Raw genomic sequence first — 264152 nt, forward strand, 5'->3', positions numbered from 1 at the left:
GTCATTTGCATATTCTTTCACATATTTCACAGCATGTTAGTAGAAGTAATGTGCAACAAACTACCATCTGCGGGGCCTATAATGAACTAATTTGGCAATCAACCTGATCTTGAAAAAAAGCTATTGTTTTAATTAGAAGTAAATAGCAACTGTCTCTAACGACTTTAAAAATAATATAAAGGTTCATCTACTTCATTTCATCATTATCCCATCCTCAAAAGCAAACAAGCAAACAAAAACAGGGAGAGACAGCTAAAACACTTGTGTGACATTTCAGAGAGGGTGGCCCAGTCCTGAGGCTTTGTGGGGCTTGACGGACACACAGGGGACCTGGGACATCCCTGTCCCGTCCAGATCAGTTCTCTGTGAACATCATTAGTATCTCTGGAGGCAGATCTCCAAGAGCTGTGCAGCAATGTCACCTTTCTCCAACAAGCCAAGGATTGGATTAAGATTACTTAACCAGGCAAAGGCTTCCTTGCCACTTTCAAGGCATGCACAGCCCACTGGATAGAGACTAGAATTCAGTGTTCTTGTGCGCTGGGAAGTTTTGTTTGCCACGGCAATGTAGCTTTCCCTCTTACCATCATCCCTTCTGGACACTCATCTCCTCAAGAAGCCCGTGCCTTTCAGTCCAGGACTGCTGCTGTTAGCCTTTGAGAAGTCTCCTGTCCACTGGCCACAGCAGCCCTGCCCTGCTGGAGAGCTCTTCGTGCTGGTTTTGTCTCACTGCGCGCCAGCACCAGCACTCCTGAACACTCAGCAGGTCATTCCTGCGACCCAGGGATGCCCTTGGCAGAAACTCTCCTCACTTCCTCCACCTCCAGCTCACCAGGACGTGGTTGCTCATAAATCAAAGATGCTGCAACTCATGCCAGCCCTTTGAGCTGTGAAGAAGCTGAAAGCACTGAGGGAGCACCTGGCTTGGCTGAGGCACAGGTGCAAACCGATTGCTCACATGACTTTAGGAGCAAATGCCACACACCCAGCACATACACTTGCTCTGACAGCCACAGGTTAGATGTTAATAACCAAATATCCATGTACTGCTGCGAGGAAAGCTCTAGACGCTAAGTCTAGATAAGATACTCAAAGCTTAACTAACACACGCACTCCCTACTTTACCTGCAGGTGGTACGGCAGGAGAGGCACCACTTGTGCTGCCCTCTCCTCCCTGCCCGGGTGCACAGCTAACACGGGGTCTGTGCGCAGATTAGCTTCTGTATTAATAGCTCCACGAGGTGCCTACAGGACCAGATGAAATTAAGATGGAAAGGCAGTCTGTACGAGGCCAGCTTTTCACTCAGGCCAAAGAAATATTAATGAAGAAGAAAAGTTAAAAACGAGGTAAGAAGCAGCAGAAATAAATGATCATCTTCCAGAAGCTAAGGGCAATTTCAAATTAGAAATTGCAGAATTTGTTTTGGATGATAATTGGTCTTAACAAAAGGAAACAATGAACTTCAAAGGAACACAAACCAGATGTTAATTGCACCATGCTTATCTAAAAGTAGTTTGTTTTCCTTTCAGCTGCCCCCTGTGTTGGACTAGATGATCCTTGTGGGTCCCTTCTAACTCAGGACATTCTATGATTCTATGATTCTGTGTCCTCATTTAGCAGAAACCTGGTATTCCAGAAAAGGAAAGTATCTGTTGAGTTGCACCTCTCCCTATCCGCAGCGAGGAGCTGTACTCTGTCTCCAGTTAGACCTGGAGCTGGACTGCTGAGAGTAATACTGACAGCAAACTCGGAGTCTTTCTGTCCCAGCAACTTTCTTGTCTCACCTGGCATCAGGGTGGATTCACATCCTCCTGTTAAAGACATGCAGTAACAACGCAAGTGCTTGTGCCTTTGGAGCATGCTGTTGCCCCAGAGAATGTTCTTATTCACCTGCAGCTGAAGTAACATGCAGCTAGTCATTTTGGAAAAGGTTCAAGAAAGAAAATCCTACACCAATGACTACAGCTTTTGTTTGGTGGGGTTTTTTTTAGTGTTTGACACAGCCTAAACGTTCATCTCCAAACATGACATGCAAGAAAGGAGGCAGGTGCAAACCACATTCTCGAGTATTGTTTCCACCATAGTCAGGGAACAAAGGCACAGTCTTACCAAGCTGCTGAGGCACAGCTGCCACTCACCACAGCATCAGCACAGCAAACTTCCTGGGGCAAAAGATGAGTTAGGATTCCCAGGAAACTCTGAAGTAAAAGGAATAAGTGGCATAAAAAGGATAAAAGTGATGGCAGCTCAGAGAGAATACTTCTCACACCTCTTCACCCAGGCCTGTGGGTACCAGCTTTGCTACAGCTGGAGAGGCTGCAATCACTCATTTCCAGCACGAGGACTCCACTGAGTGCTGCAGCTTGCACAGTGCTCGGCCTGCTGTGCACATGCCTGACAGCGTGGCCTAAACTCGCATTGTCTCTCCAGTCCCTGGACTGCCGGGACACACGGTGTGCAGCAGCACCGCGCAGTCACACGAGGAGCGAGCCCTCCCTGCAGCTGCCCCCCCGGAGCTGCTGCAACAGCCCCGGCTCTGCGGCCTGAGGGGTGGGAGGTGAAGCACAGGAGCTGCCCCTCCACCCTGGGACCTTCTCCGACAACCTACTGAGTGGAGAATGCACCAATCTCCAATGCTGGCTTCTTCAGGTTTGCAGGTGATCGGATCTCTGTTTCAAAAAGCAAATGCCAGCTGTTTTGTTCCCTCCAACTGAATACTGCAGCTTTATGCTCAGCAGACATGCAGAATGGAAAATAATGTTCCCTGACAGTGAGGCCAGAAGAACTGCAGAAAATCTCTTGCTAAGCAGCTTACAGGTTAAACCTGAGCACAGTCTCCAGGAGGGTGATGCCAGAATGGTGGGTAATTCACTGAGATGGGGAGTACACGGTGGCAGCAGCAGCTGCTGCTTCTGCCGATACCAAGGTAAGACTCGCAGCACTGGGATGGCAGGTTTTGTAACAGCAATCACAAGGATAGGGAGAGTGACCCAAGTGTAAGAAAAAACGGGACACGACAAATACAAGGTTCTGGTTTCTGTACTTGCAGGTAAGCAAATTATAAAAATAATACTAATTTTGAATGTTTCAAGAGATTAAATCAAAGAGATAATATTTAGATCATCAAAATGTAGGGGCTGAAATTTTACATGAAAACTAAAGAAATCTCTGTGATCAGAGCTTTTGTTTCGTGTCTTCCAATTAGTCACATTGATCTGCTAATAATACGATATGGCATGCTTTTCATCATCAGAGAAGCTGTAGTTATTAGTCAAACTTGAGGTTGTCGGTTCAGTCTAAATCAAGCCAGGCCCAAACACCTTGAGCAGTACCCCACCCCTACCTGCAATTTTTCTAAATTATACAGTGGAGTTTATCTAAGAAGCAGCTGAATCAAAAATAGCTAACTCAGGGAACATTTGTTTTCTTAAAACCTTAGGTGGTTCTAGCCAAAGTTCTTTCAACTGAGCCTGCTGTTCAGGTGCCTTTGTGGGACCCGGATTAACGGAGTGATCTGGTGGTTAGCAACTCTGAGTTTCATTCCACTGCTGGTTGCTAGTAAAGCTTCAGATTTTGGCTCATTTACCTCATCGCATGAGCTCAGCCTCAGAACAAAGACAGCTGTCTATGGATGACACGCAATAAAACATCACATTGAACTGTGTGGGTTGCTTGCAACTAGAGAGATTACATCACGAGCTTGACTTGCTCTACTGAATAATATCCATATCTTGTCACCACTGGGCAAGGGGTCTGACAGTAACAAAATGAAAATCAGTCAATAAGAACCACAGCATTTCTTTCAGCAGGTTACAAGGCAAGTCACTGTAAGAGGATTTAAAACAGGCCATATAAATTGGCAAAACCCAAAATAATACAGACCAACACATGAGCTTAGGCAATGCTGCAGAAGATAGCATGCTTTGGTGTATAAAACAACGTCTGTGGGTCAGAGAGACGCCCTCCTGGATTTTGGTTTTCTGCAGTTGGAACAAACTGCCGCGAGAAAGGTTGGGTGTGAGATACACACGGGAGAAGTGCCCTGGTAAGGATGGGTGGCAAACTCAGCAGGGCAGCACGTCTCCCAGGTCTGGCACAAAACATCATAGCTGAGCTCATGTCAAGAATCTGCTCTTCTCTACTGACCATTACCACAGCCAACATCTCTTTCATTAAAAGTATATATAGATATATATATATGTCATTTATTCTCACATTAGAACTTAGCCTTTCCATACCGATTCTTTCTTAGAGCTGTTCCTATTAGCATAATTAAAATTAGGATAGTGGAGTCTTTTGTGTGTCGGGCGGTTTTTTGGCTTTTTTTTTTTTTTTTAATAAAAGGCAGGGGCACCACCTAACGGTGAGTTAGAACCCTTGGCTTTTTCTTTGTGTAGCTGGCTAGTTATTATACCAACACTGACAATACAGATAGCAGAATCAAAATCGAACTGTTCGACTGAGTTTGAACTGTCAATTACTAATCCCGAACATTGGCAGGACTGATCAGAGTACCTTATATTACACACAAGTGCACATCCCCACACCCTCAGCCCCTGCACATCACAGATCTTGTGAAAGAAAATAAAGCAAAGAGGGTTTTATGCCAATGGTATGTTAAATTAAATTTAATGTCTTAGAAACTAAGTTATCCTAGTGCAGGAGAAAAAAATCCCTAACTGTGGTTCAGGATTTGTAGTGACAATCCAGTCTCTCCCCGCTGAGCAATATTTCAGCCGGAGACCTGCAAAGGGGACAGGCACAGGTCCTCTGGTAAGTCATATTAAAATGTTTAAATTAATCAAAGTGGGCATTTACTTTTTCTCATGGGCTCCTAAGTTTAGCCCAAGGATTTTGCATTCTGATATCATAGTGAAAACAAAGAGAAAACAAATTAAAGGAAAAATTGCTCAGTGAAAGCAGTGTGTCACTTCTCACTGTATAAAATCGAACCTTCTGCTCTCTAAGGCCACAGGACAAACTTTCAACACATATAAATCATAGAATCATTTTGGTTGGAAAAGACCTTTAAGATCATCAAGTCCAACCATTAACCTGGTGCTGCCAAGTCCGTCTCTAAACCATGTCCCTAAGTGTCACTAGTACAACTGTGGGAGATTCTTCATTTGTCCCAAAATGTTTCTTACACAAGAGCCTTTTGCCACCCATATGCCCAGATCCACTTTAGCTTGTCATCTTTTCATAGATGTTACTCTCTAATTAACTTCTCCCTATTGTGCATGAGGTGTGGACAGATTCTATCAGTATTGATAACTCCTGCGCAAATCTCTCTAAATGTTTGTTCATTTTCTAACCACTTCTGTGATTCTGTGACTCTCTGAAAAGTGATTTCCCCATCGACTTCATTTATTTAGCATGATGTGCCAAGGAAGTGCTTTCATTTTAACATAGTCTGAAATTCATAACAAAACTTTAAATTTTCTTTTTCTATAAATATGACACAGACTATTTAATCTCTGAGTAACACACTGACAAAAACAGCTGGGAAGTCCTGTTGCTTTCTTCTTTGGCTTCTGAGATCTACCTGTTAATCCAAAGTAGAAAAAAACCCATTACTACCTATAACTGCAGCTAGCAAGGCCTTCTGGAGTATACAGCTAGTGCCACTGTTACTGCCACTAAGTACATCCGATCTGCTTTCCTTCTCACAAAACCTCAATAGCCAGGTTACGATGATTACTGCCTGCTCTTACTGATAGCAGTACGTTGTACCCCTACCACCTTTTGAAAAATGCCTCACATTTCTTGTTACTTTTGACAAACAGGGACCTAACCTGATTTCAGCCTCAATAAAGTAGAGGTGTGGGCGGCTTGCTCTCTTTTTGGAAGTGGATTTGGGGACTCTTGACCTGATATGACCTTCACTTTAATGCTTTTTTATAGCTTCATATTGCAAAACCAGTTTGGACTTAATGAATTGTTTTTACTACCAACAGAGTGTAAAATCTGCATGTGACCTGCCTGCACTGCAGCAGCAGGCAATGCTCTTCACTGCTGCTATAGTCAGCTCAAGTTAGGTCACAGAAGGTCAGCAAATAATCTCCAAAGCATTGAATAATTTAAAGGGTAATTCAGTGGTCAACGAATGTCAGACCTTTATAATTCCATAAATTATCTCTCCAAATGATCTGTAAATTGCATTAAACAATGAATTTTACACAGTTTCCCCATTGACTGTCTGTCCTACATAAGTATGGATTTGAGGCAGGTAATTGTACATGCTCCAATTGTTCTCATGATTTATGTGACAAGGAAGACAAGCTGACTATTGTCACTTGCATTCAAAACAATGTGTAACAGAGTCCTACCACAAGATAATTCAGTAGGACACCATTTCATGAACACACAGGCTCACAGAGCTTGGGGCTGCTGTGTCCTTAGGGTTCATCAAGAACACTTTGTACTATATGGGCTTCATTTTTGTTTCTTGATTTGCTTTGAAAAAAATGAAGACTCTTACAAGCATTAAAATCATGAGCTATGTGAGTTCTATGGACTGTACAATGGGTTCTGTCAACCACTCATTTAAATCTGAGCTGAGTATGAATTTTAGAAGTATTTTCATCTAAATACACAATTTCCCAAGAAGTTTTTACTGAGCATGCCCAATTTTATGTAGAAGTTTAACTAATCTTGTTTGTATTGCTTTTTAAACATCTAAAGTGATCATGTCCTTTTTCTGTGCTTTCTTCCAAGTAAATCAGTCTCCAGCAAGTAACTGTGCCAAAGTCAAGGATATTGGGATACAGACAAGGAATGGGCAAACCCTGAAAAAGAAACTCAGTGATCCCAATTCCACCTCAGGCAGATACAGGTGCCAGCCTCAGTGTCTCCACAGCTCCGTCCTAAGCACAGTTATTTCAGTCTAACAACCAACAACTCTGCGGCCGGGTACATCTGATCAAGGCAGACAGAACATTCCTACAGCAGAGTTTCCTCGCCCAAGAAATGCCTACTGTCTTACTGGGCACCATGGAGTCACTTTATGGCTGATAAAGATCCTTTTTTCAGAGGCTCATTAATAGACTCCACAAAGCGTAGCAGACAGTTCTTTTTTGTAGTGCTGATCTTATATTCCCATTGCTATTATAGAACAATGAAATCTAGAGGAAACTAATATATCCATTTATTTAACCTAGAAAACTGATGAGCAGCTTATCGAAGGTTACTGTACCTGTTTCAGAGTTTAAACATCATTTGGAAGTCAAAGGGCAACTATTTATCGGCTGCAATGTATTTGATTCAGAGCCTTGAGCAGGATTATATTTCTCATGGGTATTTGCACTAATTTCAAAGGCTAGACTGACAGACAGTGTCTGAAAACAAAAGTATAGAGGGATGGATTTAAACAGAATGTTTTTCTTTCCAGAATCCAAATTGGCCTTATTTTTCACTTGCTGGACTGAAAAATACTTCCACGTCCTTGGAGGATCAAGGGCTATCAAAACAGACAAAAGGAAGATCTGTGGTTTAGTGGCATCACAGTTCACATGGTTCATATTTCTACTAAGCTCACTGTGCTTTTTCACAGACCATGTGGCTTGGGATTGCTTTCAGACACAAAACTATGCACGGAAGTACAGATTTAGATACAACCTAAGATACATCCATAGATATTTGGTGCTTCTGAACAATCTGTATTGAATCAAACCTGCTTATATTAAAGTATTAAGTACATGTTGTCTTTAGAAATTTTCAAAGGCATCTTTGGGAAGTTGTTATGTGGAAAATTTAAGTAATAGCTTTAGACCAAAAGGACAGTGTGTCATCTGAACAAACAGTCTGCATAGTATCTTTTAGGGTGAAGGACTATTTCACTTGTAACTACCATAGCAGTATCATTGGATCTTATTATTCTAGTACATGCTGTAAACAAATCACATTCTTCAGTTTCTTCTTCGCTAAACCAACCATTTTTTGCATTCATTCAGAGCTCCCAATGCAGTGTTGAGGAAAAAACAATCTGAAAGAAACGTCTGAGATTACTTTGGGAGTAGTAGAAAGTGGAGAGTATCTCTTGAATCCCGAGAGACAACTGCAGTTTCTACCTGACAAATGATATGAGGAGAGTTGAAAGTCTCAGTTGCTGTGTCAGATAAATGCTGTGGGTTAACCCTGGCAGACATGAGTCCTGGAGCCAACCCCGTGACTGCTCTGACCCTGCCAGGGTTTCCATTCTGTTCAGGAGCAAGGCTTGCAGAGCTCTGTTCCGCAGTGCCACCTGACAGCAAAGGCAGAACTGAGGGATGTGTGCGTAACTGACACAGGATCCTTCTGGTTCATTCCTTCAGGTCATGCCACTTCCAAGAGCTCTTTTGCACAACCTCTGACCTGATCCTCTGCCAAAATCCTGGTGAGAGAGACCTTGTGTCATTCTTCCTCGGAGTACTCACTACCTAGACAGAAGTAACACAAAAGCAGAGGGCCAAACAGGCTGTATGGCAAACACAGTGCTTCGGCACCATCTTTTGTCTAGACTGTGAGCTCCTTGGAGGCCACATCCTCAGCAAAATCAAAGGAGACAGGATTCAGGCACTGCAGTTACTAAGGTTTTAGCTCCACAGCTAAAAAGTCTTCTTTGGCACTTTTCAGTCTTCACAGACCTCAGAATTCCCTAATCTGGATCGTGAACAGTTTGAAAGGCAGATAACTGAGTCTGGACTCCTTTTGTTTTGCACAAGAACTGCTAAAAGCATGTGTCTAGTTGGCTGTCGTAGGGTTTCCTCACAGTACCTGCAGAGTCCCCACTCCTTGTTTCCCTGACCGCAGTGTCAGCCACCTCAGGAGAATCCCCTGCAACTCACCCGGACCAGCACTTCTGAAACGACGTGTCTGGAGAACTGCAAACTGGTTCAGATCACTCTAAAGCCCCCTTAGTGGTTAGTGCTGTGGGACATTAGTTCTGGATGACTAATTATTTGGTTTAAAAACAGGTCTTTTGTTTCTTGGGCTATAAAGACAACATGACCACTTTCTGTACTTTTGACCCCAGGGAAAGAAAAGCCACAGATAATAGAATTAAACCCTCATTTCACTTGAGATAATATTTGTGTAAGCTCCCCTAGTAAAATGTCATGTACACTGCCAAGTCTGCAGGTTATCACTTCCACAGTTTGAGTGTTTGGAGACAGGGCTTGGAAGTAGGGGGTATTTGGGGGAAAGCTCTGAGAATTATAAGACCTGTAACCGTAGAACTTTTTTCCTACTCAGCCCAACATTTCCTTCAAGACTTGAGCTCAGACAAAATAATGGTTAGGATATTTTTTATTGGCCCAACACAGAAGCATTATATAAGGTTTCAAGGCCACACAGATGATTTTCCCTATTTTAGTAAGGCTCTCTGTAGACTTTGCAGGGAGAAGAATCAACACATTCAACTGTGATTCCAATTGTGCTTTTTTCAAGGGATTATTTTAAAATTCTAAGCACCATGAAGCAAGAGTGCAAGTCCTCCCCATCAGCACTCATGAGCTTTTTCCTTACAACTCTGAAATCACACCAACAATAATAAAGCTTCTTGGCCAAGTGTTAGTGTGAGACATGTCATTCCATTCCAGGGAAGGAATGAGTTCTCCCTCCCTTTTCCTGCTGCAGTCCTGTTGTGTTTGGTGGCCATATGGTTTCAGGTAACCAAGATCAGACTCTTCCAGAACTTGGGAGCCAATCCTTCCATTGCCTTCTCCCTTCCCCACCATGTTATCTTTCTTAAAATAGTATTGCTTTGTAAATTGCAGTACACATTCTGCAAAAGACAGTTGTAAAGAGAAAATTTCGAACCCCCTTTGACATGGGTAGCATCCCGAGCAAGTTGGGCAATCTGGTAACACAGAGCTTTTTAGAATGGTTTGACTTCCCCACAAGGAAATGGGAGTTAAGAAACTTAGCTTCAAAAAGTACAAGTGCATTCTTTCAATATTCATGATATCATCATGTGCTGGTTTTGGCTGGGGTAGAGTTAATTTTCTTCATAGTAGCTAGTATGGGCCTGTGTTTTGGAGATTATGCTGGAATAGTGTTGATAATACAAGGATGTTTTAGTTACTACTGAGCAGTGCTCACACAGTGTCAAGGCATTTTCTGCTTCTCACACCATCCTACCAGTGAGGAGGCTGGGGGTGCAGGGCAAGTTGGGAGGAGACGCAGCCGGGATAGCTGACCCTGACCCCAACTGACCCAAGGGAGGTTCTGCTCTATTTGACGTCATGCTCAGCATAAAAAGTGGGGGGAACACGAAGGAAGAGGGGGATGTTTGGAGCGATGGTGTTTGTCTTCCCAAGTCACCATTATCTGTCATGGAGCCCAGCTCTCCCGGAGATGGCTGAGCACGTGCCTGCCATGGGAAGGAGAGAATGAATTCCTTGGTTTGCTTTGCTTGCATGCGTAGCTTTTACTTTATTTATTAAACTGTATCTCAACCCATGAATTTTCTTACTTTCACTGTTCTGAGTCTCTCCTCCACCTCACCGGGCAGGAGTGAGTGAGTGGCTGTGTGGGGCTTAGTTGCCAGCTGGGGTTAAACCACAACACATCAGTACTTCTTAACTGCAGAACACAGCTCCAGTCTTTCCTGTGAAGGAATTGAAACTACCAGTTCTCTATTATGCCTGTCCTCTACCAAAATTGAATAAACATTTTTAGGGTGCGCACATTCATTCAACAAATATACCACAGTACAATGTCTTCCTTAATTAATTTACAGGAGGGGAGGAGGGTGGTGTTGGGTTTTTTTTGTTTTGGTTTTTTGTTTGTTTGTTGTTGGGGTATTTTTGGTTGTTGTTGTTGTTTGATTGGTTTGGTTTTGTTTGTTGTTTTATTTTTAATCCCCATGTAGGAATGATAGACACAAACCACTGGATTGCTGTGTCTTCATGTACAAAGCTGGCTTTTGTGGGTAGGCCAGGGAAGGCTGCTGGAGCCAGCAGAAGGAAAACAAGAGACAAAGAAAATATTAGCTCTGCTTTGTGCCATATGCTTTGGTGTCTTATTACAGAATAGTCAGTCTACAGTAGAACTCGGAGTCCCCATGCAATGCCACAACTGAGACATGACACAGTATGCAGGTGTTGTTTAACTAGGGCATATACATATATGGATCCTCTTTCGTTCAGCGTCCCCCTCACAGATCGGTGTCTGCTTTGAGCAGCTTCAGAATGTTTGTTTGAAATACTTGTCCAAAAACACTGAGAAAGCCGAGATGTGAATAAGCTCTGGGAAAGAAAAGGACAAGGGTGTGATGAAGAAAATTTGAAGAAAGCAAATAAAGCAACCTATATTATTATAACTAAGCTGCAGAATTCTGGGATTGGAACCATACAAAAAATACTGGAAGTGGAAAGATCCTGAAGTAATGCTGCTTAGGTCCTCATGGAGTTTATTGTGCTTCTGGTCGTGGCCAGTTCAGTATTACTTGCCAAAAAGAGATATGACCTCACATACAGGAGACTGGCTTTGCTGCCTATGGCCAAGCCAGTCAGAAGCACAATGCAAAAGGGACCAGGAAATTTTATTCATTTCCATGTGAGATGGGCACTTGTCAGTCAAGACAGGCATAGCCCCAGCTCTTGGGCAGTGGCAGCTGCAGCCTTGACTTGCCATGCCTGTGTTTCTAATTGTTATGTGGACCATGTACTCCAAAACATTTCTGCAGGGACTTGATGCATATACATATGTGTGTGTGTGTATATACACAGGTAAACACACACACACACACAAAGATTTGTCTGGCATTATCTCAGGAATTTGGATAGATGTTAACTGGGATTATAGGCTGTGCATCACTTCTATTACTCCAGTCTAAACCTAGCACGCAGCCTAGCGCGGCACCCCAAAAGTAATCACTAGGTACACTAGATAGAAGAGTCTGTAATCTGGAAAAAGATGTACAATATACCATTTTTAAGGACAAAAGAAGGCTGCTGTGATTACTTAGTATATACTATGCTATAATAACAAGCAACACAATAATCTCTTACTAAAAAGGAAAAGACTAAGGTTTGAACAGAAATCTTGGGAAAAAACAAAAACCAAAACACTATAAAACTTTCCACAGCAGTTGAAACAGATTACTTTAAAAATCAAACTGTTAGTAAAGCCTTTAAAATTCCATGTGAGGAGGATTATTCAGCCAAACTCCCAGGGAGCAGCTGTGGATAATTTCTAGTTGTCTTACTGTTCAAGCAGGGTCCTTCCCAAGGATTTCTACAACTCATCCTCTGTTTCCACCCCTCCAACAGAAAGATAAATGAATCATGGGTCTTCAGGTTTGTTCTTTTTTATAATCCAGATACTTAATATTGAGCAACATGCAGGATCCAGAAAAAAAAAAAAAAAAAAAAAAGAAATCTTCCAAGTCTTCTTTTTCAGCCTTAAAAATGCTACAGAGGATACAAACACTATTTCTTCTCTTTCGCAGGTCACTTCTAATAGACAAGCTGCTTGTGATGCATTCCATGCTGGGACCAGCTACAAGCCATGCATCTGCTGAATTTAGGAATAAAGAGCTAGACCATAAAATGTGGAATCAGAGGAGTGGCCTCAGGGGCACAATGGTGCATTACTTCTGTGAGATCGGAGTGTTTCACTAAAAGATATATATTGCTACAGGAAAATGGCTTCCATGCGTTTTGATTCTGTCATTATTTATTATTTGCTAGCTTGTTCTATGCTAGATCACACAGCAGAAGTAACCTGAGAGAACACGCTTCATCTTACTGTGGAGCTCACCTTATTTGCCACTGCAAAGGAACCTTTTGCTATTACAGTAAGTTCTGTGCAAGAACATTTAAGCTGTTGCTCATGTAAGATCCGTGGGCCTCCCAACAAGTGTGAAAAACATTCGGTTGAGGAATAACCTTGCTCACAGTAGTTTTTCCTCTGTGTCCCTTTCTCTTTTCCTTCTCACTAGAGAGACATTCATGTAAGAAAGGCCTCTGCATGTACCACTGGTTTTAACTATCCTAGAAAGTATCTTTTACAAAGAAAATGATTTCCAACAGTTTTTCTCAGTGTAGTTATAGTGACCACAGTCTGCAATTACTTACTTATATCATTACCTTCCCAGCTGCAAAATCATTTGAAGCAGGCAGTCTACCCAGCATGAACTAGAAAGACTAAAGTGATTTCCTTTTTAATAAGGACATTTATCAATGAAGATCACTATTTCTTCAGTGTCAGAAGTGCCACAAGGACTTGCTTTGCACAGATAAGATGACTGTGATGACAGAGGGCAGCTGCAAGCGGTAAAGAAAGATGGGGAATACCTGAACAAGTCCCATGCTAAGTCTCTTATCAATACTATAATTACAAAACATGGGCTAAATCCTCTCTGCTGACAAAAGAGCCTGCCCTGCAGTCGGACTCTGCTGCTGAGGAGCCCAGCAGGAAGGTCTGGCCCAGGTCCCCAAGGGTCTGCCCAGCAAGAGGCGAAGCCACTGGGCAGGTGAGGCACTGATAGGGTTGCACTGGTACACAAACATTCAGGACACGCTTTTCCCAATACTTCCATACTTCAGTGATTTTCTCTGTTGTACTTTCACGTACCCACTCTTTGAACTCAGATTATGGAATGAAGTATCCAGGATCCGCTACAATGCCAACCACACGGAAAATAAAATCTCCTCATTTCCACTCCAGATTCCATATTTAATATCTGCCCTGCCATACATGCTTATGACATTCTGCTTTCTTGAAGAAAACGGCAGATGGTACCAAATCAGATGACGCGCTTGAGTTTGTTCTGCCCACGTTGCCATCCTGCCCGCGCAGACCACAACAGCCCTGTCAGGGTGCTCAGGGCTCCTTCTCTTCCACTTCCTTCTCTTCCCTGCCCAGCCACCACCACCACCAGCAAATGCGAAGGGGAAACACATGCATCAGCCTTCCCCAGGACAAATTCCCATTTCACATCAACCACCAATTACGGATTTCCATGTTTTCTCATCATAAAAAAGAAATCTCAGATAGCCGACAAATGTTTTCCATAACCCATGTTATCAGCATTGATAACAGCTTTGCCTTCTTATTGACTGAATCCGGTATCACCTGATGCAGATCGTTCCTGTGACTGCTGCCAGGCTCACAGGCCTGCGAATTACCCAGCTAATCACAGTTATTTATTACTTTCCATGTTAGTATAGAGCTCACGAATTCTACCTTCGGGTACTTCACTACAGCTCCTGTCGTGGCTGCTCAGCCGGAGGCGGCTGCAGCCTCCTTGCGTCGCTTCCCGGTGGGGCACAGAGGGGCAGCTCCTCGCTGCCTCCGGAGACAGGCGGGAAGGATGAGCAGGACACTGAGTGGCCGTGCCACACAGACAACCCGATTTCGCACCAGGCCCAGGCACAGTTCCAGTTCTCACCTTTTTAATATCAACAAAAGGCAAATATCCATTCCATTCTGCTCAGGCCTTCATTACTTTGAATCCCCAGGCCCTGGGAAGAACTACTAACCAGCTGACTATAATCAGCCTTAATTATTTACTAGCTACAACTGAAAACTGTGACATTTATCAAGCAAGAGCCACTTACCTTCCCCATGTTATCAGCTGTGGATAGATTTCCAAGGCTTTTTCTTTTCTGTAAGATTTTCCCCATAGCATAAGCTCATAAGCATATCACTTCTTAGGTCTGTCAAATAAAAAAACATGGATTAGAAGCAGCTTGAACGAATTATTAATTAAACCATCTGCCTGTGGCAGTTGCACACACCCGGGAAGGCCCAGGACCCTCGCCAGGGCGGCTGCCGGCTCCTCCGGGCCGCCGTCCCCACCCGCGCTCGACGCCACGGCGCTGTCCGCGTCCCGCTCGGTGACCCGGCGGGGCGGGACCTGGCCGACAGACAGGCCCCTCGGCCAACCAGCTGCCTGGGCCTGGAGCAGCTGCTGGACATGGCCCGCCCGGGCTGGGAACCGGGCTTCCCCCAGGCCGCCCAGGGGACCGGCTGAAGAGCCTCCCCGGGGCCGAGGGGCTTCCCCTGCTCCGCGGTGGGTGAGTGTTCCTTCTGGAGGCACGCTGGGGTGAGGCCTTGCCCGGGTACCTGCAGGGAGAGAGGCCTTTGGAATGCGGGCTGCGGGCCGGGGAGCGGCATTCTTGCGTGGTCACAACATCCCCAACTGGGACATCCAGCCCGTAACGCTCCCGGAGTGCTGACTGATTTTGGATTACCCCCCCGCCCCGCTTGCATTGGTTTCTGTCGTTTGGTTTTGGTTCTGAATTAAAGTTGGTTCAAGCTTACATTTGCCTGCAGTTGTTTTGGGTGCTGTGTCCGGGAGCAGAAACGCGTCCGTAGATGGAGGAGGCGGCGCGGCCGCTGCGGCCTCGCCCGCGGTCGCTGCCGGCGCACCGGGCCTGCGGGAGCCGGCGGGGCCGGCCCGTGCTGGCGCTGCCGGGCAGCCGGGCCGGGCAACGTGCTCCTGCTTGAGGCTTCACACGCGAGCAGCCTTGTCCGAAAGGCAGAGCAGCGCTGAGTGACAAGCAGGGATGGATTCCGCATGTTGGGAGGTGTCACTTTTCCTAGGTAAATCAATACCACATTTCCCTTCCTATCTTGAAAGCTATGGGAGGACAAATCACATTAGTGTGGATCTCTGCCTTGGCTCCTGCCATGCTGCTGCGGAACAGCAGGCTGCACTTTTACAAACCTTTGCCTGACATGCTCTCAGTCAGCTATTGGAAAGGCTCTGGCAAGCTTGAACATGTTTGAGGTGTTTTTTTGAGGATACAATAGATAGACAGTGGCTGCGTGCACCCTGGGCAGCCAGCTGTGGATCTTACTGCTGGTAAGTGGTCCCTGTTGGCTCCAGCTGGCCAACGACAGATAGAAACAGCCTCATCTGAAGCTGACATCACCAGAAGCACCATGAACACTAACTCTGCTCAATCTTTGCTATTTTTTGCCTTCTCAGAAAGTCCATTCATAATGAAGGAGGAATTTCTGAGTATGAATGCATAGCTTATCTCACTGCCCAGAAGTGATTCTGAGAGTCACAAACTATGCCAGAAAAAAATGGCAGAAAACATACAGAATAGGATTAGCAGACAATAGCTGAATCTAATACACTGGTTTCATCCCTTTTCCGCACTGGTTGAATTCTCCCAATTTAAATGTTTCTATAAGGAGAAACTCTGACACTTCTACCCTGTATACAAAGTCTGTAGAAGATAGAGCTGTCAGTACAGTTTGTTCCCAGACTTTCACAGAGGTGAGTTGGATTCAGTTATGCCTCTTAGAGCCTGGCAAGGCTAGCATTGTAGTTGAGAAAGAGGGCGCATTGCCGAGGTGGTGGTTTCTGGAGACGGGCAGCGGTGGGAGCGCGGTCACCAGCCAGTGTCACCATGCGCCGTGGCCACCGTGTGAGCAGGTGCGTGTGTGACCCACTGCGCCGGGCACACCGAGCGCTGCTGGGGGAAGCAGCAGATGGACTGTGTGTGCTGAGTGGTTTTGTGCTGTGGATCTGGTTTGTAAAGATGATACTTGCTATATAGAAAGCCTCGTCACTATCGCACAAGATATCCTTTATTTCTTCTTCAAGTGAGGGCATACAGAACTTGATCTGGGATTACAGAGATAAAGTTCATTTTGGCTTCATATCTAGAAACTCCATTTGTAGATGCCAAAAACTGCTCATGGGACAGAACTGTTTCAGACTGAAAATTATTATTGGAAACTGTGTGTAGGGTTACAGGTTAAACATGAATTTGTATTTCATAAAACAGCTTATCCTGCACTGACTTGTCAAATATTGACAACAGGCTCCTATATTTCACATATTAGATTGATGATCTCACATATTCTGCTAAAATAAGATTTTTAAACCTGGCTTAGGTGCCTGTGATGTCACCAGGAAAAATATGGAAAATTCTAACCCCAAGTTCTGGCTGAAATAGTAAACAGGATATGGTATTTAAATCTTTCTTTTAAGTTGCATTCACCTTACATGCCTTCTGGCTAAACAACATCTGAGATTTTATTCTGCATCAGGATTCATTGTGTCTTTTTTTGGTAAAAGTTTGTGAGCCACATTTGAAGGAGTTTGGTTGGTTGGTGTTTGTTGGTTTGTTTGTTTGTTTTCAAAAAAAAAAACCCAAATACAGATGCCTGGAATATACTGCTAGAGATTTCACTGAGGCAATTCATCGATATTCTGAGAACAGAATAGGCTAGTCAATGCCTTGTTTAATACAAATGCCATACAAGAGCATATAAGGCATAAAACCTGCATATATATATATATATGCTTGATATTAAGTTGGACACTTGGCAAACTGGTCAGAAACTGTAATTGCAGCAGGATGAAGTGAGAAGTGGTCTGTACAGCCACAGCCTCATCACCCATGGGGACATATCACATCTGCCAGCCGTAATGCAGTCCAAAAATCAGTGCTGAAAAGGCCAGGTCCCTTCTGGGCTTTAGACAAAGAAATTAGATGCAAAAGAGAACTATAGCCATTTTGCAAGGATGAGTACTGTGTCATGGGTCTTTGTATTTTTTTTAAAGAAAACCTTCCTGAGATGGCTATTCTCATGAACAGCCAAAACAGACATCCTTCTGATATTATAATTTGAAATTCCAGAAACATTGTTCAGGATCAATACAATCTTCATTTACTTTGAGTTTGGGATTTCTGGGGGGATTGGTTTTTGGTTTCGGTGGGTTTTTTTGTTTTATGCCTTTTTTTTTTCTTGAATTTTACAGCACTACAAGAAAAAAATAAGTCTGTATTGATCTTTTAAGGTTAAGAACTTGGTGCACTTAAATTATTCTAACCCAGAGAGTTTGAAATTTATAGTCCCTCTTGAACCTCCCTGCCTCACCAGTTTCCTTGGGAGGACCCTGCTGCAGGCTGCACGCCAACTGCAGTAAAATTTAAAGAGGTGAGAGAGAAACTTCCCAGAAAATATAAACATTTCATGGAAATGAAATAAGTCTTCCCTTATAGGAACTCACCTCAGCAAGCTGTAGATAAATGGAAAGGTATTCAGAATTGTAAGTGGATATAAAGTGTGGTGTTTTAGATACATTTGTTTATGAGCAACGCAGAAATGCGCATTGTCTTAAGCCAGTAGAGCAGGACAGCAAGAGGCTCCCCCTGCACGGGGTCAGCGAGCACCAAAGCTGAGTTCTGTCGAGCGGGTGGCTCTGGTCCGAGCCTCCGCTCCAGGACGATGGCAGCCGCACACCTTCGCCCCCGGAACAAATCCCCCGCTCACTGCAGCCACAGCGCCTGAACTCCTGACATCCGTACACCCTGTGAGGGATCTGAAACATTCCCCAAGTCTGGAGATGAGAAACTCAGAATAATAGCAACGAACAAGGCACTGGAAAGTACTCTCCTTCTGCGTCAGAGGTCTCTGGCTGACACAACACAGAAGGCTCACGTGGCTGCTCAATAACAACAACTGTGGAGAGAAATAATGTGTGAGCATTAGAAGGGCTGTAAATTCCTCAGCCCCGCTCGCTGGGCACTGGCTCCAGAGGCCTGCTCCTCTTGCAGCTGTCTGTGACCCACGTGTCCCCGGAGATCTCACCGCATCCGTGGAGGGTCTGGGAAGCTGCTGGGGAAACGGCGTGATGGAAGCAAGAACGGGGAAGGGATTTAAGAAAGGAACTCTCTACCTGGGAAGATGCTGGAGAATTCAGGTCCAGTGGTGGCTCAGAAATGCGAGGGGTTCGCACATCCAGTGCCGCTCTCTTTCTGAAGGTCTCTGTTGTGACCTCAGAAGAAACCTGCCAAACAGAGCTAAACATCGCTTTTCTGGCCGTCCTTCTCACACAGCCAGTCGTGCATTCAACAGTGACTGATGCAAAGACCCTGGGTAAATACACGATAGGTGTGCACAGGCCCAGCCTCGCAAGCCCACCGCCCAGCATGGGGTGTTTGCTCACACTGCACTCTACCCCAATCAGCAGCTTTTCCTTGTAAATAGTTAACTGACCCCTAAGTGTACCCACAAGAAACCATGTGTTCGCTTCTATACGTGCACAGAAATCACAGATAAAATCATTCCCTTAACAGGCTCATCACATTTAACGGGAAATATAGGAAGGGAAGGCTAAGGTACAGAATAAATCATGCAGTTTCACCAACTGTTCCCAAATTTTTAAAAACATTTAGTGAAGTCTCTGTAGTTTAATCCTTCTAAGGTTTCCTTTGTCATTCAGTGAATTTTAACTCTATGCTACTGCTGCAGACATTGCTGATGTGGATGTGTTTCTGTGAGAATGAACATCAGCAAAAGCAGAGAAGTGATGCTGCACTTCAAAATGCCATCGAGTGTCACAGGACAGGTGCTCGGCATGTTTCTAATGCATAAAGCAAAGCGATTGCTGTGCTGCAATTGCCAAACAGGGATATTGGCTAAGGAAGAAAGAAGGCAGAAGCTTCTGAAATACAGATCAAGCCAATGAGCCATGCAGTTTGGAGACACCTGTTACTGAGGTTTCAGAAATTTCTGTCTAGGAAGGCAGCATGTCAGAGTCTAGCTTTGAAATCAAGCTCGAAACTTTTTCCCTGGTTTCTTCCACAGCTGGAAAAGTTCTAACTGTTTCCCGGTAAACAACACATACGCACGCATACACCAGGGCCGATTCTGTGGTACAAGCGCTGAACTGGGGACACAACTCTGAGTTCCGCTGTGGGGTCGGCAGCCCCCTCTCCATAGTACTGGGTTGATTTCTTCAAGTCTCATCCAAATTTGAAAGAAATTACCTGGATTTGACCTGATTGCAGTTGACTTTGTCTTAAGCCCCAAATCTCTGTGATGCTTGGTTCCTATTCGGTCAAGCAATGCCAGTTGCACTCTCCCTGCTATCTGCGTGGCTGTGCACCTCAGGACCGGAGACCGCCTTTTCTTCCTGGGACGCAAACAGCCAGGGACCCCTTTGCCTTGGGCAGGGCCCCTGAATTATGCCTTTATTGTGACTGCCACTTGCGCATTATGAGAGCTGATTGGGCCATGAATCCCATGTTAACGTTGTAAAATAATAAGCAAAAAGTCACAAAGCCTGGCATTTCCACGCATTGTGACTGACTGGAATGGTTTCTGAGGTTGGGTTTTCTTTTCCCAGTTGTTTCTACAGAAATATAAAAACCTGATTCATCTAGAAACTTAAACCCATGCAATATTTGTGCATAGGAAATACATTCTGTGAGTATTCACCTCAGATTTTTTTCTAGAGGCTCTCTTTTTTTTTTTTTAATTCTTTTGAATGTTTATTTCCTAAATACCAGCCAACCTCAGACAAGTCATTGCTCAGCAACTGAAAGCTTGCTTCATATTTACTGACATCACTAAGAGTTTTCAGAAAGTTCTTTTTAAAGGAGTCTTAAGAGACAATAAGCAGCAAGCTTGAAGAAAAAGATGTCAAAACATACATATGGAAAGGAGACAGTGTCACCTGCTCCTTCTGCAAGAAGGTTTGGGGAATGACCCTACAGGGAAGCATCACGGGCCATAAATCTTGATTTTAATCTTTTAGCCAAAAGCCATATCTTTCTAGTCAGCTAATGGCATTTTGACAGGGTGTGCAGCTGAATTTCTGTAAAAGTGAAGTAAGGGATACTGCTGGAAGATTCAGTAGTTTAGAGACAAAATTCTTCACACCAGTGCCTTTGAAATGGGAACACTGGTGTTGTAAGTCTGAACTCTCAGGAAAGCTTTATTGTCCACACTTTATTCTAGAAGTTTTATGAGTGAAGTTACAGATCAAACAAGGATGTCATTGCTCTAGCCAAAAGTGGACAGGGTACGGACAGAGGAGTTTGCAATACCCCTATGCCCTCACCATTGCTCATATTTTAAAATGTAAACTTCAGCTTCTTTGCGCCCACAGTGCCGTCCCCAGCCGCCCGTTCACAGCCCTCCCGCCGGTCCTCACCACACCACCAGTTTGCATCCTGGGCTGCCCCCGTCTGCCCTCGCCAGCCCTGGAGCGCTGCCTGCCAGTGGTGGCGCAGCCACGCGGGGGGCTCCAGAACAGGCAGGCGTGTTACTGTCATGGCTCCAGTAACTCGTGCCTGTGTTGGCAAAGCCCAGCCTGAGACCTGGGCTGGACGTCTGGCAGCCCTGCACCCCGCAGTGCGACCTTGCTGGGACGAAGGGGCTCTTCACCCCCGGGAGCCACAGAGGGCTGAGGGTGCTCGCGCTGGCCGAGGGCCCTGCGGACACCGCGGCGCGGCCACGGGCTCTGCCGAAGCACGGCGGGCTCAGCGCCTGCGCGAGCCGCCCCTCTCCCCAGAGCCACGGCCAGCCCGGGCTAGGGCAGTATTCCTCTGGGCCTTCAGTCCGTGCTTATGCTTGCGGTTGTTCAATTTCTCCACCTTTCTGCTAATGAGATGGAGTAACCGCTTGCCCTTGTAGGCCTTGCTGTGCTCCCAGAGGGGTTTCACGCAAGCACAGAGGGCTGAATGTGTATGGGTTCTCTGGAACATGTTTTAGCATTTCTGAGAGGTCATCACCTACAAATTCTACTGTGAAGGCACAGGCAACCCCTGAGTGTGAGCATCGCATGAGAGGGGAAAGAAGCCAGGGCTTGCTGTTGCTGTTTAATGTATCTGCAGTGTCCTGAAGGCACGCACACGGAGGCGGCAGAGGGACAGCAGCAGCGCTGCAGCTTCGCTCTTTTCTGTGACATATTACATCCAGAAGAGAAAGAACTGCCTTGTAGGGAGCATAAATCAGGTGCTGCTTTCGGCTTGTAAAATAAGGTAAAGTTTGTATGAATATAATTATAGCCTCTGATGCAAATAAAACAAGATGTGACAGATACAGAAGGCTACCACTACTAAGCTAACGCTATAAAACTTCAGTAAATGACTAGCAGTTGGCAGGAAGTTCAAAGATTTTACTCTCCCCTGACACTGATATTGTGTTTAAGATATCTCTTTTTAAAGGTTTGTGTTGAATTTTATATACTTTTTAAAACAATGATTAGTGAAGATTGCCTTGAGCTGCATCATTTAAGCCAGTTCTAAAATACCAAATAACCTTCTTCAGTCACCAAAAAACAATGGTATGCTCTTTGTGGTATTTTTTTATTGACAGTGATGTTACATTTTCATACGACGAACATATTTTACGAATTCAAACTAGTTGAGGTTGTTCTTTAATTTCTCTCTGAAGCCAGTCTTACCGCATCTCTCTGAAAAAATACTTCTCTCTACATGTCCCACAGACAAATACATGGTGTTTTTATACATACACACAAACTTTGGACTTTGGTTCCTCTACGCTGCGAGCAGCGCCCTGTGGCTGCAGGGACCCTGCGGCGAGAGGGGCTGCCCTGCTCGCTCCCGGCTTGGCACGTCCCCGGGCCACTGTCTGTGGAGGCTGAGAAGGCCCACCGTGGGAAGAACTGCTAATTGCATGTTCTGTTCTCGTGGTTTTCCCTCAGCACCTGCAACAGCTGCTGTCAGAAACAGGACTTTTGGTCCGATCCGTATGGCTGGGTGCCCAGCAGTTGTAAGTGCCTGGCTTCCAGGCAACTGCTCTGACCAGCAGCCTTTATTTCTCTTCCATTAGCAAGAAAGAGTTTCATATGTCTTTTCATGAAAGAACTGATCTATAATGAGGCATTTCAGAATCTGCAGCTTTAAATTCCAAGGTGTCCTCCAGTTTTGGTTTGTTTTGGTGGGTTTCTTTTAATAGACTGCTTTTCTTATGTGTGTAGCAGAGGAGTGTTCAAATATGTGGGCAATGTTCTCTGTAAGGTGTGCAGGTTTCATAAATCGATATAGCAACATTATTTATGTGCCAGGTGAAGCAGTTGGATCAAGTACACAATATCTAGAGGACTGTCCTCTCAGGAATTTTCAGGATTTAGGGATTCTGCTTCTCTCTGTTAGAAGTTACCCAACTGTTCCCCATTTGACCGCGCAGACACTCATCAAGTAATCAATCACCATGACTCCTCACAAAGATAACGTTCTGAGCAAGAGTAAATTATAATGATGACGTCTCAAAGGGAGTATTTAAGCAAACTATAATTATGAAAGGTTACTATCTATCACACTTTCAACTGTGTATTCCTTATCATCAAGTCTCCTACAATTTGTAACCTTAATTTATAGCCTCCTGGGCTACATTTATCTTAGAAGTTGCCACATTTCTCTGGTCCGACTCCTAAAATGCTCAGAAATTGGGTTGTCTGATATACATTCTATGTTTTGTAAGGCCACATGCTGTAAGAATCATCATCACCACTGCCACAGTGGTGGTTTAATAAGCAGGGATGCATAATTCACAGAGGTTTGCAGCTATGGCTTGCAGTGCTTTTACTTGCAAATAGAGTATGGTGCTGGCTGCCTTGGTCTTCGGCAGTAGCTCTGTGCCTCTCTGTAACAGCTTCTTTTTCTGTGTGGTAGGTGACCTTTACATCTCAGGGACGTCACACACAGGTGTGCCACGCCATGCGATGCCATCGCGGCAAGGCTGCCTGTCAGCATGGCTCCTCCCGCCCGGGCCAGCCGCACACTCAGAGACACGTAGAACAAAGCACCAGTTTTTGCTCCCTAAGTCGGGGAGTTCTTACTCTTCATCCTGGGACAAGCCGTTCTATGGTGAGCTCATTCCAAAAAGAAACCTTCCTTGTCACCTGAATGTAGCAATTCCCCATGTCATTAAAGCAGATCTTTCCATACAGTATCGTGCACATACCTGAGCATCAGTTCTGCTCCAGCGAGTTCCTCTGACCCATTAGGGTGGGCCCTCAGAGCCACACACACATACAGAGGGCGGTGCAAAGCTGTTGGGATGCGTCCCCCCCGCAGGGGACTAGTTTTGCTGCCACTCAATGCAAATGTCAGCTTTTGTGCTGCCAGACTAGGAAGGGGTGGCTATAAATCTCTGATCAGAGACAACTAGAACCACAAATTGGAAGATCCTGCAGAAACCCCTCCAGGCACCCACAGGCTTGAAGCTCCTGCTCAGTTGCCTTTACTGGTGTTAAACCTAAAGCCAAACCCCAGAAGGCAGGTGTCTCGCCTCCAGCTGCACATCATAGTGGATGCAGGGAAGGGCAGGAAAACTAGCAGCTTGCGCAGACCAACATGCTGTTTTAATTCTCAGGTATAGTAGGAGCTGTACTGGTTCTGTTTGTCTTCCTTAGGTCATTGCAGCAGAAGCAAGGGGAACATTACCACGTGCAAAATGGGGTATGTGACATAAGAGATGGTCATACCAGTCCCGGCCATTCTCCTTTATCTCTCACTATCACAGACCATAGAGTCTTCACCTCCTCCGCAATTGTAAGAGCCATCTAAATCATAGCTGCTTTCACTCTGAGCAATATGACTTTCACCAGGTAATCTGCTGTTTTGAGCATAATAAAGTTTTGCAAAATTCCCATTTTTTCAAACCCACTGAATAAGACTATCCAGTAACATTATACTGCTAAGTGCCAAAGAACAGGCAGTCTTTGGGACTGCCTGCCGAATGTCCCTCCCCCTCTGTTCTAGTCTGAGATGACACCACAGGTCTCCTGAAGGAGTCAGAAATTGAGTCAAAGAGGGACAAACAGGAAGGTCCAGGGCACCTACAGCGCGACTGCCGCCGCAGAGGCTCTGGGCCAGTGCTGGGAAAGCCAGGTAGCAGCTGTGGTTCACACTGTTCAGTGAAACAATTACAGCAATCAATTACTTTCCAAGAATGTCTTGTCTAATGAATCACTGGGCCATTAACCTGAACAGTTTTCATGTATATTCCCAGTGGCAGTATTATTTCAATAATCCCCAAGGGAATTATTAGAAGTGCATCACATGGAAGAATGTGTAATGCATTACTAAATGCTAATAAATACAACCCTAAAGGGCCTCTACCGGTGAGTCCATAGGATGGGGAACTGGTACCAGCTGAATGTCCACAGCACATAAGAGGCTCTCCTGTCAATGTTACAAGGGGGGCGAGGGAGGAAGCCAAAAACAGGGAAAGAAGAAAAAAATGAGGCACTAGTCAGCTGCTGAACTTTCACCACCATGTCTAGGGGAAAAGGCAGGTCCTGCCCTGCTCCATCAGACTTGCTTTGCAGTCTCCTGATTGCATATCCCAAGCAGATCAGAAATGTGAGGAGATGTGGCTCTGACCAACAAACGCAGCTTTTCCGTGGAGCAGAGACCATGTCAGCAACGCTGCCGGGGCCTGGGGAGCTCCGAGGGGCAGCAGCGCAGGCCTGGGCGGGGGACACGCGGACACCGTGGGGCACACAGCGGGGTGCAGGGACCGCAGAGGCCGTGTGTCCATGGCTCTGGGAGTCGGTTATTACAAAATGAAGCTAAACTGGCTATTCATTAAATCCCTGTGGTGAAAAAGCTCCCTTTACACACCTAAGACTGTGGGAAGACATAAATAATTCACTGTCCTGTATATTTCTTACTGCAGAAAAGATTTTGGGTAATAGTGGCGATATAAGAATATAAAAACGGAGAGATGCATCCACCATCCACATTTTTTTCCTCATAAGGATGAAAAGCACATTAAGTGACCTTCCTTTCCAATAGGATAAGAAATCTAATGCCAGCTTAAGAATCTTAAAAGTTGTTAGCAGTTATATATTACTGGCAACATATTTTACACTAGGCAGCTATGAAAAAAGTCATAAAAAATGCAATTAAATGTCTGAACTGTTGCTATTTTGGAAATTAAAACAACACACAGTATCCTTGCTGCAACTTATATTACTTACTTATGACTTGTGCACAGTTATTTTCACCAGTTTAACCATTCTTCATTTCCATAAAAGTCTGCTGTTAATAGGTCCCTTGGGAACCCTGAAAATAACAAGATCTGTAATAAAAAAATTAATAACACTGAGAGAAAGCTCAAGTTAGAAAGGCTTTTCAGAGCACATTAAAGGTTCTCTTTAAAAAAAATATTTGCAGAGAAACCTCCCAGTGCTCCGTAGCAGGTAAATCTGAACTACCATTGCTGAGAAGAACAGGAAGGGAAGTCCAGTCTTCAGGAGAGTGTCGTGACTTTACTACACACATGATTGTGTGGTTATTAAGAATACTACTAGACTCTCTGATGTTGCACTAATCTTGTTCTTTTGGTAAAATCATACACAATAATATGAAGTGCCAGTGAACCTCAGTCATGCATATGTTATTTCGACATAGAAATTCTTCCTGCACGTGAAAAAATCTAAAGATAGGACTGCCCAATTCACTAAGCAAAAGATAGAAATCAGATTAATTTAAGGTTACAAACATTCTAAACAGAGAGTATAAGCTAAGGGAGAGAAGGAAAGATAATTATACAAACAAAACACGCTACTGAATATTGCCAACTGGTAGAATGCTGAATTCTGAATTTCTGTGTTTTCAAACGGTAGTGGTTTGCTCTTCCCTGTTGCTCAGAATTTGTCACATGTTTGTCTAGTTGAGACACTGACGGAAGGGTTGTATGTAGCAGGACTACAAAGAGTTCTAAAAAGTTTACTGTTTCCAATGGAAATGGTAAACTCTCTGATAAGGCAGCGTTCAGCATATATTTCTATCCCAAATGTGAGTTTGCTCAAGAGGTTTCTCACATACTCTCTTGCTCTTGGTCCACCCTTGCTGCATCCTCACTTGTTCCAATATAATTGTCTACAAGACTGCACTGCAAACTGAGTCTTTGAAGTGACCTGGGTTAAAAATAACCCACTTCGAAAAACTTATGTAAAACAAATTCCTTATCAGTAAATAGAGCTAAATTAAGATTGCAGTTGAACTGGGTAGTTCCAGCTTGGGGGCTACCCAAAAGCTGCAGTGTCACGTCCTGCCCTTGTATCCTGACCCAAGGTGCTCCCAGCAGCAGGGCTGGCTGAGGAGCAGTGATCTCACGACTACCGCGTTAGGAGAAAAGGCAGAGGGCAACGGTTTTCTCTTGGCACTGCCAACGAGCTTGGCGGCATTCCTCTGGGTGACTGTGGTAGCTCTGGGATAGACCACAGACCACTAATGCTTAATGCATCTGCCTGTTTGCTGCTGATTCTAACCTGATTTCTGGATCTTCCTGAGAGTGTGGCAGGGGTCGATGCATGCAAGCTGAATTATTTTGGCTGCTAATCAAGATTCAAACATTTGTACAAGCAGTCTGCAAAGACCACACATCCTTACCTGCGTAGTATATGCAGGAGACAATAGAGCAATCCTTGATGGGTCTTCTAGTGTTGGACTTGATGGCTATTCCTGCTGCAGATGCTGTTGCTGCCTTTCTCAGAAGAGAAAATGTAAGGATATGAGGCAAGAGCAAAACCAGGAAGTATCAGTCAGTAGGCCTCTCAATATGCCCGGAGGAACCAGGAGGGAATGAGATGCACTTAGAGAAGTGCTGGAAGCAAAATCCACTTCAGGAATAAATCAGCGGCAAATACAAAATGAATAATAGTCTAACTACTTTCCCCTCTCTCAACCATTGTGGGAAATATGAGGCAGCTGTGGATGCATTACACGTAGTTCTTGTCTTTGAAGATTATGAGGATTTGTTGCCACATCTTCCATTAGCCACCAAAGCTCACAGCACTGAAAGTGTACGGAGAAACCCATGTTCTTGGTGGAATGACGAAGACGCAGCACCACAAAACCACTCCTGTCTCATACAAGAGTGTGCAAGCCCTCTTTGTCCATCCATCCGAGGGGAAAGGATCCCTCAGACTCCTGAAAAACGTGAAAAACACACCATACAGAGGATGGCATGTAACCTGTTTGGAAACAGGTGATCTTCGGTGCCTGGGTGAAGAGAGGAACACCTCAGGGCTTGTGTCTCCTCCTCTTCCCCAAAATGCCAAGTGCCCATCCTGTCTTTTTTTTGAAGCCAGGAGCAAACCAAGGAAAAATCACATTTATGCTGGATCCTTTGGCTGCAGTCTGTGGTCAGGGTTTTGAAGCCTAGACAGACTATGTTTTATCCTTCTCTCTTTTTTTTTCAGTCCTATCCCTTCGTTTTAATGCAACATAACTAGTCAAGTGATTAAAAATAATTACGTGAACTGATCACACTCAGAAGTCACCATCAGAAGCCAGTTTTGTTTATTCTTCTGTCATTCAGACTTTGTAATGTAAAACAATAATGGAAGAGCACTTTTTTAAAAGCACACACAAACTCCTTAATGTGATGGAAACAACTCTGAAGACAAGCTGTAAAAGCCCAGATGTGTGAGAAGTCTTACTCCACAGCCTTTTAAACCGCAGGCTTTGGTGTGAGATATATTTTAATAACTAAAACATCCTCTGCAAAGATGAACAAAGACTAATGGACTACATCACACTATATTGCCATTAGACCTGGTATTTTTACTACTCATTATTCCAGCACCCAAAATGTGTAAGGCAACAAAAAAATGTGAAAGAAATTATTAACGTACAGGTTACCTGAGGGAGAAAATTTAAGGACTGCAATACTAATCATGTTATGCAAGAATGTTTATATGGTTTGAACTTTATGATGATAGGCACTCAGAAGCGCTTACTAAATACTAACTGCACCTGAGGCGGCCAAACATCTAGGTTTGTAGTTTTAAAACCAAACATCGCTGGCAGTGTTTATATAGTCCTGCAGCAGTGGCATCCAGGTCCTAGACCTCTGACAGCTGGTGTCAGCTTCTGTGGACTCGGAGCAAAACGCTGGTACTGACAAAATTAAAAGGTGAAATGATCATGCATTGTTGAAACTTCGTCTTGCTTGCTTTTTCTAAAGAACATTTCGTGTAGCTGGGAACGGTGTTGCTACCCAGAGAAGGAAAACGCTTAACTAGTGAACTGACATCTGGTGCTCTGACAGAGCCAAGAATGTTACTGCAGGGGTCACGAGGTGAGCTGCATAGTCCCCGAATAAAATGAACCAGGATATTTCATGTACAGAGTATCACATTTCTGAGCATATTCTTGACATCTCGTCATATACACATCACCACTGTTATAAATGGGTTGTAATAGCAGTTCCCTTTGAATGCAGTGCTTAAACATACAGTATTCTTCCAACAAATTCCCTGGTTCTGAAGAGATTCGAAAGCCATACATTTTTAAAGCAATATGGTCAATTTGAATGAATAACAAGTCCCTGCAAGGTGTAGACAATGACTAACTGAGAGAAAGACATTGATACAGTTTCTCCCACCTTTTAATTTAATTCTTCTGTTCATCTACACATCTACCTGGCAAAACTGGCAGCAAGAGAGAAGCATTAACTATGGAAACCATTTTTGAAACGAGGGGGATGCAAAATGTTCTTTGAACTCTTAACGGTGCTCCAACAGGTGCGATAAAGTCTGTGGTGCCGCCGCAGCCAGGACAGAGCGGGCGCTCGGGGCGGGGGCTGAGCCCGCTGCGGCCCGCGGCCCCCGGCTGCCTCGCGTGCCCGGCAGCGGCCCCCGCGCCCCCACTCCCTGGGTGCTGAGTAAAACCAGGTGAAACACATCTGGTTTTTCTCATGGGAGAGGTTTAAATGATATATTCGGGGTTGCATTTGCGATGCATTGAGCAGAGAGTTAGATGTGCTGGTTCTGCTGATATACAGTAATTACCTAAACTGTGATAATGTAATAATGTGTCTGAGTAGTTTGTCGCATTTAATACAGATATAGAAATACTAGGCTGTTTATAACATAGTTTCTGGAAACAGCCCTCAGATATCATCTAATTTCACCTTTCCTTTTGTGACTAATGTCTGTGCAGTCACAGCTGGCATTCATGAAGAAATGCCAAGAATATAAAGACGGCTTTCTGCTCTGCTGCAGAGGTGGCTGAAAAAACTTTCATCGTGTGGTAAGGAGGAAGAGAAAAGAGCACTCTTCTCTGGACAGAATAGTGACAGCAAAACCAAGAGCTGTAGTGCAAGATTATTTTTTTTGTTATATCAGCTGATACAATAGGGTCAGACAAGCTTCTGGGTACACCAGTCCTTCTTCATGTCTGAAACAGCAGCATAGGAGAGGCAATAGAAGAGAGAAATTCGAACTGGCAAGGAAAGGCAAGGTGAGGTGAAATGCTCTCCTCAGTGTGATTCCGGCAGTTGGACTCTCTATGTGTCTCATCTGATTTTCATTTGCAGTGCCCGTTTCTCGCTAAACATGCTGCTTAGTGCTTGTCCTACCAGAAGGAACAGTTTTTAATATCTCTAAAGATGTGAAAGAAACTGTGTATGTTATTTCTTTCACTGTTTAAAATCTGCTAAGCATCCTGTGAATTGCACAGGATGATCAGGGAGAAAAGCCTTTCCTGTCCTCAACGGCATTTGCTCTTAACATTATGAGATATTATGAGAAAGGTTAAATGTGAGAGCATGATTTTCTGTGGACTTTTTTGACTTCTCATTATTACACTCTTTTTCGTCTCTCAACAAAACCAAGTTATTTACAGTAAAATAGAACCCTTTTTGTTGCCTGCCTCTGGACTCACTGATCTTTGTATTGCATCATTGTGAGAATGGAGGGAACTGGACAGAGTAGCCCTAGAGCTTGGGTCTGAGTAACGCAATTACCACAGTTTTCAGTTTGCCTAATGTTTGCTCACCACTTTTCTTTGACTAAGGGCTGCACTTTCTTTGCAGAATGTGCTCTCCCAAACCGTCTGTTCGGCTTCTTGCCAGCAGCCAAAATATGTTCTCACTCCTCTCTAAGTCTGAGAGCACCCAGGCATCCCACATCTGCACTACCTGCACTTCCAGAGGTTTTACATTGCACTGATTCTGCCACTAGCACCTGGTGAGCGCGCCAAGGTTCAGTCCTGGTCTGAACAACATCTCTCTGTTGGGCTTTTGCATCTGTTTCCTTCACCACAAGCCTTCTGTCACCAGCGCCAACAATGCCAAAGGCACCTTATACCCAAAGTAAAGTTAGATTTTCTTGAAAAGTATGTCAGTAGAATACTTCAAAGCCACATTTATTATAAAATTCATACTTGATCCCAGATAGTGTCCCTTAGGAAGCTCATGTGTATTTGTTCCAAACTATCTTTTTAGTTCGGTTGCTCTGTAACATTTTCCCTGGCAATCTGACAAGATCTACTGACCAGCAGTGACACTACAAATTCGACAAGTTATTGATGGTTTTACGAGTTGTAGCTGAGAGACATCATTTCAGCTAAGGCGTAAATAGTCTTCATGGGCCTCATAAAGTCACTTCTAACATCTGCTCTGCTTAATGCAGAAGGCCAAGGGGAAGCATCACAGTTCCAAACCCCCATGACGACTGCGATGCCATAGATACTCATTTGCATGTGCCAACGACTACCCTGAGTGCTGGAGAAGTGCTGGGAGGCATGACAGGGCCATTTCAGTAGAATGCCAGGGAGCAGCTTTACACCGCAACACAACTACTTTGCAGGCTCACGATAGGAGAGACTAGCTAGAGTTTTCCTCTGCTACGCACGCCTTTCTTGCCCCTTCCACCACGAATGAACCACCACAGTCACCGTCTCCTCACAGCAGGTCTGAGGTGAGAGTGGCCGAGACTGCGCGTTGTGAGGCTGCCCGGAGCAGCACAGACCGCACTCTCCCACCATCGCAGCCAACCTTTAGCAAAGCCGTTGTTTTCAAGCATACTAGCTGTTTCGTTCTTGCAGAAACTTTTCTAACTCAGTAACAGCCTACAGTGTAGACTCTACACAGAAAAAAATCTGCTATATGGCTAAAACGAGTGCCATGCAGGAAAAGCCACTCTTCTAGCTGCAGCGGGCAGAAGTCCTGTTGGTCATGTCTGTAGTTTTACTCAAGGCGAAGCGATCGGTTAAGGAGCCTGCGTACCTGTTTTTTTCACCACAGTACAGTCCATTTCTAGTCCACTCTGTGCTAAGGTCTGAGGGTGCAGACCCCCCCAGTGTTTCTGGTTTGTACTGGGAGCTGCTTCTTCATCACCACTGCTTTTTGAGGATCTATTGCTAGTGCTGACAAATGTGCAAGCCTGCCTTCAAACAAGAACTGGAAATATTACTGGGATTATCTTGTATGTCAATGTCACTATCCAGTCACTTAATGATCACTCAAAGAAATGATATAAAATATCACTTTTTTACATAGATGAATAATAGAGTGTTTGTCAGTCACTTCTAGGCTGACTGAGCCCCTTTAACTCTCTGAAACTAGAGTCCTCCTTTTTTTCTAAACCTCCCGAGAAAATGTTGACAAAACAGGCAATTTTCTGTAATTTCTCTGCGAGCTTCTGTCAGCATGAGAGGCAGTCAGAGCCCACTCATTTCAGATAACACCACAGGGTAACCTTTGACATCCACCCCCTCGCTGCCCTCCAAGGCTCCTCTAAGTGCAACAGTTGTGTCTTTCAGGTTGCAGGATGCAGCCCCACAATTTGGGCTCTTGTTCGCTGAAGGCAGCCTTTGTTTCCCAGCTGACTAAGAAGCTCTTATAAAAGGGATAAGAAATGTAGTTAATAGCTTGAGAGTGGCCTAATCATCAGCTGCTATTACCCCTTCAATATTAGGGAGGATGACAGACCTATCAATAACAGAGCCCCAGGTGAGGTACGGGAGCTGATAACGTGAACTTTGGCTTGATCTTTGCTCTGCAGAGCACAGCACTTATTTGAAAGAGAAGCCAGCATCTATTTTTTTCTTCATATCGTGCCAAAAATCATTCAGCTGAGCAGCTTTTGTTGTGTTTTTCTATCTTAAACCTCAGTGATTTGAGCAATTTCATTTATAAGCAAGGATGAAAACTTAAGAACTCTCCTATCGTACCACGTAAGCTGGAGATATGCACCTGTGTGCTTGTGTCCACTTACGTGACAGTAAAATGAGTTGAAATGAGAAAGCAGGTCTTCGTGTGCTACTCATCTTTATATAGATGTGAGTGGTCACATGTGTACCCAGATTGGCACAGGCAACATACGAAAGCGTACCGCAAATGCAGTAATACCTCTTATGGTCATGGGGAGCTAAAGCACAAGCAAAAGCTGCCGACTAGTGCAACTGGATATATATACTGTTGCTTAAAGCAAGGCTTGCTCACACGGTACAAGAGCCTCTTTTAATCAAAAATAAAAAGCAGGTTATGAAGGGCTGTCAACTCAGGAAGCTCCACTTCCTTGGTAGGGGGAAAGGAAGAACATCTTTGCGTCTTCCACCCCTGGGCTGGGAAAAAAGGGAGGGAATGTGATCTGAGTCCTGGCTGGGGCACCTCCCGAGACAAGGGGACTGGCAGCGGTCGGAGCAGAAGGTTCGGGGCTGACAGAGGGAAAGGGAGCCTGGGCAGGGTGAGGGACGTGGTGATTCACCAGCCGCTCTCCGGGGTGCGTTTTCTGCCCTGGAGAGGCCCTGGTCAGCACAGGCTGAGTCCCAGCCCCGTTCCGCTGGCTGCGGTGTGTCTGCGGCGGGGCCGGGGGCAACTGCTGCTCCAGGAGCTGGTGCTGGGACTAATTCACCTTCTGTCCTGACACTGAGAAACCCAGGGTGCGAACAAGGAGTCTTCAGCAGGTGTATACAAACTCCCATTATGTTGTACTGAATTAAGCTTAGTATTTAGAATAGATCACAGAAACAGGTTTTCTGCATTCTCAAACTATGCTTAGTTTGGTTTGTTTTTTTCTTAAAAAAAAAAAATTCTCTTCAATCCTTTAGTTTTGAAACAAGGGAACCTTTAATATGGCCAAAATGGATGCTGTTTTTAAACAGATCCAGTCTTTTGAGAATGGCTTTTTTTTTCATCAGGTATTTAACTAGAGTTCTGTTACTAATGCTGGACTTACAGCAGCTAAAGTCAATATAATACTGTCTCGAAATATTACTCAGAACTGCTTAGGCTAATATTTCCAAAGCCAGAATTCTTTAAAAAGCTAAGGGCACGATCTCAAATGGCTCAGAGCCACATATCTCAAAGTCTGACACTAAAACTTTTTACTCTAGGCAAGTTCTGTGTTCTTAAACTATTGTGGTAATTCTTGCATCAACTTCTGCTATGGCAGCCTTTTCCTAAGCACTGGTCAGGGCAGTCTGAAAAGCGTAAGAATTTATAATCCTAACACTCAAGAGAGGATGCAGTGAAGAGATTTGTATCTAAACCCAAGGAAATGTGAGCCCAGGAAGGAATAATCCCCACGAATGCCAGCGGCACGCGGAGGTGAAGGAGCCGCCCCAGCCGCGCTGGGGGCCTCTGCCGCTCCCTGGCTCAGAAGACCGAGCGTTTCTCTGCAGAGACACGGGTTTATCCAGCTGCTGCTGCCGCGCTCCAGGAGCACGAGGAGCAGTTCTGATCTGAAAGACGCCACGGTTCCAGATGTCACAGCCCAGTGGGTGCTGGCGTGTCCCCAGGCAGGGCCAGCCCCGGCTCCGCGGCCCCGCAGGCAGCGGCCCCACACGCCGGGAGCCCCAGGACCTGTGTCCGCAGCACAGCGCCGGCGGCCTGCACGTCCCAGGCCCTTGGTGTCCCCGAGAACGACGGTGGGCCCTCGGCCTTGCCATCTGCACAGCATGGCAAGATGCAGACAAGCCTGGAGAAAGGCACTGGTGGTGTAGAGCCAAGGGCGAGCAAGGTGCTGACCGACTGGGCTGCGCTGGTCACGGGCAGGTCAATCAACACGAGTCCTGGCAGCTGCCACATCTTGTCCGGCCTAGAACCTACGTTTGGAACATCCTCCTTTGTCTGCTGAACTCAGCCTGCTTTCTGTGCGTGAGGCAGGTTTGACGTTTCCATGGTGCTGCAGCAATGCCATTAGTTACATTAACTACCCTCCATGCAGAAATGACAATCCAGCATATCTCCAAATTAGCCTTTTTATTGAAATCAATAAAGGAGAAAACACATGACACTAAACTATTTGGTGGCAGCTTTGTTATAAACTCATTACTGGAAAAACAGCAATTGGACAGACCTTTAACCGCTGTCATTGATTCCAGCACAGTGAGAGTGATCTATTGAGTTAATCAGCCAAGTTGTGCCGTTAGCGGTGTCTGTGCTGCCCCGGACGCGGCCACGCGCCGGGAGAGCTTCCCATCTGCAGGGCAGGTGTAGGCCAGGTGAAAGTCACAACAGCAAAAATTACACCACCACCACTCTACAAACAGAGTGCTTTGAAAGGCAGTATTTCACTTTCTAGAAAAAGCGAAATAAAAAAAGGCCTTTGCACAGCCTGTGAGGCGCAGGAAGGCAGCGCCAAGCCGTAAGAGAGCCGTGGCTCCCGGCGCGCTGCAGCGCCCGTGCGGTTCTGTGTAAGCATCAAGCAGAAGTTTGAAAGGATACATTAACGTAGGTGATTTTAGCAGGACCGACCCTTTCTGACCCTCGCTGCCAGTGCCATGCCAAAAGTTTCAGCCCCTTGAACACTGGTGATTTTCAGGGCTGTGTATCGAAGGAAAGGTTGACGTTGCTTTTTTTTCCTCCAGTGACTAGACTTTTAAGTTTCATTTGTGTTTCTCGGAATTCCTTTTTCATCAAGGTTGCTGAAAGAAAAGAGATGGCGTCAGTATTAATACAATGCTCTATGTCTCATTCCTGGCCTCATGACAGAATTTAGACAGTAAAACACTTTAAATAAGATTTGTTTCACAAGAAAGAATGAACTGAATTTTTGCAGGTATCCAATATCTAAGAGATTTAAATAGTCAGCATCTGATAACAAATTATTCTTGCAGGAGCCTAGTATCAGTTTATTCCTAAATACGTATTTACTTGCAGGCATTTGGCATCAAGCTGCTTTTTGATAATACCAGGATATGGCATGTGATGCCCAATTGTTTTTTTAACATTCTTTTTGGCCATGGTGCCCCCAGATAAGCATCTTCTCATAAGTGCCTGTGCAGTTTAAAAAAAAAACAACAAAAGAAATTCAGACAGAAAGCAGACCCAAGAAGGAATATCTGAGAATAAGGCACTTTTGCTTTGAGATACGTGACAATTAATTTTATTTTTTCCCCCCTCAGAAAATGTCTAAAACAACAAGCAGAATTTAGAACTGAATTTCAAAGTGCTTCCAGCCTCATTTCCAGGTTACGTGCAGCTGCCTTTCGCCTGCTACTGGAAGAGGGTGGGACAGGAGAGCCCGTGTCCCCAGGGACAGACGGGGCAATGACGTATTTGCCAAAGGTACCATCCTGACAACAGAGATGTGTGCTCCCCACTCGGATATCCGGGAAATTTGCGATGGACTCCACCAGTTCCCAAGGTTAGAAACACAGAAGAACCAGCATGCTGTACATCTTGTCAAAAAGTTCCTGAGCTATACATTTTGCTTTAAGATTATGTCCCGATTTTCAAGTTCCAGGATAGTGGCTCCTCTGGAGACAGTTCGGGGGTGTTGTGCTTTGATCCCTCACTCGGTTCAGGGGAAACGAGGCGAGGAAAAGATTTTGTTAAATGACCAAGTCCCCCTTATACCCACTGTATTGTGAAGTCAACTACATCCCATTTCAAAGGGAAAGGAAGGAGATACTGCTGTGAAGTGCACAGGCTCAAACCCTGATTTAATATTGGAATGGGCTGATGTGCTTATGTGGGGAATATATATAAACACAACACTTAAAATAGCTCATACATTGCACCGTAATGTGAAATGTGTTCAGATAAAAATATTAAAAAAATGTTCGGAACATACAAATGAGGAGAAACATACAGATACTGTGTATTTCAAAACTTCTAAATTTTGGTCATTGCATGATTTTTTTATCATCGATCCCATATCCAGCAAAATTAGATTTACTGTCCTTGCTTCTTATGAAATTACACAGAGGGTGATGCTTTATTCCTCTCCAGGACAGTGAAAAGCAATAAAATTCTTGCAGATTTCGACAGCAGGCAATTCAATAAAAGGCTATGTATATTTTATAAGTACAATAAAGACAAGTCTATAGCTGAATCATAGATGGGTTTTTGTTTGGTTGGTTTGTTTTCTGTAAGCATCCTTGTTGGAGTCTGTTCTCAACACAGGTTGGTCTTTCAACAAATAGGCTTCCCTATTTGGGGAGAAGCAGAAAGAAATGTATATCTTTATAATGTATTGTTTAAGTTTTGCTCAAGGGATTTTGCAATGTGTGTCTGTTTAAAATTTAAAGGTGGTGTGGAACTCAATACTTTCCTGTTCTTGATTAGTGCTGTAAAATTTTACATATAATTTTTGTTACATTGTGAAGTGTATCTATGTTATCATTGTGACATTCCCTTCTTTTGTGAGCAAACAATAAATGTTTGGTCACACGTAATATTTCCTAGACTTGCACCAATGCTTAGATTTTTTTTTTCAGTTCTGCAATAGTATAAGATAACATATGTGGAGATTTTACATGTTAGAGGTTCTTCTTATGCAGCAGCTGCAATATTATGTAGTTGTTTCCGTTACAAATTTTGTGTGAAAATAGGTCCTTCCTCATTCAAAACTGTCTTGCCCTGCTACTTGTCATTCTCGTATGTTGCTTAATTTGCTAATGTAGTCTGATAATGACTGCAAAGCACAACTAGACAATTGTGTTGTATTAAATATCAGATTTCCCTTTTCTCATGCTTGTATTAAAGTTCTAATTAGGGTTCCTATTACTGTAGGAAGGATACGGACTTAAAATCTGTGAGCGTGCACTGTTAGCCTTGAAAATGGATGCACAGACCAGGTTCTGTTCAGATATAGTACGTGATAAAATGGTTTCCATCTCAAATACCTCATTTAGCCCCTGTGGAACAGCTTCTCTCTCTATTGCCTTCTGTGTTTTAACATGTTCTTTTGCTCAAGCAAAATCAAAGAAAATATCTGTTGCTTTACTGTGAATGAGAAATGAGGACACACAGGATGAGGCCTCCCCAGTGCAGGGCTGCTGGACACCGGCAGCGCTGTGACACTGGGGACAGGACAGAGCTGTGACACTGGGGTTGGGACAGAGCTGTGACACTGGGGATGGGACAGAGCTGTGACAGTGGGGACAGAACAGAGCTGTGACACTGGGGATGGGACAGAGCTGTGACAGTGGGGACGGGACAGAGCTGTGACACTGGGGATGGGACAGAGCTGTGACAGTGGGGACAGAACAGAGCTGTGACACTGGGGACAGAGCTGTGACACTGGGGACGGGACAGAGCTGTGACACTGGGGATGGGACAGAGCTGTGACAGTGGGGACAGAACAGAGCTGTGACACTGGGGATGGGACAGAGCTGTGACAGTGGGGATGGGACAGAGCTGTGACAGTGGGGACAGGACAGAGCTGTGACACTGGGGATGGGACAGAGCTGTGACAGTGGGGACGGGACAGAGCTGTGACACTGGGGATGGGACAGAGCTGTGACACTGGGGTTGGGACAGAGCTGTGACACTGGGGATGGGACAGAGCTGTGACACTGGGGACAGAACAGAGCTGTGACACTGGGGATGGGACAGAGCTGTGACACTGGGGATGGGACAGAGCTGTGACACTGGGGACAGAGCTGTGACACTGGGGACGGGACAGAGCTGTGACACTGGGGACAGGACAGAGCTGTGACACTGGGGACAGAGCTGTGACAGTGGGGGTGGGACAGAGCTGTGACACTGGGGACAGGACAGAGCTGTGACACTGGAGACGGGACAGAGCTGTGACAGTGGGGACAGGACAGAGCTGTGACACTGGGGACAGAGCTGTGACACTGGGGTTGGGACAGAGCTGTGACACTGGGGACGGGACAGAGCTGTGACAGTGGGGATGGGACAGAGCTGTGACACTCGGGACGGGACAGAGCTGTGACAGTGGGGACAGGACAGAGCTGTGACAGCGGGGACAGGACAGAGCTGTGACAGTGGGGACGGGACAGAGCTGTTGACACTGGGGACAGGACAGAGCTGTTACAGCGGGGACAGGACAGAGCTGTGACAGTGGGGACGGGACAGAGCTGTGACAGTGGGGACAGGACAGAGCCGTGACACTGGGGACAGGACAGAGCCGTGACAGCGGGGACGGGACAGAGCTGTGACAGTGGGGACGGGACAGAGCTGTGACAGCGGGGACAGGACAGAGCCGTGACAGTGGGGACAGGACAGAGCCGTGACACTGGGGACAGGACAGAGCCGTGACAGTGGGGACAGGACAGAGCCGTGACAGCGGGGACGGGACAGAGCTGTGACAGCGGGGACGGGACAGAGCTGTGACAGTGGGGACAGGACAGAGCTGTGACAGCGGGGACGGGACAGAGCCGTGACACTGCAGACGGGGCAAATGCGGTTCCCGGCGGCGCGGGAGCGGCTCCCCGTCCCTGCACCCGCTGCACTGCCGTGCGGGATCCTTCTCCAGACCGCGGCATTTCACTGGTGACTCGAGTCTAGTTGAAGGCTTTGTGATTGATTTGAAAATCCAGAGATTATCACCCGTTTTCATAAAACAAACAAACAAAACCCCCTTAATAAATACTATCTTTTAGAAGTTTTATTCTGAGGAAACCTCCGCGCGTTCGGGATTGGGCAGCACCCGACCAGCGGGGCCGTTCTCGGGCGGGCGCCGCGGCCTCGGGCGCCACCTGCTGTTCCGGAGGAGACAGCGGCTGCCGGGCGGGCCCGCGCGGGGGGGCGCTGTTCCGCTGCACGCGCTGCTCCCGCTGCTTGTTCCGCTGCACGCGCTGCTCCCGCTGCTTGTTCCGCTCCACACGCTGTTCCGCTCCCGCGCTCCGCGCCCCCCCGGGCCGCGCTGCGCCGTGACCGGTGCGGGGGAATCGGTGCGGGGAAGCGGCGCGGAACTGAGCTCCGCTGGTCTCCGCTGGGCGAGCAAAGCGCGGGGAACCGCCAGGGGCTGCGCCCGCCCCGGGCCGCTGGCTCTGCGCAGACTGTGCCAGCAGGGGGCGCCGCCACTCCCCGGGAGAGAGTCGCGCCCGCGCGCTGGAGCGGGGCCGAGCGGCCGCGGAGGGGGCGGGGCCGGGCCGGGGCGGGGGCGGGGCCGAGGCGGGGCGGGGGCGGGGCCGGACCGGGGCGGGGCGGCCCCTCGCGGCCCCCAGTCTGGCGCCTCCTCGCGGCCAGGAAGCAGATGGGCTGACCTGGGTCGTCATGTGACCAGGATGCGGAAGCGATCGACAGGAAGGGGGGGCTGCTTCCGGCGTCGGCCTGGCTGGGGCGCGGAGGCAGCGCCGGTCGCACCGACACGGGCCCGCGGTCGATCCCGCTATGCGAGAGACCCTGAGACCCACAGGTGAGATGCTGCCCGCGCCAGGAGGGGCATTCCCGCTCCCCTGAGTGCTCTGCCGGCGGAGCGGGGGCGGGTGCTGGGCCCGGCGCTCCTGGCCCCTTTCCGGGCGGAGCCGCTGGGCCGAGGGGGCCGGTACCGGGCCCTGGCCGGGCCCGCTGTTCCAGGCAGGGCCCCGCTGGTGCTGCCGCGGCAGATGCGAAGGGATTAACAGCTCCTGGTGCGGGGAGCGGCAGGGCCCGCCTGCTGTCGCTTCTTATAGGGGTTTTATTTTTAAGCAAGTAACATGTGCCTTGTATGTTTGACTTAGCGTTGCAACATGGAGACTAACTTCTTTGTGTTAATTAAAATAGACTTTGTTATGTGTTGGGATAAAGACAATGTGGAAACGGAATGGATTGTAAAAGGAGGAAGTGAAGCCTCATTGGAAAAACAAAATTTTCAAGATGTATGTGGCTTTACTAATAGAAAATATTTTACTTATGTTTTGATGGCTTTGGTTTACATGAGAACTTAAGATATATAAAAGTCTGCTCCCACCTGGAATTGCTCCTGTGGTGGCATCCTGAGCCTGTGCTCAGACTGGCAGTAATTAGATAAGGTCAATAGACGTCGCTTTACATTTCAGTTGACCGTATCCTGAAGGCTTATCTTTTTTGTAGGCAAGTATTGAAAAACGGTCTTAAATCTGAGAATAATCTGAAAGGATGAAATTGAAAAATTTCAAAAGTTTAACTTATTCAGCCAATGTTGGTCTTTCGTAGTTGCATTTAAATTTCTGTCATTATTTCTAATGACAATAACATACAAATTTATTTCAAATTCAGTTTAAAATTTTAAGTAGAACTTCTAAAGAATTATATTACTGCTTAAAAGACGGGTAACTTTTGAATAAGACCTGGATCATGTGGGAATAGAAACATTAAACTCTGTGACATTAGCTGAGTTTCTTGCATATAATTGTTGCATTGTTACAAATATAAAGGCACATGCAGAAAAATACTGTACAGCAGAGGTATCACTTTCCTGTTTAATATTTTAAATTCTCTAAGGTTTTTATTAAAGAATAATGTCTGGAACAGCTCAGAACTAGAAGATTGGATTATAGTTCTGCAGCTCTCAGTTAATAAGACGACAGGGAAATATCACTAGAAGAGTCATAAGCCTCATTCTCACTGGAGTTCTATCTGTGCTGCCTTTGTCATTGTGTGAATCAATACGCTTGCTTTTCCAAACTTCCTTTAAAGTGCAATATTTCTTAAGAGGACAGTTGGTCTTTGTTTGGAGATCAATGAGATTATTGGCAGTTGAAATGCAGAGTCTTTCATATGCTGTTATAAGCTCTGCAACATCCTGCAGTCAGAACTCTACTGCTATCATTTCATCAAATAACTGGTTTTGTTATCCTAAACTCATGCTTGAAATGCTTAATCTATCTCAACTGGGTAATGTGGTGTCTGTAAGCTCCTGCTGTAGTTGACGAATCCTCTTGGATAGAAGAAACACAATAAACTGTGCTGACATAGCAATCTGTGGTCTCAGTACAACTTTCAGAAAAGAGAGAAGTGAGTTGGGATAGGAGAAACAGAAGTACAGCAGTGGCACAGGTTCCAGGAAATGTTAGGTTGAGTTCCTTGAGAGTCTGCTTAAGTGTTATTTGTTAAAGAAAAAAGAAAAAGTGTAGGAGGAAATGGAAAGATCAGTACTTTAATAAGCAGAAATTCTGATTTTTTTTTTTTTTTTTTTTTTCCTTGCAGCACAACACTAAATTTGTAATGCAATGGAGTCTGGGTCAAGCTCTTTTCGAGTGGAATTTCCAGATTTTTCTAGCACCATTTTGCAGAAGTTAAACCAGCAGCGTCAGCAAGGACAATTATGTGATGTGTCCATTGTCGTGCAGGGCCATCTCTTCAGAGCCCATAAAGCTGTTCTTGCAGCCAGTTCACCTTACTTCTGTGATCAGGTTCTCCTAAAAAACAGCAGACGAATAGTCCTGCCTGATGTGATGAATCCCAGAGTATTTGAAAACATTCTTCTGTCTACCTATACAGGTCGGCTGGTAATGCCTGCTCCAGAAATTGTTAGTTATTTGACAGCAGCAAGTTTCCTTCAGATGTGGCATGTAGTGGATAAATGCACGGAAGTGCTAGAGGGGAACCCAACCGTCCTCTGTCAGAAGATGAATCACGTCAGTGATCATCAGTCCCCCAGCAGCAGCAGTTACAACGGCCTTGTTGAAACCTTTGAACTTGGCTCGGGAGGACAGACGGAATTCCACAAAGCTCAGGAAATCAGGGATGGCGAGAACGAAGAAGAGATCTCTAAAGATGAACTGTCGTGTCAGTTGACAGAACATGAGTACCTTCCCAGTAATTCTTCAACAGAACATGATAGACTCAGCACTGGAATGACAAGTCAGGATGGTGAAGAAGGAACCAGCGACAGTGCGGAGTATCAGTACACCAGACCGATGTACAGCAAACCCAGCATCATGTCTCACAAGAGGTGGATCCATGTGAAACCAGAAAGATTTGAACAAGACTGTGAAGGTGTTGATAATCCGTATGATGAACACCAAGTTTCTGAATCCATGAATGCCATTCAGGCAGATCATTCAATCCAGTCTTCAGGTGTTGAAGACTTTCATATAGGTGACAAAAAGATGGAAGCAGAATTTGATGAACAGGCAGATGAAAGTAATTATGATGAACAAGTTGACTTCTATGGCTCGTCTATGGAAGAATTTTCTGGTGAAAGGGCAGATGGAAATTTAAGTGCTCACAGACAAGATCTTATGATAGCAGCAGGCTATGGTGAAGGCATTGAAATGGCCTCGGGAATTAAAGAAGAAACATCCCTCACTGGATTCTCACATGCTGATAAGCTGTATCCTTGTCAGTGTGGTAAAAGCTTCACACACAAAAGTCAGAGAGATCGGCATATGAGTATGCACCTTGGCCTTCGACCTTATGGCTGTGGTGTCTGTGGTAAGAAATTTAAAATGAAACATCATCTTGTAGGCCATATGAAAATTCACACCGGCATAAAACCATATGAGTGTAACATCTGTGGGAAAAGATTTATGTGGCGGGACAGTTTTCATCGGCATGTGACCTCTTGTACCAAGTCATATCAAGCTTCTAAATCTGAGCAGACTACTACTGAGATGAACTAAGACATTAGTGCTTACATTTGTTTAGTAGAATAAGCAAAAGAAACTACTTATGCAAATAATGTCTGGTACTTGCTATTGTAAATTCTCAAAAAATCAAGTTTTAATGATTATGCTAGTATAAGCAGACCAAACTTTTATTTTCCACAGTATTACTTCAGGTGTTCAATGTGTGAAGTGCAAATGGTTAATCTGAAAGGTGCTTGCAAAATTAGGTCTGTAAGGTCTTTGTGACATTGATTGTAATCACAGCAGTATTTAAAAGCCCTGTTGTTTTTCTAAGTCTTCTGAATTCACAGTAAAACCCAGCTCTAAATTGACCCAAATCCTGCAAATGCATGAAGCAGGAATTCAAGTAGACCTAGTTAATGAAAAAGAGAACTAGGATGCTCAAGATTACATGATTCACATTTGAATGAAAAAAAAAAAGAATTCTACTGCCCACATACTTAACATGCATCACTGGACAGTCTACATCTTTCTTGTATTGCATAATGAAAGGCTGTGTTAAAGATGGTTTAGCTTTCCTTTATCTGTCTTCCATTTTTTTATCCATCTTCAGTAAAACGAACATTGTCTAATTTTGTGCTGACTTCTATTTAGAGTCTGTAAAGCACTTAAATATGGTTGAGCACTATATAAACTTCACTGTGTATTAAGTATAATTTGTCTTTGATCCTCTAGGGTCTAATGCTGTATGGCTTGGCTTGGCTTGATTTGATTGCTACATTGTGAGAGCTGAACTGTAGTTTTCTGTTTAGATTTTTGTGGCTTACTACAGTAGCAAGTACCAAACTCTGTGGATTCACAAATTGAGTTTTTATTGGTACAAAAACTTCTTTGAGAACTTCTGTCTAGTTTTAGAAACCTGTTTTAGGAAAATTATTTAGTCACTGATAGGTATTTATACTTTTAATTCTTTACTCTTTGAGTAGTAAGAACGATAATACAGATTCTTGGTACTGAACTACTGTGACTGGTTACATGTGATCACAAGCAGCCAGAGTTGTTTACCTCGTCAAATGAAGTTGTTTGTGGAAAAAGTAGGAAGTATAGTCATTGGATCTATTGATGGTACTACAGAACATGGTACCATGCTTATGTCCGAAGTCTGGATTTTTTGATGGGGAAATGGCGCTACTGCTCCATCAGGATGAGGATCTATACGCTGGGCTCTCGTTCCTGGAGCCAGATGGGGTGTTTGTAGTTCTGAGAGATGCTGCCAGCTCTGCAGGTAGAGTGGATGCATCAGTTGTAAAGGTGGCAACGGGATTTTGGGGGTGAAAGCTTAATGTGGTCCTATGCAGAAGCAATTAACCCTTATTTGTAGTTTACTGAAACATTATAAAAAGGAAAGAGCCTCTAGAGCCTGCATAGACTATAACGGAAAGAGGCGATGTCCAAATACGGTGCTGGTAACATGAGGAGAAAACCCAACCAGCATCAAAGGCCTAAGACTGTCTGGCTGCAATTTATGTGTTAGATACTGCAATGTGCAGGCTAACATACTGAAACAGATGACCCTGTATGGTGAAGCAAAACCACACAAAGATAATTACTATTTATATGCTTTTTTGAACTCCCAGTTACAAACTGTCTTAAGATGCAACTGAACTGTATCCTGAACATGAATGTTTGGCACAAGCGGGGGTCTACTGCTCAGTGGGCTGTAGTTACTGTAACTTCTTTTCTGGCATTCTGCTTACAAACTTTGATTTTTTTTTTAAGAGGCTCTTAATTCTTAATCTTCTAATGCTTCAGATATTTTTCATATGGAATTTTGTTAAAACAGATATTCCCAAATATGATTAGCCCATTGCTGGCAATGGGCATGAATGGTCAGCACCACAGAGTTCCTATTCTTAGCACTTAATTGAACTCTACGATATACCATGGTGGCCATATATAACCCTTGTAATCAAGGTAATGAAACAGGGATTTGCTCACTAACACTGTAACCTGCTTAATGTATAGAAGCACTTTGTATTATAAAAAAAGAAAAAAGCCCACACCATAAAATTTTATAAGTATGTTTTTTAACCTTAGAAATTATATTCCCTTTATGGTTTGTTTCCACACTGCTAACACTGTCTTTTTTAATATTAAAAAAAATATATATAATGCTTGCCTGTTTACATGAGCGTAGAGGAAAGGGTTCCTACACTCAGTGGCCCTATTTTTCCATTCTCCAAGGCCTTACTACATACAGGGTGTCATTTCTGCAAGTACCATCATCACATTTGAGGGAAGGTATTATCGTACTCATTCCACGAATGATCTTGTATATTACATTAGTTCTCAGCCCCTTTCAAATTGTCACTTCAGTGTAGCATAAAAAGGCTAAGTGTGCCTCTTCCCATTTAGCCATAAAAATGTTGGTCAGAAACACCAGGCTGACAAACATGGTCAAGCAAAAAATTATTTCTGTTAAACCCAGACCACCCTACAGAGCTGCCAGTAAAACTTTCTTTTAACAGCTTGGAATGACTCTTATATGGGACATTTCAAAGTTAAACATTACTCTTATTTGCAGTTAGATTACTTTGAAATAAAGCTTTAAAATACAATGTACTGCGAGAGACACTTTAAAGGTTTTATAATAGGTACAGTAGATCATATTATAGAACCATGTTCTTTTTTAATGACTTAGCACAAATAGTAACTTTTTAATATTTGCCTATTACTGTTTTACACCATATTATGATATTGTCTTGAAAGTCCAACAGATGTTGCTCCACTGATTTTGTAGTGCTTGGCTTTCTGATGTTAATGTACATGAAACCAATCGATTGCAGGAAAATACTGATATGATATGATTGTGATGAGCTGTAGTTGAGAGGATTGAGGATTTAAGGGAAGCTTGAGATATGTGTCTGAAATCCTTACTTTTGCTTACCACAGGCAAAACTGTTGACTTGTGTTTTTCCTGAATTTGATTTTTTGCGCTTTGACGAACTTCTAATCACTGATTCAGGTATTGCGGGAAAAATATAACAAAAAAAAATACTTCAACCATTATGGAAACATCTTTCTTCCTCCTTCCTCAGGCTGAACTGAAGTCTAACACCTCTGCTCCCTGCCCTTGTAGTCTGTTTCCCTTGTTTTCACTGAGAGCCGCGCTAGGTCATGCTGGTTCTTTCCGTGCGGTGCCTGATCCCACCGGAGGCTGGGCTGGTGGGCGTGCTGGCTTGTCTGATGCTCTTCATTTCCTCCTGGGTGTCCTCTGCTGCTCCACGCTGGTCGGTGTCACTGCTCACAGTGACACCAACCTGCAGCCTCTCCAGGGATGTGCCTATTCCAGCTCGGGTCTCCTGTGAGCCTCGCTCACTTCGGAGGGGTCCCTCTCTGGCGTGGCCAAAGTCCCCTCGGAAGTGACACACGGGGTGTGTCTCTGTATGTGTGCTCAGTGTCTTTTCTGTGTGTTTTCCCACAAGCAGCTCTTCAGTTTCTCTGCCTGTGTTTCTTCCCCAGAAGTATCTCCTGTGTCTCGCTGCACCTCTTGCTGGCAGCTGCCACTCTAACTGTTGTGACGTAGAGGTGCTGGGAGCAGCTCCGGTGAAGTTTGGGCAGGGGTGGGTTGCTGCCATCAGTCTGGGTGCAGCCCAGAACCTGCTCTGGCTGGCACAGGGCAGCCACAGCCTCTTGCCACCTGTCACCGTGCAGCCCCTGCAACTGAAACTCTGCAATTCATGGCCAATCCGGTTGGACACAGTAAACCAAGATATGCAGATGCAGCTTCTGTCAAGCTCTTAATCTTTGCTGAAGGACTGGTCTCATTCTAGATACAGGAAATTATTCCTTGTTTGTGGGGAGGAGGGAGCGATCCATATATAGAATATGAATGCATATGTATGTGATAAATGTCATTCATCTTCCCTTAAGCTTCATCACCCTAAATGCCACGGCTTAGCAACATTTGTGCATTTTTATATTGTTCACTGTTGGCTGTAGTAAAGTGAATGTCTTACGAAAACCAGGATTGTTGTACACACAGGAGGCTTTAAGAACAGCCATTCTCTGTCCTGTCAGTGGTGAGAACACTGAGTTCTGTTTTGTAACTAATGTGTTAATTACCATGGAATCTGTGTAACTGCCCTTCTGAAAAACTCAACTATTTAGCAGGGTTAAGATCTCTGCTTAGGTGTGTATGTGACCCTTTTGAGGGAGGATGTTCCTGTTTCACACCACTGTTGTGGGTTTTTTTTTGTTTTTTAAACATTAACTTGTTTGTTTTATGGGTGAGCAGGTAGACTCTAGAAGGTACTGTCAGTACAATTTTTGGTCTTGGCTTTTTTTTCATGTGAGGTGTTTCTGGGGTTGAGAAACTTTGTCCTATACCAAAACCAAGGCGGATGATCAAAGGTGATGTATTGGGTTTCTCATTATAAAAAAAATTTGATATCCCTGTATTATCAAGCCTGAAAGGAGGCACATCATGTCTTGTCATCTCAATGCTTTTGTGCTGGTGCCAGAAAGGTGACCTGTCTCTGAATTATGAGAGCCTACAGCAGTATATTGGGTATTTTGCTTTAACAGAATAAGAACCTTTCTCAAAATAACAAAGGAAAGCTGTTTTTTGTCATTTAAATGCTTCATTGGATAGCTAGGCTTCTTTATCTATAAGCTGTAAACTGTCAGTGCCCTAGGGGAAGATGCTGGAAAACAAAATGGTATATTTTTAATGTGATTAAATTGTAAGTTCTGATTTTTGCTTGAAGCCTGTGTCTGTCGATTGCTGCTCCTTTTTTTATTATTCATCAAATTCCATATTTCTTCCAGAAATGTAACTGTTTATGCAAGTCAAGTGAATCTTCCTTAACGAGAGATAAGTTTTTATTCTGAACAAGTCATTTATAATAGTAAATTTGCATATCTTGATATTTTGTGAGATGTTATGCCTGTATTGCAGAGGTTGGATAGTTTTGTCGATAAATATTGCTGTCCTAATTGTACAGCATGGTTTTAATTTAATGTTGTTATTCAATATTTTCTTCTTATAGAAGAGTCCCATGTCCCTTTTTTGTATAACATGTTTTAATAAATGTTATCTGTCAACTTTGTAAATGTTTTCTTAAGCTTGAATGAAAGGAATGCATGTCTAGTACTAGTATTTAATATTTCACTTTTGCCAAAACGGTAAGTGCTCAAAAGTACAAATCCAAAAGTTGTTGATATATAACTTTATTAAATATATAAAGGAGAAGTGTATCTAGTAATGTGTCTTCTTGAAATACCGACAACATGCTAAGCCTAGCCTAAGAAAACACTGAACTAAAACCTGATTTTTATAATACAATAAATTCTTAAATTTGTGGAATTGGGGCCATTTCTTTGGTGTTCAGGGAATTAGTTCCCATGTTAGTCCAAAATTATCAAACAGGTTTTGTTATAACTGCTTTTTTTAGAATGGTGTTCTCTAAAAGTTGCAATACAGAATGTACAGGCCGGTAGGAAAATCCTAGAACATCTCTTCATAGTGGCAGCAACTGCATGTCTAAAAAGCCTGCCGGTAAATTTGAAGTATGTACAGATAACATGTAGATTTTTTTTTTTCTTGCAAGCAACTTCACACTGTGCAAGTTTCCGTTATGTTGCTGTGAGGAACCCGGGGCACTGACCGAGCAGTTCACGCTGTCCAGCCTGTGAGTGAACAGCGAATCCTTGGTCACCGGGAGCCTCTGCAGAACGTGCTCAGGAGTGCGGCCGCGCTCGGCGAGCAGGTGGTTGTTACAGGGCCCGTGTGACCCGAGCACCGCCGAGCTCTCGGCGCTGCTCGGGGCCGCAGGAGCCCGTTTGTCGCCGTTTTTTGCCATCCTTCCCCCCGGCAGCCGCCGAACGCGCTGTACGGCGCTGGACACCGGGACAACTCCAGGAACTGCGCGCGCCCCGGCTCCGGGGAAAGTTCAAACTCCCGCCCCCCGGGCTCCGCAGCCGCGGGGTCGGGTCCTCGTCCTGCGCCCCTTGTCCCGCGGCTGCCGCTGCTCCGCCCGCTGCCGGGGCACGTCACCCGGAAGCGGAAGCGCTGCCAGGGAAATCAGTTCCGGGGGCGAGCAGCTGTGGGAGCGGGCGGGAAGCGGCGGTGGCAGCGGGCCGGGCCGGGCCGGGACCCGCCATGTGAGGCGCCCTGACAGCTCCAGGTGAGCAGCGGGCGGGCCGGCGCACTGCAGCGGCTGCCTGTCTGGGGGTCGACGCGGCGCTCCCGGGAGGGACGGAGGCCGTTTTCTGGGAGGGGGTCTGCGCGCCCTGACAGGCCCTGCGGGGGCGGCCCGGGCGCCGCGCAGGGTTCGGCCGCGCTCCCGGATCTGCCGCGGGGCCGAACCGCGGCGCGGGCCGCCTGGAGGCAGCGACTCTGGTGCTGCGACCGGCCCTGGCTGCCGGGGCTGCCCCGCTCCCGGCCTCGCCCTGGCAGAGCTGTCACCGCGTCACCCGGGGCTGTGACCCGAGGTCGCTCAATGGGCAGTGACAGCGGCGGGAGCTGCAGGGCCTCGGTCTGCCCGGGCCCCCAGCGGGCACCGAGCGGTGCTGGGCCGGCTGCGGGGCTGGGACAGGGACCTGCTGCCGTGGTGCTGCCGGGGCTGGCAGGACCGTCCGCTGTGGCCGTGCCGGGAGCGGAGCTGGAGCTTTGAGTGAAGCCCCAACCGCTGGAATTGCCCAGGCCCTTCAAAATCGCTGCATGTGTGCATAGCACGTAGAATTGGATTTATTTTAGAATAAACCAAAGCTCAGAGTGAATTTGGAACAGTCTCAAAAGCGCTGATATGGGAGAGCGTGTCTGCCAGGAAAGGAAGGAGGTGTAGGATTAGCTGCGCTGCAGTTGTTACATGTCATGGAATTCCCAGCATCTGCAATCAGGATGTGCCTGTGCTTCATTGCCTGCTCCATGAGAGCTACGAAATCCTCATTCTGACAGAAGTAACGCTCTGGGAAAATACTATGAGTATGTGTTCTTCAGAGCTATGTCCAATCTACCAAAAAAAAATGTTGCTTATATCTAGAGAATATAGCTGCTTCATTGCTTAAAAGAAACATTGGAGCTAAAAACTTATGGTTTGATAAAGAGTGACTAAGGTTCACAAAAAAGAAAAACTAGATGGATTAAAATGCATAACACTAACCAAGTGTTATCTTAGTAGCAAATAATTTATTATTGTAATAGCAGAAGGTACAAAAGCTCTCTCCTCCTCCTGTCTCTCCCCACTTCTTAAATTTCTGAGTGTATATATTGCAAGTCTGATGCTTCCAATTGGGATTTTTTTATACTGAGAGTGGCTTCTCAAAGCATATACCTCAAAGTTGTCAGATATTTGGAAAACTTGGACAGTAACTATTCAGGATTACACAATGGTATATCATGAAATTTGTGCACAAAATAAAAGTTTCTGATCATTACTTATAAGATCTTGCTGATGTACAGTCTATGTATCATAAACATGCCCCTTTGTTTTATTTACCTGACACAATACTTTTGCTGATCTTGGTTATCTGCAGTTTACCTTCTAGTAACTTTTTTTTCTGTATTCAGAAATAAATCAATACCTGTATCTGCTTTTGTAGGAACTTGACTTCTAGAGCCAAAATTTAGAGATTATTTCTATTGAGGTTTTTAATTGTTGGGTGAAACTTTGTTTATGCATTGATAATAATTTTATTTTTACTCTTTAGTCACTTACATACAAGCAAGCAATTGTGAGGAAGACAATTTGAGAATAAGGGATGAGGGTGGCACTTGGGCTTCAGTTTCTCAACTGCCTTCTTTGGATATTTGCTCAAATGAGAGGCTGCTGGGTTTTTTTCTATGAAACACTAAATATGCAGTTCGAATAATTTCCCTGCTGCACCATACTAAGCACTGAGAATAGGTTTGTAGTGTTATCAATATTAGCATACGTGTGTGTGTGTGCATGTAGATACATATAAATTAATTGCCTTTAATTTTTATATTAAAGCCATCCACTTCTTCAAGTGGTTTTCTTTTCATATGTTGTGAATTTTGGTGAAGTAAAAATAAATCCTTTTCAATTTTTGTTAAACAAAAGTCTGAATTAGTAAAAACTTTTCTAGAGAAAGTGTAGGTGTTTAATGTATTGCTCGCCCCTGCAAACGGTGGGATTGTTCCGCAACACTTCAGGCCTTGCTTGACAGACATGAGTTTTACTCTTGATTACACCGTGGATGTTTAGTACTTTGAGTGTTGCCTTTGTCTGCAGAGGAGGAATAATGACATTGACTTTCCCTGTAGTGTTCTGACATCCACTGGCGAAAGTGTCCAAGAACTCAGTTTTCTAGGAACTTCATTTCAGCCTATAGTAACTGTCTTCAGTTTCTGAGGAAACTGGGGGTTTCCTGCATTTTTTGAGGTAATGTAATGAAGTTTTAAATTGTTCTGTAGTCTCCACTACTGTAACAGGTTCTGTATTTTAGTGTAAATTAGAAGTGACACATGCTCATTTTCAAAACTGTTTTCTAGTTAATAAGACATATGTACCTTTTACTGTATGCTTTACTACAAATAATTCACTGTTTAAAGTTTTGGCCTGCCTACGTTTCCTTTTATTCCAGTGGGCACTTTTTTTAGCTTAGTTCAAACTTCCAAAAACTTAGCGCACCTCTATAGAGTGATTTGTGAATGGTTAACATTTAGAGAAATGAAGATTTGAAATCCTGTTTTGTTTAGAAAGGAACTAATTGCTTCCATATCCATTGATTTTTGAGAGATGTGGTCATTTCCATAACTTTTGCATTAGTGTTATTAGGCTACTAGAAAGGTAGCTTAGTTCTCATTTTGGGGGGGGGCGGGGGTATGGCTTTTGAATCAGCAATCAACTATACTGTAGACTGTTCAAAACAGTACTGAGCTTAACAAAAGTATGGGCAGGGAGTTTATATGTACACATAGGCTTGTGCTAGCTGTTTTATTTAACTGGTAGAGGCGCATCGAACAGAATGATGTGTTGAACTGAGCTGGAAGGGGTTTTGAGATCACTGCAGATGCAAAAGATGCCATAAATAAAGAGCATTGTATCCTATTGGAGAAGCTGCAAACAAAATGAACCTTCATGCTGCAAAATGGCAAGGGATCTTTTCTCACACCTTTGTGTGAGTTGAAATGGGCATAATTTGTATCATTCACCTGTTTATGAGAACCGCCGTTCTCATACATCATACATCAGTGAGTGAATGAAATTAAACAGGTGCAGACTTAGAAGCAGAAACTAATACGACGTTGGCAGACACACAGCGTCGTGTTGTAGTTATATGATGCTTCCCTGCTGCTACTGTATGATGTCAGTAAAATTAAATACCAAATATGTTTTGTCATTGTCTATTCTTGGGGTTTTTTAAGTGAAATAAGAACCTTCATAGAATATAATTTTTAAAGCGAGTTTGTTTTGAAATCTAAGGAGAAATGTTAAATGCGTATCACAGTCATGTTCACAGGTTACTTCAATGAACACTTTTGTTTGAAGACATAGGGCAGCAATCCACTACTAGTAAATTTGTACCATAGTCTACATATGCTATATAAGACCCTGGCACACAAATGTAATGCAGACACAAAGAGAATTGATATGATTCTGTTGAGTGTGGATCATCTCCTACAGAAATAGACAGGAGGCTCAACACAGAGCGCTGGCTGCTAAGACTTACTGAACTTAGTCTCCAGGTCTGGCCTTCGCTTTAAAACTAGAAAGCTTTCAGCCAAGTTCTTGGATACACAATATCTATGAAAACCTTAAACGCTTTGACCTACTTGGGCAGGAAGGTCAAGAGATGACCTATTCATAGCCTGCTTGCCCAAGAGGTGGACTTAAATTTTACAGGACTTTAACCTAACATTGCACTAGCCCACAGTCAGGTGGAAGCTGAAGCAAGACAAAATGCATTACTTCTTAACAATGAGAGCACCTAACATCACTGTTTGACTTTCTACAGTTGTCATGTAAAAACAGGGGAAAAGACGTTTCATATGCTTTTATATCGAATAAGGGAAATAAGGACTGAAAGGTGATTAACAGGAGTGATACGATCACAGCCATCTATACAAAGATAGCTTTGGCAGGACAGTTCTTTTTTTCAGTGAACAAAGCCACAAAATCATTTGGAGCTTGTGAGCTGATGCAAGTCAGACATAGGTCAGAAATCAAATGTTACAACAAACAAATTATCAGACATAATGTTAGTCAAGTTAGGACGCTGGCTGTCTTGTTTCTCTGCTAAAAAGAAGTTCCGTTTGTGAAGATTATGAATGTTAGTTTTAAGTGACAGCCAGCTGATACAGCTCCAGTTCTTCCTCATAGGCTTTTTATCATATTCCTACCTGTTGATTTTTGGTTTTAGACTGCCTGAATTTTCATAATTTGATTTAAATTGTTCATGTGTCCCATTACAGCATGTAACATAAGACATAAATAGAAAAAAAAAACCCACTAGTATGTTGTGATACATTGGACATGCTTCCTGCATCAGAAGTCAATGGATGATGTTGGGATCTATTTGTTCAATTGGAAGAGCAGGTATGGTGGCATTATTATGTGCTTAGACTTCTGAATTAATAAGAAAAGAATAGCAATAAAAGTCTGAAGGTTCTTGGGCACTTGATAAGGGGCCTGGTCTTGGAAATGTGAGGTGGTGTCTGGTACAGATAGACACTCTCAAGGGCACAAGTATCTGTGTGCTTTTGGTGATAATACTCTATGAAAAATTGGTAAAGTGCTTTTCTTTAGATCTTGTATTGAAATGTACACATCTCTCTAAAGTGCCTTGGAACATCCTTTCCCGGTGCACCAGGCAAGTTTGAGAATCCATGGCTTTTGAGTTAGGTTAGAATGTAAATGTCAAATCATTCTAGCTAGGAAATCACTGCTGTGTCAGATGAGCTTCAAATTTCACATCATGGTTTATTAAGAAAAATAATAATTAAGATCACAAAAGGAGATTTAAAAAAAATTGAAAGTCCATGGGTGGCTTGAACAGTTTCCTTCAAATGCTGCCTCGCATGTTGACACAAATTCGTTATTTTCTGGGAACCTCTGGCACACTGGGTAAATAGTTTGGAATTGAGACCACACTTCAATGTTTCCTTTCACTAGGATTTCCTTGAAATGGGTAGATTAAGACTCTACTTTTTGTATTATATCAAGTATTTATATCAACTGTTTTGTTGTAACACACCTTAAACAGATCAATGTGGTGATTTAACTTCAATATGTGCAAGCATTTATTTTTGAAATGGAAAACTCTGTATTCATTCTCAGTTGTAAATCTTCTCATTTTTCTTTCAGATTACTCTTTACATCAGTAGAAATGGACAGCAGCAGTTTCATTCAGTTTGATGTGCCCGAGTACAGCAACACTGTTCTGAGCCAGTTAAATGAACTCCGTTTGCAAGGAAAGCTGTGTGACATAATTGTGCACATTCAGGGTCAGCCATTTCGAGCCCATAAAGCTGTCTTAGCTGCCAGTTCTCCATATTTCCGTGACCATTCAGCATTAAGCACCATGAGTGGCTTATCAATATCTGTTATTAAAAATCCCAATGTTTTTGAACAGTTGCTTTCTTTTTGTTACACTGGAAGGATGTCCTTACAGCTGAAGGATGTTGTTAGTTTTCTAACTGCAGCAAGCTTTCTACAGATGCAGTGCGTCATTGATAAATGCACTCAGATATTGGAGAGTATTCATTCAAAGATCAGTGTTGGTGACGTTGACTCTGTCACTGTTGGTGCTGAAGAAAATTCAGAAAATCGCAATGGAGTTAAAGACAGCAGCTACTTTGCCAATCCTATTGAGATATCTCCCCCCTATTGCTCTCAGGTGCGACAGTCAGCTGCAGGCAGCGATCTTAGGATGGAAACTACTCCAGGCAAAACTCTGCGTAGTCGTCTGCAAGAAGAAGGGCATTCAGATCGAGGAAGCAGTGGGAGTATCTCTGAATATGAGATTCAGATTGAAGGTGATCATGAGCAAGGAGACCTGATAGTAAGGGAAAGTCAGATTGCAGAGGTGAAAGTTAAAATGGAGAAGTCTGACAGGCCAAGCTGCTCTGACAGCTCTTCCCTTGGCGATGATGGATACCACACGGAAATGGTGGATGGAGAGCAGGTGGTGGCAGTAAATGTCGGTTCCTATGGGTCTGTCTTACAACATGTTTATTCGTTTACTCATGCCTCATCACAGGCTACAGGTGTGTCTGAAGCCTTCGGAAGCCTGAGCAATACGAGTCCTTCGAGGTCAATGCTGAGCTGCTTCAGAGGGGGTCGTGCACGCCAAAAACGGGTATCCACGGGTCACTTGCACTCTGATGTTCAGGGCTTGGTGCAAGGGGCTGACAGTGAATCCATGGTGAGTAACCCAGGATATGAAAATAGTCCACGGGAGAGAAATACGAGAGGTCATTGGTATCCATACAATGAGAGGCTGATTTGTATTTACTGTGGAAAGTCTTTCAACCAGAAAGGGAGCCTTGATCGACACATGCGATTGCACATGGGAATAACTCCTTTTGTGTGCAAGTTTTGTGGGAAGAAGTACACCCGCAAGGACCAACTTGAGTATCATATTCGGGGGCACACAGATGACAAGCCCTTTCGCTGTGAGATCTGTGGAAAATGTTTTCCTTTCCAGGGTACACTAAACCAGCATTTGCGAAAGAATCACCCTGGGGTAACAGAAGTAAGAAACAGGGTAGAGTCTCCAGACAGAACAGAAGCATTTGTGGAACAGAAGGTAGATAATGATGCTTCAGCTTCTGAAGCTATGGATTCTAGTATGGAAATTCGTGCAATGTCTAACACATCTGATTAAAATATTACATTCTAAGTGCAACACAAATAAGCACATTACTAATGTATTTTTAAATATTTTATTCTTTTAATAATCTTCAGTACAAGTATAACAGCCTTTTAATTTTCCTGACCTTCTGGAAATCAGTTTGAAATGGTTTCTGGAGAAGGCTACATAAGTATTCTTTGTTTTTGAAGGAGGCTGGGTTGGTGTTTTGTTTTGGGTTTTTTACTTTACTTTTGAAGATGCTCAAAATATAAAAGACAGTGTACTGGGGAAAGGATAGGAAGAGTCTGCTAAAGTGTTCCTACTGGTTGATCTGGCAAGACACAAATTCCAGTGGAGAAGGATATTAGAATAAGAGTGGCAGCTCTGCTGGATGCACCAGGAATCTGTAATCTTCCTTATTTTATTTCCTAAATCCTGCTGTTGGTAATGACTTACACAGCAGTGGGGAGAGAGACTATTATGGCTTTGATTCCTTCCATGTGTCACAATGAAATCAGTTTGCTTTTACTAACTGTTTTTGGTAGTTAGTCTGTTTATATATATAAATTTGTTCTATATATATAAAATGCTTTCACTTTTCCTATTCTGGTTGAGGTAATGTAAAAGTATGTCAAAGTTTATACCAAGTACCACTCTTTCAATTGCTAGGTCTCTCTCCTTAGGATTTAGGACTTCAGACTTCGGGAGGATGGTTTTGGTTTTAAAAGAATGTTGTTTGGTTTTCATTTTATTAAACTATTACTTTGTGTGCAAAAGTCAGCAAAGTGAATTACCTTGTTTTAATAGCTTTGCTTTATAACATATATAAACCAAATGCCATAAATCTATTAAATTATGGTTAAATTGTTGAGGGGTTTTGTTAGTTGTCTAGAACACAAGCTGGACAACCTGTGGTGCTGACCTTTTTATATATATAGAGATAGATATATCTATATATATTTAAAAAAATATTAGCAAACTTAAAAGTAGCATTGTGGTTTTAAATGTGTTTTTACTGGCCTCCGAATCTACCTTCATTTCGTACTGTAGAACCATACCAGGTAATTAAATTTAACTTCAGCACTCTTCATGGTTGATTAAAACCTGAGAGAGATGGAGTTTAAACTACAGTATTTCCAAGCAGTGTTTTAATAGGTCTCTTCACAGAGAGCCGTTTTCAGGTGCACATTGACTTCTGTATAAAGCTCCAAGTGATATGTCAGCACTTGGAATTTGTACTTCTTTTGTATAAAAAAAAAAACCAACAAGTACTCTATGGGAATTTCAAGCAATATGTCTGTTATTTCATGTGTGAGTATTACAGAGTTGCTATGGCTTCCCTACTACTTTCAGTGGTTGTTTTCTGTATAAAGGAACTACCAACAACTTTAAAAATACTCTAAATCTTTTTGTTTCACCAAATGTTTTTTTTTACTATGGTGCTAACTTCATAATTTAGGTCAGTATAATATATAAAATGTGAAACCTAATGGTAACAGTTAAGCGAAAGAAGAAAGAAAAAAAAAAAGAAAAAAAAAAAGAAAAAAAGGAAAAAAAAACCCCCACACCCCAAACAAACAAACCACAACAAAATCCCAATAGCCTAAGAGACCTCAAAAGCGTGAACTGGCAAACACTACTGTGTAAAATTCTACCTGATGAACAGAATTAATCACATGCTTCTTTAAAATACAAATTTTAGATAATTGGGCCTTATGTCCATTTAGCAAATATTGAAAATACATCTGTGAACACGCTGTTTTAACTCCTGGAATTTAGAAAATAAAAGGTCATTCCCAAATTACGGGGAAGCAAAAAGGTGGTTTTGCTATCTTGTAAAGCTTTTTTGGCTCCTATGAAGTTGGGGCATATTTGTGCAGTAGCTTTACTAAATACACTAGTTCTTAATCTTGTGACAGTCTGCAATAAGAATTAATTTCACTAAATACAGATTTACAGTATAAACACCACCTGCTCCACCAGAGCAGTTTCAGTTAAATGGAGTACATAATTTGCCTGTTTGTCCTAAAATTGCCCAAATAAACAGGCAGAGGGTGGGGAGATGTTTTTCTCCTTGAAGCAACAATAGAACTTTTGTCTCCATTAAGGGAAAGTATATGTCTGTGTCTAGGGAAGGTAGTCTGTATGTTTACCCACTAAAAAACATGTTGGTGTTTCTGAGACTGTTTTTTTTTTCATAAGTGTTTGGTTTAAGTCATTAAATGCAAAAAAAAAAAAAATGTGCTTTGATGAATTAAGTTTGAGACATGCAAAATCCAAGAAATGTACTGTTATTTTTAACCCATTATCTTGGACCTGTGCTGTGGTGCCTTTGGTGTGACTTTTTCCATGGAAGTATGAATTGAGGATAGCAGGATATGGGTTCTAATTTTATATTTCTTGAATTCGTCTGTGTCACAATCTTAACATTATTTAAATCTAGTTCTTTGTATTTGTAAATGTATTAAAATGGTTTGAGTTTACCAAAGAGTGACTTATCCAAAATTGTCTCTGACAAAAACAAACAAAAACCCCACATCACTTTAATTGTACAGGTTCAGGTCAAAGCATTGTAAGGGGACTGTTAAGGGGCGGGAAATGATCACTTTTGTACAAGCCTGCGGTTCAGAGCTGGCTCGCTGTCCTCGCCTCGTGGATGCCACGGACCCTCCCCTGCCCGCAGTGTCGATAATTCCCAAGCCATAGCGCAGGACCGCAGTCCAGCAGGGCTCCCAAGGACGCGCACGGAGGTGACCAGAGCATCACTGAGCGTTACCTTCACACTGAAAAAGTGTGTGACTCTGGTAGAAAACGAACTTCAAACCTGGTAACAGCAATTAAATTGTGCCTTGTCACATAACGGTTTGCCAGGATTAGCATTGTCATGAAACATGAAGCATTATCTGACTGAAGTTCATTTCACAAGTCCACCACAACAGAGTATGCTGGGTTCTTTTAAGCAAATTATGAAAGTACTGTACAGTGTCTTGTGTCTGTACGGTTTTAAGTTAGCACAGAGCTGTTACACATTTCATTTACGATAAATGCAGAAGTTGATAAATATGTGAAGAAGTATTTGACAGCAAAATAAATCATGAAATTATATAGGCTGGTTCATAATTGAGTCTCTTCTTAATCTACCTTTTTAATTATAGACAAATGTGAAAACAGTGACAGTGTCCTTTCCTCTTGATGTTTAACCTATTATGACAAACTGTGAAAATAAAGGATTTTATACCTTTGCTAATGTTTGTGGTTTTGAACAGTTCTTTTAGTTTCCTTAATCAGTTATCTTCCATACGATTTCTTTTAAACTTGTAAATACATTTAGAAAATAGCTTTGTAAATACTTACAGTATATTAAAAGTTCACTTTGGTCAATAAGGCCTCAAGATTGGCTCTGCTTTTTTAGTGTGAAATCTTTCAATAGCATAAAGGATACTGTCAATTCACTGTTCAGCAGAATATACTGTAGGCCTAAACTGAGAGTTCTTAATGCAGTCTTCCCAAGCATAAATTCGTGCTTTATGCTGCAGCCTTTGGTTTACTTTTAGAAAAAACAATGAAGTCTCTTAATAGGTTTAGGCTGAATTATGGGAAGAACAGCAGGAATAAAATCAAGGGCTGGGAAAAAGATTGAACGAGCTTTACCTTGAAAAATATATATATATATATCTTATTTGAATTTTTGTATTAGTTTACTGTGATTCTTTTATTGTCAATTTTCTAAACAGGTTTCACACGAAACCATTGAAAGGGACTCAAATATGCAACACCTAATCTATTTTCCAAGGGAATTTTACCCTTGAATGGTGCTTTTTGACTGGTCAGGGTTATTTATTAAATTTTATATTTGAAAGTATTGGGGGAATTATGTAAATTCTTTATATGAATCTGTTTATTTCATGAATTGTAAATTTCATAATAGTGATTGGAGTTTTAGTAAAGTCATTCAAAATGTTCAAAGTTTATAATCTGTGTGCATTTTACATGTATTTTAACAAGTGCCAGAATAGTTGTATTTAGTATTGTAGATTTAATACTACTTGCACATCCCTGTGACAGCATTAACATAAGTTTTGCAAGTTTACATTAAAAAAAAAAGCTAAAAAAACAAGTAAGCCTGGAACACATGTTCCCGTATTTCTTCAGGGGATGCGGAGCCACGTTTCAGTAACTGGGCGCGTTTGCTTCTCACAGGCGGCAGATCCAGCGAGTTCAGCCCTGCAAGCTCCGGGTGGCCGTCTGCTTAGAGGTAGAGTTCTTGCACGGTTTTAACAGTGTTTGTTTCTGACTGAAAAATTGTATTTTTAAATATATTTTATTTGTATGGTTGTTTTTCATGATAAATAATTGAACAGTTTGAATGACTTGACTTTGTGTCATTATCTTGCAATATAAACCGGTAACCTCACAACTCCACACTTCATCACCATATGAAGTAAATGAAGCTAGCTAAGCTGATGCTGTAACAATTAATAACTTGCCATTAAGGATTATTTTATAGCATGAATTTTAAAATATTTATTCAAATGATATTTTACTCTTGTATTCACTTTGGTTTTAGATTTGTGACATGAATATTTCAGTGCTGCTTTATTTTGTTCTGATGAATTTGTTTCTTGCCTGTAAATTGCTTTTTTTATGGTATAAAGTCAATGGGAATTGCTGTTTGTAAATTAAAATGCTTCTAGAGCAAATCTATGGTGTCAGTGTCTACATTTAGCTTTTAGCTACTAAGGGACTTGCATTTTAGATGCTTTTCCTGAAGGGTTATAAAAAGTTGCACTTAAATACTCCTGTGACAACGAGGCATCAAAAATCTCTAGTTACAAATGACTCCTGAAGTTTATCTCTTTTTGCCAGCATTGCTTGTTTAGTTCCGAACGTAATGCAGAATGGGTTAAACAAGACGTGACTTAGGGATATACGGAAAGTTGCTTTTACCTGGAGAGCAGAGACAGGACATGGCACACTTCTTATATTCCCTCCACACCTTTGTTTTGTTCTGTTTGAGTTGGTAGAATTGTTTGTAGCCAGAGAGGTTAGAAATCAGCTGCAGCGAGGTTGTGTCCGTGCAACTTGATGCAGTTGACCTTTAGAGCCAAGCTGCTCACCAGCACCTTCAGAAACTACTGACTGTTTCCTTCATGATATGTTTCTGTCCACAGACCAGTAACAGGAGCAGCTTTAGGTCTTTCCTGTGCAGGCTTGGGAAGAGGGTGGGCGGTCGCGTTCCTCAACAATTGCATTACAAATGTCACAGACTTGTTCACAGCAGACAGTTGGTGCCCTGGCTGCTGCCACAGGTATGGCAGGACACGGGGCGCCTTGTGGAAGTTGCTTTCAGGATGCAAGTATATGGAGAAGGGGCTGCGCTGCAGCACCAGTCACAGGCCCCAGTCTCTCTTACTTATTTCTGTTTGAAGCCAAGTATAAAGTTTCTTCCTTGGTACGGCTGGCTACTTTTTACTTGCTTTAGTCAAGCAAAACAAATGCTGTGTTTTGGTCACAATGCTCTGCAAGGACAATCTACCTTATGCGCTTCTAGATAAATTTACCCTTAAGAACAGATACTGTTCCTAAGGGCACCAAACCTTTTGGGAGCGATGGCAGAAGGGAATGTAACCAGAAATTCTTTCATGTAGAAGTGGTATGTGTCTGGTGCTTCTGGAAATGTGGTTTTCAGTAAGAATTGGATGTATGTCTGCACTGTTGGAGCAACGTACACGCATAATGTGTGCAATAGCATCTGGATAGTGTGCCCCATAGCACAGGGGGTACTGTGCTTATGGAAGTAACTTAAATTGTTAATGAAATAAAGCATTCTCTCCCTTAAATTGCATATTTTTAGTATATTTTAAAATTGTATTCTTTTGAAAAGCACAAAATTGCAGCACTAGCAAAATGTAAATATGCCACTATGGGTAGCAGTAAACTACTAGTCCTGGTCACCTGTCCCTGAGTGCCGTGGAGTTTGGTCAAGGGCATTAGAAAGAAGTTGTATGAAGGCTCATACCATGTCCACTGTGCAAAGTGAGCGTTTTTTCTCGTTACCTAAGAACCATGTGTAGAGGAGCTAATGATGCTGAGCAGGCACAAGAGATCTCCCTTTCTGCCAAACATCTTAATTTCTGGCATCAGAAAAAAAAGGGTAAAATAGTGTCAAGGCAGATCTTCTGTCGGATGGAGTGGAACAGAAGGTTTACGCAGGCAGCGCAGAGCTCTGAGAAAGTGTCCATCTGTGCTGCCGTGGTACTATACATCCGACTCGTGTTTAAGAAAGGCAGGTTCCCGTATGACTTCCCCAGAAGTCCTGCACTGTGTTCAAGAAAAGACAACAGATGTAGACAGGAGAGGAAAAGAGAAAAGGGTGTGCTTGAATTTGAGATGACATAGGTCAAGGGCCTGTGTAAACTGGCTGGTAGCTTCAAAGGACCCTGTCTTTGTTTTGTCCATATGAAGTTGTGGAAATAAGAGAAATTGTGGTGCTGTGTGTCAGATTATTTTAAGGTTTAAAAAATGTCTCTAGACTATGAGAATAATTATGCTATTCTTTGCACTTAATACTTAGAAATTATTCAGGTTTTTCTTTAACTGCCTTTTTCTAGCTAACCTTATGCTGCATTTTTGCTGCATAGGGTTCTAACTTCATCTAGTTGTATCTAAAGATACACCATTGACCTTGGGTAGTTCATATTTGCTTAAAGTTGCAATCCATGCCAATAATTACAGTGCCATAGTACAGTATGTGTGGTTAAACTTCAACTTATCTGCTTGTCTAGAGTTTGTCTCTAATAACTTGGAAAATACTTCAGGCTATTTCAGCAGACATCCAATAAAAGAATTGTATTGCATAAACTAAAGTAACTTATTTCCAAAGCACAAATTGGGTAAAGCCTGAAGAAGGTTTTCTCTAAATCAGTTTAAGCAATGCTGACAGACAAATGCACACACAAAAAGGTTTGGTTATTGAAACTACTTAACAGTTCATAATTTGAAATAACAAACAGAACTTCTTGAACCAAGATAACACTAAGCCTGAACTGCACATCAGAACTACTTTCATTTGGTTAATTTTTCCTACTTTTGTACATGGTATAACTTGCTTCCCTAAACCATGCCTGTAATTTCAGTCAAATAAATATTATAAGCAGGGATTTCCCTTTTGTTTTATGGGTAACCAGCTTTCTAAATCTACTTCACCTCTTGTTTATAGACGTTCCCATCAAGGCCAGGCTGGACGGGCGCGGGGTGACCTGCTCTGCCCATGGCAGGGACTTGGACTGGGTGATCTTTAAGGTCCCTTCCAACCCAAACCATTCTGTGATTCTGTGAAATACCTCAGCTTTTCTCATCTTTGCTGGCACATCCGAATTCAGCATCAAGGGAAAAACAGACTCTGAGATTGAATACTTGTTAAAAAGGTGGTATATAACACCACTTTTAGCAAAGCGAGAGACAGAAGACAAAGATTTCATTAGCACGGCTAAAGAAAATAATTGGTTTAGGTTAAAAATACAGTTCTGTGCAACTGATCTTCATGTACCTGCAGATACACTCAACATTGTTTAACTTTTTATAATGCAAATTTCTTGAAAACAGCTTGAGGAGAATCTAGAATAGCCAATGAACATGACATATCATAGAATTTATTTTCTTTCAGCAATAATAATGCAAGAAAAATGGAGCCGGATCCCATGGATGCTACATTTCATTAACTATATGAAATAGCATATTACAATTGCATTGTGCATGGATTTAGGAGACAAATTGAATATTCAACTGAATGTCAGTTACACTATACACAGAAACATTTCATTAGAATTTTTGGAAGTTATATAGCTAATGGCATTGTCTAAAATGACATAGTTCAGCTATGCATTATGCCAGCCTTTAGAAAGAACTCAGTACAGTACAACCCTAAATCTTGTCTATGTATTTTTTCCACCAGAGGGTGCTGGCCAGTTTTTGAAAATATAAGTTACATAGGGATAACTTATTGTGCTGTACACAGCAGAAAGCTTTCACAGGAACTAAAAAATAATTTTTCCAATCTTTGTTTATTATGATAGCCTCAACAGGAGCAGCTGCTGAGTAATTCCGTTCTTAGCAGGGCAGTGTTGATATCCAGGATTTCAGAGGGCACCCTGCTGTGAGGCACAAGACTTTACAGTACTTAAAGCATCGGTCTGGAAACTCTGACTTAGATTCTCATAATTATTAGGAACAGAAGTTTGAGGTTTTTGGAATTCTTGTAGAAATACCAGTAGCTATATATTTTTTTAAATTTATTTTTTTAAGAGGTCTGTAGCTCATGAGCTGCTGTTTTAATGTGCTGGCATAGTGATTTAGGGCAGAGCAGAAAACATTTTGCCAGATAATCTTGTACTCTAGCTCTAGCGGGAGCTGATGCTGGGAGATTTAAAGGAAAGTGTATGTAGTGTAGCAGTACCAATAGGATAAACTCTAATAAGTATAGTCTACGCCTATGAAATGATTGGAGATTCATATGAAATTAATTCATCAGACATTCTGGGGGGGAGGGAAATGTAGGAAAAATACCTTTCCATAGAGTGTATTTGGTTTGATGTGGATTTTGGGGTTGTGAGCATCAGTATTCACAAGCAGATCCCAAATCTATCTTTAAAATTATTTTTATAGTTTATTCTCAAAACGAACCTTTCTACTTTGGAAAGAAAGCTCATACATGTTTAATTGGGATGTCTGAAGATGTTTAAACTGCTCTGGATGTGATAGTTATCGAAGGCCTTTAGTGACTAGAATGGAAAGACAACTCCTTGCTGCACGCTGGACACCCCGCGGTGTCTCAACTAACCTCGGCAGGCATTTGTTCGCTGATGTACGAAATTCAGCTCAGTCTGACGGACTGAACAACAATCCTGCTCGTAGCTACCGATCCACAGAGCAAACGCTTTCCCTGTAGCGATGCGTGCAGACTGCCCACCGCGAACATCGACTTTGGACAAGACGGACCTTTGGCCACGTAGCTTCAAGCGCTGAAGGTTACTGTACCACTTCTAAAACAGGCAAGGCAAATTGCTTGCGGCAAATTTACCTGTACACAGTTTGGTGGACATGTTCTCAGTTTCAAGCATCCTCAAGGTGCCACAAACCCATCTCACCGCCCAAGGAGAACTTGGCACCGTCACCCTTCGGTGGCTGCAGCACAGGGTGCGGGCGTGACCCCAAACCCGGTTTGGGGGGTTTTCAGACGTTCTTGGACACACTGCGAAGCGGAGCTGAAGTCCGCGCTGCAGCAGCCGATGAGCGGCTAAAGCAGAACCCCGGGCCCGGCCCGAGGGCGCCCGCGCCCCGCGGCCCCGCTCCCGCGGCGGGATCGGCCCGGGCGCGGCGCGGCGCACCTGCGGGCGGCAGCTCCTGCGCATGGCTGCGCGCTCGCACGCGCCCGCCTCGCCCCGCACCGATTGGCGGGCGCTCCCATGCGGAGCAGCGATTGGCCGGCGCGCCCCGTCTCCGCCCCTCGATCCCCCTCGGCCGGCCTGGGCCTCGTCCTCGGCGGCGGGCGGGGGGTCGGAGCGGCGGGCGGGCGGCCCGTGGCGCTGAGGGCGCCGCCCCGCCCCGGTGCCGGCGGAGTCCCCGCGCCGAGAGGGCTCGTGGGCGGCGCCGGGGGCAGCCGCTCCGCACAGGTGAGACGGGACGAGCCTTGCGGGACAGGTGGGACCGGCCGCGCTCGCCCCGCCGGGCTGCGGGCCCAGCCGCCGCAGTCTCCCGCCGGCCGCGCTCCGGGCGTAGCTGTGCGGGGACGGGCCCGGCGGGGAGCCCATCCTCCGGGGCTGCGCCGCTTGCGGGGGGCCGGCGGCTCCCGGCCCTCCGGAGGAGCGGCGAGCGGGGCGCGGCCCGCGGGCAGGTGCGAAGGCGGGGGGGCCGCGCCGCTCCCGCGTCCTCCGCCGCGGGGCCCCTCTCTGCGGGCGCCGCTCGGGGCCGCCGGGCGCTGCCTGGGCGTCGCGGCCGCTGCCCGCGCTGCGGCGCCTGCCGGGTCGTGGCGCGGCCTTGCGGGGGCCGGCGCGGCGGGGCCGGCACGGCAGCCCCGGGCACCGGCTGCGGGCGCGACCCTCTCCCGCCGCGCCGGCGGGTTTCTGAGGTTTGCAGGGTGGGTGAAACGGGGTTGTTACTTCTCGGGCACGCGGGTCCGGTGCTTTCCGAGAGCCGGTAACGAGGGGAGCGGTGCTGGTTGTGTAGTGTAGTGGGGGAGCAGGTGAGAGACGTTTGGCCACATCCTCCGTTGGACCTTGGGAATAAATTTGAAAGCCGTTTGTGTATCATGTGAGTGATATTGTGCAGATGCTGTTAAGGTGCTGTTTTCAAATAATTTTTGGTCTGGCTTCGATATCTGAGGTTTTGACATGTAGTGGAGAGGAGCTGCTGTTGAAATTTTCACCTGTAGAACCACAGCAAGCCTTTTGTCTGTAGTCTGTTGTTGAAAACCCAAGAATATGGAGTGTATGTAGTCTCTTGTCTTATTTATTATTGAAAAAATTTAAATCTGGGTTGGTCCCTCTGATTATGTGGAAGGGTATTCCTTGTCTTAAAGGCCTTATAGTTGAATGTACCAATCTGTGACTGGAGACTTTTTCAGATGTTCAAAGTTTTATTTAGAATGTTAGTTTTCAAAGCTATTGAGAGCAAGAAATGGACAGAATAGAGCGCACGCAGAGACACACAAACCAAAAATGTAATTGCCAGGGAACAAATCTGATTGATAAAGCTCAGCTGGGATGTGAACGTACGTTATGTCTGTAATTTTAGTTGAAATATTTAAGTGGATGCTAACTCATTTTGATTATTTTATAAACTAGGATCATTTGCTCATGCAGGCAGTGTCTGCTGTATGTATCCTCAGAGTTTGGATGACTTTCGAGTGTATGAAGAGAACACTACTTTGCCAGCAAAAGATAGCTTGCTTTGAAGCCGATAGGAATTACATCTGTTTAAAGACTAGAAGATATGCATTTTTGTGAGTGGAGGTGCCTTAACAACAGAAGGAGAATGGAGACTGTAGTAGAGGCAAAGTAGCAGCACCATGTGATCTGCAGTGATTTTTGACTCTATCAAAGCGACATGGGTTTTAATGTGATTTTCATATCAGTTTCCACATGGAAATATCTGTCTTTGAGATAATTTTCTTCTTATTTGATGTATAATTTCCTTAAACATCAGCTGCTATAGAAGTTGGTATATGGCAGCAGAGGAGAAGAGGGAAGGGCTATGCCTAAATATCACCAAAGCAAGTTACCTAAACAGTATTTTCTCAGGTTTGTTGCTGATCATGTTTGGTGGAATAGCTGTAGCTTAATTTGGCGATACAGAGAAAGAAGCATGATTGTATTTGGTTTTGTCTTCATTCTGCTTTGTTTAGTTAAGTTTTGAGGAAAATGGAGTGAGAATGAGTAGCATTTACCATTCATAAAGCAGCTTGAAAGAAGTGATTAAAACCAATAAGCAAACCTGTATCACCTTGGACCTTCTGATGATTGACAGAATGAGGAAGTTACAGGCACATATTTGGAGAGTGTTTAGTCATGAAATTCCTAATAATTTTCTCTTCCCTCTGTGATGTATTCTTCAGTTCTTTTGAGTTTGGGAATTTGTCACATATCATTGGAAACTAGGGTGGGGAACTAGCCATCAAAACTGAGAGGGAGAGCTAAGAATGAAAATACTGGAGGGCGTGTTTTAAATAATGCATAGCTTGAGAAGAGCTGAGTTATAAAATAAATGTCACCATAATCCTGTTTCCTGTTAATTTACAGGAATGTCATGCTTTTAAACAAGAGATAAACCTGCTAAATAGCCGGATCTAGACCCTGCAACGGATTAATGGAGGCGTGCAGCAAAATGGGTTGAGTGCGTGCAGAACTACCTTATTCCACACTGTAAGTATGCAACTGTAATAAAAGTAGCAGCTGTTTTCCTATTTTTATGTTTGATATCAGAGATTACAGAAGTGTCTGTCACTTCTGTTTAGAGAACCTAGATTTGTGTTAAGAGTCATTATAGTAATATATTGTAATACAGCAGATATATATTTCTTTTCCTGTGACTGATTTGTTGAGATTCCCCTAAAGTATAACTCTCCTAAACATGCATCTTGTCCTTCTGACCTATGCAAGTCAGCAGACTTGCTCGAAGGGTAATGGCTTTTGAGGGAGGACTTCTGCTGGAGCGAGACCTGCAGCTCTGTCTTGATATGGATCGAGATGGTACTGGGTTCTTCACTGCATTTTTTTATTTATTTTTTGTTAAGGACAGATATTTCTTTTGTAGTTACTGTTGTTAACGGAGAAATATTTTTCACTTTGTTCCCTTCAACATTATGCAACAGTGCTTTCTCCTGTTTTTTCTCTTTTTATATAGTAATCTTTCAGCTTCTTAGAATTTGCTAAGATGGAGTTTGTGTTCATGTTTCATTTACGTGAAATAACTGGTGAGGCCATATCTGGAGTGCTGTGTCCAGTTCTGGGCTCCTTAGTTCAGGAAAGTTATGGACTTACTGGAGTGAGTCCACTGAAGAGCCACAAAGGTGATTAAGGACTGGAGCATCTTTCATGTGAGGAGAGGTCGAGAGAGCTGAGGTCGCACAGCCTGGACAAGAGAAGGCTCAGGGGAGATGTCACCGGGGTATAGAAATACCCAAAGAGAGGATGTAAAGGGCGTGGAGCCAGAATCTTCAGTGGTACCCAGTGAGTGGAAGGGACAGTGGGCACAAATTAAAATCTAATAGAGTACATGGAAAACACATGGAATTCCTCCTAATCACAAGAAAACATTTACTGTGAAAACGATCGAGCACTGGAACAAGTTAAACAGAGAAGTTACATCATCCACAGAGATAATCAAAGCCTGACTGGATGTGGTCATGGGCAACCTGCTCTGCTTGAGCAGAGGCCTTGGACTATATAGTCTCAAGAGGGCCCTCCCAGCCTCAGCGATTCTGTGAAAAAATAGTTATCAAGATTGTGGGTATTGCAGAGTCAGAGAGAGACAGCAGGCTTTCTAAACTATGTGCAGGTGAAACAGAGAGGGAATATGGCAATAGTTGCGGTGGATAACTCTGCATGCTGAAGAGGGAATATTTATCACAGTCCTGTGTGAACATCTTGACCGTTGGAGTATAGGTGAAATCGCGGGCAAGGTGGTAATGGTGATCACTGCCTCCTACACTTAGCAGATCTCTTCCAGAATATTTGCTTTTTTAGCCAAAATGACTTGGCAAAATTAATACAAGTACGAAAGTAGTTTTGAATGATGGCAACTCTGAGGGATGAATTATTGGCTAGCCCTGAGTAAGTTCTGTTCTGCACGACTTAGGACAGTACAGTGCAATCTAGCATTGACTTCTGAATTATTTCACATCAACCAAGATATGACACTTTCCCTGCATTTATTTCCACTATTTTTCGAAGGGATGCTGTAAAATAGGCTCTCAGAGTAATTGTGTTAAACAACCTAACGCCTAGAAAGCACTTTTTTCCATTTTCATTTCTTAATCTATCAAAGATGAACATCTATTATTTTCTGAGTTATGATTACATATTAAACCAAAAGATTTAAAATAGTTAGAAAACAAGCCTGCAATAAGTTAAGAGTCACTGCCACCTAGTGGAGCGTTGAAAACTTGATTAAATAAGATTTGAAGAGGAGAGTCAACAGGTTTTTATGGTTGACACAGAATAAGAGATTCCAAGTGGCAGCAAAGGATACTAGATTTCTTTTTTCCAGTAGCTTATAGTTGTTATTCTTCATTTAAGAGATGCAACTTTTATTTTTTTCTTCCCCATTTATAGTAGAACGTGTGAAATGCTCCTGCTGACTTCCAGCATTTGAATACAAAACCAGCCTATTATTAATGGAACACTTGAAAGCCACAAAGGCTGTTGTGCTGTTGTTTATATACTATTTCAAAATATGTTAATGATGTTTGGTTGGACAGACAGGGTGTCATCTAATCTTGAGACTGGTACTAAATCTGAAACTTCAACTAATTTTGCTGAGAAATTTGAATCAGAATGCAATGTTTGACCAGAAATTACTGCTTTAGTTGAGCAGCATTTTGTGAGTTTGACAATGAAAATGGAATTCTTGTTCAGTCTTGTGGTAGGGAGTTGTTTTGTGGTTTTATTTAAGTAAATAAATAAGTTCATCCTTGAGATAAAGATTTACAGACATGGGTAAAATTCCACAGTCTATGCAAAGTTCTTAAAACGGTTTCTAATTATTAGAAACCTGCACTGCATTTCTTGTCTTAATTTGTTTAGGTATCCAGACTGAGTGCTGTTTCCCTTCAAAAGGTGTAGTCGCATCATTTGATCTTGTCACAGCCCATAGAAGGATTTATATACTAAATTATAAATATTATTTCCATTACATTTTCATTATCATTCATTAACTATAGTAAGAAGTTTCTTAGAAAAGAATGTGCATGAAACTACTAAATTGCTCGTGGTGTATTTTATCTATAGGTGGTACTGTTGCCTAAAGCATAATAAAATATATTAGGGATTTTCTGGTGAAATGGATATTGAAAATAGACAGACAGTTTTTGCTTAGGAAGATCTTTAGTTGTATAAATGTAATACCTTCTATAGCCTAATTGCTTTTTTCTTACTTAACTGTTAGTAGGCAGTTATTATTTAAATTCAGGCTTTTGAACGCTTTAGAATTTTTTGTGTGCAAAATGGCCACTAAAGTCTAACGTTGAATTATTTCAAAAGGACTTTTGAAACGAAGAGCTTTTTCATATAAAGCATTGGGACTATTTAGACAACTCAGCTGTCCAGTCTCCTGTGTACATTTGTGTGTGCATCGTGTGTCATGAAAGGGCTCAGAATGGCATACGAAATCTTGCTGTTTGCTGAAGGCAGTGGGATTCACATGGATCATTTCTGCCTTGACTATAGGAGATTTCGTCTTTTTCCTCTCCATTTTGCAGAAATTGTATGTGAGGGGATGAGAAATGGGGTTTGAGAGGTGATGCTTGACAGGAGAAGAGCTCTGAGGAATGTGAAGATGTGATGAAGCGTTTGAACATACTGAACTTTTGGGAGGGGACACTGTCAGGAATAAAACAGTTTTACATCAGTGTTGCTCAGTGTTTCTGGGGTTCGTGCATTTACTTTTCTCTATGTTCACAAGTATCCACGTAGCTCTCAGCAGCTGCTACTTTGAAAGTTTTAAATAAATTATCTTCTAAAAATCCTTCCAGACTGCAATGACTAAACAGCTGTAAATTGCTCAGACTCAGAATTTTTTTTTTTTTCTGTTTTTAATATTATAATGTTAAAATGATGATACTAAACAAAAGAAACTTAGTGAGGGGAAATAGGTATGTAAATACCTAGGTGTGGCGAACATGCAATGCACGGATTTAGATACCTTGATGCTAATTGCTTTTTTTCTCTTTATTTAGCAATAGCACAAAAAGATGGGACTTACCCCTGCCTCTGGTGAGCCTCTGGGCTGAAGCTGGGTCTGATGTAGATGGTGACATAAGTTCCACATCAGTGGCTGAATGCAAGCATGGGGCACAAATATAATGACACTATTGTTTCATCCTGTTTTCTTAATACAGTCCCGTTTTCTGATACTTTAACTGTGCTAACATTTTCTCATTTGTACTCTACGCCCACAGCATCCGAATATGACTTTGTTCATGGTTTATCAGGGAAAGAAACATTCTAATGGTGAACATCTGGAGGAATAGTTTTGGAATGAAGAAAGAGGAAAACGAGTGCGGTGGTGAAAAACAATGGGAATTGAATGTGGTGCTTTATATGGTCTATTGTAACGTGTCCTGTGGCAGTATATTGTTGATCTTGCTGGAGGTAGAAAGCAGGAGTCCTTCAGTGTTCTTCATTCCCGAATCTTGGTAGATGACAGCTCACTGTTCTGATGTTTGATACCGCGTTCTGGAAGGTGTGTCCTGAGGAGCGGCTGAGGGCTTTGGGTCTGTCCGGTGTGGAGAAGAGGCTGAGGAGCGACCCCGTGGCTCTGCAGCCTCCCGAGGGGCAGGTGCGGACAGAGAGGTGCCGAGCTCTTCCGGGGACCCGACGTGGGGATGGTTCAACACTGAGCCGAGGGTGTGCTTGTGTTACATTTGAATTTGGGGGAAAAAAATCTGGTTTGTCCTTTTTGGAAGGAAAATATCTAACCTTGCAAGCTTTTTCTACGTACTGGATGTTGAAAGGCAAAAAAATGTTAATGTTTTTTGTTTCAGATATTAAAGCACTTTTGTCTCTTTTTGGTTTAGTGAACGTTAAAACTTGGAATAAAACTGAGCTTGGACAGAATACAAGATCACATGTGGGATTTTTCTTTCCCCTTTCAGAGCATTTTTGAGCCCCCGCACACTGGAAAGCCTAGTCAGAAAGGCGGAGAAGGAGGAGATGAGAATATTTTTGTGGCCTTGATGTAAATGCCACATTTTAAAGAAATTACATCATGAAAATTGCTTTCCACTTCAGTATCTCTGAAGACTGTTAACAGGAGTAACTCCAGACCTAGAAATACTTTGCAGTCTCTTAGTACTCAAAATATAAGTTAATTTTATCAGAACACAAGACAAAGGAAGTTGTTTCTTGACCAGTTTAGCTGAGCTGATTCTGGTGTTATTTGAAACACAGTTACTGGTTTGTTTCATGCGTGCCTACGAGATCGCGGGGAGAGTTGTTCGGCCTGGGAGGCCTCTTGGGGATGGCCAGCGGGAAGGCCTTGTCTTTCTGAAGGGGGTAAAATAGGTGATTTTTATTCTCAGCTGCTTGCTTTTCCAGCATTTTCTTGTCTATGTGATCAGTGTGTTGTGGGCAAGGGTGAGGATTCGAAGTTGCACGCTTGAGCAGCTGCCGATTTTGCTGAGAGCGCGGGCGTACGGAGCCCGTGGCAGTGGGTGCCGTGGCGTCCCCGGTGCTGTGGAGGTGACGGGACAGCCGTGCTGGCAGGTTTTTCCATTTGAAGTGAATCAGAGTTTGAGCTGACTTGGTGGTTCTGTGAGCAGTTCTTGGGCTTTGTGTGTGCACACATTTATACACATGCAGAAACACACAGATAGTTCTGCTCTTAGTCTGTATGTGCCTGCTGTGCCTGAAAAAAAATTACTAGCTGTTTGCTAGCAGCATGTTTAAAGTGTGTGTGAACTTTCTGTAACACTGCCAGTTCTTCGGCCGGTGAAACAGGGCTATATGGTGTCTGCGTTTTAACCCGTCCCTAGCAGGCTTGTCTCCAAACAGTATCTTCTACGGGAACAGTGAATTAATTCTCTTAAGTTTTGCAGCAATAGTCAGAGGTCCAGTTTGAGGGAGGGACCACACATATCCATTGGTGACAATTTAAGTGACATGAAAAACACTTCTAAGCAATTTTTGGAATTAGCCAGTCTTATGGTCAAGTTTTTCTTTGCTGTGTAGATTTGAAAATAAGATTGCTTAGGGTTCCCTTTGCTTCCCCTTACATACAATTTTGACCAAGAGGAATGTTTTTGTACCTGGAAGTATCTGTTGTTGTCACTGCCTAAGTGATTTTATTTAAAAATGTATGTGTAATTTTTTTTTGAGTACCCTTGCTATCTGAATTAAGTCTGTAATCATGTCAGTTGTTCTCGTTTTAGTTGGGCCTATTTATATACAAATTTTGTTTTTCCTGAATGAGATGCAACTTAATTAGATTTGTGGAATTATATATCCACCTATGTCTATATGGTATGTATCCTTTAGCATATAATAAACATATATCTAAGAAGATGAAATCTGATTTCCTGATATTAGGAAGATAAATATTTATAAATACTTGATACTTATGTTTGTTCAATACTCAGGAATATGCTGTCTTCTAATTAGTTGTGCTTTATTTCGAGATTGTTCTTTTAGATACAAGTATTACTGTTGTGATCAATAGATTTGTTAATTCAAAACTGCAATATGGGGTGGTTTTGTTTGGTTTGGTTTGTGTTTTATTTAACACTTTGTATTTCTGTGTTTTCCTTAAACACTTCATAATTCTGAAATGGACTATTTGATCTAAGTGGGTAGAAGCAGCTTCTTTGTGGTATCACATACTCAAATGTTTTGCAGTCCAGTCTCTTGGTTTCTGGAGGAAGCTTCAGGTGTATGACGTATGTGAAGTCCTAAGCCAGTTTGGAAGTGCATCTCTCTGCAGAATCCAGTTTGGAAAAAGTCTTAGTTCAGACAGCGCAGTGTCTGCATTAGCCGAGATTCGTCCTTCCAGCTGAGAAGGGTGACGATGTTGACTGGTTTTCTTCTCTGGAAAACTTCTGTTCTTTGAGGCCTGACAGGAAAGACTTTTTCAGGGTCCAAATAGATATTAGTGGAGGCCTAAGCAGCTGCAAATAGGATTTGTGCATTAGAAAGATACAGTGAGACTTAAATCACTGGTTATGAGACTAATTCAAATGATGAGCAGGGAAAAGTGAGGGAGCACCATTTTTTCAGTCAGTTAATAGCTTGGATTTCTTATTTTAAAATATGGTATGATAATCTGGATGAATACTGTCTAGCAAGTGCTTAATATAAAACCTAATTCAACATAAGTAGAAATAATACGCTTTTGTTTTTTTCCTGCCTTTCTCGAGTTACTTGGAAGTGGGGATAAGGACTTGGCATGGCTTTAGCGATATTCGGTTATACCCCTTCACAGTTGGTACCTGAAAGGGAAAAGAGAATCTAGCTCCTAAGATCGTCTTGTTTCTGAAATTATTTTCTCTGAAAAAGAACAATGAAATCTCTTGTACTGTTGGGTTTTTTTAAATTTTATTTCTTTATTTGCATGCCTACATTTGATTTGCAGGAATTCTGTTTTCATCATGCTGTCTCACCAGTGCTGGCTGAGCTGAAACTCGTGCGTCTTGAGGAGAGCATGTATAAAAGGAATGACCTCATGGCCGATGTGACGGTCACCTCTGCCACTCCAGAGGTACAGTTCCTTGGGGTTTTTTAGCTCCTGTATCAACACGGAAATTTTGGCTTCTTTCAACTTTCACGGAAGCCCTTTCTACTGCTGGGCATGTCAGTCCTTTTTCTTGTGGACGGTGTAGTATTTGACAACATTAGAACACTCCATGGTTCTTGGTGTTCACAACTGATATTTTTAATTATTGTTGATGATTATTACTAATTTAGATTAGTTTTAAATAGCATTTTTCACCTGTCACTCTGTAACTTACAGCAGCCATTTATTATTGAGTTACGAGCAACTCTTTACCTTGCATATTTAATTTAAAATTTCCATTGAACATGAAGCTTCAAAATGCCAACATTTCCTTTTGTGCAACAGCTCTTTTATCTAGTCTGTGTTTTATAAAATGGCTTTCTAAAGCTGGGAATTTCATAGAGGTAAAATTGTATGTTACTGTAGTTTTTGCATATGTTGGAAACATCATGAATTGTGCTAAACTGAATTTTATAATTCGGTGTCTGAAGCTTTTTAAAGCTCATGCATTTTCTTGACATTTCTTAATATTTTTACACAACTATTTTCTGAATTTGACATCAAATTCATCATTCTCCAGATAAGCCTACTATTTTTTCTTTGTAGGGTAGTAGCAGCTCTGATTCTCTGGAAGGGCGAAGTTCAGATTATGCCAATAAAAGCTACGATGCAGTTGTATTTGATGTGTTGAAAGTAACTCCTGAGGAGTTTGCTGTAAGTAGAAATGTTATTTTTGCATTTAAGCTTGTATAATATTCAGGGCTTGCAGGATGTTAAAAAAAAACCATAAAACTTGTTTCTTAAAATAAAAGTCTTTTAAATGAACTTCCAATGTTCTTTATAAAATCAGAAATTTGTTTTCAACTTTAACAAAATAAAAATGTCTTTCAGTTTAATCGCTCACTACTGACCTGACACAGCATATGTGTTTTTCTGTGTAAAGCCATTTGAATTTTTTCTAGTGTTTTAGAAAACCCTAGCATAGCTTTTAAGATGTTAGTTATCCACAGACTGATTCATTATTTTTAGTTGTAACTGCAAGTACTCATATTTTCTGCTGAAACAGTCTGTTACGGCTTTTGTGCTTGGCCCCTAGTTTTTAATTTCTACGTTAACTTGCTGGGGAGCAGGAAGGAGTGAGGATGAAAGCTATTGAACTGACGTGGTTCAATGTTTTAATTCATATTTGGGGCATCAAAATGATGTTCCCCTCATTTGGTGTAAGATTGTATAATACCTGTTCACAAAAAAGTCCTGGAGATATGCCTCCATTATTCCTGTAAGTTTGTCACTTTGGAACAAATTCTGATGACCCTTTTTAACACTGAGTACACAAATGAGAACTGTTGTTAGGTAAAAATATAAAACCACTTCGTTGGCAAACCTGCATCAGCTCAGCTAAAAAACGGCCCGATGCTTTTGCTCCTGCTCATCCAAGTTCAGACGATCTGTGGCCAAGGACAACCTTCAGAAATTAATAGAGCCACAATTTAGACAGGCCTGTAAAATCACACCAACATAGATGTCTAATTTCATCAGAGGAGACTGAATATTTAGTCCAAAGACAGCCCAGAACATATCATTAAGCCTACATCAGCAAAAATGAATTTGTAGTGATCTCAGAACTCCATTTATAAAATGATCAAGTCAAGGTAAGTTTGATTGTAACTCATCAGATTTCTGGTATGTTCGTAATTCCTACTGCTGTTGATTTGAGATGGAAGCCTGTTGATGGTTGATTTAATGGTGCACTTAAAAAACACACACATATGTGCACATACCCCCCCATATGTCATTGCGATGTCTTTTTAACTCTGAATTCCAAAATTACGTAAGTTGCTTTTCTCTCTCCCATTCCACTTACTGCCCATAGCCCCGAACATAACAACCAACCAACAAACTCGCCAGCCCCCAAAGAAACCAAAAATTGAAATGTGTGTCTGTGGGACTGGTAGTGAGGCTTGAAGATCATATGTAAACCCTATGCTTTATTGACTCAAGTAACATTTACTGCTTCTGTTTCATCTGGAGAAGCAACCAGTAAGTCATACATACCATTTCTTCTGACTCAAGACTGTAGTAGTCCGAGTGCTTCAAATAACTTGAAACAGTTCACTTGAGGAGAATGAAAAAAAAAAAAACAAACAAAACCACAGCAACCCCACAGGTCTGCGTTTACTGTAGTTAGCACAGTTTGGTTACTGGTCATCAGGGCAGAGACCTATGGAAGATGGGATTGCTGTATTGAATATAAATATTTAGAGAAAGGGAATGGAGCCAAGTAAGGTCACTTCCAAATTTAGTGTGTTGTGTTCCATTTTAAAATTTAGAAGCAGCAGAGGAGAAATTCCTTGGTGGTAATCACATGCAATGAAAAGACCAGCAGCTTGACAATACTGCTGAATTTCGTTTTCATCTTCTTGGTGATTTTCACTGAGGCCAAATGCGGGACTAGTCTGGTCTGTGTAGAAAATATGACTGTATGGTTTGTAGTTATTAAAGGGCAGATGTACGTACATGATTGTTAGCTCTTTGTATTATTCAAAATTTTATCTTTATTGCAGAGCCAGATTACATTGATGGATATGCCAGTGTTTAAAGCTATACAGCCTGAGGTAGGTTTTCTTAAACTATCTGCTTACATCTTTGGAATTCAGTGCCTGAGGAAATGTAACTATTTAAATAATGCTTTTTCATTCAAAAATGCTCAGTTTCTTGCAGTACACTAATATTCTTCTAGGCATGTTCCTTGTTAGCACGGTGAATCTGTAAGCTAGCCTGATTTACTTTGTTTTGTCATCTATTGCCAAAAGAGATGACTATGCTCTTCTGGAAGTCTTGTGTCCTGCTTTGTGTTGGGTGTTTCTTCAGGATAAATTTATCGAATGTCAAAATTCTCTATTCTGCCTTCTGCTCCTGTTTTTCAGTTCACATCTAATTACAGAGTTTGACTTATGCCTCTAGTCATAACCTGTATTTTAGACTATTAGTTTTTAATCATATTTTCTGACTTTCATCTTATTGGCATTACCAATATAATTTGTTTGCCAAAAATAAACTACTGTTTCTATCCTGAAATTCTGCCAGCTGTAGGACTAGGTTTTAAAGCAAGATATAGTCTGAGTGTTTGTCACCCGCCTGCCTCTTGTTATTAGGTAAGTTTTTAGACCAAGAAGGTAAAAATTTTCTGATTGGATCAAATATTAATGTATGGTCTGCAACTGTCTGCATTTGTTTGAGGCCTGGTAGCCTTTTAAATTACGGTGGTATATTTGTTCTTTTGTGTCTGTAAGCTCGGACACCCTTTGATAAGCCCCGCTTTGGGGCCGCAGATGGCGGCTGGCTCCCGTGTTGTTCATGGGCAGATGGTTGTCTGCCATTTTACACTGGAGCTCGGCCTTGTCAGAGTCCTCTTTGGCGTCCCTGTATTGCCTGGAAGAAGGAAATACTCCGGTTGAAACTTGTGTTTCATGATGAACTTGTTTGATATGTCGCTGGGTATGATGAAGGCAGAGTTACAGTCCCTGCTTCTTTCATACTTGCTTGTGCAAGGTGGTCACAATTGCTCTGCAGAATCAGCTTTTGCATGCAGGAAGTGATGGCAAATACTTCTAATGTTGCTTATTAATATGTTTAGCTTTAGCTTTGGTTTTGAACCAGAGAAGATTCTATACTTGCAAAGCCTTTACTCCTGTGTCTACTGAGTTGCTCATACGAGGGAACCCTGGACCAGAACAGTCAATGCAGAATGAAACTTGAGAGACATTGGTTGTGGCTGATTGCTTAGTCTCTCTGTGTCGCAATATTAATAATGATGCCTGGTTTTTTTCTAGTATCAGGAGATATACAAATCACATCATTTATGTACATTAGGAAAACACAGAAGTGTTTGGTAAGATTAGGTGCCGTCCAGTCGGTGCCTTGGGTTGGTTTGAGCAGTTATATGATAGATGCTTCTGTCATGTGTCAGTTATTACTCATGTAAATGTTTTTAAACATTGCTGATTTTTAAGGCAATTTTAAAATGTTTCCTAGGAACTAGCCAGCTGTGGATGGAATAAGAAGGAAAAACATATGCTCGCTCCAAATATTGTTGCCTTTACTAGGAGGTTTAACCAGGTAAATTATTTGATTACTGTGGTGAACAGGTACAATTTGACAGTTGTCTTTGAGTATAAAGTTAATAGAACTACTCATACGAATTAAAATTTAAGAATATTTCTCTAAATAAGGATTAAGATTTTTAAATGGCTTTTCCTGTTTTTGATTGCTTTGTCCACATTTTCGTGTTGTTCCTCTAGACTATTGGTTCCTAATTATTAGTTTCTAATAATTTTTGCTGATATGTCATGATACAACATTAGCAATTGTTTTCCCTCTTTTTCTGTGTTTCACCTGCTCTTTCAGTTATCTTAGTGTTGCCTCACTTCTCTACCCATTTATATCCAGTGGTAGTGCTTTTAGGTAATTGCAACTACACGGGTGATATAATTCATGGGATCAGAACTCCTTTTTCTTTCCTTACTCTGTTTTCTCCCTGGAGCGTCATGAAAGTTTTGCAAATATTTCATCTAATAAAGTCCTTTTTTTGTAAATAAACTCAGTTATGTGTGTTTCCTTTATAGGTCAGTTTTTGGGTTGTACGAGAAATATTAACAGCACAGACCTTAAAAATAAGGGCAGAAATATTGAGCCATTTTGTGAAAATAGCTAAAGTAAGTGCAAATTTCTTGTGCTATCATTCAAAAATCTTACTTCCTTTTTGTTTGTTTCTGCACTACTCCTGTGAACCGTTGTTGGATTACGGAGGGTAAAGTTCTTTTTTAGCATATCTGCTATGTTGTACTACATGAATAAGATAAAGGTATGACATCTGTTGAATTTATTGATTAAATAAAACTACCCAGTTCCGTGTGACTCGTCTTGTACCTTTGCCTACTAAGTTTAAAAGTGGTTTGTCTTGTTGATGATCAGCTACGTGTTGCCAACACCAAACCTGATTGTAAACTGTTATGTTTTTTGTCTCCCCCCATTCAAATTTTATCTTTTATGAAAAGAAATCTCTTGCTTCTAAAACGGCTATTGTGAGACTTGTATTCCTACTTGTAATACGGAGTTGCAGGTATAAAGTACCGCTATTAAAAACTCAATTATTTCTGTGAGTTTCAGCACTGCATGTTACAGGTTATTCTTAACTTTTTTAAAAAATATTTTTCTGCTTTGTGGTCTGTGGACATTCTGTTTTGTATGACCCTATGTGACACTTACTAATATTAGCAAGAAGGCAGCACTTCGATCAAAGAGTGCTAATCTTGTACAAGTGAAATTGCGTGTGTGTAGGTAATTAGAATAATAATTTCCATGTAATACAAAACACTTTTTTTGTATTGTGAATATTTCCAATCAGTTTACTTAGCAGTTTTGTCCTTATGCAGAAGGGAATGTATCTGAATATGTTCCTGGAACAAATACATAGTCCAGGTGCTAGGAGAATGGTCAACTTGTTTGTAGAAATAAGATGTGCTGCTTTTTTTTTTTTTTTCTTCCTGCAAAAAGGAAAACACTGCCCTCTTTTTTTATTATTATTCTCTTTTTTTTTTTTATCCCTTTCTTTCTTTTTCTGCAATAAAATCCAGATCTTCCTCAAATGCTCCTGAGCAATGAGTAAGTTGATCACTCAAGGATGAATTGAGCCTCTTTTTAAAACTTACAAAGAAGCTACATGACACCAGTTCTTTTTTTTTTTTTTTTTAATCTTTCTGGAACTATGTTGTAGGAAACTGTATCATCTAAGACAGCTTTATTCCAATGTATTATCTTTGAGATCAATGTGTTTGAGTAATTGTCAACACAGAGTGAATCTGAAGTACATTGAAGTGAGGAAAATTTGTCCTGTAAAACAGATTACAAAATATAAAGTTGTATTAATTCTGAAAGGATCATCAGCATGTTTGGTTGATAGTTTTGGCTTCATTAAATTTTTAATTTCCAAAATTATAATCATTTTCAAGAACAATGCATCAAAGAATTTTTTCATGATTTCATTTCCTGAGGGAACAGCCTTAGAAAATAACAAATACAAATTAAGTACAGTTTGTAGTCTCACAGCTGAGATGCCTATTGTTCTGAGGGGTACAGCTGGAAAAATTGCAACTTTTAAAGTGGTCTTAAGAATTTTGCACATCGACAGCATTGGATAATGTCTGCAGTCATTGATGAAACGATGAAATTGATGAAAAGTTTGTATTTTATTAAGGAAAAAAATTGTATTTTGTTAATGCAGCTTTGAGGTTAATTAATCCTGCTTCCATTTTCAATGTGCTAAAAGTTATTTCCTTTTTTCAGAAGCTTCTGGAATTGAATAACCTTCATTCTCTTATGTCCGTGGTGTCAGCACTGCAAAGTGCTCCTATCTTCAGACTGACCAAAACCTGGGCTGTAAGTTATTCCTTGACCATTGCATTTTCTGTCTTGTTTGAATTCTGAGGTTTCCTGAACTCTTCTGAATTGTTGAATTGCATGTTCTGGAAGAAGATTCTTTATATTCTTGTCTTTGTGGTACCATCATAGCAGAAGTAGTGATCTGTTACATGTTTTGTGAAAGTTGAGCTTAAACGGCTGCATATTTTTAAACAATCTTTTTTTTTTCCTGTAAGTTTCCTGTTTCCCTGTCTGTTCTAGAAGCCACTGATTATATGCTCAAGAGGACTTCAGTTGATTAGTAATCTTACAAGACCCTCATCTAGAGTGTGTATCCCTGTCCCATTATCCAAATCATTGTGTGTGTCATTAATTGCCTAAAAGGAAAGGAAGAAAAAAGACCTGTTACAAATATAGAAGCGTTGATTTTTGTGATTATCGTACAATGCCCCTCAGTTTTCATTTATTTTGGAAATCAAAAGCATTGAAAATTCCACTTTCAGAAGTTCTGTCTCTTGAGGGCAGAATTTTGCATTTAAATTTGCTGCTAAGTTTCGCCATTTCTTTAAAGTGGAATACACAATTATAATGCAGTCCTGCTGTATCTGATCTTTAAATATACAAAGGATTGGGTAATTCTCATTAATTTAGTGTTCCATCCAATGTGGATCACATTAACTATTCAAAACTGATAAAGATGGTGATATTTAACTCTTTTACTTAAGTTAATTTTGTCTTTAAAATGCCTGTAACATTTTTATGGTTTGGTTGCTCAGAATTAAGCTATAGTCTAATAAAAATGTAAGCGCCTACTGTTTTGAGCAGCTTGATGCAGTTGGAACTTAAATAGGGAAAATTGCTCACATGTGAAACTAAGTGTGTGAATTGACTTAGACCTAAAGAGCAGTCAGGATCTTTGTGGGCACAGTAGGTCAGCAATACTACACAGTGCAAAATTAGGGCCTCAAGGAATTCTCAGTGCAGTTTAGAAAGAAAACAGAATTATTCTTAAATCTGCTCACTCTTGTACCTTTTGTGTTACTTTTTATTAACAGCTGCCACGTACCTCCAGTGTGGCGTTGCAAGGGGCCTCAGGGCTCCCGTGTAGGTGGTCGCTTTACGGGTGGCTCCTTGGAGCCCGCCCTGCGGAGTGAAGCCGCTCACCCCACGTGAGCAGCGGCGGTTTTGGTAACAACGGGCAGGCTCCGGTTCCCTAGAAATGGAACGGCTGGACTCATGAGCTCTGCGGTTTTAGTGCAGGAGCTTCTACAGAGGAAGAAGCATATTGAGAAATATGCTGTGGAACAGCCGTCTGGTGTCGTGAAGTACAGCGGCAAGAAGCCAGTGTGCAGTGCCGTAATTCTGCGCTCATTCTGACTCAATTGGCTTTAAAAATTGTCTTAAAAATATTGCTGATGTTTCTGAAGACAGATGAAACAGGCAATATGTTGTAATAGCTACAGCTGCGTATTTTATGTTTAGTTTCCAGTCTTCTGTCACTTTAGGGTTTTTGTATTGCTAAATATATTTCTAATTTTCTATACCAACTCCAGTAATAGAAAACAGATTTAAGTACCATAGTGATTTACTTTCTTCAGAAAGAATTTTTTCCAGAAAGTTTGTCGTAATTCTAATAAGGCACTGTTTAGACGGCATAATTTGCATTTATTTAGAGCACTTTCTGTTGTTGTTTCTACTTTCAAATTCAAGAGGATTTTTAGCAATTCTTACAAACTACGAGAATATTGGTAACTGTATAATAACATAGATTTTTTTTCTACTAAAAATGTAATATTGCTGAGGTTATTCAAAACTCTGAGGTAGTGATTTGTGGGTCCTTTATAAACTATTCAGAAATAATAACGATATTTGTTCATAGCTTAAGACTTTATGCTGAATTGCAATTTTTTTTTTCTTAACAGGTAGCATGCTTTCAAACATTGTGCTCATTTGGGTGATGGTGATGAATTCAGTCTTAACTATGCTTTCCTTTACTGTGGGTGAATCAAAGTTTTATTGTTTGTTGTTGTCTTTGTGCAGATTTGTCTTTTAAAATTTATGGTCTCCTTCATTTTTCCTATGTAGCTTTTGAATCGCAAAGACAAGACCACCTTTGAGAAGTTAGACTATTTACTGTCTAAGGAAGATAATTATAAAAGGACAAGAGAATACATCAGAAGCTTAAAAATGGTTCCTACTATTCCGTACTTAGGTGAGTGTGAATGATTACCGTGCTCATCCGTAGCTCGTTGGGACTGACCAGCACTGATGCAGCATGTTGTGCGCCTGAAGAACACTGTGTATGTCAGGTATGGTTCACTTAATTTGATATTGAGAAAAATTAGATCTAGTGGAAATTTTTAAACTATGCACTGTCCAGGACTTGTAGAAGTTTTGTGCATTACTGACATCTGAAACTACATGTATGTCTTTGTTTACTCTCCTTTTGATCAGAATTTACAGGAGCATTGAGTTTCAGAAGGGGTTTTGGGTACAGCATGATTTAAGACCTTGTTCCTGTAGATTTCATTTTTGCTGGACTGTTTTTTCCAATACCTCATAACTTGGAATCTCCAAACTGTAGCTGTCAGTTTGTGTCAGTCTCTCATAAACACTTAGCAAAGTGATACAAACTGCATAGTCCATTTCGTTGACTGACTTGTCTTGTCAGTATTCCCTTGTATTATTCCTGCAGACACACTCTGTCATTGTTTCCCCAATGGCTCTTTTAACTTGCAGTTTCTGCCCATTACTGAACTGTGTTACCATTCCTGAGGAACACTGAAAAAGCAGATTCCTCTTAAACAAGGCCATTCAGACACTGGAATGTCTTTCTAGTGATGGGTTTTTTAAAAGAAGGATTTAAGCTGAGAAGTATTTAACCATGTATTCTGTAAGTGATAGAAACAGCAAACTAATTTATTATAACTATTTTCTAGTGCCCAAGAAAAGACAAATACAGTGTTTTTACTATAGCAGTCTACATATGCAAAGCACAGTCCTGGTGAAGTAATTGTGTTGAACATTCTGTAAATACGACTTCCAGAAAAAATATATTTAAAAAAAATCAAACTAAGTCTGGAATTTCCATCACAGATATGCAGCGCAAGTCACTAATGTTTGACAAAGTTACCAGCAACAGAATACACCATAAAGAGATGTCTTAAACATTTTAAAGTTTTGGTATAACCACGAGCTCCACTTCTAATGCAACATTTTCCTCGTCTAGCGTAATTGTGTTGTGCTTCAGCCACGTGAACTCCACAAAATCAAATGTGAAATACAATTCTAGCTAAAGTGCTGAGAGCGGCTGTTATTCCTGACATAGGAGTTCCAGTGAATGCTTTACAATTACAGCCACATAGAAGAAAAATTTAAGTATTCTAGGAATGATACATAACAGTTCTTTAAGAACTGTGTTGTATTCCTCAAAGGCTTCTCATCATCGTGATACTTCTTACTTAGCATGAGCAAACCTGACATATTCATAGAATTTCAAAAAGATATATGAGGAAGACTCTACTTTTTGCATAGGCTTTTTAGCACCACAAGCTAATTTGTAGTCTTAATGTATTCAAGGGACTACAAAAAACCGTTTATGTGGATGTATAAGCACTCAAACCAATCAGTAGCTTACTCTAGTTTGCAGTAGGCTTTTTAGAATCTTTGGCTTTTTTGCTGTTCTGTTGATTTAGTGCCTGTACTTCAGAAGACATCCATACGCATTCATTCCAAAGTCTGGTAGATAAACCAGTGGAAGATAAAGCTTGAATAACATTTGAAAATTTGCGGGGTTTTATGTGACCTTCAGAAAGTTTTTCCTCCCTGGGATGTGTGGAAATTTAGTATTTTTCTCAGCTGAAAATTGCTTTGCTTTTGACGTTTCAATATTTAGACACTTCACACACGTTAACAGTAGTTGTGTATCAGAGTTGATCTGAGTCATGAGGCAGAGTGGTGTGAAATTAAGTAGTTATATATTCTTTGCTATGAGTAATCTGAACTAAAACAGGATGAGGTCTGAACATGTCAGAATAACATTTGTTGCTTTATTAAAGGATTACAATATTACAGGGGTAATCTAATATATTAAAAACCCTACTTTCAGTTATATACAACACATGCTACATCACACGTCAGTTTAATGCATGTCATACTGTTGTAAAGAAGTGATGAGGTAATAAGGGAAAAAGTGTGCAAGCAGACACACAAACACGCAGTAACTATCTCACAAGCTTACTAAAAATATATTGAACATCTAGAGGCTTTTGCTCTCCCTCTTATATGCATTCTGTAACATATTCTGTAGTAGTTGCTCTTTTGAAATGGGTGTTGTAACAATCTGTTCTAGAAACCTACCTCGGAAGAATATTAGAATTATCCCAGTCAGCATTTCATAGTTGTGACTGACCTCTAAATATAGAAGAGTAAATCTGTTTAATAATTTCACAGTAATATGTTATAATTGTGACATATGGTAAATACAATTTCTCTTGGCTACAGGTAACTTCTGTATATAATTTTTATCTACCGGCTAAGGATATTAAATAGCTTCTATATATTGGTATCCATCATTTGCCTGCAAAGTTGGATAGTCCCTTTAATTTAGATCTAGCCATTTCTGATTACAGAGGCTACACAGCAGGTAATGACTGAAGTCAGGTACAAAATACTGTGACAGTTGTGTAGAATAACATGTTGGCTATACAGAACGTTATATCTGTTGTAAATCTGGGTGAATTTCCATATGCAGGTAGCTCCTTCATTTTGGTAAGAAAAATTGTTAGTGTTTTTAATCAAAAATATTTGAATCAAATGTGAATTCTGATTTATAGGAGCAGATTATTGAAATGCTCAAAGTGAAGGGGAAAGACTCGATTTATCACAACAGTAATGGCTTGAGTATCTGCTCTCCAAATCAAATTATATCGTACTAACTTTATTTATGGCAGTTAATGAAGATTAAATTAGAATAATCACACTAATGTACATATATCAGCTACACAGTTCAAAGGATATGATTTCCTGTGTCAAATGATTGCTTATAATAATAATACTAATACTCTTGCTGTACAGTTTGTAATATTTCCTGTATTTGAGAATATTTATACATAATAGAACATACAAAAATATTTAAATGTTGTGGCAATATTTTTACCATCCAAACTTAATTTACAGGGAATAAAACCAAGAAAGTTTATCTACAGTCCATCTAAACTGCCAGTTTTAAAAGGCTTAATATAACTGCTTTTAGTACCAAGAGATGTTCTGAATGTTATGTCATTTCAGTTCCTTTTTATCTTCAGCTTTTTTTTTCTGAAATGATTCTTGAAAATACAATATACAAGCCCTCACATCTTGGCAATAAATGTACAATATCTTACATTCCTCATTTCTGAAAAGATAATTCCAGGTAATAACATCATAGCTTTACATGATTTTTTCTAACAAGAAAGCAAACTAAGAGAAGAATTATTTCAGTGGAATGTGTTTGGGTTAGGTCTTATCATCATAACAACTTTCTTTAGTGAATATGATCCCCCCCGGAATTCAGCCCAGTAAACACCATCCTGATATCGACTGCGGTAGTGTCCTCCGCGATACCAAACTCCATTGAGATTCGAGTGAGCACAGGCGTTGTACCACCATCCTCCCTTCTGGTAATGAGCACAATTACCTGCAAGAGAAAGTATCGATTCAGTCTTAGCAGTAAATGAAAAATCTTACAGGAAGCAAGCAGACTAAGCACAGAACAATTTTTTCTTTTAACTGTATGTTAAAGGTGTAGATATCATGTGGTACAAAGTGAATTTAGGCTTCTTCAGCCTTCTACCAGCTCTGTAGGTAGGTTCTATAGATCGACTCATTACTGCTACTCCCTCTTTCTGGAAAATTTATTTGAATTACTGTCTCAAATAGCCTCCCCTGGCATATTTAACAGACCCTTGTTTAGTGTAAATGATAAATATTTCCATGACAATTTTTGTTTTGGCATTAGTACATATAATGGTTGGCACATCAGTTTGTGCTTCGTAAGTTACTAATTGACAAATCTCTAAAAATGTAATTTCTATTTTTGTGTGTGTGTGACCGTAAGTACTTTTTTTGTTTAATTAAAGAAAAACAACAACAACAACAAAAGAGGCAGTGGGGGAAGGGCAGAAAAAGCAAGGCAAGGGACAGGGACCTTGTACCTGTGTATACATCGTGGTCCCGGTCCAGCGTGGTGAACTGTTTACCATTGTGCCAAGTGAAAGAATCTCCTGCGTTGCCATTGTAGCGTCCCAGTCTCAACTTGTAATACTCGCTTTCTGGCTCCAGCCTGAAGCTAGCATACTCCGCAAATACTTTTCGACCTGACCAGTCTTCCATTGTTATGAGCAGTTTGTAGTTGCCTTGATTTGTTAACCAATAAATATTTTCTAATCCGAGCCAATATTCTCCATCTATATTACCAAATCCTTGCTGTAAAGGAAGCAAGAGGAACATATTAATATTGTGCATCTGTTTTAGTGGTAAATCTGAGTGTATTCTTAAGTAGAAAACCACAGTCACTTATTTCATAGAGGCTTCGTCTTCTGGAAGGGTAAACACACAAGTTACTTTTCAAGGAAGCTGTTGGCCAGACTCTAAAATCATGCTTTAAATTATCAATAACTTTTAGAGAGTAGAAAACATTAAACTGCTCACTTGTCCTAACCTTGTATGTCTCCCAGTTCCTGAAAAAGTTGACTGACCCATCCAGCCGTCTCTGAATGACTGTCCAGCCACCAGGGTCATGCCGTTGATCACACCAGACCTGCATAAGCCGGTTTGTGTTTTCTGGTTTTACAAGATAGATTGAGCTTGTATCATGGCCATCTTCTAATGCTTGTAGGCAGTCTCTCCAGGGCCCTGTGTCAAAACAGAAGGACTCTGCATCAAAATTCAGCTGAGCATGTCTCTAGTGCAGGGCACTATTTGAACTGGTAACTTTTTGCAGTAGATTTGCTTCTGCTGGATAGTGTGTGTGTTTTTCCTCTTATTGAAGGTACAGTGTTCACTAAGTGTTTTCAAACAGATTCGCTTATTGTAACTTTATTTCTGGAACACTTCACAATGAATTACTGATAAAGATAGATTTAAAAATAATATTTAAGGCAGCTGCACTTATAACATTGATTATATCTTCAAAGAAACGATATATGAATGACTTCACAGATAAGAATTAATATGTTATGGTTTAACCCCAGCCAGCAACCAAGCACCACACAGTTGCTCACTCACACCCCCTCACAGCAGGATGGGGGAGACCATCAGAAGAGTAAAGTGAGAAAACTCATTAGTTGAGATAAGAACAGTTTAATAATGGAAATATTATAATATACAAAACAAGGGATGCACAATGCCTAGAAATATATTCTGAGTGCAGTTCATGTGCCTTCCTCTTTCAGGTCTTAGTTTCGGATGTCTATGGGTCCCTTATCTTTTTTCTGAAGCAAGTACATGTTGCCCATACAGTGAAGAATAGCTTTCTCTTGTATAGGACGCATAATACTTCAACTATTTTTTTTGAAACATGTGGGACCATATGTGAAACTGGATTCTTTACCTGTTATTTCTTTATCATGTAGATCAACTGATCTCTAATATGCTTTCAGATGCCTCTAATCTTGCTTATGGTAGAACTCCTAAGACTCTTAATGAGGGCTGTATAATATCCCTTATGATTCCACCACTTGCTTCGCTTTGCTCCTGCCTTAGAGCACAAGTGCCCTGTGTGAGGTACAGAGCAGACACACATTCCTTTTTGAGTTACACAAGCACAATTACCACATGCTAGATCAAATAACTTGTAATAACTTCACGAATGTTTACATAAGAAATGTCAAACCCCTTCAGATGTCATGAATTATAGCAGCATGGTCTTGGGCACAGGTAAATAAGACGATTGGCTGTTGATTAATCAAAGATTTTTCTGCAGCTCCTTTATCTTGTGCATCTAATATAAATGGTGGGGTTGTCTTTGCAAAGTAACATGAGAAAAATCTGTGCGGTTAGTGTGCTTGAATTGCTAGACATTCAGAATTAATTTATTTGCTTTTTTTTTGTGCTTGTATTGCAACTTGTATATTAAAAATACACAAGACATACACAGAGAACATCAGAGCTAAGAAATCTTAATTAATTCAAAAGAATTCATTTGCATTTATTTTGTTAAATAAATTAATTCTGTCTGCATTTTTGATATTACTATTAAAATCTTACCCACTGTGTATTCGCATAAACTAAAGTAGACATAGCAATAATATTACTTACCAGATGGTTTATCAGTTGAAGATGGAATACTAGTAACTGCAGGCATGGTTGGTAAGGTAGGTGGCAGAACCTTTAAGTTCTGATCACTCTGAATCTCGTTAGTAGATATCTGGTTAATAATGCGATTGTAAGTAGGAGGCTGGTACACTTTATTTGGTGGCTGTGGAGTTTGTGGCAGTGGCTTTATGGATGGCATTCTTTGACAATGTTCTTCCAGTTGGGCAATTATTATTGACTGATTATTGGCAATTGACATCAAATGTTGGTACTTGTGCTCTAAGTCTTTGTATTTGCTTGCAAGTTGCAACATATCTGCAGTTTGGTTCAAAATCTTATTCTCGAGTTGGGAAAGTTCTAAGGCGTTGTCACGTTTTCGGATAATTTCATGTAGTAACTGCATATAGAGTTGTGTGACACGAGAATTCATGTTTCTGCTCTCTTTTCTTAAGAGTTTAACCTCATTAACAATCCCACCATCCACCTCTACCAGTTGCTGGAGAGTTTCTATTTGTCTCTTCTGTTTAAGAAGTTCATTATTAAGTAACTGTAATTCTTGTTTATTTACCCTGTTTTCAAGTAGAACTTCAGGCTCCTTAGAATTAACACAAATTGCACCTGTCACTCTCTGCTGAGGTACAATAAAGGTGTAAGTGCATTTGTCCTGTGTGTCACTGGAACGCTTATATCTGTTCAGATAAATGAATTCTTGTTCCGTTTCCTCATCATTGCCTTCAAATTCCTGTGTTTTGCTTGCAGTAGCTCCCGCAACAGCTAGTAGCATTAAACAGATGAATCTTGTTGTCATCATGATCTTCTAATTCTGCTCAAATATTCTTCCACCAAGAACTTTTAAAAATCTGTTTTAAAATAAATTTAACAGTAAGTAACAAATAGGAAATCAGTGCAAACTTGCAACTGATAATCTGTTCTCAAACTTGAAAAATATCTCATTTGTACATAGGCATACTAGCTACTATGCAAACTATGCCCAGTATGGACATACGTTGGCTAAAGGGGACATCGAGGGAATAGTTGCATCATTCTATGGCCGTAATTGTAGTTACTAGTTGCTGGTTTATCTAAAGCCTGCCAAGAACCACAAGAAACTAAGTAATAAATACCAGGATTTTAAGAGTGCTTTCTTCTACGCAAGTACCACAAAAGTTTCCAAGATAGATGTTTCATTTAAGTATGAACTACAGTTTCATTTCTTACAGTTACAAATATAACTTTTAAGTGTAAACAGAATGTAAGTTAATATGTGCTGTTAAAAGTTCTAAAAATATCAAGTAGCTCATTTGCAGTATATAATGTGTGTATATTGCAGGAGATATACCTTAAGTAAAACATAACAATTTTCCTTTAGTCAGCAGCATTGAACTGCATAGTTTAAAAAAAAAATCCCTACGTTAGTCCTTAATAATTATTAAATTAAAACCTCTACTGCCCAAGTATCATAGGCAGCAAAATCTGTTGCTTTTCCAGACTAGTAGAATTTACAAGTAAAATATTTATTGTGACTCTCCCTGAAGACCTTGTCTTTGCACTCAGCCTGGTAATTTCACTTGATAGTCTCTTCTCAGAAGGGGAGCACCACATGCATATGTGTGTGGTGGACGAAGGTGATTCTAGCTATTAAAATCAGCTAGTAGGGTTTACTGACGTACTGCAACAGTGCCCTTTTAGTGAAATTGTGTTAATTTAGTTCTCAGAGCAAATTCATATTCAAAGTGGAAATTTAAGACCATTGCGGTCTCAAATAAGTCAATACCAAAACTTTAGAGGCAATAGTCATCTTGGAAACATGACTTTAGCATTGTCACTACTGCCAAGAATGTCCTTGTCACAAATCACTCTCTTGTCAGCTGCTTGAACAACACTGTGGTATCATGTATTTCTAACAGTTTTTTGTTGTTTAATTTTAATAGGCATGTGTATATATAACCTAGTTTTCTTAAATAAAATGGGAGGGAAAAATGCAGTATAGAGTTCTTTCAGTGTATAGAGCCTGCTTGATACTTTTTAAAACCAAGGTGGTGTTACCATCATATTTTTCTTGGCTTGTAAAACATTTCATGTGGAATAACCATTCAATGTTTAAATAATGATGTCAGCACGATTAGGCTGTGCTGAAATGTTTCTCTCTCATGATCTTGCCTGCATGTCACCTTTTCAGGTGTTCTTCCTATAACAGGGTGACCAGCTCATTTTTACCGGGGGCCACATCAGCCTCACGGTTGCCTTCAAAAGGCCGAACGTAATTTTAGGACTGTATAAATGTAACTACTCCTACCATTTATACAGTATGTAACTACTCCTACCATTTATACAGTATGTAACTACTCCTACCATTTATACAGTATGTAACTACTCCTACCATTTATACAGTTCTAAAATTACATTCAGCCCTTTGAAGGCAACTGCGAGGCTGATGTGGCCCCCAGTAAAAATGAGTTGGACACCCCTGAGTTATAAGAAAAAACATTGGAAGGAAAAGTACTTTGGTAAGAGAATACTCGTGTACAAATAGAAACAAGAGCTGTGCTGTCTTCAGATGTCCTTCTTCCTGCAAATCCTGTTTATGAAGGGATCTCTGAAGTATTTACATGTTCACTTAAAAAAAAAAAAAAGTGTTCAGAATGAGGCCTATTTTTTGCTTATTGTGATGGACTACATAACATAAATGGCATTTCTTTTCTGCAGTTGGATTCAAATGAAGTTCATAACCAGCACGCTTGTTTGAACAATGATTACTCTTCCAGGGAGAACATAGCTTGCTGAAGGAAGTGGGGAGGGAAGCCAGAGAAACAGTTCTAAGGAGGGATTTAATGCTTGTTTACTGTTTTCCTCCTCTGTTTGAGTAGGAGAACATCAGAATCTTAAGACATCAGAATTGCATCCCACAGGGAGAGGAAGATCTTATTTATATGATGTCTAGCACACTAGCTTTCAGTTTTCTCCTGTGGCATTTAAGCCAAGTAATTGTTCATGCTCTGTACTGAACTAGTGTGGTTCTTCTGATCGCGCAGTTCCTCCTGTTTCTCTGGTTCAGCCCCCTCTTCCCCTCTCCCCCTCCCGGCAGCTCTTCTGCAGTGGACTGGGAGAGATCTATGTTGCTGGGGCGATATTTGTCCCCAGTGCAACATTCCACTTAGGTAGCTGCAGACTTTTCAACCTCGCCATTGCATAAAACTACATTATTGAAAAGCATGCTTGCAGGTTTGGTGCAAATTTTCTGAAATTACTGGAAGTACAGCATGTCTGTCTTTTATCCTCGTGCACACTGGCAAAACTTCAACAAACAGCACACAAACAAAAAATGGGAGAAGTGAAAGAAGCACACTTAAAAAGAAAGATGTGTCATTTTAAGTAAAGCTCAGATAGGACTTCTAATTAGAAAACTATGGAAGTTTGAAGTAACTTCGTTTCTAGATTCTGGGTGCTCAATACTTGTGTACTCATAAAAGCACTTTTCATGGGAGTTGAGTTGGGACAAACTTGCTCTAGTGCAGATGCACCTACAACCAATTTTGTGTATGTTTACCCTATTTGACAGTATATGTTACTTTATTTAGGCAATTTTTTTTTCTGTTTATCTTTTGCCAGTATAACTGCATCTGTATGAAAACTCCTAGCTAGCATAAGCGCTTTGGTTAAAATTTCAGTTTGTAGACCAAACATTGGCCTATCTGTATATGAAACTGGAAGTAGATAATAACAAGTAGGGTTTTTTTCTTATTCGTTGTTTTCCTGAGGATGTTCCCATGATATGGTGAAAAAAGAGGAAATAATCTTTCTGAGAGGGATATCACGTTTCAGCATTTGATTGTTTTTCCTTAAAGGGAAAAAGTAAATAAAATCCATCTTCAGCTTTGCTTTGAAATATTTTTCTGTCCTGTACTCTGTCATGCTTATATGGGACTTCTGGCTAGTCAAAATATATTACCTTTTGATTGTTATGAATAATTTGAAATTTATTTGTGATATTTCAACAAGATTTTATTATTTTACCATCTAAAATTCTACAGGTGTTTCACCATCCTATAGTTTAATCACTGTCATGATCCTGAAATAATAAAGGCAAAAATATTTGTACATGCAAAGTATTACTGTTTGACAAGGCTACGTGCCCCTTTTTTTTTTTTTTAATCAGCTTGCCTTAAGAAGAAGTATTAAAGGCAGTAATGTCAGCACCATGGCCTTTTTTTTTTTTAAGCTACTTTTAACAAAATACACATTTCATTGTGGATATTCCAAGATGTGTACTTTTTTCATTATTTGTTGATTCTGATGCCATGCTTCAGAGCATCTCATTTTTACAAAATACTTTTAACTGTCTCTTTCAGGTTTTCAGTTCTGTGGGTTAATCAGTTCTTGTGTGCTGGTCATATTTAATATAATGGGGCTAGCAGTCATTTGATGGGCTGGCTTTGCCTACGTACCTTACATGCTGTGGTACCTTTTGCGCAGATTCTTCAAGCATTTAGACACATAAATGAAGGCATGTTCACAAAAGGCATAACATTGGTTATTACAGCATTTATTCTTGGAAAGATAAAAAACTGTTTTATTTGATTGTGAATTCACAGAGTTTGATTGTTCATTCTAAAGAAGAAATATGAAAAACTAGCAACAAATCTTCACTGCTTATTTAATACTTTCGTCTTTGATATTAAAAGGGGTTTTTAGATTCATGCAGCTTTACGTTTCAGTTGGATAGTAAAAGCAAATGGAGAGCGAGGATGTTGAAAATGTAGAATCCTACCATGAAAACATCAGAGGGTTTGGGTTTGGGTTTTGTTAACAAACGTTAGTTTTTTCTTCTGCAGAGTCCTTTGATGGTCAGTGTTTGTGAACTTGCAGTGAGATGGCATGTTCCAGGCACCAGGCCAGTAATATGATCTGGATTTCACAACACCATTGTGATAAGATAGATAAGCATGAATTTTCTGAAGCTACTTGCTTTCTTTCGTACTCCCTGCCCATTTTCTCAGAGGTCATGTTCTGTTCTTACTCCTTCTTCCAAACATTCTCTTGCATGGAATTATACTAATCCATCCTCTCAGTTTTTCAGGTAGTCTTCATATTTAATGTGTGTTACACATTTTTGCTTTTTTTTTTCTAAGGAGAGGGACTTGCACTGGTGCAGGTTTTCTTTCAGAATTAGCTCATACAGTTTGATTTTTTGATTAAGAGTAATGCTGTGGAAAATCTGAACAGTGCTTTTCTTTTCATAAAACGAGACAACTCACAGTGAAAATACAGGACAGTTGTGTGCATGCCCCAACTGTTAGGAAAAGCTTTAAAGTTTTGTTTGGGGTTTTAAAGTAAATACAATAGGGGATAGGGAAGGGCTGACACGTAGCATGCAGTTTCAGTTATGAAAATATGATGTAAAGCTAAGTTGAAAAACTTAACTCCAGACTTATGTGGGGAATTATTTTTGGCTTTTTGTCACTAGTTACTTGATTCCATTGTAATCAGTGCCACACTGACAGAAACCAATTAATTGCTTTAGATACTTTTATTATAATGCATCATATACTGAGCTTTTCTGTCCACTTAAAATTGTGGTGAAATTTTGCTTCAAGGACTAGTTCATTCTCTTAAAAGGAAATACTTTTTTCACTGAGGGGAATGGATGACTAAAGGAAGACTTCAGAATGAGAGTATCTTAATTAGCTCTTGGAGAACTTGTGTTTTGAAATGCTATCAAGTGCTGCAAGAAACTTCAAAAGATTGTCTTTTGCTGCCATGTAACTTTTTTTTCAAAGTTTTGGCAAAAGATAGCTTTTTTTTTTTTCTAGTTACAAGAAGTACAAATTTGCTTTCTGGACTACCAAGAATTTTAGTTGTGTTGTTTGTGGATTGTTCTTTGTGCTTTACTAAAGTTCTGTCATAGACGTGGAATGTAATTATTGAGAGCACTGCTTTTGTTGTTACTTCCCTTAACAGTGGCCTCACCTTATTTTCACTTAATCTAATCCCTACCAAGAAGTATTCATGCTGTGTGTGCTTATGTGTGCACGCACATTGTATATAGTAGCCCTTAAACAGATTAACATTTTAATAAATGTGAAATAAATGATAATAAATAATTAATAAATAGTTAGATCATGCAGTAGTTATTTAGTGCTTACACAAAGGTACTCGTAAATGCTACATTCTTTTTAAAATATAAATATTTGAAAGATTTTGCAAAAATTTATTTATAGACTCTGTTACAAGTTCCAGGAACGTTTATATCTCCTTGATCAAACATGAGTGTAAGAAAGCCTGAATACAGATTTCATAATTTTTAGTAGAGGTAGTCCTTTAGAAAAGTTATAGAAATTATGTCCTACAAAGTTGTTTGAAAGGAATATGCATTTTCAGCAAGTTTGAGGAAGTAAGAAGCCCGAAGTTACATGCAGAACTAAGTAAGACTTTTAAAAGATTTCATATTCTTGAAAATAAGGCCAAGAAGGCTTTTCACTGCCTGGCATCACTAAATACCTCAACTACGTTGGCAGCTCTGTGTTTTGGTGTAATTCCCGAGCGGACGCAGGCGCTCCCTGCGGAGCGGCGGTGCTCCCGCAGGCCCGTCCGCTCCGCGCGCCCGCCCGTACCTGCTCCGCGGCGCCTCAGTCCGTCCGCGCCCTCGTCCCCGCGGTCCGGAGCGCCGGTGGCATCGCAGCCGCTGTACCCCGGGGCTAGTTCGGTGACCTGGAGCCTGCAGCCGAGCGGCTTCGTGCGCTGTACTGGGGTTACACAAGGAAATAACTTGGTGATCTACAAAATTCTTTTCTTTTTCTCCGTTGTTCTTCAAGATTTTTTCACAGCTTGGCTACCGAGGCTAAGCTACACACCCGCACCATGCTCCCGCGGAGGCACGGCAAGGCTTTTCTCTGGCGGAGGGGAGAATTCAGCATTCCCGTTTTAAAGTTTGGAATCCGTCATTTCACGCGAGGCTGAAGCAGCCTCAGTTGAACTTCAGCTCCTTTGTGGTAGACTTACATCCTGGAAGGGGGAAAAAAAAAGGAGGAAAAAGAGGCAAGCCTGCAACAAGCTGCCAAGTTCTGGTTGGATAAACCGCCTTCCTCCTCCCACCAGCGCCGGGATCCACCAGCGACAGCCGCCCCCGGGCCGCGCCGCGGGCGGCGGGGCCGGGCGGGGCCGCGGGGCCGCGCTCACGGCTCACGGGGCCGCGCTCACGGGGCCGGGCGCGCTCACGGCTCCGCGGGCCGCGCTCACGGGGCCGCGGGCCGCGCTGACCGGAGCTCCGTCACCGCGGGTCAGGCGCTGTCGTGGTGCAGACGTGTAAAACCAGACCCAGCTGCGCGGTTGTGCGGCTGTGGGCTCGTGATCGGCGACAGACCGAAATGAAAGCTCTGCCTGGGGTGTGTGGAAACGTTGGTCTGTAGAGTCAGGAAGACGCGCTGGCGGCCGTTAGAGGAATGTGGCTTCGGTTCTGTAGATCGAATGAGATGTTGGAATGTGTGACCGCGGAGGGTTCGTCCCCAGAGCACCGGGCGAGGGGGCGCGTCCCGCTCAATGATCTTCTCACAACGTGCTCGTAGGGCTGGAAAATCCGCATCAGAGACTCTGCAGGAGTCTCTACTGGTTTTTACAGACTGGTCCTTTAAATGCTGAGCGAGAAACAAACCAAGGCTGCTTTATGCAGAGTGGTGCTGATATTCTCCGTTTTTACTCCTTCCTAGGTCATTTCTATCTGGAAGCAGCATGTTCCTGGAAATAAAAATAAAATTGTCCAATTCAAGCAAGCTCTTAGAATAATCTAATGCAGATCGAGAATCCGTAATTTGGCTGAACACAGGTTTTTAATGTTTGCTTGCTACTCGTGTTAGTAATGTAAAGTGTCTTTCTTGTTTGATTGCTGTGAGTTCTTATGATTTCTCTAGAACTTTTCAAAAATTTGCTGTTACAGGACTTTCTGTGCGTAGAATACTTTTGGTTATTAGCTGTCACCTCTGGTTTTAAGAAAGTTTTTTTGAATTAATGTAACGTTTGGTGGGGTTTTTTTAAGTTGCTGGGAATCTTGCAAAGAAATTATCAAAATTAAAAGTGAAATTTCACAATATGCAAATGGGGGGGCATCTACTTTTTGTCAATATTTTAGCAAAACAAAGTGGTATTTTAGTGTCATTGTATATCATAGCTATCTTTAGAAAACTATAATGAAATGATGTGTATGTTCATAGTTTTTCAAGCAGTTTTAAAAAGCTTTGGGTTTTGAAGAAAGTGAGAAAACCTATATGAGAACACTTAGGTTAATCAAAGGACAAATAAAGAGGTTTAAAGATACTGGATTCAACCAAACTATATTTCTGTTCAGGTTAAAACATGGGCAAGTAGTGGCTATTCTAATAATAAATTATTTGTATCGTAAAAGTGAATGTGTACTATGTCAGAAAAAAACACATCTAAATATATTACACTAGTAGTTCAGTACGCCGTAGACTTTTAAAGTTTCTTGTACCTTTACTGTATTGCCTGGGATTCCTTCAGGGAATATTAGCACCTCTTATTAGTTACTGTCATTACCATTACTTTCTAATCTAACTCAGAAGTTTACTGTTTTCTGTATCTAAAGAGAGAGGGGACAGAACCAGGGACTAGAGCGGTCATTTCAGTGCTGTTAAGTAGCATAGTCTGGATACTTGGGATTAAAGCAGACCAGTGCACCAGTTTTATACTGAAAAATCTGGTTTAATTGAACCAGAATGTGATAATTCTGTTCATTTTTGATAGATTCAGCAATAGGCCCATTAAGTTTTCTTCCAACTTGCCTACAATTCTCACTCCCTGGTTTTATACAGAGCTGCTGGAGGGAGGATGGATAGCAGGAAGGGTGAGGGAGCTTGGACCAAATGGTCGTGCCCTTTCCTTGGATTTGTTACACTGCTGAGTTATGGCTTTTTTTTTAAGGCTTTAGGATGAATGATGTGATTTTTCAAAACATTTCATAGTTGTTCCATTTGCTTTTCATGCTGAGAATCTCAGAGATCAGTTTATTTTTAAATCCATGTTTGGAGAATAACAGATACTACTAATAGTAGGATACTAATAGCCAGTTACTTCTGGCTGTGAAAGCTGACAGTTGTCTTCACCAAAGTATTTCAGTTGTCAGGGAGTGGTCTAATGTTAGATTTGGCTTTGAGAGCTAGTGAAAATACTGTAAAACAGCTGGTCATAGAAGTTAACTTTGAGTCAATGATTAGAAGCTCAAGGTAAACAAGATAGGTAAGAACGTGCATAAATTCCTGAATGTAATTCCAGCAATTGTATTAAGCTACTTCCCCTGTTAGTAACTTACTAGCAACATCATTACAGGCATTACTTTTCCCTGTGTTTTTGGAAAAATGGTTTTGTGGTGTTGTGAGCATTCGCACTCTCATTAGACTGAAGACGTGCAAGGGAAGGTGCCAGACAATGGCAAGAATGGTAGTTCTGGAATTTGGATCTGTATAAGTAAAAATTATTAAAATACTTTTAACTGAGAAAGTTTTTTGTCTTTTTGACTCCGCCTCACTGTGGTTCTGCACTTGCGTGTGTGCGCGATGCTGGTGCTGTGTTCTGGCTGGCTCAGACACCGGACACGACCCTGGTCGGAACAACCTTTGCTTTCCCATGAGTGACCCATTCACTGGGCCGCCAGGATGTGCTACAAATCACATGGTGTTGCCTTGGCAAAGATTTATCTTCAGTTGTTTTTAGAGTACTCCAAGTCCTACCAAGGTTAACCAGTATATACATTGGTTTTGTAGAAAAATTTTCCAGCCCTTAGGCCATGGAAAATATACAGTCTTCTTGAAACCAGTGATACCACAAAACTGTTGGCTTTTCTGACTATGAGCTAATCTCTTAAGAATGCTGTCTCTAGTTTTACAGACTGCTGACTGTAGTGATTTGGACTTTCTACCACTTAGTTAATTGATAAGTTGCTTTCTCTCTGTCCTCTGCTTTATTTAGTATGATACAACCACACTACTGTACGTGGGAAAAGGCTTACATAAGTAAAGCTGAGTACAAATTGGAAACATATTTTTGTCTCTTCTGGTTTTCCTATCAAACCAGTGTCATTATTCAACTTTTGGGGAGAAAAAAGGGAAAAGCATGACTTTCCATAGGTTCCCTTCTGTTATGTGTGCCAGTTACGCAGTGTCTTGTAGACACTGCTTCCTGTCCTAAAAGAACGCTCTACACCCAGACATCGTGTTACGCTGCGTTCAGGGGCTTCTAGGATGAACATCTTCAGAAAGTGAACGTGATAAGTAGAGAACTAAATTTGTTCAATAAAGCATTTAACTTTTTTTTTTCCTCCCCTTGTAGCATGTGTTTGTCGTCGTCACAGTAACAGTACAATTTACCAAGCAAATGTAGATTATTATAGTACTTGATCAAAATGTTAAGTAGGAATAACAAATTGAAGTCCCCAGGCTAATGTGAAATACTTAACCATCTGCTAATTATTCTTTCTTGTAAAGTAGTGAATGTCTGACTAACAAAAATACTGTATAGCAGCTGTTTCCTAACTTATTTACATTTGCAGAATTGCACAGACCCTTAGCAGAGCACTGTGCACTAAAGTGTATGTCACATGCACCATAGTGGTGTGATTTGACCACTTAATTTTGCATTTGTCAGCTCTACTATTTCACAGGATAGTTTTATATCCATTATGAGAGTTAAAAAAAAATAGAAAGGAAAAAAAGACACAACTGAGAATGATACAAGTTTTCAATCTTTATCTGCACTGTCTTTTTTACAATCAGTTTTGCAGCAGTATGTATTTGTGAGACAGTTGTAGGTACTGTAAATTTTGGGTTGTACTTTATGCCTGCTAATTGTCATAAGTCCCTGAAAGAGACTTGAAATTCTGAATTGGTAGGAATAAATGGTGCTGATACCTCTAGAGGCTGCATGTTGTTACTTATTTTCTATGAGGAATTTAAACCCCACTTTTGTTAAGTCTTCCTGGTCATAATATTTATTTTCATGTCTTTCTGATAGGGAAATGCTATCTGTTTGACTGAACTCATGCAAAATAGAGGATAACAATAACTTGCTCAGGTCAAAGAAATCTGTGACAGAACAGAAAATTCAAATCCAGATTTTATGACTTCCAGGCACATGCCTTAAAAAAATATTTTCATTTGTTTCTGCTACTGTGGTTGAAAGTAATACCATCCCAGCTTTTCCCATTGGTGTGACTTTGTACGTGTGATTTACTTTTGTCTTTCATAGCATGTTATTGTCAGTCTTTCTTAATGTGGAACAAATCACATACCACAGATGTTCATGAAAATTTTAAAGCTTATATGCTTGAGCTGAGGTTCACCAGAACTGATTGAAGTTGAATAATCACTGATTTCAGAAGGCTTGGGATTATTTTTTATTTATGTTCTTAGTACCCATCAGCTCCAAAGTATGCTTATTTATTATCTGCCTCAGTGCTAGTTTCTCGTTCTCAGAAGCCATGAGTATTGAGTAAAGAAATAATAGGAAAAGTTTAGCTATGAATCAGAACACAAATATAAAGACTTAGCTTTGCATCTTGCTGAACACTGCAGTTCTCCATAAATACTTTTTCAATAAAATTTAACCTTGGAAGTTGTCTGGCAGATGGAGCACTCAAAATGCGTGATCTGGGTGGCACTGAATACTACATATCAAAGTGATTTTTTTGCTTTACTTCAGTTTCCCTGTCTTTAGGTTGTCAGTAATATTGCTGCTTGGGTTGAGCTCTGCAAGAAAAATTTAAGAACTAGGTGTTAGAGTTCTTTCTGCCAGTTTAAAAATAATCAGTCCCCTTTACACAATGTGATTTCCTTTGATAAATTTAGTTCTGGTTTATTTGGCCATGCTTTTCCTTAGTCTGTGTTATTATTTCCATGATACCATATACTGATGAATACTGTGTTGTCTGCATACACTATCCAGCTGCAATTAGTTCTAGTAACAATGGAGAAAAGTCAGTATCACTGGAAAATGTTTCGCCTGTGGAAGCAGCAGCCCATGAGCTCACCCCCTGGAAAATATCCTGATGGCTTCACATCTTAGAGGGATTTTTTTCAGTGCACAGTAGCACAAATGTAAGCCAAGGTTTGAAAAGCTAGTGCTGCGTGTTTTCTTTGGCATGTGGCAACCCTGAGCCCTTCCTTTGAGAAGCAGGTCTGAAAGTCTTTTGCTGAAGGGAATAATTTTGTGATTCCTCTGAGCAAAATAAACTGATTCTCATCTACTTCTATTATCACACCTTATACATAGAAGAGTTCAAAATGTCACTGCCCAGATGAAGGCTGGTAGCACTAAAAGAAGTCAATATAGCTAATCATCCTTCTTGCTTTAAAAGGAGGGAAGGAGGGGAACACCACTGAAAAGATGAAGCTTCATGTATATTTACAAATATATACATAAATACATACATAAATACACGTATACATAAATACATACAAATATGTTCTGTCACATTCCAGTGTGTTACATTCAATTTAATTTTTTTATTGGCATCCAGCAGTTTGGTTTCTGTCATCCTGTACCCCACTACCCACAAAAAGCCCATTTCCTTATGCTTTTATTTGGAATTTACAGGGCTGCGCTAACCCCTCTATCCTTTTTGTTGCTCATCTATCTTGTTGGTCCTCATCTGTATATTTTCCTGGAAAATTTACTATTTGTTCTGGAGAAATGCTTATGACTACTGATACAGATCAAGAGAATGTTTATACCCTTGTTGTCAATGAGCATAGCTGGAAACTTGCTCAAAATAGCTAGTCCATATTTGCAGTGGGTAAATGTTAGTAACTCTCGTGTGTTGGATGTTGGCTGAAGCAGCTCCCGGTATGGTTGGACCCTGGTAATAGGTAAGTTCAGAAGAGCTGAAAATTTGGTCTGTCTTTTTTTCTTCTTTTTTTCCCCACAAGCTGTAAATAAGAAAACCTTAATAAGTCACATGGCTTTTCTTAAATTTGCTAGACTATTGCTGGTGGCATGTAACTTATAGCTCTACGTGAGAGTAATGAGACATTACTAGAGAACACGTAAGAACATTTTAATTTCAGGAAAGAATTCATATTTTCCCAAATGGAAATCTTTTTTCTAGGGTTTTGTTGTTTTGTTTAGGTTTTAATCTGAATAAGTTTGAGGCATGCTTATTACCAGGAGATTACATGAAAATAATTTGTTTTCACTGCACAAAATTGTTGTACTTCCGAAGATCTGATTATTATCAGTAATTCATAGAATCTTAGAACGGTTTGGATTGGAAGGGACTTCAGAGCTCATCCAGTCCAGTCCCTGCCGTGGCAGGGACACCTTCCACCAGCGCAGGGTGCTCAGAGCCCCGTCCCGCCCGGCCGCGGTGGGATGGGACACCCACAGCTGCTCTGGGCAGCCTGTGCCAGCGCCTCACCACCCTTCTGGGGAAGAATTTGTTCCCTGTATCTAATCCAAATCTCCCCTCTTTCAGTTTAAAACCATCACATCTTGTCCTGTCACTCCATGCCCTTGTAAAAAGTCCCTCTCCAGCTTTCCTGTAGGTCCCTTTAGGTGCTGGAGGCTGTTCTATGGTCTCCCCAGAGCCTTCTCTTCTCCAGCTGAACACCCCAACCCTCTTGGCCTGTCCTCCCAGCAGAGCTGTTCCAGCCTCGTGTCGTTTCTGTGGCTCCTCTGGACCTGCTCCGAGAGGTTCGTGTCCGTCTGACGCCCGGGTCGCAGAGCTGGACGCAGGAGCGTGGTGCTCACTGCACGCATGGCATGGCAGTGCCTTTCCTTGCCTTTTAAAAGATTGCGCTTGACTAGCATAGTTGCATTTCCTGTTGTTTTAATAACTGGAATTTATTGAGAAAACGTAGTGTTCTAAAGCTAGAACAGTGAAAGTGAGCGAGCTAGCTATTTTCCTGAAACTAAGAGTGCTCTTTTCAAGGCAGGGCAAGAAAATGTGGGGTGGAGAGGGAGTCAGTAATTATAAACATGCTCAAAAACCAGTATGGAAAATCTAATGTGGAAATCTGTTAGATTTTTATGCTGCACAGGTTATTTTCTTGCTCAAAAAGAATGTTTGTTACGCAGCAATAAGCACTAACTTCTCACACACCTCATAGAATAGTTTAGGAATATATTAAAGTCTGCCTTTTAGCTGACCCTAAATGTTTGAGCAAATCCTTTAAAGAAAAATCAGGCTGAGATAATGTTTTTGAAACGCAGTAGCAATAGCTGCAGTGATCCCTGAATGAAGCACGTACAGTGATTTCTATTCAGTCTGTTTGAACACAGCCTTCACAGCAAACTCGGTACATTTTGTACTGCATTTTCTCCCTGCATTCATAAAGGGTTTCCCTTCCAAGACCACTGAGGTCAGTAGGAGTTTTGTGAATGACATCTGAGACTAGGAGCTTATGCTGTTTGTCTTTTCAATGGAATTACAGAGACAAAAAATAGCAGCATGTAACCAGCCATCACATCTGTGATGCTTGTTTTTTCTACTGTATTTCACCTATAGCAAATTTTCTGAATATTGACTTAGGAAAAGTATTTTCTCTGTATATCATGCATGTTTTCAAAAGATACTGCATTTACTAACTTTCCACAGCTTTGGAAATAAGAATTATCTCTTTCAAGAAAAGAATTTGGGATTTATATAGTAGGAGCTTCAGCCCGGCTTCAACAGAAGTGGAAGAGCAAATAGCACAGGAGTATCAAGTCTGTGAGACCTCTTGGCAACCGGGTACTGGGAGTATGAGTCCCCAGACTTGGACCGTCTATAATAACTTGCAGCCTGAGCAAAATACGGTTACACAAAAATCTTCAATAAGTATTTCTTTTGGGCTGCTTGCTAACTTAAGAGGAACTAAAAATATCTTTTGTATGTATTTTCTGGAGTAACAACTATGAACATGGAGTGCTTTTGTACTCAGCACTTACGTAAATGGTAAAAAGATGTTCCTGAAAAGCTATGGTTGTTTTTGGAAAGGATAAAATGTGTCAGATTCCATCCTCATCCTCCCTGCAGAGCTTCGCAGGCAGACCTGTGTCTGAGACCATCCTGCACAGGTCTAGGAGATGCACTTTGTTCCTTCCCATCATCTACACCCAAGGCTTGGTCAACAGAGAGTGTAGCTAGAAGTCCTAAAATAAATCAGTTTTGCACACGCACTCAGAGCCTCTGTGTTCCTTCTCTGCAGTCATGTAGTCGAAATACTGAAACTGATTGAAGTATCCTCACAAAAGGCAAGTGTTACTCCTCCTCATCTTTGTTTGAATGCACTCAGTTACTGAACTAAATCGATGAGCCTTGCATTATGTTTTCATAGTAGCTTTCATGAGTTTTACAAGACTGTGTTGCAGAATTTTATTTTAGTTTTCCAGAGTTAAGAACTAAAACTTTGTAGGCAATCTCAGTGATGATTCAGTTTTCTCAGGCTTGATGACTGTATATTGTACGTACTTCCCAGTCAGTGTTTTTCCCTGTGTTTGTGATTGCTTTCTAGCTGTTCTCGGGCTGTAAAAGAAACCCACTACAAATCATAATGGTGTGTGTGAAACTGAATGGCATGTGTTGATAAAAAGCAGTTGGGTACCATGCAAGAAACATTACGCTAGATCATTAATTCATTTCAGTCTTAAGCCTGCCTTTATTTTTTTTCTTACATAATTTGCAAAGGTAAAATTACCGTACAACAGAGACTAACTTACAAAATACCTGCCTATGAAATTTGGATATAGGTATATTTTTGATGATGAAAATAGCTGGCATCTTGCCACACGCAACTTCTGTATGTAATATGCTTCTTTACCAATCAAAAATGACACTTTGTCTAGTCAGCAAGTGCTTTGAAAAAGTGCAATACAAATGGCAACAGTCAGCATTTTTGGCAACTACAGTAGTCACCATCTTTCTGTATTTACTGAGAAAATCTGAGAGATTTACTGAGAAATCTGGGTCGAGGCCGGTGGCCGTGCTGGGGCTGTGGCGCTGCCGCTGCACGCACAGAACCTGCACCGGGGCAGCGCCTCGTGGCCGCTGGCGCTCCGTCTTTTTTTCAGTGTCCTTGTTATGGTCCTGCGAACTGCTCGCAGTAGACATTAGCCTATATAAGTGCACATGAGCAAAATATTTTCTGTCCTTTTTTAAGAGGTGTCATAGAACTCAAGTGCTAATTATGAAATTTTTCAACATGCAAATCCTAAGTTCTCCTTTGTTTAATGGGCCCAGACCACCGTGGGAGTAAATAGTTGCTGGCTGTTATATTCATTAAAAATTATGCAACTATTTCTGTTTGAATCACTAGATAAATTGTTTGATTGATTTGTTTGTTACAGGAATTTATCTCTTGGATTTAATCTACATTGATTCTGCATATCCGGCTTCAGGCAGCATTATGGAGAATGAACAAAGATCCAATCAAATGAACAATATTCTCCGAATAATAGCTGATCTGCAAGTCTCCTGCAACTATGGTTGGTATATTTTGTTATATCTGTTAAGCCTTAACTAAAATTTCTCTGGTACAACATTGTGAAAGCAGGTTTTGGCCCTGTGTGAGGGCAACACAAGAGACTCACACTGGTAGAGTTGAACACTGGTACGTGATGTAGCTTCCAGTTCTGTGCAGTTTCAGTCTTACCGGTAAATTAGGCAAATAAGCATGTATTAAAAATTCTAAGAGCTATAACAGAAGTTGTGCAGAGTCTACTGCTACACCTGGACTACAAAGGACATACTTTCAAGTACAGCTGTTGTGTTTGGGTTCTATTCTGTTTCCACCAGGAGCAGTCAGAGAGAATTATTTTAACATCTTTCCTTACAGTAGATAAGTCATCTTTGGAGTGTAGAATGTGTTAATTGCATTATCATTTTATTGTTGGTATTCTGATGGTGTGTTTACAAAGTGAAATACAAATCTGTACAACAGTTGTTAAATTGTGTGTTAAGCTTTTCCACATATCTCACTTGTTGATGAAGTGAGGAACATCAGAGGGCTGCTTGTTTTTGTTAACGAGCTCTGAAATTCATTTCTGCAATTCTAGCCTGTTAATGAAGCCTTATGTCAAGAAATTTAATGGCTTTGTGGTCTTGACGAATACTCAGTATACTGTTGGTGACTTAGCGTGACTTTTCATTGCTTAAATGTGAAACAAGCTGGAAAACCTTGAGAGCAGCTGTACAATTAAATAAATTCAGAACACTTAAATGCTACGGTATTGGAGAATTTTGAACAGAAAAAAAAAAAGGTTAGATTGTGAGGAAATGGGGTGAGAAATTACTTGTGTATGCTTAAGTATCCAGCCCTTGTACTTTGTTGTCATCTTCGTTATTGTAAAGTATTTAAAGGCAGGGACTTGGCATAATAATGTATGATTCTGAATAACTAGATTATTCAGCTATCGTGTTCTTATTGTGATATTCATTTTGTCTTTAATGACAAAGAAATCTCGTTATTTTACTGACCCTTTCCTTTTTACAGTTTTCGCGGCTTCCTGCTTTGCTATGCATTAATTTTGAGTGCTTCTGTTACAATCAGAATGAAAATTAAAATACGGCCTTGAAGAAACAATGGATGCCTTTAAAACATTTGTCTTTATGAGACCGTAAAAGTTAAGTTAGATATTATGAGGCAAGTTCCTGTCCATACAACATGCCTCAAAGGACCTTTCTGTCATTCTGAACTTAGTGTCTCTCTTTCTTGGTATTCCACATTGGGATTTTTAAGTCTCTTCACGTTCATATGAGAATCGCTAACAGTCATGGCTGCAGGCTGTAATTTCCCCCAGAACACCGAGCACGAAATTCAAGCAGAGTTTGCAGCAAGTAACACTTTTCCACTTGTGAGATCACATATAATAAAATCCACTAGCTTTCATTATGATGAGACACATCTGTGTTTTCTTTAACAACTGAGCATCACTTTCGCTCAATCAAATCTTTAATATCTTCTTAGAGTCAAAGTAATATTTCTGTCTGATTTATTATTTAGGAAGGTTCAAATTCTCTGTTTCCATTAAGATAACCATAAGAACCAGAAAAAAAACCCTGAAAGGATAATTTATTTTGCATGACCTGAATGTTCACCTTTTTTTTGTTTGAACACTCCATAGATCATCTTACAACACTGCCCCATGTGCAAAAGTATTTGAAGTCTGTCCGTTACATTGAAGAACTTCAGAAATTTGTAGAAGATGACAATTATAAGTAAGTACTATTATTTTCTTCAAGTTTTGGGGAATTGAATAGATCACTTGGCTGTTAGCTTGATTAAGAGTTGAACAAAAAGCCATTGGCTGAAGATGTTTTGAGTTTTGCCTGGTGTTCTTAATATTTTATTAATGGAGCTGATAATACCAGGATGCACAAGTGAAATCCAGAATGACAGTCTTCCTTTATGAGCCTAACCTGATTTCCAAAATGAAATATCTTTGTAGAAGTTAAAAGCAGATGAAAATCTAGTCTTTATTCTATTACATTATGGTTGTATTCTGGGCATTTTGTTCAAGAACCCTAAAGCCATCTCCAAGATGTCCAGGATTGACTCTGTGCTGTTGTAAATAATGCATTAAAAGCATCTTCCCATTTCAAATTACTATTTCAAATGAGCTGGTACTTAAGATATAAACCTGACAGTTTTGGGGGTTTAAGCATGTTAAAGCAGTGCTTACAGATGAGATGGAGAAGAGCTGACCCACACAATGGGGTGGCACAGACACTGTAAAGCACATTGGTCAGTATGTGAATGTGCTCCAGTTGAAGGAGGTGATAATCACTGGCCAATAGTTCTGAAGGAACTGACACATTAAATCATACGTTTAGCAGTCAAAGTTTTAAATAATTCAACCATGGTAGATGCAATGCTATAAAATTAGATATTGACAAATATAGTACCTCTGTTTAGGTGAACAGAATTAAAAGTATTCAAGGCAATCAAATGTTCTGTAATACATAAACCACATGCCAATAAAACAGTGTTGGAAGGGTTCATTGAAGTAGAAGGTGATTTGGATATCACAAAGGAAGAGTTAGGTGGCCTGATGACTAACATGATAGTGACACAAAAAATGTTATATTTCTTCTAACATTAATTTATGGTATTGATCAGTAGATGTCTGTCAGAAGTGAGATGCAGCCACGAAAGACAAATTCATCCCTACTAACTATCAAATATAGTGTTTCTATAAAAATCAAATTGTTAATACTGCTTCAAAAGGAGTTGGTGAGACCTTATGTGGAGTACTGTACACTGTTCTGGCCATCCGTTCTTACAGTGGGTTTAAAAAAATGCTGCTACATTCAGGTGAATAAATTCTGTCTCGTAACACCAGACGTAGAGAACTAGGTTTGACTTTAGGCTAGAAAAGGAGTTTAGGTAATAGAATCACTATGTATAAACACAATTGGGAGAAAATAGGGAGAGTGAAGAGCAATTTAAACTAAATTGTAATGGTAGCACAAGGATAAATGAATACAAAGATTTAGAAGCTGAATGTTGAAATATGGTTCTTAACCATCAGAGTAATAGAATTCTGGAATGACTTCTTAATCCGAGTAGTGAGACAAATAATTAAATCATTTTAGGTTGAAACTTGATCAGTTGATGAAATGAAGGCTACCAGGTTGTGAAAAGAGCAGATTCAGTGAATTAGAAGACTCTGTATTACCAGCATGGGGTCATGTACATATGAGCATAAAGAATGACCTACCCTAACCATTCTACATTTCTCTGCAATTATAGCTGATATTGCTGGTATACAGATGCAAAATCCTGCTGAGAAAGTTCATGGAAAAAAGGTGTCACCATAACAGAGACAAAAACCCCACATATTTGAGCAGAGCGTGGGTCAAGCCATTTGTCTTTTGTCTTTGATTTTGAACATAACTGCAGTTGGTGATGCCTCCAGCTGCCAAGGCCGTTCCCCTTCACTCTGGTCAGGACACTGTGTGTGCAGTTCTGTTCCCCAGCCACATCTGCCAACAGGGGTTCTTGTGATAGATGTGTGTGGAGCTTTGCATTTCCTGAGATAATAATTATAGATGTAAAACCATTCAGACAAGTTATTCTTTGGGATCTTCTTGGAGTATCAGGACATAGAGAAAATGTCCAAAGTTGTTTGTCCCCCTGCTTAGGATAAACTTCAGCAAAAGGAGCTGAACCAGCACTGGATAGTTCACCACAAAAGATCGTACTTGGCTGTGGTTTGATAGGTTTGTGCTTTTGTGTCTGGTTGATCGCAGATACTAAGGATAGTGATGTTTCTGTAGGAAAACGGTTTGGAAAAAAAGAATGTGTTTGTATGATGTTTTCGTAGCAGAGTTTATTGGCTTCAGGGAATTAGAATTCCTGCCAGAGTACTGATGATGGAATTTGTATGTTCTTCGTTGACTCGGTCTCTTAACATGTATACTTTTCACGAGTAGAGATGCATTGCGCAGCAGATGCACATCGAACATTAGCGTTGCACAGAGCCTTTTGGAAAGGTCAGGCAGTCTAAGACTTGTGTTCAGGGTAGTCTGAGATTGAAATCTCAGTGTTAAAATTTAACAAATGGTCATTTTTTACTGATTTCCCACGTACTTCCATGTTTCATTAAAATCATGAACATAGAGCAAAATTAAACTGAGTAGTAATTGGTAAAGGTGAAGAACTGTAGTTAGTATAGGCTTCACAGCCCCTGGATTGTATTCAAGAAACTGGGCATGTTGCTTAGCTTGATTTTTGGATGGAGTTTCCTGATGATACATAAATGTTTACATTATATATATAATATTTTTCATGAACTGTAATATCTTAGGAAAAACAGATTAAACAAATGGTTTATATAAGTATATGGTACTATAACATAATATTTTAAAAAAACTACAAGTCATGACTAATTGCAGTTTAAATTTGAAAATCACGTTAACTTCAGCAGCAGCCTTGCTTATAATGCTGGAAGGTATTTGATGTTTCTTAAAGATAATTTAGTACTTTTTCTTTTGATTTAGTTATTTGTGAGAATATATTCAATCAAATTTAGCAGTTTTCTTTCTAGGCTTCACTATGGCAACAAAAAACTGGACTGAAGTCAAAAGGGGTATTAGAAATAGGGAAAGATTTGATTCTTGGCATAGTAAAGTTGCTGCAGTTTATATACATTGAGAAACTTTGACCTTTTTCTACCATGTTTGTTTCATCACAATAAAACTTTAATTTAAAGTCTGCTTTCATCAAAACTACCCATAAAGTGAACTCTCATTCCTCTTCCATGTTTTTGTATTTGATAAGAAGTGTTTAGATTTTGTTTTTAATATTTGATTTCACATTTTCCTCTCAGTTTTCCCTAATGGATCTTCAGTTTCATGGCATTTTCTGATCCCATGCCAGAAGAAACTGTAAGCCTTAAAAAGGCAAAGTGTGCTAAGTTTTAATAGTGGGAAGGAATCTCCTCTCCCTCCGTTTCCAGCGGCCGCTCTGTTCGAGCAGCAGCGTGCAGGGAGAGCAGAGCAGAACCACCTCGGTACCGGCTGCCGGAGACAAACTGAGATAGTTGCCCTAAAATGTATTGGCAGGATCCCAACACACGTTTCGCCAAATGAGAACCTCAATTACACTGAAAAGGAAAATTTGGCAGCCACTTTATATAAACAAAGCTTTTCTCTGCATTTTTTTGTGCCAGACCAATTGCTTGCTTTAAGTTCGTGCTTGTCAGCAAGTAGGAACGCTCCAGAAAACCCCTGACAATGATGTCATCTCCTAAAAATAGTAGATATTTCTTGCTCAGCTCATATACTGTCCTCTGCAGAAGCTGAGAAATGAAAAATTTGCTAGTTACAAGACTAAGGGGGCAAAAATAGGACCTAAAGCACCAGGATTCCTTCTAGTTATGCCCAAAATGTATTGTGAATCATTGTTATCTCAGAGCATCAATGGCAGCCAAGGGGCTTCAGAGCTTCAACTTTTATTGAGAATTTCAACTTTTCAACTTTTACTGAGAATTTTTTTTTAAATTTCGCTAAAAACTTGTTTTTCCAGATTATCATTAAGAATTGAGCCAGGTAACAGCTCTCCTCGACTGGTTTCCTCCAAAGAAGATCTTGCAGGTATAAAACTTTATTTGAATATTTGAGTAAGGAAATAATTTTAATTACAGAAATCCTCCACTGAAGTATATGGGAAAACAGTAGTACCCACTGAATTGAATATGTGATGGCATGGTATCTGGCAGTATTAGGAGAGGGTGAACTTTCCCCTCTGAATCTGCGGTGCCCCCCTACGTGCTCTTTAAGTCTGGTTTATTCAGTGAGAAACAATATAACTACTAGAAACCAAGTCTTGAGTCATTGTTCCATTTTTCTGTTAGTATTTCCTTCGAAAACTTCACAGCTTGTGGACTGCTGTATTTATTGCTCAGCTAGAGAGTTCTCACTTACTGCCAGTTAGACAATAAATGTCACCAGCATTTTGTAATACCCACATGATTTTTTTTCAGTGACGTGCACCTATGTGGCTGAAAAAATTGTATTTTATTGAAAAAACAAATTAATTCCTGGAGAAGGTTACTTAAGTAAGTTAGCATGAATTCAAACTGAAATTTAACTGAGCGTGAAGGCAATAATTTATTGTTTCTTTCACAACATTAATAAATAGAAATACAGCGATATGTTAGTGTCAAATAATTCTGAGCTAAAATACCTAAATATCAGTAATGAGATAGTTGACCATGGGGAATTAAAAATAGCACATTCAAAGGTATTCGGGTCAACTCTATTTGAATTCAAATTATAGTTTGAGATAATTTCCACTGCAGCCATTGTGTGCCAGGAGTAAGTCCTTTGCAGTCAGCAAGCTATAATGATAAGAGATGATCTCAAAATATTTAGGCAGCAGTTTACTGTTCCAGTCAATAGTTTAAGGCACAGGAGTCTGAATATAGTGATTTTAAGGTAAAATAAAGGTTCTTGGCCCATGAGGGCAGTCATCAGTTCAGTTCTCCTGATAGTCAAAATGTTAATACATTACTAATAGCAATAAGTCTGGTTGAGTTCTGTGAGTGACATACTGCCTTCTTATAGGTTGCTGTGTGTTTCCAAATATGGAGAAAGATCTCGATATCGTAGTAATAATTCCAAAGTCTATAATGGACTTAAGTCCAGGGAATAGTGTTTTCCTTTCCTAAAGTATAATTACTTGTGTTGAGGATGGAAATGGATTTTCTTTCCCAGCATTGTGACTTTTTCTCCTACTCAGCTTCATTTTTCTCCCTTTCAAGAGAAAAGTAACAGTGTAGTCTAGCCAGGGACATTGTGGGTTTCTTTTTTCCCCCTTAAAGTATCTTTATGAGTGTGAAGCTCAATAAAAACAGTTAAATCCTTCAGTATTTCTGTTTGAAAAGTACTGGAGCAAACCACGTGTCCATTTTCCACTTTGGCTGCCAACTGGTTTTCCAGTAAATTCAAACAGGAGGCAGACATTTGATTAAAGTGAATGTCTCCCAGCAAGCTATGTTTGGTACATGAGTGGCTAGGATGGTGTCATTTAATTATCAAATGCATGTATAATTTTGAACAGTGCTTTCATGGGAAGATTTCATGCCTTCCATAACACTTCAGAGATTCTTGTCTCTTGCAAATAGCATTTAAAAAGGAGCTTTAAGCAGTTTATTGTATGCTTTCAGGAACTGTGTGATTCACACAACTTCCTTGGCAGCAGCTTAAGTCTGTTCGTTCTGCCTTGCTATGGTTTGAGAGAATGTAGCTGCCGAGCTTATAGCGTGCTCAGAGTTTCCAGTTGAATTAGCTGAAAAAGACATCTGTGTTCCTGCAGTGCTGGCAGGGAGGTGCCCAGCATCTACAATACAGCTTTTAGGTTGTTTTGGAAGGTGTAACTCAATCTGTTTTCCCAGAATGAAAGAAAAGATTTTGTGTAATATATGTTAAATAAGTTAGCCTTCTAAGCAACTGAAGTTCCTTAGAATTTGCACATGAAGTGTAGCTTGGCATGGAAAACTTTATGCATGTTCTTGATCATCTTACTGTTATTTTGAACAGTTCAGGTTGTGGTGCTAATCAGAATATAGAAAATAGTTACTCATTCTCTGAAATAGACCATGTTTATCCTGTCCCGGAAAACAACATAAAAAGATAAAATAATGTTAAAATAATTACCATGTCCAGAAAATTATATCTAAGTGACTCAAGGACCGGTCTTCGTGATTCTGTGATTTTTAACGAAGCTGTTCATTTCAGTTAGTATTTAGAAATCCTTTTTAGCAACAACCGGGCCTCAGCTGTGGGCAGCCCTTATTTTGGGGTTTTTGTTATGCAATAGTCAGAGTTGGACCTTCACTCCCTCCTTTTTCTCTTTTTTTTTCCAAGTAGGTCTTGGTATAATTCTTGAGAGGAGAATAAGTAGACCAGAAGTTTTATATTACCACCCTACCAGGAATCTGGAGTAATTAATCTGAAACAGGTGTATTCTCTTTTTTGTTATTGGGCTAAAATTCAGCTGATTGTGCTGAGTCCATTCGACTTTGAGAGCTGCTAAAGAACTTTTAATATTTCTTTTAATTAATTAGAAGCAGTAGATTTATTTGACATAAAGTGTGTGATATGCAGGAGTCAAACATGTAGAAAATGTGGAAACGGAAGAAAGACTGGGATGTTTGCACATTTGTAACCCTCTGGAAGTAGGTATGCTACACTAGTGATGTCTGTACAGCAGGCCCAGCATTTTAGGATAAGAAAACCTACACCATCATTTTCTGTGTAAACACTGAGTTGACATTTAAGTTTGCCATTTGTTTTACTGGTTGCTTTGGCAACTAATAAATAGTTTGTGCTAAGTGCTTTAGCAGCCAATCGTTCTGTGGAAATGAGGATTGTCTAATCCTCCTGCAAGTGCTTGGTTATTGCTTCATGTGGATGGTGTCTGCTTTTCTTACACTGTACTTAAGGTAGAAATGCAAGAACTAAGTTTTCTTCACAGAAGTTTACAGACCATCCAGAAAACTTTGCTCTTTAATTGCAAGCTTACACTCATTTCCAATCTCTTCCTTTGTGATACTTTCCCTACAAATTTTTACAACTCATTTGAGTATTTTTGAAAGAGATTAATACCAGACAAATGTGTGGGATTCCTGTGTTGCTATCAACCAGTAAATCCAGCCAGAATTAGTGGGGTTTTTTTTCTTCAACAGACCAAAGCTTCACAAAAATTGTAGAAGAGAATTCTGTCAAAGCAAATATAAAGTTATTAGGGAGAGAATGGTCATGCTCAGTTTTTAACTTTATCACTTTCTGTTACTTTCTGTGGCTTCCTTACAAACATGTCTCTTTAATGTCCTAGTTTACCGCTCGTTTTAACTACCAAGCTATTACTCCCCAGGAATGTCAAGAACATATAAAGCAGCCAGAGGACGGGGCTTTTCTGCTCTTTTTTTTTTTCTTTTTTTTTTTTTTTTTGTCTTTTTCTTCAGAGCAGTCACCTGGAATAATTTCTGCAAAGAGTTTGTTTGTTTTAATGGATTGGTTAATGTATTTTTTTGAACCCAAACTTCAGAGTTTCCCTGCAGCTCTGCACTCACAGTGGGTATATCTGCCAACATGGATGTCATCCAAGCTCTTGCACTACCCTGCAGCTGCAAGAAATTCAGCATTTTTGCTGAAGCTTAAGTCAGGGTTTTACACATTCCACTGGTGCAGTATAAGTACCACAAAGGCTGACAGCTAGTGACTCCATAAAAGTAACAGCTGAAGTTGGAAGTATCACCTCTATTCAGGAAGCATATGAAGGAAATAATCTCAAATGTACTTACTGTGCAGTCAGAAGTACATTAGAAATATGGTGTATTCTGGAGTCCTGTAAACATAAAATAGGTTCTAAAAAATAGAATCTGGAAGGCGGGGCGGTTGGGGAGCTTGCGGGTGCACAGGGAGGTGCAACCAAAGACTCTGATTCTTGTTCTTAGTTTGCTCTTCTCTGAGAAGCAGCCGTAACATACATGTCTCTCGCATGTTGTATGCATGAATAGGCTTTAGTTGAATCATAAAGCAATACTCTGAAAATTAAAACGATGGTTTTACAATAGCCATCATTCTAGATTTATTTTTTTGCGTCATTCTTGATTCTGTGCATAAAATTCTTCTGAAGTTCTTTATTGTGTGTCTTGTAAGTAGGTTTTTCTATTTGAAAGTTTTAATTATCACCAACTGACTTTGGTTACAATGGCAACAGAACAGTAAAAATTTACAGCGAAGATTTAACTAGAGAGTCTGTGGCTTGGAATGTCTTTATTAAGTTTTAGAAACAGAGCTGGTAAGTATCAATGTTACTTCTTAGCTGCTTGCCAAAAAATAGTAAATAGTTGAGACTGTTTTACCTTCCTGAAAAAATCACTCAGTTTTTCGGCATATAATATGCAACTCATTTTTAGTTTTCTGTTTGGATGCCTACTGTTGGTTTATTGATAGATTTTAGTGGAGATAAATTGTGAACTTTAACACCTTCACCCTGTTGCTTTTCTCAAAAGCTCTGGAGACTGTAAAAGTTCACATGTTCTGCTGAAGGATTGCAAAAGTAACATTCATTTATAACATTTGAAGGATTATTCATGGAAAAATTATGCAAAGGAAAAAACAGTGAGATCCTCTGGGATATGTGTAAACTTTTCCAAATGTTCTTGCCGCAGATCTCTGAACAGCACTCAGCTCGCTCTGATGAAGTTGTGTCACGTTCCCTAACGCAAACAAATTTTTAATAACGTTTTCATATTTTTATACATTATTTTTGTGCATGTCAGCATAGTCTTGAAAATGATGCTGAGAAATAATGAAAACCAAACTAACCCTTGTTCATGCCAGCTGACTGGAAAATCCTGCTAAGAGTGCTTTGTTTCCATGAAAGGCAAAATAACAGAATAGCAATCATGGTAACAGTATGCACTAGGAGGGGAGCCAGGAGAGTAAAGAGGAGAGTTAGCAGTAGCAGATTACTTCACTTATTGGAAAAAAAGGGGCAAAATAACTCCATCTCAAATGAATTTAAATATTGGAATTTTGTTATCAGCAGTATCAGGCAAAGCTTCTAATTGCTCAGCAGTCTGGTATGTCCATAAACATCCCTTGGTCTGCGCGGTTCTCGCCGGTATCCCACCATTGCCCTCTTTGGCTGCTCGGCACAGGCTCTCCTGTCTCTCACCCCTCGACAGGAATGAGCTCCTGACACCCTCTGCACCCCGGACTGTGCCGAGCTGCCCGCCCTGCAGCCCAGGTTCTGTCTGAGCTTCACACTTCACAGACGTGTGACAGCGGAGCAGTTGCAAAGACTTTGTAAAGGTTTCTAAGCTCAGATTCTTTTTACCTTACCACAGGGTTAGCAGAGCCAAACTGTGTATGTTTCCTTCTCTTGCCTTGGAGATGAGGAAGATGCAGAACTATGTAGAACATGGCCACAGCTGATATTTCTGTTTTCATCTTATCGCACAAAGCATTCTGTTTTCTGTCATCAGGATCTTTACTAAAGATACCTGACTACGAATTACCTCCTTTCACAGGACTGATGAAAGCAATCGTGATTGACATGCATAATAGCAAGGTGTTGGGATTTTTTTCTGTTTATCACTAATTTGAGGCCAGACGCTTTTGTAAGGGTTCTGGTGATAGTTGTATGTGGTTTTTCACATCATAAAGTTTCTGTCTCTGTTGATCTCTTTAACAGGTGGGTTTAGGTTAGAGACCAGAAGCTGACTGAGCTGAAGTCACTGGAGCCTCCAAGAAGTGGTTCCTGTAATGCAGGGGGAAGCCTGTTCCGCTGCTCCCCGAGCTGTACCAAGCCTGGAGATAGATATGGGGCAGACAGCCACTTTCATGACCGCTGTTCCCACTTCTGTAATAAGCACTAATGCCAAAAATAAATGTTTAAAAGTGAAATCTCAGCTATTTATTGTGAAGCCCAGAATAGCCTTGCATTCACTGAGGGTGATGGCTGGCCATGTTGTTCTCCACTGTATTGCAAAGTTCACTGCCAGCCTTTTGCAAACAGCATCCAGGAACTGGAACAAGAACAGCTTGTCCATGTTTTCTGTGAGGCGTCATAAAACCTGTAAAATGAGAGGAAGAATACTTGCAGTAAGACATCTCTAGATCATAGATGATTGAGAAGTAATGCATCTGTCTGGCCATTAGATGCAAGAAAAACCTCTGCTTTCTCTTACATGCTCAAGCTGTGACTCAGTATGAGCAGATTGTTTACAGTTTATTCACAACATGGAGTTGTGAACAAAATTTGAAACATGTGTGAGCTTTCCTGCTCACACCCGAAGAACAAACTGAGTTTGTGGCTCTGCATATTACGCTTTGGCACATCCAGCTTTTGAAAGGGTGCCAAGACTCTTGTAGGAGTTCATCGTTAGAAGTATGTGCAAAGCTGTTTTAAAAAATCCTTTCAGACACTTCAAGAATATAGAGATGAATTCATAACAGAAATTGATGGTGTAACCCTGATTTGCAAGAAACAGCTCTTCAGAAATAGTGTCTTTTGGTTATCTGTAACAATTCGTTTTAATCAGTGGCTAAACACACCAGCCCATGAAATTTATGGGGTTTGCATCACTTCAGTTTTAAATGATCTCTGTCTTTTAGGTCCATCTGACATGTCAGCAATTATGAAATTCAGCAGGAGACCCACGTGTCCGGACGCCTCAGTAGCAACAAATCTACCTACACCTCCTGTTCCACGGCACAGGAAGAGTCACAGCCTGGGAAACAAGTGGGTACCGCAGGCTGGCTTGCACAGGGGCAGAGGTTTGAGATAGCAGCAGGACACTCTGGTATTTGTGCCTTCCATTTCTTGTATTGCAAGTGTGCTTCAGGCTTTACTGTGTATTCTCTAGGTTTCCTGTTGACACTTTGTTATTTTTGCCAACTATTCTCTGCTAGTGCCAGACTGGCAGTACTTGAAAGCTGTGTATCCACTTTGCTCTGTAGATTCCTGGCTGTGCATAACTGGTTTTTTTTTTCTTTTGGTTTTTAAGCATCTTGCTAATGCGTCTAAGGAAACTTACTGTCTGCTTGGCACATCTTCTCATTCAGGAAAGCTGTGAACTTTTGCAATGTTTTATCTGGGTAATATGGGTTAGAAACATTTTTTGCTACCATTTACCCAGCTAAGTGAGAGCACCTGCTCCCCAGTTAAGGTTTCAGTGTCTACCAAATTTTACAATTAACAGGTTACGGAAAAAGAAGTTCCCACAACCTGTCCAAGGTCGGAGTGTTGATGTGTTAGTTCAGCTTAGTGAAGGACCACTAAGCAGTGGCTTAGCTGGAGTCTGCTTTTTCTGTTTTTCTACCTTTGCCTCCACCCAGGGTGTTCAGGTTTTGTATGGAGAGGAGTCAAAAAACTTAAAGCTTCCCATCTTCAGAAATTTAATAATTGTTACTTACAAAGACCACTGAAATCTGAAACTTGTTTCAGTAGTCAAGGAGCAGAAGGAAAGTGTGAGCAGTACTGTTTAATTGCCTGCTACTTAATAACCGATTGATAAGGCAAAGTCTGAGTGGAAATATCAGGAGCAAAGGCCTACTGTTAGATGACATAAGAGAGGTTTTGCATTTTTCTCTTTCCAACTTCCCAGCATGATGTGTCAGTTCGGCATAGTGGAGAGCAAAAGTGCCACCTTCCCGACGGAGAAGCCGCGCCATCTCCTGGATGACAGCGTCCTGGAGCCGCACAGCCCGGCGCGGGGCCCCGCGCTCACCAACGGCCTGTCCGTAGGTAGGGTCTGCGTGGGGGCTGATGTTCCTGCTCCTCTGTCCCAGTGATACCCACAAGCAGGGAATTAGGAAGATCGTTAGCTCCTGTGCAAAGACTGGTCCCTTTCATGGGAGAAAGGAGATCAGAACTGCTACTCAGCTACGTAGTCAACTTTATCTGAGCTTTCCTCGGTTACCTACTGATGGTTTTTGTAAAAGTGTCATGAAGGAATATTGTCTTTGTATATGGTCTGTATGTGACAGCTTTCACCAGGAAAAAGAGTTGCTGCTGAAAAGTGTATATGTATTTTGAAAGCTACCTTTTCACAAAGGAAACCTTAATTTTAACGATATATTTTAGAAGGTGGGAGAATAGTTTAGTTATGCTCTCTCAGACTTCAAAAGAAACATAAAATAAACTTATGAAAGAGGATGATGACAATTACATTATAGTATTATGACTAATAAAATAATTATAATAGAAACAAAGTGATCAAGAATCTGTGTTCTAAGCAAGAGAAAGCCACCTTTTAAATGACTCAGGCTATTTCTAGACTAGGAAACAGACTGTGAAAGATAGCAGGTTACTTGACCAAGAAGAGTTTGACACTGAGATGGTCTTTGAACTTCTGAAAATACAGGCAAAGCTCACTGTGTTACACTGAGCATTAGTCCTGAGCAAAATAAAACTGTGAGCTAAATAGCTGTGCCGGGGAAGGAGGGACAAATTGCTCATGGGCTTGGAAAAGAAATAGGGACTATCATTGTAAATACATTGATTTGTTACGGCTCCTAGCAGCGACACACAGCTGGACTATCCTCTCTTCCAGGTGTGCTTTCTTGTTGAGAACAAACAATGGTATCATGTCTAAGAACCTTGACTGACTTACAGATGTTGTGGTAGAAATCTTAGAAAGTAACTGGACATTCTGTTCCTGAAGTGCTCAGCTTTTGAAGGAAAAGCAGTGTAATGAAAGTTAAGGTAACATGTAGATGTCTGGTATTTAAACACAGCAGTAACAATGACTGTTCATCCGTGAGGTATGATAAACGGGAAGGCTCATGTAAGCTTCTTCCAGCTTTAGATTTTACTGTGAACTCTAAAGTCTTCAACTTTGAAACATGATTTGAGTAAGTAAGTCGCATGGTACTATGTAAAGATTATTCTGGTGATCCACATACGCTGGTTTTGTATTTTCTCTTGGGTGGTTTTCTTACTCCTTATCTGTCCTACTGTTTTTCTAGATAGCAGTGAAAGCTCGGAATTTAGTGAGGAGCTGCCAGCAGGGCTTGAAAGGTGAGTCAGTTTTCATCTGTACTCACTGAGCACTCTACAGACTTAGCTAAGAAATTCACAAATTATCCCTAACATAGGTAAGCCCTAAATCAGTAGTTGTTTTTATCAAATTATTTATTAGTTGGGAAAAACCAGCAGTAAAGAACTGTAAAGTTATTGCATTTTTCTTCCCATGGACCTGAAAAGATTGGGAACTACCTCTGTCATGATCACCAAACCCTAACTGTTGAAGTCTCAGACTAGAATTTCCCTCATCAGATATTTGCATTCACAAACAGGGGTCGTTTATATGCCACGCTGGGGCCTAACTGGAGGGTACCGATCCGGAATTCTCCTAGGAGTCGAAGCTGTGTCTACAGGTACACTTCACGGTCTACCTTGCTCAGCGTATGGTGCTGAACTTTCATTTGGGTCTCTACGCTTTCCTAGCATAATATATTTTGTGTCCAAAAGTATCCTTGTATGACTATATCAACTCGTGAGAGTCTTCACCTCCTGCTTGTAAAAATCCCTATTAATGCTAAAGCAGAGGAATGGCCAGTTCAGATTAAATTCAATTTAGCTATTTATTTAACTTATTATATCTGGCTTCCGCATTGCAGAAGACTATTTACTTTGGGTTTTGTGACATTACAGAGCAGCTTTGTCATGAAGGTCATCTTTGCCTTCTGTGACAAATAATAACGTTAGAAGGATACATTCTTGACCCTTTTTCACAATCTATTTCCTTATTTGAAGGACAGCTACCCATAACATCTGTTGGTGTCAGAGAGCTGTAGTATCATGTGCCGATTATGTACAGTAAAGAGATGTTACGTTGCACCTTGAGTAAGAGAGGGAAAACTGCAATGCCATATGTAGCAGGCACCCCCCATGCTGCTAGTCACCACGACATGGACCTTTCAAAAACAAGTAATCCATTTACAGCCCAAAGACAGGTGGCATGGAAAATCGTTTATAGGTAGAGGAATAAAAATCATTCATTGCATTCCATACCTGACCTGGACTTGATAAATTCTGTGGTAGTGAGAAGTGAAGAAGAATATATGAACAGTAAAGAACATAGGGCCTGTTTGAAGCAGTATTCTGCAAATACTGAGATTTAGTTGGAGCTTAAATCCAGTCAGGTTGTATTTTGTGTAGATCAGTTTGCTTCAGCCATTGTAAAAATGTTGATATAATGTGTAAATGTAAGTACAGCCGGTTTACTTGAGCTAGTAACATCTAATAGCAGCACAAGTTAGAAGCAGTTGGACAGAAATAAAAATGCATACTTTATAAATAAATAAAGGAATAAATTTTGAACAATATTTCAGCTATTATACCTGCTTCTGGAAAATACTCTTAACATGTCCATGGAAAAATTGTTTCAGAAATGTGTACAAGCTGGAAATATAAAATATAAGAAGATAAAAATTTTAAAAGCCTATTAAATCCATAAAGAAGAATTATTCCCTAAAATATGTTTCTTACATTTATCCACCACCAAGTAATTCTAATTCTTGCATTCATTCTTCTTTTTCTGGAATCTTCTACTGCTCCTGTCAGAAAACTAGAACTGGCAAGAATACACATTAGCACAGACAAGGTGTTAGGGAATAGACTGCCTTAGCTTATTGAATTATTGAGTATACTGCTTCTTGTAGAAGTTGTTTAGAAACTGCTTATATAGAATTCACTTAGCATAACTAAGTTTGCTTAGCATAACTTCTGCAAGCCGTGAGCTTTTGAACTTTCTGCCTTGCTAAGAAAAAAAGGCCTCAGAGTCTTCAACCTAGAAGATAAGGGCAGCTGCACCCTGGAGATAAGTAAAGGAAGAGAATGGTGTCTAGAAGAAGAAGAAACAAAAGAATGGTTTGGTTATTGCCAAGAACTTATTTGTTTCAAGCTGCATATGCAAAACAGCAGCTGAAGGTCAGGACTTTGATTGATGTCCCACCTCATGAAAATGAAGAGATCCAACGAAGAACAGGGAGGCCCCAGACTCTAATTTTGCAGTTGGCCCAGAGTGATGCATGGGGGTTGGGGGCTTGGATCATGGGGATATAATTGTCCAAGCTGATTTTTGCTGAAGGTCCCTCTTCAGGATGCACCCAGCTCGAGCTGCTCTGCACCGTACCTTGCAAATAAATTGTTTATAAGAATAATTTCTAGAATCCACGCCTGAGTTTCTGCATTGGGAAACCTAGGCAAAATAAACTACTCTAACACAGGACAATTCCGTTTAACCAAAGAAGATGCGTCTGCCAGTTTGAAGTGCTGTTCTTGCATAGGTGGTGTTGCTGTGTATATCAGTTTCACCAGCATGTTTATGTGATGCTGTCCTTTCACAACTGAATCATACATGTCATTTTCCTCATATTCATTATTAGGCATGATTTAGTTGGCTCAGATAAACTTCGTTGGCCCTTATATTTGTTAGAATATCAGGGCTGTGATTGCTTGAGAGTGAAGAGAGGTTAGCAGCAGACAATTCTAACAGATCGTCACCTACCAATCAGTCTTTGGTTGCTATATTCTTAGTGGCTGTGTACATTTCTAACCTAGCTTGTACCTGCGTTCTTTCAGTTGTAGGACCTTTTCACTGTTGTATGTGGGAAGTTCTATGTTTGTCCTGGGAAAGGAAAAAATATTTTAATCACTATGCAATAAACTATTTGGCATTGTTATGTAGTTTTCCCAACTTTTTTCCAGTTAGCCAAGGTCATTTCCTACATTCTTTTTTTATACCTAAGGTTTATTTTAAGATAAAATTATGTGTTTGTGAGCTCTTATTGCCAAAATTTTAAACCATAAGTTTCCAGAAACCCAGGTAATTTTGGTAATTTACCAGAGTAAAATAGAAAATTGCCTGTTCTTGCTCTTGACTTTGGGCCTCAATATTTATTCTGTTTTGTTTTTTCATCTCGAAGCCCCCAGAAGAGAGCCTTTTGTTGATTTGCTATTTTTCAAAGATCCTGGTTCCTATTTGATATCTAGGTCTGGAAAATACGTATTTCAGAGTCAAGTGTCAGATGATACAATATATTAAGGCACTGCAGGAAAAATATATTTAGAGCTAAATTATATTGCTTTCTTCTTGTCCTTATTTGTCTGCTCAAATACATACAGCAGTGTTTTGTCTCTCCAGCCCAACCGGGGCCTGCAGCTGCACCTTAGGTAGTTCCACAGGAGTCATTACCATGGAAGGGCCATTAAGAAGAAAAACATTGCTCAAGGAAGGCAAGAAACCTACCGTGAGTGACTCTAATTCTTTCTGTGGTTCTAATTCAGTAGTGACTGTCTTAATTCCCAGGATTAGATTGGACTTGGAGCTTGATACCACACAAAGTAGTGTTCCTCATTGTTATCAATTGTGAAGTCATTTTCTGTTCAAAGTTTTAACTGGGTTATAACAAGGTTGTACACTTTGTATGTCATTCTCCCTGCATTTGCGAGTGATGTCTCTAGGTTGTGACAGCAGAGCACGAATAAAGCAGCTCTATAAATCAGCATACATTTCTGTGAGGGCAGAAATTCAGTATCATGGTGAAATGGGAAGGCTGCAGGGCACCAACCCTTAGCACCAAAGTCATGGTAATTCTTACTTAACCTAAATTCACAGGTTTCATGTGGTTCTGGTCCTACACGTTTGGTATTTTTTTTGTTTTCTGTAGAGTTCATTGATATTTTTTATGTGCAACCCTACTGTTCAGTGCTAAAAGATGAGAAGAATTGCAGAGATGTCACTCAATAAATTTTATTGATCAAATGCAGAAGTCTAAGATCTGTCCAGTAGAAGGCAGCACACTATTTTGCTATGAAGCAATCAGTCCTGATATCTTCGTGAAGTACCAAAGTAAGATGGATTGTTTTCACAGCCAGCCATCCAAATTTGGGTAGCTGGGCTGATGTACACCAGGAGAGTCTCTTTATCTAACTCTCCGTTCCTTGCTTCTGAAACTAACTTGGTAGCACTTGGACTTGGTTGTGAATCGAATTTTGAAATGTCAGAGAGAGATGCAGAGTTTTTCCTAATTCTTTTCCTTTCTGATTCAGCTCTCCTCATGGACTAGATACTGGGTTATGCTTTCAGGATCAACTCTTCTGTACTTTGGAGCAAAATCTTTAAGAGGCACTGAAAGAAAACATGTAAGTTTAAAATTTGTTCTAAAATCAAAAATTGTATATTCATAAGCAGATCTGGAAGAGTGTTTGAAGTGTACTTGCTGTTCAGGCTAAGACATATGTCTGCACAACTTTTCCAGTCAAAAGTTAATCCCTAGTACAGTCTCAGCTGCGACCGACTTGTCTGTCTCTTCCAGTATAAATCAACACCTGGTAAAAAAGTCTCCATTGTGGGCTGGATGGTGGCACTGCCTGACGATCCTGAGCATCCTGATATTTTCCAGCTGAATAACCCTGACAAAGGTAGATGTTGCAGGATGGATATTGTCTGCATTATATTTCTGTGACAGGAAGTAGATTAATCTCTGTTAATGAGTTTGTAGATTACAGAACTTGCAGTGGCACTCATTTAAAAGTCTGAGGAGGGAGATTTTCAATATAGAATTTTTAAGGGAGGGTACAGATGAAATTGAGCATATTTCTACAATATGCTGTGGTGCTTCTATGGTGCCTACAGAGTAGACAGTTCCTGCAAGTTTTGCAGAAATTGCCCAATCAGTATGAGACTGCTGTGTGTCCATGTGCCTGTATACCCTGACCTCAAAGTTTCTTAATAGCTTTCTTAAAATTGGTCAATATCAAATCTTGACTTAGACTGAGGCCAATTAAGATATTATGAAAATTCTTCAAACATCAAACCGTTTACCAGAAAACCCCAAACCTTAAGTAATTATTAATTACTTTTTAATAATTACCTTTGAAGTGCCATAACTCTTTCACCTTGATTAAACTTCAAAAACTTCAAAGGATCAGAAGGCCCCTTGAGTTATTTTGCACTTTGAGTGGTTATATAAAGATTTTTGAGGCTTCCTTCACTTTTCATGTTTAAAATTTTGGTGCTGGACATGGATTTGCATCTACTGTGTGAAGTGCATCTCTTGGGTGTTGACTAAAATGCACAAAGTATTTGATTGTCAGAAACTATTTACAAAATAACAAGGGATAGGGGAAACTCACAACAGGTCATTGAAGAAAACTAAGTTCAGAAGTGTTAAAAGCATTCATAAGCAGTTTGGTAGTAACCACAACAGTTTTAATGAGAAGATAGCCGGGAGTAAATTGGATGAGACATAAGTGATATTTTCTGTGGCTGTAATTTGGCCTCTCTGCCTATATGCTCCTCTTAGCTTTGCAGGCCACGTATGTTCTCATACTCTCTTCACACAAGGATTGTTGGATAACATTTCTCACGTGGTCTCGGTTATATGATCAACAATCTGTTTGAGCATTTGAGGTTCAAATTAATTTAACAGTTTACTTCAGGACTTTGGCTTCTGCACAGAAACTAGAATCCCTTGAAACTACATGTCTGTCTGCAAATTTAAAGCCTTTGATTTTCTTATTTTTTTAGGCAATGTTTACAAGTTCCAGACTAGTTCAAGGTTTCACGCAATATTATGGCATAAGCATTTGGATGATGCATGCAAAAGCAACAGGCCTCAGGTAAGGTTGTGAAACTTATTTCTACCCACTTTTTTGTATTTTCCAGAAAATCTGGACTGGAAAAGATACCTCTTTGTACATTGATCCAATTTTTCAATAGGAGGAATGAAAATTATTTAACACTACAGATACCCCACCAAATCAGGATTTGTGCAAGTCTAGCTATAGATTTGGTTACCTTAACAGCACCTAACCTCTACATTTACTGCTTCAAGTGAGGTAATTTCATCTCTACTTCAGAAGGGGCTTTCTCATGGACAAAAAAAGCGAACATCCTAGCATTTACTCCAGTGATTGGGTCTGTAAGTGCCGTTGAAGAGAGTGTCCTATAAAATGCTGTTTTGTCCTTTATATAGCAAGCTCATTCTTCTCTTGAGGAAAATGTTCACTCTTAAAAGGATTTCCAAGGGTCATATTAATAGGATGCTGATCCATATAGGACCTAGAACAGGATGCAGCTCCGAGAATCTTCGTTACACACACACATCCCCCCCAGTATATACTGACAACTTCTTAGAATACTTTGGCTGGATTGGGTCCACTCTATTTTGTAACCTTGCAGTTTCCCACTGCTGTAGTAAGCTCAGGAGCATTATACTGCTGAATAATTTACATTCTCTTCCAGGTACCTGCTAATCTAATGTCATTCGAATAATGTGATCGCCTACATGGTGCAACTTCAAGTGCCAAACTGAAGAAACAGACTATTGTTCTCTAAGGAGGAAGAGGAGAATGGTTTTCCTGACATGAGCCAGCCACAAATATTTCAGCACTTTCTTATGTAACTTGAAAGTGATTCTGACACAACTTTTAAAAGCAGAAATTGAATGTTGTCCTTAGGACCAGATATAGTCTTATGCACTGAGTGAAAGCAGACAAGTTAGATGGACAGAAGATTAATCCTGACTCCTGCAGGATTCTAGAGCCCTCAGCTTTTTGTGGTCAGAGATTGTCGTGAACTGCTGTTTGGCCACAAACTGAGCATCATATCTTCTGCCTATTCTTTTTTAAATGGTTCTTTTTATTGTTAAGCTGCTTTGTGTGACTGAAGAATATTTGGCCCATGTTGGGTTTCAATACTTTCTAATGCACAGAATGACTGACAGTGTTAACTTGCTGCAAAGTGTCAATTAGAATAGAACATTGTGGAACAACATTTTTATAATCTAAGTGCACTGAGTTGCTTGGCAATGTGTCTGCCTCAGATTTTGTATCAAATCTCTGGACAATTCTGCTGTTCACATTTGAGCTATTTGGGAAAAATGTATTTTGGCACAGGACAGTTGGTTTTCTTTTCATTCAGATATGCTACTCAGGAATGCCCTGACAATGGATTTAAGGCAGTTTGAATTTATGTTGTGCTAGTCATCTTTTATTCTTTTACTAGTGGTATAGTTGCTTACAAGTTTTGGTTTTTTCTTCAGTCTGAATGTTCATCTTAAATCCCTTGGTACAGGGAAGCAGGTAACCAGGTGTTACGTATCATATGGCCCTGGTTCCTCAGAATGATCCTGTGTCATTGTTTCTGTTCTGTCTTTCTGCGGATGAGTCAGTTCCACTCAATTCCAGTACATGATGCACCTTTATGACATACAGTGCTGGCACATGATACTGCTATTACGAAATCATGATGACCATGAAAGCTCAGCAAGACCGTCTGACAGTGGAGCAAGTACAAAGAAGCCTCCACACCAGTGCCCAGAGGAAAAAAAAAAAAAGAATGTAACTGAGCCTTCTCCTCTGAAAGAACTCTATATCCATAGCTGTATCCTTGCTGGGACCTGGCACTCCTGCGATCAGAGTGTTTTTTCTGTTCCTATGCTAAGTTCAGCACTTTTCTGTTTGAAACGCTTTTTCCGTAGGGCATCAGTATTCAGACTTCCTCAATCCCCAGAAAACCTCTTCTGAGTTTCCTAAGATTACATAGCAGAGACATTTGCAAGCCAACTTCTAGCTTACAAACTGTGAAAAAAATGGAAGCCAGTTTAATTGATCAGGGCCTATATTAGAACAAGCTCCCTGGCAGTAGGAGTATTTATTCCATGGACTTGCATGATTTCCTAAATTTTGATACTTCTCTAACGACAACAGCAAAAATATACCTGTATTGTTAAATGTAGCACAACTGTAACTTTTGTGTTATTTTAAGTGTTCATGTTACAACCCTGAGAATGAAGCCTAATCCATATCAGCTTTTCAAGAAAATCAGTTCCTGACGACAACTGCATTTAGATCCTGGGCCATGTGAAAGTGTATGTAAGTTGACAAAGTTTCTTTGATAGCTCATGAATTGTGTGAAAAGAGTGGTAATGCAAAATATATTTGTATCTTTTTCTCCTTTTTTGCTAAATTAAGACAACTTTGAACTAGGAAAAAACAGTATCTGCAAGGGCAGAGCATCCAATGCCATTGGACACAGTGTAGAAGCTTTTGAATGTGGTAAGATCCTGTCACAAGCAAATTATGTCAGATTGTTAGAATAGGATATAATCTGAATTATTCTGCACCAGTGAACTTTTGTGATTAATTATCAGTGAGGTTATTCAGTAAGATGCAAGTGTTACGTGGACTGCCATTTTAATGAATATGCCACCTATGCCCATGTGTATTGTGTTATTAGCATTCATAGGGTTTGAACCATGTGCACTACGGTGATCTAAATGATGACACACTAACCAAAACAACTGTTCAAGTCAGGAGGTTTTTTTAAAGTTACTTTATTAGTAGCCCTTTCCCCTTAAGAGGGAATAACCTGGTCTGTCTTAAATATAAGCTAAATTTAAAACCAAACACTTATTGGCATGAAATGTGCATACATTAGAAGCATGTAAATACCTTCTCATTTCTAATATGATGTAGTGGAAGTGAGCACCAATGAGGACCTGCGACATTTTTTCTAGCATATTGCAATTGAGATAAGCTAATGTATGTTATAACAACTTTCAGTTATGTTTAACAAGCCTCCCTTGGAAAGAAGAATAACTGCTGACTGATACAGTAGCAATAGAACGAGCCTGTACACACTCAGAATTTAATGGCTTTTAGAATTCAAGGGTATCTAAAGTGTTATATGTGTTATTGTATGTACAAGAGGTAAAGTATTCTAGCCTTCAAAAATATACTTTTATTTAAATTGCAAGGTATAAAGCCCATTGGAGAAGTTACAAAAGGGTCAATTTTCACTTGCTTGTAAAGCAGATTCTCAACCAGAAAGGAAGCATCTTTGCCAGAAAGCATGATCTACACCAAAACAGCGTGGCATGAAAGGCGCTGTTTATGAATGATTTGAATGATTCTGATACCCAGTCATTTGTCACTGACAGAAGATGAATCCATGGAGAAATAAACCCTTCAATCCTACTCAATCCTCAAACTCAAATACAACTCAAAATATTGGAATTTGGTAATATGCCAAAAGTGACTTGAATTCCCTCACACTACTGTCATTTTAATGTAAAAAGCATTATATAGAAGAAACATGAACATAGCAAATAGTTGTTTTACACAATAGTCAGGTAAACATCTTTTCAGTATAGCACGGTTGTGAAATTGCTGACAACAAATAAATTCAGAATGATGGCAGTCTAAGAATATTATTAAAATATCTTAAACCAATTTTAAATGAGTTTTTAAGTATTAAAGAGTTTGTAGCTGCTGATTTTAGTTTTTGTGCTGTCATTTGGTACTGTTTGCTGTCATCTAATACTTTTAATGTGAATTGAAAGCTGCTATTGAAATACAACGTATTACATATCCATACTAATTAATACAGCATTTTCACAAAAATATCACAAATCATACAAGTTTTCATGCATCGAAGAGAATAACTGCAATAGTTATGTAAAAATAAACATTATCTCAGAATTACTGTTTTCAGAATTGTGAAGATATAAAATGTATGTAGGCAATATTATTAATTTATTAATGTGCAATTTGGATGTAATTTGGTGCCAAAATGCATGTTTTTCCAAATAGCACTAAAATGAGGCAAAGAAATTAGTTTTCAAATTGCGACTTATTTGTCACATTATAATGTAGAACAATTTCAGCATTTTGGTTTGTGTGAAAACGGTTGCACTATTTTTGGCTGTGTTTTCCAGCAGTCCACTGCATGCCATTTGTGTAAGGATTCTTTCTATAATTCTTGTGAACTGTCTCACCCATAATAACCCTGACGTTAGAATCTGGATTTTTGGCAAAGTATTTTGTTACCTCAGTCTTGTATCAAGTTGCTGTATTTTTCAGTTTGTTACATTGATGATGATTGTTTCACTAATTAAATACTTTAATGTAAACAAAAGTTTGTTTGCTTCAACAGCAATTGCATTTGGTTGTAAGTTTAAAAATGTACAAACTGTGTATGCCGTTAACAATAAAATATTCTGAAAAAGAATAGTAGAGGTATAGAAGGAACATTTTAGCTCAAAGGCAGCAAGCATGTTGTATTTGTGAATTAATGGTATATACAATTGAACAGACTTTACAGTGCGCAGTGTGTAGCCATTTAATAGTATAAATACAACAGAATCCAACTTTCTAAGAGAAACTTGAAAAACCCTCCAAATTTGCAGTTCTTTCAAGTGGGATTTGGAAAGTCCAAAGAAGTAGAGACGAACCTATCCTATTGTTTTTCCTAAGAAATGTATTTTATCACTGCCAAACGTGGATTTTGCCTTGGATAGCGAGTTAAATTTCTTTGCACTTACGATTAAACTTCATTTACACACTTGGGATTCTCTGCCTACTAAAATCAACAGGAAAAAATAGTCAATCCACTAATAAAGTGATTGGTCCTGCAGTACATAGTATATCAGTGTAGACATGTGTAATAATATCTTCTGGTTTTAAAATCTGAAATTTCCTTTCTGATTTCAGCGATGAAATCAAGGTTCAGTTAGAACCTTGAAATGCTGAGCACAGCTGACAAGGATAGCTTTGCAGTCAGATGTTCAGCAGAACTTTCTCTTGGAAAAGATCAATGTGGAAATGTTGACAAAATCTGTCTTCTTTTTTTATAGGTTCAACAAGGCCAAGTGCAAGGTCCTGGGTCAGGGCAGCCCTTGGTATCTATACCGGCTGGTGGGTGAAGGGATGAAGAGCAGCCCTGCCAAGAAGGACCTCGAGGTACCGGGAAATGAAAGGTTGGACATCAGCTAGCCACGTGCGCTTGCAGCTCAGAAGGTCGATTGTATCCTGGGCTGCATCAAAAAGAGCGTGACCAGCAGGTTTGGGGGGGATTCTGCCCCTCTGCTCCGCTCTGGTGAGACCCCCCTGCAGTGCTGGTCCAGCTCTGGGGTCCTCAGCACAGGACACACATGGACCTGTTGGAGAGGGGCCAGAGGAGACACAGGAATGACCCGAGGCTGGAACAGCTCTGCCGGGAGGAACGGCCAAGAGGGTTGGGGCGTTCAGCCTGGAGAAGAGGAGGCTCTGGGGAGACCTTAGAGCAGCCTTTCTGTACTTAAAAGGGGCCTTATAAGACAGACGAGGACAGACATCAAGCAGGGCCTGTAGTGACAGGACAAGGAGTAGTGGTTTTGAACTAAAAGAAGACAGATTCAAACTAGATAAAAGGAAGAAACTTTTTACAGTGAGGGTGGTGAAACACTGGAGCAGGTTGCCCAGAGAGGTTGTAGATGTGTCATCACTGGGAACATTCAAGATCAAGTTGAACAAGGCTTAGAGCAACCCGATCTGGGTGAAGATGTCCCTGCTTATTGCAGGGGTTTGGATCTTGAAGGTCCCTTCTAAACCAAACCATTCTATGATTTTATGATTCCCCATTCCACGTAAATAAGTTCCACATTATGACTGGCAAAGAAGGTGCTTTAATTTCTGCAGAGACATAGTTTCACGAGTAGTTGCCCAAGAGATTAATGTTACCTAATGTGAAGGTGAGAGCAAAACAAGCTCGTATAAAATCGCTACTTTTAGAGCTGAAAAAGAAAGCACATAGCCCTTTCCTGAAATGCACTCCTTTTCCTGTTCTCCCCCAGAAACAGGAAGACTGTTTCAAGACTTTTATATTACTTTTTAGTCTTGGAAATCACTTGGATCAATATGGTTTTCTTCCAGGGTCACGTCCAGTGTTTCATTGTAAATGTTTTATAAAGGAAACATCAATCCCTACATCTATGAAATGGTTCTTTTCACTGATGGCATCAGTCTAAATGGGAAAAGTGATGGGAAGTCCTCTCCTCCCCATAGGCAACAGAATAGAAAATGAACAAAGTGAGCACATTAGGAAGGAAAAGCAACAATCACTATATTCTGGATTGCCATTATTGGTGTAGAGGCAAACTGCAAGGGAGAAAGAGGGCTACTTTCTGCATTGCAGTATTTTACTGTAAGGTAACGAACAGGCTTTTGTGATACAACATCTGAAGATGAGTACTGAAGAGCTCAATAAATGCTCATTATCTCCAAGCCTCTTTTTTTTGTAACTGGGAGAGAAAAAACAGAATGAAATCTCTAATAAGTTTGTTCCTACTTTAGATGCAGGCTGTGCTAGGTATGTAAGCAATAGCACTGGTACATTGCTTTAATTTTTCTTCTGAAATCAGTAATGGTTGTGATATTTCTCTAGCTGTGATCTATCACTATGAACATTTGTTTATCAAATTTGAAAAATATACCAGACCTTTCTTTAGGGGGAGTGTAGGGGAAAAAGAAGTCAAAATTTACATGTCTCCGTAGATCTCAAATGTGAGAGCAAGTCAGATAAGTATATTAGGAAGGATGAATACACCAATTCTGCGTCAAGTAAAACACAGTTGTGCATAAGAAAGTGCAGATAGTAATGAACTGGAGGAAGTATCCTTTATATTTCTGGACTTTGTAGACATGCCGTTACTGCCAGTTATTATGTTCTAAACCTTTATCACGAACTAATTTATTTGCCTGTGCTTTAAGATAAATGGGCCAAGTGATTCCTTTGTGTCTTTAAGCGAACCATGTAGTTGCCCTTGTTGCCTGTCTCTGAACTTCATTTTTTGTCTCTTACCTTTTACTGGGCAGAATAAACAGAAATGCTCAGTGAACTTCATGTTTCCACAGAAACACTGGAAAATTGTCAGTGTATTTGAGGATGTTTTTTAACGTGTTCAAACATTCCTCTCTAGTTAATTAACAATTAACTTAGCCACCAAAGAAAGCTGTGCGAGAAAAAAGGGACAAAGTCCAATTGACAACGACCTGATTCCTTCTGCCGTTTTTTTGCACAAAGTCAAGAAGGATCAGACTGAGAGACACGTCTCTTGCTGACTCCTGCTCTTCCTTCAGCTTTAGTAATCTCCTGACATCATGAGAGGGACCAGGAGAAGAAACCTTCTAGAATGGAGATTTCACTGAAGAAACTGGCAGTCAGATGTAAGTATAGAAAAGGATGAGAGAATTCCAGGCATGAGCACAAGCTGTTTGGAAAATCCATAGTGCCCAGGGCAAGTTGATGCAGCTTTGCTATTGTGGTACAGCTGTGTGAAAGCAAATGCAAATTCTTTAAGGCGGAAAACTTTTTTTCTGAAAATTTTTGGGTTTGTCACAGTGTGGGTGGTTTGGTGGGTTGTTTTTTTTGGGTTTTTGTGGGTTTTTTAAGTAAGTGGCCTATATGATGAGCATATAGTTTGATTTCTTGTACCTCAGTTAAAAAGGCAGTACCTTTTTAAAGCATTCTCTCAGGGCCCTGTAGGCACTAATTGCCCTAATGGCCCTGAGCATCCCCCCCACCCGGACCCCCTACGGCCCTGCCCATGGGCCCAGGAGCCCATTTAAGCTCAGCTCTGGGCCTTCAGCCCCTGCCTGAGCTGCACCATAGGAGGCTCAGGCCCATGCTCTGTAGACCCTGTGGATCCAGCCTGACAGGCTTGGCCTTGGTCTTGCGTCATGCCCATGGACCTGCCCAGCAGCCCCTGGACCTGACCTGACCTGTGGGCCGGCTTCCCAGCTTGGCCCCAGCCTGGCCGTCCCACGGAGCTGCCGGGGTGGCCGTGGCCATGGCCAGCCCTGCTCGGTCACTCGGTGCCGGGGCCCTGGCTGCTGAGGCCCCTGCCCTGTCCTCTCCCTGTGAGATCCCAGCTGCTTGTCACTTGCAGGGCCACCAGCTCTCGCTGCTCTCGGACACGTTCTGTGTGATTGTCTCTGCACTGAGAAATGGAGGCATCCACAGCTGCTCTGAATTCTAGGCCCAGTTTATGCCTTTTCTGAAGGAAAAAAATGAGGAAGAAGGAAGCAGAAATGTGTGTTTCCCCCTGGCAAAAATACTAAACGTTTCTAAAACTGCACAGTGGCGTAGGAGAACTTTGCAAGAACAGACGTGTGGGGAGATAGGTTGAGGAAAAAGTGAGCTGTCGTTATGTACAGGAAGCGAAACCAATGACAGAATGGTGATAAGAGGTTGCTTAACTATCTGAAACAGGTGGTTTAGCAAGAAAAAAAATCATATTTTCTTTAAGTAAAAGGCAAAAAGAATACCAGAGAAAAATATGAGAACGAAGCTGCTGCACAGCTGTGTTACTTCATTAAGCTTGACAATTTTGTATGAGACAACTATAAACTAATTTCACTTTCGTTTCTGCTAAGGTTTCCTCTCTAGTTCATATGTATTGGTTGCAGTCACCAAAGAGTGTGCCACTAGTGTTACGAATACCATTGTCATTATTACCTAAAGAAATTTTAGTACAATTAAATAAGACACACAAGAAGTGCAAGATGATATAAAACACAACAGCATGGATAAGATAGTGCCAAGTATTTAATTTCCTTTTGAATTATGGAAATGCAAATTATTAGTGTAGGGAAATTACTAAAAATTGATTATTAGGAAAACACAGTTGGCAGCCAAACTTAACAGACAAAGTTCTGTTTAATATGCATCTTTCTTGTGCACAGAAAAGCCACAGACAGCTACTTAAAATTGCCCTAGTGCAGACTTTTCTAGTTCTCAGACTAAAACCAAGACACTTGTTGAGATTTTAAGATTTCCAGTCAGGTGGCTACAGTGTTTGCCTGAAAGTTCTGTAGAAGTGACTGTGCATACACTGAAGCCCTTGCTGCTCAAGTGCTTAACAACCTGAATCTACTCAGGAAGGAAAAAACAAGGAGACTGTAGTACCTTTAGGGTGGGGTCCCTCTTGACGTTAGTCTACAGAATATTATAATTACTATTAGGTAGCTGTAGCATTAGTCACTCTAAACCTTTAAAAACAAAACACCGTCTTACCTAAAGCTCTTAGAACCTATACATTTAGCAATAACAACCAAAAAATTTTATTTACTGGTGCGGTTTTTAATTTTTTTTTCTGTAAATGAGAAATTCACAGATTGTGATAGTTTCTTAGTGAAATTTATTGCTTATGCTGCTGAGCAGTAACAGTAAGCTGAATACAAGGAAGATTGTACTGCATTGCTAACTAGACACTTTAAGTCCATCACTTTTTCCAGGAATTAGCAATTTGATTCCATCAAATCACATGCGCAGGCTTACACAGCCTAAGACCTTAAAACTGTCCTGTTCAGTCTGTGTATCTAGAGCCGAACACCTCGGGGACAGGAGTGGCGGCCGCAGCCCTGTTGCATGGGGTGTCCTGCGGTGCTGCGCAGGCTCCTCTCTCGGGAGCACTGAGCGGGCAAGTTGTGACACAGCTTTCACAGCTGCCTGCACTTACAACAATTGCAATCAAACCAAATAAATGAGTTACTGTCAATCTTCTTCAACCTTTGAAAAGCTTTTGTAATGAAAGGTATGATCCAGGTCAGAACTTTAAAAGTGCTTTCTGAGAACAGTCAGCTGGCAGTCGTGTTTGTGTTACAGTTCACATAATACAAAGTGCGTTAATGAGCAAGTCAGAAAAGCTCACGTCCTTGTTATTTCCTCCCCTCCCTCCCCCCAGCTGACTTCTATTGAAGTGAAAGGCAAGCATACTCCTTTTGGAAATAACTCCAGTAAGGACTTGATAAATAATTATAATGTTTTTTAGAATTCAAGGAAATGTAACAACATACATATTTGAAAGTGTTGACCTAGTGTTTCAGCTAACAAAGAGTGCTGTTAAAGAGGATCAAAATTTCTAATATCAAACTGAGCTAAGTCGATGTGTGGTAAAAATCAATATTAGCTGTGTAGTAAACTGTTTTGCTTAGGATGATGGATTCCTGAGGCTAGCTTAGTTGTTATCTTGTTTTAATTGAAAAAAAAAAAGGTGTATAAAGATTTGTTAACATTACAGTTGCATGGAGACGTGTTACCTAAAGGGCACAAGCACATAACACAAGCAGCTCCACTTCAGGCAGGAGCAGTGGTTGGCAGTTCTTCCTGGTTGTTTTCCTCCTAGGCAGTATTGAAGAACTTCTGAGGTAGGTGAAAACTCAGTGTTTCTTCTGTTGATTTATTTTTATTTATTTGTTTATTTTCCCATGACTGTGCTGACACATGATGATAGAGGAACAGGCAAGCATAAATAACAGTAAAAATTGTTGGGGATTTTTTATTGTTCACCTAGAGGTGAATTAAGCACAGGGTTGTGTTTAATTATGGAGAGATTAAAGAATAATGCATTGGACAGAGTCCCACCACCGTAAGCAGTTCTACGAGTAGTCTGCAAAGATGTGACACGAGCCAGCTCCCCGTAGACAGGTGCACGAGCACCGATCCTGTGAGTGTCAGCCAGGGCTCCTCAGCTCAGCATTGGGTCCATCCCCTGTGCCTGCTCTGCTGACCAAAGGCGGCTCCTAAGCACTCGCGCACACTCAATGATCGTTACCGACAGTTGCTGCAGCATTTATCTTCTCAGTTTTATTTTCTGGTCTCACAACCATGTACATAATTGCTGTGTTGATTTTTTTGTCATTATAAAGTGAATGAGATAATCTTAACAGAGGACTAAGCTTACCCAAAAGCTCCTCTGAAAAACACGATGGGCTATTTAAGATTAGACCATTGAAACACATTAGGTTACACTTGATATAATAGGAAGTACTTAAATCCTGATCTAGATAAATCTCCAAGAACATACACACAGACACCATACATAGAAGAAAATTATCATAATTCTCCCAGTTAACAAATAGGACTGTTGAGAGGCTGAGATGGTATAAACATCAATTGAAGAATGTATCATTCAATTAAGTCAAAGTTGTTTGTCTGAGAAAATGACCGAACAGAAAGCAAAGTGATTTGCCGTACAGGAAACTAACTGAGTCACGGGATTTCCCACGGACGCTCTTAAGTACCAGCACAATTGTAGAGGAAGCAGATGTTGGGGAACCAGCAAGGTTGCAAGGTCTCATTTCAGTGGGAACATAAGGCAGAACTGGAGCACTGGAAAGCATGAAGTGCTAGACAAAGAGGCTTCAAACTGTGAGTAAGTACACTCGTTTGATTCCTCTTATGTTCAGGAGGGCATGATTTTGCACGTTGCGGTGAAATATCAAGACTGCACATAACAAACATGGACTCCATTATTTTCTCATTATGTAACAACTGAAAAATGCTGAGGTGTTGTCTAACTATCCAGGCAAAATGAGTGACAGTGTTTTATAAATCTTCACTAAAACAGTTATTGAAAACAAGGCTCTTTTTTTTGTGTGTGTGAATAAGTTTCTTGAACTTTGTTGATAGAACATACCTTGCAGTAAAACACCGTCTTCTGTTTCTTCTCCATACTGCAAGTGGTGTTAACCTAAACACGAAGAGGAGGTCCAGAGTTGTTAAAATGTTTTAAACCCCTCTTTTAAAGAGGAGGGATACTTTTCCATTTCAGAGCACAAAACCCCTTTTTCTTCAGTAACAGAGACCATAGTGATATCAGACACCGTGAAACAGTGGTCATTTACGCAACATTGGAGTGTCTTCTTACAGGAAGCAATGCTTTGCCAACATATGTTCGTTGGAACAAAGGACAATACAAAGCTGGACTATAAGCATCTCTTAACTCCACATGTATAATCCTTTTTTCAGAATGACAGTGGCTATTTCTGATAAGAAATTATTGCTTTGACAGCAGTTGAGATGCTGCATTTTTTTTATGATCCCATCCCAGCTAGAAAAGGAGAAACTTAGCATTTTCAGTCATCTAGTTCAGTGGACATAAGCTAATGGTTGCAGCGGATTCTAAAAGAGGGAGCACAAGCATGAACCCAAAATAATATTTTATATTTAGGAACTGATGCCATCCTTTTCTTTGAAAATCTGCTTGTCAACTAATCTCCCTTTGAGCAAGTCAAGGTGAAAGACAGAAATGGTAAGAAGGTTAGCAACCACTGGAGCTTTCCAGAAATCAAACAGTTATTTGAGGAGAAAACAGTAGGTTATTTAAACAGACTATACAGATCTCTGTTTGTCTCTCTAGTTTTTATAGACTTCTTTATGCAAAAGGGATTTGTTTCTTTATTGTCCCTGTCTGTAAAGTTGTACAGTTACCATTCATGGCCTAATAGGACTCTGGTTTCTAATAAGAATGCTAGTTTACTTTTTTCCCAGATCAACTGGTTAACGATACTTTTGGCATGCTAAAAGTACTCACTGTTGTTAGTCTAAAAATAAGCTACTAGGATGAATTTGCATTGCCCAGATGGGCTGACATATGCATACAAGATTTGTGAAGAGAAATTATATAAAAAGTTTTTTTGCATGTAGTTAAAAACAAACAATGGATTGTTTCACCTAGAGGACATGACATGCAGGGGAACACCCGAGTGAACTTCCTGCTTTGTGTAACTTGCACATAAAGCTAAGATGGAGACTTCTGTGCAGAGGAATATACAGGAATTGCTCTCTTTTTACATTGACTAGAAGGCAGTGGTGTTCCAAAAGGAAGAGGGGGCAAATGAGATTACTTGCCTTGAGTGGATTTTAACATTAGGTCTTTATGGCAGAAAGGGATTAATTAGTTTTCTAATATTTCTTCAATCTTAAAAATGCAATTTTCATGTAAATTTCTCAAGCCTAAATTAACAGAAAATTTTTAAAGCAATTGCTGCCTGGTGTAAGACTGGCAGTTGAAAACATATTTCACTAGAACAGTGTAATGATTTTTGCACTTAGCATCTGTATCAAGAAGAAGCCCAGGACCCTGTATTTCTGTAAATAAATATGACAGACATTAATGATGAGTAACTTCATTAGTACATCGTTTCATCTCACCCTATAGTAAATTTGTTCCATCTCTTATGCGGTAAATCATGCTCCCCAGAAAAGTTTATATCAGGATTGTCTGATTTTCTCTACCTTTCTCAGTGACTTTGTTGTTCCCTTGGATGCGAGTGTATTAAAGACCCTATTCTGCCATGCAGTGTAATCTTAAAATTGGTGAATACCAATAGCTGCATGAAAGGGGAAGACGTACAGCTTACACAACTATTTGCAGGGAGCCACATAAGATTTTTAACTCTAGAGAATGGGTCATTATACATTGTTCAAAATAACTTCTTACATTTTTTGAGGCCAGAAATTGAAAAAGACAGTTGAGCAACATCTTGGATTTGCAAACTACACCAGGCAGCAATGCTTTCTTCATGTTCTTCAAACCTAGTACTCTGAGGACAGAGTAGAGCTGTAACTAAAATGGCAATTTTGTGCATAATTAGAAAGTGGTTTTTCAGCTGAGATTGAGTGTGTACAAAAGAGGATAGAGCACCTAGAAATGGTAAAGACAATGGTTAGTTATTCTGATGTGTTGTTGTGATGTGTCACATTATATCACACCCTCATGGCCGCTCACAGAATAAAGCAAAGTTTGGTTTAGTTTGGTTTTGGTTTAGTTTGCCTTCCATCTGCTTGATAGCTTAATCACATGTAAATATTAAACTGCAATCATATACTGAAAATCTTCACTTTGTACTTTGTAGTCCCTGGTAACCTGCTGGAGAACTTAAAGCTTCCACAGCAAGGTTAAAATGTTCAGTAGTGCATGTGGTCCAAATGAAGGGTCACAATATTCACACAAAGTCCTACTGGAATCAACTGCCGACTTGGAACTGGGGTCTGAGACCTGGCAGCTTTAGTAGCAAAAGCAATCTGCATTTAAGGTAATCTCAGCCACCAGAACAAGTGGAAAGGTCATTCTTTTCAAATCTCTCTTTCTAAATAATGTTGAATACCATAGGATCCTACTGGGCTCTGAAAACACACTAAGCTCTGCAAACATTTTCTTTGTGACTTGAATCAGGACACTGAGAGACTGTGACAGGATTACTCCTACGCAATAGAAAAGAATGCAGTTTGAATTTGTGTTCACAGCACCTTTTTTAGGAAGAAGGAGGGAAAGGATAACTCCCTTCTACAAGCTTCTCACAATACCAAAAGATAAAGAATATGGGTTTTCACTAACAGAAAATTTCTTCCACACCTCAAAGTGATTCAAATTACACTATAGTACCATTACTGTATACCAAACCAGCTGAAACTGTTGCACTGGGCCCAGCTGTAGAGTAAAATACAGTAAAGGTCAGAATGAGATGTAAGAGAATCTCTCCACTTTTTCCAAATCTGTAGGTCTTCATACTAAAGTTTGAAGTATCAAAACACTAACTATTGTGTTTAAGAGAATACAGTTCAATACAAAACATTACTTCTTTTTGATAAATCACTGAAAGTGTGCTTTTTTGTGTGTTTGTTTTGTTTTAGATAAATTAATGGAAGACTGAGTATAAAGGTTTGTTAAGTTCCAAACTCTGAAATATGGCAATGATACACTGTGGAAAAAAACATATTTGTGCTTTCGTTACATGTATTCTTATTTCTGCAAGCATTTTAATCTGCTCCTGGAAAGATCTTCAGCTACAGAATAACGTAACTAGAAAAATCTTCCTCCAGGCAACAACTGCTAGTCCAGCCAGTCAGCTTTGTAGGGGAAAACCTGCTCAAAATGTAATAACACCATTAGAAGATAACAGAACTTTTGTTATATCCCCCTACTTTGATGACAGAGAAAGCAAAGTCACTCGTGTGATTGGGATTGTTCACCATGAAGATGTAAAACAACTATACTGCTGGTTCTGCTGTCAGCCTGATGGAAAGATACATGTGTCAAAAGCAAAAATTGATGTTCACTCAGATAGATTTGGATTCCCTTATGGTGCAGCAGATATAGTTTGTTTGGAACCCGAAAACTGCAGTCCAACACATGTATCAATTCATCAGTCTCCACATGGAAATATTGACCAGCTGCCAAGGTTTGAAATTAAAAACCGCAAGGCTGAGACCTTTTCTGTTGACTTCACTGTATGCATCTCTGCCATGTTTGGAAATTACAACAATGTCTTGCAGTTTATACAGAGTGTGGAGATGTACAAGATTCTTGGTGTACAGAAAGTGGTGATCTATAAGAACAACTGCAGCCATCTGATGGAGAAAGTCTTGAAGTTTTATATGGAAGAAGGAACCGTAGAGATAATTCCCTGGCCAATAAACTCATACCTCAAGGTTTCTTCTAAATGGCACTTTTCTATGGATGCAAAAGACATTGGCTACTATGGACAAATCACGGCTCTGAATGACTGTATATACCGTAACATGCAGAGGAGCAAGTTTGTGGTTCTTAGTGATGCCGATGAAATAATTCTTCCCCTTAAGCACCCGGACTGGAAAACCATGATGAGCAGCCTTCAGGAGCAAAACCCAGGGGCTGGCATTTTCCTCTTTGAGAACCATATCTTCCCCAAAACCATATCTACTCCTGCGTTCAACATTTCGTCCTGGAACACTGTGCCGGGTATTAACATATTACAGCATGTTCACAGAGAGCCTGACAGGAAAGAGGTTTTCAATCCCAGGAAAATGATAATTGATCCACGGCAGGTGATTCAGACTTCAGTCCACTCTGTCCTACGTGCTTATGGGAACAGTGTGAACGTTCCCATGGATGTTGCCCTCATTTATCACTGTCGGGTGCCCCTTCAAGGAAACCTCCCCAGAGAATCCCTCATCAGGGATACAACACTGTGGAGATATAACTCATCGTTAATCACGAATGTTAACAAGGTGCTATACCAAACCGTACTGTAAGCTCCGAAGTGAAACCTTGGTTATAAGGAGGGGAAGTGGAGAGCTACCTGTATTGCGGGGAGGCAGAGGATATCATTTAAAAATCACACTGAAATCACTTCCACATTAAATTTACGTGTTACAGAGATTTAGGAGAACAGCCCTTTTGTGTACTGGACAAAGGTAAATGCATTCGATTTGTGAAATGAGCCAAGGTATCAAGGGAAGAGATTTCCACAACTGAAATAATTATTTCATCCACGAAGGGTGGGTGAGGCTTCAGTCCACTGTTTTCTAGAGATGTTTGAACGTGGGTGGGAAGACCCTGACAACATCGGTGTTGTAGTATGTCTTTACAGGGTGTGACGTGCATTTTAGGAGGGATCCATCCCTTTGGAGTTATATTATACATCTTTGGTTCTGACAGTTAACTGTCTTTGGTATGCTACGATTTTAAGTGCAGTAATGAAATTTAAGTGTTGCAATAGCCATTTAATGCTATGTTCTTTCCAGCAATAAATGCACTCTGTATTTAAGATCATCTATTATTCACAGGAACAAAAGTCTGTAATTTATGGCCTTCACTAGGAAAAAATCTCACCACACAGCTCATACAAATGCCAACACTGCATTTTATTGTAGGAATGGTTGAACTAGCAGTTCCTGTCTCTAAAAAGTAAAAGCACTGGTGTAAATGGCTGGATTGTATCATTATGTAATCATCAAATTTCCTTTTACTTTTTTTTTCTAATTTGCATTTCGAAAATATAAGGGCTTTCTCCATTTACGCGAGTTAATTTGACGAACTGACAGTTCAGCGCCGCCGTCGAGCCCGCGCACGGAGCCGCCGGTTCCGCTGCCCGCCGGTGTTAACGCTCCGGCGGCGGCAGCCACCGCAGTCGGCCCGGAGCGGCCGGGGGAGCGCGGCTGCCCGCGGGCCCCGTTCGCTCGGCGCCGCTGGGGCCGCGCTCTGCCGGAGCCGCTGCCCGCTGGCCCTCGCGGCGCGCGTGGGGCGGCTCCGGCCCCGAGCGAGCGGCGCGCGGGGGCGGCGCGGCCTGGGCGGGGCCCGCGGGGTCTCCCCGCGCCGCTCGCCCCCCCGCCCCGCCGCCGCCGCCTTTCCGGGCGGCAGGTGACGGGCTCGAGCGCTCCCGCCCTTCCCCGGGCCTGGCGGCGGCGCCGCGGGAGGAGCCGGGGGGCGCGCGAGGGCGGAGGCGGCGCTGCGGGGCGGGACGAGCCGCGGCAGCGGCGCTGCTGGCGCGGAGTCGCCTGGGCGAAGCGCTGGGGCCAAGGACGGGGCCCGGCTGCGGCTCCTGCGCAGGACCCTGCGACTGGCATCACTTGCAGAAGAGGCTCGACAAGCTCCGGATTTTATTTCCACTCAAGAAAGAGCAAATAGATGGTGGGCAGCTGTAGCGTTATTTTTCAGTACTGGTGCTAACTGCTTAATGGTAAGTTAAATGTATAAATTAATCGTACAACCCAGTATTTTGAAGTCTCCATCTAAGTACACGCCAAGCCTGGTGTTTAATTTTAGATTTGAAGAATGCATAACTCCTCAAAAGAGTGTTTTCAGTGTGTGTGGTGGGTTCCCCCTGGTAGGCAGCTGTGAGCACCACACAGCTGCTCGCTTACCTCCCTGCGGTGGGATGGGGGAGAGAGTCGGAAGGGTAAAAGTGAGAAAACTCGTGGGTTGAGATAAAGACAATTTAAGCAGTAAAGCAAAGCTGCATGCACAAGCAAACCGAAGTAAGGAATTTATTCACCTCTTCCCATTAGCAGGCAGGTTTTTAGCCATTCCCAGGAGAGCAGGACTTAATCACGTGTTAACGGTGACTTGGGAAGGCAAGTGTCATAATGCTGCATGTCTCCCCCTCCCTCCTCCTTCCACCAGTTTTACTGCTGAGCAGGACGTCATGGTTTGAGATGGTAATTTTGGTTCGGTAGTCCCGTCTGTGTCCCCTGAAATCTTCTTGTACCGCACTGCTGTGGGACGGGGAGTGGGGAGCAGAAACAGGCGGCCCTGATGCTGTGTACACACTGTCCAACAATAGCTAAAACATCACTAAACACTGTTTTAGTCACAAATCCAAAACACAGCACCCTTCAACCTACTATGAAGAAAATTAACTCTGTTCGAGTTAAAACAAGTACAGTGTGAAAGACAAAAAGTTGAAATAATATTTTAAATATTGTCATACAATTTTTATTTTGCCTGATCCATTTCTTTTCAAAGGACACAAAGTCTAATTGTTTACTATAGGAGAAACTTGACTTAGGGACGTACAGCAGATTATAAAGAAGAAGTTTGTGAATACACAGGGGAATGTATGGTTTCTCAGTTCTAATGACACAAATTAAGTATATGGCAACACTGTATACTGCTCTGGCTTCTTTGTATTTAGAACAGACATGGTCATCTTAATTTTTTTAGAGTAACATTTTACAAATAGTGGAATAATGCTGCCCTCAGTTTAATCCTTCAAACAATATGGTTCCGACTTTGGATTAGGTAAGAGAGGAAGGGCATTGGTACTTCAAAGAATCTTTCTGAAAAATATAAGTTATCAAAAGATTAGCAACAGACAATCTAAATGAAGATGGTAAATGATTATTAGTCTTTGGAATTTTTATTTTTGCTTAAGAACCAGTGGGTTGTGTTGTTACTTTTGGCGAAAATCATAACGTAGAGGATAGAAAATATATTTTTCCAAAAATAATAATTTAATAAGGCAATTTTTTAGTGGTGGATTTTTAGTTAGACTCTGGATAAACCAAGAATTGGGCTGTTTATTGTTGCTATATTACTGAATCTAGCACCTCATATTAGTGACTGCAACTTTGCAGTCACCTCTTTTCAGTTGCCCCCTATCCTCACCCTAGATCAGGACATAAAGTAATAAGCTGAAAGTTACCGAAAATTAAACTTAATGTAGACATTGTGAAGATACTGAAAGGAGCAGCATAAAAGGTCTTCAGCTGTCTCAATGCAAAGAAAACAAATTACAAAGGAAGGTCACAATGCAGAGAACATGTCGGGGAGATTAATAATGACATAGGAATGGCTCTTGAACTATCAGATATCAGTATCAGATGATACTGAATAATTTCCCTTCCAAAATTCTAAGAAGATGGACATGCTATTGAAGAACCTGTAATGGGTGCTTACTAAATGTGTCATGAGCATAGTGGTACCATGTGGCAAAAGAAAGCTGGCTGAGGAAGGGAAAATAAAGATGATTTCAGTATATGCAAGTTTGAGAGTGCAATCTTGGTTACATAGAAGGTTTTAGAGTAGATTTTAGAAGGACTATGACAAAAGAAATAAAGAGAAATGTGATTAATTTGAGCAACCTGATCTAGTGAAAGATGTCCCTGCCCACAGCAGGAGGGTTGGAACTACATGATCTTTAAAGGTCTTGTCCAACCCAAACGGTTCAATGATTCTGCGATTCTAACTGGGACAAGAGCTCTTTATTATGACCTTGCTGCAGAAGAAAACACATTGTGTAACTTGGCTGAAAGACTGGATGGATATGTTCATCTTCAACTGATGACAGGCTCAGGTGTATCTGTGCAATGTGATGCATCTGCAAAAAATATAATCATAGAATCATTTCAGTTGGAAGAGACCCTCAGGATCATCGAGTCCAACCATAACCTAACCTAACTCTAGCACTGAACCATGTCCCTAAGAACCTCGTCTAAACGCCTTTCAAACCCCTCCAGGGATGGTGACTCCACCACTGCCCTGGGCAGCCTGTTGCGATGCCTGACAACCCTTTCCGGGAAAAATTTTTTCCTCATATCCAATCTAAACCTCCCCTGGCACAACTTGAGGCCATTTCCTCTCATCCCATCACTTGCTACTTGGGAGAAGAGACCAACCCCTTCCAAGGTACAACCTCCTTTCAGGCAGTTGCAGACAGCAATAAGGTCTCCCTCCCCTCAGCCTCCTGTTCTCCAGGATGAACAGACCCAGTTCCCTCACATCCTGCGTATGTTAAGAAAGAACATTTCCAGCAATGATGAGGGCTTATCACTGTTGTGTACAAATAGAAAAGGAACACAGATTTCTGGTCTCCTGTGCTAGACATTAATCGAAACTGGGCCAATTGCACAGAAGCAAGAGTGTTTCTTATGAGGTGGTGTTAGAACAGCCCATCTTGTTTAATGAAAAAGTAGCAAATATGAAAATGAGGAGGTGATATGACTGCAGTCCACAAATGCAATAGGGAGGAAGAAAGGCCCTTTACTATTAAGGGGAATACTGAAAAGAACAGACAGGTGCAAAGTTGCCAATGATACCATTAGCTAAATTTAGTGTAAAGCAAAGCTGCACAATTTGTAGCATGTTCTACTTGAACAGTAATTGACATTAAAAGACATAAAAGCAGAATGAATGTTGTTATTGTTGCTATAAATAAAAACTTTAAAATATGCTGGAAACATATTTTTGAAGTTAAAAATTGTCAAGTAGTCTCTATAGTGAGGAAATTTGAATGTAATGATCCTAATTAATTTGACTAGATGTATTTTCTGACTACATATCTGTGCTGTTAATTTCAGGGGATTGAAATTAATGAGTCGTGTGTTGGGAAAACCATGAATTTCACTCCTCAAATAATCACCTATTTCTTTTTTTTTGAGATTCTATGTTCTGGTGTGTCTTGAGTTCTAGATATTGCTCTTTTGCTCTGTTTTTACAACCTGCCATAGTTTCAGATCTCTCTCACAATTCCTCACCAGAATCTGTATTTACATATTTTAATTGGGTCTACAGTATGTTGCTAAAAAAATGATTGCACAAAAAATACAGATATATAGTATATTTTTCTAGTTCTCTTCAAGTATGTGTGTGAGCTGCCTATATATCAACATGCAGGATTAATTTCCAGAAGGAAAGTTAAGTAACCTTAAAAAAAAAAATCACCCAGGCGCCTAGGTTTGATTTGCTTCAACAACTCCACATTCAAGTTTGTAATTTAAATTAAGTTACTGGCAGGCAACTGTATGCTTTGCTCAAGAGAAGCAGAACTTGTTTTTCTGGTAGGTGTGGCTGCTGTTACTGACATTAATGAACACCAACCATCTGAAATAAAATGTGTCAGCAAGTGTCCTAGGTATCGTGCCAGCATTTTTTTTCCTCATTATTGTTCTGTATTGAACAATTATTGCAATTAATCTTAATATATTTACGTTTTTATCTGGTTAGAATAAACAATTTGTAAATTAAATCTTGGCAAAAAATAAACGGAGGGCTGAACAGAACTTCACTCAGCTATCTTCTTTAAAAGGTATTTTTTCCTTTCAGCTGTTCACTGTTGAAAACACAGTTGAAAAGATACATTTTTTTCTTGTTTGTTATTTATAGCTAGAAAAGCAGAAGAAATAACAGGTAATAAATTAATTGTGTTATTTAATGTTGACGTGTTTTGGTATTTCTTTAGTAAAAACTATTTATTCCATAAGACTAACCAATACTTTAAGTCATAAATAGATAAAACCGAGAAAAAAAAAGTTAAATGTGTTCTACTCCATGTTGTAAGAATGCCAAAATATATAACAACCTGGTAAATAGGAATGTTCAGGCGAAAATTTTTGCCTGTCTTTAGAATGTTTAATAAAAACACTTGTAAAATTTTAGTTGTTCTCAGTCACAAATCTCCAGCAGAAAGCTGTGTGACAGTGGCAGGCTCTGACCTTGTGCTGACAGTCCCACTCTGAACTGTGAGGACTCTGGGGGTCTCCCCATCCCAGAGACGGCGGAGCCGCTGCCGCTGTCCTGCTCTGTGCCCGGGGGCGGATTTCTGGTGCCCGATGACTGTTCTAGTCTGAAAAGCAATTCCTGGGTAGCTGGGAAAGGCTGCTATAAATCAGCCTTGGCAAATGGGGCGTTTTAAGGGGTATGTTGTGACCACAGTTCTCCTTACTTTGCTTTTTCAGTAAAGAGCAATTGTGAAAATATTGCACATGATTCTGAAGGAGTGAGCAATTATTTTTTTCCTAAACTCAGCTGACATTCAGAAGCTAGACTGCTGTGTTCAGACGCTAGATTTTACTAGTTGAAAACTAATGTGTTTAAGCAGAAAACCAGACCCTGTGGGAATTTTTCAAGCCAAGCCGTGAAGTTGCCAGTGAATTTAGGCCCTTCCAAAGTTGTGGAGCTGCTGAGTGTAATATCTGGATCAAAACTGTGGATTTAGGTTCTTTCTAGTTTTGTAACTTTCTTACTTTTCTTTGAAAATGCTAGTTTTCTGTTCCATCGCAAACCATTATCAAGATAGAAGCTCTCAAAATAGCTTTACGCAATATGTGAAATGCAAAAAAAAGTATGAAATATTAGGTTTGATTATTATTTTAGAATAGACTAATAGGCTTTGGAAAAAATATTGTTAAGATATTTAGCGTGTGCATACTCTCTGAAGATATTTAGATTACTAAGTACTTAAGTGTTTTCATTAAGAATCTTGAGAAGTAAATGAAAGGACAAGAAACATGAGAATCTTCCAATATCTGCTACACCTATGATGTTGCTACCTATTCTAGCTGTAAAATATCAACCTAGAAATCTGGGTCTTTTAACAGTATGATTTTTTTGTTTTTTTCTCAGCAGCTGGCTTTGTGCAGCAATGACATGCCTACTAGAAACATTTTCTTCATCTTATGCAACAGAAACATCTTGGTGTTTTATCCCACACTTCTTGCTGGCAGTCAGGGATATTACCTTCTACCAGTCCAGTTTTCTGATCTAACATTGATTTGATTAATCTGGGGCACTCTTCTTCCAAGAATCTCAGTGGTCAGCAGGCCTTTGAAGAGACTTGCTGTCACCTTACTGTTTCTGGATCGTATCTGCATGCCTAAAGATGAACTTGTAGAGGAAACTTTAGTCAGCGATCTACTTGCAGAAGTTGCTGCTGAGTGCCATGAATTCCCTGTTAGGCACTAACACTTGCTAGCACAGGAGTGCTCCGAAAGACTTTGGCTATCTGGGTGCTCAGGGATGCCCGAGTTCCCGCAGCAGCAAGAGGTCAAAACCTGAGCCCCAGGCCTGGCCGGGACCCGAGCCAGCACCGGTGCAGCGTGAGGAGCCGCAGAGCTCCCGGCAGCACCATACGGGGTGGCCCTCCCTGCAGGCCCCGCGTTGGACAGTGGTTTGTAACCCTATGAATTTCACCCATCTTCTGCTGAATTGTATGAATTGACCTTCCTCTGTATGTATTGTCTCACCTGTGGAGAACTGCAAGTTAGGGACTTCATATGTTAGAGATTGTATCTGCACCATCATGTGCCTATCCCCAACTGCCATGTTTTTTATGAACTTGATTAATTCTGTATACATTTAATCTATATATCTGCCACAACTTGCCTGTGAGAAGTTCAGTTGAGGTGGTTTTTTGTTGTTTTTTTTTTCTTTTTTTCATAATTTGAATACACATGGTGTAGAGGAAAAACAAACAACAAACTTCTGCTTTAAAAGTTACTGCCTCATTATTTAATTGGATGTTCCAAAATGTGAATTACAGAAAACGAATAATGGCCCCTTGTTCTCTCCTGTATATGCACCTCTATCATATTCTCCCACAGAACCCTGTGGAAGAGTACGTGTACAGAAACTGCTCCACACATGTGACATACGGAGGCATTCAGAGTGTCACATACAGTATCCTCCATCCCACTAAAGGCGTGTTCCGTGATAGATTTTTCATAAAAGCACAGTAGCTGAGTCTCTGATTAAGTCAGTGCACAGTGATAGATATTTGCCTCCCATCTTGTTTGTGAAATTCTTGAGCAATGATCATGAGTCAGTATTACCTCATACTACATATTTTATTTTCTGCAGATGCGGCAGCATAAAGTGCAAGGAGAATAAATTTGCATCCACATTTAGATACGTTCAGAATGTTGTGTGGTGGGAAAAAGTCTTACTTTGCTGCTGCTGTGTGCATTATTACTCTAACTTCAATGGTCACATTTTCTTATCTTAGGTTACAGAGACTTTCTTACCTACCAAAAATAATTCAAGAAGGTAGCAGATGTAGAGGGAAAATTACCAATAGCACAATAACAGCAATAAAAGATAACAGAACTTTTATTATATCCCCCTACTTTGATGACAGAGAAAGCAAAGTCACTCGTGTGATTGGGATTGTTCACCATGAAGATGTAAAACAACTATACTGCTGGTTCTGCTGTCAGCCTGATGGAAAGATATATGTGTCAAAAGCAAAAATTGATGTTCACTCAGATAGATTTGGATTCCCTTATGGTGCAGCAGATATAGTTTGTTTGGAACCCGAAAACTGCAGTCCAACACATGTATCAATTCATCAGTCTCCACATGGAAATATTGACCAGCTGCCAAGGTTTGAAATTAAAAACCGCAAGGCTGAGACCTTTTCTGTTGACTTCACTGTATGCATCTCTGCCATGTTTGGAAATTACAACAATGTCTTGCAGTTTATACAGAGTGTGGAGATGTACAAGATTCTTGGTGTACAGAAAGTGGTGATCTATAAGAACAACTGCAGCCATCTGATGGAGAAAGTCTTGAAGTTTTATATGGAAGAAGGAACCGTAGAGATAATTCCCTGGCCTATAAACTCATACCTCAAGGTTTCTTCTGAATGGCACTTCATGCAAGATGGAACACACATTGGCTACTATGGACAAATCACGGCTCTGAATGACTGTATATACCGTAACATGCAGAGGAGCAAGTTTGTGGTTCTTAGTGATGCCGATGAAATAATTCTTCCCCTTAAGCACCCGGACTGGAAAACCATGATGAGCAGCCTTCAGGAGCAAAACCCAGGGGCTGGCATTTTCCTCTTTGAGAACCATATCTTCCCCGAAACCATATCTACTCCTGCGTTCAACATTTCGTCCTGGAACACTGTGCCGGGTATTAACATATTACAGCATGTTCACAGAGAGCCTGACAGGAAAGAGGTTTTCAATCCCAGGAAAATGATAATTGATCCACGGCAGGTGATTCAGACTTCAGTCCACTCTGTCCTACGTGCTTATGGGAACAGTGTGAACGTTCCCATGGATGTTGCCCTCATTTATCACTGTCGGGTGCCCCTTCAAGGAAACCTCCCCAGAGAATCCCTCATCAGGGATACAACACTGTGGAGATATAACTCATCGTTAATCACGAATGTTAACAAGGTGCTATACCAAACCGTACTGTAAGCTCCGAAGTGAAACCTTGGTTATAAGGAGGGGAAGTGGAGAGCTACCTGTATTGCGGGGAGGCAGAGGATATCATTTAAAAATCACACTGAAATCACTTCCACATTAAATTTACGTGTTACAGAGATTTAGGAGAACAGCCCTTTTGTGTACTGGACAAAGGTAAATGCATTCGATTTGTGAAATGAGACATGGTACCTTGTAAAATTCCACAGTGATCAAGTGCTGGTTAAGCATTGTGTTCCTCAGGTGAAGTCTCTACTGCAACTTCGTAAGGTGTGAGAGCTGAGGCATAGAGAGAAGATAGTTCTTTTACGTGCCCGTAACTATGAAAGGGAATTATTTAAGGCCTAGGTAGTGACCATGCAGAAATTAGAAAGTTAATGTTCTGATTTCCAGCTGTCTCTTCTACCCATCTTCATACATGTTTTAGCTAGTACGATGCATGTTTAAACTACCCGAAGAAGGAATAAGTTGATTTTTGGTTATTTGTATTTCTGCAGTACTTGGTGGATAAAAAAAACCAGCTGTGTTTAGTGGTGCCTATTAAAAGATGGCTTGGGACAGTATCTCCCAGGTGAAGAGCTGCATTGGTATTAACACTGTAACTCATGATCACAGTGGCAGGATAAGAAAACACACCAGATTTAGCATTGGAACTGTCCGTTGTTAGAGGTGTTTCTTCTTAAGGGAAATGGGAATTTGTAGCAGAGCCGTGAGTCATTTAACGATACCAAGGATCAATGCAGGTGGTATTATCTTTCCTGGAAAATGCACAATGAGTTTGTTTTCAACTAAGGATAATCAGTATTTCTCAACTGAATCAAATAATGAAAAAAGGGTATACACAGTTTTCAAGGTATGTACAAAAAAATACAACTACAGTCATGGTAACATTGCTTAATTCTTGCAGTTTGTATGTTACTGTTTGGGTACAAAATTTGTATGTACCAAGCTGAGTAAAAGGTAAACAAATGCATTGTGAAAATAATTTATCAAAATCTACGAGTTTCAATTGTAAAAAAAATGAACCCCTTATATTATTGAAAATAATGTTTGTTGAAGTGGTGATCTGTTATAACACTAAACCTATCTGTTGGAGTTTTGCTGATCCAGATGACTGTTCAGCTGGGTTCTTGAGGGGTGAGCCTTCATTTGTAACCCACAGCTGTTACGAATTACTGAAGTGGTAGGTGGTTTGAGTCGTGTTGGAAAGCTTTAAAATAGAGGCAAGGAACACAGATTGATGGTCAAGAAAACGGACTATTGTAAAGTGAAAAGGCAGCTGTTTCCAGGTGGGAAGATGGATGAACAACTATTCATAATAGTATAATAGTTGTGAGTGGTTTTTTTGTTTGGTTTTTTTCCCCCAAAATCAGACATCAGATGGATTTTAGTCCTTTATGTGATGGGTAAGTGGAATTATGTTGCTTCCTTATGTATGTGTGAGAGTACAGAAGCTGTGTCTTTTCTGTGCTCTAAGGCCAGTGCTAAGTAGGTATTAACTTCTGCTGAAGGGCCAGGTGGAAAGCAACACAAACAAAAAAACATTTACTCACTGCAGTTTCACAATTTCAGTCATACTATTTCAGTTTGCTAAGCCTCCAAGGCTATGTGCATTGTGCTAATCTGGCAATGGATTAGAACCTTCCGATGAAGGGACATTGGGGGCAGTGATAGTCTGGCACTTCGGTGTGTGACAGAGAGGTGTGTGTGTGTGAGAGCAGGTGTACATTTTAAAATTTCTACACCAGTATCATGTTTTTATTCCTTCATATGTTTTGTGGTGGTACATACCTATGCTCTTGAGGAAATCTGTCATTAGTAGATTAGTATCATTAGCTATTATAGCAAATGTTCAGGTGAAACTTTTACTTGGAAGTCTTCAAGAGACAGTCTGCAAATAGCTGTTTGCTAATTGTGTTTATAATAATCATCAGCTGCTATGTAACAGGCTAAAACTTTATTCATAAATCTAAAAGGGTAAAAGAGCAGTGTAGTGTGTATGGGACGCTTCTCATCATGCTTTTCTGCTTGCATACTCTGGGACAATGCAATCAGCAAACTGGCAGCTGCATTAACATCAAAGGTGCCTGCTGCTCTGACAGTATCTTGCTTGGCAAGAGGTCTATTTAGAATTTTAGTCTCACATAGTTTAGAAGGGGAATCTGGAAGTCCAACTCCCTGCTCAAAGCTGGGTAAGGTGGCATGGTTTGCTCAGGACTTTGTCTAGGTAAGCTGGAGATATAATCTCTCTGGACAACCTGTTCCAGTCTTAAACTACCATCACAGTGGAGAAGAGCTAGTTGGAATTTCTCTTCTTGCAATTTGTGACCGTTTGTCCTTGTCCTGCTGCATGATGCTGAAATGAGTCTTTGTCTTCTCTATAACTTAATTAGGTAGCAGGAGACAGTAGCGGTGCCTCCACACCCCGTGCCCACTGCCACCTTCCCTTCCCACACCATTCTCTCTGAAAGGCTGAACTTGGCTCTCCGTGTTTCTCAGACATCTTGTGCTCCACATCCTTGTCCATCTCTGTGGCCTCTCACAGGTGTGTCAGTCTGTTTTGTACTGGAGAACTCAACATAGAACTTGGATGTGGCCTTGAGCGTGGATCAGAGGTGAAGAATCCCTTCCCTAGGACTCCTAGCTATGTACTTGTTAGTACAGCTCTGTATGCACTTGGCCTTCTTTGTCAAGGGCATATTGCTGAATGCTGTTCAATTCGCTGTGCAATAGCATTCCCAGGTCCTTTCCTGTAAAGCCAAAAGCTGCTTTTCATCTAGTTGGCTCCAGCCTGCCTGTTGTGGGAGCTGATTGTGTCTCAGATGCAGGATGGTGCATCTGCTTTGGTTAAACTTAACGAGATTTCTGTCAGCCCACTTGTCTGGTTTGATGAGGACCCTCAGAACAGCATTCCCTGTTCTCTTGTGTATTGACTGCTTCCCCATCCCATGGTTTCCCCTTCACATTAGTATTGTTGGAAACTTGCTGAGAGTAGACTCTGCATCATAAGGGTCGTTACTAAAGTAGTTACCAAATTTAGCCCCTGAAGAACACTTCGATTAACTGGTTACAAGTCAGATTTTGTATCACTGATGACCACTCTTTGAGCTTGGCTGACCAGCCCATTTTCCACTCATCTTGTAGCCCAAATATTCACTCCTTATTTCACTGATTTGGGTACAAGAACATTTCTGGCATGTTCCTGCCTAAACTCTGTGAAGTAATCTTTCTAAGCTAATGCAATGTTTTATAGGTGGCCCATCATCACGTGGCTTTAGACTAGGTTACTGCATGCATCATACACAGTATAGTTACTGCCACATTAAGAATGATGAGAACTGAATTTCAAGACAAGTTATTGAAAGCTTTCTGTTTCATGTCAGTTTTCTTCACTTTTAAGTGAGACAACAAATGCTCTAAGAGATCATCACTTGTGCCCCAGTCAGTGTGGTTTGAATCAAGAGCTGTGAATTTGGATTCCAGTTTATAGAATCCTTGACCACACACACATTTTCAAAGTACATTTGTGTGAATAAAGGCAGAAAACGGAGTACTTAAGACTCAGTAAATCGTCCTGCATACATTTGGGAACCTTAGCCTTCATTAGTACCAAGTATGAAACTAGGTCCCCTTGGATAGTGGGAATAAAAAAAAGTCATAGTAACAATGGTAATGCTAGCCAGTTTTAACTTTTCAAGGACAATCTTCATGAAAACTCATGTTTTCAAGTTGTGGGGGAAAAAAAAAAAAAAAAGACATTAAGGGGAGATTTTATTTTAAGGGAGGAAGGGAAACCAACCTAAAGCATTTCTGAAGCATGTGATGTCATAGATACAGCTTTTAAGTACATGTCAAATACCACAAAAGTGTGTGGCTAGGTATTTGCTACTCAATAGTTAACTTGTGTACATCAGGTCTTCTATGATAACCAAAAGATGTTTTTCAACTGCTATGCTTTTCTTCAGACTTTTGATGTCGTCCTGCTCCCGCCCCCGAGATGTGGCATTCTCACTGTTATTTGCCTCTGCTTCCCAAATCTAGATGTAGCAACTGCTTTAAGTGCATGACAATATTAACTGCAACTTTTGGAAAAAAGTGAATAGCTGCTAGACATCATTTAATGTAAGGGAGTGACTCTTGCTGTTGAGACTGAACATCATCTTCCCAGTCATTATATTTCTACCTACCTGTGAACTAAGTTACATGCTCACACAAACTACAGGAAATATGGATCAAGCCACTCTATCAGCAAACATGATGAATACTGTCAGAGATTCTCTACGGTTAATTGTGATGGCAAGCTCTATCAGATAGATGAAAAGTTGGTTCAATTCTCGCTGAGGAGAGTTCACATTGACACGTTCCCGAACTTAAATTATTATTGTTAGCATCTGATCCTAGTTAAAGGACTCATTTGATTCTTCTGTTTCAAAGGCTAAGTATTTAAAGCTATCTTAAGGAAAAAACCTTTTGAAGAGAATGATACTGGAGAGAGAAAGGGTTTGCTGTCTTCTCATTGGAGTTAAGCAGCCACACACTGTAACCAGTATTTGCTGTTAGATGTACAAAAGCCTACGGTTCTAAAATAGTAGCTTCACCTTCTGTTTCAACAACAAAAAATAGGTCAGAAGTCAGGTAAAATGCTACTTCATTTCAGACTTGATGGTGGATTTGAATGGTTTAAACATGACAAGCTATGCTTAAGAGCCCAAATAGGTATGCTTAAACATGAATACAGACAAAATTTTGTGGTGAATACTGTTAGCATGCTGTATTGCATTATGTCCAGAACAACCCATTCCCCAATGCCCAGATAAAAGTAAATGATTGTGCATTGCATGATGATACCATTAGGTGTGCAACTTTGGTTCATGCAAAGTCTCATTTTATGGACGCACTGCTGATAGTCCATATATTCCTGAAGATTCTGCATATGTGAGCTTTTCAGCCATGTTCTTTCCATAACACCAAATGGATACTGTGGTCTGGCATACTGGTGGCAAAAACCAAGCCCATATCATTTTGGCCGTTTAGTCCATTTAACCAAGACATTTCACCAGCCAAAAAGCTTGAACCTCTCTTTGACTTTCTGTATTCTGGTAGAGGCCAGCGGCTTATCAGTTTTTCTGTCCTCAAGTCCATTATGTACAGGTATCTGTGATCAAACAGTAGAGCAAATATTTCTCCAAAGCCCAGCAAGGACACATTTGAGAAGTCAGGAGGTTTGATAACCCTAGAAGACAAGGCAACATTGTTAGAAACTCTGTCATGATGTAGTCATCAACCTGCATTACTAAAACAAATCCTTATGTATCTATAGAAAATAAGCATCTAAACTCATTCTGAAGAGTTTTAGAAAGAACTGGATATCTATAAAAAATAAGTGTCTAAATTCTTTCTGAAAGGTTTTAGAAAGAACTGGATGCAAATTTTTCAAATTAAGCAACTGAACACTTAGCTGCAGTCAAGCCTATTGTTTCAGTTCTGGCTTTGTGCATTCAGGACAGACCCTTCTGAACATAAGTAAAGGCTAAGGTTTGAAAGAGCACAGCACAAGGGGAAAAAGTTCCCGTTTCTAGATACACACATAAAGAGCAAATGTACTTGTGTTTTACAGTGAATTTCCATAGGGATTTAATGACTCAATATCTTTAAGAGGTTTTACCTCTTATTATTCTTTTGACCACTCTTCTAAAAGCTGGAAATAAAATGCAGAAATGCCGCCTTGTGATAAGATAAATCTTTCAAGATTGGTCCTTAACAGAATGCCGGTTTACTGACACTTAGCATAATTTAAGCATTTTCATCTTGGGGAGAAATAAAAGTATTTGCTAGTTCCCCTACACCTTTAGGATATTTTTGCCTTGATAAATAAAACTTGAAACAGAAATTGAAGAGTTAGTTTTTCCAGAACTGAGCGTTTGATCATAACAGTACAGAAAGCAGCGAACTGAGGCACAAAAAGATATGGAAATGAAAAATCTGTTCTCAGTAGAAAGATAACATCTTTCTCTTTTGAAAGGTGGGAGGTTAAATTAAGAGGTGAAATTACTTAGTTATTCTTACTGATAAGAAGCACTTCTTTTGGACTAGATCTTCCTGTGGTAGCTACTCTAGAAATATTTGGGGCATTTCAATTAAGAGCCTGCTAACAGTTCTAAAATGCAATTTTTTCTTTAATAAGTTCAAATCTTTGACGCCACCATTTCTAACAGATACAGCCTCGTTCTTTTTATGGAAACAGAATGCCATCTGGTTTGATCCCTTACTGCAGTCTAGTAGATTTCACTGTCATTCCACAGCATTATCAAGGATGACAGATCAGTAGTGCTATGAGGAAAAAGAGTCTCTTTAATTTCTTGTCCCCTCAAAGGACACCCAGAAATGGCTGCCTGGCTCTCTGTAGAGCAGTCTCCCTGGCAGCCTTAACTTCTAGTCACTACAGCTTCACGTTCACAACTACAGCACTGCAGTCTGATTTAAGTCTATACTGAATCTCTTCAGCTTATGGAATGAAAATACAAAAGAAGACTAGCCTGTGGCCAGAAACCAAAACAGCAATCAAATGACTTGTGTTGGCAGACAAAAAATTAGAATTAAACCTGGCAACGTGTCAAGTAAGACGTTTACTTTTATCAAGATTCTTTTGGCCTACACCTGAAGTAAGTTATTAAAACTAATGTGTTCTACTTCTTATTCACTTAAAGACGACTAAGTCTTAAACTGAAAGATTTACCTGAGAATATCATAGCTGGCAAAGTCCCACTGGTATAATCCTAGTGCTGAACTGCACACTATGTATTTACCATCAAAGTGCAATCTGGGCTGTAGGGAGATGCTGCGATCTTCAGAAACAGACAGTGTTTTTAAGCACTTGCAGTTTATTTCCCTTCCAATAGGCCAAATCTACAATTAAAACACAATTTAAGACGATAAAACATTCGCATTATACACTGTTATAAACTGTTACACAGTCTCTCTTTAAGCATTGAGCAAACGTATGCAAGTTTATTCAGAAATATTTCTCTCCTTTAGGTAGGCACATCAGTTCTGTAAGTGACTTGTCTTAGAGTATTGTTACAGTGTGTGTTATTTCTAGCCTAAAAAATCCCAGTAAAAATGGGTGCTTTAAAGAATGGGGCAGAAATATCATCCATCTAATTGGACAGGAATGTAAGAATGTTTCAGTTACGAGTTGCTTCCATAGCCACGAACTACTGCACTCTCCAGCCCAAAAGTCCCCAACAGTAACAGTACTTGCAGTTGAGTGCTTCACTGTCAAGTTAGCACATAATAGGCACACACAGAAAACACTTTTTTTTTTTTGCATTACTATTTATGTACAGCTATCCTTTAAATCTAAACATGAAGGAAAGCATTGAAAAGTTAGTTTCCAAAGAGCTACATGTCTTGTACGCAACTTTACAAGCAGAGAATACAGGAGAAAAGAAAGTATATTATTTGTAAACTTCAGCAAAGCACTCAAGCATTTTATTTCTGTGGGTACCAACATGATATATGGTACATACCTTGATTTCATACTTATCTGCACTTAGAAGAATATAATCCCCAGGACTATGCATAAGAGATTTGACTTTGCACTTCTGCAAAACTACCTGTAATTAAAGCATGTAATAACTTATGTTGATGCTGTTAAATAACCAAACTTTCATTTGCATTTTTCGTTTCATTGACAAACCGCATATTGTACCTTTGTATAAAGGCAATAGAAATATTTTTAGCAACTGAATGGAAACTACAGTTTACACTTTTCTTATTCCTACTAGTGACAACTTACTGTATTAATAAGCGAACATACGTACTTCACCTCTAGAATCATCCCCCCACCTTCCAAGTTCTGAAGTACTCAGAAGAAAAGTACTGTTTCTTGTCTTCAGAACACTTTTCATGCTCAGATTTTAGTATTCAAGATCATTAGTTTTTCTACATAATTTTAAAAATAGCCTTCTTTCAGAACAATTGTTTTTATTCAGTCTTTGAACAAACATGGATTCATATTATTCCATCTGCTTTGGAATAGAAATATCTTCAATGGTCTGAAAGGTTTAACTACAGCTTCTTTTAAGTATTTTTTCTGCTGATTGTTACTTTGCAGTATTTCTTTATCTTCTTCAGATTCTACATCTACATGCAGGGTTAGGATTAGGAAATAGAAATTTAGAACACATATTACAGACTTTTGCAAGTGAAGTGTTTTGCAAGATTAAAAAAAAAAGACTATTCCCACCTTAGTGACCCATTCTGTGTGTCCAGTAAGGGTATTCAGGCACGTTCCTGTTGATAAGGCCCATACTTTCACAGTGAAGTCTGCAGAGCCACTGACCAGAATGTCAAGTTCATCATTGTAATCCACACTAAAAACTACAAGCAAGGAGGGTACTAAATAAGGAACACCAATCTCTGTGCGTGCATTTTTCTGTAAGTGAGGCACTAACTAGGTCATATAGCCTCTAAATTCATATGCTACTGCAGCTTTAACTGTTATTCTTAAACTGTACACATGAATTGCTGCTCTGGATTCCTATGTTTACATTGCAAAATTACTGATTTTTGTCCAAATTATGAGCAGGTACATCAGTGGTTCCTTTATGGTTAGATTATGGCAAAGCGTAACTTAAGCTAGTTTCTATTTTAAGAGTTCTAGTAAATAAATTACAGCAGGATCAGTACATTTGATACATCTCATTATTCACACACAGGGGAACAGACCTACAGCTGAACTGAGGATATTTTGTAGTAGAGGAGAGAGATCTTAATTATGAGTGAAATGCAAATACAGATTCCCAGGTCCTATTGTGCTCTTTGCTGTAAGCACATCTTCGTTCTGGAGATACACAGAGCTGCTATTGCCATGTGCTCTGTGCTGCCTAGGGTTTGAGTATTTTTGGTAAACTCAAAAGTACTGGATAATCATGGCATTTAGTATTACTCCCATGCAACTGGAAAACACTACATGGCTAATCTTTGGCATTATTCAAGGGCGGACAGATCTAGATCTGTTCTGGCTGCCTCCCCTCTACCCCAAAAGGTGACTTAAATTATAAGTTCTTCGATGATGGTGTCTGTTACTTGACAGGCAAAATTAAAAATTGAAAAGTTCAACATACCAGCACCAGTATGTCCTCTAAAATGCTGTGTCTTTGCCCCAGAGCTCCATTCCCAACAGGCCACTGTGTTATCAAAAGATCCTGTTACAAGCTTTTGTTCATCAAACTTCACTGCAGCACAAGTGTGTGTCTGGATACCATATATGCACTGACCTGTGCTTACATCCCACAGTTTTGCAGACAAGTCATCTGATCCTAGAATATATAAAAAAACCCAACAAAAAATCAAAACACCAAACAGGGTAATTGGAAGCAAACAGTAAATATTATTTCCAATCCTATATTAATCTTCCATGTTTGCTTAAAATATAGTATGTTCATGGAATCACAGAGTGGTTATGGTTGGAAAGGAACACCTGGAGATCAACTCTTCCAACCCCTCTGCTCAAGCAGGGCCACCTACAGCCAGTTGCCCAGGACCATGACCAGATGGCTTTTGAATATGTCCAAAGATGGATGCTCCACAATCTCCCTGGGCAACCTGTGCTCAATCACTCTCACAATAAAAGTTTTAGAGGGAATCTCCTGTGCTTCAGTTTGTGTCCACTGCCTCTTGTCCTGTCACTGGGCACCACTGAAAAGAGCCTAGATCCATCTTCTTTGCACCCTCACTTCCCCTTCCCTGAGCCCCCCTTTCTTTAGGATTATAAAGTCCCAGCCCTCTCAGCCTTTCTTCTTTTGAGAGATGCTCCAGTCCCTTCATCATCTTCATGGCCCTTTGCTGGACTCTCCAGTGCGTCCAAGCCTCTCCTGTACTGAGGAGCCCAGAACTGGACACAGTACTCCAGGAGTGGCCTGAAAGTGCTTACAGACTGTATCAGAGAAATTGTCTTATTCCAAGGAAGAAGAGAGACTTTTCCTGCCACACCTTGGGTCTGCAGTGATCACGTAGCCCAAACAAGGTCCCTTTAACTGGAAGTTATCCTCTAAGAGGATAACTGACATATCTGTACTCCTCAAATGGGCTTACTAATCTGAAGCATGGTACCAGCTGTTACAGCTTTTTTAACCAGCAATGAAATTGGTCTCCTCCTTTTCCTATTAAAGTGACTAATGAGTTTATTGGTGTGCCAGATGTTTCAGAAATGGAAAAATAAAGTAATTTTGAATCATCGTAAACAGCATTAGCACTATGAAAATAATCTGTCTGGTAAAGGAAAAGCAAATTGTCATAAATCATATAGGGGGGTGGGAGGAGAAAACAAAGAATTGTAAGACTCCAAATTTTCTGTCCTTCCTACCTGTACACAGAAGTCCATCTTTATAGTAAAGTGCATATACTCTGGCACTGTGTCCAATTAAAGAGGATGTCTCAAAGGCTTCATGGTCCTTCAGTTGCTTCATCCTTAAAATAGCCTTTAGATAAACCTTCTTCCAATGCAGAGGATCCTGAACAGAGTCATCTATTTGCCAACCCAAATTCTTACATGCGGTCTGCCACACCTCTGTACAGGCACTTATAACCTTATTCCACTGCTTAGAGACGAGGCAACATGTGAGTAAGGTCTGAGGATCAAGCCATTTTAACAGATAAAAACTAAGTTCCAATGGAAGAAGTTTGAGGAAGTCCCTCTTGAGGAGAATCTCTAGATTATTGGAGAGGTGCCTGAGCTGGACTGCTCCACTCAAGCTAATCAGGTGATCCAGAGTTTCATTTTTCTGCAAGTCCGTCAGAGAAAGAAATGTAATAGAAATGTTATCAAGCCATGCTTCAAAGTCCTTTTTCTCCATAAGGTTATGGAAAAATTTACCTGTGATACATCAAAATACTGTATTAGTTCTGTTCAGAAAACAAGGTAAGCATCACATCTTTATTACTGGTACATCAGTATTCCAAATGGCATGCTAACACATAGACCGAAGTGATCAAACACATTTAAAAATATTCATTAGGTTAGGACTAAGCATTTGCACGCACTTTGAACTATCATTTGTCCCGCATCAGACTTAGAAGTGAATTGTATGGAGTAAGTGAAAGTTAGCATTCATTATGGATGTTAACATTTTTCTTGTTCTAGGCTACCACTTTCAAATTCTGAATCCAATAAGGTAAGGGTTAGTTTAAATTTTAAACCTATTATAGCAAATAAACACTGTTTTAGAGTTTACTCATGGATTATACTGATAAAGGGAAGAAACCAAAGTATATAAGCAGAGTGGTAAGCTAGTTACTGACAGAACTTACTCATACCTTTGTCCTGAACCATTTTAAACACAAAGCAGGTAACTGTAGCTTTTTAAAGAAGATAGAGATATCTGAAAAACTGTTTTGAAGGATGTGTTAGGTATGTTTCTATCTTTCTTGTGTAAAAGCTGTACATTGTTCTGGTCTAGTATCAGTTTTGAGACGTTTGCACTGCTTTGACCTAATTTTTTTTTTTTAAATTCCTGTTATTTTTTCCCCTTCTTTCTCAGTTTATTTCCAATGAAAAGAATTAACTATTAAATTGAAGGTTTGACATACTACCTCCTAAACTACACGATCTATATGCATTTATACTATCCTGTGGCATCTCAAGTTCCAACAATAAGCTTGGACAAGTGATTAACAAGATAAACATCAGGCAAACAGTTAAAATGCCATAATTCTTTTCTCTGGAAGATCTAAGTCAGATAGTTAGACAACTGGCTGAATTTAATTCATAGAAGCTCCCAAACCCAAAGAATTGAGGAATCTGAGTGGGAGTCAGTAACATGTTTATTTCTATACAGGCATTTTAGCTTCATAGAATAAGATCTTAGAGTACACCTCTTAACATGGCAAAGTAGTACAGAAAAGTACAGTCTACACTATGAAAGGCAGCAAATGGCATGCAATTGTTGATAAAAACACAAGAAGGTACTGGGTGTCAGAGGCACAGAAACTGCTGCTCCTACCAAGTCACAAGTTCACACAGTAACTTTACTCCTGACAGCGCTCACCAGCGCTGTTAGTAACGCCAAACAGCACCCATCTGCTGTGCTAGCAGGCATGCCTTCTCTTTAAAACAAACAATTTCTAACAGGCTCCCTATGAATAAAAACATAGGTGTTTGTTGTATTCAATACGTGAAGCTAACGCTGACGCGAAGGGCAGCCGGGGCTCCCGCTGCTCGGAGCTCCGTGCGCGAGGCTCCTTCCCGGCTGATTCAGCTGCCCGATCCGCGCCCTCCGCCCCCTCCCGTGTACCTCCGCACGCACAGAGCGCGGCGAGGACCGCAGATTTCAGCGCCGCTGCTGCCGACAGCTGCCGGCGCCGCTCGCCCGAGTCCCGTGGGCCGCGGCGCTCACCTCAGGTAGCGGCCGGGCGCGGGGCGTCCCCGAGCAGGCGGCTGGCGCGGCCCCGCGGAGCCCGGCGCGGGCTGGGGCTTCCCCGCGGCCATCGCTCCCACAGCAGGACGGGTTCCCAGCGCGGCCCGCGGACACCGCGGCAGGAGGCCGCACTCTGACGGGCCTGGGCGCCTCAGCCACAGCCGCCGCGGAAGGGGCGGGGCGAGCCCGCGCCGCGGGCCCTGCGCCGGGCGGACCGGCGGGCACCGGCGGGAAGGGCTCCCCAGCACTCGCTGCTCTCCGGATCAGGCAGCTTCCGGCGCACCCTCAACGTCATTACTGCGCGCTGCCGCGCAGCCGTTTCCGGCCGGGCGGGAGTATTGCGGAGGCTGCCGGTACCGGCCGCCCGTGCTGAGGTGCTGCCCGCGGGTGGGCCGTGGCTGCAGAGGAGTCTCGGTCTCTGCTGGGTCACCCCGCATCGGACTCTGACCCCAGGTGAGCGCGGGAGCCGCCGCGCTAGCGCGCTCAGGGCGCCCCGGAACGCGGCCGGTAGCGGGGGCGGCCGAGGCGAGCGCTGGGTCGGACCCTCTGCCGCCCGCCCGAGCTCCGACGGCCCCGGTGAGGGGGCGGGAGCGGAAGGCGGGCGCGGTGCGATCCGTGACGGCCTCTTGTGCCGCAGAGTGCGGAACACGAAGCTGTACGTGGCCGCGTTCGCCGCCGTCCTGGGGCCGCTGAGCTTCGGGTTCGCGCTGGGCTACAGCTCCCCCGTGATTCCGGAGCTGGGCAAGAGCAGCGACCCTGACCTGAGACTGGACAGCGATCGAGCCTCGTGGTTTGGGGTACGTATCGGTATGACGCGTTACCGTTACGTGGTTTCACTTGAAAGCACAGGCCAGGAAGATGCTGCTCATATGATGGAGTCCTATTCCCCCTGAGAATGAGGGTAAATGCAGATCTTAAAAATGAAATCCAGGGGATTTTTTTCTAAACTCAGGGATTGGTTCAGATTTTTCCTGAGTGACAGTGCTGTTATGCTCTGCTAGCTCTCAGCACCTATTAATAAATGCCCCTATTTTTGGTGCTAAAATTTCTTCTAACCCTTCCCATGTTTCTCAAATGAACCTGTTAAGGGACCACAGACAATAAGCTTTTTAATAAATTAGTGCAATCTATCAGCATGAGGAATATTTGCTTCTTGGATACAGGCTGGACTTCAGGTAAGATGTGGCAACAAATTCTTCAGGGCTTTAAAACAGTTTGAAAGGCCTGTTTGTGAATGGACAGCTTTGTAGACAGATTAAGAAACAGTTACTGCAGCGCTTTTTTTTTTTCCTTCATTGAAAGAGCTTTGTATGTAATATGAAAATTACTTGCTGCTCAGCTGTGGTGAGTATTGCTTCTTGGCTATGTTTTGATTAAGAAGTTAATGCTTATTTTTATTATCAAAACACCTGCACACTCTTGCACTTTTTTTAGAAGCGGCTATTTACTCTTCAAAATTTTAAGAAATTGCTGTTATTTATTTTTATATTTATTTATATGTATGTATAACTACTTTTTTACTTGTTTTTTGAAGTCAGTAGTAACATTAGGAGCTGCTGCCGGAGGAGTACTAGGAGGCTATCTTGTGGATAAAATTGGGAGAAAGCTGAGTCTAATGCTGTGCTCAATACCATATGTTTTTGGATATGTAGTTATTATATCTGCTTATAACGTTTGGATGCTTTATTTCGGACGAATGCTGACAGGCTTGGCCAGTGGAGTTACTTCACTTGTTGTTCCAGTAAGTAAGAAGTTTTTCTGGGTTTGTGTGCATGTGCAATTGCTTTTTTGTTTGTTTGTGGTTTTTTGGTTTCTTTTTCCATAGCAGTACTATAGGTGGCTTGGGTGAAGTAACTGAATAACTGTAGCCAAGGCACTTACTGAATTTAGAAGAAACTGATTTTCATAGAATCATCTTTTGCTTGTTTTTAATCATGAAGAAAATATAAAGAAAACAATTTTTTCCTTCCAGTGGCACTTCTGTACTATGCATTCCTGATACAGCGATGTGATCTTTCAGATTGTTAGTCTTTTATTTGATTGCTTCTTTTTATGTTCTTCTATAGTTTAGTAATATTTATCTCTTCAAATTCCTCATATATAACATTAGGGAAGGGATTGTGGTTTTGTTTCCTGCCGCTTGCCAAATGCTTCTGATAGTCTTATATGTCACCAAACTTTGTTTTGCAAATAAACTAATGCCAAGTAGTGCCTTCTGATACCATTTAACCGTTATCTTCCAAATATTAATTTTTCCCAGGCATTCGGGAATATATGTGCAGTAGGGAAATGGAGATAATGAATTCTATTGTTTGTCTTCTCTGGTATTATTTGACCTCTTGGATCTAGCTGAATGGGTAGTAGTATGAAATAAACCATCTAGAGTTCAAGTTTGTTTCTTTTCTGGTGGTTGCAGCATTTCTAGCTTTTGAACTGAGGCAAGCTAAAAATCAAAGGATTAAAAAGTATTCATATTGAAGTATGAAATAAGTGGGGGTTTTTGTTATCCATCTAGATGGTTATAGAAATAAAATCTAAAAAAGATTCAGAGGGGTAGGGTCTAAATGATAATCTTGTGCAACTTGCTCTGTTGTGGGAAGCTTGGTTGCTTATTCTGTTGTGTTAATGTCTTTGGAAGAATTCTGTCAGCTTTACAAATGACTACTTTCTCTTTGTTTCATGGAGCTGAGCTCCACATTCCCATATGTAAAGGCCTTAACTCGCAGCCAACAGTAACAGATCTATGTGACTGCAGTGATGAGGGAGGAGAGTATCGTGTGTAATACCAAGATTTTGTAGCTATAAATTATTCTTGAAATAAAGATTACTTATTTTTCTTCCGGAAGAAGTAAGAGCTGTGATTTTTGAAATAATTCCATGTCTAGATATGAGGGATTTCTTTTTTATCTCTAGAGCTAAACTGTAGCTGTTGACTTGGGGTCAAGATATTTAAAAACAGCTGAAAAGTTTAAGTCGATCCCAAATACTGGATGAGGTGTCATGCTGTTCATATAGTATGTGTTAAGATGAGCTGTCAGTTTTGAACTTCATGGAGAATGAAATAATTTTGCACTTTTTATGTCAAATTAAAAAATTAAAACTTTCATTGCAAACAGTTTGATATGTGGTTTGGGCTATGTGTTTATGCAAAGAGTGTTCCAAGCTCTAGACTTCTTTGAGATTATGCATTTCTTGTTGAATATGGCTAACCAAAGAAGCTCTTACTAACGCAAGTTTATTCACCTCTGGGATACTGATACTGCACCAGCCTTCTTCTGGCTTAGGTCCTCCCTTTTCTCCAGGGTTTTTCATAACGCCAATATACATTTCTGAGATGGTACTTTTCTACTCACTTCATCTTATTGAGGCCTTTTTTAAGGAGGGGAGTTACTGGGAAATACATCTGTGTTTTTTCAGAAATGAATTACTTATAAAGTCCTTGATCCAAAATTGGATAGAATTATTAGATGTTTTCTTCCTATGTTTTAGGTGTATATATCTGAAGTATCTCATCCTAAAGTCCGTGGTATGCTTGGCTCTTGTGTTCAACTGATGGTGGTGACTGGAATACTGGGAGCCTACATTGCAGGTATTTGGGTTAGGGTTCTAGGTTATAAGAAAGAATTAGTACCTGTAATGAAAAAACTACGCTGAAGAATTAGAAGTAAATGTTGATTTTTTTTTTGTACAACTAATAATGTTCATAGTCCTCTTTCTTTCCTTTTTTGTTACCCAGGAATAACACTAAAATGGCGCTGGCTGGCAGTGCTGTGTTCTTTTCCATCCTGCATAATGCTATTGTTCATGTCCTTCATGCCTGAAACACCGAGATTTCTGCTGAATCAGAACAAACGCTCGGAAGCCATAGCTGCTTTGCGCTTCCTGCGGGGACCGCATGCAGACCATGAATGGGAATGTCAGCAGATTGAAGCTAGTGTTCGGGAGGAGGTGATGAGAATCTGATTTACTCTTAAAAAACATTTTGTATGGAGATAATATCTGAAACCATATAGTGTAATTAAAAAGGTTTTACCCAAGCTTGGTTAATGGCCTTTTTACAACCAGTGGTCCAAACCTGTTCCCTTATACAAACAATACTCAAGAAGCAAGTGAGATTCTTTGAATCTTTTTCCTCTGCATTTCAGCTGCAACTGCTATCACCACTGGCTGCCATCAGTGTACAAAAGTAGCAGTTGGGCTCGTTATCTTGTTAGTTATATGACAGCTGTCTAGTTTTTTTTGCTTTATTTAGCAATTTTGTAGGATTGTTCAACACCTCTGAGGCTTATTTCCTATTTTTTGTGTTGTATGTATGAATGCATTTTCTCTTGTGTCTCTAAAAGCATCATTTAGCCTCTTGTGTGTTTAAATAGACAGGTCTAATAATTGAAGTTCAGTTTCTGCAAACCTTGGATTCATTCATGTTAACTTTATCTACAAAGTACTGTCATTTTCTGTCTCTAGAGCCTAAGAAAAGGGGAAAAATGCTTTTCTGGAGTGTTCAGATACTTCAAATATGAACATTTTTACTGCTAAGACACTTAAGTTTTGCTAAGGTGGGAGTGGGAAACTTACTGAGTTTGAACAAACGGAAATGTTCTGAGGAGGATTTTTGTTGTTGTTTTTGTTCTTTGATCTAAAAGATGAAATTTTTGACCAGATCATTGCTTAATCTTTTTAACAGGGTCTGAATCTTTCTGAATTTAAGAACCCCTCAATCTACAGGCCACTTCTTATTGGTGTTGCTCTAATGTTCTTCCAGCAAATAACAGGCATTAATGCTGTTATGTTCTATGCAGAAACTATCTTTGAAGATGCAAACTTCAAGGTAATTGGGGTGTATTTCCAAACTGACCAATGTCTCATAGTTTCAGCTTAGTGGTATAATAAGTCTAAAACACATAAGAAACTGACTTGATAAATGATCCTGCCTGTGTCATAAATAACAGGGTTTGTGTTTTAGTGGGGTTTTTTTGGTTTGGATTCTAGGTGCCTGCTTGCCTGTGTTACTCTGGCATGCCTTTTTTTGGCGGGGGGAGGGGAAATATGTTGCAGTTGGCTGGTCTGAAACTTTGAAAGAAATTCCTATTATAGTAATCTTCCTATGTGTGTGGTGGGTTGTTTTTTGTTTTTTTTTTTTTTTTTAAATTAGAGTTGCAAATGCAGTGTTTTAAGAGAAAGTGAAACTCTAGGGAGCAGTCGTGGCTTACTTTAAAGTTTATTAAGCAACTAGTATGTTGTGTTAATTGTTGATGTCTTTTTTTTTTTTTTTTCTTCCCCTGTTGTTTCACTCCACTATTAATTTCTGTGGCATAGTTTGTCTTCATTCAGGTTCAAGAAGCAAACGTATTTGTAATGCTTGATAAGTGATCCTCTTATCAGCCCAAAAGAGCAAAATCTCCCTACCTCTTACTTTATTTCAGGACAGCAGAATGGCTTCTGTTGTTGTGAGTTCCATACAAGTATGTTTCACTGCTGTGGCTGCGCTTATCATAGATAAAACTGGACGAAAAGTGCTGCTTTACATATCTGGTAAAACATGTTACTAAATTTCGTCCAGTAAAAAAAAATTATATAGTACCAATAAGTATCTTAACTGTTGGGGAAATTAAGTATTGCAATTTATACATTTTTAAGTGGGTATAACTATAGACTTAAATTCACAAGAGGGAACTATCATGTTTATATATACATTGCAGGTGGAACCCCTTGAAACTACATATGGCTATCTTTTTGTCTTCTTACCAGGCCAGTTTTTGTTTTGAAATAGCTACGTCACTGAGACAGTTTTTACTACTGCAATACTTTTTCAGTTTAATAAGATTCAATGTCATGATACATTCTCATACCCAAGTTGTCAACAAATGGCTATTTCAAAGTAATTTCTCTGTGGCTGCTGCTGATTTTATGGCAGATTGTGGTGTTTAGTTATATAAGACCATAGTTAAAAATTTTAACTGTACAAGTAAATGTGCTGAAGAAAACTAATTCTGTTTGATATGGTGGTTGTGCTGCACACTCGATAGTAATTGTCTGCTGTCAAGACTATATTGTTTGGCTAGTGTTTAGAATGCTTGTCTAGCATTTTTTACTCCTGTCAAGACTGGTGTTTATTTCCAAGAACAGTATCTTCCATGAAACACTTCTGTGAGGGCCAGCACATCTTACATTTGGCTGACCAACTATGTTCTGTCTCTCAGAAGAAAGCCCAAGTGGCAGCCAGTGACAACTTGATTATTGCTTACTTTTCAGGGATAAGCATGGCTCTCAGTACTGCATTGTTCGGACTTTACTTTAAAATGGTCCTTCCAAATCAAAACAACTCATCAAATTCTGATGTATGGTTCATTCTAAATTCAGCATCACCAGGAACAGAAAGCAGCATATCCTGGCTTGCAGTAGTGAGCCTAGGGCTCTTTGTTGCTGGTAAGTGGAACAGGCTTCGAAGTAGCCATAACATGAAACTCAAACTTTCTGACAAATTTGTTCCATTGTGTCACATTATCAATTAATGGAAATGAACTGTCTTTGACAGACATTTCAGTGTCTAACACAAAGGTGGACTGAGTGTGCACAATCCTGGTGATAAAGCTAGCAGCTTAGTTAAGCCAATTCCCTGGAAAATGAATTTATACTTTTTTGTGCTGATAGTAAGTAGTAATTGCTCAGGTTAAACTGCTTTACAGTCATTAATGGAAGAAACAGTCTGTGTTAGTGTCTGAGCCACACTGAATTCTGTGATGGTGCAAGGCAGCAGCAGTCAGAAAACAAGGTCAGTTTTTAATCTTACCACTTCAGATACTTTGTGACAAGAAGTTCTGCGTGTTAAGAATATTCTTGTCATTTGATGTAAAATGCACTAGTGTTTATCATGCTGCCCTAAAATAATTTACTCTCCTTCCTTCTGGTTGAGGTACTGTTTTACTGGAATAATCCAAGAACCTAGGGTGAAAACTGCATCCCCCTTACGTGACTAACTTGGGCATCATTCAGTCTTCCTTTAGCGTGTACTTGCATTTATTCTCTTCTGTTTGTAATTGCAGGTTTTGCCCTTGGCTGGGGTCCTGTTCCATGGCTGCTGATATCTGAAATCTTCCCACTTAAAGCTAGAGGCATATCAAGTGGTGCTTGTGTGTTAACAAACTGGTTTATGGCCTTCTTGGTAACCAAAGAATTTCATGATTTCATAGTAAGCATCATACATTACAATCTGAAGTTTCTTTTCATAAGGAAATTTATTAAAGATTTTACTGAGCTATAGTCTTCTCTGGCAATATAGAACTGTAGTTGTACAGTAGTGAGCTGTAATAATGTGGGGGTTTTTTTGTCATTTCCCCTTTTTCAGGGCTTCTTAACATCCTATGGCACATTCTGGCTCTTCTCTGCCTTCTGCTGCCTCAATGTAACTTTTACAACTTTTTATGTTCCTGAAACAAAAGGACAGACCCTGGAACAAATTGAGGCCTACTTCAGAAGAATTTAAGCCTAAGGCTTTTTATATTGATACAAAACCTTCATATCGTGAAATATGGTGCTGTGGTTGAAACTAACTGCATTGTGGGACAGGCATCTCCGTTACTAAACCTGCTGTCAAATTGTTTTAATGAATTTTGCAAAATCTGAGTTCTGTTTTTTTTAAAAAAAAATCAATGGGGATCTGCATATAGTTCAGCATACTCCTTGTATAGTAAATCTCCCTTGTGCAGGTCTTGGACATATTATTTTTCTTTGATTCCTGTGTTCTTTTCACCTAGTGCAGACTGACTGTAATGGCCAAGAATGTTAAATGTAGTGACCATGAATTTTTTTCCTAAAAAGTAAATTAAGATCTTACTATGTAAATAAAGACACAATTTCCTTGCTCCACTCAGATGTTACAGTGAAGAAATGATTGATGTAGCCTGGCTAATGTTAATTTTAGATTGCAGTACTTCGTCTTTGTGTCGCTTCTATTTCTGGGATGCCTAAGTCTTGGTCCCAACTGGAGATGAATGCTTGACCTTCATGAGGGTTAGTGTTAAGTTGGCATTATTTATCCTGTTGCTGTCAAATTGGTTAGGAATGCATTTAAATCACAAGAAGGCCTTTAGCTCTTAGGATAATGTATTTTACAATTTGGGAAAGAGGACTGCTTTTTCAAAAGGAATTACAAGGTCAAAGACAGTAACACCATCCTTTTAGCCAGAAAAGGAGAAAAACTATCTTTTTCAGTGTTAATTTAAGGGGTAAAGATCTCCAACCGGAGCAGGTCTCTGAAAGCCTTGGAGATGCCTGGAAACACAAACCAGTGCTAGATTATAGTTCTTGTCAAAGATGGGTAATGCTTAAGACATAAATGCCAGTATCACAGGCACAATATAGCACTTAAATGAGTAACATCTCATCTCCAAAACAAAATTTCTGGACAACTCAAATGGAAACAGTAATCCAGAGCTGTCTGCAAATAGGGTACTACCTTCTGTCTTTTTAATTTCTTGTCTGTTGAACCAAATTTGAAAAAGCCATTAGTTATGCATGTTTGAAAGAAAGAAGTGAGATCAAATTTATGGTTTATTACATATGAAGGAATAAAGAATCTGTTACTCCTTCACAAAGGTGAAAAATCGCACTTAAAACAATTTCAGCTGTGATAGGACTGTTTCTATTTGGCTGTCATATCTAAAACACAAACCATACACACTATCACATGACATTAAAAACAATGGTTATACATGGGTATTTAAGACAAGTGGTGCATAAAGAGTTTTTGATCACAAATGTAGCAAGTCTTAATATGCAATTATTAAATTACAAAGCAGTCTGCTAACATTCAAAGTCTTAGTAGAAACTGACATTCCATTGGCCTAAACCTTTAGAGACATAACATTTTCCATTCAACCAGATAAATATCTAATAGAGCTACAAATAAATATGCATAAAATAATCTCCTTAATTGTCTTTTCAAATCATGTGCTAATAACATGATTTCCAGTAGCCAACAGGAGTCAGCTGCAGATCAGCAACAAAGTGAAGCAGCTAGGCAGTATACAGGTTGGTGAAGCTGCTGTGCACAACTAGTAAGAGTAAAAATACTTTCTAACCTGCATGCAAGTACAAATGTTTGCTGCATACCATCATATCAGCTTCCTGTATTGTTAATATTAGGTTCTCAGGGTATAATTTTTTCCTCCACAAAAATCAGGCTATGCCCATCTGAGAAAATGCTGCTTTAACAGAATGAGCAAGCACTGTGCATATGAACCATGACATGAAATTGTTAATAATGACAATAATATGGTACTCACTTTCATATACTGAAGGCAACAAAAATGATTCTGAACTACCCTGCCACTAGCAGATGGGATTCCCAACCCTGCCTCCCAAGATCACATTACTTTAGATTCCTATATATGCTTAGGAATTTTAATCCCTTAAAACTTGTGGTAGTAATTAAAAATATATACACATACCTCTATATATTAAAAAAACAACTCAACCCCCAAAGGCTTATGTATCTCAAATCCTAACATCCCTGCAAGACACACAGAAGCAAAACCAAAAAATGGCAGCCTTTTTAAGGCACCTGCTGCATACATTAGGAATGAAGACAGGTAATTTTTCTCCAGGGTTCAGATCCTTCCTGTCCTGTATAAGTAATAGTCTGTTATGTCTGGTAATTCCCATTGTGACCTGAGGAGCAGCTTGCACCTGACCCATGAAGTCAAGCCATAGCATAGAAATTCAGGTAGGAGATGGTGGGGCTGTATTCCTTACAGTCCTTTTGCTGTTTGTCAGTATTTGCTAGATGTCATCAATGCTGTGATTACAGACAGACCTTCAAAGTTTCCACCCCGCCCTCTACTTTACAGCCACTGCTGTGGCTCTGGTTAAAGAAAGTAACTCTTGCTTTAAGGCCCCTCTTTCTATAATCATATCTTAGTTATGATGCAAATGCCACATCTATACATCTATATGCATCCTGAATACCATCATAGCCAGAGGTCAGTCCTTCTGTCAAGCTTCTCTCCTTTTTGACCTCGCTACTGCTCCATCTCTAAAGCTTGTCTTTCAGGAAACCTAAATATGTGTGCTTAAGTTCTTCAAAACAAGTTTTAAGATCTCCACGTATTGCTTCAACTGCTACAGAACTATGGTTAAATCATGCTAGAACAGCACACGTGAACATCTGCAATACAATCTGATATCCAAACAATGCAAAGCAAAGCTTCCAGTTAAAGCTGTATTTTAACTAAAGCCCCAGTTTTGCAACACACTGGTACAGTCTTCGAAAACTCCCACATAACAGAAATGAAATACTACATTGAGAAATCCATTTATGGAAAAAGGTGGTGGTTTTGCTTTCTAAAAAATATCCAAGTGCACGCAGTGTTCCCTAAAGTGGATTTGTTAAGTCCACAGAAGTGTTTACAGCTTCCAGGAGAATAAACACCAGGTGATACTTTCTGATTTATTTTTTTAAAACTTAGCTGTCCAGATAAATAGGACAGGGTAAATTAACACAGTGTCTGGAAATAACGTTCTCAAAAAAGAATGACAAGCTCTTGCAAAGACTTTGAGCTGGCACTTCCTTTTTGATGCTTATTAAGGTTCATGCCACACACCTATGGGTGCCAAAATACTAAAATAATAGTAGCCACTGGTTAATACTGCTTCTCCTCCTAGATTAATTACTGTTGAAAATATTGCTTTGTTCCTTGATCAACCAACTGCAGACTAAGAAATTATGCTTTCAGTTAACACCTTGCATGTTTTCTTAGGTGGAGCAATTAAGCCACTATATACAATAAACTGGGCAAAAACTACTTTGCAAAAAAGAGTTATACATTCAGACAGACTGAAGCAAAAAGGCACACATCTCCAGATGGTCAGAGTTGGACAGAAAATGAAATCATGACACGTGAATGGTATTACAAAATAAAATAAAGGATACAGAAGTATTTCTACATATAGAACAAGAAATACTTGCTAATAAGGCTAAAATCTTCAAAGCCTGGAAGCATCCCTTAAAACTGGAAGCAACTCAAACCAACAAAACTGTTTCAAAATACTGTTTAAAATTGATTTTTGGCATAGAGGAAGTGGTTAAAAAAAAATAACCAAACTTTAAACACGAAACCCTGTCTTTTAACATAACAAAAAAAGCTAAGATGACTATTTCATCATAGAAAACTAGATTATAAGCAGTGAAATTTCAGTCTGGATCCAGTTAGAAAAAATATGATTATATGGAATAATGACTTAGATTGTTGGTGCAAGAACAGACAACAGCTAATGCTGATGCCTGCATAGGAATCTTTGTGTAGTTAGAAAGAAAATTAGTGGTTAGCTTTTCTGCCTGTAATGGGAAAATCTGTAGGTGCACTACAATAAACAGTTTTCCAGCTGATAGAGAAATACAGTAGTTTGCTTTCTTTTTGCCTTTTCACTTCTCAAGGAATATTTTCAATGTTTGTGTTTTCTATAAGAAGTCTCTCTGCTCAAGCATTCTTAATGCCAAAACAGTTTTCAAGCTTCTCTAGAAAATGTGCATGGACAGACTGAAGCAAAGAAAGCAGCATCTTAATCTCTTACATGTTCTTTAGAGAACATCCTTGATTTTTCAGTAAACATACCATAGCTGCATCATTCTAAGAACAGACCGCACTGTTTGGAAAGACCTTGCCTGCAAGCCTTTTGTTTGGTTTGGTTTTTCAAACCAAAAGGAGAGATTTATGTTATAAAATTCCTCTTCCCACATGACATATACTGTTGTAAAACAACTCATGATAGTAATAACAACGATTAACTTAGCTGAATGTCATTCAGGTACTTCAAATTATAAGAAACTCAGAACAAGTAACACTTTTTATTTACTTCAGTTTCAGCCTAAATCTCTCATTAATTACCTACTATTAGAATGCCACAAAAAGTAATGGTTCCTTAACTGAGAAAACATACTTATGTCAAAGATATAAGCATCACCAAATCAGGCTGAGCTAGCCAGAACAACAAGGGTTCTATAAAGATTAATCACCAATACTTCCAGCCACATTTTACCACTAGAAGCAGTGTTTGTGACATTCCCATAGAGCTCACAGAGTTGTAAGAAAATGTGAAGTAAGGAAGAAAGGTTTTAAGACTGTCTTCACTTCAAGTCAATGATGTCTTCATCATATAAAGAAATCAGCTGAAAGGGATAGCTAGATGGTGAGCTTTCCTCCCTGTTTGCTAAAGTATCAGGGTCTGAACTAGCGGAAAGATGACATCCTTCAGAATAGCTTTCAAAAGAGGTTGAGATTATCCTGCAAAGAGGAAGACAAAAGTTGCTAAAAAAACACACAGATTAGGGCAAGCAGGATCAACGGCTATTTCTAGATTCAATCAAGTTATCCTAAAGACAGACCATTAAAAGTTTCTCTCCTATTTACTCTGCTGAAAATCATTAAAAGGCAACGTTCACATAGCTGAAATGACTTCCAAATAGTGAAATAAATCAAATATAGGTTTACATTGCAGCAGATTTTTTTGTTTCGTTAATCTCAGCCTACTGTGTCTTGGCTGAATTCTGCCACTACTCTATACAAACATAGGTTGTGAAAACAAAAGAATGGCAGTCGGGTCAGGTAAGCAGAGCCGAACAGAAAAATGCTATGGCGTTTTTTAGCAAAACTTATTCTGGAAATAGCAAAACAAGAAAAGAACACAGCAAGTGAGCCTGCACAGTGCAGATCTAGTAGTGCAAACCCTAATGACAGGCTCAACTGCAGCACGTCCTCACAAAAACCCCTCACATTTAGTCTTGCTTTGCTCATTAACATACCTTTAGCAAAAAGCATAATTGTTTTGGTATTTATAGTATTCAGATACTCTAACAAGCACATTTAGCATGAAATTCACACTGGTATACAAAGCTCTCAAGTCAGCCCCATGCCAACTGAGATAAGCACGAATAGGTTGACAAATCGTCAATTCTGAAAACATTTACAGTCTTAGATGATTTTCTAAAGCCAGTATATTTACCTGTCACTACTAGTTGATCTTACTGCTCCCTGCTTGGGGTCTGACTGTCTTCGAGGAACCTTTTTTTGCTTCTGTGCAGTTTCTGTCTTGGGTATAGGCTCATCCAAGAGGCCTCAATAAAGGAATAAAAGACTTAATACTCTCAACAGAAAATAAAGCATTCATGAAAACATTAAGGCATATGTTGCTGGTTTCCATTATTAACTAGTTCCTACTTGGCTTAGAATATAGTCACCTTATATGTGATCAGATGCTGGCTAGACTGTTAGCAAATAAGGTTTTCTCAGAGTTTCATTTGTTTGTTTGTACTACTTATTTATGAATACCAGTTGCATGTTACAAATATGACTGTGATGGTCCAAAGATCAGAAATGATATAACCTTGGCAATTGATATGTACACTGAAGACTGAGGAGAGTTTACCCAGCAATTCTTTACGTGTTCTGCTTGCAATCTCTTTAATTTCCATACGAGATAAGGATAGTGAGTGAGTAACTGGAAGAGAGGCAATGCCACTGGATGTTGTAGTCGTGATGACCTTGGGAGCCAAAGGTGACTTCAGAGGTCGTTCAATGCTTCGCCCAACCAGATTACTGAGAGGAATTTTGTATAGGTTTTTGCATGGAACTTCACCTGAAACACAGAAGGAGAAAAGAGTGTTACACTTTCACAATAGAATAAGTTCTTAATACTGCCAAATGAAAAGTTATACAGAAAAGTTATACTCATTGTGCTGGGTGCTTTTAAACCCAAACAACAAAGACCTTCCTAGCCCCAGAGAACTTTCAATATAAATAGGCTAGGAGGATGAAGAAGTACAACCACATTGTGCAGAGCTGCAAATTGACTTAGAGGGAAAAAGAAGACTGACTTTTGGCAATGTGATGGATCAGTAGTGGAACCAAGAAGTAAATTTACATGTCCTGAGGTTGGTATTCTGACTATTACACCATGACTCTGCACTCTGTGCAATATTTTATTATGTTGCAAGTATATTTGAGCCTGGATCTCAAGTGGTTTAAATTATGGCTCCTCTTCTTAGGTGACAAAAAATACCACGTGTTTTCCTAATTCTTAGGGAAAAAAAAAACCCAACAGCAACTGACCATCAGATAGCACTGCCTTTTAAAAACTGAAATTGTGATTCTCCTTTCCCCTTCCGCCAACAGTGCAGCAGCAGATTTAAGTGAGGAAGCTATATACACATATTGCATTATCCTTTGTTTCTCCATTATTGTTCCCCTATAGACTGATTGCAAATCATGTTACACTAAATTGACAGTGCAAACTCTATCGAGGCTGGAACTTCTTACTTTTGGTTCACAAAAGAGCTTTAACCCTCAGTGGTAGTTTAGCTTTTCTTAAGTGAAAGGAACGGTGTATGTGAAATCTCAAGTTTTCCCACAATTTTCTACCTCTTTTTGCATTATTAGTCTTGGCCATATTGCCAAAGATTCATCAATCTACTGAAGCTTAGTTGCTCCCCTCCTACAGAAATGGCTTCTTCAAAACAGCCCTACCACACATTCAGAAAAGATACTACGGGGCAAAAGCTCAACCAGGGGCTTCGTATCTGTGGATAAATAGAAAATCTCTCTCTCTCAGACTCTCAGGTAGGAACTCAAAGTTTTTTACCTGATCAGTTTCATCTTACTAATGATCAGCTGCACTGACATGTGATAGCTGTTGGAATGATCAGAAATTGTTATTCAAGCTGCCTGGAAACCACATTACCTTCTAGAGATGAAAGAGGACATTCTGCCATTTCGTAAGCTGTTGGTGTCTGAGGAGAACTCCTTGAACTCAGTTCCTTAGAGCTGCTGTCAGATGATGTACTTACTGCAGCAGTAGCTTTAAAATAAATATCTGACTGAAATGACAAATAACTTATCATTAGTACTGCAATACTTTCTTAACTGTCTTCCGAATACAAGCTCAAATGTATTGATGCTAAGTCACCTAGGTTTGTTCATGGAAAGGTTATCCCACTGTCAAGTGGAGGGAATATCTGTGAGGTTGAGGATAGTATGTGCCCCATAAGCAGTCAGATATCTCAGATCTGCATTACTGTGAGCAATAAAGGACAGTGAGATAAATTCTGATTCTCTTTGTACTTGGTATCAATTCAAAGCACACAGACAAACAGTTACCACAGATCAAATAGCACATATTTCAGTTTTGGTTGGTTTGTTTTTTGGCTGCGGCAACTTTTTATGTGCATTAGATCCCAACATATCACAAAAATAGCCAAGCATGATTTTCCTATGTCTTACCCTTGATGCTAAAAGTTGAAGCTCAGGCACAACTGCTGTGTGGACTAAGTTCCCATTCACCACTAATCGGATCTCAATGGAATCGGTAGTGAAGGCAAGGATATAAGGGAAAGCACAGACTGCAACGAAACAAAAAATTATTTCGCAAGGAAGAATGGTTAATATAAACGTTTCTTGGATGCTCCATGAAAACTATTCTTGAGTATCTGACCTCTTGTGGCATCTCCCCTTTCCTATGAAAAGGGTAGTCTAACATACTGATGGACACTGAGCTCCATCAAGCCTGAAGAAAACTTCACTCTCCATGCCTGGTAGAACATAGACTGAATGGAAAACGAAAAACAGGAAAAAGAGAAAGGAAAAGAAATTCAGCAAATGAAGAACTTGGCACCAAGGCTCCACTTTTAAAAATTATCATATGCAGAAACTTAGCTAAAGTGTCATCATTAATATCATGTTTATTCCTAGTACGCATACTGTAATTCCACTGACAGCCAAGTGCAAGCCTAAATGGTGAAAGAAAAAAACCAGATGTCTAGGTAAAAAAGAGATATTTTCTTACCAACAGCATAAGGAACTTGATTCCAGCTGAAGTGGAAGTCATAAGCTGATGGCTGGATCAGTGGAGAACCTCCATTGAAAGGATACACCTTTCTGTATTGGCAAACATCTGTAACAAAAAAAGAAGCATCCATAACCTTACACTGCAAGTGACAAACACCAATTTTACAGGCAGATGTTGCAGAAGTGTGGACATTATATGCATAATGAAACATTTATGTAGAAGTCCCTCTATATCTAAACAGATAAGACAAGTGTGCTTCCTCTGTGTACATAGCATTTGAAATACCAAACCAGAAGACCTATATTTTAATAAGTTGTCATATTTGACAAAGTATTACTCTCTTCCAACAGTTATCAGTTCCTTACCTTGTCTATGGATAGAGGAATAGGCAAGAAAATTTCAGAAAGCAGTGTTAGCAGAACTGTACCTCTCTGCCAGCAAGAACTGCCCTTGAAGCAGCCATAAGCTAGCACGGTTTACATTTGAAGACTTATACACGCAGGACATTACAGACACTATGATTTCATTAGTCATATAACTTGTGAACGTACTTCTTAGCTGCTCTAAGTCCACTGGTTCTGAAATTAACATTCTACGAGTCAGATATGAATGCTGGCTTATAGACCTCCTTACTGGCAATGCAATTCTGATTTTTAATTTGATAGGTCTAGGTAATGGGGAACTTAACCTTCTACTACCAACAGATTTTTCTTTAAATACATGCACTAGTGCTGATCAAACATCTATTAAAGTTCAGAACTTAAGACGTCATATCAGCAAACAATAAGAAAGCTTAAAGATGAGATGCAATTGCAATAGCCTTTTTTCTTGACAAGCTGGGGGCTCCAGGTAAACATCTATGACCCTTTCAAATATGTGCTACTTCCGAGTCCCTTCTATTTTTAGGCTTTTTTTTTTTTTTTTCCCCCGTAATTGATGTCCTTAGACTGAATCAAAGTTTACATCCAGAAACGTATTACGGGTCGTTTTTTAAGTACAATCTTAGGACACTGCCATGTCCCGTGTTTTCATATTTGTTCTATGGTTATACTTTCAGAATTATAATACTCTCTAAATAACAAACACAGGTTTCCCCGCGACACCGTCCTAGAAACAGGAGTTCAAGCTGCTGCAAGCCCGTGCAGCACCTTTATTGTAACTTTAAGATTAGCTCAGTTTGTTAGCTCTGGCTCAGCAATGGGTCTATTAGAGGGGAACTGATTCCATGCAGAAATATAGCTGAGAATTCACTGTCCTCTGTCAGATGCTTTTTTAGTTCTGAAGCAGTGTTAAGGGAACCAGAATCATGTAGGATCTGGCAAGCTATCAGAACCAAAAGGGCCTCACAGAGCATAGAAAGATACAGTTTAGAGACACTTAAAACTTGCTCTGTGGCACCAATCTGATAGCCAGTGCTGGACCATGGGTATATTTATCTTGTCTCCATCGATGTTCACTTCTGGAGAGGCAAATAGGACATGTTTTCTGCAACAGAGAAAGCCATGCCTTGTCTTTCACCATTGCCTCATAAAGGCTGCTTTTCTTTTCATGAGGACTGGAAGAAAAAGCACCTTGTGTACTGCAGAGAAGAGCATATGCGTGTTCTATCTAAGGCCATTTTATAAAAGGAGATTTAGAGAATGACAATGAAATAATGCAACTGCCAAGAAGTAGGCAGAAAAAAAGCACAGATAGAATGGGATAGCACACAGAGGAAAAAGGGGTGGAATGCTAAATTGCATGTTTTGAAAACACTCAGTAAGTGTGCGACTACCCAAAGAATCAGCTAGATCTGAAGAAATAGGAATTTTTTTACTAAAGTGGTTAACATATATAGATATACACCTACATACCTGAAATTAAAACCTAACAAGCTTGTATGTCTAAATTCAACATACTGTGCAATAAAATCATACTTCAATTTCTAGTCTCTCTAATACACGTTTAAACTAAAAAGAATGTATATTGAGAAGACTTCCATAAACCACTGAAATTTATTTTAAGATACAGATCTAGACTCCAATGAAAAAAAAAAAACAAACGTATGCAGATTGAGGTATTACCATTTTCCATCTTCCCTAAATACTTACAGTTATAACACAACAGTAGACCAGCTTCGCCATCTTCATATACATCAATAGCTGCAACAAAATTAACCTGCAATGATAATGGGAAAAGGTAATGAACAGGCAGAGGGTACTGAGGTTATTACAACCAGGTTTTGACTAACAAGCAATATAATCAGTTGGGGGAGTGCACAACGACAGAAAAAAGAAGCGAAAAGAAATAAGTAATTTTTCAAATGCAGCCTCTTTTGTGATTAATTTTCAGGATACTCTCAGGATGGAAAATCAATTACTTTTGTCTTCGGTTCTGTATAGTACTCAATATTCAATACCACGCCCACAGTATAAAGCAATAAAAACTTACACAACTTATTTGGCCATATGAGTTTTGGGAAATGGGGTGATTTCAGGACAGCTGTGAATCAACATGATATGCTAAAAATAGCAATTCTTTTCAAAAAGTGAAATCCAAAAAGCTCAATTGCACGTCATGATTAGCAGAAAGATCAGATGCACCAATTACTGGTTCAAAACCACTAACAGAGGTCAATAGGGATGTACTTAAGAATTACTGAATAGGCTGAATTTAGAAACTCAGAATCAATGCTGGATGAAACACAGTATTTTTTACATGGCATAGGCCACATAAATTCTCATATGTTAACTCTGTATTTGTCTTTTACAGTTAGATTTAAAAAATCCAAACCAGACATAAAAATGTAGGGTATCTGTTCAGGAAATGAGACCTTATTAGGGAAATACGTAAGATTACAATAGACAAATGCTTCCCAGACCACAACATTTACTACTTGCGCAAGGAGAGGGGCTGGACATCAGTTCAATGAACAGCTCTTTGACTTTCGTTTGTACAATAAGCTAGATGTTCACCTCTTGACCTAAGATTACTGTATATATCAAGAACTGTTAAACAGATGTGGAAGTTTATATATCTACACCAAATGCATTTTGACCCATCCTTTGTAGTGACTGAAAGCCACTTCTGCTCTGTTAACCCATGGAAATAATTTGGTGTCCCATTTCAATATCAAAAAAATCCACGGCTCAGCTCATACTAATTGTCTGCTTTGTTTGTGTTCTTAAAGGAAATAAGGATTCCTAGGGAGAAGAGGAACAGGGGAGTGGTATGGTGGTGGTGCTGTATTTCTCCATCCCCATTCTTTATTTGTAGCTCCTCCTCATCCAGATAAAGACAGATTTTCAGTGCTCTAGAAAAGTTTACACTGTATTACCTATGCTAGGAGTGCCAAACCTCTTCATCATCAGATCTGAATAAAAATACAGATGATTTAAAGAGAAAATAACCTACCAATGAGAACCATCAAATGAAAAGAGTAGTCCCGTATCTTATTATGAGGAAAACAGTCAGTTAAAAACAATGACAGAAAAATATTAACTGTGCAAAATCTTCCTTTTTTTGTTTAAGCTATACATCCACATCGATATTTAGAAACAATTGAAATTATCTGACTTTCAGAGATGCTGGAGATCATTAGTTTCCCAGCAGCAGGAAATACTGGAGCTCTTTTCTGAAATTCAGGACATTTGCTTAAATCCCAACCCTACATCCTAGTTAGAAAGATTCAGGTAACTTATTAGTTGACTGGGCAGCTGTTTCTTAAATAGAATTAAAGCTACACGTAAACGTTTTAGCCTTCGAACATGCAAATAGGCAAATCTGAATGAGATACTGGTGGCCAACTACTGAAGTTATTTTACTGCAATTTTTTAAACAATAAAACCCCGAGACCACAAAGAAAAAGCAAACAGCAAACTACTGACTGCAAAAGGAGAAAAATGAATTTATGCTGACAGTGATATTCCAAAGCCTGAAACACAAGCTTTTTCCTAACATGTCATACCTTATAACTCCCTCTTTTGAGAGTGATTACTGTCACGTATCCCCACAAGAACAAATATCTCAGACTGCCCTCAGGCAGAGGCTACAGAAATGAAAAGTAAGAGACATGAGTATCTCCATAAATTACGCTCCCAGGAGGTCAGCACAGGATGCACTGAGTGTGCAGGAAATTATGTTCAGTGCAGTTCTGTAAGAAAATAGTTTCCATGATGAAAACTTACCTTGTTTGTTTCAACATGATGCAATCTATAGGACTCCCCAGTACTCTCATTAACTAAATCAAACTGATGCCGATACGCTACACAGATCATATTGTCACTGTCTCCAGTAGGGCCATCCACCAGCGTCATAACCACCGGAGGGTCAGAAAGGCATATTTCCTATAATGTAAATAATAGAATTATTCCCTTTTTCAAGCTCCTACTGTGGGTGCTGCAGGTACTCCATGAATTTAAAGGGAAGTGCTCTAAGCACAGACACATGATAAAGTCTTATGAGGAGCGGCTGAGGGAACTGGGTCTGTTCATCCTGGAGAACAGGAGGCTGAGGGGAGGGAGACCTTATTGCTGTCTGCAACTGCCTGAAAGGAGGTTGTACCCTGGAGGGTGTTGGTCTCTTCTCCCAAGTAGCAAGTGATGGGACGAGAGGAAATGTCCTCAAGTTGTGCCAGGGGAGGTTTAGATTGGATACGAGGAAAAAATTTTTCCCGGAAAGGGTTGTCAGGCATCGCAACAGGCTGCCCAGGGCAGTGGTGGAGTCACCATCCCTGGAGGGGTTTGAAAGGCTCATAGACAAGGTTCTTAGGGACATGGTTCAGTGCTAGAGTTAGGTTAGGTTATGGTTGGACTCAGTGATCCTGAGGGTCTTCCAAACAAAATGATTCTATGATTATATTCTAAGAACAAGCAGAAACTTAATTAAAAAATCTGACAGATTTCTTTGGCATATATATATGATGGAACCCCGTCATACAGCTCCTCATTTTTGTTTGTCTGGTGGTTCAGGGAGATAAAAATGCATGCTCTTTGTCTTCCTCCCCATCCCTATCTGAGTGCTGCCCGGTCTGTTAAGGTAATTAGTTATTAGATTACACATACCCGGATGTACTGGAACTCCTCTACTGGAGATTCAGATGACGATAGCAGAGAGCTGCTGGTTAAACTGTTGTGTGGATTATATTTCTTTGTGACGAGAAGTAGTTTGTTCCGAATAGCCACAACGATCCTCAGTTCACTGCCATGGTGAGTATTAATGGCATACAAATGGCAGCCTGAGGAAATAATGCTCTAGATTTTAAGCATTTGGGTTAGGGTCTGCTTTTTTTGTTCTGTATTTGTATGATGATTAGTACAATGGGGCTCTGACACATGACTTAGCAACACAGAATTACAAACCTCCCAGTAGGACAACATTGAATTGTAGGAAAAAAAAGACAAAAGGTTATGACTCTTGAAATCTGTTTTTCCCCTTACTCCTTTTGCAAGTAAAGGCTAAATACATGGATTTTCACTATTCTGCAGGTTGCGGCTTTCCAAAGCAGCTTGCTTCTGAAGACGATAAAGTGTTTATATTTACTGAAATAATCATCAACACCTGAACTAATCTAAACACTAGTATTTAATGGAGATTTGCCAGTGTTCCTCCACCTTAAAATGCCCTTTATTTCAGTCTCACATCCTTGCATAATTCTTCTCATACTCCTCAATCCTGAAAGCAACATATCTATTTTTTTCTAGAGCTTTTCATCAGCAGTGATTGCCAAGTAACATGGTATTTTTACAATGTTCTAAAATGTCATGCTGGACTACAACAGACTTATTTTCACATATCAGATAAACAAAGTTTGAGAATTGAGTGTCCAGAGAAAAAACCAAAGGTGAACACCTACGATTGCCTCAAGGCAGCTAATAACCTCCTGGCAACTACAGGCACCATACCACAGTGGATGTTTTTAACACAGGATAATAAAATCACCTTTTGTTCTCTCCAGTTTGTTTTCTCTGCAGTCGTGCTTGCTCCTTATCGTTTGTTTTGTTTCTATATATTTTTTGACAGCACTGAGTCTGAAGACAAGGAGACGAGAGTCTTTTCCTGAAGGATGAAGAGACCAGGAAGCAAGTTAAAAAAAAGATGTAGTAGTTTGAATTAATACTTCCAAAGAGAAGCAGCATCTAACAAACAGACCAAAGATAAACCAAGCATACTGCTTCTCTGGCAATGAGCTGCAACATGACAAAAGATTGCTTATGAACTCTCTACATTTTACAATTCCAGTAACCTATGCCTTCAGTTCAGTAGCTGAGCTTCCTATCAGGTGGTGCTGCAGCAAAAAATTATGTTGGAGCTTCAAAACAATTAAACGTACGCTATTTCACAAATATACAAAATTTTGCAAAATAGTGAAAATATAATAGATATAAACTACATGGCAAGAGTATTACACATAAAGATCCCGCCCCTTCTGTGAGCATGTTCACTTCGTGAAATTCCATCACAGACTATCATGTTAGAAAGTATCTCATTGAAAAAGTGCACATTTTATGCACATTTAGTACTTCCAAATGAGGCTAAAAAAGACACATTGTCAGTCCAAACAACATTTAAGTTCTTTTATATCAGAATCTTCAAAAATGCACTCTGTAGCACTAGGATGTGGGGACAGTTAACACAATAAATACCAATAAAACACACTTGCTAAAACAGCGACAGCGTAAGTAATTTCCTTCATTTTTGTGCAACTGAGTAAACATATAATTCAGTCAGAGTTGTGAATGGAGTCAAATCCAGTTGGCAGCTGGTCACAAGTTTTGTTCCCCAGGGCTCAGTACTGGGGCCAGTTCTGTTTAATTTCTTTATCAATGATCTGGATGAGGGGATCGAGTGCACCCTCAGTAATTTTGTAGACGACACCAAGTTGGGTGGGAGTGTTGATCTGTTGGAGGGTGGGAAGGCTCTTCAGAGGCATCTGGACCGGCTGGATCAATGGGCTGAGGCCAATTGTCTGAGGATTAACAAGGCCAAGTGCCGAGTCCTGCACTTGGGTCACAACAACTCCAGGAACGCTACAGGGCAGGAAAGCTGCCGGGCAGAAAAGAACTTGGGCGTGTCGATCCACAGCAGCTGAATATGAGCCAACAGTGTGCCCATGGGGCCAGAAAGGCCAACAGCGTCCTGGCTTGTATCAGGAATAGTGTGGCCAGCAGGACTAGGGAAGGGATCATCCCCTTGTACTCAGCGCTGGTGAGGCCCTACCCTGAATACTGTGTTCAGCTTTGGGCCCCTCACTACAAGAGAGACCTTGAGGTGCTGGAGAGAGTACAGAGGAGGCGACAAGGCTGCTGAGGGGCTAGAGCACAAGTGTTATGGGAGCGGCTGAGGGAGATCGGGCTGTTCGGCCTAGAGAACAGGAGGCTGAGGGGAGACCTTATCGCTGTCTACAACTGCCCGAAAGGAGGTTATAGCATGGAGGGTGTTGGTATCTTTTCCCGAGTAGCAAGTGACAGGACAAGAGAAAATGGCCTCAAGTTGCACCAGGGAAGGTTCAGATTGGATATGAGGAAACATTTCTTCATGGAGATGGTTGTGAAGCACTGGAACAGGCTGCCCAGGGCAGTGGTGGAGTCACCATCCCTGGAGGTGTTTAAAAGGCATATAGATGAGGTTCTTAGGGACACAGTTTAGTGCTAGATTTAGGTTATGGTTGGACTTGATGATCTTCAGGGTGTGTTCCAATCAAAATGATTCTATGATTTCCAAAGAGTGTTGACTTCCAACAATGGCTGAAGAAAGACCATATGACCAATTTCAGGCTTGCCTTGAAGGAAGCACGAATGAGCACTTAGGGATTTCACCATCCCCCAGCCTTTAGAAAATAACAGCAGTTGATGTATGTGCTCCCTTATTCTAAATGAGGCATCTAATACGCTTGCCACTGACAGACACAATTGCCTCATGAGATATACATACCCAGCACCAGTCACAATCATATGAGAATCGATGAACAGTGACCTCTCCTACCTTTGTCTGTTCGGGCAATCAAAAGATCCAGAACTTCCAACACATGCATCTGCTTTATTTGGAGTGTTTTATCAAATACTTGCACTGATGGTTGACCATCTAAAAAAGAAACACACGTATGTATTCAAATTCCTGCTAAAATTTGCTAGTCATTGGTTTTGACCTATTTCTTTCTTGTAATAAAAGCCTTGTTTTTTTCTTACAAAAATGAAAAAACTTGCACAAAGCTGCTACATATACCACAGCATCATAGCCAATACTTCCTCATGGGAGAGCTTTATCATTGTCATGGATCAGATTATGCAACTGAAACCTAAAAAGGACCTTCCTTTGGAAAGTCTGAGAATTATCACCAAGAGCTAACTTCACTCCCTCAGACTCACTGGGCTTATGCAGCACAGAGAAGATAAGGGGTCAAACTAGCAATATCATTGCTATGAAAGAAGCAGGCTGTCATCGTCATGTAAGCCTCTGGCTTCATGCTCACTATCATCAAGGGCTAAGAAATCCAGACAAGCCATTTAAACACTCCTTGAGCTTGGATGTGACTTCTTAAGTCTTTTCAGATGGTCAAGAAAATAACATCTGAAATAAGAAAAACATTCTGAAATCTGCATTAACATTGGCTCCCCAATATGGCTTGATTCTGGTGCAGAGAGAATGTTTGCAAATAGGTTACATAAATGTAATAAATTTACTTAGATTGGTAACTATCCCTATAGGTCAAGACCTGCTAACACCTGAACAGAACTTATGAACATACATTTTCAAGAAAATGGTCAGATACATAAAAATGGACACAAAAACACCGGATCATTTACTAACCATCTATTAATAAGATGCCAGCATCTGTAGAAACCAGCAAGGACTGGCCCCAAGAATCTGCACAGACAACCTCATGAGGAAAATTACTGCAGAAAGACTGAGATTCCCAAGGCTATGAAGTAACATAAGGGATACATATTAAGTACACTAAGAAATACAGATCACACAGACACAGAATGTGATGGATAATGGCAAGTAATAACACGTAAATACTTTTGGCAGGATACATTTCCAAACAGTGTATTTTCTGAATTTGCAATATCTAAATTTAGTTAATTTTCTTGCAGAGGAAAAGCTCTCAGTATTAATTAGATTTGGAGACTAATAAGTGTAAGATGCATTCCTAAAGCACTAGAATTAAAACACATGCAGCTGATACTCAGTGCAAACCTAGAAGTACTTAAAACATGTGCAGCACCATGCATATGCAATTTGCTTATATTTTATGGCTCAGTTTGTGATGTTTAGTCACTAGCACACTGTACAGTTAAAACTGCCTTTCTGCCGAACTGTTCTTTCATCAAGTGTTCTCTGTACTTACCTCCCAGAGTCTGCCCCTCCTCCCCAAATTAAATATTAGCTGAAGTCTCTGAAATTCCAGAAGCGTTTCTGCAGCTTCTGTATATAAGATGCATGCAGAAGAGTGCAGTTTGCATCTTTCACTCCCTAATGCCCTTGAACAAAATCTGGTACCACAGGAAAGAAAAACATAACTGAATTTTGTTTTAAACTTGATGCAGAAGTTAAAATAAAATATGATTGCATACAGAAAATGTAATTCCCATCAAATGATATTAAAATATCTACTCTTGCTTTAATTTAAGAAGTGCTTCTGCCTCCAGGTTCATCCTTTCTTAATTCGATATTGGATGCAGAGTCACTCTGACACTATAGATTTCATCCTTGCTGCTACAGCATCTAATTAAAAAATAAATTAACAGTGTGCGGAACTGATATGCAATGCCATACTTCATAGCATTAATTTTTTTCATAACTCTCCTCAGACAGGCGGGTTCACTCACCTCCTTTTTACAAAAGCTTGTGGTTGCCAAGTTAGCAGTGGCATCGCCTTTCATAGTGGTTTTCAATTTCAATGCCTAATACAAACAGATGTTTTATTTAAATTGAGTTTTTGTCGCCAATACCCAAGCTGAAGACTATAAAGAAAGGACAATTTAGGACTGCAAAGTAACTCCAGTTTTGAATTCCTGTAACATTTTAAGTAATTAGGAAAGAAGTGAAATTCTGTGTGTCCTGAACAAATCAGGATATGCGTGAATGAATCGGTAAAGGACTGCTAGGTATCTTATCAGCCAAAACATACGTTGGTTGGGTTTGGTTTTTTAAATGGAAACTCAAAATCAGAAAAGAAGTGTCCAAAATAACAACAGAGAAAAGCCTCCGCCTCAAATCATACTAGTTAGTCATCCACACAATTCATTCTATAAGCTAACTGGATAGAGGATCCTTTTATTAATTATACAATCCAGCCTTTCATTTGCAAAACTTCAATAACAAACCACTAAGTCAAACTATATATATATATATATCTATCTTGTCAGGGTGCCAAGTACACACAGTCACAGTATGATAAATTCTTCAACTAGAAGTAACTAGAAGCGAGCTGATTCTGAAAGGGCTAAGAACTCGATAGAAATACTGTTTAAACATCGTTTCAGTGAGATACACAGTAAGTCTGATTAAAGTATCCTATTCATCTTCATTGCTAACCTTTACAGCAGCATTCCTATAAAGTGATGACACATGGAATTGTCACAGCATTCCTTAATGTAAACTTTAGAAATTACCTAAACCAATTTAACTGCCCTAAAGTTGGCCTACCGTCATGCATGGTCTCTGTGAAATGGCAGTAATCACTTGCACGCACCATTTACACACTTGCATTAAGCATAGCTGTCAGCTTACAGAGACACACAAAATACTTCATTGCATTAACATATTAATTTCATTCCACCAGTCAGTAGAGATCACCTTAAGAATAAATAAATGGTTTAAACATACTGCTGAGCCAGTCATCAGTGAGTTTTGTTTACCACCTAAAAACTCAACTGACTATAACTAAGGGACAGACATTCACAGAGTTTGGCAAGAATGATTAAGGGCTACTTGGAAGGCATGTTGAAATGTGTTCAAGCCTACACTTTGTAACTTAAGAGGAAAATTCTTTTAGGGAAGAGAAAGATTTAAATGTGAAAAGAACCCCCAAGAAAAGCACAAACAGGTATCTCTGGATTTTTAACCCACATATTAGGTTTCCCTTCAATGAAGACGATGCCAGGGACGGAAGTCTTGTTTAAGAAATGGGTCCCAACTAGATTTGGTACGTATCTTATCAGTGTTCAACTTGGGTGCGGGGAGAGAGGGAAACCAAGCTTACAGGTTTCCATACTTTTAATAACCATGTTTTTCTCCAACTTCTGTAAGGTAATTAGTTAAGTTGAGGAATAAATAATTGGTTACTTCTGTCTGAATATTCCAAACATTCACTTTTTTTTTCTCCCCCCTAACACCTGCCAAGAGTGACTAGCTCTTTCAGGGTGGCTGGGGAAAGGGTGGGCAAAGCATAGAGGAGTAGATTTTGCAGCCTGCCAATGCAAGCTTCAGCAGCCCTGAGACTCTTCTGCACCAGCTCTCAAACATCTGTCTCCACTCTATACTTTTAATCAGATCTAGAACTACTCAAGACTCTTCCACTCTTTAGCTTACTGACTCAGATTAAAAAATGGGAGTGAAGGGAGGAGGCTTGGGTTGTGGTGGTGGTGGTTTTGGTTTTTTTCATTTGTTCTAATTTTTTCTTGTTTTGGTTTCCTGCTCTGTTAACTCCTGCTGAGTTAAATCAGCTCAGAAAAGAAGTATTCTTAAGTAGCAGAACCATGTCACCAGTCCAGGATCAAGAAGAGACAAGTGGGAAGGGACAAGGGAACTGATGAGCACAGCCACTGGTTTTTTTTCCTGCTGCAATGAACTGTCAGATCAAGCCAGACTATCTAAATTATCAGGAAGTTTTAGTTGTCATGGAATCAAAATATCAATAAGCCCACAGAAGACGGGAGTCAGCATCTGTTATGTTCAACAACGTGGGGCAACCTTTGATTTAGCAGAAACACGGTCGAAACTTCTTCCTGGCTAAAACAGGGTAAATAATTTCTAAGAAATTCAATCTTAATAAAACATGGAGAAACATAATCTTTCATGGATTTCCTCTAAGGCACAGAAGAAGACAGAACACTCTTCTGCTTGAAGACAAAAAGCACCTGCTACGTGAAGCAGGGAAAGAACTTTAAGGTTTGATCCTAAGGTGTGATTTGTCCAACCTTCCTTTAGCATACGTATTTTATAAATATTTGTAATTATGTTGTGTGCCTCAGATGTTACAAATACTTGTATTCATATTTTACCTTAATGTAGCTTAAACTAGTGCAACACTACAAGACCATATCTGAGCACAGAGAACTGCATTAAGTCCTGACATAACTCTGCAAGCTAATGAAATTCCAACAAAAGGGATGACGCGGTCATAGGTGCCTACCTCCTAAAGTGATCCTACCTGACCAAGTCGGACAAACTCTGCTTGCCGAGCTTCCTCTTTTTTCCGTGTTGATTTTGGAGACTCTGGTAACACATCACTGAAGGACCTTCTATTGAGCATGTTCTAAACCAGAAAACATTTATTTTTTAAACAGAACCAAAAGTTTTCATAATCTTTTAATCTGAGTTAACTTACTGTGATATCATTTAACTTTTCTGTCTTTTTTAAAAAATATTTTCCTGTAGTGATGAATCTAACTGCTTAGCTTCTCAGAGAACATTTTACTTTCCAGTTTGTCATAGTTTATCACTGTCATGTTCTATACAATCATAACAAAGACTGCAGATAGGAATATAAAGATAAAAAAGTTTAAGTAGATGTATTTAGCTAAGAGAAATAAACAGTGGAAAAATAGCACCTCGATAATTTTAAAAGTATTGAACGTCTTTTTAGTTAATTAAGAATCACCTGAAGAATGTCTTCATCATCTAAAATGAAGTTATCTCATTGTTACCCTAGGCTAAAAATGATCCACATTCACACATGATGGCATGAGTAAGTGTAGTTTTTATGGTGATGAGGCTAATACCTGTATTTGCAGAGCCTAAATTTCCTAATCCCTTGCTGCAGGTAAGCTCATACAAAGCATGATATTGTTCTGCTTCTCTGGTTTAAAAAAAAAAAGCACGAGGAGTCCTACCCTGAAAGGACTTTGTCAACTTTCATATGACTGCAAAACAAGTTACACAACAATTGGTACTTAGCCTAGTGTACGCAATTCAGTGCTCATTAGTATTACAGTCTTTTAAAGTAACAGAACATTCAATCTCCTAGTGAGAACAGGAGAGCATGTGAGGGATGCAGAGACTTCTGACTTACATTTACCTTGTGTAGATCAGGCATCAGGTCTTGGTATAAAGAGCGGATCAGCATGTCTAGAGTGCGTTGACGTTTCTGAGAAAACGTTGGCGTTTCCAATGTGGCTTTTTCCCCATTTATTACTAAAATATTATGGAAAAGAAGATACATTACCTAAATGAACTTTGACAACTTCCACTGACTCTAAATTGCCTCTGTACAAAAATACCTGTTCTTCCCTTAGTAATTTAGAGTTGCCTCCTTTTTGCATGTTTTTTGGTGAATAATGATCCCTTAAGCTTAATAGAGAAAATTAGTAATAGGAGAATTCTACAAGGCACCCCAATAACCTTCTAAAAAAAAAATTAAGTACCAAACCAATTTAAATGTGCAAAATGAGTTATTAGTCAAGTTCCTGTCAGGTAAGCATCTAATTGTAATCATCAAGATCAGCTCTCGAAGATTTCTTTCTTGCTGATTTAGAAAGGCAAGTAAGGCTCAATGAAAACAGGAAATAAATCAAAGTGCTGAAAGGCCCCTATGCAGCACGCATTCAGAAAAGCTTATACTTTCAGTTTTTCAGAGCTGCTAACCAAACACCTACTATTACTGAATATGCAAGAGCACTATGAATTCTTCCAAATTTCCAACTCCTTTAAGAAAATGCAAAGCTAAATATGGCTGCACATTCTCTACATGTAAGTGTCAGTTTGTATCTAGTAGTCTGAGAAGCATAACTGCATAGAAATCCAGGTTTTTGTTAATCTGACTGGAAGAGTTTGATGGAACAGTTTGATGGAACTGACATCCTACTTGTGCCACAGATTTGAAAAAAAAAATCTATACAGAACAGCAGCATACACAAGAAAATGTGTTTTCATTTTAAGCATCGTGAATTTCAATTTATTAAATCACTTACTAAAAAAGTGTTTCTAGCAAAAGAAAAACCAACTTACATTTCACTAACACAAAATTCCTGAATTCCTGGTGATTTGTAAACACAGGTGGGGACGGAAGGGGAGGCCCAAAGAGAGGAACACTTTCTTCTGAAAATATTTTCAGCCTATTGAAAGAACAAATATGTATCTATATTGAAAGTCACATTCAAAATCCACTATTTTTATAGACACTATTCAAAACAGAAGAAAGAACTGGAAACTGTAGTCTGTGTATGTCTTAGGTAAGAACTCCCATGGGTCTAACAAAAAACAATCACTTGGAATTATTCACTTGAGCAAAATTCTGGTTCCTTTACAGAAACTAACACTGGGACACTAACAATTACAACAGAACTTTGCAGTTCTACTTACAGAACAACGCTTTTAGTGACACTTGATTCTTTCTGAATAACAATGGTTTACTACAGCTGAATCCATATCTTGGGAAAAGCAAAATCATTTTCACTGAGGAGGAGTCAGAATGACTTCCATGACAGCTGCATCTGCTGAGTTCTTTTGATCCATAACAAATATTGCAGAGCAAGAATGAACGGCAGGCACGAAACCCATGCATATAACATGCTCAGCAAGCCATAGCTTCTTTAAGGTAAGTAACCATCCCTCGGTATTTCAAGTGACAGTCTGCACAATTTTCATCAGTGTAGAATAGCAGTCGAAGATGTTCCAAGCAGCATGTGCAGCTGACAGAGGTTGCAGCAAGTTAAGTGGTAAAATTATAGATTCAACCCATCTCTACTGTTATACAAACCAGTCTGAATTTGCTTGCCCAAAAAACCAGCAGTGATTTACTGGTACTGAGTCAAATGGATTCTGATTGATTCATCCAGTCTCTTTTCATAAAAACTTAGAAATTGTGCATACAATCTGAAATGTAGTATTACATTTGTATGAATATTGATCATTCTAATACCATTTTCACAGATTCAAGACACAATTTCAAAGATGCCCTATGTCTATCTCATTCCATCCAGGTAAAAATGATAATTTCTGACTACACGGAGTGTGAAGTGTTCCTTGGCTAGAGCAGAATGAGTTAAGATGGGGAAAAGCACAACAAAACTGATCACTGCAGATGATTTCAAGCAACATTCATAAATGAGTAGGTGGAGCTGCAGTTGCACAAAAAGCACCAAATTCTTACTGCTAACGATCAAATTTTGGAGCTAGGCAAGAAGGTTTAGTCAGTCCTGTTTCTCTGATATAAAGAGTTCCAGTAACCTATTTTGCACCAAGAAGAACAGATTCTTAGATGACCATGAAGATTGCTCTGCTATGAAGTATAAAAAAAAAAACTTCCAAAGCAAGCCAGAATTGATATATGTTGGAATGGTTGGAACCATGTGACTAGATCTGAGCAGCAGCTTCTGAAACCGTGGATCACAGCTGGTACCAGTGGTCTATACTGTGCATTGAGGGAAAGGCTAAAAGAATGCCTTCTGTACTTGTACTGTATTTCTTAGCTGTCAAAGTGGTATGGGTAGTTCAAAAAAAGCACTGGTGCCAGGTGATCAGCTCCAGGGACATTGCTGGTCTCTTCCACAGTCTGCCTACATCTTCAGACTTCTGGAACTGCCAAGGAAGGAAGAAGCAAAACTAATCTACTGAAGGACCCTGTATTCCTGGAAGCCATTTCCAAGTTCAGTTTCTTTCTTTCTACTACAAGCTAACTGGCAGTTCACCTCAAAGGAGCAGACCCAATGTGGCCAGCCTTCAGCTCCATCCTACAAATGTGGGGTAGAGTGATTTGCAAACAGTTTAAAATTTTGCTAAATAATAACTAAGGTCATGAAGGCTCACACAGCCCTTAGAAATTTACATTGACTTCCCTCTTCCATCTTGCAAGTTTTTAACTTTGAGTGTTACAGACATTCTAGTTAGAAGCATGTTTTCTGTTTCATGCCCTGAAATTTCCTTCCCAGTGCTGAATAAACCAAACATTTTGGTTTGCTAATATAAATTCTTTATCCATGAGAGACTTCTGCATCTAAGCTGGCAGTGATTTCAAACCTAACCAATCTTCTCCTCAGGCACATATCCAAAAGAGAACACAATTCTCCCATTTCTTTTTGAGCTAGTCTAAATAGTAAATGACTTAGTGTACTTTCAATAGAAGAGGGATCACTACAGACATTGCTAGTACTTTGTAAAGGAGAAAAAAAAAAATGCTTAGTCTACATCCTATACCAAGAGCTGCAGCACATACTTTTAGCTAAAGGGTGGCTCTTTTATTTCTCTTTACTGCTTATTTGGTTGAAGCCCAAGATGAATCTCCCCAATGGACTCTGAAAAAAGACATCCCACTGACACTCTGCTTTTTCGAGACTGCAAGATATCTCTGGAATCTCCCCATTAATCGCAAGACAATAGTTGGGATTAATTATTTGGTTAGAGCCACTTTGTTCATTAAAGCCAAGGCACAAGGCCGCAAAAATCCTTGCTTTTCAGATTTTGGTGAGACTGAACAGACTTGTACAGCATATGCCTCCAAGTGTGAGGGTTCCAAGGCTAACTGAAAAACAGATGAAGAACATATTATTTACCAGCAAAATTCCACTAGCTTTTAAGTATGTGATGTCAAACTGTACAAGTACTCTATTAAGATCCCTAAAAATGAACTGGTTTGCTCAGCTACAACTGAACCCAGACCGGCAGGATCTGCAGTCCATGGCTATCGCAACACCACATCAAATAACTTGCATCATACAGGTAGTTCACTATGTCATTCATCTCACCGGGTCAGAATGTCCCAGGCATATCTTCCACCCTTTCGTCACATTTCATTTAAAAAGTAGTTTTGTTTTGCCCCCTTAGCTCATGTCTGTTCCAGAATTTCATTTTTCCGATGGTTAGAAACATGCAACTTATTCATAGCCAGTTTACAGCCATCTGCATCCAGGTCCATATTGCTCTTCAATTTCCTAAATTCATTTGGCTTCCTGGCATACAGACAGGTAGTCAATACAGAATGTTTTCCCATTATCTCTAAGCCATCAGAAATACAGCGTGAAGTTATTTGTTACAATCAGCACCTACCTGTAACTATCATTCTGCTTATTATATCTCACTAAGGCAAAAATATCTGTCATGCAGTTAAGGAAGTTAATCCAGTACTAATGAGGCTTGCATGTATTTTAATACATCTTTTTTTCGGCAGCAGATTGCAGATTTAATAAACGTAAAATATATTAATCAATGTAAATATATACAATATTCTAGACTACACACATTTTACTGTTTATAAAGGAGGTCTCATACAAAATTTTATTGTTTGATCAACAGTTAAAAAAAATTTCAGCTAATACCACAAATACAGACTTCTTGCCATTATACGAAGCCTAAAACGTGCTATTTACTTTAATGTGTATGTTTGATAGACTTGTGATTAAAAATGCTTTTAGTTGATAAAAAACCTACTGGTTCTGAACATCACTGTAAGAGTCGATCCGAAGAACAGTTTCTGCCTGAACATCGCCATCAGGGACTTGGAGAACAGATGGACCGATAGAAGAAATTGGACAATGACTTGGAGAGAGGCCTGAAGCGAGGAATCGTGTTGTGCGGGTCTCTCTGACCCGGGGGCTACAGGTAACCATGGCTGCTGTATGGACTCCACCTGCTGCCTGAGCCAAACTTGCCCCCACCTCCTGAGAGGAATTGTGTTACGAAGGCCTCTCTGACCTGGGGACAACAACTGATCTTCAGAAGATGGATTTTCACCTGTTGCCTGAGCCCGACTTGCCCCCCACCTCCTCCCTGTAACAAAGGCCAACGAAGAAGAGCACGCGGAGAGGCTCGCCAAGGGTCTTGAGGTCGCTCATCGGACCGGCAAGAGACCCCTGAACCGAGGCGGCGCAGGCGCAGACGGGCTCTGGCAAGCCAAGCGGGGACTCTTTGGGCCTGTGCAGTTAAGCCTGGATTGCGCAACAAAGGCGGAGATTGGCCTCGATCTATGGGAGCAAGCGGGGGGTGAAGCAGCATAAAAGACGATTCCCGACAGGATATCATCGCGATCTCCCCACTGAAGGATCCCGGACCACGACGGAGGACCGGCAGGACTCTTCTCATGGGATCTGAGACCAGAGGGACGCCTTTGGGACTCGTTCGGCGGTAGCTATAATCCTCTTTCCCCCTTTTTCCTTTTGCCTTTCCTTTTCCCTCCATCTCTCTCTATCGCGTGCCGCTTTACAGGCAAATTAATAAAGTAACGCTGTTTGATTGAATTATAACCCCTTGGCATTTTGGTTGCCTTAATTTTGCGCTTCGAGATCAAGGTAAACGAACCATCACGAGTCCATCACCAAATGGACCGTGACAATCCCTTATACCAAACCTTCAGCTGAAGAAAAGATTCCAATGCAATAATTTAGCTAACAGAATTATACGAGAATAGAGAGCATGATTTAAAGTGTAAGTACACAAAAATGTATTACCAGTCTTGATTCATAACTTTGGGCAAATGTGGAGGGGGAAAAAAAAAAAAAAATCAAAAATCAGATAAATCCTTATGGTTGCCTTGCAAACTATTTTTATGGAATCAGTCAGATGCTTCTTGCTTTGATAGATTTCCTTAACACCATCTCTAAGATTTCAGTCCTTATAACCAGTGCTAAAGAAAGCATAAATATGAATAGCTTCATTGGCTGTATGGGTTTGTTCCAGATTGAATGAAGAGACCTTTGCCAATAGCTGTGATCAGCAGTATCGTAGACTTCATGATAAAAAAGGCTTACGATGGGATTCACTTTTTTCCAACGTAATCATCCAGTGCTATTTAAGACACTTGGGAGTATATTGCCTTGTCTCCTGCTACTATTCCAAAAGAGGCACAGATCTCCTGTAGGCCCAGAGTCATATCTGTCAGACATGTACCGACATTTCAGATATGTTGGGACATCTAAATTGGTGCTGGATGCCTTTATTTGGGCAACCCAGTCCTACCCCACAGATGACACATGGCAAACCTGTACAGCAGCTATCACCGGTGTACAAGACAGCACAGTGGAATATCTGTATGCTAACTTTTCCTATTGTACAACTAACAAAAAAGGGCTGCTATAGTATACAAGAAAGTAAGTACGAAGCGCGAGAGCTTCCAGTCAACTGGAAATATCAGGAAGGTGATACGACTCCATCAACCAGCTGAGGATTACTTAAAATGACCTAAATGATAACATGCCGTTATGCATTTAGGGCACATCCACCCCTCCAACTCATTATGACAGCAAGGACAGATGAACCTCAAAATGTTTGTCAAAAATTGAAAAGAGTAAGGTGTATCAATTACACCATAACAAGTCCTCCTAACAGCAATAAAGGAAGAATTATTCCCTTTTTATTAACACTGACGCTTTGATGAAGTGGCACACTGACCTGGTAAACATTTCTTATTAACAATATTCAGGTTCCTCTGACATCTTAAGATTTTTTTTTTTTTAATTGTGGAATTCTTTTTGTTCTAGTCACTTCCTTTTAGAGTAGAAGAGGTTAATATTAAGAGTTTAAATCTAAAAAGTAAGACCAGCCATGGACAAAACTAGCAAGAAAGTTCCAACAAGTTAGTCAGCCTGGGAACTAGGTTTGGAAGTCATAAGCTTTGTGATAACTTTTTAAAACTCAGCAACAGAGCATGGATAGAAATAAGAGTTTTCTTCTTTTCATCAATTTTTCTTCATTCCATTCCATCTATACCAAGAGATGCCAGATTGTGATCTATGTTCCAGTAGTATGACCCTATGATAGTGCCAAGTGATTGGCATCTGGTTTTTGGAATTACATTGTCTTCACAACGTTTTCAATCAAAAGTCTGAAAAAACACGGGCTGCCAAAAATCTGGAGAATACTTGGTTTACAGACAAAGATTGAAGAAAATACATAAATACCTAAAATAAACAGCATCTAAACATTAAAAGGCATTATTCAGTAGCTAATGCCAAATTAATTCACATCACTAACAGAAATGTTTTGACAAATTTATATTTTATGAAAAAGTATGACATTTAATTTGTGAAGTGATCCAAATAAATGCCTTCAATAAAAATATGATTTAAAAATTACATTCTTGTTTTGACCTTATCTTCTAAGTGGTTCAACATAAAAATTGTTTTATGAGGCAGACTTAGAGACTCCTAGTCAAGAAGCTGAAGGTAAAAAATGCAAGAAGGCAATTGTCTTTCTAAAATAGTTTTCACTTCCATAAACAGCATGCAGGAAGGACTTGGGGTGGAATTAAAAGTAATATTGACCTTAAAAAACCCGAACAAACACACAAATCAAAAAACCCAAAAACCTACAAAAATGTAAGGAAAAAGATACGTGTAAAATGAGAGCGAATCATGGATGGCTTGAATGCTGGAGAAGACTCTTCACCTTCCTGAAATACGATAGTGACAATGTCATTTCCAATATGTCGCTTCCTTTCTACCTGGAGGGAAAAAAAAAAAAAAAAAAAAAAAAAAAAGAGAGAGGGGAAAAAAAGAGAGACGTATACAATGACTTGAAAGACATAAATAAATACATTAACAATTCTGCAAGAGAATGGTAGAACAATATTGCTAAACTGCAAACAGAAAAATTACAGTCAGTATGATTGAAGTCAATATAAAATTATTACTTAACTATAAGCAAGTTAATCCAGCAATGCCATGGTGCACACACATGACAGCTGCTTAAACAGAAACTATTGCATATTTTTAAGTTAGCAAAGCACTCATAATTTCCATAATTAAGATTCACAAATTGGGCATGGAACACCTAGCATTCTAAAAAAGCAAATCCACCACTTGAAATAAAAGCAAAAAAGCCCTGATGCCGAGTTGTTTAAAAACAATAGATGTCCTGATTGCCTTCCATTTTCTGCTGTGATCTTGTCATCAATCTAAGGCAAAAGCATGAGAAAACTGATGTGAAAATAAAAAAAGGACAATATAATTATATCATCTAATCGAATTATAATACATAATATATAATTATTGCTTTAATAAGAAAATAGTAAAATAAATAATTTGTGAGTAATTTTAGGTAAATAATTATGGATATGTGATGTATAGGTAAATGTATGTGCTTATGAAGTATTTTTCTCATCATATAACGCATAGAAAGGTTCAAGTAATGGATGACAGCACATTTGAACAAGTACCCAAGAACCCACCTAGTCAGTCTATGAGAGGCCAACAGCAGCTCTTCAGAGCAAATGCACAAAGCTTGCCATTAACATGCACACACAGTGAATCTCTCTTCAAGCTACGTGAATTGCTGAGTACAAGTTGTGTGTTACATATGGGAGTATTCTGACAATACACACACAAGTCTAATTTCCAGCCTTCCTAAATTCTTTGAGGTAATGATAATAGCAGCACTGAAGCTCTACAAGTCATCTGAATAACAGCATACTCAATCACTCCTCACTCAATTTTGACATGCTTTGCGAATGTCTTTTGTATCATAAAAGAGATGATATGATGCATTATGTTCTAACAAACATCATGACATTTTCAGCGCTAGGTATAATATTGAGGAAAAAATTACAGCAAAAGTCTTAAGACTGACTTCTCTAAAATCTTAACCAAAAAAAAAAGAGAGAGAATCATGTACCTGCTGCTTGTTCTCTCTAGAATATGGTAGCATGGTTGAAACATGGAACATAATTTCATGCCCTTGAAAAACTGTATAGATGGAACAGGTTCCTGTTGTATCATCTGCAAGGGAAGACGACATTCTCAGTAGCAATGTGTCCTTTCAGTTTTCTAAAGATCAAAAGATATTTCAGGTCCTTCTACCAAATCTTCTTTAGTCATCCTTTTTTCTGACCTATTTTAGAAAATGTCCAAGCTGCATGTTCTATGTGGGTTCAAACCTGAGTTTGGAACCTAATCTGCCTGTTCACACCCTGAAAACTATGACATCCTTCACATAGCCTCCTGAAATCACACATGGTTCTTCAAGCCATGATGGCCCACTATCATGAAGCAAGTAACATGCCAGGTTGTTCTTCATCCCATTCCAATATAAAATTAAACCGTTCACCTTGAAAATACAGGTCATATAAATACTTTTCTTCAACTGCATTCCGTACCAGTGATTCCAGCTAATCTGACTTTCTCCTGGTGGAGCAGAGCATTTAGCATCCACATGAGGAAGTCTGTTTTGGGATCGTACTATTTCTACAACACACACAATATGCACATGCAATAAGCAAAAACATTTATATTGTGGACTCCCACTTTTTTGCTTCAAAAGAGATCTTACTTTTAGTGTCCAGTCCTCCTCTGTAGCCTGTCCAGCCTTTCAAAGTAATCGTGTCACCCAAGAGATGCAAAAATCTTTGAAAGCTTTCACTTCCAGTTTCTAGATGTTGAAGGGAGTAGCGTTACAACAGAAAAGCACATGTAGTAATAGAAGAACTATAAAAAATAATCACAATGCAGAAGCAGGTCTTGCTCCCAAGACACAAGGACCAAAGTTTCATCTGAAGTAGTTTCTCCCCATGTCGTCCAAGCCTTTACAGAAACAGCATCCCAGCCTTGCAGAACAGGCTGTGACATCCAACAGTGACCTCTTTGGCTAACTCCAAGACACTGTTTAAATGCATAGAAGAACATGATCATACTGCAAAAACGTAAGAGTGAAAGAACTAGAAACAACAGTGACTTTAGGCAGGTATCATGAGTCGCCTCCTTCAGCTGCTTCCTTTCTCTAAATCTTACATTGTATAGTTTGTTTCTAGAAAAGAAATTTCAGTATCTTCCCAGCTGTAACACTAGGTTTCCTACAGCAACCTTTTATAGAAACAGAAGATTCTACGCTACAATTTTTCATCCAACATGAACATGAAAATCTAACAAAACTACTGTTCACTATCCTACTTTTTTTAATTCGGATGAATAAAACAATTAAGAAAAAGGCGAAAAACTCACCATTGCTGAACATCTCATCATCTGTAAGCTGCCCATCCTTAGCATAAAGGATTCCAAATTTAAAATTCACAGATCCCTGAGACATAAAACCAAATACTATATGATAAAGCAATCAAAAGACCTAAAATAATACTTTCTCCAAGGACTTTTACATACGTACCTTTGTATACAGCCTACATGTGAAAATATACATTTCATAACAACTCCAGTACATGCTCAAGTAGCAGATATCTAATAATTTACCTTTGATCACAGACTATGAATTTTACGACATAGTAAGCAGGTGATCTATTAATATGATATTTAAGTTGGTGCTTAAAATTATTTTTCATCTCATATTTTGCAAAGACATACTACTCTTTTTAGTGCAGTAAGTAATTGATTTCTAAGTTGTCACAAGCACGTCAGTGCAAATATTTCAAATATAAAGCGGTATTCATTGAACAGGTCTGTGAGCTAGGAGTGGTAAGTTTACATTTACCTCTTGCTCTTCAAGAACCAATAAATCCTGTAAACAAAACAATATCTTTAGCATACTGGTATTAAAGAAAGCACAAATAAAATTGTAACATCCTTTGTATATTTAAGTTTTGTTAAGTGGCCAGTTCAACTGATAAAGACAGTCTACTTTGTAGTATAACATAACCCTACTCATCATCATTACCCTGCTACTGAAAGAAACAAACTCTTAGTATTTATATTTAGTGACTTATTTTTTCCATAAAATAATAAAGAAAAATAACCCAAGAAAAAAAAAGAAGTCACCTCCTACCTTTTGTATCTCAGGATGAAAAATTTCCCTTGGGCTCTTCTCAAATTTGTCAAGACTCATAGCACTGAAATGTAAATGAAATACTGTTTTATAGAAGGGCAAGTATACATTTCAACATTAAACCACTAACTGGGTGCAGTTAGAACTGGTTACAAAAGGAACAGTTTGAAGAGCCTCTTACAGGGAATGTTTTGTGGCATTGCCATTTCTAACCCACAATACTAACCTCCAAGAATTCCTAAACTTCTTTTGGATTTTAAAACCAGAAATTACTAAGACCCTGCATGGAGATCAGGTATAAATTCACCGCATTTACTTACAAAGTACAGAGCTTTACTCCATCACCCTTCACTTTGGCTTTATACATAATCATTGTGAACATTTTAGGAGGACTCAATAGCCTATTCTATTTTGTAACCTTTTCTCTCTCTCTTCTAAAATAATTCAAGGCAAGTCAAATGAAAAATGAGCAGTTCAGCATCAAATTCATATGCCAAGGATCCACAAACGGAACAGAAAAAAGTATTTAAATGTGAAGCAAGATCAACTGCCTCAATAAACAGAAATATCTATTTTATAGCATTTTTCCTAACTCGTGTTTCTGCATTTACTATTATTTTTGCCCATTTTTTTCCCCGCAGCATTAACGTATACAACCGCACAGCATGTCACAGAGTGCCGAACACAGTCTGTCTGGGGCATAGTAAACTAACAGGGAGGTCAAATCTGATGCACCTTTCTCCTGTCGCTTATGCTAGATCACAATCCAGACAGGATTTGCTTTAGTTCCTTTTGAGAGGGATTAAATTGTTCCAATTAATTTAGAAAAAAACCCGATTTATAAATGTAAACAAAATTCTTCGAGACAGTCCGTAGCTAGATTCATACTGGCTGTGAACAGGGTGAAATGTAAAAGGAATATCAATCAGGCCTGAGGGAAGGCTCAGGGACTGTAAAAGGAAAAAGAATAGTCAGGGAAGAGATTTTAGTCCAAGCCCAAGTGGGCTGATCACAGATGGCACAGACCCTAGGAGAAGTGGGGAACAAGGTCTGAAACAAGCCTGCAATTTTCCTCAGTAAAATACTGGAGCATCACAGGATAGAACACGTGAAGGTGTTTCAGCGGGAGTTATGACCTTAGCTAACAGAAGACAAAGTTTCTCCACTCTGGGTTACCTGACCAAAAACATACATGTGGGTGAGTGGAGAAAGAGGCTGGGTTAGAAAGGGATGTTAGGAAGACATACTTCAGCAAGTGGTGGGCAGACATGGAAGATGAGGTGCTTCTGCAGGTACAGCATCAAGTACTGACAACTTGGAACACTATTAAAGCCAGCTCTGTAGAAGTTAGAAGAAAGGACTTAGCTCATCTTGATGAAGAAGATGAAAGACAGCTGAAGTGTTTTCAGCTCACCATCTTGACACTCCAAATCAGAGCCACAGCCCAGGAAATCAGAATTAAGAAGTGAGGCTTAGTGGCCTGCTAGCCTCTCCGGCAAATTTAGTGGTCTGGGACCTCTCAGAAATCTTGTGCAGTTGTAGGAAAATCCAGATCTGGAAGTACTGACTCCACATCACAACACATGGCCCGTTCCCAGAATTCTCCTCTTAAATCAGCACTGGCAGCACTATCCAGTGGACCAGCTTCAGCCCAGCAAGACACATTTGCTCGTACTCTTCACAGATGAAAGGTTTTGAAGACGTGCAGACTGCCCATTTATCTGGTACACACTACCTGTTCAGTAAATGAAGGCACTTTTTATGGCTTTCTAGAGAAGTTTAAATGCTTAGAGAAGATGCATTTGAAGACATTGTCAGGGAGGGATTTCAGGAAACACACCACATTATTAGATTGTAAAAACTGCAGATTAAATTTGAATGAACACTTTGCAAACAGGTGCTCTGATATTTCAGCTGATTATCACGTTGAAAGAAATAGAAACGGTGTCGGGCTCGCTCACTTTATATTCTCTTCTGCAACAAAAAAAGAGACAGGACAGAGTACAAGCATGCCCACACAGACTCTGGCTGGGGAGGGATTTTCTTGGCTTCCCTGATAGTGTATATAACACACTAATAGTGAGACTTGGATGGAGACAATCAACTGAATAAATAATCCTGGTTTCTTCCCTGTTTGCTTCCTCCTGCTAAGGCCACATAGTAACCACTTCTCTAGTCAAAATCTGCAAAATAGTCCCTTTGCTGAAGAAAAAGTGCTAATAATATTTTTCTATTTTACGTTCTCACTTTGTCTATTCCAGAACAGGCTTTAAAATAACTTCTTGCTGCCTTCTATGACTAAGATTTGGAAACCTGTTTTTACTTTTTTTATAAACCTATCATGAAAACCATGTAACGCAAGGTCTGAATTACAGGAAAAGGCATACAGATAAATATCTTAACTGTTAACTTATTTGTAAACACATACCTTAATATAGATTTCACTGATAATGTTTTTGTGGGACTATAAGGGAGACATATTTTCTGAGTACCCTATAAAGAAAAAAAGCTAGGAGATATTACAGGACATTCAAATTGGAATATTAATAAAAACAAATAAAAGAACAAAAGTCATCGGTGGTGCAAAATTAATTTTTACTTAGTTTTGACTACCTTGGCCTAAGGTATGAGGGCTGCTGAAACTAGCAGACATTACAAACTATTTATTTTTTTATTTTTAAGTGAACCATGCATGCATACAGGAGGGTTTGACATCAATTGCTTGGATAAAAAGCTCTTACTGAACATTAAGTGAAAAACAAATCATTAAATAGTATTAGTGAAACCATTATCACACCTGCTTATTTTCTTAACATTGTGTAAGAAAATCCTAAGAGCAGTATAATGTCATTGTCTAAATTGATCACACGACATAATAAAGAACAATTCAGACAATATTTCTAAAAATAACACAGAGTTGCAGGTAAGAACAATTAAAAAAATATCTGGCATCACAGATTTCTGTCAAAATTTAGTACAATGTTATCTACAAAGCTAGCTTAGTTTTATCTACTATGGAAGAATTATACATTCCTATGGTATTAAAAAAAATGTACAAAATATTGAAATTCTGAAGAAAACAAAAAAGTGTATGATAAACTTATCCAACCCAAACAAGCAAACGACAACAACAACAACAGAGTAGCAGTTAAATATTTGTTTCTTACTGTTTTTCTCCAAAGTATTGAATGATATTGAGGAACACGCTGATTATTTTGATCAGACAGTACAACAGAGAGAAAGAAAGGGTTCTTCTCTGCATCTGTACCTATATAATTTTGATGAACTGTTAGGGAAAAACAAGAAGCATTATCAACTGCAAAGACGACACGCACGCCTGTTCATGTGTGCACACACAGAGACACGTGTACTAATGTGTAAATATGTGCACTCACATGTAATAATATATACCTATCTACATAAATAACGATATACTTATATACAGATGTGTAAAAAAACCCGAGATAGGTACAGCCTTCAAGACCAATAAGGGTTTCAAAACATCCCTTTTTGGTAGCAGGGATTCCACCACTTAAAGAAACCCATCCTTTGTCTTCAGGTTAAAAATACATCAATCAAGAACTTGTTATCTGTACAGAACAGAAAATGTATTAGTACTAAATTAATACCATACTTTTTGCCATATTTAAATAATAGCAATTCGAAGCTGCATTGCATTTTCATTGATTGAAACTTCAATCCATTTGCAAAAAGATAATTACCTTTCCCTAAAAAATATCTGAAATACCATCTTGTATGATACTCTGGGTTTTCCAAATGCACGTCTGTTCTGTGCCATGTACCCGGAGTGTAGTCTGCATTCTGAAATAGAATTGGGAGACTGTTAGATCAAATGCCAAGTGAAAAAAAGAAGAACATAATATAAGCAAAAGCCACTCGTGAGTGTCTGATTCACCAGAAGAGTTTTATTTGTATACTGTATTTTTTTAAAGCCAAATAATTATTCTGAAGTCAGCTGTCGTGCAGCTGAAATTAAAATTTCTCCCTCTCCTTTTTTCTCAGTAACTACAGTCTTTTCCCTATTGTAATACTGTTACAAGTAAAAGCTTAGTATTCCACTGAACAGAAGATAATTCAATATGGAATGTTAAGACCAGTGTTTTTTAAACTTAAATAAATTAACAAACAGAATTCTGTCTCCAGGTTTCATTTTTTCAGATATTCCCAAAATAATCCTCGAGGAACCCTCACTAGACCAGAGCATGCTCTGGAAGCTCTTCAGTATTGTTTCTGGATTGGCTGGTTAAGGTAAACTCCCAAGCGTCCCTCTAGTCCTTTTCCACTAAGAATTAACATATGCAGAGAAAAAGCCATTCTCCATATCCATTCACCATGTGACCATCAACCACTCAGAGAATCTTTCTGTGATACAAGCTAGTCAGCTTTTAGTTCAGATTCATGCAGTTCAAAAAGACAGTTTACAGAACATGACCCCACAGACATTCAGTGCAGAATAGTCAGATGGTTTTAAACTCTGCACCCAGTGCTGATGCAAACAGATGGTTGGTAATAGTTTACTTAGTATCAGTTCAATACAGGCTTACCAAGACCTTACATACGTGGCAAGAATATGAGGTCACTTTGTTCTGATATTAAGATGATACAGGCAAGCATAGCTGCCAAAAGGCAACTAAGGGAGAAAAAAAACCAAGCTATAACCTCATGACACCGAGCAATAAACTTAAAAGCACAAAGGTGAGTTTGAACACACTAATGTCACCAGGACACCAATTTAAAGTGATCAACTAGAGACTGTGAAGTGTCATTCAGATGATAAGAGAGGTATTTTTCTTCTAACACGATCAGTTGAGCAAAATGTTACCAAAACTAAATGAAATACCAGCTTTTCCCTTAGAAAATTAAATTGTTGAGACTGCATGCTCTTGAAAGAAGAGCTAAGGTAGACTTTGAGGGGAGGAAAAAAAAAACCACAACACCATACAACACACCATCTTCCTCCTTTTACGTTCTTACATTCACAGATTATTTAGCATTTTTCAAGTCCTCTTAGTAACTGACTGCAAATACATCTTTCAGTGGTGAAGAATAACTGGGGCGGAATTATTTTTTCAGCTTTCTGTGAGTATCTTAGCTACTTACCTCACCAGAAGAGCCGTTTTCCACACGGAATCGCCCAGCTCTTTGGATGGCTCCATCAGCATCACTAGATATAAGCTATAAGAGAGTTTAAGATAGAGGTTCTAGCTCCAAAACCAGCCATATCATCAGCACTCAAAGCTTACTATGGTTTCTTCTCATAGAGATCATATGACCATCCAGAGAGAAGGGATCAGCACAGCTATTACTAATTTAACTCCAGATTTGGAATGACTCTGAGGAGGCATGAGCAGGATAGCTGCTCGATGTTTTGGTAGATCCTAGTACTAATCAGAAATTCTCCCATCTCAGATTTTGGCTGCACCAACACACAGAACACCTACGGAGGGACCTGTCTGCTTTCCTGAAGTTGATCTTGAAGCTTGCTCCTTTCAAAACAATGGATCTTACAGACATGATGATTCTTGTCCTCTCAGTTTTGCTAAGCCTAAAACTCTGCTTGTTGGCAGTATTACTAGAACTAGCTGTCTTTTACTGAATTTTATTTATTGATATATTCAGGAGACAGCAGCGAGAATCTCCAAACATAATACTCAGTGATGATACTGGACAACATAAGGTACAGGAGATGTCCTGGTCTGCTTCCAGCATTAACATCAGAAAATATGGCTCATTGCCAGCTGAAGACTTCAACGGTTTCAGAAATACTATGGAAAGACAGCCTGATCTTTCTATAAGGGAATCCAGGGATTCTCTGCCCACTGAAACTCTCTTGGCTGTTGAAAAAGCTCAAGAAGTCAGTCAAACACATGATAACATGACAATTCTGATGTGTTCAGCAACACTGCTTAGGATCTCTATAAGAGAAGAGGAGAAGCCTGACAATGACGTTACATGTTACTCCTCTCAAAACTGTAAAATACTAGGTTGCCATATTATCATACCAAATTTTTGAAATGGGATCTGAACAATAATAATGCAATGGTATATCATTCCTTGCTTCCCTCTAGCAATCCATGTTATTCTAGGATAATACTTTCTCCCTTCACTTGGTGGAAGAGTTATCGCAACATTTTGAAGTTCTCTTTGCTCCTTATTTGAATTGATCTGAGGCTATGTCGGGAATAAACTAACACGGCAAAAACTCCAACACTTCCTGGTGCCTTGTATACACTGTAAGAGAAATTATATGGACAACTGGTTGTATTAGACCAGCGGGAAAGACAGGAAATAATGTTTAGGGCAGAGACAAAATAATTGTGTCGTTATAAATAAAAGGTGGAAATAACTGAGCAATTGAGATGCTGCTGTGGAAAATATTAAGCAAGAAAGCTTCAATATTGAACATTTAAAAATCTGAAAAGACAAAAACCAACTTCAAACGTTCGTACTCCAAAAGCTAAAAAGACACGCTTTCATAAAATGCTAGCAGAATTTTAAAGAAAACCAATCAAAAGACAAGACCATTCATGTGAGCTTACTGTGAATTTATAATTACCGATACATTTTTTTTTCAGCAAAAGAATCCAAGTACTAGTAATGAAACAGCCTCTTAGCAGAAAGCAGTTCACTTGCTTTTTTGATTAAAATACCACATCTAATATGCACAATGTATGGAAAGAAAAGGAAGATACCTGGTGTTCTTGCAATGCAACTTCCAGCAACTAGGACACCAGTTTACACCCTATTTACATACATACTAATAAATATACTACCCAAGAAATTTAAATTACAATTAGTAGACAGTGAATTATTTCTTCCCACAGTAAGAGAGTTGGAGTTCACTTCACCCTTCCCCGCCCTCAGTTCTTTACCCCTCCCCACTTCTGTTTTCCTATAATAAGTTTATGCAATTTCCTTATGGCTTTATATACTGACTGATGTTATTTTAACTGCTGACATACTGCTATTTCCAGAGTGGATAATAAATTTATATACGAAAAAAAGAAGTGCCAACTTAATCTTTAAATTCAAAGAAATGCAGAATAACTGATGGATTTTAGGGAATAGTTTTCAATCTCTTTATTCTGACTAGTTTTTTTAATTTTAAACCCTCTCTCACTACTCTCAGGCATGTACACATAAAATCACACACACACACATATATACATACACACACGAGCATGCACACAGTGTTTAACCCCTATAATTCCAAGCACTTCGTCAAAAAAGGTCCATTTCCATCTGGGCATAAACACGACATTTATATAACACTTCCTGTCCCATAATGATGAAATATTCATAAATAATGTAGTAAAAAGATTTCCTAGCACAGGTCTAATATAGCTATTCTGAAGCCTCTTTTTATTTCCCTATAATTTTCAAGTCTGGCTTAGAAAATACATTTTCCAAACTAGATCCAATGTTTTTTTTCCTGGAAATGAAGGGGATTTGAGCTTTGCATTATAAGTTGCTAAAATCAAAGGACAGGCTATGTAAACTTACAAGCTCCACCGATCCGTAATGCTTTCTGCTAAACTCTCCACGTCTGCAACCCAGATCTTCAGAGACAGAGCTGGAATAGAAATGCTTCATCAGTGTACGTAAGTCAACTAGCCCTAGAGCTCCTGGAACACTATACCTGCCATTAACAAACGTTATTCCTGCTGAACAAGGTTCGCAGCGCCTAAACTCATTACTGCAGGAAACTCTCCTTACGATGGGCACAATCTCTAGCAGCCGTTGCAATCTGGCTTTCCTATTACCACCGAGGCAAAAGAAATATCTGTGTCCTGACTGGAAGCAAAAGCTATGTATAAATTAAATATTTAGTCATGAAATGCCTTGAATAGGACAACTGCACTATACTCAATAAGCTCATGCTTAGTATGTTGCTACGGGGTTTTTTTTTTTCAGTCTTTTTTCAGCTTACACACAAAGAGAAACTGAACAATTAATTCAGAAGTGTAACGAAAGAACAGCACTTCATAGGTTTCCCCTCTACCAACCTTAACAAAGATAAAGTTGTCAAACAAGCAAAAGTAATCCTAGAAGGTGAAGTTCAAAAATCTACATGCATTATCACAGATAATCTCATACCATCATGTCACATTCAGCACAACACTATGTGCTTCATCAGTTCAAAACAGACAGCAAACACTTCCTCCAACTAGAAACGCTAAGCCTCCTGCCTTTGCAACGTGCATATACATGTTAAAAAATACAAGTTAAATAAATATTTATATGCACATTAACACAAACATTGATTATCTCGTCTGTACCAAGGCTAGCAGCTCAATCCCTGCATCATATTCCAAACTTAACAGTTCACCCTTCAGCCAGCAGTAATGAAAATAGTCATTTAATTTTAACGGGAAAAAAGCCAAACCAAACAAAATAACAAGAAATCCTCCATCCAGCAATGAGATTAAGTTTTCTGAGAATTATCAGTACTGTAAATTACAATGTTACATTGATAAAAGAAATATCTAAATTTTAATGGAACATTCTCATATGTGCTTCTTGACTGCAGGAGATATTGCGACACTTTAGACAGCTTTTCCATTTGGATTTGTACTTAAGTGCCCATTTATTAAACACGATTTATATTTCTGAGTTCCCTGCACTTGGATTCCATGTCTTCACCCAAGGAGAAGCAATACAAACAAAACATACGTAATAGAACTTTGAAACTCAACAAAATAATGCTACTCTTTGCCTCCAGTGTGTAAATTATGCAGGAAGGATAAGAACATGACAATAACAGTAATTTGAAATGACCCGCGCACTGAAGCAGGAAGGTTAGCTGCTGTAACAACAGAGCTGCCTTTCTAACTTCATGTAAATAAAACCTTCCGATGACATTATTGCCTCCCACAACACCCCACACTTTCTCGGTTGGTTGCCTTTCAACCAGATTCCTTGTCACACAAACACATTTACATTGCTTCCTAAGCAAAAAAAGACTGTGTACAGACAGTGTGACCACAGTCTGTGTTCCGACACCAATGGGGCGCACACACACACGCCACAGCAGCAGCAATGTAAGCAGCTTGAGGAAAATTGCCTACAAGAACTGAGTTTAATCCACATTAAATTTTTACAAGGTCCAAAACAATCGCTCGGAAGTATTGCGACCTAAAGACTATCATTTAAGGGTTCAGCTTGTGGTTGCCTGCACAATCAACTTATGTTTGACTGTGGACAGTTATTAATCTTAACTTTCTGAGAACTGGTGTGAATTGCCTTCCAGAGAAGCAGTAAATTCACGTATCATGAATCTCAACAGAGATGGAGAAAGTCGGTGATACAGGAAGAAATTGGGCTTTGGTCCTGATCTAAGAGCCCTTGTCATCAAAGCAGCTACAATTTGATCTTACTTACGATGTGCTGTTTGTAGACATAAATATTTCAGCGCCTTACCATAGTTGAGATCAAAAAAATAAGTGTTAAAGCCTGCAGTTCAAACAGCTTGTACTCTAATTGAAAGTAACAACAGTAACTCCCCCTTTTTCCCCACAGCAGGACAGAAAGTAAACGAAGACAAAATGAGAACAGTTTTAAAAACTTAGAGATACAGAAATTACAAATGAGTCACAAGAGTCAGTTCCAGCGAGTCAGGCTACTTCAGGTTGCTACCTGAAAAAAGCATGCCTCAAAGATGGAATTTTCAAAGTTTGCGGCCATATCTCTCTGTCTATGTTGTCACATTTATGACACTGAGAATTTTCAGAGCCTTGTGAACTGGACAAAGATAAAGCAATCAAAACCAATAGAAGAAACTGTTCTTAAGTCAGGAAGTCTGGGCATCCAGAAGCAGGCTCAAATCTTGAGCGATCACACACCAAGAGGACCTCATCTCCAGTACTTTCATACCCCACCGCTCCTGGTGCTGTATTGCAATACTGCCACGACACTTACAGCTCCTTCTGAGCCTGCAACACTGAGAAAATGGCCCAGAGCAGTGAAAAAACTGGATGTACCCGTGAGCGGCACATCTCCGATACCTTCTGTTACGGTTACCTTCTATTTTATGTGGTTTTGTAGCAATAATTGACATGCTCCTTTGAAGTGTATTTGGACAGTCTCTTTTTGCCCTACTCCTACATGCCGTTACCACAGAAATAATGCATATTTCATATTTTAGTGCAAATGCACCATCTTCTTCCATCTTTCCATCATCTGAAGTGAAGTATAAAAAAACCCTCAAACTTTACTACAGGATGGCTTGCGGTAAAGAAAAATTTTGATGCTATTACTCATGAGTTTCATCTTTCTGAAGGAGACACACATAAATTTGGCTAACAAATCTTCACTGCAGTTATTAAGACTGGGTAACATAAAATAAAAGCATTTCAAGATTAGCATCTATACAGACAAAAATAAAGACATTAGATTTTATTTTCCCTTCCACATAGAAGAGTTCCCAAGTTTAATTTTGTACAGGCTGAAAATGATCCTTTACCTCTTCACACATCTCAGAGAATTTGGAAAGCTCAGATGAAACCTAAAAAGCAGTAGTGCATCAAATGCCATTTTTAGAGTTCCTGCATTTTGAGATACACAGGAAATCTGGCAGATGCTTCACGGAAAAAGTGGAATGCCTCATCTGCAATATATTTTAAGGCATTGTGAGTTTCCTATTATTTTTTTACCTTTACAGAAAAATCAGGTAATTGTGACAGTGCTAGAATTTTCTTTGTGGGCTACTTGTGTTCTACAAAATTCATTTTTGCGGCTAGGTGTGCTAGTTGCCTTAGAAACCACTGCGAAAGCAATTCCGATCAATAAACACTTGTTACCATCAGTACAAGTGGCAGAATGTTACGGAAACAGCAGTCAAGAGAGATTTTGCTGTTGCTGAGCTCTGAAATTCAGTCTTTGATCAAATGAAGAAATATATGTAAGATGACAATTCGAGGACTGGGTTTAAAAACAAATGAATAAAATCCAACAACAGTCACTAGCACAATAAATCTTTTCAAGCCTTGGGAGAAAGCCAGGTCACCGTTTTGTGTGTCTGACATCTGGACAACCCCAAACACAAATACAACACCAATTAGAAAGCCACCACAAAGAGCATCTGGCCTCCTGTGCTTTGAACAGAACCGTCTCCACCAGGATAATTTTTAGACGCTTTTTAGACATGCCATACCTTCACAAAGCAAGAGAAAAACCAAGCTGTGGTTTATAAAACTGAACTACTTTCTGCCTTTTGGCGAAGCTTATCTCTAAATGCACAAAACTAGAGGAAAATGTCATCTCATGAATTACCTGCATGATAAACCCAGGGAGTCATGAAGGCATCTGAGAACTATTTGCATACACATGAAGTCCTATAGCTTAATTTGGTGATATTTCAGTTGAGTGAAAGTCAAGCTCTATCAGGAAAAGCATGCTGAGATCTGAGCATATTAATGCAGCAGAGATAACAAAGTCAGCAGCTAAGAAAAAGCTTTCAAGAATAAAATATGAAAAGAGTATTCAAAACCAAACATTGTATAACTAAGAAATGGATATAGGGATACATTACATGAATATACTAATGTAACAAAATGCGGGTTATCAGGTTAAAAGAAGGCATGACATGAAAGCCGTTAATTCGGAAATAAAAGTCAAAATGTATATTAAGGTACATGTCTGGCAGCCGAGGTAAAGAGCCTGGAAAATAATGTCCAAAACATGGTGGCAGAATTAAGACCAGACCAGATACAGTGTCCTAATCTTAATTAAGATCATTAAGATACACTCCAACAATGACTACTGCAGTAACATTTCCCAACCAAGGAGTCACAACAAAACAAAAGACAAAGTGAGGTGCAGAGTAAGTTTGGGTTCTACCACACATTTTTTTTTTTTTCCCCTCAACATGGAAAAGCTCATCGTCCTCCATACTCTGTCAGGGGTAGTCAGCATTGCTTCTAGCAAGTTCTGGAGGCTGATTAGCCCAAAGAAAAGTTCACCATAAAGACTCTCTGGTGTCTATGAGAGAGAGGATGTTGAAGGAGACCACCTGATCCACAAGTTTATGGTTTACCTGCACTTGCAAACACAAAGCTCTTCACAGCTGGTGTGATGTCTACCGAACTATATTCTCTATCACATGAATATATCCTCTATTCCAGATTATTAATAACAAAAGCAAAAAAACAAACAACAAATAAAACCAACAAACAAAAACAAACCCCAAACTTTTGATCTAAACAATCCTGGTATGGTTATTAGATTTTTTTTTTTTTTTTTAGGATTTTCATAATGACAAGCCATAAACCAGCTGCCTTTAGGAGGCACTCCAACATACTCCAACACTTCACATTTCATCAGCTTTTCTAGCCACAGACTGACAGGGAGCAGGGCTGTTTCAGAGTTCTCTCACTGCATGACAAACACAATGAAAAGCATGCAGACAGCTGCCAACAGCATTATACACCAAATAACAAGGAGACAGCACTGTCATTCTGCAAGGAAACTGGCAGGGGCTTTGCACCGCTGTTCGTCGGATCTGAAGAGTTACTGCAATAGCGTGGCCAGCCTCCAGTGCAACCCCAGAGTCACAGACACCGATGGCAACACAGGTGAAAAAGACAGACACGATATCCACGCATGCTTTGTAAGGTGAACCCGCAGGACTCCATGCCAGCCCAAATACCCAAGATCTATCCCTACTAAGGGTACAGAGATTCACAAATGCAGTGAGACAGGGTATATTCATCAAATGACGCAGAGAACACCAAAAGCAAGCTAGTTTGATGGGAGAAATAACCTACTTTCTTAGACCGCATGATATAGATGGAAAACACTGACAAGCTCAGAAAAAGCATAAAGAAGTTTGTGTGCCTGAAAAGTTTATGCTCCTATCCTTTCCACAAACTACATTCCAATAATTTAAGTAAATACGTTCTCTAACCACAAACCACACCCTTTGGTATCAAAAGCATTCTTCCAACACTGTTCTCACTATTTCAAAAACAGGAGTATATCTGATGAAAATGTTGATTAAAACAATAGTGTTTTAATATGAATATTCTTATCCATTTGTATCCCAATTCAAAGTACCTAAAACATGGCCAACTTTCAAACATGCTAGCAGTCCTTTTAAAAAGTCAGAATTGTACTCAAGAGCTAACCTCTGCTTATTCTCAGCCTAACCACTTCATATCACACTTCTACTTCACATCATGCTTGCCATCTACTTCAACTCCAGCACTTAAAGCAGAATCTCAAAGCAACATAATGCTACATAGAAAACCCCGTGAAAGTTAAGCATCTTAGCCTCAATTAATGCATAGGTAAAATTTACGCATAGGTAAAATGTACATTATCATGCTATTTGCAAAAGTGCACATATTCCCCAATGAATTCTAGCCTGCATACCTCTTTGGCTCTCCATTCTTAGTTACCACCAAAATTCATACTGATCAACTCTCTGACATGTCACATCACCTAATTTTTAAAAATATGCTATAACAGTAACTTTTATTCTTAATTTTCTTCATTGGATTATACCCTTCATCCATCTCGACCTGATCTACATCAGAAAACCACTGTTCCTCCAGTTACGCCAGTTCTAAAATGGTTTTCATCCTACTAAGATGAACTGCCAGCACTGAAATACTTAGCTTAGTTTACCAGTGGCTCAGACCAGTTTGGCTTAATTATTTGAAATTCACTTATATCGCAACGTGTTTTAATACAGATGAGCCTTTATTCACGCGAAGAAAAAACGGCTTATACACACTTTTACAGCAGAGTATACTCCACCTCGCTCTCCCATTTCTTTGGAAACGCAAGTGCCGCCGTATAAACGTACAGCAATGAAGATGAGGAGAGAGGACTGGCTTCCTCCCATTTCAACAGACGCTCTTACAAACTTTAACAGTCTTGAAAGCTGAACAACAGAGCGAGTTTAAACATATCAGCTAATCTAAACTTAGGCGGGTATTTTTAGGATCCTAGAGTAAAATCACAAATTCTGTCTTTTCGGAGTTTGACACTGGAAAGCACTTTACTCGGGGGGGGGGAGGGTAGTGGCAGAAGGAGGTGATTTTGCAGATTGACCCTGTGCCATCACGACACAGTCTGCATCCCTCTTGGGGTCTCCATTCTCCTTGCTACCGAGACCTCCGCTTGCCAGCCGGTTAACCCGTTTCCATGGCAGAGGCAGCTGCGAGCGCTCCGCAACCTGGTCCCCGCAGCTCCTGTCCCGGCGGCCTCTGCTCGCACGAGCGTGACGCCGAACCAGCCAGGAAACCGCGCCCGAAGCCGCCGGCCGGGCTCCGCCCGCGCCACCTGCAGCAGCCCGAGGGAGGCGGCTGCAGCTCCCGGACTCCCGCTGCTCCGCCGCCTGCGGGCCCGGCGAGCCTCCAGCTCCGCCGGCCCCCCGGGAGCACAGCACCGCCCCTCCACCACCGACAGCGCGGGCTCACACCGCATCGCGCCCCGCCCGAGCCCGGCCCCCGCCTCCGGTACCGCTGAGTGAGGCCGAAGAGCCGGCTGGAGGCCGCCTCTGCGCCGCTCAGCTCCATGCGGCCGGCCGGCCCAAGGCCTCGCGTCGCTCCCGCGGCTCCGTCCCGCGCGGGAGAGGCGACGGGCGCTCCGCGCGCACATCGCGCTGCCTCGGCGCGCGCCCGGCCCGCGAGCCACTCAGACGGCGCGCGGCGCCGCGCTCCGGCAGCGCCCGCCGGGAGCTGTAGTCCCGCACGGGCACGAGCGGCTCCTGCGCCTCGCGGCCCCGCAGCGCCGCCCGGAAACGGCGCGCCCGGGAGGCGTTGTCTCGGAGTTTGCTGCTGCTTGCGGGGCGCAAAAGCCTCGGCCGGCTCGGCACCCACCTGTGGTCTGTGCTGCACCTGGAAGTCAGGCTTACCGCTACCACTGCTGCATCAGTAACCGCGCATAAAATGTTTTGTCAGCCTGCTCCCCCACAACTCAGAATCTTTAGAAGTGCAGTCGTCTCACCGATCAATACCCTCTATTGTGTTCAATTGCAACTGGCCAACAGAGTAAAACATTACTGAGGAAGGAATGACAGCTCAAACCAGTATTTTTCTTTTAACAAAGTAAAAAAGTCAGCACTTGGCCAGTCTTTGGCTTGCTAGCCCACTTCATCACAATTGGGTCTTAGATGATCTCCACCTGTGTGACTTAACACGTAACAAACCAGCAGTGCTTTCAAGCCTGTGAAGCTCTTCCCTCTGCTTTCCTGTTTTACACAGACACGCACTGTCCTTCTCCACCTTGTCAGGAGGTGAACACAGTCTGTGCTCATCATGTGGCAGGAACCCTCCCATCTGGAATCAAAGCATGCCAAGGCAACCAAAAGTATTCTGACTGTGTGAGGACTTAAGACTTTTCAGTAGGAGTTAAAAACAATATTATGATCAACTCTTAGGAATAAAGATGAACCAATGTTTTGATAGAGTAACAACTTGTATCTTCGGTAATCATAACTTGGACGACTGTATTCTGTTTAGACAAATTTATTCAGTAAATTCAATTGCTTGTATGTTTTGTAATGAACTGCAATGCGTTACTGTGTGTTACTAAATACTGCAACCATCCATGCAGTAAACCAATAATGAGTTACATGATGTGATTATGTATATATTCTTTCATTTCTTTACAACAGCTATTACAAAATAGTAACTTCAGGTAATATACTAAAACTCTACTTCGAGGTTTGAATTTAATGAAAAGCTTCCCTCGTATTAAAAGACAGTTCAGTTTCCAGAATTCATATAATTCTCAGTCTCTCTGCTTATTCTGAAGAGTGACACGAGACAGCAAAGGACACCCATTATGCAGTAGAAGCCACCAGACAGCAACTTTTAATTAATGCTGTTTTGGGCTGGACTCAAGCTGGTGACGTACTGTTGAGGAATTCCGTCAAGCATTAGCCTATTAGCTTATTAGAGTTAGGATCTATTTGGATCTTCGATAAGCTAAATTTCCAACACACAATGACACCCGGAGATAGCTTCAGAATGGAGCCTCTGGCACCAACTCCAAGTGACTCTGCACCCTCCAACAGTTACTCCTCCTCCTGTGTCACAGCATCACCACTTGCTGTCAATTCTGCCACTGTGTTTGAGCAGTCACACTATCAGCTGCTCAGTAAAGTAACTTCGGGTTAAAAAAAAAAAAAAGTATTTCAAAAATGGTAGGGAGAGACTGTTTTGGTTAACCATGGAATTAACAGGATACAGTTGGTAAGGGCAAAGGGCAAGCATGAATAAAGTGATAAAATGCATTTGGAACCCAGCATACTACTGTTCTGAACCTCACATCATCATGTAGGACCACCTACAAGTTACATGTCCCACAGCTCTCAGTTTGGCAGACAGTGCCACAGGCCCAAATCAAAAAAACCATACCCATACACCCAGCCTCTCACCAAAAACTGCTTCTAATTCCTAGAGAAGTGTATCTCTGTCCACAGGCAGCTGATAGTCACATCTAAGTCCATAACACAATGCTCAACGAACAAAATTTAAAATACAGCGAGAACTCCATTCATGGGCCACTACCGGAGTAACATCTCTTCATGTCTTCTTCAGCACATTGCCTTTTTCCTCATCCAGATAACTATAGCATTTAATAGTTCTTCCAGCTAGAAATAATGTCACCCAATTTAAATCAGAAACATTTAACAATTTCTTGAATAATCTTCCTTCATCACCTATATTATTGTGCTTTTACGCAATGTTAAATGAATGGACATGGGTCAACCCTCTACAGTCTTTCCCCTTACAAATCCTCAAAGCTGACAGGAGATAGGAATCTGCATCTTAGCAACTACACCTTTGTTTTTAAAAATTAAACCTAAAACCCCCTATGTCTACAGGCAAGAAACTTCACGAAGGTAACTGGTTAATTAGAGCAAACAATGCTTTGTACTAGTTGACGGTATCACTAAATATTGTTTGTGGTTTTTAAGGATTATGTACCATGCACAGATCTTCCAGTTTCGGAATTCAACGGAAATAATTGATTTTAGCCCAGTAAAATAATACACTGTAAAGAATATATTTTTTTGTTTGTAGGCTACCTGTATAGAGCCCATTACATCATAACTTAAATGTCTGAACACAAATCCAACCATGTGCCACTTGAAAGTAAATATCAACTGATAACACTGTAAACTCAAAACTGCTTATATATCAAGAAATACCCTAATGAACGTAAGTATGCACATCCAGTAAAATAACTTAAAAGGAACTTCTGTGCTAAAGAAACAAAAATGTCTTTTTGAAAGAAATACCTCCAATAACCCCCATGCAGTATTTTGCACTCAACCACAACTTTCCTTCTCTCTAAGTATCAGGATTGCTTCATAAGATTGCCAAAAATGAGGCAAGCATACCCTGCTTCTCCATAGATTTTAGCAATTGCAACAACAGGTTTTTCTCAGTCAATTTCTTTATGTCTGCTGAAATGGAAAGCCTGAAAAAGTTCTGGGCCTCTCTTATGCTGTACAGAAATGTAACAACATGCTGAAGTTCCAGCCACGGTGGAATGCAAGCACAGAGTCTCTGCATGAAAAAGAGCCACAAAAATTGAAGGGTTTTGTTTGTTTTGTTTTCAATTGTTTGGAAAAAAAAAGGCATTTCTATAGTATGCTATAATTTCAATACTGTGATAAATCTTCAACACAATAAAAAACACAATACTCTTTACACAGGGGCTGCCTCCCTTACAGCATACTGTCAGCAATTCTTTTCCCATTTTCTCAAACAATGAGCACACAAAGATGGAAATGAGAAAGATAGTAGCAAATTAAGAAAATAGAGTGTCTAAAGAGGTGTGCTACAAATGCATTGGCTTGGATCTGTCTAGTTAAAATCTGGGATTTCCATTAGCAGCTTTTAGCAATGATAGATGTTTCTAGTGGTCTGTTGCAGGATGCAGCATGCCTCTGCAGTGAGAGGCTGGCAGAGATAGAAATAGCAGAACCACCTTAGCTTTATTTGTAATTACTGATGATTTTGTGTCAAGTTCCATACTGCCTCCAGAAGAAAAACAAACAAAATACTATAGAAACAACAAAATACTATATAAAAATTGATTTTATAAGCATATGTACTGAGAAACAGAGAGAATATTTAAAGAAAGGGACAGACAAAAAAGCCCACAGCCTATTAATTATAAAGAAGAAAGTCTGAGAAATAGAATTATGGGAATATTAAGAAAAATAAGTTATTCACTGGAAAAGATACAGGATGGCAATAAACCTGAAGGTACATCAAAATGAACCTCTACTTTCTTTGTTGAAGTTCCAGAATTACATCTCCCTTAATCTGCTTCCACCTTTATAGTAGCATGGGTCATTCAAGTTCATTTTGTACGGATTATATAAAGACCGATGAAGAGCTCAGTTAACCACGCTTGTGATATCTGTACTGTCAGTGATTTCAAATACGGCTATTCTGCCAAAGCAAGGACTCTTCATCGTTACTTTTGTCAAGGCATTGTAAAACAAGTTTACTTTCTAACAAACTTCTGGGCAGATAAGATCCTCGGCACCTTGCAGACAAGGAATATACTTTGAAAATGATTGTAGGCTCTTAGACAGGAATACAGCTGGTTTATTTCAGCCTGACAAGTAACATTACAATTAAGATTTCAAAATAACTCTATCAATCCATGTTATCTCCTTGACTTTCCCAAAAGACCACAAACTAATTTTTAATGACGCTTTAAAAGCACGAATTTTCCCTTTATAGCAAAACCATTTTGTAACTCTCTGCTGGTGATGTATCTCTAATGTTCTTCTGAAGCATGCAGTATAAAGTACTTACACACTATACAATGATCCAGAAAGAGAAGGTATGTTTGATTTCCTTTTATTAGACAAAATCAAAACCACTCATATTTTTCACAACCGGGTAGCTAAAAAAAGACAAGTCTAGAAGCAAAGTTGTCAAAAGCAGACTGAGCCACATAAATTGAAGTGGTTTTTGTCGTTATTTGGTGGGTTGTTTGTTTTGTTTTGTTTTGTTTTAATGTTTGCAAAAGAAGCAATGAGGTCATGAAAACCCTGGGCAGATACAAGACTAGAATAAGATGGCTCAGATTCTACTTAAGTCCATATAGCCAGCATTTTCTATCATTTCATTGGTTTTGGACCTTCAAATGTATTTTGCCAGTTAGGGACCAAAGCAGAATTCAGACCACTCCAATCTTGACCAGGAGGTCTGCATCACCTTCCATCCTGACATAAACATCTCTAGTGCACAGCCAAACTCTACTCACCATAGCTACTTCCAAGCTTTCCCCTTCACACTGTGCAGACCTGAAGTGGCCTGGGTTGGCCTGAGCAAGCTTGAGATCCTACACTCAGTGCAGCACACTTGCCATATCTGAAGGCTTTCACACGGCTCAAGTCCAGCCTGCTTGCAAAACAACCACGCTGAGAGACAAAGTATTTCATGTAAGCTCTTAAACTGGTGCATGCTCTCTCTCTACATTATATATATATATATTTGCTTGGTGACAAAATGGACAAAGACCTTAAAAATTACAATGATCGGCGCAGAGGAAGTAGGAAAATAGTTTATGCTTAAAAAAAGAGATTTCCAGAAAAACCTACAGTACTACCAAGGCAAGGGACCCAGACGGAGCAGACCCTGAACTGCTTCTTACTACCCTGCCATGCGCTGATCATTTAATGGATTGTAAAGGTATAACATAATTTCAGCCATCTGCAGAGAGTTTTCTGTGGAACGTACACCTATTCCATATGCCTGCAAGTTCAGAAACCAGTCAATTCCAAGACAGCCAAGCAGATAGGTCAGATTTGCTGTGGCATGCTGCTCTCAAGTGAAAATGCCACACCAGAATGACTTCCATTCACATTATGAGACTAAAATAGTGGGCTTGCATGATGACTTGCCTGCCAGATGAAAAGCGATGGAATTCAAGACGCATCTAGACAGCATTGTATTGAATACTAGGGAAAAGCCAGTCATCACAGTTTGTGCACGTATAAAATATTAAAGTAAAAATTTTACTTATAAGTAAGAAACTAGAAGCGCCACAGTAGCATTCTCTGAAGTGCAGTCAGCATCACGTTTGACACCAAGCAGACAGGCAGAATCTCAGTGTGCAGCAGACAGCTTGCTGCATCAACTACAGTTGACAGTTCTGGCTTACTAGAAATCAGGGAAAAGTTATTGCAATGACACAGTTGATGCAAAGAGGGGTGAAAATCCAAATAAAATCCAGTAAAGCAAATAAATCCCAAATCAGAATACTAGCTGTTAGGAAAAATCCACCAACAACCAAGGGCAACTCCAACATGGGGATAAAACTTCAATAAATATTTTTAAAGAAGGCTAATGCACAAAATGTGTAAGTTATGGAGAAAAAACACATGACCATTAAACTATGTTTGTCCTGGGGAAAAAAAAAGTATATTACGTAGCTAGAACGAAAATAATTTTCTTCTAAAATGCACTGGAAACTTCACAAGATTGACTGAATTCTAGCTAGTTTTGTGGGAAACTCGCTGGGCCATCCATTTCCATAAAAACAACTATTCTCAGTAATTAAAATATTTTAAATACCTCAGCGAAGCACTGAATCAAGGAAAAAAAAAAAAAGATACCTGTTTTAATGAAAACAATAGAATGCCTCGGTTTTAAAAAAATTCTAAATTTCCCAAATGGAGCTATTCATCTGTACAGTTCTTTGTAAAGTTCTGAGTGATTTTAAAGGCAAAGTTAAAGGACAAGAATTTATTTTCTCATAGGCAAGACTCCCCTGTGTCTCTGAGAACACGTGTGCACGCCTATCTGTACATATACACAAAGGCGTAGGTACGACTGAATATAGAACACACATGTCGTCAACAACAAGTAGCTTATCAAGGTTTGGACGTTCACCCAGACCTCATTCGGAAGAGTTCTTCAGAGACCGTTTGTTGGTTTACTCAGACCAATCTCTGAAGGCGTTTTCTCGCGTTCCGGGCCCACCAGCAGGTCGGGCAGGCCGCGGCCACCACACGCGGCTCGGCCGCTCCTCCCGGGCCGGCGGCGCCGGCGCCTCCGGCCCCGCCGGCGCTGCCGCCCCCGGGCCGCCCAGCGGAGGGGCCGCCCCCCCGCCCCGCCCGCGCTCCCGGAGCGGCGGTTCCCAGCGCCACCCCGCCGGCCGCTCCTCTCGGCCGCTCCCGAGCCAGGTAGTTACCAGAGGGCTCTCAGAGGCGCCGGGCACCAGCAGCAGCTGGCGGTGAAGCTGCCCGGCGCACCTGAGAAGGGCATCGGGACGCCCTCCCGCCGCGCCGCCCCCGCGCTCCCGTCGGTTTCGGCGCTGCCGCGGAGCAGGCGGCCGCACGGGCGCGGGGCTGCGCCGCGCCTCTCCCGCCCGCTCGCGCCCTCCGCCGCAGCGGCGCCTGGGCAGCCGGGCCCGGCAGCGGACCAGGGCGCAGGCTGCGAGCCCGCCCGCGCCGGTCGCAGGGTCCTAGAGCCCGCGGGTCCACGGCAGCGGCGGGCGCGCAGCAGTGTCTGCCGGGCAGCTGGAGGGGCGACGCAGCCCCCAGCTTCTGTCAGTTTCCTGGTCAGGGTCAGTTTCCCCTCCAGTGTCTGGAGTTTTTAGAGGCCGTGGTTTTTATCCTGTCTTGGCTGGACACAGCTTTACAAACGATCTGAAGATCTGACTGTAAATACCGGGTGCTGTGGCTGCCACCTGCCAGCGTTCGCTGTGGAGGGAGGACGAGGGCTCCATGTAGTGCAGAAGCATAAATGCAGTAGGGGTGATGGGGGGCTGGGGAAGTGGCGCTGGGTGGCTAGTCTTCCTAGCTGTCCTATGGACGAGAAGCTTCTGGCAATAGTGTGCTGAACGGGCAGCGCCTGGGCACAGGGCAGTTGGTCCCCTGGCTTTCCTTCTGCTTGTGACAGATGAGAGGACGGGCAGGTGAGAGGTGGCTGCTTGTTCCTCCTTTTCATGTTGGTTGTGTGTGGTTTTGTGTCAAGTGAAACACTTCCAGCATCGCAGTGTCAGTCTGCATGGCAGTTTCTCTGAGTACCACCATCTACTGAAGGCTGGAAGGAGCTGGGTGGTTACGTGAACCTGACAGTCCTTGGGGCTGTGTGACATACTAGGAATGAAATGAAGCTGGAGGAGATGGCCAAATGGGAATTACTGAGATTTTTCTTCTTTTAATTTCACTTTCAGCTTTACTGACTGAGCCAGACACGCAGCAGCAGTGTCGCGAGGGCCGGAGCTGTGGCGGCGGATCCGTGAGCGCAGATCCCGCTGGCAGCGCGAGCCCGTCCCGCAGCCTCGCTGGGGTTGTCTCCTGCGGCGGTGCCGGAGGGAAGGGGCGAGACGCTTTCTAGCGTCAGCGAGAGCGTTTCCTTGTCCGCTGAGTGTGTCCTAAATGGTGTCAGTTTGTCTTAATGTTGTCTCGAATTGCTCAAATCGCTCTGGCTTTTAAAGAATATCATGCGTTTCAAGGTGGCCCATTTCCCTCGAATCCTCCGTTAGCTCAGCTGCTGTCCTGTCCCTTATTCTGACTGAATTCCTCTGCTTTCTTCTGTGCTATTTTTTTTAGGACGCTGAACTCTAATTTGGAATTTTTGTATTTCAGAGGGGGAGCGGTGAACACCTGATGCTTAGCAGATCCCCCAGCCCAGGTGAGGAACGGAACGTGGCGGAGGAACCCGAGCGGGAGATGTGGTGCCGTCCTCCGTCCCCGCCGTGCCGCGGGGCAGCTGCCGGCCTGTGGGATGGGGGCTGCGACTCTTTGGGGCGCTGCCCCCTCTTTGTTTTCCTAGGGGAGCCCCCTACGCTTTTTGGGGGTTGTGGTACGTACACGTACGCAAATGGCATGATGAGAGTAAGGAGCTGCCCGTTGGGGCTGTTTCCCTTGCTTTGTGTGATGGTGTCACTTATGGCACCCTGGCGTGACTGGGGCTGGTGATGCGGGTGGGGGAGCAGGTAAGTTGGGGTCAAAGGGAGTCCCCCCGAAAAGAGGGGGTCACAGTCCAAAAATGCCTGAAAATTCATGGGGGAGGATAAAATGTATCAAAACCTGTAAATATGAGTGTGAGCCATTCAAACAGAGAGAAATCTGTTATTTGTTTTTATATATTGCGGAATGGTATTCATGTATATATAAAATGTTTTTTAAATAAAACCTTTTTCTACTATATTATATAAAGGATTTTAGAACGTAAAAAATTTCTGTTGATGGTTTTAAAAATACAAACGCCTATTTGTAATTAAGATCTCCTAAGCGAGCCGTGGTCTGCTTCCCCGTTTCTCCTTGGTCTGTCTCTCCCGCTGCCCGTTCTAGGATTTTTCCCCACCGTCTGTGTCCTGCTGCTTGTCTCTGATCTTGGCCTCTCCTTCCCTTTGCCCTGCCTCCCTGTCCCTTTTGCCTCTCTCTCTGTGTCGCCTTGTCTTGCTCCCTGTCGTTCTCTGACAAGCTGACCTGCTCCTTGCCCTCCTTTTTCGTGGAATCACAGGCTCATTCTGCTTGGAAAAGACACGTGCAATTTTATAATCTCTCGACTGTTTCGAGAAACTGCCTGGAAGAGATCATTCCTTTTCTTGTTTTCTTTTCTTTCTTTTTTTCTTTTCTGTTCGTTTGTTGGCAGCGAGGCAGCTCATGAGGACGGGTGAGCTGCTGGACTCTTGAAGAAAAACGTTGAGGGCGAGGAAGGGAATCCTGGCTACGCATAGGCTTGGGGAAGTGTACGTCGGTATGCGTGTCTGTCATCCGCGCGGCTCTGGGAAAGCGCGTTCCAGGGCAGCTGAAGCTGCCCACGGGTCAAGAAGAAGGGCCGGGGGTCTGAAAAGAAGCGGGCGCGCTGCGGCGGCGCGGGGGGCGCGGCGCACCCGCGCTCGGTGCTGCCGTCTGGTGGCCACAGGCCGGTACTGCAGCTGGGAAGCGGCGCCCTGTGCCCGTGCCGGGGCGGGGCCGAGGGGGGCGCTGCCGCTGCGGGCGGGGTCGTGCCCGCGGCCGTCAGAAAGCGGGGGGCAGCGGTCGGACCGGCCGCCGGGAAAAAAAGAAGAGGCCCCCGGCTGTCGTGGGGCAGCCCCGCTGAGAGGGGGCACGGGCGAGGCGGCAGCAGGAGGCGGCGGCGGTGTCTTCTCGGTCCCGGGCAGAGAGGGGAGAAACCTGCCGGCTGGCGCTCCTTAGGGTTGAGTGTTTCTCTTGTCTTTGTTCACAGTGAATTTAGGGGCACACTGGAAATAGCCTTGAATGTTTAAACGTAGAACTGAATTTTTTGTGCGAAGTGGCATGGGTATAGTTAATTTTGGAGCACCTGGGTGCCAGTTGAAATGTAAGGAATGAAACGGGATGGAAACTAGTAATCGAACCTGGGGTTGACTTGTGGGTTTTTTCCCTTGTTAATATGTCGATGGCATGTTGTCCTGCGGCTCGATCCCCGTTCTGTTTAGTGGAGTCTTCAACTGAGGACATTCAGGTAAAAAAATGTGTCCTTCCAAAAAAGGACTAATCGTTCGTAGGACTGAGAGAGGCTTTTAAGTACGTGATCAGAACTGAAGCTGAATACTACTTTACGATGCTGCTGTTGGTCTTCGCTTTTGTTTGTTTCCCCACCGCTCCCTAATGGTTGGGAGCTCCAAGTCGGATTTTATTTTTTTCGATCACTAAGACGCGTTTTTCCCCCAGGAGAGGCTATGCTTCAAAATGACTTTGTTTCCTCACAAATGTGCAAGTCCGTTGGTGTAAGACAAACAGAAACCCACCGTAGTCAAGTTCGAAGCGTGTGTCTGGGAGATGGATGGTTTAATTTTACGAGTTCACACCTGTGCGATTTTAGTGCCGGAGGAAAATGAAAGCTAAGGGCTTTTTGTGGTGTGGGTAGGCATCCGCACACCTCTTTAGTATAAGCGAATGACGGCGGTTTGTTCTTTGCTTTTTAGTTTCCGTCTTTGAAGCTGCACGGCCAAATGGGCTCGGGGTCCCCGCAGGGCGGCGAGCAGGCGAGTGAGGATGCAGAGCGGGCCAATCAGACGGCGCGAGCGAGGTTGAGGCGCGGAGCGCTGATAGGCGGAGAGAATGGCGATTGACGTGCGTAGGCAGCCAATCAGGTTGTCGAAGGGGCGGTGCTTGTGAGGTCGCTACTGCGCATGCCCAAATGGGCGCAGTCCTCAGTCAGGTCCGGCGCAGGCGCGGGCTTGTGGGGGCGGAGCGCGGGAAGGAGCATCCAATAGGAGGACAGCGCGGTGGGGTGGAAAGCAGCCAATGAGAGCGCGCCGACTCAATCCAGTTGGAATAGCTAGCTCCCTGGCAAGCGTGTCCGTGGTGTCTCGGGGGGGTACCGGGAATGAACGGGACGGGCGTCGGGGCGAGGGACGGGAGGCTGCGGAGCTCTCGCTGCGGCCGGCTCCCGGGGATCTGGAGGCAGGCGGTTCAGGGCAGGGCAGTCCTTCGTGAGGTCCCCGGAGCCGGCAGAGGGGCGTGAGGTGACAGGCGGGAACCTCCCGCCGGGTGTCGGTGCCCGCTGAGCGCGGCGGGACGGTGGGAGGGAGCGAGGGGAACGGAGCGGCGAAATAGGCGGCAGGTGAGTGCGGGCGTGGCGAGGGGGACCGTGACGTTGGAACAGGAGGAACGGGATGGGCCAGTGCGGTGGGGAGGTGTTTAGTTAGGTTTCCCCCTCCTGCCCTCGTGGCCGAGCTCGCGAAGCTGGTGAGAGGCGTGTGACTCTTAGGGCAGGTGGGCTAAAGGTCTGTGGCCTGGAGCCGTGTCTCCAGTGCAGCGCCCGTTCCCGGTATTGCGGTCTCTCCGGGAGCGGCGCAGCCCCCTTTTGTCAGGGGGATGTTTAAAAACAGAGCTAAGGTGCGGTTGCAGGCTCGGCGGCGTGGCGAGTGGGGTGCCGCTTTGGCGGAAGTGCGGAAGCTCAGGGCGAGGCCCGGCGGGTTCTGTGTCTGTACGTGCGATTGGGTGTGTCCACCCACGCCAGGCTCAGGGTCCTTTCCGGCCCGAGCACCCTCCCCGTGGAGAGGAGCCCCGTGGAGCCGTGGCACCCACGCGCTCAGCTTCCCCTTTCTGGACAACGTGGCACAAGAGAAAGAAAAAGAAAACGCGCACACAAAAAGACAGCGCGAGACCTCGCGCCCAATATGCACGTGGCTCTGCGCTTCGGGCGGGGAGGCGATGGGCGGAGGGAATGGCAATTCAAGCGCAGAGCGGGCCGATCGCGTGCTTGCATGCTGCCGCGGGCCGGGGACAGCTGGGGTCGGGACTCAGAGGCGCTGCCTCCGGGTGCCGTCGGCCAGCAGAGCAAGCCGGGCGCGTTAGCCTTCCGGTACCGGGCTGGCGGGCAGCGGTGTTCGTTTTCGGGACTTGCGGCCGTCCCTGCGACAGGGGCGCTTTCCTGCCGCGGCTCTCTGGTTTTTTTGTTTTGTTTTGGGTTTTTTTGCGGGGTTCCCGCGGAACGCGGCACGCCTGCTCGCCCGGGGCTGCCGCGCCGGGTCTCAGTGCTGCCGTCCTGTGGGCAAAGCGCGGTACTGCAGGCGGCCGCCCCAATGCGGTGCCGCGGCGCGCCTCGGTGCTGCCGTCGTGTGGCGAAAGTCGGGTACTGCAGCGCACGGCCAGCAAGCGCTGCCTCTGGGCGATGGCGCAGGCGCCCGTGCCAAAGGAAATGCCAAAGGAAAATGAAAGAGAAGGGTTTTTTCTGGTGTAAGTAACCATCCGCACGCCTTTTTAGTATAAAGCGAATGACCGCGGTTGGTTCTTTACTTTTTAGTGTCACTCTCTGGAGCTGCACGCTTTCAGCTTTACTGACTGAGCCAGATGCGTAGCAGCAGCAGCAGCAGCAGCAGCAGCAGCAGCAGCGTGGCGAGGGCCGGAGCTGTGGCGGCGGATCCGTGAGCGCAGATCCCGCTGGCGGCGCGAGCCCGTCCCGCGGCCTCGCTGGGGTTGTCTCCTGCGGCGGTGCCGGAGGGAAGGGGCGAGACGCTTTCTAGCGTCAGCGAGAGCGTTTCCTTGTCCGCTGAGTGTGTCCCAAATGGTGTCAGTTTGTCTTAATGTTGTCTTGAATTGCTCAAATCGCTCTGGCTTTTAAAAGATGCCTTGTGTTTCAAGGTGGCCCATTTCCCCCAAATCCTCCGTTAGCTCAGCTGCTCTGCTATCCCTTATTGCGACTGAATTCCTCTGCTTTCTTCTGCGCTCTTTTTTTTCAGACGCTGAACTCTAATTTGGAATTTTTGTTTTTCAGAGGGGGAGCTGTGAACGCCTGATGCCCCCCTCTGGGGCTGCGCACAGAGAGCGTGAACCGCCACAGCAGCTGAGAAAGATGCCGAACACCCTGAGTCTGCATGTGCAATGGGGAAAATAATAAGAAAAAGAACAATTTTAGGCCCTGGGGAAAGCGAACTCTCCCTGGATGCGCGCAGCTGGAAAGCAAAATGAACCATATTTTCGTGCATTAAACCAAAAGCATGTTGTGAAAAAGTGCCAAAACCTCTCAAAATTAGGCATTTTTGAAAAGTTTAGGAAAAAAAAAAAAATAACGTGTCTTATGGACAGGCACACTGCCCCCCTTTTGGGGCAAATACGGAGTGAAACGCCAGCAGTCGCAGGGGCGTTGCTGGGGATGATCCGGTGTGGAGTCTCTGTCGTGGGTCGGTTCTTCAGAGCGAATTCTCCTTTGCGGGTTGTCCCAGGTGAGTCGTCTGCTGTGGGTGGTCCCGGGTGGACCCCCCAGGTGCAGGTCACCCCCACACAGGTCCCGTGCCCCCCCCGCCCCGTGCGCCTTTCTACTTGCACTGCCTCCCGCGTGTCTCTGCCCCTCCCCAAACGATTTCTCTCCAAACGTGCCCCGCGGGCATTTTTTCCCCCGTGAGACGTGTCCCCGCTCCCTCCTCTCTCCTCTCCGGCCCCCCCGTTCCACACTGCCCCCCCGTCGCCCCTTTGCTCGCGGACCCCCGGGGCACCTGCGCTGCCCCAAAGCGCCCGTTGTCTCCCCCCGTAGCTCTGTCCTCCCCACCCGCTCGCTGCTCTGCAGCCCAGCCCCATGGCAGTTGTTTTCCCTGGGAAGCTATATTTCTATTTCTAGTCATATATATTTATGCATATATATATATATATACACATATGAAATTATTTTTACGTTTCTATAGATGACATATAGAGAGATACATATATGTATATTTTATATATGTGTGTATATATATGTATGCAGATGGAGCATCCGAGGGCTCTAACGGACCGAGAAAAGAACTAGAAATGGATACAGAAATTAAATAGAAGGGAAAGCCGCGCCGGCTATGCAAATCGCCTGGAGGTTCCAGCGAGTGGGTGGAGAGAACGCGAAGGGCGGTGCAGAGCGGGCCAATCAGGACGCGCGAGAAAGCTGGAGGGGCGGAGCGGAGCGCAGCGCGGGGCAAACGGGGGGGGGGGTGACCATAGGCGGGGAGAATGGAAATTGACGTGCATAGGCAGCCAATCAGGTTGCGGGAAGGGAAGCGAAGGGGCGGGCGGGGGGCGTGTCCCGCGGGCTTCCCGATGCGCATGCGCAAAGATGGCCGCTGCCAAGCGCGGGCGGCGCTCTCGGCGGCCGCGTGCGCGCCCCGCTCGAGCCCGGAGCGGTCCCGCCGCGCCGCCGTTCGTCGCCGTTTATGCGCGGCCCCGGTGAGTGCCCGGCCCGGCCGGCTCCGCTGCGGCTCCGCCGCCCCGGAGAGTCGGCTCTGGGAGCCGTGCTTGTGGGGAAAACGGGCCCCAATGGCGCGGTCCTCGCGCGGCTGCGCCCCGAGGAGGGTTCGTGGGGGCGGAACACGGGGAGGAGCAGCCAGTGGGACGGCGCGGTGGCGTGGAAAGCAGCCAATCAGAGAAAATGCCGAAAAAGAGCCCGCTAGGGTGTATTTTAGCTCACCGGGAAGACTGGGGAGCCACCTGGGGATAACGTGAATAGAGAAACCTCGATGAGATGTAATGGTCAGTGGCAGAAGTTGATTGACGGGAACCTGAGGAATCCAGCCTAGCGGATCCACCGGTCCTAGTAAGGCCAGGGAAACACAGGAAAGGAATGGAGTTTTTAATTGATACTGGAGTGTCTTGTTCTATTTTGAACCAGGAAACGATACCCTTAGATAAAGATTTTGTAACTGTAGTGGGAGCTACTGGCCAACAGGAGAAAGCTTTATTTTTACGGCCAATCAAATATAAGTTAGGAAAACCAATCGGGATGTATAAGTTCTTATATACGCCTAGGTCTCCAAAACTGTTACTAAGACGAGACCTATGAAAACAATTGGAAGCAATCATAACATTCAAACGGGGGAAAGTGAGATTCAAGATAAAAGAGCTGAGATTTTAATTGGCAATGATTCAAACGGACAAGCAAAGCCAAATAGCTCGGGAAATATTGGATCAAGTATTTGCAGGGGTATGGGCTTCGGCAGTTCCTGGTAAATCAAAGAATGCAGAACCAGTGAAAATCAATTTGAAAGCTGGAGCTGGACCAGTCAGAACTAGACAATATCCTCTGAAATTAGAGGATAGAGAAGGGGTAAAAGAAATGACCGGTAACTTTTTGCAGTTTAGGCTGCTGATAGAATGTGAGTCAGAAGCGAACACTTCAATCCGGCCTGTAAAGAAACCAGACAGTAAAAGCTATAGGTTAGTGCAAGATTGGAGAGCGATAAACAAAATTACCGCAGATTGACACCCGGTAGTAGCTAACCCTTACACATTGTTAGATAAATGGCGAGATAATCACAAATGGTCTACTGTGTTGGATTTCAAAGGTGCCTTTTTCTGTCTTGCATTAGCCAAAGAGAGTCAGAAGCTTTTTGCCTCTGAGTGGGAAAATCCCTTTACTGGGAGAAAGACCCAATTGACCCGGGTCGTGTCACCCCGGGGATTCAGGAGCAGCAGCCCTGTGATTTTCGGAAACCAGTTAGCATGAGAACGTGACGCCTGGGAAGCCCTTCCGGGCAATGGGACTTTGTTGTCTCCTTATAGGCACAAAACCCAAAGAGGCTTGTGTGCAATGGACTGTAAGCTGACTGATTTTCTGCGATTAAGTGAGCATCGGGTTTCCCAACAGAAGGCCCGGCTGATGCGGCACCGAGTGACCTATCTGGGATTGGAGATCTCCGGAGGACGGCGAGAGCTGGGGACAGAGCGGAAAGAACCTGTTTGCCGGACGCCGGAACCGGCGACGGTAAAAGGGCTGCGGACGTTTCTTGAAAGGACAGGTTGGTGCGGGCTTTGGATTTATAATGATGGACTCTCAGTAAAGCCTTTGTACGAACTGTTAAAAGAAAACAGCTCCGAGTTGAATTGGACGGGAGAAGCCGGGAGGGCTTTTTCGCAACTGAAAAAGGAACTGGCGAGGGCTCCGGCCCTGGGCCTGCCAGATGTCACCAAACCATTTTGGTTGTACTCACACGAAAGGCAAAGTATTGCTTTGGGTGTTCCGGCACAGCGGTTAAGATCTCCTAAGCGAGCCGTGGTCTGCTTCCCTAAGCAACCAGACGAAGCGAGCAAAGGCTGGCCTGGCTGTCTTTGAGCCGTGGCAGCTGTCGCGCTCGATGTGCGGGAAGCTCGTAAGCTCACTGTGGGACAGAAAATGACTGTATTAGCGTCCCCTGAAATACCAGGCCGTGTGGGTGGAACAAGATGATGGAAATATTGCTACGACTGACATTGTCAATCCAGCTTCTCTCCTCAGTGGATCTGTTTCGGAGCCTGTGGTGTCCGATTGCTCGGAAACAACAGAAGCTGTTTACTCCAGCGGACCGGATCTAAAGGACCAGCCAGCCACTGGAGGATGCTGAAGACTCCTGGTTCACCGTCGGAAGCAGCTCTGCGTAAAGCAAGGAGTACGTCAAGCCGGGTATGCGGTGACAACTACCCACAAGGTAATCGAAACTAAACCTTTACCTGCAGAGACCTCTGCCCAGAAAGCTGCGCTCACGCGAGCTTTAGAATTATCCAAAGAGAAGAAGGTTAATATTTGCACTGTTTCAAAGTATGTTTTTAGAATGGTGCGTGCCATTTGAAAAGAACAAGGTTTATTAACAGCAGAAGGAAGACAGATTAAATATGATACTCCAAGTGTTGGAAGCTGTGCCGTTGCTAGAAAAGTTGCCATCGTGCGTTGCAAAGGGCATCGAAAGGGAGCAGTGATCAGGAAATTGGAAATAAATTGGCAGATCGCAGATTATACTGCTAGACAAGCAGTGTCACGGCCCCCCTGCCCTGCCTGGCCTCGCTGGCTTTTCTGTTGTTCTGTCGCGGTCCTTCTCCCACCCTTTCTAACTGCTTTCCCCTCCCTCCCCCAGCCAGCCATCCCCTCTTTCTTTTCTCTCTTCCTGGGTGTTTTTTTCTTTCTGCGTATCTCTCTCCAGCGGCCCAGCACCGTTGGTTTGGTTTTTTTTTTTCCGCTCCGGCGCTGTCCCGCTCTCTGTGCCTCTTTCCCCTGGCTGTCATTCTGTGGCGCTCCTCGTGTCTGTGTTTTTGCAATTCCTCCGTCTCTGTCCTGCAGCCCATGCTATTGTCCTGCTCCCTGTCGTCGTTTCTCTCCCTGCATGCTGCCCCCGTTCTTTTTTCCCTTCCTCGCTCCGTCTCTCGGTCCTGCTCCCTGCCCGCCCCCGTTCCTGTTTCTCTGCCCTTCTCCTTGTCTTTCCCCTCGTTTCTCTGTCCCGTTCCCTCTTTTTGTTTTTGTTTCCGTGACGCTCTGCCCCGCTCCCTGTCCCGCGGCCCGGCGCCCGTTTCTCCTTGGTCTGTCTCTCCCGCTGCCCGTTTTAGGAGTTTTCCCCACCGTCTGTGTCCTGCTGCTTGTCTCTGATCTTGGCCTCTCCTTCCCTTTGCCCTGCCTCCCTGTCCCTTTTGCCTCTCTCTCTGTGTTGCCTTGTCTTGCTCCCTGTCCCTGTCTTTCTCTGACAAGCTGACCTGCTCCTTGCCCTCCTTTTTCGTGGAATCACAGGCTCATTCTGCTGGGAAAAGACACGTGCAATTTTATAATCTCTCGACTGTTTCGAGAAACTGCCTGGAAGAGATCATTCCTTTTCTTGTTTTCTTTTCTTTCTTTTTTTCTTTTCTGTTCGTTTGTTGGCAGCGAGGCAGCTCATGAGGACGGGTGAGCTGCTGGACTCTTGAAGAAAAACGTTGAGGGCGAGGAAGGGAATCCTGGCTACGCTTAGGCTTGGGGAAGTGTACGTCGGTATGCGTGTCTGTCATCCGCGCGGCTCTGGGAAAGCGCGTTCCAGGGCAGCTGAAGCTGCCCACGGGTCAAGAAGAAGGGCCGGGGGTCTGAAAAGAAGCGGGCGCGCTGCGGCGGCGCGGGGGGCGCGGCGCACCCGCGCTCGGTGCTGCCGTCTGGTGGCCACAGGCCGGTACTGCAGCTGGGAAGCGGCGCCCTGTGCCCGTGCCGGGGCAGGGCCGAGGGGGGCGCTGCCGCTGCGGGCGGGGTCGTGCCCGCGGCCGTCAGAAAGCGGGGGGCAGCGGTCGGACCGGCCGCCGGGAAAAAGAGAAGAGGCCCCCGGCTGTCGTGGGGCAGCCCCGCTGAGAGGGGGCACGGGCGAGGCGGCAGCAGGAGGCGGCGGCGGTGTCTTCTCGGTCCCGGGCAGAGAGGGGAGAAACCTGCCGGCTGGCGCTCCTTAGGGTTGAGTGTTTCTCTTGTCTTTGTTCACAGTGAATTTAGGGGCACACTGGAAATAGCCTTGAATGTTTAAACGTAGAACTGAATTTTTTGTGCGAAGTGGCATGGGTATAGTTAATTTTGGAGCACCTGGGTGCCAGTTGAAATGTAAGGAATGAAACGGGATGGAAACTAGTAATCGAACCTGGGGTTGACTTGTGGGTTTTTTCCCTTGTTAATATGTCGATGGCATGTTGTCCTGCGGCTCGATCCCCGTTCTGTTTAGTGGAGTCTTCAACTGAGGACATTCAAGTAAAAAAATGTGTCCTTCCAAAAAAGGACTAATCGTTCGTAGGACTGAGAGAGGCTTTTAAGTACGTGATCAGAACTGAAGCTGAATACTACTTTACGATGCTGCTGTTGGTCTTCGCTTTTGTTTGTTTCCCCACCGCTCCCTAATGGTTGGGAGCTCCAAGTCGGATTTTATTTTTTTCGATCACTAAGACGCGTTTTTCCCCCAGGAGAGGCTATGCTTCAAAATGACTTTGTTTCCTCACAAATGTGCAAGTCCGTTGGTGTAAGACAAACAGAAACCCACCGTAGTCAAGTTCGAAGCGTGTGTCTGGGAGATGGATGGTTTAATTTTACGAGTTCACACCTGTGCGATTTTAGTGCCGGAGGAAAATGAAAGCTAAGGGCTTTTTGTGGTGTGGGTAGGCATCCGCACACCTCTTTAGTATAAGCGAATGACGGCGGTTTGTTCTTTGCTTTTTAGTTTCCGTCTTTGAAGCTGCACGGCCAAATGGGCTCGGGGTCCCCGCAGGGCGGCGAGCAGGCGAGTGAGGATGCAGAGCGGGCCAATCAGACGGCGCGAGCGAGGTTGAGGCGCGGAGCGCTGATAGGCGGAGAGAATGGCGATTGACGTGCGTAGGCAGCCAATCAGGTTGTCGAAGGGGCGGTGCTTGTGAGGTCGCTACTGCGCATGCCCAAATGGGCGCAGTCCTCAGTCAGGTCCGGCGCAGGCGCGGGCTTGTGGGGGCGGAGCGCGGGAAGGAGCATCCAATAGGAGGACAGCGCGGTGGGGTGGAAAGCAGCCAATGAGAGCGCGCCGACTCAATCCAGTTGGAATAGCTAGCTCCCTGGCAAGCGTGTCCGTGGTGTCTCGGGGGGGTACCGGGAATGAACGGGACGGGCGTCGGGGCGAGGGACGGGAGGCTGCGGAGCTCTCGCTGCGGCCGGCTCCCGGGGATCTGGAGGCAGGCGGTTCAGGGCAGGGCAGTCCTTCGTGAGGTCCCCGGAGCCGGCAGAGGGGCGTGAGGTGACAGGCGGGAACCTCCCGCCGGGTGTCGGTGCCCGCTGAGCGCGGCGGGACGGTGGGAGGGAGCGAGGGGAACGGAGCGGCGAAATAGGCGGCAGGTGAGTGCGGGCGTGGCGAGGGGGACCGTGACGTTGGAACAGGAGGAACGGGATGGGCCAGTGCGGTGGGGAGGTGTTTAGTTAGGTTTCCCCCTCCTGCCCTCGTGGCCGAGCTCGCGAAGCTGGTGAGAGGCGTGTGACTCTTAGGGCAGGTGGGCTAAAGGTTTGTGGCCTGGAGCCGTGTCTCCAGTGCAGCGCCCGTTCCCGGTATTGCGGTCTCTCCGGGAGCGGCGCAGCCCCCTTTTGTCAGGGGGATGTTTAAAAACAGAGCTAAGGTGCGGTTGCAGGCTCGGCGGCGTGGCGAGTGGGGTGCCGCTTTGGCGGAAGTGCGGAAGCTCAGGGCGAGGCCCGGCGGGTTCTGTGTCTGTACGTGCGATTGGGTGTGTCCACCCACGCCAGGCTCAGGGTCCTTTCCGGCCCGAGCACCCTCCCCGTGGAGAGGAGCCCCGTGGAGCCGTGGCACCCACGCGCTCAGCTTCCCCTTTCTGGACAACGTGGCACAAGAGAAAGAAAAAGAAAACGCGCACACAAAAAGACAGCGCGAGACCTCGCGCCCAATATGCACGTGGCTCTGCGCTTCGGGCGGGGAGGCGATGGGCGGAGGGAACGGCAATTCAAGCGCAGAGCGGGCCGATCGCGTGCTTGCATGCTGCCGCGGGCCGGGGACAGCTGGGGTCGGGACTCAGAGGCGCTGCCTCCGGGTGCCGTCGGCCAGCAGAGCAAGCCGGGCGCGTTAGCCTTCCGGTACCGGGCTGGCGGGCAGCGGTGTTCGTTTTCGGGACTTGCGGCCGTCCCTGCGACAGGGGCGCTTTCCTGCCGCGGCTCTCTGGTTTTTTTGTTTTGTTTTGGGTTTTTTTGCGGGGTTCCCGCGGAACGCGGCACGCCTGCTTGCCCGGGGCTGCCGCGCCGGGTCTCAGTGCTGCCGTCCTGTGGGCAAAGCGCGGTACTGCAGGCGGCCGCCCCAATGCGGTGCCGCGGCGCGCCTCGGTGCTGCCGTCGTGTGGCGAAAGTCGGGTACTGCAGCGCACGGCCAGCAAGCGCTGCCTCTGGGCGATGGCGCAGGCGCCCGTGCCAAAGGAAATGCCAAAGGAAAATGAAAGAGAAGGGTTTTTTCTGGCGTAAGTAACCATCCGCACGCCTTTTTAGTATAAAGCGAATGACCGCGGTTGGTTCTTTACTTTTTAGTGTCACTCTCTGGAGCTGCACGCTTTCAGCTTTACTGACTGAGCCAGATGCGTAGCAGCAGCAGCAGCAGCAGCAGCAGCAGCAGCAGCAGCAGCGTGGCGAGGGCCGGAGCTGTGGCGGCGGATCCGTGAGCGCAGATCCCGCTGGCGGCGCGAGCCCGTCCCGCGGCCTCGCTGGGGTTGTCTCCTGCGGCGGTGCCGGAGGGAAGGGGCGAGACGCTTTCTAGCGTCAGCGAGAGCGTTTCCTTGTCCGCTGAGTGTGTCCCAAATGGTGTCAGTTTGTCTTAATGTTGTCTTGAATTGCTCAAATCGCTCTGGCTTTTAAAAGATGCCTTGTGTTTCAAGGTGGCCCATTTCCCCCAAATCCTCCGTTAGCTCAGCTGCTCTGCTATCCCTTATTGCGACTGAATTCCTCTGCTTTCTTCTGCGCTCTTTTTTTTCAGACGCTGAACTCTAATTTGGAATTTTTGTTTTTCAGAGGGGGAGCTGTGAACGCCTGATGCCCCCCTCTGGGGCTGCGCACAGAGAGCGTGAACCGCCACAGCAGCTGAGAAAGATGCCGAACACCCTGAGTCTGCATGTGCAATGGGGAAAATAATAAGAAAAAGAACAATTTTAGGCCCTGGGGAAAGCGAACTCTCCCTGGATGCGCGCAGCTGGAAAGCAAAATGAACCATATTTTCGTGCATTAAACCAAAAGCATGTTGTGAAAAAGTGCCAAAACCTCTCAAAATTAGGCATTTTTGAAAAGTTTAGGAAAAAAAAAAAAATAACGTGTCTTATGGACAGGCACACTGCCCCCCTTTTGGGGCAAATACGGAGTGAAACGCCAGCAGTCGCAGGGGCGTTGCTGGGGATGATCCGGTGTGGAGTCTCTGTCGTGGGTCGGTTCTTCAGAGCGAATTCTCCTTTGCGGGTTGTCCCAGGTGAGTCGTCTGCTGTGGGTGGTCCCGGGTGGACCCCCCAGGTGCAGGTCACCCCCACACAGGTCCCGTGCCCCCCCCGCCCCGTGCGCCTTTCTACTTGCACTGCCTCCCGCGTGTCTCTGCCCCTCCCCAAACGATTTCTCTCCAAACGTGCCCCGCGGGCATTTTTTCCCCCGTGAGACGTGTCCCCGCTCCCTCCTCTCTCCTCTCCGGCCCCCCCGTTCCACACTGCCCCCCCGTCGCCCCTTTGCTCGCGGACCCCCGGGGCACCTGCGCTGCCCCAAAGCGCCCGTTGTCTCCCCCCGTAGCTCTGTCCTCCCCACCCGCTCGCTGCTCTGCAGCCCAGCCCCATGGCAGTTGTTTTCCCTGGGAAGCTATATTTCTATTTCTAGTCATATATATTTATGCATTTTTATGCATATTTATAATCTCTCGACTGTTTCGAGAAACTGCCTGGAAGAGATCATTCCTTTTCTTGTTTTCTTTTCTTTTTTTTTTCTCTTCTGCAGCGCACGGCCAACAAGCGCTGCCGCTGGGCGATGCCTTATTCTGACTAATACCTCTGCTTCTTTCTGTGCTATTTTCTTAAGATGCTGAACTCTAATTTCGAATTTTCGTTTTTCAAAAGGGGAGCTATGAACACCTGATGGTCAGCAGATCCCGCAGCCCAGGCGGGGAACAGAACGTGGGGGAGCAGAGCCCAAGCGGGAGACCTGGCAACATCTTCCCTCCCCACCGTGCCATGGGGCAGCTGCTGGCCTGTGGGATGGGGACTGCGACTGTTTGGGGCACTGCCCCCTGTTTTGAAGAGTTGTGGTACGTACATATGTAAATGGCATTATGAGAGCGAGGAGCTGCCCGTGGGGGCTATTTCCCTTTTCTACCTTTTTTTGGAGAGAAAAGAAGGGGGGATTTGGGGGGGTGATGATGATGTTACTGGGGGGTGTGCTGATGGTACTGGAGGAGCAGGCCAGTGAGAGATGGGGGGGTTACAGCCCCAAAATGCCTGAAGGATCATGGGTAGGGTGTTTAGTGGTACTGTGGGGATGAGAAACTTCTCCCTGTCCTCTGCAGGGAAAACAAAATAAAACAATCCTACATCAAAGCTGTCCTGGAGAAGTACTTGCTGTTTGTCATTCAGGTTCTAGAACTGCCGGATGTCCTGTTAAAGGTTGTGGTGGTGCAGGTCAGGGATCACCAGGCTGTGCCGAGACCACAGGATGGCTGCTGGTGGAACAAAAGTCAAGGAGAACTTCTCAGAGGTAAGAACCTTTCGATTTGCTCTCCTCAGGACGCATCCATTTGCTTCTGGGCCTCTCACAGGCTTACTCGCCACCTTGTTCCCTCAGAAACCCGTTTCCTTCCAGTTCCTCTGTGATTGCCCCGCCTGCCTTTGGGTGCCCGCAGGCTCTTTGGTGGCATCAAGGTGCCCGTTTGACCTTTTGCTTCATTTAATTCCCCTCTTTTTCTCTCTTCCCCTCAAAACTTCCCCATTTGCTTTTGGCACATCCCAGAGGCCTCATTTTTCCCTCTTGTACCCTCTCAAGACCGCTCTGTTTGCCCCTCCGCTCCCTTTAGAACTCCTCTGATTTCCATCTGCTCCTCTCAGGACAGCTGAGCTTGTCTTTTGGTTACCTGAGAGCCCCCATTTACCTTCCTTGTAGCCGCCCCCCGTGTTCTTGTTGCCTGGGGACCTGTTTGTGTATTTTGCAGCCCAGAGGCCTCTGTTTGCCTTTCTTGTGACCCAGAGCCCTTCATGTGGCCTCCAGTTGCTGCAGGACCTCTCCCTTGGGCAGCGTGCCCTGGAGCCATCGCAGGCACCCCCATCAGCTCCCCACATCCCTCCGTACCCTTCGTGTGCCCCCTGTCCCCTCATGTCCCCTCCATTGTCCTTCCAGGCACCAGAATCAATGTGTGTGGCAAGTGGCCTCGTCAAACCACGTCCCTTCCAAGTGCCTCTGTCCCCCACATGGTCCTCTCGGGAGGAGGGCTTTAGTATCGCTCTCTGTGGACTCGTTCGTCTTTCTTTAGACCTCTCCCGAAGGGTTTCGTCATTTATTTTCGTTTGAGATGCTTAAGTGTTACTTAAGGTGCTTGTACTGTTTCTGCCATGTGGGGTTTGTTGTTGTTTCCAGCCTATCCTGGTGTTTTCTGTCCTTTGGGATTTATTTATTACTGTTGTGAGAGTCAGAGAGAAAATGAGGAGTCTCTGTGACTTAAAACTATTGTTGATCTGCAGTGTTTTAGAGAAGGATTCTTACAGGATGTATTTCTCCCCAGAATGCAGCGCTGGTACAAGTTCACCAGGACACGTGTGCCCAGCAGGTCTGTCGGGCTGGGCAGGCGGTGAATGGATGCGCTGGCAGCGGCTGCTGAACCAGCCGGGGTTTGTTTGACCGTGTCCAGCCTCGTACGTGTGGTTTGTTTTCACTTGCGGGTTGAAACAGCAGTTTCCTTAATTAAAAATACCCCAACATGGCCCCCGACTGTTTATAAATGGAGGTATTAAAAAACCTCCCAGGTAGTAATGATTCCCAACATAACATTAAAAGATTTAGATGCAAAATAAAATTAGAAAACAGTGAGTCATGACTGTCTCTATTTAAACACAGCTTTTTTGGGAGGTGTGTGAAAACATCACAGGTATAAATTACCTCTAAGTAGAGTCAAAATAAAAAGACAGCAAACTACATCTTATTAACAACAGTTAATTTTAATTTTTCACTGTGATATCCAGTCTGGGCTTCTCCTGCAGGGGCGTGTCCTCGAGAGGTCACGCCCCCAACTCCATCCCCTTTAAAGCTCCGCCCCTGCCAGTGTGTGCCCTCCCCAAGGGGCGTGTCACATGCAGGCCCCTCCCCTTTCACCGCATCGCCCGAGGAGCATGACGCACTGAGGCCCCGCCCCCAACTCCTCCCAACCACCTCCCCTAAGCCACGCCCCCTCAGAGCATGTCCTGTAAAGGCTCCACCCCCTCCAAAGCCCCTCCCTTGTTAAGCCACGCCCCCTTGGAGCACATCCCCTGCTGACCCCACCCCCGAGTGGGCTGTCCAAGGGGTGACGCCTGCACAGGCTCCACCCCCGGGCTCCTCCCACAGGGCGTGACACACGGAGGCTCCACCCCCTTCCCCAGGCGGGGCTCCCCGTGGGCGCGTCCTCTCATAGTCCCCGCCCCTCCGCACTGACCCCACCCCCTGCATGCGGTGCCACCCCCAGCTGTCTCCCCATCCTGTGCCCCCCCCAATCTGTGCCCCATAAGTAACCCCATAGCAGCCCCACAGGTACCGCTATAGCAGCCCTGTGCCTGCCCCTAAGTGCTCCAGACACGCCTCTGAAGAGCCCCTATAGCAGCCCCATAGGTACCGCCACAGCCGCCCCATCCCGCCCCGCGGCCGCCGCTGCGGGACCGCCGGAGCCCCCGGCCCCACACCCGCCCCGCAGCCCCACAGCGCGCGGCCTCGCGGCCCCGGTGCCGGTGAAGCCACGTCCTGGCTGCGGCCGGAGGAGCCGCCGCTTTTCCCCCCCCACATCGCAGATCGCCGTTGCTGCTGCGGCCGGAGGAGCCGCCGCTTTTCGCCCCCCCACATCCCCCGATCGCCGTTGCTGCTGTGGCCGGAGGAGCCGCCGCTTTTCCCCCCCCACATCCCCCGATCGCCGTTGCTGCTGCGGCCGGAGGAGCCGCCGCTTTTTGCTCCCCCACATCCCCCGATCGCCGTTGCTGCTGCGGCCGGAGGAGCCGCCGCTTCTCGCCCCCCCACATCCCCCGATCGCCGTTGCTGCTGCGGCCGGAGGAGCCGCCGCTTCTCGCCCCCCCACATCCCCCGATCGCCGTTGCTGCTGCGGCCGGAGGAGCCGCCGCTTCTCGCCCCCCCACATCCCCCGATCGCCGTTGCTGCTGCGGCCGGAGGAGCCGCCGCTTCTCGCCCCCCCACATCCCCCGATCGCCGTTGCTGCTGCGGCCGGAGGAGCCGCCGCTTTCCCCCCCCCACATCCCCCGATCGCCGTTGCTGCTGCGGCCGGAGGAGCCGCCGCTTTCCCCCCCCCACATCCCCCCCTTCGCCGTTGCTGCTGCGGCCGGAGGAGCCGCCGCTTCTCGCCCCCCCACATCCCCCCCTTCGCCGTTGCTGCTGCGGCCGGAGGAGCCGCCGCTTCTCGCCCCCCCACATCCCCCCCTTCGCCGTTGCTGCTGCGGCCGGAGGAGCCGCCGCTTCTCGCCCCCCCACATCCCCCCCTTCGCCGTTGCTGCTGCGGCCGGAGGAGCCGCCGCTTCTCGCCCCCCCACATCCCCCCCTTCGCCGTTGCTGCTGCTGCCGCCGCTGCCTCAGGAGCTGCCGCTTTTCCGCCCAGCCCCGACTCCCCCCCCCGCCTCAATCGCCGCCGCCGGACGAGCCACCGCTTCCTGCTTCTTCCGCCATCTTGTCTCCCCCCTCCTTTTCGCCGCCGCTGTTTTATAGTGAGGTAGGAGGGGGCGCCCGCTGATTGGCTGCCGGCGCCCGGCGCGAAAGCCGCCCATTGGCTCATCCCCGCGCGGGCTTCTCCGAGGGGGTGGGAGAAAGGTGCTGATTGGTGATCGTATCGCTGAGGGGAGAAAGGCGCTGATTGGTCACTGCCTTCCTGCCGCGGTTCGCCCAGCCCGTGCCAGGCGCTGATTCGCTAGTGCCTCTGAGGTAAAAAAGGCGCTGATTGGTCGCCGTCTTCCTGTCGACGTTCTTCCACAGTAACGAGGCGCTGATTGGTCAGCGTGGCTGAGGCGGGCGTCTCGTCCATTGGCCGGAGGGCGGGCGGAGGGCGGGACTGGGCGGGACAGCGATGTGATAAAGGACGTGGCGCGGAGCGCGCGCGGGTGCAGGACGTGGCGGCGGCTGCGCGCGCTGCTCGGGGCTGCCGAACTGGCTGATCCGCGCCCCCCCCCCCCCCCCCCCCCCCCCCCCGCGGGACCCGAGGGACCGAGAGCAGCGGGCTCGGCGGCTGGAACCGATTAACGGGCGGGTCAGGGCGTTAATTATCGTGCGGGAGTTAATTGGGGCTCGGCGGGGTGACGAGTGCCCGGCGGGCTTGGGTGTATTTGGGGCTTTGATCGAAACTGGGGGTTTAAAAGCCGCGGGTTTGTGGCTGTTGGGGGGGGGGGGGGCTGAGGCTCCCGCAGCCGCTTTAACTGTTCGAATCGTTGTGTTCAAAGCGGGAGGAGCCGGTTTGGGGCTTTTCTCGGGAGTCCGGGGAGGTTTGGGTCTAGTTCGGCTTCTAGAAGTTTTTTTTACATATTTTAGGGGGGTTTTGGGTGCCAATTTGTGCTAAAAGGCACCTTTAAAATCTCTTTATTGTCATTTTATCAGGAGAATTAATGTTTAAAGCTCGGGGGGAGGTTTGGGGCTTTTTCCCAGGAGTTTGAGTCCAGATTAGGGTGGGTTTTTTTTAATGTTATTTTTTAAAATATGTTTAAAAGGTTTATTTGTGGTTTTATTTGGAACATTTTGGGCGGGTTTGAGGCTCCTAAAATTTAATTGTTCGATTTATTAAAGGTAATGTCGAAATTATTGTATTTAAAGTCGGGAGGGGCCATTTGGGTCGAAATCGCATTTCAAATGTATTTAAAGTTGCGGATCCCACTTTGGGGCTGATTCGTGACTTTAAAGCTTTTAAAACTGTTCATTTGAACCGGTTTATGGAGCAGTTCAAACCGGGGATTCGGGTTTTCCGGGTTTGGAGCCGAATTGGGGTTTTTACCAACCGGCCCATTTATTTGGGCTCTGGCACTTCAATGGTTTTTGCGGTTTTATTTTACCGGGTTCGGGCGGTTCGAGGCTCCTGGAGCCGCTGAATTGTTTTAATTATTTAAAGCTGCGAGGAGCCGTTTTGGGGCTGTTTGGGTCTAAATCGGCTTTTTAAAGGTTTATTTAACGCTTCTAAAGCTCGAGGGGCAGATTTGGGGCTTTAAAGCTTTTAGAATCTATTTACTGATAACGAATTTATTCAATAGGTTAATATTTAAAACGCAGGGGGAGATTTGGGGCTGTTTCCCAGGATTACGAGTCCAAATTCGGCTTTTTATTTTAACTGCTTATTAATTTAAATTATTATATTTAAACGGGGCTTTATGAGTTTTTTTTTTAATTGAGGTTTTTAGGGGTTTTTTTAGCTTTTTGGGCGGTTGTGAGGCTCCTAAAGCCGCTTAATTGTTGAAATAATTTAATTGTTTAAATAATTGTGTAAATTATTGTATTTAAAGTCGGGAGGGGCATTTTGTTGCTTTTTGAGGCGTTTTGGGGGCTGAATTCACTTTACCGAACATATCTAAAGTTCGGGGTCCCAGATCTGGTGCTTTTAAAATCTATTTATCGATAATTTACTAAATTAATATTTAAGCGGGAACAAACTCGGCTTTTTTAACCCGCCGCCATTTTGTCTCCCCCCTCACCCTGAGCGGGGTGAGGAGACGCCTGCTGATTGGCCAGTGCCGTCTGGCGGGAAAGCCTCCCATTGGCTCAGCCCCGCGCGGCTGTCTCCCAGGGGAGGAAGGCGCTGATTGGTTGCCGCGTCCCTAAACCCGCTTAATTCTTTAAATTGTATTATTTAAGTATTACTATATTATTTAATATGGTAATATATGAATTTTAAAAATATAGATCTATAAAATTAACATATTAGTGTATTAACAATATAATATAAATTATATAATAATATGATGAATAATAAAAATGTATCTTGTATTATATACTAACCATCAATTACTAATATTAATTAATTAATTTATAATAACATAATATAATAATGTGATGTGTAATGTATTATAACAATATTTATGATATGTTAATATTCATTAATATTAATATCTGTATTGATATAGTAGTATATAATTACTATGTAATATATCTAATACATTAATATATATCTTATTCTATTATATAAAGCTGGGAGGGACCATATTTGGGTGGGTTTTTGATATTTTTGGGCTGTTTTTAGGATAATTTGTGCTCCAAGAAGCTTTTAAGATCTATTTTTTTTTGGCAATCAATTTGCTCACTAAGTTAATATTTAAGCAGGGCGGGGTTGGGGCTATTTCCCAGGATTTTGAAGCAAATAACGCTTCTTTTTTTTTTTTTTTTTTTTTTTACAACTGCAGCTCCTGCTCAGAGAACACTGAAGGCAGCCTGGCCACGCCCCCCCATCTGCTCCACCCGGGCCACGCCCCCCATCTGCTCCACCCTGGCCACGCCCCCCATCTGCTCCACCCTGGCCACGCCCCCCTCCAGCCGGCCACGCCTCCACTGCCCACTATGGGGGGAGTCACAAGGGTCTATGGGGCGGTTGTAGGGGGTCACAGGGGTGTGGGGTCAATGGGGCTGTTGTGGGGTGAAACACCCCACAAGAGGCTGAACCCCCTGCAGGTGAGTGACCTACACACTGACCCACACCCTGTAGTTCTTCCACTCTGCCCCATAGATTCACAGCACCTCATAGCTCCTCTACTCTGCCCCATAGACCCACAGCACCCCATAGCTCTTCCACTCTCCCCCATAGATCCACACCAGTGCCCCACAGTAACTCATACCTCTCCCACTCTGCCCCATAGACCCACAGTGCTGCCCCACAGCACCCTAGAGCTCCTGCACTCTAACCCATAGACCCACAGCGCCCTGTAGTTCCCCCCCTCTGCCCCATAGATCCACAGCACTGTCCCACAGCACCCCATGGCTCCTGCACTCTGACCCATAGACCCACAGTGCAGCTCCACAGCATCCCATATCTTGTTCACTCTGCCCCATAGACCCAGAGCATGTCATTGCTCCTCCAGTCTGCCCCATAGATCCACAGTGCTGCCCCACAGCGCCCCATAGCTCCTGCACTCTGCCCCTTAGACCCACAGTGCTGCCCTGCAGCACCCTTTAGCTGCTGCACCCTGCCCTATACATACATAGCACCTCATGGCTTCTACATTTTCCCCCACAGATCCACGTTTCTGCCCCACAGCACCCAACACCTCTGTCCACATAACCACCCTTTCTGACCACGCCTCCACTGCCCACTGTGGGGGGGGGCACAAGGGTCTATGGGGTGGGTGTGGGGAGTCATGGGGGCTGTAGGGTCAATGGGGCTGTTGTGGGGTGAAACACCCCAGAAGAGGCTGAACCCCCAGCAGGTGAGTGACCCACACACTGACCCACAGTGACCCATAGCACCCCATAGCCCCTGTACTCTGCCCCATAGGTCAACAGCACCCTGTAGCTGCTCTCACTCTGCCCCATAGATGGACAGCACTGCCACACAGCACCCCATAGAATCTCCACTCTGCCCCATAGATGGACAGCACTGCCTCACAGCACCTCATATCTTGTTCCCTCTGCCCCATAGATGGACAGCACTGCCACACAGCACCCCATAGAATCTTCACTCTGCCCCATAGATGGCAAAGCACTGCCCCACAGCACCCCATGGCTCCTGCACTCTGACCCATAGACCCACAGCAGTGCTGCACAGCACCCCATAGCTCATCCACTCTGCCCCATAGATCTACTGCAGTGCCCCACAGCACCCTGCTTCCTCCACTCTGCCCCATACATACATAGCACTGCCCCACAATGTCATGGCTCCTCCACTCTGCCTCAAACATTCACACCAGTGCCCTCAGTAGCTCGTACATCTTCCACTCTGCCCCATAGATGCACAGTGCTGCCCCATAACACCCTAGAGCAGCTCTACTCTGGCCTCGAGACCCACAGTGCTGCCCCACAGCACCCCATACCTCCTCCAATCTGCCCCATAGATCCACAACACTGCCCTACAGCACCCCATGGCTCCTGCACGCTGCCCCACAGCAGCCCATAGCTCCTCTGCCCCATAGTCCCACAGCACCCCATAGCCCCACAGCACCCCATAGCTCTTCCTCTCTGCCCCATAGATCCACACTAGTGCCCCACAGTACCTCATACCTCTTCCACTCTGGCCCATAGCCCCACAGTGTTGACCCACAGCACCTTAGAGCTCCTCCACTCTGCCCCATAGACCCACAGCACCCTGTAGTTCCCCCCTCTGCCCCATAGATCCACAGGACTGCCCCACAGCACCCCATGGCTCCTGCACTCTGACCCATAGACCCACAGTGCTGCTCCACAGCACCCTGTATCTTGTTCACTCTTGCCTCATAGAACTGCAGCACCCCATAGTTCCTCCACTCTGCCCCCTAGATCCAAAGCACCCCATAGCCCCTCTACTCTGCCCCATAGGTCAACAGCACCCTGTAGCTGCTCTCACTCTGCCTCATAGATGGACAGCACTGCTGTGCAGCACCCCATAGAATCTTCACTCTGCCCCATAGATGGCACAGCACTGCCCCACAGCACCCCCTTGCTCCTGCACTCTGACCCATAGACCCACACTGTTGCCCCACAGCACCCCATATCTTGTTCCCTCTGCCTCACAGACCCACAGCACTGCTGCACAGCACCCCATAGCTCATCCACTCAGCCCCACAGATCCACTGCAGTGCCCCGCAGCACCCGTGCTTCCTCCACTCTGCCCCATGCATGCATAGCACTGCCCCATACCCTCCTAGCTACTCCGCTCTGCCCCATACATTCACACCAGTGCCCCCAGTACCTCATACATCTTCCGCTCTGCGCCATAGATACACAGTGCTGCCCCATAACACCCTAGAGCTCCTCCACTCTGCCCTCAAGACCCGCAGTGCTGCCCCACAGCACCCCAGAGCTCTTCCACTCTGCCCCATAGTCCCACAGTGCTGCCCCACAGCACCCCAGAGCTCCTCCACTCTGCCCCATAGTCCCACAGTGCTGCCCCACAGCACCCCAGAGCTCTTCTACTCTGCCCAATAGATGCACAGCGCTGCCCTACAGCACCCCATACATCCTCCACTGCCCCGTACATCTACAGCAGTGGCCTACCGCACCCCATGGCTGCCGCGCTCTGCCCCATAGTCCCACAGTGCTGCCCCACAGCACCACATGGCTCCTCTACTCTGCCCCTTATAGCCACAGTGCTGCCCTACAACACCCTTTAGCTGCTGCACTCTACCCTAGAGATGCGTACCACCCCATAGCTTCTGCATTCGGCCCCATAGGTCCAGGTTTTTGCCCCACAGCACCCCACACCTCTGTCCACATCACCACCCTTCCCTCCTGACCACGCCTCCACTGCCCACTATGGGGCGGTCACAAGGGTCTATGGGGCGGTTGGGGGGGGTCCCGGGGTCTGCGGAGTCAATGGGGCTGTTCCCGGGTTAGGGGGTAGGGTCATGAGGGTTCGGGAACATGGGGACACAGAGACGCCCATGGGGTGAGTGTGGACATGGGGACAGTGAGACCCCTGTGGAGAGAGTGGGGACACTGGAGACCCCCCTGCAGTGAGGGGGGGGGGGGCATGGGGGACCCCGACCCCCGTTCCCCCCCCGGGTGTCAGCTCTGCGGGTTCTGCCACCAAAACGCATCCCTGACGTGGCACATGCTGCACCATGGAGGGGGCAGGGGCCATCCCTGCCCTGCCCCCGCTGCTTCTGGACCCCCCAGCGCCTCAAGTTCCAGGCAATCAAGAGTCTCCATGAGCTTCCCCCGAACCACCCCTGTGGCACCTTGGGGACCCCTGACCCCTCCGGCACCCTGTGCTTGGTGACCCCCAACCCCCTGCGCCCCTTTGCCCTTGGGCCCCTCCTCTGTTATTTATTTCCTGTTGGCCCCCCGGGGTGTGTGGGACTGGGGGGACCGTGGGGCCCACGGTTTTATCTTGGGGGGGGGTCACCCTTGGGCCCCCCCATTCCATTAAAGTGATGGATTTTGCTGCTGTTGTTGCTCTCTGGGCGGGGGGGCGGGGCGCCATTTGGGGACACAGCTCCACCCCCAGTGCTGAACGCGGGGGATCGGGGGAGGCTGTGGGAAGAGTCTATAGGGGCAGCGGGACACCCCGAGGATGTCGTGGGGACCCCCCTCCATGGGAGCCAAGGACACAGCGGGGACCCCTTGGGGCCACGGGGACACTGAGGGGACCCCCAGGGATCTTCCCCCGGGACCCCGAGGGGACCCACCTGGGAATCACGAAGGCGCCTGGGTCCCAGTGGGGGTGTCACCTCCAGCACCCCCCAAATGCCGTGGGCACCCCCGTGGCCCCTTCCCCAGTACCCAGGAGCTGCCCTGCCCCCCACAAGGAGCCCCAACACCCCCCGGCTGGTGTCAGACCATCACCTGCCCCCCCTTTTTGTGCACCCCCAAATGGGAGTAAGTGGGTTCCCCCCTCCCATCCCCCGAGGGTTGTCCTGGTCCCTGGAGCTGGGGGGGCGCCAGGACTCAGGGGGGAACCCGGACCGAGCCCCAGCTTGGAGGCCACGCCCCCGGGCCCGACAGAAACCGGCAGAGCACGACAGAGCCCGATAAGGGCCGACGGAGCCTGACAGGGCCCGACAAAACTTGAAAGATCACGATAGAGCCCCACAGAACCTGACCAAAGTCAACAGACCCTGACAGCGCCCGATAAAGCCCGACAGAGCCCAACAAAGTCCGATAGAGCTTGACAGAGTCTGTCACATCCCGACAAAATCTGACAGAGCCCGAGAAAGTCCAACAGAGCCTGACAGAGCCCGTCAAAGCCCGATAAAGACCGACAGAGGTCAACAGAGCCCAGCAGGGCCTGACAGATCCCAACAAGGCGTGACAGGGCCTGACAAAGCCCGACCGATCTTGGCACAGCCCAAGAAACCTGAGAGAGCCCAACAGAGCCCAAGAAAGCACCACAGGGCCTGACATAGCCCGACAAGGAGTGACGGAGCCTGCCAAGGCCTCACACAGCCCGACGGAGCCTTAAAGGGCCTGGCAGGGCCTGGCAGGGTTCGACAGGGCCTGACAGCGCCCGACCGAATCTGAGAGAGTCTGACGGAGGCCTGTAGGGGGGCCCGGGGGAGGAATGGGGAGCTCTGGGGAGTCGAGACATGTTTTGGGGAGCTCTGGGGAGGAATGTGGAGCCCTGAGGAGCCAAGATACGTTTTGGGGAGCCCTGGGGAGGAATGGGGAGCCCTGAGGAACCAAGACACATTTTGGGGAGTCCTCGGGAGGAATATGGAGCCCTGAGGAACCAAGATACGTTTTGGGGAGTCCTCGGGAGGAATATGGAGCCCTGAGGAACCAAGACACATTTTGGGGAGCCCTGAAGAACCAAGGCGAGCTCTGGGGAGAACTTGGCAGCCTCGGGGAATTGATGCGAACCCTGGGGAGGACGGTGGATCTCAGAGGAGCCCCAGGGAGACGAGGTGATAGCTGGGGAGGGTCCGGGGAGCCCTGGAGGATGAGGGGGGTCCTGGGGAGACCTTTGGAGTCCTGGGGAGGCAAAGAAAGCCCTGGGTTACTTTTTAGAAGAGATTCTCGTAGAATCTATTTATTACCATATTAATTATTGACCCTGCCCCTTCCCCAGGTGGTTTGGTCAGGGTGGTGGGTGGGGCCCGGGCCGATTGACCCCTCCCCTTCCCCAGGGGATTGTGGGAGGGGGGGGTGGGCTGGGCCCGGGGTATTTGAGCCCCAGCCCCTGGGCAGGGAGTTCATTCTACTCCTGGGCTGCTTTGGTGCTGGTTCTCTGCTGCTCCTTCAGCAGTGGGCAGCTTTTGAGCTGTTTGGTCACCATGGACAGACCTGTTTGGAGGAGTGGAGGTGTCTGCTAGAGGTAAGAGCTTCAGGAGCAGCAAAGGTTCAACAGCAGCTGTAGCAGAAAGTATGTTTGTAACTATGTTTAATTTACTAAATCAATTTCAGGTGCTTCACGTTTTCCCAGAACTCCTGACTGCAATGAAAATGGAGCATTGTTTTTTTTGTTTTTACTGCTGTATACCAAGCTGCTGGTATAATCTTTTCTCCTAGGACTGATGCTCAGGTTATCTAGCAGGGGTTAGAGTGAGCGTCTTGTATCTGTAGATGGAGTTCTAGCACTTCTGAAGGAAGCAGCGGGGCCATAAGGCAGAGTGTCTTTTTGGCTATGGGGTGGCTCATCGCCTCCCTGATCACCCACAGAACACGGTGTTGTCCCCAGAACCCTTGCAGCGGGCGGTGGCCCCTGGTGGATCATTCAAATGTCCTTCCCATAACTCAGCCAAGGTGAGCAGTGGCTATTAGACTAGTACCGGTAAATATTACCCTGGTGCTCAATAGTGTGCGTCTGTTTTCTTTTCTTACTGCAGGTGATGAAGGGGAAACTGGCAACTGCAGGAAGATCCCCGTGAGCCCATGTGGTGTTTACCTCTGTTGGATGGATCCAGTCCCTTGGCCCTCTGAAAGCTAAGTGGAGGCATGGGGGCTGGGGAGGTGCTGGGAATTGCAGGGGGGCTAAAGTTCTCGGAGGGGAAAGGGCCGTCCAGGACCAGTCCCCTTTGGGTGGGTAAAGGGTACAGGGAACCTTACAGTGCGATGCCAGTTTGGGCAGGGCAGCTCCAGCCTGTGTCTGCGTTGTTGTGTACTTCGGGAAGCCTGCCTTGCGCCGTTCAGACGATCCTGGGGTCTCGTCGTGCCCGAGGGGCACGACAGGCATCTCAGGCGCCATCCCGGGGTCTGGAATGCCGGTGCCGATTGGCCTAGTGCCAATTGGGTGCCAGTTTTCTTGTATCAGCAGCCAAAAGTGTGGATGGTTCTTGTGCCTCGGACGTTTCTGGTCAGTAGTTTTATGGTGTAGTTCTGGGCTGCGTCGGCAGCTCTGCTCTCTACCCATCCAGTCTAAGGGACTGGTACTTCAGGATGCTGGGAAGAAGTTCTTAGGTCTTGCGGGAGCGTTTGTGCCAGTGCCGCCGTCTCGGTTGGTAGGTTTGTTTGTGCCAGTGCCGCCATCTCGTAAGGGGCTGTGACGTTCATCTCCTTTTTGTTTTGGGGTTGCAGTAGAGGCTTCTCGCCTCTCTTCTGCCTCCCCACAGGTTCTTTTGATTGATGCAGTCTCTGGTCTTGGAGTCATTCTCATTGTTGTGCGTTTTTGGTGCTGTTGCAGTCGTGCTGTTTGTAGCGTTCTGTGGAGCGTCAGTCTTCGCATGTGCGCGTTTGGCTTGGAGCTGCTTTGCCCCGAGGCGTAGAGTCATGGGTGGGTGGACTGAGCCCTAGGAGTCCATGGTTAATCTCTTGATGTATCTAATAGCGTGGGCAAAGGTTGTACAGTCATCTAGGATGGAGCAGCTGTGGGCAGGGGCAGTGGGCAGTCCCTTCACCAGTAATTTAGGGGCTCGATTAGAGCTTCTGGTGTTATTTATTAATAGAAAGCAGACCTGTGGAATGGTCAAGCTGTTGATCAGCATCTGGGTGACCTGTTGAATACCTTGATTTCAGATGCAGAGGGAAAATTTGGCCTAAAAGAGCGACGGAAGAGGCAAGCCAAGCGCCGTAAGCAGGTGGGCCGGTGCGAGGTCTCAGAGGGAAGGTGTGCCGTGTGCCTCTATGTAAGTCTGGTTGTTTCTTTATTTTATAGGTGTGAAGCGAGGAGGAAAGCCGGATATCAGCACCGCAGCTCCTCGGGCAAGGTGAGCAAGGAGCGCTGGGCTGAAGCAGTGTCTCATTTCAGGTGGTGTGTTTCTGGTGCAGGTACGAGCATCCTTTGCTTGTGTTTTACAGGTGGTAGCTGGGCCTCAACGTGATCAACAGCGTGGCAGGTGAAGGTGACGGAGGCCAGGTGGGCGAGCAGCCAAGGTAAAGGAGCAGGACATGGGACAGTCTGCGGGCAGGCTGTGCTTTTGGGCAGCATCTGAGCACGCGCCTTTGTTTTAGCAGGCGCTACAGGCAAGCTCGGAGGGGTGAAGCCGCACGCCGACCAGCAGCTAAGGTGAGGAGGTGGCTGGTGTTCAGGAGCACAGTATTGCCTGGTGACTCGGTTCAGCATTTCCTTCTTGTTTTGCAGGGGCTTTGTGGACCCCTTTGGACTCAGAGGACCGTTTGCAGTGAGCAGGGGTAGGGGTGAGGAGGAGTGTGGGGCTGGGGACTTGTCTCAAGCACTACAGCTGTTTTGTTTCCTGCTGTCCTAGGTGCCACGAGTCATGAGGGTTTCTGCCTGCGCCCATGGTACGAGAGGCTGAATGGAACGCCTGGGAACTTAAGAGGAGGTGGGTGCTGTGGATGTCGTCGGTGTTGATGCACATGATATTTAGTGCTGGTACTGCTTAGTGAGCGTGTGTTAACTTGTGTTGTTGCAGATGTTGAAGAGGAACCTGGCAATGGACAAAGATCCCCGTGAGCCCATGTGGTGTTTTCCTCCGTGGATGGATTCAGTCCCTTGGCCCTCTGAAAGCTAAGTGGAGGCATGGGGGCTGGGGAGGTGCTGGGAACTGCAGGGGCGGGGGGCTAAAGGTCTCAGAGGGGAAAGGGCCGTCCAGGAACAGTCCCCTTTGGGTGGGTAAAGGGCGCAGGGAACCTTACAGTGCGATGCCAGTTTGGGCAGGGCAGCTCCAGCCTGTGTCTGCATTGTCGTGTACTTCGGGAAGCCTGCCTTGCGCCGTTCAGACGATCCTGGGGGTCTCGTCGTGCCCGAGGGGCACGACAGGCATCTCAGGCGCCATCCCGGGGTCTGGAATGCCGGTGCCGATTGGCCTAGTGCCAATTGGGTGCCAGTTTTCTTGTATCAGCAGCCAAAAGCGTGGATGGTTCTTGCGCCTCGGACGTTTCTGGTCAGTTGTTTTATGGTGGTGTTCAGGGCTGCGTGGGCAGCTCTGCTCTCTACCCATCCAGTCTAAGTGACTGGCACTTCAGGATGCTGGGAAGAAGTTCTTAGGTCTTGCAGGACCTTCCTGTGCCAGTGGTGCCGTCTCTGTTTGCCGTGCCACTGCTGCCGTCTCGTAAGGGGCCGTGATGTTCGGCTCCTTTTGTTTTGGGGTTGCAGTACAGGCTCCTCGCCTCATCACTGCCTCCCCACAGGTTCTTTTGATCGATGCAGTCTCTGTTGGAGTCGTTTTCATTGTTGAGCGTTTTTGGTGATGTTGCAGGCGTGCTGTTTGTAGCGTTCTGTGGAACATCAGTGTGCGCGTTTGGCTTGGAGCTGCTCTGCCCGCAGGCGTACAGTCAGGGGTGGGTGGACTGAGCTCTAGGAATCCACGGTTAATCTGTTGAGATGTTAAATAGTGTAGGCAAAGGTTGTACAGTCATCTGGGACTGAGTAGGTGTGGGCAGGGGAATGGGCAGTCCCTCCACCAATGTTTTAGGGACTCGATTAGAGCTTCTGGTGTTGTTTGTAAATAGAAAGCAGTCCTGTGGAATGGTCAAGCTGTTGATCAGCATCTGGGTGACTTGTTGAATACCTTGATTTCAGATGCAGAGGGACAACTTGGCCCACAAGAGCGACAGAAGAGGCAAGCGGGGCGCCGTGAGCAGGTGGGCCGGTGCGTGGTCTCAGAGGGATGGTGTGCCGTGTGCCTCTACGTAAGTTTGGTTGTTTCTCTATTTTATAGGTGTGAAGCCAAGAGGAAAGCCGGGTATCGGCACCGCAGCTCCTCGGGCAAGGTGAGCAAGGAGCGCTGGGCTGAAGCAGTGTCTCATTTCAGGTGGTGTGTTTCTGGTGCAGGTACGAGCATCCTTTGCTTGTGTTTTACAGGTGGTAGCTGGGCCTCAACGTGGTCAACAGCGTGGCAGGTGAAGGTGACGGAGGCCAGGTGGGCAAGCAGCCAAGGTAAAGGAGCAGGACATGGGACAGTCTGCGGGCAGGCTGTGCTTTTGGGCAGCATCTGAGCATGCGCCTTTGTTTTAGCAGGCGCTACAGGCAAGCTCGGAGGGGCGAAGCCGCACACCGACCAGCAGCCAAGCAGGTGAGGCGGTGGCTGGTGTTCAGGAGCACAGTATTGCCTGGTGACCCGGTTCAGCGTTTCCTTCTTGTTTTGCAGGTGTTTTGTGGACCCCATGGCATAAGCAGCTGAATGGAATGCCTGGGAACTTAAGAGGAGGTGGGTGTTGTGGAAGGGGTCAGCGATGACCTCACAATACTTCGTGCTGGCACTGCTTAGTGAGTGTGTGTTTACTTGTGTTGTTGCAGATGTTGAAGAGGAACCCAGCAATGGACAAAGATCCCCGTGAGCCCATGTGGTGTTTTCCTCCGTGGATGGATCCAGTCCCTTGGCCCTCTGAAAGCTAAGTGGAGGCACGGGGCCTGGGGAGGGGCTGGGAACTGCAGGGGCGGGGGGCTAAAGGTCTCAGAGGGGAAAGGGCCGTCCAGGAACAGTCCCCTTTGGGTGGGTAAAGGGCACAGGGAACCTTACAGTGCGATGCCAGTTTGGGCAGGGCAGCTCCAGCCTGTGTCTGCATTGTCGTGTACTTCGGGAAGCCTGCCTTGCGCCGTTCAGACGATCCTGGGGGTCTCGTCGTGCCCGAGGGGCACGACAGGCATCTCAGGCGCCATCCCGGGGTCTGGAATGCCGGTGCCGATTGGCCTAGTGCCAACTGGGTGCCAGTGTTCTTGTATCAGCAGCCAAAAGTGTGGATGGTTCTTGCGCCTTGGACGTTTCTGGTCAGTTGTTTTATGGTGGTGTTCAGGGCTGCGTGGGCAGCTCTGCTCTCTACCCATCCAGTCTAAGGGACTGGCACTTCTTCCCAGCATCCTGAAGTCTTTATGTTTTGCAGGAGTTACTTGCACTTGCGCCGTCTCTGTTTGTTTGTGCCGGTGCTGCCGTCTCTGTTTGTGCCAGTGCCGCCGTCTCGTAAGGAGCCGTGATGTTCGGCTCCTTTTTGTTTTGGGGTTGCAGTAGAGGCTCCTCGCCTCACCACTGCCTCCCTGTAGTTTGTTTTGGTGCCGTCTCTGTTGGAGTTGTTCGCATTGTTGAACGTTTTTGGTGCTGTTGGAGTGGTGGTGTTTGTAGCGTTCTGTGCAGCGTTAGTCTGCACATGTGCGTGTTTCTCTTGGAGCTGCTCTGCCCAGAGGCACAGAGTCAGGTGTGGGTGGACCGAGCCCCAGGCGTCCATGGTTAATCTATTGACATATTCAAGTCTGTAGGCAAAATTTCTACCATCATCCAGGATAGAGTATCCATGGGCAGGGGGAGTGGACAGTGTCTTTACTTGTGTTTTACAGTTGATACCAAAGATCACTGTTGATTAGCGTGCTATTATTTCACAGACAGTGTCTTAACTAATTTTTTTCTTTGTAGGTGACCACGTTGTCATTATGAGTCTTTTTAGCTAAAGAAAATGCCTCTTAAGAGTGTATCACTTGTCATTACAACCCTTGCTTCACGGCAACAAAAGCAGCTACAGACTACGATCGCCACCTGTGAGATCAGGCCCGCATTGCACTTCTTTGAACAAATAGGATTCATTCAGAGAAAACACTACATGCAAGGCTGGCATGAAGTGCCTATGGACTGTAAACCGTATCTACAGCTGCACAAAGCAAAGGCCTGTCTGAGGTCAGTGCAAAGGATCCACTAAGAAGCAAGAAGACTCCAGACTCAACTGTTGCTATTGCATTGAATCATGGCGTGAGGGGTGGGTAAATAGTCTGTAAGGGTATAAATACCCAGGAATTTCTACACTCAGGTGGGACCTCAGCAAAGGCAGCAGTTCGAGTCAGCCCTCGTGCTGTAACACTCTGTTCGGTTACTTATTTTCATGGACTTTGCCTGAGAGTTTGCCTCAAGAGACCAAGGATCCAGACCGCAATCCACCAGGCCCCTGGAGGGGAGGTAAGGACATTGAGGTGCAGAATGATGAAACTCTGAAATCCCAGCTAAGCGATATAAGGGATTGAGTGAGCACACGCAATCCTTTGGCCGTATATAAATATAATCCCCTAGGTGTTTCCCCTATGCTCTGTGTCGCTTAGACAGGAGCCGTAGATCCATCCGGGGCTAAGTTTGGATCCAGCCGCACCTAGACTCTTCTCAGAGGAAGAGTTTAGAAAGCAAGGGGGTCCATTCTGAACCTCACGACAGACACAAACCGTAGATCCAGCCTGGGGCTAAGTTTGGACCCTGCTGCACTTAGACTCCTCTATGTGCAGGAGTTTAGCAAGCGAGGGGGTCCATTCCGAACTTTGACTCGACAGGAGGGCCTCCCTTCAGCCTTCGGCATTTCCCGTCCAGGTAGAGATCACTCTGAATTGAGTCTCATCTGAATATGCCTGGCATATTTTGTCAAAGCGGTAATAGTCACCCTTGCCATCACTCTAATGTCGCACGGTAAGCGATCTAAAACGGCTCTCGGCCAGCGGCGCCCCGAGTCCCTCACCCAACACCAACCGATGTCGGCAGGATGGCGGGCGCCGTCACCGATTACTTATGGAGGCACAGAGTGAGTTAGAGTTCCAGAATCTCAGAGGAATGAGCCTGTGGTAATGGCCACGATTGGAAAGCTGTGGAAGAACAGCTCACCATGCTCAAGAGCCATAGGAAGGATGGAAAGAATTAATAGCAAACTGTTAAGTACCTGACCGCAACGCACCTGTCAGGAGAGGAAAATCCTCAATGGAGAAAAGCAAAATCCAAGGGAGGAGATAGTGCAGCAGGTTTTGTGCCTATCGTTAATATCAATGAAAATTGAGCCGCTGCAGAAACCTTTACAGGAAGAAAAGAAGAAACAAAAGTTAGAGGAAAGCACGAAGTAATACTTATGCAGACTTGTCGTCCTCCTGCCATGCTACCCATTAGGAAACCAATTGCATCCCCTGAAGGATGGGACAGAAATATATGGGGTCACCTCGCGAGAGCGAACCAGGGAAGGATGATTTGTCGTATTTATCAGAATATCTCGAACACGCAGCCAGACCCATCGTTAAAACAGAACAGTCTCGAGGACCTCTGCGTGACGTCACCACACGATACCGTAAGGGCATCGCTCCTGGGGATCTCCCAGAATTGGAGAATTTATCTGGAAAATACAGCAGAAAACCAGGCCAAATCTGAAAAATTTGCAAGAATGATACAGGAGAAGACCAGGTGAAATGGAATCGAAGTATTTGCAGCCGGTCTCTCTAAGCAGTAGCAATCAAGTACCGCTCACCGGAAGGGAAGCAAATGGCTTTTGGGGCGCAGGAGTTCCCAAACTTAGGACCCGGCCCAGCCAACGACTGCCAGTCTATCACAGGCCAAGTAGTTTATAGGTTCTGTGAAGTAGCAGCCGTGGAACAGAGCGAACCCTCAAGGATCCCTATAAGATCTATTGAGGAGCTTCATCCAGCTGTTGGAAAAGCTGCTGGCATTAAAGCAACACATCAAAGAGCACACAGTGATAATCTGACACACTAGAATCAATTTTGCAGCACCAAAGCCACCGAGAAGAGGAGCGAGGTTCGTCGGAGCGCAAAAACCGAGGGAAAGGAGCGGCACTTGTAGCGAAGCATCCTCCTTTTATTTTCTGTCGGCGCGAAGCCCAACGTTTTCAAAGGGGACGGAGCGGTGACGTCACGAGGCGCGTGGTCGGGCAGTTCCAGGGGCGGCCGTGGAATAGGGGTGATATCTGTTCGGGTGGTTGGGTGGTTAAATTACAGTGGTGTAACTGAGGGTTGGAATAGAGTGGATGGTGAATGAGCGGTAGTTTCAGATTGTGTCAGAACTTGAGTAGGAGCCGCTTGTTTTTATCCACAGTTTGTATGTAATGGCGACATAGTAGAAAATGTTTTTTAAGGAAGAGTAACAAAAAGCTCAGCCAGGGAAAGGTTTATTTCAGCACAGCCGGTTGTTGTTATTCCCCGGTCCCAGCCACTCTGCCGGACAACACTCACCACTGTTTGTTTGGTGGTCAGCGTCAGTCCTGGGTTTTTGCAGACAGAGTGGTGTCTGTCAACCTCAGGAGCAGCAATTCCACGAGCGCCCGGGGACCCATCGCGGGGGCGGGCGACGGAGCGGCCGTGCCGGGAGCGTGGCGGGGGCCGGTACGGGAGCAGAAGAGCGGCGTGTTTGGACAGTGTGAAGCGTGGAGTGAATGTGGTTTGGGGTTGTGTGAATTTGTCTTTGCAGGTTAATGTGGTAGGTAGGTTGAAATATTTAAAAGAATTTTTAAAAAGCCAGCTTGGGATTTTTTTCTCTATTTTCCCCTGGTTGGGTATTGTGGGTGTTTTTCTTGCTTTTTCCCCAGTCCCAGCTGCTCTGCAAGGTGACGTTTGTCACCCATGTTGGGACAGAGGTAGGGCCGGGACCGGGGTTTTTGTAGGCGGGGTGAGCTTAGAGGCTCCCGAGAACAGCATCCCCAAGGGGCGATGTCCGAATGGGGAGGCGGCACGGGGGGAAGAGCGGCAGCTGCGTGAGGGTGTGGTGGTTTTGGTATGGGAGCAGTGGTATGTTTTTAGCTGTGTGATGTGGTATGAATGTGGTTTGGGGTTGTAGGTATTTGTCCTTGCAACTTAATAGTTTCTCCTTTTTTCAGGTACATTTAAAATTTAAAACAGAAAAAAAAAAAAAACCCCAGCCGGGGGATTTTTTTTTACCTCCCCCGGCTGGGTTTTTTTTTCCCTGGTCCCGGCCGCTCTGTGAGGCGACGTTCATCGCCATTGTGTGGATGCAGGTCATGCTCGGGCCGGGGTTTTCTCAGGCAGGGTGTATTTTAATATTTTTTGGAGGCTCCCGGGAGCAGCGTTCCCGAGGGGTGGCAGCGCAGAGGGGAGGATGGCAGCAGCGTGAGGGTGTGGTGGTTTAGGTAGGTGAAGGAGTGGTGTGTTTTAGCTGTCTGCTGTGGTATGAATGTGGTTTGGGGTTGTGGGTATTTGTCCTTGCAATTTAATAGTTTTTCCTTTTTCAGGTTCATTTAAAATTTAAAACAGAAAAAAAAAAAACCCCAGCCGGGGGATTTTTTTTTTCCCTCCCCCGGCTGGGTTTTTTTTTCCCCGGTCCCGGCCGCTCTGCGAGGCGACGTTCATCGCCATTGTGTGGACGCAGGTTGTGCTCGGGCCGGGGTTTTTGCAGGCAGGGTCATTTTTAGAGGCCACTGGGAACAGGTTCTGGCGAAAGCTATTTTGTATTGTGGCAATGAGAGTCCTTGTGAGGAGGTCCGTTTAGCGAATAGTCCTGGGAAGATAAATCTGAATCTTGTTGTTGAAGGGTAGGAGTAGTTTGACTAAATGGCCTGTGAGTAGGACAGGGTTGTGATAGGAGCGAGTTACCCTCTCTAATGTGATGCTGTGATAGTTGTAATAAAGATGAGGTGGTTCTCTGTCATGTGATGTAATAAAGGAGAATGTTTGTTTGGCCTGCCGTTCATAAAGAAATGATGTAAAGGAGCTGCAGAAAAGTAGGAATTTGTTCTGTAGTGCAGTCAAGGCAATGTAGAAATAAAGAATGAGTCAAATGTCTGCTGTCATCTAAGAAATGCTGTAATAAAAATGTAGTAAAGGTGATGTTGTTGCATGCAGCCTGATGCACTGCCACAAATAACATAGAAAAGCTGTAATAAAGAGGAGATTGTTCTCTAAAGGCAACCGTGATAGAGGAACATTGCCGGCAGAAAAGAAAGTGCTTTTTATCACAGAGATGAAATAAAAGCAGTCGAAGTTTCTAAAACTTTTCAGTTGCTGGTTGCACTAAAGTCAGAGCTGTAATGTAGCTAGTAAAGCAGACTACCATTTTGTTGTCTAGTGTCATTTGTGGTTTGAGAGGTCTGTAGTCTGACATCAGGAGGTGGTGTGTGTGCATTGGACTCTTCTTTGACCACGAGTGCTGGACTCTTCTTGGACATTTGTATGTTAGAGTTTGTCTGGAAGTGTGGTGGAGAAGTCTAAAAGCACCGTCCAAGTTTGTTTGGAATTTGAGTGGTCTGTGGGTCTTGAGTGTTGGAGTTGTGCGAGACTTCAGACAGAGTTAGCAGTTATAATAGGGTTTGTTTTGAATGGTATGCAGACATATTGGTTTAATTTTGAATTCAGTTTAAATAAAGAAATTCCAGTAGGTGAAAAGGACATGCTCTAGGGGAGTAATTAATAAAACAATAAAAATTTAAAATAAAAACCCTAATTACTCCCCTAGAGCATTCAAAACCCTGCAGCTGCACCAGACACATGATTTTTATTATTTTTTTTTCTTCTATATGGAAAAACATGCCACACCCATAAGGGTATCCACAACAGCTACAGGCACTAGGGGGGTCAAGGTTACTCACAATAAGGGTTAGGGGTGTGAGGGGGGGGTTACATCCATCAGGGTTAGGTCTGTGAGGGCTTGGGCAGGGGTTGAGGGTTAGGGGTTGGGGTGGTTAGGGTTAGGGGCCGTTAGGGTTAGGGGCCGTTAGGGTTAGGGTTGGGGGTAGGGGTTAGGGTAGGGGTTAGGGTTAGGGGTTAGGGGTTAGGGTTAGGGGTTAGGGTTGGGGTTAGGGGTTAGGGTTAGGGGTTAGGGTTAGGGTTAGGGTTAGGGTTAGGGTTAGGGTTAGGGGTAGGGGTTAGGGGTAGGGGTTAGGGTTAGGGGTTAGGGGTTAGGGTTAGGGGTTAGGGTTGGGGTTAGGGGTTAGGGTTAGGGGTTAGGGTTAGGGGTTAGGGGTTGGGGTTAGGGGTTGGGGTTAGGGGTAGGGGTTAGGGGTAGGGGTTAGGGGTAGGGGTTAGGGGTAGGGGTTAGGGTTAGGGTTAGGGTTAGGGTTAGGGTTAGGGTTAGGGTTAGGGTTAGGGTTAGGGTTAGGGTTAGGGTTAGGGTTAGGGTTAGGGTTAGGGTTAGGGTTAGGGTTAGGGTTAGGGTTAGGGTTAGGGTTAGGGTTAGGGTTAGGGTTAGGGTTAGGGTTAGGGTTAGGGTTAGGGTTAGGGTTAGGGTTAGGGTTAGGGTTAGGGTTAGGGTTAGGGTTAGGGTTAGGGTTAGGGTTAGGGTTAGGGTTAGGGTTAGGGTTAGGGTTAGGGTTAGGGTTAGGGTTAGGGTTAGGGTTAGGGTTAGGGTTAGGGTTAGGGTTAGGGTTAGGGTTAGGGTTAGGGTTAGGGTTAGGGTTAGGGTTAGGGTTAGGGTTAGGGTTAGGGTTAGGGTTAGGGTTAGGGTTAGGGTTAGGGTTAGGGTTAGGGTTAGGGTTAGGGTTAGGGTTAGGGTTAGGGTTAGGGTTAGGGTTAGGGTTAGGGTTAGGGTTAGGGTTAGGGTTAGGGTTAGGGTTAGGGTTAGGGTTAGGGTTAGGGTTAGGGTTAGGGTTAGGGTTAGGGTTAGGGTTAGGGTTAGGGTTAGGGTTAGGGTTAGGGTTAGGGTTAGGGTTAGGGTTAGGGTTAGGGTTAGGGTTAGGGTTAGGGTTAGGGTTAGGGTTAGGGTTAGGGTTAGGGTTAGGGTTAGGGTTAGGGTTAGGGTTAGGGTTAGGGTTAGGGTTAGGGTTAGGGTTAGGGTTAGGGTTAGGGTTAGGGTTAGGGTTAGGGTTAGGGTTAGGGTTAGGGTTAGGGTTAGGGTTAGGGTTAGGGTTAGGGTTAGGGTTAGGGTTAGGGTTAGGGTTAGGGTTAGGGTTAGGGTTAGGGTTAGGGTTAGGGTTAGGGTTAGGGTTAGGGTTAGGGTTAGGGTTAGGGTTAGGGTTAGGGTTAGGGTTAGGGTTAGGGTTAGGGTTAGGGTTAGGGTTAGGGTTAGGGTTA

At 42.6% G+C, this 264152-nt stretch overlaps 8 protein-coding genes and 1 long non-coding RNA gene across 34 annotated transcripts; 6 read left to right on the forward strand and 3 right to left on the reverse strand.

Moving 5' to 3' along the window:
• The first annotated feature begins 39984 nt into the window (after window positions 1-39984).
• Window positions 39985-48374, forward strand: ZBTB43 (zinc finger and BTB domain containing 43). Of its 3 annotated transcripts, none has more exons than XM_065648820.1 (3): window positions 39985-40070; window positions 41822-42950; window positions 46211-48374. In XM_065648820.1, exons 2-3 carry the CDS (start codon window positions 41845-41847, stop codon window positions 46551-46553), a joined length of 1449 nt encoding a protein of 482 aa, XP_065504892.1. In that variant the 5' UTR covers window positions 39985-40070; window positions 41822-41844; the 3' UTR covers window positions 46554-48374. The 3 variants fall into 3 exon arrangements, with proteins under 3 accessions (XP_065504892.1, XP_065504893.1, XP_065504894.1); XM_065648822.1 differs by having other exon boundaries at window positions 39988-40070; window positions 42116-42950; XM_065648821.1 differs by having other exon boundaries at window positions 41822-46295.
• A 909-nt stretch (window positions 48375-49283) lies between these two features.
• On the forward strand, window positions 49284-60657 carry ZBTB34 (zinc finger and BTB domain containing 34). 2 transcript variants are annotated; one of them, XM_065648750.1, is made up of 3 exons: window positions 49284-49373; window positions 53627-53750; window positions 54519-60657. In XM_065648750.1, the coding sequence occupies exons 2-3, from the start codon at window positions 53710-53712 to the stop codon at window positions 56038-56040; spliced, it is 1563 nt and encodes a 520-aa protein (XP_065504822.1). In that variant the 5' UTR covers window positions 49284-49373; window positions 53627-53709; the 3' UTR covers window positions 56041-60657. The 2 variants fall into 2 exon arrangements, with proteins under 2 accessions (XP_065504822.1, XP_065504823.1); XM_065648751.1 differs by lacking the exon at window positions 53627-53750 and having other exon boundaries at window positions 49285-49373.
• A 4870-nt stretch (window positions 60658-65527) lies between these two features.
• Window positions 65528-131486, forward strand: RALGPS1 (Ral GEF with PH domain and SH3 binding motif 1). Of its 5 annotated transcripts, none has more exons than XM_065648217.1 (21): window positions 65528-65678; window positions 67803-67925; window positions 74848-74973; window positions 75595-75702; window positions 77553-77603; window positions 79024-79107; window positions 79614-79703; window positions 81334-81426; window positions 83494-83620; window positions 106030-106167; window positions 107806-107899; window positions 111711-111778; window positions 118316-118442; window positions 119308-119447; window positions 120671-120722; window positions 121001-121081; window positions 123853-123958; window positions 124761-124853; window positions 125027-125132; window positions 126241-126332; window positions 131351-131486. In XM_065648217.1, exons 3-21 carry the CDS (start codon window positions 74917-74919, stop codon window positions 131417-131419), a joined length of 1776 nt encoding a protein of 591 aa, XP_065504289.1. In that variant the 5' UTR covers window positions 65528-65678; window positions 67803-67925; window positions 74848-74916; the 3' UTR covers window positions 131420-131486. The 5 variants fall into 5 exon arrangements, with proteins under 5 accessions (XP_065504289.1, XP_065504290.1, XP_065504291.1 ...); XM_065648218.1 differs by lacking the exon at window positions 131351-131486 and adding an exon at window positions 126958-128088; XM_065648219.1 differs by lacking the exons at window positions 121001-121081; window positions 131351-131486 and adding an exon at window positions 126958-128088.
• ANGPTL2 (angiopoietin like 2) lies at window positions 85436-96944 on the reverse strand. Of its 2 annotated transcripts, XM_065648224.1 has the most exons (6): window positions 96555-96944; window positions 96315-96446; window positions 89707-90563; window positions 88109-88302; window positions 87603-87873; window positions 85436-87085 (listed from the first exon to the last, which is right to left on the reverse strand). In XM_065648224.1, exons 3-6 carry the CDS (start codon window positions 90512-90514, stop codon window positions 86886-86888), a joined length of 1473 nt encoding a protein of 490 aa, XP_065504296.1. In that variant the 5' UTR covers window positions 90515-90563; window positions 96315-96446; window positions 96555-96944; the 3' UTR covers window positions 85436-86885. The 2 variants fall into 2 exon arrangements, with proteins under 2 accessions (XP_065504296.1, XP_065504294.1); XM_065648222.1 differs by having other exon boundaries at window positions 96315-96944.
• A 2125-nt stretch (window positions 131487-133611) lies between the features above and the next one.
• On the forward strand, window positions 133612-143199 carry LOC135996362 (uncharacterized). Of its 4 annotated transcripts, none has more exons than XM_065648225.1 (4): window positions 133612-133700; window positions 136556-136682; window positions 137514-137689; window positions 140953-143199. In XM_065648225.1, exon 4 carries the CDS (start codon window positions 141007-141009, stop codon window positions 142330-142332), a length of 1326 nt encoding a protein of 441 aa, XP_065504297.1. In that variant the 5' UTR covers window positions 133612-133700; window positions 136556-136682; window positions 137514-137689; window positions 140953-141006; the 3' UTR covers window positions 142333-143199. The 4 variants fall into 4 exon arrangements, with proteins under 4 accessions (XP_065504297.1, XP_065504298.1, XP_065504299.1 ...); XM_065648226.1 differs by having other exon boundaries at window positions 137514-137685; XM_065648227.1 differs by lacking the exon at window positions 137514-137689.
• Window positions 143200-143411: 212 nt separating this feature from the next.
• Window positions 143412-173581, forward strand: SLC2A8 (solute carrier family 2 member 8). Of its 5 annotated transcripts, XM_065648262.1 has the most exons (9): window positions 164647-164731; window positions 165473-165675; window positions 167424-167523; window positions 167671-167882; window positions 168619-168762; window positions 169358-169466; window positions 170187-170360; window positions 170978-171123; window positions 171280-173581. In XM_065648262.1, the coding sequence occupies exons 2-9, from the start codon at window positions 165550-165552 to the stop codon at window positions 171415-171417; spliced, it is 1149 nt and encodes a 382-aa protein (XP_065504334.1). In that variant the 5' UTR covers window positions 164647-164731; window positions 165473-165549; the 3' UTR covers window positions 171418-173581. The 5 variants fall into 5 exon arrangements, with proteins under 5 accessions (XP_065504335.1, XP_065504332.1, XP_065504333.1 ...); XM_065648263.1 differs by lacking the exons at window positions 164647-164731; window positions 165473-165675 and adding an exon at window positions 143412-143759; XM_065648264.1 differs by lacking the exon at window positions 170187-170360.
• On the reverse strand, window positions 155295-164187 carry FBXW2 (F-box and WD repeat domain containing 2). Of its 2 annotated transcripts, XM_065648258.1 has the most exons (8): window positions 163914-164187; window positions 161885-162394; window positions 160797-160838; window positions 160644-160706; window positions 159764-159897; window positions 159045-159131; window positions 158252-158421; window positions 155295-156748 (listed from the first exon to the last, which is right to left on the reverse strand). In XM_065648258.1, the coding sequence occupies exons 2-8, from the start codon at window positions 162372-162374 to the stop codon at window positions 156460-156462; spliced, it is 1275 nt and encodes a 424-aa protein (XP_065504330.1). In that variant the 5' UTR covers window positions 162375-162394; window positions 163914-164187; the 3' UTR covers window positions 155295-156459. The 2 variants fall into 2 exon arrangements, with proteins under 2 accessions (XP_065504330.1, XP_065504329.1); XM_065648257.1 differs by having other exon boundaries at window positions 155300-156748; window positions 160644-160838; window positions 163914-164186.
• Window positions 173582-173966: 385 nt separating the features above from the next.
• GARNL3 (GTPase activating Rap/RanGAP domain like 3) lies at window positions 173967-224881 on the reverse strand. Of its 6 annotated transcripts, none has more exons than XM_065648252.1 (29): window positions 224808-224881; window positions 211134-211203; window positions 208731-208805; window positions 207332-207431; window positions 206777-206895; window positions 206038-206102; window positions 203610-203673; window positions 203319-203345; window positions 202838-202913; window positions 202170-202268; window positions 201516-201619; window positions 200238-200346; window positions 196959-197004; window positions 193923-194029; window positions 192994-193109; window positions 192127-192231; window positions 189581-189655; window positions 188559-188670; window positions 187734-187832; window positions 185691-185807; window positions 184814-184986; window positions 183938-184096; window positions 181862-181928; window positions 179769-179876; window positions 179207-179325; window positions 178668-178803; window positions 177357-177566; window positions 176934-177045; window positions 173967-176215 (listed from the first exon to the last, which is right to left on the reverse strand). In XM_065648252.1, the coding sequence occupies exons 1-29, from the start codon at window positions 224879-224881 to the stop codon at window positions 176059-176061; spliced, it is 3000 nt and encodes a 999-aa protein (XP_065504324.1). In that variant the 3' UTR covers window positions 173967-176058. The 6 variants fall into 6 exon arrangements, with proteins under 6 accessions (XP_065504324.1, XP_065504323.1, XP_065504326.1 ...); XM_065648251.1 differs by having other exon boundaries at window positions 192988-193109; XM_065648254.1 differs by lacking the exon at window positions 224808-224881 and adding an exon at window positions 218097-218175.
• Window positions 224882-226206: 1325 nt separating this feature from the next.
• Window positions 226207-242372, forward strand: LOC135996378 (uncharacterized). Of its 5 annotated transcripts, XR_010607264.1 has the most exons (8): window positions 226207-226255; window positions 230816-231263; window positions 233648-233798; window positions 234262-234464; window positions 239264-239711; window positions 240340-240527; window positions 240853-240973; window positions 241992-242372. It is a non-coding gene; the product is annotated as an uncharacterized LOC135996378 (long non-coding RNA). The 5 variants fall into 5 exon arrangements; XR_010607263.1 differs by lacking the exon at window positions 226207-226255 and having other exon boundaries at window positions 230490-231263; XR_010607267.1 differs by lacking the exon at window positions 226207-226255 and having other exon boundaries at window positions 230490-231263; window positions 234275-234464.
• Window positions 242373-264152: the final 21780 nt, after the last annotated feature.

The sequence above is a fragment of the Caloenas nicobarica genome, chromosome 19 (assembly GCF_036013445.1).
Source record: "Caloenas nicobarica isolate bCalNic1 chromosome 19, bCalNic1.hap1, whole genome shotgun sequence".
NCBI classification, from domain to species: domain Eukaryota; kingdom Metazoa; phylum Chordata; class Aves; order Columbiformes; family Columbidae; genus Caloenas; species Caloenas nicobarica.

What these genes read in the sequence shown, in the direction of transcription:
- ZBTB43 (XM_065648820.1), top strand. Translation starts at nt 41,845, where the DNA reads ATGGAGTCTGGGTCAAGCTCTTTTCGAGTGGAATTTCCAGATTTTTCT. An exon ending in TTCTCACATGCTGATAAGCT is followed by an intron (nt 42,951 to 46,210) that starts GTATCCTTGTCA and finishes TCACTGATTCAG; the next exon opens with GTATTGCGGGAAAAATATAA.
- FBXW2 (XM_065648257.1), bottom strand. Translation starts at nt 162,374, where the DNA reads ATGGAGAAAAAGGACTTTGAAGCATGGCTTGATAACATTTCTATTACA. An exon ending in AGATGGACTTCTGTGTACAG is followed by an intron (nt 160,839 to 161,884) that starts GTAGGAAGGACA and finishes TATATATTCTAG; the next exon opens with GATCAGATGACTTGTCTGCA. An exon ending in GCCAGCTATGATATTCTCAG is followed by an intron (nt 156,749 to 158,251) that starts GTAAATCTTTCA and finishes CTTGTCTTCTAG; the next exon opens with GGTTATCAAACCTCCTGACT.
- SLC2A8 (XM_065648260.1), top strand. Translation starts at nt 150,214, where the DNA reads ATGTTGTGTGGTGGGAAAAAGTCTTACTTTGCTGCTGCTGTGTGCATT.
- ANGPTL2 (XM_065648224.1), bottom strand. Translation starts at nt 90,514, where the DNA reads ATGATGACAACAAGATTCATCTGTTTAATGCTACTAGCTGTTGCGGGA. An exon ending in GGAACTGGGAGACATACAAG is followed by an intron (nt 87,874 to 88,108) that starts GTTAGGACAAGT and finishes CTTCCTTTACAG; the next exon opens with CAAGGATTTGGTAATATAGA. An exon ending in GGACCACGATGTATACACAG is followed by an intron (nt 87,086 to 87,602) that starts GTACAAGGTCCC and finishes TTTCTCTTGCAG; the next exon opens with GTAATTGTGCTCATTACCAG.
- RALGPS1 (XM_065648217.1), top strand. Translation starts at nt 74,917, where the DNA reads ATGTATAAAAGGAATGACCTCATGGCCGATGTGACGGTCACCTCTGCC. An exon ending in TCACCTCTGCCACTCCAGAG is followed by an intron (nt 74,974 to 75,594) that starts GTACAGTTCCTT and finishes TTTTCTTTGTAG; the next exon opens with GGTAGTAGCAGCTCTGATTC. An exon ending in TTAAAGCTATACAGCCTGAG is followed by an intron (nt 77,604 to 79,023) that starts GTAGGTTTTCTT and finishes AATGTTTCCTAG; the next exon opens with GAACTAGCCAGCTGTGGATG.
- ZBTB34 (XM_065648750.1), top strand. Translation starts at nt 53,710, where the DNA reads ATGGATGATGTTGGGATCTATTTGTTCAATTGGAAGAGCAG. An exon ending in TTGTTCAATTGGAAGAGCAG is followed by an intron (nt 53,751 to 54,518) that starts GTATGGTGGCAT and finishes TTTTTCTTTCAG; the next exon opens with ATTACTCTTTACATCAGTAG.
- GARNL3 (XM_065648251.1), bottom strand. Translation starts at nt 224,881, where the DNA reads ATGCCCTTCTCAGGTGCGCCGGGCAGCTTCACCGCCAGCTGCTGCTGG. An exon ending in CAGATATTTTTTAGGGAAAG is followed by an intron (nt 206,896 to 207,331) that starts GTAATTATCTTT and finishes TTTCCCTAACAG; the next exon opens with TTCATCAAAATTATATAGGT. An exon ending in AGATCAACTAGTAGTGACAG is followed by an intron (nt 176,216 to 176,933) that starts GTAAATATACTG and finishes TCCTCTTTGCAG; the next exon opens with GATAATCTCAACCTCTTTTG.
- LOC135996362 (XM_065648225.1), top strand. Translation starts at nt 141,007, where the DNA reads ATGGCAATGATACACTGTGGAAAAAAACATATTTGTGCTTTCGTTACA.